This window comes from Mobula hypostoma, chromosome 13 (genome assembly GCF_963921235.1).
Source record: "Mobula hypostoma chromosome 13, sMobHyp1.1, whole genome shotgun sequence".
Taxonomy (NCBI): Eukaryota; Metazoa; Chordata; class Chondrichthyes; order Myliobatiformes; family Myliobatidae; genus Mobula; species Mobula hypostoma.
This window is the reverse complement of record NC_086109.1, coordinates 727,991-1,016,348: the sequence shown is the minus strand read 5'-3', so window position 1 is coordinate 1,016,348 and position 288,358 is coordinate 727,991. Positions and strand designations below refer to the sequence as shown.

General features: G+C 46.1%; 3 protein-coding genes across 12 annotated transcripts; 2 read left to right on the top strand and 1 right to left on the bottom strand.

Moving 5' to 3' along the window:
- The first annotated feature begins 18,690 nt into the window (after positions 1–18,690).
- On the top strand, positions 18,691–26,927 carry LOC134355866 (myelin protein P0-like). The gene is made up of 6 exons (XM_063066370.1): positions 18,691–18,881; positions 21,727–21,893; positions 22,816–23,029; positions 23,594–23,741; positions 24,559–24,607; positions 25,470–26,927. Exons 1-6 carry the CDS (start codon positions 18,821–18,823, stop codon positions 25,566–25,568), a joined length of 738 nt encoding a protein of 245 aa, XP_062922440.1. The 5' UTR covers positions 18,691–18,820; the 3' UTR covers positions 25,569–26,927.
- A 24,592-nt stretch (positions 26,928–51,519) lies between these two features.
- On the bottom strand, positions 51,520–107,649 carry LOC134355355 (mitochondrial import receptor subunit TOM40B-like). 8 transcript variants are annotated; one of them, XM_063065121.1, is made up of 9 exons: positions 107,407–107,644; positions 79,402–79,469; positions 79,093–79,182; positions 75,521–75,622; positions 73,892–73,997; positions 72,195–72,317; positions 66,702–66,778; positions 60,524–60,626; positions 51,520–59,814 (listed from the first exon to the last, which is right to left on the bottom strand). In XM_063065121.1, the coding sequence occupies exons 1-9, from the start codon at positions 107,480–107,482 to the stop codon at positions 59,675–59,677; spliced, it is 885 nt and encodes a 294-aa protein (XP_062921191.1). In that variant the 5' UTR covers positions 107,483–107,644; the 3' UTR covers positions 51,520–59,674. The 8 variants fall into 8 exon arrangements, with proteins under 8 accessions (XP_062921191.1, XP_062921192.1, XP_062921194.1 ...); XM_063065122.1 differs by having other exon boundaries at positions 51,520–51,648; positions 107,407–107,643; XM_063065124.1 differs by having other exon boundaries at positions 51,520–58,042; positions 107,407–107,642.
- LOC134355354 (kin of IRRE-like protein 1) lies at positions 107,502–260,047 on the top strand. 3 transcript variants are annotated; one of them, XM_063065120.1, is made up of 17 exons: positions 107,502–107,707; positions 111,630–111,644; positions 139,191–139,207; positions 147,722–147,867; positions 170,676–170,825; positions 171,351–171,508; positions 175,448–175,598; positions 191,886–191,991; positions 195,249–195,397; positions 196,243–196,370; positions 199,196–199,322; positions 206,510–206,610; positions 219,193–219,391; positions 220,108–220,215; positions 248,496–248,635; positions 257,607–257,684; positions 259,319–260,047. In XM_063065120.1, exons 1-17 carry the CDS (start codon positions 107,531–107,533, stop codon positions 259,718–259,720), a joined length of 2,352 nt encoding a protein of 783 aa, XP_062921190.1. In that variant the 5' UTR covers positions 107,502–107,530; the 3' UTR covers positions 259,721–260,047. The 3 variants fall into 3 exon arrangements, with proteins under 3 accessions (XP_062921190.1, XP_062921188.1, XP_062921189.1); XM_063065118.1 differs by lacking the exons at positions 107,502–107,707; positions 111,630–111,644; positions 139,191–139,207 and adding exons at positions 124,205–124,554; positions 248,977–249,117 and having other exon boundaries at positions 147,718–147,867; XM_063065119.1 differs by lacking the exons at positions 107,502–107,707; positions 111,630–111,644; positions 139,191–139,207 and adding an exon at positions 124,212–124,554 and having other exon boundaries at positions 147,718–147,867.
- The last annotated feature ends 28,311 nt before the right edge of the window (positions 260,048–288,358 follow it).

Here is a 288,358-nt window from a genome sequence, read left to right as displayed (position 1 = left end):
AGGAACATTTGGCAGCTTTGGGCCTGTACTCACTGGAATTTAGAAGAATGCAGAGGGATCTCATTGAAAGCTACCAAAGTGAAAGGACTAGATAAGGTGGATGTGGAGAGGGGGTATCCAGAACTAGAGGGCATAGCCTCAAAATTGAGGGGCAACCCTTTAGAATAGAGGTAAGGAGGAATTTTTTTAGCCAGAGAGTAGTGAATCTGTTGAATGCTCTGCCACAGACTAAAGTAGAGGCCAAGTCCATGGGTATATTTAAAGAGAAATTGATAGTTTCCTGTAAGGTCAGGGCATCAAAGGTTATGGTGAGAAGGGCTTGAGTGGGATCCGGGATCAGCCATGATGGAATGATGGAGCAAACTCAATGGGCCGAATGGCCTAATTCTGCTCTTACATCTTATGGTCTTCAATATAATGTGTTACGGATTTCATTATACATAAAATGCCTCACTTTGTTTTATTTGCAGAAACCTACATTATCATCGGTAATGGCAACCTGGAGATGGACCTTACTACAACACAGGTAGTCAGGGATTGGTCACAACAACCCAATGTGAAACAAGTTCATCGATTCCCGGGTTTTTCCAACTTTTACCTAAAGTTCATCAGGAACTTCGGCTCAGTGGTGGCCCCCTTGACGATACCAACTAAGAGATCTACGGGCCCTTTTGTTTGGACTACTGAAGCATAAGCTTCTTTTGCAGAGCTCAAACAATGGTTGATGACAGCAGCCATTTTGGTTGCACCTAATCTGGACCTTTCCTTCATTGTGGTGGTGGACGCCTCAGACATGGGAGTGGGTGCAGTGTTGTCTCAAAGTACACCTCGGACAATAAATAAATACAAAGCACTGGAGATGCCTCACTTGGAGTATTGTGGGCAGTTTTGTGTCCCTTGTCTTAGAAAAGATATGCTGAAACTGGAGAGGGTTCAAAGAAGGTTCACAGAAATTATTCCAGGATTGAATGACTTGTCATATGAAGAGTATTTGATGGCTCTGGGCCTGTGTTCACTGGAATTCAGAAGAATGAGAGATGACTCCATTGAAACTTATCAAATGGTGAAAGGCCTTGATAGAAAGAATGTTTCCTATGGTGGGACAGTTTAATACCAGAGGACACGGCCTCAGAATAGAGGGATGTCCTTTTGGATGAAGAGGATTTTCTTTAGCTAGAGGGTGGTGAATCTGTGGAATTCTTTTCCACAGGGAACTGTGGAGGCCATGTCTTTATGTACATTTGAGAAAGAGATTGATAGATTCTAAATTGGTCAGAGCATGAAGGGTTACAAGGAGAAGGCAGGAGATTGAGGCTGAGAGGAAAATTGGATCAGCCATGATGAAATGGCAGAGCAGACTTGATGGGCCAAATGGCCTAATTCTGCTCCTATATCTTATGGTCTTATGAGTTCTCAGAATACAATACCTGACACTTACCTGATTGAAAGCCATTTGCCAAACTTTGGGACTACTTACAATGACCAATTAACCCACCAGGTATGTCTTTGGACTGTGGGAGGAGACCAGAGGACCTGGAGAAAATCCAGACATTCCACAGGGAGGATGGACAAACTCCTGACAGAACAGCATCAGAATGGAACTCTGAACTCTGAATGCCCCGAGCTGTAACAGCACCATGCTAACTGTTGTGGTCATGTGTCATCAGCAGGAATGATGGGAGCACATATGCAGGGACCGTGCCGATAGCTGTAAGAATAATAGGGTTATATCAGTGGGATATTTCAGCTTCACTAATATTGACAGGGTTAAACACAATGCAGAGGGCTTGAATGGCATGGAATTTGTTAAATGCTTCCAAAAATAGTTTTTTTTTAATTAACATATCAGAGGGCATAACACTGGACAAGAAATGGCAGGATCAGTCAGAATGTATTTTGGGTCCACTGACCATAATTCTTAGATTTAAATTAGTCATGTAGAAAGATGACTAATTTGGGATTCTTAAATGGGGCAGAGGAAGTAGGTAGGATCTTGCAGAATTTGACTGGGTGAGACTGTTTGCTGGTAAAGGGAGAACTGGCAAGGTGGAGGTGTTTAAAAGTGTTGAGTTCAGGAGTCCAGGGGTAGCATGTGAAGGGCAAGGCTGACAGGTTCAGGGAACTGTGGCTGATGAGAGGCTCTGGTCAGGAAAAAGGAGGCAGACATCGAGTTCGGACAGTCAAGAACAAGCAAACAGCTCGATTTGTATACAAGGTACAGGAGTACACTTGAGAGAAAAATCACGATGGAAGGAAGAGGCCATGTGATAGAAAATCTGAAGCGATTTGACAGCTAAATTAAAAATATGGCTGGAGAGACAGTAGAAACAGAACTAGAATTATTATCACTGTAGATGACATGAAATTTGTTGTTTTGTAACAGCAGTACAAAGCTAGACACAAAAATCTACCAATTTCAAAAGTAAAGGAATAACAAGGTAGTATTCATGGGCCATTCAGAAATTTGGTGAAGGGGAAAAAACTGTTTCTGAATTATTGAGTGGGTGTTTTCAGGCTCTTGTAGAGAAATGCGAAGAGAGCTATGTCAGATGGTGGGTTAGGGTTAGCGTTAACCCTAACCCTATGTCAGATGGTGGGTGTCCTTGATGATCGATGCCAGCTCTTGGGGCACCGTGTCTTAAAAATGTCCTCGATAGTGACCAGGGTTGTGCCTGTGATGGTGCTGGCTGAGTCTACACCAGTCTGCAGCCTCTCACAGTCCTGTGCATTGGAGCTGCAGCCACAGTACCGCTCTCCACCTTACCCCTACAGAAATTTGCAATGGATCAGCATAGCTGTGCATGGAACCAAAGGGAATGAGGGAGAATTATTATTAAATATTTCTCATCAGGATTGACTGTGGAGAACATGTGGGACCCCACGGTAGTGTAGCGGTTAGTGCGACACTGTTAAAGCTCGGGGCATCAGAGTTTGGAGTTCAATTCCAGCATCCTCTGGAAGAAAGTTTGTATGTTTGTTCCTGTGTGCACGTGGGTTTCCTCCGGGTGCTCCAGTTTCCTCACAGTCAAAGATGTACTGGTTTGTAGTTTAATTGGTCATTGTAAATTGTTCCGTGATTAGGCTGGGGATAAATTGATGGGTTGCTGTGTGGTGCAGTTCAAAGGACCTGCTCCGCACCATGTCTCTAAATAAATAAAAAAGTTAATGGATGCTAAGCAAATGGTGAAAATGAATAATGATGTCTTGGACCATATACAAATTACCAAGGAGTAGGTAAATCCCCATGGCCTGACTGAGTACATCCTCAGACCGTGTGTGAAGCTAGGGAAGAAACTGAAGAGCTGTTTACTTCATCTCTTGCCTCAAGTGAAATTCCAGAAGACTGGAGAATATCTAATACATAATTAGTTAAGAAGACCACCAACAAGTCAGGATCTACAGGCTGGTCACCCTGATATCAGTAGTAGGGAAGTTACTGGAGGGGATTCTGAGGGACAACTTCTATCAGCAGTTGGATAGACAGCGTTTAATTAGGAATAGCCAATACAACACTGCATGGGAAGTTATGTCTGAAAAATCTCTTATAATTCTTCAAACAAGCACGAATTACTAATTTTGTGGACAATACTAAACAGATGATATCTTGATAATTAAGAAAGTTTTCAAAAATTGCAGATGGATTGTGATTGGCTTTGTAAGTGAGGATTGGCAAATCCAGTAACGTATAAGGTGTTCCAATTTGTGAAGTCAAGCCAAGGCAGGGCATACAGTGAATGGCAGTAATAGGGTCTCTATAGTTAGGGAAGCAGACAGGTGATTCAGTGGACACAACAAGGAAACACAGATAGTAGTTTGCCTCCCAGGTGCGGGGTCTGTGATGTTTCTGAAAGCATCAACAATATCCTGAAAAGGGAGGGTGAGCAGCCAGAAGTCGTGGTACATATTGGTACCAATAACAGCGGTAGAAAAAGGGAGGGGGTTCTGAAAACAGAATACAGGGAGTTAGGAAGGAAGCTGATAAGCAGGACCTCAAGGGTTGGGCATATGGCCAAGTGGTTAAGGCGTTCGTCTCATTATCTCAAGGTCGCTAGTTCGAGCCTCAGCTGTGGCAGCGTGTTTGTGCCCTTGAGCAAGGCACTTAATCACACATTACTCTAGTCTGTGCGAGGAGTGGCGCCCCACACAGACTTCCAATCTGCGCCTTGTAAGGCATGAAAATGCCCAATGCAGGCCTCTCATGGTCAGAGTCAACATTCCCCCAAAGGTAGTAATCTCAGGATTGCTGCCTGTGCCATGCTACAGTGAGGATAGGAATAGAATGAGATAGCGGATAAATGCATAGCTGAAGAATTGGAGCAGGGGGCAAGGATTCAGATTTCTGGATCATCGGGACCTCTCCTGGGGCAGGTGTGACCTGTACAAAAGGGATGGTTGCACTTGAATCCAAGGGGGACCAATATCCTTACAGGCAGGTTTGCTAGAGCTGCTGGGAGTGGTTTAAATTAATATGGCGGGGGGATGGGAACCAGTATGATTGAGCTGAGAATGAGGCAGCAGGTTTACAAATAGATGATGTAATATATAATATGAATGTAAGGAAGGCCAAGCCAATGATTGAGTACAACTGTAGACAGAGCAAAGAGTTAAGTTGTACCACAGAGGCAAAATTCATAAGGGTAAAGAATGTAAGACTGAAGGTTCTGTATTTAAATATTTAAGCATTTGGGATAAGGTGGACGAACTCATGGCACAATTGGAGATTGGTGAGTATGAAGTTGTGGCCATCACTGAGTTGTGGCTGAAAGAAGACCATTGTTGGGAGTTTGACAGCAAAGAATATACTTTGTATCAAAAGATCAGACGAAAAGGTATAGGTGGTGGTGTGGCTCTGTTGGTAAGAGATGGAATTATATCTTTAGAAAGAGGTGACATAGGGTCAGAGAATGTCGAAACTCTGTGGGTGGAGTTGAGAAAATGCAAGGGTAAAAAGAAACCATTATGGGAATCATATGTAGGCCTCCAAATAGTCACCAAGATGTGGGGATGAGATTGCAAAGGGAGCTGGAAAAGGCATGGAATAAGGGTAATGACATAATTGTAATGGGGGTCTTCAATATACAAGAGAATTGGAAAATCAGGTTGGTGTCAGACACAAGAGGAAATCTGTTGAATACCTACAAGATAGCTTTTTAGAGCAGCTTGTGCTTGAGCCTACTCAGGGAAAGGCTATATTAGATGGGTGTTGTGTAATAACTAAGATCTTATTAGGGAGCTTAATGTAAAGAAACCCCTAGGAGCCACTGATCACAGTATGGTTGAATTCATACTGAAATTTGAGAGAGTGAAACATAACTCACATGTATCAGTACCACAATGGAATAAAGGGAATTACAGAGGCATGAGAGAGGAACTTGTCCAGGTGGATTGGAGGGGGATACTGGCAGGGGTGATGGCAGAACAGGGGTTGCTGAAGTTTCTGGGAATAGTTCACAAGGTGCAGGATAGATATGTCCTACGGAAGAAGTTCTCAAATGGCAGGGATAGGCAACTATGGCTGACAAGGAAAGTTAAGGACTGCATAAAAGCCAAGGAAAGAGTATTTAAGGCAGTAAAAGTGAGTGGGAAGTTGGATGATTGGGAAGTTTTTACAAAGGCAACTAAAAAAGTCATAAGAAGGGATAAGATAGAATATGAGGGCAAACTAGCTGATAATACAAAGCAGGATACCAAAAATTTTTACAGTTACATAAAGAAAAAAGGGAGGTGAGAATTGATATTGGACAACTTGAAAATTATGTTGACGAGGTAGTAATGGGGGACAAAGATATAGCAGATGTACTTAGAAGTACTTTGCAGCAGTCTTTACTGTGGGAGACACTGGTTGTATGCCAGAGGTCCGTGAATGTCAGGGAACAGAAGTGAGTGCCATTGCTATTACAAAGGAAAAAGTGCGAGGCAAACTCAAAGGTCTTAAAGTGGATAAGTCACCTGGGCCAAATGGACCACATCCCAGAGTCTAGAGAGAGGTTGCTGAAGTGATAAGGGATGGATTGTTCATGATCTTTAATGATTCTGGCATGGTCCCGGAGGACTGGAAAATTGCAAATGTCGCTCCACTCTTTAAGAAGGGGGGAAGACAAAAGAGAGGAAATTATAGGCCAGTTAGCCTAACCTCAGTGTTTGGGAAAGTGTTGGAGTCCATTATCAAGGATGAGGTTTCGAAGTACTTGGAGACTAATGATAAAATAATCAAGATCATCATGGCTTCTGTCAAAGGAAATTTTGCCTGACAAATCTGTTCAAGTTCTTCAAGGAACTCTTGGACAAAGGACAGGGAGTGGATGTCATTTACTTGGATTTTCAGAAGGCATTTGATAAGGTGCCAAACAACAGGCTGCCTAACAAGATAGAATCCTATGATGTTACAGGAAAGATAACGGTATGGATAGAGGAATGGCTGACAGGCAGGAAGCAGCAAGTGGGAATAAAAGGGGCCTTTTCTGGTTGGCTGTCAGTGACTAGTGGTGTTCCACAGGGGTCAGTATTGAGACTGCTATTTTTCACATGATTTATTAATGATTTAGCTAGAGGAATTGATGGCTTTGTGAAAAAAATAGGTGGAGAGGTAGGTAGTGCTGAGGAAGCAATGCAATTGCAGCAGGACTTAGACAAATTAGAAGAATGGGCAAAAAAGTGGCAGATGGAATACAGTGTTGGGAAATGTATGATAATGCATTTTGGTAAAAGGAACAATAGTGTGGACTATTATCTAAATGGGGAGAAAATTCAAACATCAGAGGCACAAAGGGACTTAGGTGTCACTGGTTGAGTCTGTAGTAAAGGAGGCAAATGCAATGTCAGCATTTATTTCAAGGGGAACAGAATAGGTGAAAATGCTGAAGCTTTAAGACACTAGTCAGGCCGCACTTGGGGTATCGTCAACAGTTTTGGTCACCATATCTCAGAAAGGATGTATTGTTATCGGAGAAAGTTCAGAGGAGGTTCATGAGGATGATTCTGGGAATGAAGGGTTTAACATATGAGGAGCATTTGGCAGCTTTGGGCCTGTACTCATTGGAATTTAGAAGAACGCATGGGGATCTCATTGAAACCTATCGAATGTTGAAAGGACTAGATAGGGTGGATGTGGAGAGAATGTTTCCTCTGTTGAGGGTATCCAGAACCAGAGGGCACAGCTGGAAAACTGAGGGGAAACCTTTTAAAACAGAAGTAAGGAGGAATTATTTTAGTGGAAGAGTGGTGTTTCTGTGGAATACTCTGCTACAGACTCTGGTGAGGCCAAGTCTGTGGGTATATTTAAAGTGGAAGTTGATAGATTTCTGATTGGTCAGGGCATCAAGGGATATGGTGAGAAGGCAGGTGTATGGGTTTGAATGGGATCCGGGATCAGCCATGATAAATGGCAGAGTGGACTCGATGGGCTGAATGGCCTAATTCTGCTCCTCTGTTATATGGTCTTATGGTCTTATATGTTGCTGAAAGTGGTATCATAGGATGGTGAGATGGTGTTAGGCCTTCATCAGTGAATTCACTGAGTATAGGAGTTGTACAAGAAATTGTTGAGGCTGCTCCCGGAATGTCATTTACAGTATTGGGCACTTCGTTGTAGAAACAATACCATTAAGTTGGGAAGGATATAAAGAAACTTTGTGAGAATGTTGCCAGGAATGAAAAGTCTGAGTTATGGGGAGAGATTAGGCAGGCTAGGACCTTATGCAGAGGATGTTGCATATATAGAACAAACTTCCAGAGAAAGTAGTTGAGGGAGATACAATAGTATCTGGAGGCCTGTGACTAGTGGAGTACCGCAGGGATCAGTGCTGGGTCCATTGTTGTTTGCCATCTATATCAATGACCTGGATGATAATGTGGTTAACTGGATCAGCAAATTTGTGGATGACACCCCAAGATTGTAACTGTAGTGGACAGCAAGGAAGACTATCAGAGCTTGCAGCTAGATAGAAACATAGAATCATAGAAAAACTACAGTGCAATACAGATCCTTCAGCCCACAATGTTGTACTGAACATGTACTTACTTTAGAAATTACCTAGGGTTACACATAGCCCTCTATCTTTCTAAGCTCCAAGACCCTATCATATCCACCTCCACCACCATCGCCGGCAGCCCATTCCACGCACTCACCACTCTGCGTAAAAAACTTACCCTTGACATCTCCTCTGTACCTACTTCCAAGCACCTTAAAACTGTGCCCTTTCGTGATAGCCATTTCAGCCCTGGGAAAAAGCCTCTGACTATCCACACAGTCAATGACTCTCATCATCTTATACACCTCTATCAGATCACCTCTCATCCTCTGTCACTCTACAGAGAAAAGGTCAAGTTCACTCAACCTATTCTCATAAGGCAAGCTCCCCAATCCAGGAAACATCCTTGTGAATCTCCTCTGCACCCCTTCTATAGTTTTCACATCTTTCCTGTAGTGAGGTGACTAGAACTGAGCACAGTACTCAAAGTGGGGTCTGACCAGGGTCCTAAATAGCTGTAGCAGCTGTATAGATCTGGATTAGCTGGAAAAAATGGGCTGAAAATGTCAGATGAAACTTAATGCAGATAAGTGTCAGGTGAAGCCCTTTGGGAGAATCAGCAAGGGTAGGCGTTACACAGTGATATGGGAACTAAGGAGTGCAATAGAACAAAGGGATCTGGGAATACCAGTTCATAATTCATTGAAAGTGGCGTCACAGGTAGATATCATTGTAAGGAAAGCTTTTGGCACGTTGGCCCTCATAAATCAAAGTACGGAATGCAGGAGTTGGAATGTTATGTTGACGCAGTATGAGATGTTGGTGAGGCCTAATTTGGAGTATTGTGTGCAGTTTTGGTCACCAACCTACAGGAAAAATGTAAATAAGATTGAATACACAGAAAATTTACAAGGGTGTTGCTGGGACTGGAGGATCTGAGTTACAAGGGAAGATTGAATAGGTTAGAATTTATTCCCTAGAACATAGAAGATCGAGTGGAGATTTGATATAGAAAATTATGAGGGGTATAGATAGGGTAAATGCAAGCAGCCTTTTCCCACTGAGGTTGGGTGGGAAAACAACCCGAGGTCACAGGTTAAGGGTGGAAGATGAAAATTTTAAGGGGAAAGTGAGGGGAAACTTCTTCACTTAGATGGTGGTGTGAGTATGGAATGAGCTGCCAGCACAAGTGGTGCATGCGAGCTTGATTTCAACATTGAAGGGAAGTTTGGATAGGTACATCGGTGGTAGGGGTATGGAGGGCTATAATGCAGGTGCAGATCAAAGGCACCACATAGATTAAATGGTCTGCATGGACTAGTTGGGCCGAAGGGCCTGTTTCTATGCTGTAGTTTTATATAACTATTATTTGAAAGACATTTGTATGGGTATGTGGATAGAGAAGTTATATAGGGATATGGACGAAATGTAGGCAGGTGAGACTACCTTATGCAGGCTCTTTGTCAGCATGGACAATCTGGGTTAAACAACTTGCCTCTCTACCTCTTCACTCAATGACTCTAATACCACTTTGACTTGGGCTGATCACTTCAAACTTTTTAAGAACATCTGTAGTAACTTTTAACATTTACTCTGACAGGTTTAAGGTGACTGACCCGTTATATCCTCTGTTCTCTCTCCCTGTATTCTTGATTAAAAAATTACATTTGATATTTTCCAATTGAGTGAGACTTATTTCCCATTTTCTCCTCACCTGCCAATTCCAGATCCTCAACTTCTTCCAGGATGTTAGTCATCCTTTGTTGGACCTGTCATGTGTGACGCCAAGCAGAGCTACCAGACAGATGATGCTAATGAGAGAGATAACAGAAGACAATGGAGAAACATTCAAAATGCTAATGAGAGAGAAGAGAGAGATCAACAGGAAAGGAACACAATTCAGATATTGACAGACCGGTTGCTTTGAACCTGAACTGTTTGAAGTTTGATTGACAGGTGATACCCCAGCAGGGGGATAAAAGGAGCAGGTTTGCTAAGGCACGAGACACGCCACGAGACCCTGGAAAGAGCACTGTGCCCCCACAAGTGGTGGGATTTTGGAGGACCGGTTCACGGGAACCAAACAGAGACTCACAGGGTATAAAGGTACGATCGGTGGGAACCTGGGGTGTGTGTCCGTCCTTGCCTGGGTGCTGGGTTCACCGCGGAAGAATAATCGTATCCGGAACGGAGGGGTCACAGTCGGTGACCACAGTGGGATTAGAAGACATCAAAAGGTCTGCCCGAAACCAACTGTGAAGACATCAGAAGGTCTGCCTGAAACCAATTGCATCTCTCCCTCTCTCTCTCCAACGGTACAACAACAGCGACTACTTCAAACTGCACTAAACTGAACTGAACTCTGCTTCACTTAAGACTGATCATTTTACCCCTAGACTGTGATAGTGCTTGGTTGATTCCTATTACCCTAGTTCGGTGTATATGTGTGTATTATCATTGCTAACCTGTTACATTTATATCCTTACGATCAGAGTACTGTATTACTTATTTCTTTAATAAAGTTTTATTAGTTCCTAGTAATCACAGACTCCAACAAGCGTTCCATTTCTGCTGGTTTGGCAACCCAGTTACAGGGTACGTAACAGACCTGATACCAAATATCTGATCCATGCATCTTATTCTCCATTCCCCAGAGTGACATGCATCACAGCATGATATGGAGGCTCCAGTGCAAAAGATTGCAAAAAGCTGCAGAGAGTTGTAGACACAGTCAGCTCCATCGCTGGCACAACCCTCCCACCATCAAGAACACCTTCAAGAGGCAGTGCCTCAAGAAGGCAGCATCCGTCATTAAAGATCCTCATCATCCAAGACATGTCTTCTTCTCATTACTGCCATTGGAGAGGTGGTACAAGAGTCTGAAGACCCACACTCAATAATTCAGAAGCGTTCTTCTCCTCTGCCATCAGATTTCTGAATGATCCATGAACCCATGAACACCAATTTGCCTTTTTTGTATTACATATTTTTGTAATGTATAATCATTTTATGCCTTGCATTGTAATGCTGCCACAAAACAACAATTTTCACCACATACATTAATGATAATAAACATGATTCTGACCCTTGAAAGGAACAATGCTCACTTTGTTAACATGCTTCTACTACAGAAACTCCACCACATGACAGAGTGGTAGTACCACTGCCTCAGCACTCCAGTGACCCAGATTTGATCCGGACCTCTGGGGCTGTATGGAGTTTGCTTTCTTGCTGAAACTGCGTTCCCCTAAGTTGCAAAGAATAGAGGACTTGACACAATTTATCATGGGCACTTCTCTCCCCTCAGTAAAGCAACTGCAGTTATCAAAGATCACCACCTTCTGAAACACACCATCTTCTTGCAGCTGCATTCTGCAGAAAGTACAGAATGATAAACACAAGGAAGTCTAGAAATCTAAAGCAACACACACAAAATGCTGGAGGAACTTCACGGCCCACGGTGGACAGTGACCACCACTCCCTGGCCTTCAGCATTATCATGGAAAAGGATAGAATCAGAGAGGACAGGAAAATTTTTAATTGGGGAAGGGCAAATTATGAAGCTATAATGCTAGAAATTGCGGGTGTGAATTGGGATGATGTTTTTGCAGGGAAATGTACTATGGACATGTGGTTGACGTTTAGGGATTTCTTGCAGGATGTTAGGGATAAATTTGTCCCGGTGAGGAAGATAAAGAATGGTAGGGTGAAGGAACCATGGGTGACAAGTGAGGTGAAAATCTAGTCAGGTGGAAGAAGGCAGCATACATGAGGTTTAGGAAGCAAGGATCAGATGGGTCTATTTAGGAATATGAAAGGAGCTTAAGAAGGGGCTGAGAAGAGCAAGAGGGGGCATGAGAAGGCCTTGGCGATTTGGGTAAAGGAAAACCCCAAGGCATTCTTCAATTATGTGAAGAACAAAAGGATGACAGGAGTGAAGGTAGGACTGATTAGAGATAAAGGTGGGAAGATGTGCCTGGAGGCTGTGGAAGTGAGCAAGGTCCTCAATGAATACTTCTCTTCGGTATTCACCAATGAGAGGGAACTTGATGACGGTGAGGACAAAATGAGTGAGGTTGATGTTCTGGAGCATGCTGATATTAAGGGAGAGGAGGTGTTGGAGTTATTAAAATACATTAGGAAAGATAAGTCCCTGGGGCCTGACAGAATATTCCCCAGGCTCCTCTATGAGGCAAGGGAAGAGACTGCTGAGCCTCTGGCTAGGATCTTTATGTTCTCGTTGTCCACGGGAATGGTACCGGAGGATTGGAGGGAGGCGAATGTTGTTCCCTTGTTCAAAAAAGGTAGTAGGGATAGTCCGGGTAATTATAGACCAATGAGTCTTACGTCTGTGGTGGGAAAGCTATTGGAAAAGATTCTTAGAGATAGGATCTATGGGTATTTAGAGAATCGTGGTCTGATCAGGGACAGTCAGCATGGCTTTGTGAAGGGCAGATCGTGTCTAACAAGCCTGATAGTATCCAACTTTCAAATCCCTTACTCACTCTTCCTTCAGTTAGTCCTGACGAAGGGTCTCGGCCTGAAACGTCGACTGCACCTCTTCCTACAGATGCTGCCTGGCCTGCTGCGTTCACCAGCAACTTTGATGTGTGAAGCCTGATAGTGTTCTTTGAGGAGGTGAGCAGGCATATAAATGAGGGTAGTGCAGTGGATGTGATCTATATGGATCTTAGTAAGGCATTTGACAAGGTTCCACATGGTAGGCTTATTCAGAAAGTCAGAAGGCACGGGATCCAGGGAGGTTTGGCCAGGTGGATTCAGAATTGGCTTGCCTGAAGAAGGCAGAGGGTCGTGGTGGAGGGAGTACTTTCGGATTGGAGGGTTGTGACTAGTGGTGTCCCACAAGGATCGGTTCTGGGACCTCTACTTTTCATGATTTTTATTAACGACCTGGATGTGGGGGTAGAAGGGTGGGTTGGCAAGTTTACAGACAACACAAAGGTTGGTGGTGTTGCAGATAGTGTAGAGGATTGTCGAAGATTACAGAGAGACATTGATAGAATGCAGAAGTGGGCTGAGAAGTGGCAGACGGAGTTCAACCCGGAGAAGTGTGAGGTGGTACACTTTGGAAGGACAAACTCCAAGGCAGAGTACAAAGTAAATGGCAGGATACTTGGTAGTGTGGAGGAGCAGAGGGATCTGGGGGTACATGTCCACAGATCCCTGAAAGTTGCCTCACGGGTAGATAGGGTAGTTAAGAAAGCTTATGGGGTGTTAGCTTTCATAAGTCGAGGGATAGAGTTTAAGAGTCGCGAGGTAATGATGCAGCTCTATAAGACTCTGGTTAGGCCACACTTGGAGTACTGTGTCCAGTTCTGGTCACCTCACTATAGGAAGGATGTGGAAGCATTGGAAAGGGTACAGAGGAGATTTACCAGGATGCTGCCTGGTTGAGAGAGTATGGATTATGATCAGTGATTAAGGTAGCTAGGGCTTTACTCTTTGGAGAGAAGGAGGATGAGAGGAAACATGAGAGAGGTATACAAGATTTTAAGAGGAATAGATAGAGTGGATAGCCAGCACCTCTTCCCCAGGGCACCACTGCTGAATACAAGAGGACATGGCTTTAAGATAAGCGGTGGGAAGTTCAAGGGGGATATTAGAGGAAGGTTTTTCACTCAGAGAGTGGTTGGTGCGTGGAATGCACTGCCTGAGTCAGTGGTGGAGGCAGAGAGACTACTACTACTAGACAGGTATATGGAGGAATTCAAGGTGGGGGGTTTATATGGGAGGCAGGGTTTGAGGGTTGGCATAACACTGTGGGCCGAGGGGCCTGTACTGTGCTGTACTATTCTATGTTCTAAAACGTCAACTATCTATTCATTTCCATAGATGATGCCGGACCTGCTGAGTTCTTCTACATTTTGTGTGTGGTGTATGTGTTACTTAGGAGGTACAGCAGCCTGAAGTCCCACACCACCAGATTCAGAAACAGTTACACGCCTTCAACCATTTGGTTCTTGAACCAACCAGGAAAATTCCAGTCACTACAGTTGACAACACTATGCCACTTTGTTCACTTTGCATTATATGGACCATATGCTTTTATTGTGAATGGAACTTTGCTGACGCCATGTGCCAATGATGGTGTTGCAAGAATGTTTCTCACAGCACCTGTACATGTACGTACAGCATTGGTTGGATAATTGGCTGATACCCTGTGCGAATCTCGGCTGGAGGGTGGAGGGGATAGGGTAGAAAGTCGATGGAACATGGAAGAATAAATGGGGATATTGTCAGATTTGAGTAAGTAGGCAGATTTTCACTGACAGTCCACAGCTCTTTGACTGATTCTACATTTCCAGTTCATTTGAACAAACACAAGTTTTGCCTTCCTTATTCACATTTAAACTTAAAGCTAATCTCTTATTGTAAAACAAAACGCTATACAGACACAAGCTTCAAACCTAGTACTAACTACTGTATGCATGATTTGATCCCAGTCAAATAATTTGTATGTAAATTCCCGAACTTCTGGATTATATCCCAGCCTGTAACTCACTCCTGGAAATCTGTTATCCTACATAAGACCATAAGACATAGGAGAAGAATTAGGCCATTTGGCCCATTGAGTCTGCTCCACCATTTAATCATGGATGATCCTTTTATCCGATCCTCTGTCCCACACCCCAACATTCTCCCCGTAACCTTTGATGTCGTGTCCAATCAAAAACCTATCAAGCTGTGCCTTTATTACACCCAACAATCTGGCCTCCACAGCTGCCTGTGGTAACAAATTTCACAAATTCACCACTCTCTGGCTAAAGAAATTTCTCTGCATCTCTGTTTTAAATGGATGCCCCTCTATCCTGAGGCTGTGCCCTCTTGTCCTAGACTCTCCCACCATGGGAAATATCCTTTCCATATCTACTCTTGTCTAGGCCTTTCAAAAGGGTTACTGTATGAGGAACATCTGGCAGCTCTTGGACTGTATTCCCTGGAGTTCAGGAGAATGAGGGGGGATCTTATAGAAACATTCCGAATGTTAAAAGGCCTGAACAGATTGGATATGGCAAAGTTATTTCCCATGGTAGGGGATTCTAGGACAAGAGAGCACGACTTCAGAATTAAAGGATGTCCTTTTAGAACGGAGATGTGGAGAAATTACTTTAGTCAGAGGGTGGTAAATCTGTGGAATTTGTTGCCACAAGTGGCTGTGGAGGACAAGTCATTGGGTGTATTTAAGGCAGAGATAGATAGGTTCTTGATTAGCCAGGGCATCAAAGGGTGGGGGGTGAAAGCAGGGGAGTGGGGATGACTGGAAGAATTGGATCAGCCCATGATTGAATGGTGGAGCAGACTTGATGGGCCCAATGGCCGACTTCTGTTCCTATATTTTATGGTCTTATAGTCTAATATTCGAAAGATTTCAATGAAATCCCCCCTCATCCTTCTAAATTCCAGTGAGTACAGATCCAGAACCATCAAACGTTCCTCGTATGAAAATCCCTTCATTCCTGGAATCATCCTGGTGAATCTCCTCTGAACCTTCTCCAATGCCAGGACATCTTTTCTAAGATGAGGAGCCCAAATTTCTTCACAATACTACCAGTGCCTTATAAAGCCTCAGCATCGCATCCCTGCTCTTCCATTCTGGACCTCTTGAAATGAATGCTAACATTGCATTTCCTTTCCTCACTACCGACTCAACCTGCAGAGTAATCTTTACTGGGTTCTGCACAAGGGCTCCCAAGTCCCCTTGCATCTCAGATTTTTGGAATTTCTCCCCATTTAGAAAATAGTCTGCACATTTATTTCTACTACCAAAGTGCATGACCATGCATTTTCCAATATTGTATTTCATTTGCCACTTTCTTGCCCATTCTCCTGATCTGTCTAAGTCCTTCTGCAGCCTACCTGTCTCCTCAACACTATCTGCCCCTCCACAAATCTTCCTATCATCTGCAAACTTGGCAACAAAGCCATCTCTATCATCATCTAAATCATTTATATACAGCATAAAAAGAAGTGGTTCCAACACCAACCCCTATGGAACACTACTAGTCACTGGCAGCCAACCAGACAAGGATCCTCTTATTCCCACTCACTGCCTCCTACCGAACGGCCAATGCTCTAACCGTGTCAAGAACTTTCCTGTAATACCATGGGTTCTTAACTTGCTAAGCAATGTGTTGCACCTTGTCAAAGGTCTTCTGAAAGTCCAAATATACAACATCCACTGCAATCCTCCTCAAAGAATTCCAACAGGTTTGTCAGGCAAGATTTCCCCTTAAGGAAACTATGCTAACTTTGTCCTATCTTGTCCTGTGTCACCAAATACTCCACAAACACATCCTTAACAATTGACTCCAACATCTTCCCAACCACTGAGGTTAGGCTAACTGGTCTATAATTTCCTTTCTGCTGCCTTCCTCCTTTCTTAAAGAGTGGAGCGACATTTCCAATTTTCCAGTCCTCTGGTACCATGTCAGAGTCCAATAGTTTCTGAAAGATCATTACTAATGTCACCACAATCTCTACCACTACCTCTTTCAGAATCCTAGCATGCAGTTCATCTGGTCTGGGTGAGCTATGTAGTCTTTCAGCTTTTTGAGCACCCTATGTCACATATTTCTACTGATTTGATGCCATTCTTCGCCAGCAGAGCCATGCCACTTCCACTGCCTACCTTCCTATCCCTCCAATATAACGTGATTCCACCCCACCCCCGTCAAATTAGTTTAAACATTCCAAACCCATATGTAAACCTTCCAACCCCACAGATGAGATCCCAGTCTGTAACTCACTCCTAGGAATCTTTTATCTTATATATAAACTCCTGGATTAATTCCCAGCCTGTAACCCACAACCCAGATCAGAAACCCAGCATTAGATCAAACCCACTCCCAAGAATATATTATTTCATATATATCTATATACACCCCTGGATTAGGTCCCAGCCTTGAGTCACTCTAGGGATCTATTACCTTGTTAAAGGATGATCCAGGAGATTAAAATGCATGGGATCAACAGTGACTTTGCCATTTGGATTCGGAATTGACTTGCCCATGGAAGGCTGACGGTAATCATCAATGAAACATATTCTGGAGGTGGGGTCCATCAGTAGTAACATTCCATTAAAAACTTGGATGAAAACATGGATGGATATGTTAGTAAGTTCCCAGGTGATACAAAAGATTGTTTGTGCAGTGGATAGAGTGGAAGATTGCCAAAGGATACAGTGGCATATAGATCGGTTCCAGACATAGATGGCAAAATAGATGGAGTAGGTGCAGTTTAACTCACCCAAATGTGAAGTGTTGCACTTTGGGAGATCATTGCAAAGAGGCAGTACACTGTTGGTGGTAAGACCCTTAATCGTGTTGATATACAGAGGGATCGTGGAGTCCAAGTCTCTAGCTTCCTGAAAACAGTGGCTGAACAGGTTAATAGGGTAGTAAAGAAGGCACAGGGCATGCTTTATTAATCAAGGCACTGAGTTGTAGATTCAGGGGGTTATGTGGCAGCTTTATCAAGCTCTGGTTAGGCTACATCTGGAAAATTCCATTCATTTCTGGAAGAATGTGGAGGCTTTGGAGAGAATGCAAAAGAGGTTCACCACAATGCTGCCTGGATTAGAGGAGAAATTGGACAACCCTGTTTCTTCTCCCCCTGGAGCGTTAGAGGCTAAGGGCAAACTTGATAGAAGTTTATAAAATTATAAAATAGAGCAGGCTTCCAGTAACTTTTTCATAGGGTTGAAATGCCTAATACTATGGGCATGCGTTTAACGTTAAAGGGTGCAAGTTCTTTACAGAGAATGGTGGGTGCCGGGAATGCACTGTGAGGGGTGGTAATAGAGGCAAATATGACAAAGGCATTTAAGAGGCTCTTGGACAGGTACATGAATATTCATAGAATGGAAGGATATGGATATTGTGTAGGCAGAAGGAATTGGTTCAGTCAGTTAATTAGTTTGGTACAACATCATGGGTGGTAAGGCCTGTTTCTGATCTATATTTTAACACTAAGAACTTCTGGATTAAATCCCAGTCTATAACTCACTTCTAGGAATCCATTACTCTATAAAAAGTTAACCCTGATCCCCTAGGTATATATAAAACTCAGATCCCCATCTGCAAGTCACTCCTGAGCATCTGTTATTCTGTACGTACACCCCAAAACCACTGGATTAGATAGCAACCTGTAACTCACTCCCAGCATTCTGTAATTATATATACTTAATCAATCTCCCAAAACCCCTGGATTGGATCCCAGCCTGTAACCCATTCCTGTGGATCTGTTAATCTACATATAAACACCACAAATTCCAGAATTAGATCCCATCCTGTAAAACCTTCCTGGGGATTTGTTATGCATATATAAACCCCCAAACCTGAAGATTAGCATGCTATAAAACTTCTGCCTGGCCATGCCCTGTGAGACAGAGTGAAGTTTTCAGAGAGCAGGCAGTTAACTGGTAATGCCAGCGGCAGTCTCTCAGTGACATCTCCCCCATGTGCCGATGGACGAGTAGACTCCCTCCTTTGTTCCAGAACAATCCCTGGAATTCTCTGTGCTTGTGTGCGTGTGAGTGTGTGAGTGTTCGAGTGTGCGCGCTCTGCCACCAAACACTTGTTCCTTTGTACCTGAGCTGAATGCCCGCCCAGTGCAGCCCTGCTCCCTGTCACTGCCAACCAGTCCAGCACACCCTGCCCCCCTGACAGCCAGGGGTGGGTTCACTGTGCCTTAAAAGTGGCCGCTGGCACTCTGTTATCGAGATAGAGCGCAGGGCAAGGGCTGACTGAGCAACAGCAGGGCATCACTAAACATCAGGGAGATCCTCTCTACCTTCACCGTTCCCTTGAACACAAGCTCCTGGCGCAGGGATGTGCCATAACGGGAAAGCTGCATCTGTCTGCTGTGTCGCCGTGCTCTACGCACTCTCTGGTAAGATGCACGGCAATGGTCCCTCCACCCCAACCCCAACTCAACTCCAGTCGGTACTGCATGCGATGGGGCGTGAGGGGGTTCGTGCCGTGTATATGGGACAGGCTGCTTGGTGTGAGCAAGTGGGTGGGGAGAGAGGGTTAATCTCACACATATGGGACAGGCTGCCTGGTGTGTGTGGGTGGGTGGGTAGGGTGAGAGGGTGAGGGGGTTAATCTCACAGATATGGGACAGGCTGCCTGGTGTGTGTGGGTTGCTGGGTGGCGAGAGAGGGTTAATCTCATAGATATGGGACAGGCTGCCTGGTGTGTGTGTGTGTGTGTGTGTGTGTGTGTGTGTGTGTGTGTGTGGAGAGAGGGTTAATCTCACAGATATGGGACAGGCTGCCTAGTGTGTGTGTGGGTAGGCAGAGAGGGTTAATCTCAAGATATGGGAAAGGCTACCTAGTGTGTATGGGTGAGTGGGTGGGGAGAGAAGGTTAATTTCACAGATGTGGGACAGGCTGCCTGGTGTGTGTGTGTGTGTGTGTGGGTGAGGAGAGAGGGTTAATCTCACAGATATGGGGGAGGCTGCCTGGTGAGTGTGTGTGCGTGGGTGAGGAGGAGAGAGGGTTAATCTCACAGATATGGGATAGGCTGCCTGGTGTGTGTGTGTGTGTGTGTGTGTGTATGTATGTGGGTTGGTGGGGGCGAGAGGGTTAATCTCACAGATGTGGGACAGGCAGCCTGGTGAGTGTGTGTGGGTGGGTGGGGAGAGAGGGTTAATCTCAAGATATGAGACAGGCTGCCTGGTGTGTGTGAGTGAGTGGGTGGGGAGAGAGGGTTAATCTCGCAGGTATGGGACAGGCTGCCTGGTGTGGGGGCCTTTGTGGGTGAGTGAGGAGAGAGAGTGAGAGGGTTAATCTCACAGATATCGGGGAGGCTGCCTGGTGTGTGTGGGTGGGAGGGGGTGAGCAGGTTTATCTCATTGATATGGGACAGGCTGCCTTGTGTGTGCCTCTGGGGGTGAGGAAAGAGAATTAATATCCCAATAGGAAACAGTCTGGACCACCCAGTGTGGAGGTGAGAAGGAAGTGAGAGGGTTAATTCCCTTTCCCCCTCCACTCCTCCAATAGTGGACAGGCTACTCAGTGTATGTCAGAATGGGGGTGGTGAGAGGTTAATTCCCACCGATAGAGACTGGGCTGCCCAGTTAGTAAGAAAAGATGTGGGTATGTTTAATGCTTCCGAAGACAAACACCTATCCAGGCCCTTTCAGTTGTTTGCTATTCTGTTCCCACAGAATGCCAGAGCCCATGCAACTTTCCCTGGAATGTCATCCTGTGGGATGGCTATGGCTGGAGGCGGAGTATGGAATCTAACATCCAGTCACTGAAATAAATTTATAATCCTTCTCTTTCACAGAGAGCGAGGACAGGAAATCTGTGGGGCAATCTTCACTCTGTATCTGACCTGTACCCTGGGAGTGTGTGATGGGACAGTGTAGAGGGAACTTCACTTTGTGTCTGAACCGTGTCCTGGGAGTGTGTAATGGGATGGTGCAGAGGGAGCTTCACTCTGTGTCTGACCCTGGGAGTGTGTGATGGGATGCTCAGAGGGAGCTTTATGGAATCATGAAATCAGCTATCTACACCCTCCTGCTTTAAGCAACCCCACCAAAGCAAACACATTCCTAATGTATACCCTGTCTGTTCTCTGATTCTTATGTATAACTCAATTAGGTTATCCCAAAGTAATCCCAAGGCCTCTTCTGATCCAGGGAAAACAAAGCCTGTCCATCCAGTCTCTCCTTCAAACTAATGCAGACAACATCCTGGTGAATCTCCTCTGCACCCTCCCCGATGCAGTCCCATCCTTCCTATTGCATGGGGCACCAGAACCTCATCTGATTCTCTAAGTCTGGTCTAATCGATGCTTTATAAACTTGTAACCTGACATCCAAGCTGCTATACTTGATGTCCAGGCTGGCAAAGGCCAGCAGAGAGTCAAAGTGCAATGCAGCAGTGATACATGTCCATCACCCAAGATGGTGCCTACCTAATTTCCTGCATTTGGCCCATTTCTCTCAAAGCACAAATCCCTTCTCACAAAGACACATCCAAATGCTTGTTATCTGCCTCAGATACTTCCTCTGGAAGTTTGATCCACATACTCGCCAGCCTTTGAGTGAAAAAGTTGCTCCTCAAGTCCCTTTTAAATCTTTCCCCTCACCCTAAAACCTATTTCCCCTAGTTGTGGAATTCCCCACCCTGGGGACAAGACTGGTACCATTTACCTTCTCCCCCACTCTGGGGAAGAGACTGTCCCATCCATTCTTCTCCCCCACCCTGGGGAAGAGACTGCCCATCCATTCTTCTCTCCCACCCTGGGGATGAGACTGGTACCATTTACCTTCTCCCCCACCCTGGGGAAGAGACTGTCCCATCCATTCTTCTCCCCCACCCTGGGGAACAGACTGTTCCCATCCACCCTATCTGCACCTCTCATGATTTTAAACGTTTCTCTAAGATCTCCCCTCAGTCTCATATGTTCCGAGTAATAAAGACCTTTCCTGGCCAATCTCTTCCTGTGACTCAGACCCTCTATCCTATCAACGTTCTTGTAAATCCTCTCTGCACTCTTTCCTATTAGAGGGTGACCAAAGCTACAACTGTCGCATCACCAGTGTGTGATGGGACAGTGTAGAAGGAGCTTCATCCCGTGTCTGACCCCTGCAATGGCATGCTTAACAGATTGCAGGGTGAGGGAACCGGATTAACAACAATTGGGATACAGCCAGTAATATGGGGTTCTGGGGTAGAAGGGTGAGGGAGCTGGATTAACCTGATTCTCTTTTCATTGGTCAGTGCTGAGCTCCACACATGCCATCTCGGTGTCCACACACCATAATCTCCACAAAACTGTTGGCTCGGATGTGACACTGTACTGCGGATTCTGGTCTAGTGAGTACGTCTCTGATCTCACCACACTGAGCTGGAGATTCCGCCCTGACAACTCCAGAGAAATTATCTCGGTGAGTGCTGCTCTGGTTGGAGAGTGTATGGTCAGCACTAGAAGGTGCTAGGTACTACCTATGTGTTAGTTGGAGCTCAGGCTGAAGGGGTAATGAGCCCCTAATGTAGCACAGCCAAGATCAGCAAGCTGGAATGGTGGAAGAAGCAGCTGATCTGACAACTGTGGGTCGCTCAATGGGAGGCCTTCCTAAATCTGATACTGGGGAATGCAGGGAGTGTGTGATCATCCTGTGCACATACAATGCATTTGTGGACTCTTCAAAGGAAATTGTATTTTACCCTGGAGCTGTATGACAGGACAGTGTAGAGGGGGCTTCTCTCTGTGTCTGACCCGGGCCCTGGGAGTGTGTGATGGGACAGTGTAGAGGGAGCTTCTCTCTGTGTCTGACCTGTGTACTGGAGCTGTATGACAGGACAGTGTAGAGGGGGCTTCACTCTGTGTCTGGCCCGTGTCCTGGGAGTGTGTGACAGGACAGTGTAGAGGGAGCTTCACTCTGTGTCTGACCCGGGCCCTGGGAGTGTGTGATGGGACAGTGTAGAGGGAGCTTCACTCTGTGTCTGACCCGTGTACTGGGGGTGTGTGATGGGACAGTGTAGAGAGAGATTCACTCTGTGTCTGACCCGGGCCCTGGGAGTGTGTGTGATGGGACAGTGTAGAGGGGGCTTCTCTCTGTATCTGACCCGGGCCCTGGGAGTGTGTGATGGGACAGTGTAGACGGAGCTTCACTCTGTGTCTGACCCGTGTCCTGGGGGTGTGTGATGGGACAGTGTAGAGGGAGCTTCACTCTGTGTCTGACCCATGTACTGGGGGTGTGTGATGGGACAGTGTAGAGGGAGTTTCACTGTGCATCTAACCCATGTCCTGGGAATATGTGATGGGACAGTGTAAGATCATATTTTCCCCTCTCATTCACTTTACAGATCTTTCACTATGGCAATGGAGTTCCTTACATTGAGAAGTGGGGCCAATTCAAAGGGAGAGTGGAATGGGTTGGAGATATATCCAAGCACGATGGTTCAATTGTTATCCGAAATCTGGACTACATCGACAATGGTACCTACACCTGTGATGTCAAGAACCCTCCAGATGTGATTGGAACCTCATCAGATGTTCATCTGACAGTCTACGACAGAAGTAAGCCAACCACGTACATCGTGTATAGAGATTTAACACACTATGTCAGCTCAATCCTCATGACTATGTCATTCGCGTCAACTGCTTCAAAATATCTGAAGTGTTGTAAAGTGTGCTTTACACAAGTCAAGCTCAGCCTTGGGAGAGGAGGGAGAGAGGGGAGATGCACAAACACTTCTGGGAATTCCAGAGAGTAGGACACCAGGAGCTGGAGGCACGAGTGCCATCGGCTGGATGACTGACCTCTACAGACTGGAGTCGGTCATGGAGAGAGCGAGGGGTGTTGGGACCTGAGTGGGTTATGAGATAGGTAGGGGTGTATGTGTCAAGGAGGGTTAGGGCGATGAGGACAGTATAGGTGCTGGAGGGTGTTACAGAGACTGGGATTGGTGCAAGGGCTAAAGGGATTCAAGGTACCAAGTCTGGGGTGACAGAGGCAGGTTGAGGGGTCGCACAGTGGAAATACAGTTGCTGGGGATTTGTACAGAGGCATCATGGTGATCTTGGTGATGCGACATTACTGCAAGCACTTGGTGTAAGGTTGCCTCTGTGTGCTCTTCACAGTTCCCCCTATCGGTGCAGGAGTTGTGTCGGGTGCTATCATCGGCACCTTCCTTGGGATCATTCTACTAATTGTTGGAGGACTATACCTGTTCCGCTACATTGTCCGGAGACGGGCAAGGAGTGAGACCATCTTCTTCAAAGGAGCCAGGTAAATGAGGGAGAGACAAAAGGAATGAGAGAATGAGAGGGAGAGGTGGAGAGACTGAGAGTATGAGAGAGACCGACAATGAAGGAGAGAGATAGAATGAGAAAAATGAGACAGAAACTGGGATGGAGACATGGAGGCGTCTGGGAGAGAGACAAAGAGTGGAAGAGAGAATGAGAGACAAGAGTGTATGACAATGAGAGAGATAAAGAGAATGTAAGATAGAAATGAAGTGAATCAGGGAGAGAGAATGAGGAAATGAGAAAGGAATGAGAGAAATGAAGAAAATGAGGAAAAGAGTGCAGAAACGGAAGAATGTGAGAGAACATGAAAAAATGAGAGTGAGTGAGAGAAAGAAAGCGCAAGATAAGAGTTCATCAGATCCCAATTTGTAACCCACTCCCAGGGATCTACTATATAAACTCACCAAACCCGTGGATGGGATCTCAACCTGTAATCCTCTCTTGGGGAACTGTTATTCCATATATAACAACACCCCCCACCCCCAGACTCCAGGATTAGATTCCAATTTGTAACTCACTCCCACTGTATTTCCATATATAAATACCTGAAGCCCTAGATTAATTGCCAGCAGTAACCCACTCCTGGGGCTCTATTGTATACGTAGACCTCCTGAACTCTTGGATTAGACTCCAGCCTGTAACCCACTTCCAGAAATCTGTTATTGGATATATAACGTCTCCACTAGACCCCTGGATTAGATCCCTGCCTGGAGATCTGTGATTCTGTGTATAAAGCACCACGTCAAGGCCATGATATCCCAAATAACCATGATATGCTTACTTTGATCCCCCTGCAGTGCTGCAGAACGTGGAAAGGCCAGTGGGAAGTCTGGGACTGGGACTAAGGTGAGTATGAAACCTGGCGGGTGGAAGGGAGGGTTCTAAGTCTGGAGCTCTCTGCCGGTGGATCGGAGAGGACTTTCCAATTCCCAGGATGACCAGTCCCCCTGATCTTACTGAAGTCTGGGAAAGAGGGGTACATGGGAGAGATCATGGGCAAGGTGGGGGGGGGAGGGGAGGGGAGGGAAGTGGAGGGAGCTGGATAGAGGTTTTGGAGGAGTGTTTGGAAGGGAGGGGTCAGGGGACTGGAGAAGGTGTGTAGGGACGGCTCCGGGGAAGGCAAGTTTATAGGTAGAGGGGAAGTGGGTAAGGGATGAGGTGATTTTGTAAGGTACTGGCAGGGGAATAGAGTCTTGGGGTAGGATGGATTAAAGGTAAGGGGAGGGAGGATCAAAAGGGGATGTAATAGAGAATGGTGAAGAGAGTAGATGAGTGAGGAAAATTGGAGGTGACCAAAATGGATTGGGGGGCGAAAGGAGGAGCAACAATTGCAGGATGTAAGGGGAGGGGGAATAGGAAGGTCAGGAAGTTAAAGGAGCAGAGGGTTCCTGAAGGGATGGGAGGGGGTGATTCCAGTACTCTGGATGGTCTGTGAAGGGATGAATGGTGGGAGGGAAGTAAATTGTGGCAATGGGTGGGTGGGTGGGTGGGTGGGAGGGAGGGAGGTGGTGAATGGAGGGAAGGGGGCTACTGGATTGGTGACGGGATGCAGAGAGGGAGGGGGGTGGTGAAGGGAGGGAGGGGTTGGTAAATGGAGAGAAGAGGGTGGTGCTGGTTCGGTGGTGAGGATGGAGGGTGGGTTGTGAGTGGAGGGACAGTGAAGGTGATGGGGACGGGCTGATCTCCATGCGGCCTCTCTCCCGGTCAGGGCCCTGTCCTCTACGCCACCCTGGACCAGAGCAAGAGCGGCAAGGGGGCCAGTGAGAAGAAGGCGAAGACCTCGGAGTCCAAGAGGGAACGGAAATAGCGGTTAGCCCGCCGGGGGGGCGCTGGGAGGGGCAGTGCAGGGGCACCGGCCAGGGCTGGGGACGGCCAGCGTGTGCTTATGACTATCGAGCTGACGCTGACAGATTCGGACACCGGCAGTGACACCGAGGGCAGGGGTCCGGGGGCCGTCACCAGATAACAGGCCAGTGCCTACCCATCACCACAAGTTGCAGCTCCCCCTTCCCGTCTTCCGGCTCTCCCTCACCTCGGGCTCCTCTACCACCTCCATGCAGTCTCAGGGCTGGGCAAGGGGGTTGGTGGTCCAGCTGGGTTGAGAATAGGTTGGTGGGGGAGGGGGGGTGATATTGGAATAGGGCAAAGGGGAAGGGGCAATCCTTGTAGATTCCAATGATTGCCAACAGCCCATGGAGTTGGTATGTGTGGTTCCTGCATCAGGTCAGGGAGGGTTGTGGGGGCAGGCAGGCAACCTAACCTCTCTCCCATTTCCTGCCCTGTTGGTGGCAGAGGGTAGGGGTGACCCTGCATTGGAAACGTTACCCATGACCCCGGGGAACCCCATCCCCTTTCCTTCCCGATGGCCAAAACTGACCCGCTCCTCCCTTGGCTCACTCCATACGGTACTATCTTATGTCTCTGGGTGCATCCCAAACCCTCACTGTACGCTCGAGGGGGTGAAAGAAGTACCACCCAACAAGTGCCTCACCCCCAGCACATTTCCGAGAACAGGAATGGGGCTGGTTGTTACTCTGAACTGCCAAAAATCTGGCTTCTGAAACCAAAAGAACAAAATCAGGAAGGGACTGAGATTCTGGACACCATTGGTCAGTTTGGCTGACCAATGACCAGAAAGACTTTGGTTTCATTCGTCAGCTTGGCTGCTCTTTGGCTGCCATTTGTCAGCCTGGCTGGCCAATGACCAGAGAGACAATGGCTGCCATTGGTCAACTGAGTTCATTAATGACCTGAGACCCAATGGCCACCACTGGTCAGCTCAAGAGTGCACTGTACTCAAACTCAAGTTGGCCCACTCAAGCACTGCTCTGACCCCAAGCTGTAATTGGCTGTTTGGGGACCTGCCCTGAATAGTGCCTGAGTTGGGCTGTCTGTCACGTCTCAACAATGACCCCCTCCAACCCCCTGTACTCCCCCACCCAGACAGGTCAAGGGGGGGGTGACACTTCCCCCTCTCTCCCAAGACAGGCCGTAAGACTAACACTGCAATGCGGGTTATCCTGTTTGTTGTATTAATGGAATTAACGGCAAGAATCTGTGTCTAATCCCATGGGGTCTGCAACCTCTGCCGAGTGTGTGAGAATGGAAAAGCAGAGGCCCCCTAATGATGTAACAGACATTTCAGTAATAAAGAATATAAGACAGAAACCTGCCTGCCTCGTGTGAGTGGATGATTACTGAGGACTGTAGCTCTCTCAGCTCTCTACTTGTTCAGCCATATGGTATAGGCACCAGGCAAGCTTTTTACCTGTCGTAGGGGGTAGGGTGGGGAAGGGAGGGTTTCAGCACTCTTTTGGTCGAAGAGCAGTGGGAACAGAGTGCTGGAACATCTTCAGGGCATAGGGAGACAGAGCACTGCAAGATTATGATGGTGCAGAGGAGGCTGCAGAGGAGATTCTTGAGGATGTTTTCTTGGATGTTTCAGTGATGAAGAAAGACTGGGAAGGGTTGGATCTGTTTTCCTTGGAGTGGACAAGGTTGATGGGAGAGTGATGTGAGTGTACAAAAGAAGCATAGATGGAATCGACAATAAAAATGAAAATGGTATCTAAACAATGGGAGGGAATGACATTAAGAGGGGATTTGCTTTCCTCCAAAGGAGGCTTGGAGTCTGCAGCACACTATTTATTAGGGGTGGCGGAAGTAAATAATGTTTAAGAAACATCTGAAGAGAACCTGAATTGTCAAAGCAGAGAAAGTATAGATCAGGCATGGGTAAGCATTGTAGAAACACAGAAAACCCACAGCATAATACAGGCCCTTCGGCCCACAATGCTGTACCAAACATGTACTTACTTTAGAAATTACCTACGGTTACCCATAGCCCTCCAGTTTTCTAAGCTCCATTTACCTACCCAAGAGTTTCTTAAAAGACCTTATTGTATCCGCCTCCACCATTGTAGGCAGCCCATTCCATGCACTCACCACTCTCTGCTTAAAAAACTTAACCCTGACATCTCCTCTGTACCTACTTTCAAGCACCTTAAAACTGCGCCCTCTTGTGTTAGCCATTTCAGCCCTCTGAATATCCACACAATCAATGCCTCTCATCATCTTGTGCACCCCTATCAGGTCACCTCTCATCCTGTGTCACCCCAAGGAGAAAAGGCCGAGTTCACTCAACCTATTCTCATAAGGCATGCTCCCCAATCTAGGCAATATCCTTGTAAATCTCCTCTGCACTCTTACAGCTTCCACATCTTTCCTGTAGTGGGGTGACCAGAACTGAGCACAGTACTTCAAGTAGGGTCTGACCAGGGTCCTATATACGTAGCTGCAACATTACCTCTCAGCTCTATGCAGCCTGTCAGCGATCCGCAGTGTGAGAAGACGTAGCTCACTCAGGTTCACCAATGAATACATAAGGTATTGATTCATGGCAGTATGGCGTTTTGAGAAGCAGCCAATCAGTGATTGGGATTGATTGGCAAGAACAATATAAAATAGGGTAGAGTGGCTATTGTTGGGAGTGGCTGGTTGGACGGTGCTAGAGTGGGGTTTTGTGGCTTTAGCTCATCAAGGCAGGAAGTAGAGGCTTGAGTGCAAGGAGGTGTAAAAGCTGTAGGCAGATCATTTTCCCCCAGTTTATTTTGTGTTTTCCTTCTTTATATTTGCACAGTTAGAACTGTGGGGATGCTAGGCAGGATACTGGAAAGAACCTCTGGATAGCTGACCATGACAGAGTGGGTCGGACTAAAGGAGGAAGGGTAGTGTTACTCGTCAGGGAAAATGTCACAGCAGTGCTCAGTCAAGACAGACTGGAGAACTCGACTAGCGAAGTGTTATGGGTGGAACTGAGAAATGAGAAAGGTATGACCACGTTAATGGTGTGATTTTACAGACAATCCAACAGTCCTAGGGATTTAGAGGAACAAATCTGTAAAGAGATCAAAGACTGTTGCAAGAAATATAAAATAGTTATATAATTTTAACTATCTACATATTGACTAGGAATTCCATACTGTTAAAGGATGAGATGGGACAGAGCTTGTCAAATGTGTTCAGGAAAGTGTCCTCAATCAATACGTAGAAGTCCCAATGAGAGAGTGTGTGATGCAGGATCTGCAATTAGGGAATGAGATAGGGCAGGTGACAGAAGTTTGTGTAGGGGAATACTTTGCATGCAATGACCACGATGACATTAGTTTCAAAGTAAATGTGCAAAGAGGTAGGTCTGGTTTGCGGGTTGAGATTCTAAACTGGAGAAAGGTCAATCCTGATGGTATCAGAAGTTATCTGGCAAAAGTGGATTTGGACAGGCTGTTTTCTGGCAAAGGTCTACTTGGAAAATGGGAGGCCTTCAAAAATGAAATTTTGAGAGTGCAAAGCTTGTATATGCCTGTCAGAATAAAAGGTAAAGACAGCAAGTGTAGGGAACCTTGGCTACCAAGAGTTAGTGAGGCCCTGGTTAAGAGAAAAAAGGAGGTGCATAGCACGTATAGGCAAGTACGAATAAATGACGTGCTTATGGAGCACAACAAATGCAAGAGAACACTTAAGAAAAATAAGGAACCCAAAAAAGGGCATGAAGTTGCTCCAGCAGACAAAGGGAAGGAGAATCCTAGGGGATAATACAAATATGTTAAGACCAAAAGGATTGCTAGGGATAAAATTGGTCCTCTGGAAGACCAGAATGATAATCCATGTGTGGAGCCAAAACAGATGGGGAGATCTTAAATGCCATCTTTCCATCTGTATTTCCCTGGGAGACAGATACAAAGTCGATAAAAGTGAGGCAAGGCAGCAGTGAGATCATGGACCTTATGCAGATTACAGAATATGAAGCGTTTGCTATCCTGTGAGGAATCAGGGTGGTAAATCCGCAAGGTGTTCCTTCGGACCCTACTGGAGGCCAGTGAAGAAATTGCCGGGGCATAAGCAGAGACATTTTAAATCATCCTTCCTGACAGGTGAGGTGCCAGAGGATAGCCAATGTTGTCTGCTATTTAAAAAAGGCTCTAAAAAGAAAAAAAACGCAAACAACAGGAATTCTGCAGATGCTGGAAATTCAAGCAACACACATAAAGGTTGCTGGTGAACACAGCAGACCTTTTATATATTGGCGAGACCAGACGCAGACTGGGAGACCGCTTTGCTGAACACCTACGCTCTGTCTGCCAGAGAAAGCAGGATCTCCCAATGGCCACACATTTTAATTCCACATCCCATTCCCATTCTGACATGTCTATCCACGGCCTCCTCTACTGTAAAGATGAAGCCACACTCAGGTTGGAGGAACAACACCTTATATTCCATCTGGGTAGCCTCCAACCTGATGGCATGAACATCGACTTCTCTAACTTCCATTAATGCCCCACCTCCCCCTCGTACCCCATCTGGTACTTATTTTTATACACACATTCTTTCTCTCACTTTCCTTTTCCTCCCTCTGTCCCTCTGAATATACCCCTTGCCCATCCTCTGGGTCCCCCCCCCCACCTTGTCTTTCTTCCCGGACCTCCTGTCCCATGATCCTCTCGTATCCCTTTTGCCTATCACCTGTCCAGCTCTTGGCTCCATCCCTCCCCCTCCTGTCTTCTCCTATCATTTTGGATCTCCCCCTCCCCCTTTCAAATCCCTTACTCGCTCTTCCTTCAGTTAGTCCTGACGAAGGGTCTCGGCCCGAAACGTTGACTGTACCTCTTCCTAGAGATGCTGCCTGGCCTGCTGTGTTCACCAGCAACTTTTATGTGTGTTGTCTAAAAAGAAATTCTAGGCTGCCGAGTCGGACATCAGCTGTGAGAAAATTATTGGAAGACCAGAAGACATATGAGCAGAATTAGGCCATTCAACCATCAAGTCTGCTCGGCCATTCTATCATGGCTGATCCTGGATCCCACTCAATCCCATCCACCTGTCTTCTCGCCATATCCTTTGATGCCATAAGACATAGGAGCAGAATTCGGTCATCTGGCCAATCGAGTTTGCTCCGCCATTCAATCATGGCTGATACATTTTTTTCCTCCTCAACCCCGTTCCCAGACTTCTCCCCATGACCTTTGATGCCATGTCCAATCAAGAACCTATCAATCTCTGCCTTAAATACACCAAGCAACATGGCCTCCACAGCTGCATGTGGCAACAAATTCCACAAATTCACCAGCCTTTGGCTAAAGAAATTTCTCTGCATTTCTGTGTTGAAAGGGCACCCTCTTGTCCATGGAAAACAACCTTTCCACATCTACTCTGTCTAGGCCTTTCAACATTCGAAAGGTTCAGTAAGCAACTCCTCATCCTTCTGAATTCCAGCAAGTACAGACCCAGAACCATCAAACGTTCCTCGTATGATAACCCTGGAATCATTCTTGTGAACCTCCTCTGGACCCTCTCCAATGCCAACACATCTTTTCTAAGATGAGGGGCCCAAAACTGTTCACAATACTCAAGGTGAGGCCTCACCAGTACCTTATAAAGCCTCAGCATCGCACCCCTGCTCTTGTATTCTAGACCTCTTGAAATGAATGCTCACATGGCATTTGCTTTCCTCACCACCGACACCACCTGCAAGTTAACCTTCAGGGTGTTCTCGACAAGGACTCCAAAGTCCCTTTGCATCTCAGATTTTTGTATTTTCTCCCAGTTTAGAAAATAGTCCACACATTTATTTCTTCTCCAAAGTGCATGACAATGCATTGTCCAACTTTGTATTTCATTTGCCACTTTCTTGCCCAGTCTCCTAATCTGTTCAAGTCCTTCTGCATCCTACCTGCTTCCTCAATACTATCTGCCCCTCCACCAATCTTCGTATCATCTGAAAACTTAGTAACAAAGCCATCTATTCCATCATCTAAATCATTGATATACAACATAAAAAGAAGTGGTCCCAACACCGACCCTAGCGGAACACACTAGTCACTGGCAGCCAATCAGAAAATGATCCTTTCATTCCCACTCACTGCCTCCTACCAGTCAGCCAATGCTCTAACCATGTTAGTAACTTTCCTGTAATACCATGGGCTCTTAACTTGCTAAGCAGCGTCATGTGTCAAAGGCCTTCTGAAAGTCCAAATATACAACATCCACTGCATCCCCTTTATCAATCCTACTTGTAATCAACTCAAAGAATTCCAAGATTTGTCAGGCAGGATTTTCTCTAAAGGAAACCATGCTGACTTTGTACCATCTTGTCCTGTGTCACCAAGTACTCCATCACCTCATTCTTAACAATTGACTCTAACATCTTCCCAACCACTGAGGTCAGGCTAACTGGTCTATAATTTTCTTTCTGCTGCCTTACTCCTTTTTTTAAAGAGCAGAGCGGCATTTGCAATTTTCCAGTCCTCTGGCACAATGCCAAATTCCAATGATTTTTGGAAGTTCATTTCTAATGCCACCACAATCTCTAACGCTAACTTTTTCAGAACCCGAGGATGCAGTTCATCTGGTCCAGGTGACTTATGTACCCTTAGGTCTTTCAGCTTTTTGAGCACCTTCTTTCTTATAAAAGTAACTGCACCCATTTCTCTTCCTTCACACACTACAACAGCAGGCATAATACTAGTGTCTTCCACAGTGAAGACTGATGCAAAATACTCAGTTAGTTCATCAGCCATTTCCTTGTCCCCGTTATTATGCCCTGACCACTCAGTAAACTATCACATTCTGCTTTTAATATACCCATGGACTTGGCCTCCACCGCAGTCTGTGGTGGAGTATTTCACAGATTTACTACTCTCTGGCTAGAAAAATCTCTCCTTACCTCTTTTCTAAAAGGTCACCCCTCAGTTTTGAGGCAGTGCCTCTATTTCTGGATACCCTCACCATAGCAAACATCCTCCCCACATCCATCCAATGTACTCCTTTCAACATTCAGTAGGTTTCAATGAGATCCCTTCGCATTCTTCTAAATTGCAGTGACTACAGGCCCAAAGCTGCAAGATTCTCCTCATATGTTAACCCCATTAAAGGTAGATAAATCTCCCGGACCAGATGGAATGCACCCGCGTGTTCTGAAGGAAGTAGCTGTGGAGATTGCGGAGGCATTAGCGATGATCTGTCAAAAGTCAATATATTCCGGCATGGTTCCGGAGGACTGAAAGATTGCAAATGTCACTCCGATATTTAAGAAGGGGGCAAGGAAGCAAAAAGGTAATTATAGACCTGTTAGCTTGACACTGGTGGTTGGGAAGTTGTTGGAGTCGATTGTCAAGGATGAGGTTACAGAGTACCTGGAGGCATATGACAAGATAGGCAGAACTCAGCATGGATTCCTTCAAGGAAAATCCTGCCCGACAAACCTATTACAATTTTTTGAGGAAATTACAAGTAGGCTAGACAAGGGAGATGCAGTGGATGTTGTATATTTGTATTTTCAGAAGGCCTTTGACAAGGTACCACACATGAGGCTACTTAACAAGATAACAGCCCATGGAATTACGGGAAAGTTACATACGTGGGTAGAGCGTTGGCTGATTGGCAGCAAACAGAGAGTGGGAATGAAAGGATCCTATTCTGGTTGGCTGCCGGTTACCAGTGGTGTTCCACAGGGGTCGTGTTGGGGCCGCTTCTTTTTACATTGTACATCAACGATTTGGATTATGGAATAGATGGCTTTGCGGGTAAGTTTGCTGACGATACGAAGATAGGTGGAAGGGCTGGTAGTGCTGAGGAAATGGAGAGTCTGCAGAGAAACTTGGATAGATTGGAAGAATGGGCAGAGAAGTGGCAAATGAAGTACAATGTTGGAAAGTGTATGGTTATGCACTTTGGCAGAAATAATAAATGGGCAGACTATTATTTAAATGGGGAAAGAATTCAAAGTTCGGAGATGCAACGGGACTTGGGAGTCCTCGTACAGGATACCCTTAAGGTTAATCTCCAGGTTGAGTCGGTGGTGAAGAAGGCGAATGCAATGTTGGCATTCATTTCTAGAGGAATAGAGTATAGGAGCAGGGATATGATGTTGAGGTTGGCGCTGGTGAGACCTCACTTGGGGTACTGTGGGCAGTTTTGGTCTCCTTACTTAAGAAAGGATGTGCTGACGTTGGAGAGGGTACAGAGAAAATTCTATATGACTATACTATAATGATTCCGGCAATGAGAGGGTTAACATATGAGGAACGTTTGTCCGCTCTTGGACTGTATTCCTTGGAGTTTAGAAGAATGAGGGGAGACCTCATAGAAACATTTTGAATGTTGAAAGGCATGGACAGAGTGGATGTGGCAAAGTTGTTTCCCATGATGGGGGAGAGGGCATGACTTAAGGATTGAAGGGCGTCCATTCAGAACAGAAATGCGAAGAAATTTTTTTAGCCAGAGGGTGGTGAATCTATGGAATTTGTTGCCACGGGCAGCAGTGGAGGCCAAGTCATTGGGTGTATTTAAGGCAGAGATTGATAGGTATCTGAGTAGCCAGGGCATCAAAAGTTATGGTGAGAAGGCGGGGCAGTGAGACCAAATGGGAGAATGGATCAGCTCATGATAAAATGGCGGAGCAGACTCGATGGGTCAAATGGCTGACTTCTACTCCTTTGTCTTATGGACTTATGGTCATTCATTCCCAGAATAATCCTTGTGACCCTCCTCTGGACTCTCTCCAATGACAACACATCTTTTCTGAGATATGGAGCTCAAAACTGTTGACAATATTCCAAGCATGGCCTGATTAGTGTCTGATAAAGCCTCAGCATAATCTCCTTGCTTTTATATTATATTCCCCTGAAATAAATGCCAACATTGCATTTGCCTTCTTTACCACGAGTCAACCTATGACTCTTAAGTCCCTTTGCACCTACGTTTAAATGTTCTCCCCATTTAGATAGTCCACACTATTGTTCCTTTAACCAAAATGCATTATCATACATTTCCCAACACTGTATTCCATCTGCCACTTTTTTGCCCATTCTTCCAATTTGTCCAATTCCAGCTGCAATCACATTGCTTCCTCAGCACTACCTACCTCTCTACCTATGTTTGTATCAACCACAAACTTTGCTGCAAAGCCATTACTTCAATTATCTAAATCACTGACAAACAAGTGAAAAGTAGCGGTCCCAATACTGACCTCTGAGGAACACCACTAGTCACTGGCAGCCAACAAGGCCCCTTTTATTCCCACTTACTGCCTCCTGCCTGGAGACATTCCTCTATCTATGCCAATATCTTTCATGTAACGCTGTAGAATTAATTTTATCTTGTTAAGCAGTCTCATGTGTGGCACCTTATCAAATGCCTTTTGAAAATCCAAGTAAATGACATCCACTACCTCTCCTTTGTCCACCCTGCTGATTGCTTCCTCAAAGAACTCCAACAGATTTGTCAGGCAAGATTTCCCTTTACAGAAACCATGCTGACTTTGACTTATTTTATCATTAGTCTCCAAGTACTTCAAAACCTTGTCCTTAATAATAGACTCCAACACTTTCCCAACCACTGAGGTTAGGCTAACTGGCCAATAATTTCTTTTCTTTTGCCTTCCTCCTTTCTTAAACAGTGCAGTGACAGTTGCAATTTTCCAATCCTCCAGGACCATGCCAGAATCCAGTATTCTTGAAAGATCATGACCAATGTTCTCTCTTCAGCAACTCTGGGATGTAGTCCATTTGGTCCAGGTGACTTATCCACCTTAAAACCTTTGAGTTTGCTTCACTCTTCTCCCTTTGTAATAGCAATGGCACTCACTCCCGCTTCCTGACACTCACTGACCTCTGGCATATTGTTAGTAAGAGTGGGCTCCCTCACCTCTGCTCCTCTGACTCTCAACACAGGTGCCCCTCAGGGCTGTGTACCAAGCCCCCCCCCCTTTACTCTCTGTATACCCACGACTGTGTCACCACCCAGAACTCGAATCTGCTGATTAAATTTGCTGACGACACTACACTGATTGGCCTAATCTCAAATAATAATGAGGCAGCCTACAGAGAAGAAGTCATCACCCCGACACAGTGGTGTCAAGAAAACCACCTCTCCCTCAATGTCACAAAAACAAAGGAGCCGGTAATGGACTACAGGAGAAATGGAGACAGGCTAGCCCCTATTGACATCAATGGATCTGGGGTTGAGAGGGTGAACAGCTTTAAGTTCCTTGGTATACACATCATCAAGGATCTCACGTGGTCTGTACTTACCGCCGAATAGTAACAGGGATACCGAGGAGCAGACAGGGAAATAGATCCTGGAGCGGTGTGATAATAACAGAGTTGTCGTGATGGGAGATTTTAATTTCCCACATATTGATTGGCATCTCCCTAGAGCAAGGGGTTTAGATGGGGTGGAGTTTGATAGGTGTGTTCAGGAAAGTTTCCTGACACAATATGTAAATAAGCCTACAAGAGGAGAGGCTGTACTTGATTTGGTATCGGGAAATGAACCTGGTCATGTGTCAGATCTCTCAGTGGGAGAGCATTTTGGAGATAGTGATCATAGTTCTATCTCCTTTACCATAGCATTGAAAGAGATAGGAACAGACAAGTTAGAAAAGTGTTTAATTTGAGTAAGGGGAATTATGAGGCTATCAGGCAGGAAATTGGCAGCTTAAACTGGAAACAGATGTTCTCAGGCAAAAGTACGGAAGAAATGTGGCAAATGTTCAGGGGATATTTGAGTGAAGTTCTGCATAGGTACATTCCAATGAGACAGGGAAATTATGGGAGGGTACAGGAACCGTGGTGTACAAAGGCTGTAATAAATCTAGTCAAGAAGAAAAGAAAAGCTTACAAAAGGTTCAGAGAGCTAGGTAATGTTAGAGATCTAGAAAATTATAAGGCTAATAGGAAGGAGCTTAAGAAGGAAATTAGGAGAGCCAGAAGGGGCCATGAGAAGGCCTTAGCGGGCAGGATTAAGGAAAACCCCAAGGCATTCTACAAGTATGTGAAGAGCAAGAGGATGAGACGTGAAAGAATAGGACCTATCCAGTGTGACAGTGGGAAAGTATGTATGGAACCGGAGGAAATAGCAGAGGTACTTAATGAATACTTAAATTCAGTATTCACTATGGTAAAGGATCTTGGTGATTGTAGTGATGACTTGCAGCAGACTGAAAAGCTTGAGCATGTAGATATTAAGAAAGAGGATGTGCTGGAGCTTTTGGAAAGCATCAAGTTGGATAAGTCGCCGGGACCAGATGAGATGTACCCCAGGCTACTGTGGGAGGCAAAGGAGGAAATTGCTGAGCCTCTGGCGATGATCTTTGCATCATCAATGGGGATGGGAGAGGTTTCTGGAGGATTGGAGGGTTGGGAATGTTGTTCCTTTATTCAAGAAAGGGAGTAGAGATAGCCCAGGAAATTATAGACCAGTGAGTCTTAACTCAGTGGTTGGGAAGTTGATGGAGAAGATCCAGAGATGCAGGATTTATGAACATTTGGAGAGGTATAATATGATTAGGAATAGTCAGCATGACTTTGTCAAGGGCAGGTCGTGCCTTACAAGCATAATTTAATTTTCTGAGGATGTGACTAAACACATTGATGAAGGTAGAGTAGTAGATGTAGTGCATATGGATTTCAGCAAGGCATTTGATAACGTACCCCTTGCAAGGCTTATTGAGAAAGTAAGGAGGCATGGGATCCAAGGGGACATTGCTTTGTGGATTCAGAACTGGCTTGCCCACAGAAGGAAAAGAGTGGTTGTAGGCGGGTCATATTCTGCATGGAGGTTGGTCACCAGTGGAGTGCCTCAGGGATCTGTTCTGGGACCCTTACGCTTTGTGATTTTTATAAATGACCTGGATGAGGAAGTGGAGGGATGGGTTAGTAAGTTTGCTGATGACAGAAAAGTTGGAGGTGTTGTGGATATTGTGGAGGGCTGTCAAAAGTTACAGCGGGACATTGGTAGGATGCAAAACTGGGCTGGAAGTGGCAGGTGGAGTTCAACCCAGATAAGTGTGAAGTGGTTCATTTTGGTTGGTCAAATATGATGACAGAATATAGTATTAATGGTAAGGCTCTTGGCAGTGTGGAGGATCAGAGGGATCTTGGGGTCTGAGTCCATAGGACACTCAAGGCAGCTGCACAGGTTGACTCTGTGGTTAAGAAGGCACACGGTGTATTGGCCTTCATCAATCGTGGAATTGAATTTTGGAGTCGAGAGGTAATGTTTCAGCTATAAAGTACCCCGGTCAGACCCCACTTGGAGTACTGTGCTCAGTTCTGGTCACCTCACTACAGGAAGGTTGTAGAAGCCATAGAAAAGGTGAAGAGGAGATTTACAAGATATTGCCTGGATTGGGGAGCATGCCTTATGAGAATAGGTTGAGTGAACTCGGCCTTTTCTCCTTAGAGCGACGGAGATGAGAGGTGACCTGAGGCATTGATAAGATGATGAGAGGCATTGATCGTGTGGATAGTCAGAGGCTTTTTCCCAGGGCTGAAATGGTTGCCACAAGAGGACACAAGTCTGGTGCTGGGAAGTAGGTACAGAGGAGATGTCAGGGGTGAGTTTTTTTACTCAGAGAGTGGTGAGTGCATGGATTGGGCTGCCAGTAACGGTGGTGGAGGCGGATACGATAGGGTCTTTTAAGAGACTTTTGGATAGGTACATGGAGCTTAGAAAAATAGAGGGCTATGGGTATGCCTAGTAATTTCTAAGGTTGGTACATGTTCGGCACAACTTCGTGGGCTGAAGGGTCTGTATTGTGTTGTAGGTTTTCTATGTCCTCTATGTTTTTTCTATGTGTGGTGAAAAAGGCACAGTGCCTTTTTCACCTTAGACAGTTGAAGAAGTTTGGTACAGACCCCGAAGTTCTCAGAACTTTCCATACGGGCACAGTTCAGAGCATTTTGACTGGCTGCATCACTGCTTGGTATGAGCACTGTACTCCCCTCAATCACAGGACTCTGCAGAGAGTGGTGCGGATAGCCCAGCACCTCTGTAGATGTGAACTTCCCACTTTTCAGGACATGTACAAAGACAGGTGTGTAAAAAGGGCCCGTAGGATCATTGGAGACCCAACTCACCCCAACCACAAACTGTTCCAGTTGCTACCATCCAGGAAACAGTACCACAGCATAAAAGACAGGACTAACAGGCTCTGGGATAGCTATCCTGCTCCTCAGAATACTCCATCTCAGAAATTCAGCCATCTCTGCTCTACCATCATCCCTGCCTGTGTCCTCTTCCAATCCACCTGGGCAAACTTCTTTCTCATGCCTCTGTAATTCCCTTTATTCCATTGTGATACTGATATATGTGACATGTGCTTCTCTCCTCAAGTTGCAGTATGAATTCAATCATATTATGATCACTGCCTCTTAATGGTTCCTTTATGTTAAGCTCTCTAATAAGATCTGGGTTATTACACAACACCCAATCTATGATAGCCTTTCCCCTGGGAGACTCATGCACAAGCTGCTCTAAAAAGCCATCTTGTAGGCACTCAACAAATTCCCTCTCTTGTGATCTGACACCAACACCCTTGCATATTGAAGTCCCCCATTGCGATTGTGACATTAGCCTTACTACATGTCTTTTCCGGCTCCCTTTGCAATCTCAACCCCACATCTGGGTTGCTATTTTGAAACCTATATATAATTCCCACAATGTTCTTTCTACCCTTGCAGTTTCTTAACTCCACTCACAAACATTCAACTTTCACTGACCCTCTGTCACTGCTGTCTAAAGATGTAATTCCATCTCTTACCAGCAGAGCCAAACCATTGCCTATGCCAGGGGTGGCCAACCTTTTACAATCCATGCATCAATTTTTGCACGCACGAGTTCAGATGTGCCATACAACTCTTGTACCCCCATTCAATTCTTGTAAAAATATGTTTAGACATATTTGGCATTTTTACATGATATTGATTTCATATAAAAACAAGATAAACATTACTTACCTTAACGAGACTTTTAACAAATATATTTTGTCTTCTTTTGATTTCTTCCTTTTTCTTAATCACATATTCTTTCCGTAACTCAGACCCAAGCACTAGCTTCAGTTTTCCTTCTATTTCAGTCTGATGTTGTGTTTTATAGTGTCTATTAAGATAATGTCTTCTATTATGTGAGAAGGTGTTTTCACAAACAATGCACAACAGTTTTCCTGACGGACCCGCTATAAATAAGGACACATTTTCCCACTGTTCATTGAATTCACGCTTACTATCACTTTCTGCTTTTCTTTTGAGCTGTGATGGGTAACTGAATGTAAAAACAAGGCTTAATTTTCGAAAAAGTACAAACCTGCAAGTGTTCACAAAGGACGAACAAAGCACAACTCCGTAGCGTACAAGTGCCAATTGTAAACTGACTGACAAAAACCTGCGACGCACCGCTGGTGCAGACGCCTGGTGCCTCAGGATCAAACAAGTATCAAACGTGTATTGAACAGTTATGGAACGACTGCAGAATAAAAGTTCTTCTTTCCTAGTTTGACTCATTGAACATTTTTTAAAATTGAAAACAGATTAATGTGAAAGAAGATAACATTCGCCAAAAGATGTGCACGAGATAATAAAGTCGCTAAAAATAATTGCTAAATTTTAGATTTATTCTCAGTAAAACCCATTTCTAGCTCTAAGCTACTTGAATTCCTGTTATAGATTTTTTTTCTACAAATCGGTTTTTGGTTAATACTTTTTGCATGAGTAAGCTTACTTTTTTATTATTATCACTGGGGTGCAATGAGCCACTTCTAATCATCCAATGCACCACTTTTGCCGCATGCGCCATAGGTTGGCCATCCCAGGCTGATGCCTTCCTGCCTGTCCTTTCAAGACAAAGTAAATGCTTTGATGTTAAGCTCCCAACTATGGCCTTCTTTCAGCCACAACTCATACTGACCAATCTGTAATTACGCCATGAGTTCGCCCACCTTATTCTGAATACTATGTGTATTTAAATACAGAACCTTCAGTTCTGCGTTCTTCAACCTTTTGAACTTTACCTCTGTGGTACAATTTAACTCTTTACTGTCTGCATTTGTACCCAATCATTGGCTTGTCCTTCCTTACATTCATGCTGGTTCATCCTCAACTCTGTCATACTGGTTCCCATCCCCCTGGTCCGGGTGCAGGTCAATGGGAATAGGCAGTTTAAATGGGGCAGCAGGAATTGGATGGGCTGAAGTGCCTTTTTCTGTGCTGTACTTTTCTATAATGAGCTGAAGGTTCTGCTTCTGGACTCTCAGTCTTTATGACTCAAATTGTTAATTCAAAGGAAAGTAACACTCCAAAACGAATCCAGTGTTACTTCCCTTCTGGCCAAAAATATCGCTCTTACTGAGGTCTGCAACATTACCTCACATCTTGTTTGCCTCTCTTTGCAACAAATTTGTGAGGCACCAGAAATCCCACCTGGACTGCCTTGAGCCTCCCTCTTCCTTTAACAGCTTTCTCTTCGGTCAGTTCGAAATGATTTTCCGGCACCGAGACTACAGTGAATTTCCTCAGAAGAACGTATATAGAAGCAACTGGGACGTTAGCGGGTTCAAGATTCGATTCACCTTCAGCCATTGTCGGCCATTACAGCTGGAGATGGAGAGATGGGAGGTACAGAAGGCTGGATGTGGAGGATGTACATACACGGAACACAGGAGGACTGCACATGGGAATCATCCCCAGGGCAAGTGATTGGCTGTTATAGTGGGCAAGGGTCAGTACTCGCTGACAGGGTGTTAGTGGTACCTCACCTGGACTGCGGTCACAGTGCTGCTCTCCTTGTTTAAGGAGGTGCCTCCACCTCCTGGTGTTGGGGGCAGGGCAGAGAGGGGTGACTGGGTCCATTCCCAGGTGGTCCAAACTGCAGCGTTTTAAGAGGGCGAAGATTCAGGAGGGGGGAGGCGGAGCAGAGTCCTTCCAGTCTTATGTTCTGGGGAGTTCTGAAAAACTGAGTGAAGACGCTAAGCAAAATGGGGCATTTCTTGACAATAATCCTGGGGTTAATGAGGATAGGCAGTCTTTTATGTGAAGTTTTCATTATCTAAGCTCAAACAGATACTTTCTAGGATTAAACATAGATCTTTGTTATTGTATATTTTCCCACATGTCTGATAGCAAACTTCTACTGGTTTTAGATTCGTTCAATCGAAGTTGGAATACTGGACACTTTCCATCATTGTGGAAGTTAGCAGTGGTAATTCCAGTCCTGAAACCAGACAAAGAACAGACAGATTCTGCTAGTTACAAGCCAATGTCTCTGATTTCAAATATGTGTAAACTTATAGAGGGGATGGTGACTTTTCTAAAGGTAGGATTCTTCCAGGCTCTGTGTTGTGTCTGGAATCTGATTTTAGAAAGGCACAGGTTAATAAGGAGGTTGTAGCGGCAGTCTTCTTGAATACTGAGAAGGATTATTATATGCTTTGGAAGAGGAACTGCTAATATAACTGGAATGTGCTGAGATTAGTGTAGAAATGTATAACTGGGTTAAAAATATTTTGATTCAGAGGACCATACAGGTCGGGTGGGTAGAGAGCATTCTAAGCTGTATCCTATAGATGATGGTATTCTACAAGGAGTGTTTGTAGTCCTGTCCTGTTCAATATTATGATAAATTATATTTTTTCTAAACTTGATCCTGAAATTTCTAAGTCTTTGTATGCTGATAATAGGGCTCACTGGAAAAGGGGCAGGAGACTATTTTTTTCAAGAATCGATAGATTCTGGCATTGTACCGGATGACTGGAAAATTGCAAATGTTACTCTACTATTTAAGAAGGGTGGGAGGCAGCAGAAAATGAACTATAGACCTGTTAGCCCTGACCTCAGTGGTTGGGAAGTTGTTGGAATCGATTGTTTGGGATGAGATTACGGAGTACCTGGAGGCACATGACAAAGCCAGTATGGTTCCCTGACTAACCCACTACAATTTTTTGAGGAAATACAAGCAGGGTAGACAAAGGAGATGCAGTAGATGTGGTGTACTTGGATTTTCAGAAGGTCTTTGATAAGGTGCCACACATGAGGCTGCTTAGCAAGATAAGAGCCCAACTGGCTGATCGCCAGAAAACAGAGTGTGGGAATACTCGAGGCAGAGGAATGAAAGGTGGGGGAGTAGCATTGCTTGTTAGGGAAAATATTACAGCAGTGCTCAGGCAGGACAGATTAGAGGGCTTGTCTACTGAGTCCTTATGAGTGGAGCTGAGAAACAGGAAAGGTATGGCCACATTAGTGGGATTGTATTACAGACCACCCAATAGTCAATGAGACTTGGAAGAGCAAATCTGCAGAGAGATAGCAGGCAACTGCAGGAAACATAAAGTTGTGGTGGTAGGGGATTTTAATTTTCCATATATTGATTAGGACTCCCATACTGTTAGGGGTCTAGATGGTTTAGAGTTTGTAAAATGTGTTCAGGAAAGTTTTCTAAATCAATATATAAAGGGACCAACTAGAGGGGATGCAATATTGGATCTCCTGTTAGGAAACGAGTTAGGACAAGTGATGGAAGTCTGTGTAGGGGAGCACTTTGGTTCCAGTGATCATAACACCATTAGTTTCAACTTGATCATGGACAAGGATAAATCTGGTCCTAGGGCTGAGGTTCTGAACTGGAAGAAGGCCAAATTTGAAGAAATGAGAAAGGATCTAAAAAGCGTGGATTGGGACAGGTTGTTCTCTGGCAAAGATGTGATTGGTAGGAGGGAAGCCTTCAAAGGAGAAATTTTGAGAGTGCAGAGTTTGTATGTTCCTGTCAGGATTAAAGGCAAAGTGAATAGGAATAAGGAACCTTGGTTCTCAAGGGATATTGCAACTCTGATAAAGAAGAAGAGGGAGTTGTATGAAATGTATAGGAAACAGGGAGTAAATCAGTTGCTTGAGGAGTATAAGAAGTGCAAGAAAATACTTAAGAAAGAAATCAGGAGGACTAAAAGAAGACATGATGTTGCCTTGGCAGTCAAAGTAAAGGATAATCCAAAGAGCTTTTACAGGTATATTAAGAGCAAAAGGATTGTAAGGGATAAAACTGGTCCTCTTGAAGATCAGAGTGGTCAGCTATGTGCGGAACCAAAGGAAATGGGGGAGATCTTAAATAGGTTTTTTGCGTCTGTGTTTACTAAGGAAACTGGCATGAAGTCTATGGAATTAAGGGAATCAAGTAGTGAGACCATGGAAACTGTACAGATTGAAAAGGAGGAGGTGCTTGCTGTCTTGAGGAAAATTAAAGTGGATAAATCCCCGGGACCTGACAGAGTGTTCCCTCGGACCTTGAAGGAGACTAGTGTTGAAATTGCAGGGGCCCTGGCAGAAATATTTAAAATGTCGTTGTCTACGGGTGAGGTGCCGGAGGATTGGAGAGTGGCTCATGTTGTTCCGTTGTTTAAAAAAGGATCGAAAAGTAATCCGGGAAATTATAGGCCGGTAAGTTTAACGTCGGTAGTAGGTAAATTATTGGAGGGAGTACTAAGAGACAGAATCTACAAGCATTTGGATAGACAGGGACTCATTAGGGAGAGTCAACATGGCTTTGTGTGTGGTAGGTCATGTTTGACCAATCTATTGGAGTTTTTCGAGGAGGTTACCAGGAAAGTGGATGAAGGGAAGGCAGTGGATATTGTCTACATGGATTTCAGTAAGGCCTTTGACAAGGTCCCGCATGGGAGGTTAGTTAGGAAAATTCAGTCGCTAGGTATACATGGAGAGGTGGTAAATTGGATTAGACATTGGCTCAATGGAAGAAGCCAAAAGAGTGGTAGTAGAGAATTGCTTCTCCGAGTGGAGGCCTGTGACTAGTGGTGTGCCACAGGGATCAGTGCTGGGTCCATTGTTATTTGTCATCTATATCAATGATCTGGATGATAATGTGGTAAATTGGATCAGCAAATTTGCTGATGATACAAAGATTGGAGGTGTAGTAGACAGTGAGGAAGGTTTTCAGAGCCTGCAGAGGGACTTGGACCAGCTGGAAAAATGGGATGAAAAATGGCAGATGGAGTTTAATACAGACAAGTGTGAGGTATTGCACGTTGGAAGGACAAACCAAGGTAGAACATACAGGGTTAATGGTAAGGCACTGAGGAGTGCAGTAGAACAGAGGGATCTGGGAATACAGATACAAAATTCCCTAAAAGTGGCGTCACAGGTAGATAGGGTCGTAAAGAGAGCTTTTGGTACATTGGCCTTTATTAATCAAAGTATTGAGTATAAGAGCTGGAATGTTATGATGAGGTTGTATAAGGCATTGGTGAGGCCGAATCTGGAGTATTGTGTTCAGTTTTGGTCACCAAATTACAGGAAGGATATAAATAAGGTTGAAAGAGTGCAGAGAAGGTTTACAAGGATGTTGCCAGGACTTGAGAAACTCAGTTACAGAGAAAGGTTGAATAGGTTAGGACTTTATTCCCTGGAGCGTAGAAGAATACGTACTTGGAGGCACTTGATAAAATAGGCAGTAGTCAGCATGGGTTCCTCAAGGGAAAATCTTGCCTGACAAATCTGTTGGAATTCTTCGAAGAAATATTCAAGCAGGATAGACAAAAGGGAATCAGTTGATGTGGTATACTTGGATTTTCAGAAGGCCTTTGACATCGTGCCACACGAGGCTGCTTTACAAACTACAAGCCCATGGTATTACAGGAAAAATTCTAGTATGGGCAAAGCAGTGGCTGATTTGCAAGAAACAAAAAGTGGGAATAAAGGAACCCTTTTCTGGCTGGCTGCTGGTGATAGTGGTATTCAACAGGGGTCTGTGTTGGGACCAATTCATTTTACGTTATATGTCAATGATTTGGGTGATGGTATTGATGACACTGTTACAAAGTTTGCAGACAATATGGAAATAGGAGGAGGGGCATATAGTTTTGAGAAAGTAAAGAGGTTACTGAAGGATTTAGATTAGGAGAATGTGCAAATAAATGGAGATGAAATACAGTGTTGGGAAGTGTATGGTCATGCATTTTGGTAGAAGAAATGAAAGGATTTACTATTTTCTAAATGTAGAGAAAGTACAAAAAACTGAGTCGCAAGGGGACTCCAGAGTCCTCATGGATACCTTGAAGGCTAATTTGCAGGTTGAGATTGTGGTGAGGAAGGCAAACGCAATGTTAGCATTTATTTCAAGAAGTCTAGAATATAGAAGCAATGATGCAATGTTGAGACTTTATAAAGCACTGGTGAAGCCTCAGTTGGAGTACATGAGAAGGTTTAGGCCCCTCATCTTAGAAAGAGTGCGCTGAAACTGCTGAGGGTTCAAAGAGAGTTCACGAAAATGATTCCAGGATTAAATGGCTTTTCATATAAAGAGCATATGATGGTTCTGGGTCTGTATTCAGTAGAATTCTGAATGGTGAAAAGTCTTGATAAGGGTGGATGTGGAGAAGATGTTTCCTATGTTGGGAGAGTCTAAGACCAGAGGACACAGCGTCAGAATAGAGGGGTGTCCTTTTAGAACAGAGATGAGAAGGAATTTCTTTAGCCAGAGAGTGGTGAATTTGTGAATTATTTGCCACAGGCAGCTCTGTGTGTGTGTGTGTGTGTGTGTGTGTGTGTGTGTGTGTGTGTGTTTGTGTGTGTGTCATCTTTAAGGCAGAGATTGATAAATTCTGATTGGTCAGGACATGGGAAGAAGGCAGGAGATTGGGACTGAGAAGAAAATTGGATCAGCCATGATGAAATGGCAGAGCAGGCTTGATGGGTCAAATTACCTAATTCTGCTCCTAGATCTTACGGTCAGATATCAATATATTTACATCAATGAAGATAGAGGGTGATGTGGGCAGATTTACAGAGCCATTGAGATAGTTGAGCTGTGGTTTCCCCTTCTGGCACTCCCTTGATTTCATACTGGGAGCTGTATTGTGCCAGTGAGAACCGAACTGGAGTGAAAGGACTCAAGATGGTAAAGAAGCAAAGACAACATGCAGTTGAACTGTCTGGAAGAACAGGCAGATGATAGGATACGATTACAGCCAGCAGGGTGAGTAACAGTGCATTAGTGATGCAGAATCAAAAAGGGTAGCAAATACAATGTTCAAAATGTTACATCTCAATGCACAAAGTATAAGAAATAAGATGGATGAGCTAGTTGCACTCTTACAGATAATCAGGTATGATGTTGTGGCCATTGCTGAATCGTAGCTGAAGGATGGTTCTAATTGTGAGATGAATGTCCAAGGTTACGCATTGTATCAGAGGGATAGGAAGGTAGGCAGATAGGGTGGTGTGGTTCTGCTGGCAAAGCATGTCATCAAATCAATAGAAAGATGTGACATAGGACTAGAAGATGTTGGATCCTTGTGGGTTGATTTGAGAAACTGCAAGGATAAAAGGACCCTCATGACAGTAGCTGGGAGGTGGACAACAGATTGCAACAGGAAATAGAAAGGGCAATGTCATGATAGTCATGGGAGATTTCAACATGCAGGTCAATTGGGAATATTTGGTTGGAAAAGGATCTCAAGACAGCAAGTTTTTTTGAATGCCTACATGATGACTTTTTAAAGCAGTTTGTTGTTGAGCCTGCTAGGGAATCAGCTATACTGGATCGGATGTTATGTAATGAACCAGAAGTGATTAGAGAGCTTAAGGTAAAAGAACCCTTAGGAAGCAGAGATCACAATATGACTGAGTTCAACTTGAAATTTGTTAGGGAGAAAAGTAAAGTCTAACATAGCAATATTTCAGCAAAGGAAATTACAGTGATATGAGAGAAAAGATGGCCAAAGTAAATTGGAAGGAGATGCTAGCAGGGATGACAGCAGAGCAGCAATGGTGTGAGTTTCTGGGAAGAATGAGGAAGGTGCAGGATAGATGTATTCCAAAAACAAAGAAATACTCAAATGGCAACATAGTACAACTGTGGCTGACAAGGAAAGTCAAAGCTAATGTAAAAGCAAAAGAGAGGGCACACAACAAATTAAAAATTAGTGAAAGGCAGAGGATTGGAAAGATTTTAAAACCCTACAGAGAGCAACTAAAAGAATCATTAGGAGGGAAAAGATGAAATATGAAAGCGAGCTAGCAAATAATATCTAAGTGGATAGTACAAACTTTTTCCAAGTATATAAAAATAAAAGAGAGGTGAGAGTGGATATAAGACCACTAGAAAATGAGGCTGGAAAAATAATAACTGGAGCCGAGGAGATTGCCGATGAACTAAATGAGCATTTTCTATCAGTTTCTATTAACTTTCACCCTGCCCTCAAGTTTACCTGGTCCATTTCTGACACCTCCCTCCCCTTTCTAGATCTTTCTGTCTCTGTCTCTGGAGACAGCTTATCCACTGATGTCTACTATAAGCCTACTGACTACTCACAGCTATCTGGACTATTCCTCTTCTCACCCTGTCTCTTGCAAAAACGCCATCCCCTTCTCGCAATTCCTTTGTCTCCGCCGCATCTGCTCTCAGGATGAGGCTTTTCATTCTAGGACAAGGGAGATGTCTTCCTTTTTTAAAGAAAGGGGCTTCCCTTCCTCCACTATCAACTCTGCTCTTAAACGCATCTCCCCCATTTCACGTGTATCTGCTCTCATTCCATCCTCCCACCACCCGACTAGGAATAGGGTTCCCCTGGTCCTCACCTACCACTCCACCAGCCTCCGGGTCCAACATATTATTCTCCGTAACTTCCGCCACCTGCAACTGGATCCCACCACTAAGCACATCTTTCCCTCCCCCCCCCCCTGCATTCTGCAGGGATCGCCCCCTACGCAACTCCCTTGTCCATTCGTCCCCCCCATCCCTCCCCACTGATCTCCCTCCTGGCACTTATCCTTGTAAGCGGAACAAGTGCTACACATGCCCTTACACTTCCTCCCTTACCACCATTCAGGGCCCCAAACAGTCCTTCCAGGTGAGGCAAAACTTCACCTGTGAGTCGGCTGGGGTGATATACTGCGTCCGGTGCTCCCGATGTGACTTTTTATATATTGGCGAGACCCGACGCAGACTGGGAGACCGCTTTGCTGAACATCTATGCTCTGTCCGCCAGAGAAAGCAGGATCTCCCAGTGGCCACACATTTTGATTCCACATCCCATTCCCATTCTGACATGTCTATCCATGGCCTCCTCTACTGTAAAGATGAAGCCACACTCAGGTTGGAGGAACAACACCTTATATTCCGTCTGGGTAGCCTCCAACCTGATGGCATGAACATCGACTTCTCTAACTTCCGCTAATGCCCCACCTCCCCTTCGTACCCCATCTGTTACTTATTTTTATACACACATTCTTTCTCTCACTCTCTTTTTTCTCCCTCTGTACCTCTGAATATATCCCTTGCCCATCCTCTGGGTCCCCCCCACCCCCTGCCTTTCTTCCCGGACCTCCTGTCCCATGATCCTCTCGTATCCCTGCCCAGCTCTCGGCTCCATCCCTCCCCCTCCTGTCTTCTTCTATCATTTTGGATCTCCCCCTCCCCCTACAACTTTCAAATCCCTTACTCACTCTTCCTTCAGTTAGTCCTGACGAAGGGTCTCGGCCTGAAACGTCGACTGCACCTCTTCCTGGAGATGCTGCCTGGCCTGCTGCGTTCACCAGCAACTTTTATGTGTGTTGCTTGAATTTCCAGCATCTGCAGAATTCCTGTTATTTTCTATCAGTCTTCACTGTAGAAGACACTAGCAGTGTGCCAGATGTTGGAGGGTGTGAGGGAAGAGAAATGAGTGGAGTTACTATTACAAGGAAAAAGGTGCTTAAAAAACTGAAAGTCCTATGGGTACCCAAGTAATCCAGACCAGATGAACTGCATTTTAAGATTCTGAAAGAGGTAGTGGTACAGAATGTGGAGGCATTGGTAATAATCTTTCAAAAATCATTGGACTCTGGCATGGAACCAGAGGACTGGAAAATTACAAATCTCATGCCACTATTTAAGAAAGGAGGAAGGCAGCAGAAAAAGAAATTATAGACCAGTTAGCCTGACCTCAGTGGTTGGAAAGACACTGGAGTCAATTGTTAAGGATGAGGTACTTGGTGACACAGGACAAGATAGTACAAAGTCAGTATAGTTTCCTTCAGGGAAAGTCCTGCCTGACAAACCTGTTGGAACACTTTGAGGAGATTACAAGTAGGATAGATAAAGGGGATGCAGTGGATGTTGTATATTTGGACTTTCCGAAGGCCTTTGACAAAGTGCCGCACGTGAGGCTGCTTACATGACAGCCCATGGTATTACAGGAAAACCTGGCATTTTTTGGGAATTGGCTGATTGGTAGGAAGCAGCAGGTGGGAATTAAAGGATCCTTTCCTCGTGGTGCTCTGCACGGGTTGGTGTTGGGACCGCTTCTTTTTATATTGTATATCGATGATTTAGATGATGGAATAGATGGCTTTTGTTGCCAAGTTTGCAGATGATACAAAGATTGGTGGAGGGACAGGCAGCGTTGAGGAAACAGGTGGGATGCAGAAGGACTAATACAGATTAGGAGAATGGGCAAGAAAGTGGCAAATGAAATATGATGTTGGAAAATGCATGGTCATGCACATTGGTAGTAGAAATGAATGTGCTGACTATTTTCTAAACGGGGAGAAAATCCAAAAATCTAAAATGCAAAGGGACTTGGGAGTCCTTGTGCGCAATAACCTAAAGGCTAACTTGCAGGTAGAGTCAGTGGTAAGGAAGGCAAATGTAATGCTAGCATTTATTTCAAGAGGTCTAGAATACAAGAAGAAGGATGTGATGCTAAGGTTTTATAAGGCACTGGTGAAGCCTCACCTTGAGCATTGTGAACAGTTTTGGGCTCCTCATCTAAGAAAAGATGTGCTACCTTTGGATAGGGTTCAAAGGATGCTCTCAGGATGATTCCGGGAATGAAAGCATTATTATACAAGGAACGTTTGATAGCTCTGGGTCTGTGCTCACTGGAATTTAGAAGGCTGAGTGGAGATCTCATTGAAACCGTTCAAATGTTGAAAGGCCTAGACAGAGTAGATGGTGGAAAGGATGCTTCCCGTAGTGAGGAAATCTAGAAAAAGAGAGTACAGCCTCAGGATAGAGGATGTCCATTTAAAACAGAGGTGCGGAGAAATTTATTTAGCCAGAGGGTGGTGTATTTGTGGAATTTATTACCACAGGCAGCTGTGGAGGCCAGTTGGTCTGTTTTTTTCAAATGGCAAAGCTTGATAGGTTCCTGATTGGACAATGCCTCGAAGGCTATGGGGAGAAAGGTGGGGAGTGGGACAGAGGTGGGGGGAAGGATCAACCAAGATTGAATGGTGGAGCAGACCCGATGGGCCAAATGGCCTAATTTGTTCCTATGTCTTATGAGACACATGGGACCTAAAGGGCAGACAGGCTGGGTGTGGAGCACTCAGAGCCTGGACGAGTTCAGAAGGCCAGATCGTTAAGTGAACAGAGGGCAGTGGTGAGGAGTGGACAAACCAGACCAATGAGATCCCTTGCTCACAGCGGTTGTAGCTGGCGTGTGGAAGAAGTTGCATTATCCATCCCAGCACACCAATGTTCACAGCGCATTGACACCCCTCTGCTGGCTTTGAGATTACGTTGCAGGATTCTTGACAGAGTCCAGCTCCCTGTACACGGTCACATCAGAAAGTCATGGCATCAGAGATCGATTACTGAAGGACAGTGTGAGGGAGCTGGATTAACTTCAGTGTGGATACAATCAATGATACGGGACAATGGGGGAGAGGGGACACAGGGATAGTGTGAGGGAGCTGGATTAACATCTATAGGGATACAGTCTGTGATACAGGGTGCTGGGGGAGAAGGTTACTGAGTGTGAAAGAGCTGGGTTAACAACAGCAGGTAAACAGTCCGTGACAGAGCTCAGGAGAGAGGGGTTACTGAGGGACCTTGTGAGGGAGTTAGGTTAACATCAGTGGGATGTTAACCTAACTCCCTCATAACAGATTGTTTACACATACACAAACACACAAAGATAATAGTAAAACATCCTGAATATTTCAATAATTTATTAGTTATATACATATATTAAATTAAATAACACAAAAGTTTCTTTAGAATTTTGGACCCAGTTGCAGGACTGTTTTCATCAATGTGTACAATTCCAATGAGGACGTGTTTCTCTGTAAAGAACAATTTACAAGTTGATTAACCCATTGCTTGCCCATCACTGGGAATTGAGAGGAAACTGGAGCAACAGGGGAAAACCCATGCAAACACAGGGAGAACGTGTCAACTCTACACAGACAGCACCGGAGGTCAGGATTGAATCTGGAGGTCTGGCGCTGCAAGGCAGCAGCCACACTTGCTGCTCCTTTGTGCCGCCTCTCAGCCAAGGATGCCTTCTCTTTCTTTCTCAGGGTCATAAGCCCATTGACAAACGACTCCAGCAAAAGGCTCATGAGGACCCTGTTTGAAAGTTCAACATAGAACATAAAACAGAGCACATGAACAAGCCTTTCGGCCCACAGTGTCTGTGCTGGCCCCAATGCTGATTTAAACTAATTCCCATCAGCCTGCATTAGCACATATCCCTTATTTACTTGCTTGTTCACATGTCTATGTAAATGACTCTTGAAAATTACTATCGTATCTGCCTCCACCAGCTTCCCTGGCAATACATTTCAGGCACCCACCACTGTGTTAAATAAAACCTTACCTGGTAATCTCCTTTAAACATTTCCCCTCTCATCTGAAACCTCTCCCCTCTAGTATCTAACATTTGCACCCTGGGGAAAAATCACATATTATAAAATGATGAGAGGATGGATAAGGTGAATAGCCAGTCTTTTTCCCAGGGTATGTGAGTCTATTTCTAAAGGGCACCTCTAAAGTGAAGGGGAAAAGATTGAAAAGGGATCAGAGAAGCAACATTTCAGACAGAGGGTGGTGGGTATATGGGACAAATTGCCAGAGGAAGTGGCAGAGGTGGGTATAATTAGAATAATTAAAAGATATTTGGACTGGTCCAAATGGATACACTCCAAACACAGGTGAAAGGGACAAGTTCAGGTTGACACCTTGGTCAACCAGGACAAGCTGGGGTCAAGGGCCTATTTCTTTGAGGTATGACTCTATGTCCCTCTTAACTATATTTATTACAGTCAGGTTTCCAGTGCACCAGACAAAACTAAGGCATGCATTTAAAGGTGAGAGGAGTAAGTTTAAATGAGATGTTAGGGGCAAGTTTTCATACAGAGTGGTGGGTGTCTGGATTGTGCTACCAGGGATGGTGGTAGAGGCAAATCCAACAGAGGCATTTAAGAAGTTCTTAGATATGCACATAGACTGTCAGAGAATGGAGGGAAATGGAGATTGGGTCGGCAGAGTGCATTAGTTTAGTTGTGGATTTAATTACCAGCTTCATTAGTTTGCCACATCATCACGGGCTGAAGGGCCTGTTCCTGTACTGTACTACTATTCTATGTTCTATAAGCATGTAAGTTTGTCAAACCTTTCCTTTTAGCTAGTACTCATGTAACATGCCGTAAGGTTTCTCTGCTAATGTAATGGACTCTCTGTAATGTTTCACTGCTAAGGCTAAGGTAATGGTTTCTCTGTAGCAGCAATGTTTGGGTTATGACTAGAGATAATGGGGACTTTGGAATGTATGTTAGCCAATGAGAGGGGTGTTGTTCTTTCTTGTGGATCTGGAAGAGGGGTTTCCGCGGTTCTTTCTTTGGGGAGAGATGAAGAGAGAGGACGCGAATGGAGAGAGTTGGTAGACCGCCAGAAAGAGTGGACTGAGGAGCAAGGGTCCGAGGGTCGGCTACGCTCGGAGGAGAACGACAGGAACAAATGGATGAAACTGTGAGCTTCAACGTTTGCGCATTAGACTGTTTCATGAGAATGGGCCCTTTTCTTTTTTGTTTGTTTCTTTACTAACCATATAGTCAAATTAAGAATTATAAAGCTCAATCGTTTAATCCCATATTGTGTACTGTTTGTTATTTCGTGGTATTGATTTGTAACAGGGGACACATCGCACAGCATCTACCCAAGCAAGATTTTTTAAATTTGGCTGGGCCGGGGGCTATCATCCCCTAGACTAAGCCACTAGCCGAACCAAGGGTTACACTCACAACAATCCTGGGAAAATTCTGGTGAACAACTTCTGCACCCTCTTCAAAGCCTCCATATCCTTCCTGTAATGGGATGAGTGGAACTGCACACAACACCCCAAATATGGTCAACCAAAGTTTTACACAGCTGCAACGCAACTTCCACTCTTTTATCTTTAACACTTCGACCAATGAAGGCAAGTATGCCATATGTGCCATATGCCTTCATGACCAATCCATTTACTTGTGTTGCCACATGTAGAGAGCTATGAACTTTCATCCCAAGATCCCTCTGAACATCATTACTCCCTAAAGTCCTGCTATCTACTGACATTGGTCCTCCTTAAATGAAACTTCTCACCTGGATTAAAATCTGTGACTGCCTTTTCTCTGCCTAAATTTCCAACTGATTCACATCACTATTCAGAACTCCACCAATTTTTATGTTGTCTACAAACAGCCTACCTATGCTTTCATCCAAGTCATATACAGTACACAGATTACAGGACCACAGCACTGACCCTGGGAGACACCACTGGTCAAAGACCTCCAGCCAAAATAACATTCCTCCACTATTACCCTCAGTCTTCTGTGACTAAGCCAACTTTGCATCCAACTGACCAACCCTTCAACCCTTGATGTCATGTGTCTTAATTTTCTGGACAAGCTCTCTCTCCATCTTTCAGAGACATCCGGAGTTCCTGTGGAGGCAAGATGCAGAGAAATTCACCTTCTCCATCTGTCTAAAGGGATTCTACTCTCCATGATGGATCACATTTTTAACATGACAATGTGTACTTGGTCACAAGAAGAATCCCCCCTCTCTCTCTGACAGAGACTGAAAGTGTGAGAAGCCATTGACAATTCTGTCTCTCAGCAGGGGGTTCTGACAACAGGTTCACAGCAATCACTAGGGAGGTGCAGAGTATGCTATAACTTAAAGTCAATGTAGCAGAACTGACTTCCCAAAAATAATTCAGACATTCCACCAAGGATCTTGCCAAATAGAGTTGGTAATTGGATGTTTCTGAGCTGATGGCTCAACTTTAGTGCATTTTTGGAGAGAAGATTGGATCAGGATGGCTTTACTGGTCTCCCTATCCTTGGGTCAGACCACTCGGTTCTGATCATTGTCATAGATCTTTACAGGATTGAAATAATCACCTTTTCACAATTTGGGATGCCTATTTACATTCCTCTCATTTGTCTGCATTTGCCCACATTATCTTGCTTTTCCCATCCACGTATCTGTCCAAGTAATTGTACCTAGCTCTACTATGTCCTCTGGCAGCATATTCCACATATCCATCTCCCTCTGTACCCTCACAGGGAACTTTTAAATCTGTTCCCTTCCACCTTAAAACTGTGGTCTCTAGTTCTAGACCCTCCCCCCCCCCCCCCCACTATGCTGCAGAGAAAGATTCTATCAAAGCCATCTATGTCTTTCATAATGTTATAAATATCTATCTGGTCATGCCACAGTCTCCTACATCCCAAAAGGAACAAACCCAGTCTACCCGTAACTATAGCCCTCCATTACAGTCAACATACTAGTAAATCTCCTCTGCACTCTCTATGCTAGACATACACTTCCTGTGTGACAACCATAAATGTACACAGCATTATAACATGTACCAATGTTTTGTACAGCTGCAATACAACATTCTGTCACACACGGTGCCTCAGCCTGTCATAGCAAGAATTTCGTGTTACTTTCACTAGCCTATCCACCTGTGTCATCGCTTTCAGAGAGCTAAGGACTTGCACAGAAAGTCTCTCTGTACATCAACACTCTTAAAGCCTCTGCCTTTTACTGTACATATTCTGTCAGTGTTTGACTTTCCAAAGTGCGTGACTTACACTTGTCCAGATTAGATTACATCTGCCACCACTCCACCCAACTTTCCAGCTAATCCATGTCTCTCTGCATCTTCAGGCAACCTTTGTTGCTATCTACGCCTCCACCACCAATCTTCACATCATCTACAAATTTATGAATCAGACCCCTACATTCTCATCCAAGTCATTTGTGTATACTAAGGTCCTAGCACCAATACCTGTGGCATACCACTGATTACAGACTTCCAGTAAGATAAACCCACCCACCCTTACCCTCTGCATCTTATCACCAAGACTGCTTTGGAAACGTTTGCCACCAGTTGTGGCACAGTGACCACAACTCCTTAACTTTCAGGATAGGTAAGAATAGTTATGGTCCTTGCAGGAGAACTTTAAATTGGAGTAGGGCAAATTATGAGGGCATTAGGCAGGAACTAAGAGGCATTAATTGGGATCACCTTTTCTTTGGCAAGTCCACATCAGGCATGTGCAGAGGTTTTAAGATCAATTGCACAGAGTACAGGAAAGAGGATAATGAGGGAGAGGATGGGACTACTTAAGGATAAAGGAAGGAACATTTGCTTGGATACAGAGAATGTGAGTGAGGTACTTAATGAGTTCTTTGCTTCAGTATTTACCAAGGAAAAGGATATGGAGGACCAGGAGATCAGTGCTGAGTACATAAATACACTGGGTCATTTAGAGGTCAGGGAGAAGGAAGTGTTGGGCCTCCTAATAAGTATTAAGGTGGATAAGTCCCAGGGTCTGATCGGATTTACCCCAGGTTATTGAAGGAGGCAAAAGACAAGATTGCTGGGCCCTTGACTGGTATCTTCATGCCCTCTCTAGCCACAGGTGAGGTCCTGGAGGACTGGTGAGTAGCTAATGTTGTATTTCTATTTAAGAAGGGAACAAACGAAAATCCTGGGAACTATAGACTGGAGAGTCTCATGTCTGGTGTAGAGAAATTGCTGGAGAAAATTCTTAGGGATAAGATATATGAGCATTTGGAAACCCATGGAATTAGGGAGAACCAGCATGGCTTTGTGTGTGGCAGGTTGTGCCTTACCAACTTGATTTGAGTTTTTTTAAACAAGGTGGTGAGAGACTGATGAGGGCAGAGCAATGGATGTTGTCTACATGGATTTAATAAGGTGTTTGACAATGTCCCTCATGGGAGGCTAGTCCAGAAGATTAAGATGCTTGGGGTCTGTAGTGAATTAGCTGTTTGGGTTTAGAACTGGCTTGTGCACAGAGTGGTAGAAGGGACTGGTTCGAGCTGGAGGTCTATAACTAGTGGTGTTCCACAGGGTTCTCAGTTGGGACTCTGCTGTTTGTGATGCATATAGATGACCTGGATGAACATGTAGATGGGTGGATTAATAAATTTGCAGATAACATCAAGATTGATGAAGTTGCGGCTGGTGTAAAAGACTGGCAAAGAATACAACACAATATGGACCAGTTGCAGATATGGGCTGAGATGGCAAATGCAAGGAGACAGTAAATTGAAGGGCAAGATTCTTAACAGTATTGCTGAGCAGAGAGATCTTGGGATCCAAGTTCATAGCTCCTTGAAAGTGGCTGCATAGGTCGATAAGGTGGTTAAGGCGGCTTATGGAATGCTTGCTTTTATTAGTCGAGGTACTGAGTTCAAAAGTCAAGAGATTATGTTGTAAATTTATAAAGCTCTGGTTAGGCCATATATGAAGTAATGCATACAGTTCTGGTCGCTCCACTATAGGAAGGATGTTGAGGCTTTGGACAGAATGCAGAAGAGGTTTACCAGAACGCTGCCTGGTTGAGAGAGCATGTGCTATCATGAGATGCTGGATAAACTTGGGTTGTTTTTTTTCTGGAGCACTGGAGGCTGAGGGGAGATCTGACAAAGGTTTACAAGATTATGAGAAACGTAGATAGAGTGGACAGAGAGTACCTGTTTCCCAGGGTTGAAATGTCTAATACCAGAGGGCGTACATTGGAGGTGAAAGGAGGTAGGTTCAAGGGGGATGTGAGGGGTAAGCTTTTACTCAGACTTGTGAATGCCTGGTATGTGCTGCCTGGTTTGTGGTAGAGGCAAACACATTTGAGGTTTTTAAAGAGATGTTTGGTTAGGCACATGTAAGGAAGATAAAGGGCTATAGGCATGGTGTAGGTAGGAGTAAAAAGTAAATTTTGATTTACTTTTTAGTTGGTTTGGCAGAACATTGTGGGCCAGATGGCCTGTTCCTGTGCTGTACTGTTCTATGTTCTACACCTTTGGTTCAAGGTGCTTTGCCCTCTCGGACCACCCTACCACGTGGGAGTTCATCAAAAGCCCCACTAAAGGTTCATATAAACCACATCTACTGCCCTGCCCTTCCTAATTTTCCTTATTAGATCCTCAAGAAACTATCAGCTTTGTGAGACATAATCTCTCCTGCTCAAACTGTACTGACCCCTCCTAATCAGTCCCTTTCTTTCCAAGTGAACACAAATCCTGTTTCTTAGCATTATTTTTAATAAAGTTCCAACCGCTGATGTAAAATTTACAGGCCTGTAGATGCCTCTCTTTTCCCTTCTGCTCTGCTCAGCAAGCAGATGATGTTAGTTATCCTCTAGCCCTCTGGTACTTCACCTGAAGCAAACAAAAATGCAAAAACATCTCCATTAGAGCCCCAGACAATCACTTCTTTGCATCTTTTAATATTCTGGAATAGATCACACTTGCCTTGAGGATTTATCCACCTTAATGTATATCTATATCTTTAACATTTCCTCCTTCCTGACACAGAGGTGACGATTCAATTACCAGAAGCTCTTTACCCTGCACCAGCTCTTCATCTATCCTCTCTTCCTACTGCCACCTTCACCAGCACATGGCACAGAGAGCAACACAGAAATTATAACCCTGGAGATTTTGCTTGTTCAACTTCCAAACTTTGCTTTACAGGATCGCATCTCCCTTTCTGCTGATTTCATTAGTACCAATATGGACCACAGCCTCTGACTGCTTAATCTTCCCCCTCAGAGTATCCTGTGCTCAGGCAGAGGCATCAACCTGTTCAAGACAAAGGTGATGCCACACCTGGAGTATTGTGTTCAGTTTTGGTCACCCTGTTGTTGGAGATGTGACAAAGATAGAAAGAATGCAAAGAATACTTACAAGAATGTTGCCAGGACTCGAGCTAGGAATTTAATCTTTGGAGTATAGGGACTAAAAGTGTATAAAATCATGAGGGACATAGATAAGGTGAATGCACACAGTCTTCTTTCCCAGAGAAATAAACCAAAAAACTAGAGGTCATAAGATTAAGATGAGGGGAAAAGATTTAAAAGAAACCTGAGGGGCAACTTCATGCAGAGGGTGGTGGGTATTTGGAATGAGCTGCCAGAGGAAGTGGTTGAGGTTGGTTCATGAACAACATTTATTTGACATTTGAATAAGTATTTGGATTGGAAAGGTTTGGAAGAATAAGGGCTAATCTCACAGAAGGGGGATTAGCTTAGGTGGGCAACCTGGGAGGGGTTGTGTCAACAGGCCTGTTTCCATGCTGTTTGACCCTGTCCTCGACTCTGGGACCAGTGAGCCTTGTGGTCACAGAAACACTGTCTGTGTCCCTAACTATGGAGTATTCTACCACTATTGTTTTGTGTAGATTTTGTCCTTACCTGCTACACAAAAAAGCCAGTTGTGGTATCACTGATCTGATAGATGCTGTTACTTTCCCCCGAGAGGCTCCTAAGTGGTGTACCTATTATACAGGGGAAGAACCACAAGAGATCCTGTGCTACCTGCCTCCATAACCCTGGGTTCAAACATACTGGCTTCACTGAGCACAGCTCTGGGCCCATATTGCTGGGTTCAATTGCACTATGAACACTACAAGCAGCTTCTGTCTGCGTATCCCTGGGTTAGACTACACTAGGAGCACCATACACAGTTCCCATCTGCATATCCCCAGGTCCCTACACTGGGAGCACTGCTATTCTCCACTGTGCCTCTGCTATGGGTCTCATTCTCTTCAGCAAGCCCTCTCCCCACAAGCATTGATACTGTTAAATAAGGCAGACTGAATAGTGTGAAGCTGGGGACAGGCCACAGGAAGATAACCGATGAGTCAGCCGCCCAGAGTCCTGCTCTGACACGTTTCTCCAGTGGATTCCAAGGCAAGGTCAGCTGCTACTCTCCAGGCTGTCCACGTCCCCTCGGAGTTGCTCCAGTTTCTGTCCGCTGTACGAGACTTGGTGTCCCACAACCCCCCATCCATCAACAGACCGTCACTGTGAAGCCGTACTGCAACTTATTTCTCAAGTGGTCAATGAAGGCGCCGAGGGTAAGGGTCAGAGGCAAGGGAGCTAGCCTCTTCTCCAGGAGCCCTCCCACCACCCAGTTGCTGTCCAAGGAACCTGGTTTGGGGGAAGAGGAAGTTGGGTAAGAGAGGAGATGGGAGCAAGAGGAGGATGGGGAGCAGGGAGGCAGGTGAAGGAGAGCATGTGAGGGATGGAGAGGGTAGCATGGTGGAGAGAGGTGCAGAGGGGGAAGTGGGGTGAGAGACTGTTAGACAGATCTGCACAGAGACTTACTATCTATGGTGCTCAGTGAAGCTCCATTCACCATTCTCTCCACATGTCTCTATGACCCTTATCCTTATTTACCCTCTCCCTCAGCCCCTCACCCTGTCTATCACTCCCCCTCCCCACCCCCACCCTGTCTCACCCCTAATCTCCCCCCTCACTGTGTCTCCTTTTCACCCTGCCCAGTTCCCCCTCTCCATCTCCCCTACACCTTATCGTGTCTGACTCTCCTCCCTCAGGCATCTCTCTGTATCTCACCTTCCCCTCCATCTCACCGCCTCCCCCTCCCTCACTGGCACCTTCACTGTCTCTCTGTGGATCTATATTGTTTCCATAGCTACTCTCCCCCACATTTTGTTTTGTCTTCTACCCACCATACTCCCCAAGAGCCCCATAGTCCTTACCACTGCACTCCCCAACCCCATACACCCCACTCTCCATATTACCCACATCACTGTACTCGCACCCAGTCTTCCCACCTGCATCCACCCCCCCCCCACCGTACTACTCCCATTGATTCCCTCCAACAGTTATCACCTACCTCTGAACACCATGTTTGCCTTGGGGATGTCCAGCTGGTACCCGAAGGAGAAAGTGGTGTCCTGGGTCTGGGTGCTGGCCTCGAAGCCAACCCCCACCTGAACCTGTGCAGGGAGAGCCGCCACCATCAATGCCCACCTCTGCCCACAAATACGGATGCACTGCTTTCTCAAACTGCCCATATATGGGAACCGTGAACCCGCACACAAGAAATATAAATGACCTGGATGAACGTACTGACGAGCTAATTTGTAAATCGAACAATGATGGCATGGTGAATTGTGTAGAAGACTGCCACTGGAAACATCAGGATGGTAGATCCACTGTAGAAATAGGCAGAGAAATAGCAGATGGAGGATAACCCAGACAAATATAAAGTGAAGTACTTTGGGTACAGCACACTGTTAATGGCAATACTCTGAACAGTGCTGAAGTACAGAAAAGTCTTAGTGACCAAATTCATAGCTCCCTGAAAGTCGTTACACAGGCTGATAGGGTGGTAAAGCAGACACATGGCATGATTGCCTTCATCAGCCAGGGCATGGAGTATATGAGTCATTAAATAATGGAGCATAGAGTGCAAGTCCGGTCACCCCATTACAAGAAGGATATGGAGACTTTTGAGAGGGTGCAGAAGAGGTTTACCATGATACTGCCTGGATTCAACAGTATTAGTGAGAAGGAGAGCTTGGATAAGCTTGGGTTCCAATTCTCTGGAGAGTTGGAAGCAGCTGGGAGACCTGGCAGAGATCTATAAAATACTGAGAGGGATAAATAGTAAGGCACAGTCAGAATCTTTCTCCCAAAATAGAAATGTCAAATACAGGTTTGCCGATTGAGTAGAAAAGGCAGCGACTCTCGGCAGTTTGGAGCTTTCAACAGTGCCGAATTCGTGTTTGGGATTGATTGACAAGAATATATTAAAATAAGGCAGGGGCAAGTGGAACGGCTATTGTTGGATTGGACAGAGTTAGAGTGGGAATTTTGAAGCTTTAGCTCTTCGAAGTTTCAGCAAGAGAGGCATGAGAGAAGGCAAAAAAGTTGAAGGTAGTGATTTTTTTTCCTCTGCCAGTTTATTGCTTTCGTTTCTTTACATTTGCTCAGTTAGGATAGTAGAGATGCCAGATAGGAGAGTTGAATGCTCCTCTTGTGGGATGTGGGAAGGCAGGGAGACATCTAGTGCATCCAGCTTCAGCTTCTAACACACCACGTTAAAGAGTTGGAACAGGAATTGGATGAACTCTGGATTATTCAGGAAGCTTAGCAGTGATAGTTAGGACATATACAGAAATAGTTACATCCAAGGTGCAAGACACAGGAAACTGGGTGAAAGTCAGGAAGGAGAAAGGGATTAAACAGCAAGTAAAGAGTAGCCCTATGGCCATCCCCTTCAACAACAGGTATACCACTTTGGAGGCTGTTGGGACAGTGCCCTGGAAGAGGAAAGTCACATCAGTCAGGTCTCTTACACTGAGTCTGACTCAGAAAAGAAAGGGGGAGAAGAGGTAAGCTGTGGTGATAGGGGATTCATTGGTTAGAAGAACAGAAAGGAGGTTCTGTGGACAAGAATGAGATTCCCAGATGGTATAATGCCTCTTGGGTGCCAGGGTTTGGGACATCTTGGATCGAGTCCTCAGCATTCTTAAGTGGGAGGGTGAACAGGCAAAAATCGTGGTCCATGCAGGTACCAATGACAAGGTTCTGCAAAGGGAGTTCAAGGAGTTAGATGCTATGTTAAAGGACAGGACGTCCACATTTGTGATCTCGGGATTGCTAACCGTGCCACATGCTAGTGAAGCCAGAAATTGGGAAGATTATACAATTTAACACATGGCTAAGGAGTTGGTGTATGAGGGAGAACGTAAGATTTTTGGATCATTGGGCTCTCCTCCAGGGAAAGTGAGACCTGCACAGAAGAGACAGTTTGACAGTTTGCACCTGAACTGGAAGGGGATTAATATCTTAGCAGGAAGGTTTGCTAGTGCTGTACAGCAAGGTTGAAACTAGAGTTGAGGGGGATGGGAACCAGAGTGCCAGAATAGTTAGTGGAGAGGTTGTGGAATCTGATGCTGTAAAGACCTCTGACAAAGTCAAGAACCAAAAGATTAAGCATGGTGCGACTAATGTCCTGAGATGTGCATTTTTCAATGCAAGGAATATGGTAGGAAAGGCAGATGAGCACAGGTCATGGATCAACACCTGGAATCATGATATTGTAACCATTAGTGAGAGTTGGTTGCAGGTGGGCAAGACTAACAGCTCAATATTTCAGGGTTCTGTAGATTTAGATTTGACAGAGGGAGGGATTAAAGAAGGAGGGGTGGTGTTACTAGTCAGGGAAAATGTCATGACAGTGCTTAGTCAGGACAGACTGGAGAACTCGTTCAGTGAGGCGCTGTTGGTGGAACTGAGAATTAAGAAATGTACAACCACATTAATGGGGCTATAATACAGACCATCCAACAGTTCGAGGGATTTTGAGGAAAAAAAAAATTGCAGAGAGATTGCAAGAAACACAAGGCTGTTATAATAAGTGATTTTAACTTTCCAAATATTGATTGGAACTCCCATACTGTAAAAGAACAGATAGGATAGAGTTCATCAAATGTGTTCAGGAACATTTCCTGAATCAATATATTGAAGTCTAAAGAGAGTGTGTGTGATACTTGATCTGTTACTAGGGAGTGAGACAGGGCAGAAGACAGAATTCTGTGTAGAAGAACACTTTGCCGAGAGTGATCGCCATTCCATTCATTTTAAAGTAAATATGCAAAGTGATAGGACAGGTCCGCAGGTTGAGATTCTAAATTGGAGAAAGACAAATTTTTATGGTATCACAAAGGATCTGGCAAGTGTGGTTGGGAGAGGTAGCTTACTGGCAGAAATGCACGTGGTAAGTGGGAGGCTTTTAAAGGTCAAATTTTGAGAGTAAAAAGTTTGTATGTGCCTATCAGAATAAAAGGTAAAGATAACAGGTGAATCCAGGCTTTCAAGAAATATTGATGCCCTGGTTAAGAAAATAAAGGAGGTGCATAGTAAGACAGGGAGGAATAAATAGAGTGCTTATGGAGGATAAGAAATGCAAGAGGATACTTAAGAAAGAAATCAGGAGGGTTAAAGTAGACATGAGGCTGCTCTAGCAGACAAGGTGAAGGAGAGTTTACAGACATAAGAGCAAAAGGACAAATTGGTTCTCTGGAAGATCAGCACGTTATTCCATTTGAGAAGCCAAAAGAGTTCGGGAAGACCTTAAATAATTTTTTGCATCTATATTTCCTGAGGAGATAGACAGAGTCTATGGAAGTGAGACAAAGCAGCATCAACTTCGTGGACCCTATACAGATTAGAGGAGGACATGCTTTCTGTCTTGAGGCAAATTAGGGTGGATAAATCCCCAGGGCCTGACAAGGTGGACAACTTGACTCTGTGGGAGGCAAGTGAAGAAATTGCTGGAGAGCTAGCAGAGATATTTAAGTCATCCTTCGCGATAGATGAGGTACAAGAGGATTAGAGGATAGCCAATGTTGTTCTGTTGTTCTAGAAAGGCAAAAATAAACCAGGATATTATAGGCCGATGAGCCTGACACCAGTACTGGGAAATTTACTGGAAGGTATTCTGAGGGATCAGATATATAAGTATTATAATAGAGATGGACTGGTTAAGGGTAGTCAGTATGGCTTTAGCTTTGTGGGAGAAGCCAGAGAGTGGTAGTAGATGGCTGCCTCGCTGACTGGACGCCTGTGACTAGTGAGGTGCTGCAGAGCTCGGTGCTGGGTCTATTGTTGCGTGTTATCAATTGTATATCTACGATCTGGATGATAATGTGGTTAATTGGATCAGACAATTTGTGGATGACACCAAGACTGGAGCTGTAGTGGACAATGATGAAGGCTACCATAGCTTCAAGCGGGATCTGAACCAGCTAGAGAAATGGTTGAAAAATGGCAGACGAAATTTAATGCAGACAAGTGTGAGGTGTTGCACTTCTGTAGGATCAACCAGGGTAGGTCATACACAGTGAACGGTAGGGCACTGAGGAGTGTGGTAGAACAAAGGGATCTGGGCAAACAGGCCCATAATTCATTGAACTCGACAGCTCAGGTAGATAGGGTCATAAAGAAAGCTTTTGGCCTTCATAAATCAAAGTACTGAATATAGGAGATAGGATACGATGTCGAAGTTGTATATGATATTGGTGAAGCTTAATTTGGAGTATTGTATGCAGTTTTGGTCACCCACCTATAGAAAAGGTGCAAAAGAGGTTGAAAGAATACAGAGAAAATTTACAAGGATATTCTCGGGTCTGGAGGACCTGAGTTATAAAGAAAGATTGAATAGGTTAGGACTGTGTTCTTTGGAACATAGAAGATTGAGAGGAGATTTAATCAGTTATACAAGATTATGAGGGGTATAGACAGGGTGAATACAAGCATGCTTTTCCATTGAGGTTGGGTGGGACAGCAACCAGAGGTCATAGATTAAATGTGAAAAGTTTAAGGGCAACATGAAGAGAAACTTCTTCATTCAGAAGGTCATAGGAGTGTACAATGAGCTGCCAGAACAAGCAGTGCATGGGAACTTGATTTCAATATTTAAGAGAAGTTTGGATAGGTACATCAATGGTAGTGCTATGGAGGTTTATGGTCCTGGTGCAGGTTGATGAAGTAGTCAATTTAAATGGTTCAGCATGGACTAGATGGGCCAAAGGGCCAGTTTCTGCGCTATACTTTCTATCACTCTATGACATAAGGACATCCATTAAAGGCGAGACTGGGAGTTTGGTGGCGATGTCTCGGGCAAGAGTATTGAAACAAAGTGTGGTGGGTGCCTGGAATGGGGAGGATATGGACCAAGAACAGGCAGACAGATTTTGTTAGATTGACATTGTGGGCAGTATGAAGATGGTGAGCTGAATGTACTATTCCTATGCAGCACTGACCATTTATGTTCTGTGTTGTTTAGTTCTCCGTACCAACCATAGGTTTCCATCTCTCTCTTGAAATCCTGCGACTTGTGAGCTTTGCTATACTTGTTACCCTTACAGAGGCTGTCAGCATGGCTCTGTTTGTGGGGAAAAACTGCCTTACTTAGATACAGACTGTCGTCCCGTTTACAAAGACTACTGCTCCACGTACACAGACTGCCATGTCATGTACACAGACACCACCGCTGCACAGATGTACACATAGCGCCACCCAGTGCATGCACACACCCCAATGCCTGTGTACACATACACAAACCGGCACCCTGATTATTCACACACAACCCAACACCCCGTTTGCACAGACAAAGCCCACAGCCCACAAACACATGCACCCCGTGGATGCGCACATGCACAGTCAATCCGCATATATACACACAGCTGCAACATGGATATATACACAGAAAAACAGTCACCCCAGAGGTGCGTACACAGCCACCACATATACAGTTATGTACACATGCAGACTCCCACACACTGTGCAGGAAGCCACACTGCGCTGCATACACACGTACACAGTTTCCATGCATGTACACATACACACACTCTGCCCAGCATATACATATACAGCCTGCCACCTCGCGCGCACGCACACACACACACGTTGCTCCTGTCTACGCATACACACTGTTATCAGCATATGGGAACATATCCATCTGGTGTACACACACACACACAGTGCCCTGTGTATACACACAGCTGCCCTGTGTATACACAAGGCTGCCACATATGCGCAAACACACACCATTCGTGTAAACACACACGCCACCTATTTAAATGCACACGCTAGCACCACTGCCAGTGTAAAGGTGCACTGTTGTCAAACATAAAGATACACACCATCCAGTGTACACACACTCGGCCATATGGCACACAAATACATACAGAACACACACACACACACTCTGCAAACACACAAATTGCTGCCCCGTGTAACACTCACACACCACGTTGTAAACACACGCACCATACCTGTGAAAACACACACGGACCATTACCCATATAAGCACACACACTTACCACCTGTGTAAGTACACACCACCGCTCAGGTAAACACACACTGTTGCCCCTCATAAACAAACACACCATCCTGTGTATCTACACACACACAAGTACAATGCTCGCACAGGAAACCCCACCCCACACAATCAGGGCCCAGGCCGACGATGACGGCTCATTGTCCTTCTCCTTGCTCACCTGATCATTGGCTTGATGGTAGTAACTAGCATGGGCACCCCCTCGACCAATGTTTAATGTCCCAACCCAGTGAGAGGCTGCAAGATACAGAGAAAAGGTTCAGGTACCAGAAAATACAACAGATACCGTCAGTGAAACACTCCAATACACACTGCACATCATTGTAACACAGACACCCCACCCCTCACTGTAACACTGACACATCCCATACACGTCACCATAAGAATCTGACACATCATGCACTCCTCACTCTAAAACATCAAAAACTCCTCTCTCCAATGCTGACACATCCCACACCCCATGCAACCCTTGCTCTAATACCAACACACTGCACGCCCCTCACTCTGACATCCATACAATCTGCACTTCACATTCTCACACCAGTACAACACACGTCCTTGAATTTAACACTGACACACCTGCAAACCTCTCTGTAACACCGACTCACTGGCGCCCCTCAATTTAGCACAAACATAACCCACACAGCTGACTGTAAACTCTGACGCACCACAAACCCTTCACTCTCAGACTCTGACACAGCCGGCACTCCTCACTATCAGTGACATACCCTGCGCCCATCACCATAACACCAAGACATCTTGCACCAATCATTGTAAGGCTCTGACACATCCTGCACTCTTCACTGTATCACTGACACACTTTGCACCACTCACTAACAGCGACACAAAATGCACTCTTCACTCAGCACAAACACACCCTGCACCACTCACAGTAACACTCTGACATACACCGTACACCTTATTGTAACAACACATCCTGCACCCCTCACTGTATCAGATGCTGCATTGCTCACTCTAACACTGACACACCTTGCACCACTTACCCCAACACCGACATGCTCTGTGCCCCTCACTCTAACACCCGGACACACTTTGCACCACTCACCCTAACACCGACACGTTTGTGCCCCTCACTCTAACACTGACACACCTTGCACCACTCACCCCAACACCGACATGCTTGCTGTAACATTGACACAGCCCGCAATGCTCAATGTAACTGACAAACCCCGCACACCTCACTGTAATACCAACACATCATGCACCCCTCACTGTAACTGATACACTCTGCAATCTTCCCTCTAACACACTGACAGACCCTGCACTCCTCGTGCTAACACTGACATACCCTACACCACTCACTGCAACATCGACACACATGTCGCATTCCTCACTATAACACTGTATCGCACCCCACACTAATCACTCTGACAGATCCCGGATTCATTTGAACACTCTGACATACCTTGCACCTCTCACAGTAACACTGACACACCAAGCGCTCCTCACTCTGACACACCCCATGACCCTCACTGTAACAACGTGATGCACCCTGGACCCCTCACGGCAAAACCGACACATCCCGCACCCCTCACTATACCACCGATATGTCCTACACTCCTCAATACAACTCTTACAAACCCTGCACCCCTCACCATAACACTAGTGCAGCCCACATTCCTCACTCAAACACCGACACACCTCACAGCCCTTACAGTAAAAGTGACACATGCCAACTCCTCACTATAACACTGCCAAACACCCTACACCCCTCACTGTACTACTGATACCACACCCAGTCACTGAATGACACAAACTGCACTTGTAAATAACACCAACACATCCTGCACCTCCCACTATAACACTGATACATCCTGCAATCCTCATTTTAACACCCTGACACACCCCACACTAACTGTAGCTCCAACACACTCCACCCCCTTCACAGTAACAAGGTGACGCACCCTGCACCCCTCAGTGTAGCACTGATATCACACACCTATAGACCATAAGACATAGGAGTATTATTAGGCCATCTGGCCCATTGAGTCTGCTCCGCCAGTCAATCATGGCTGATACTGTTTTTCTCCTCTTCAACTCCATTTCCTGGCCTTCTCCTTGTAACCTTTGATGCCTTACCCAATCAAGAACCTATCAATCTCTGCCTTAAATATACCCAACCACAGGGCCTCCACAGTTGCACATGGCAACAAATTCCACAAATTCACCACCCTTTGGCGAAAGAAATTTCTCCACATCTCTGTATTGAAAGGGTACCCCTCTATCCTGAGGCTGTGCCATCTTGTCCTAGATTCTCCCACCATGGGAAACATCCTTTTCACATCTACTCTGTCTAGGCCTTTCAACAATTAAAAGGTTTCAGTGTGGTCCCCCCTCATCCTCCAGCGAGTACAGACCCAGAGCCATCAAACGTTCCTCGTATGATAACCCTTTCATTCCTGGAATCATCCTTGCGAACCACCTCTGGGACCTCTCCAATGCCAGCACATCTTTTCTAAGATGAGGGACCTAAAACTGTTCACAATACTCAAGGTGAGGCCTCACCAGTGCCTTTAAACCCTCAGCATCACATCCTTGCCTTTGTTTTCTAGACCTCTTGAAATGAATGCTAACATGGCATTTGCCTTCCTCATCACTGACTCAATCTGCAAATTAATCTTCAGGGTGATCTGCACAAGAACTCCCAAGTTCCTTTGCATCCTATTTGTAATCTCCTCAAAGTATTCCAACAGGTTCATCAGGCAGGATTTTCCCTGAAGGAAACCATGCTGACTTTGTACTATCATGTCCTGTGTCACCAAGTACTCCATCACCTCATCCTTAACAATTGACTCTAACATCTTCCCAACCACTGAGGTCAGGGTAACTGGTCTATCATTTCCTGTCTGGTACCTTCCTCCTTTCTTAAAAAGTGGAGTGACATTTACAATTTTCCAGTCCTCTGGCACCATGCTAGAGTCCAATGATTTTTGAAAGATCATATCTAATGCCAGCACAATCTCTAATGCTACCTCATTCAGAACCCTAGGATGCAGTTCATCTGGTCCTACTTATGTACCTTTAGGTCTTTCAGTTTTTTGGGCACCTTCTCTCTTGTAATAGTAACTGCACCCACTTCTCTTCCTTCACACACTATAGCATCAGGCATACTTCTAGTGTCTTCACTGCGACACCGCCACGCCTCTCACCGTGACACCAACACACCCCACACCTCTCACTGTGACCGACACATCCCACACACCTCACTGTAACACTAAAACACACCGCACCACTTACTTGAACACTGACACACACCACATCCCACATTGCAACACCAAACACCCCAAATATCTCACTCTAACTCCGACACACCCTGCACCCCTCAATGTAACACCCCTGCACAGCTCACTGTAACATCAACACATTCCGCACCACTTATTCTAACACTGACACACCCTGTACCTCTCACTGTAACACACCCCACAGCACACACTCTAATATCGGCATACCCTGCAACCCTCACTCTAACATTGACACACCGTGCAACGCTCACCCCAGTGAAACACTGACACTCCCAACACTCTCACTGTAACACTGACACACTCCATGCCCCTACTGATGCACCCCACAGCCCTTACTGAAAATACCAATACACCTTGAATTCACTGTATCACTGACACAACCCGCACTCTTCACTGTAACCAAAGTGGATAGCAAAAGCTTTATCAAGTTTGTAAAAAGTAAAAGAGAGATGAGAGTGAATGTAGGACTGCTAGAAAATGAGGCAGGAGAGGTAATAATGGGGGACAAGGAGACGGCTGATGAACTAAATGAGTATTTTGCATCAGTCTTCACTGTGGAAGACACCATCAGCGTGCCAGATGTTGTAGCGTGTGAAGGAAGAAAAGCTGGTGCAGTTACTATTACAAGGGAGAATGTGCTCAAAAAAGCTGAAAGACCTAAAGGTACATAAGTCACCTGGACCAGATGAACTGCACCCTAGAGTTCTGAAGGAGGTAGTGCTAGAGATTGTGGCGGCATTAGAAATGATCTTTCAAAAATCATTGGAATCTGGCATGGTGCTAGAGGCCTGGAATATTGCAAATTTCACTCCACTCTTTAAGAAAGGAGGAAGGCAGCAGAAAGGAAATTATAGACCAGTTAGTATGGCCTCAGTGGTTGGGAAGATGTTAGAGTCAATTGTTAAGGATGAGGTGATGCAGTACTTGGTGACACAAGACAAGAAAGGACAAAATCTGCATGGCTTCCTTAAGGGAAAATCCTGTCTGGCAAACCTGTACGAATAGTTTGAGGAGATTACAAGTAGGATAGATAAAGGAGATGCTGTGGATGTTGTACATTTAGACTTTCAGGAGGCCTTTGAAAAAGTGCCACACATGAGGCTGCTTAGCAAGTTAAGAGCCTGTGGTATTACAGGAAAGTTCCTAACATGGTTAGAGCATTAGTTGATTGAAAGGAGGCAGCAAGTGGGAATAAAAGGATCCTTTATCTGGTTGGCTGTCAGTGACTATGGTGTTTCGCTGGGGTCGGTGTTGGGACTGCTTCATTTTATGCTGTATATAAATGATTTAGATGATGAAACTGATTGCTTTGTTGCCAAGTTTGCAGATGATACAAAGATTGGTGGAGGTGCAGGCAGTGTTGAGGAAACGGTTAGGATGCAGAGGGACTTAGACAGATTAGGAGAATGGGCAAGAAAGTGGCAAATGAAACACAATGTTGGAAAATGCATGGTCATGCTCATTGGTAGTAGAAATAAATGTGCCGACTATTTTCTAAACAGGAAGAAAATTCAAAATTCTGAGATGCCAAGGGACTTGGAAGTCGTTGTGCAGAACACCCTAAAGGTTGAGTCAGCGGTGAAGAAGGCAAATGCAATGTTAGCTTTCATTTCAAGCGGTCTAGAATACAAGAGCAGGGATGTGATGCTGAGGGCTTATAAGGCACTGGTGAGGCCTCATCTTGAGTATTGTGAACAGTTTTGGGCTCCTCATCTTAGGAAAGATGTGCTGGCATTGGAGAGGGTCCAGAGGAGGTCCACAAGGATGATTCTGGGAATGAAAGGGTAATCATACAAGGAATGTTTGATGACTCTGGGTCTGCACTCACTGGAATTTAGAAGGATGAGGGGGATCTCATTGAAACCTTTCAAATGTTGAAAGGACTAGACAGAGTAGATGTGGAAAGGATGTTTCCCATGGTGGGAGAGTCTAGGACAAGAAAGTACAGCCTCAGGATAGAGGGGCATCAATTCAAAACAGAGATACGGAGAAATCTCAGTAGCCAGAGGGTGGTAAATTTGTGGAATTTGTTGTTCCACAGCTGTGGAGGCCAGGTCGTTGGATGTATTTAAGGCAGAGATTGATAGGTTCTTGATTGGAAATGCATCAAAGGTTATGGGGAGAAGGCTGGGAAATGGTGTTGAGGAGGGAAAAAAAAAGAATCAGCCATGATTGAATGGCGGAGCAGACTCAACGGGCCAAATGGCCTAATTTCTGCTCCTATGTCTTATGGTAACACCAACACACACTCAAGTCCTTACTGCATATACCATATCCCTCACGCTAAAACAGACACACCTCCCCTCCCCACCCCACCCCAACACAGACACACACCCCCATCCGTCATCGTACCCCACACCCCTCACTGTCCATCTCTGCTTCTCACTCACTGGTGTACTTTGCAGCCAAGGTGAAGATGGCTCCTTCCTCTGCTGGCCTGCGATGATAGACCATCTCACCACCCAGCACCAGGTTATGGGTGATGCTCTGTAGGAAGTGTGCAACCAGGATGACTGGGTGATGAGAAGACAAAGAGTAAGGTAACCACTGGTGTCCTGACTGTTCTCCCTTCACTCACCAACCACCTCTCCCATTCTCAGTAACATAACGGGGTCCCCAACAACAGATGCTGGGTGCCCTGTCCCAGGAGCTCTGTGCTGTGAGGGGGGTGGTGAGGGAGATCCATGCTGTGGGAGGGGCGGTGAAAGTTGGACACTGTGAAAGGGGCACTGTGAAAGGGGGAATAAAGGGGGCCTTTTCTGGTTGGCTGCCAGTGAATAGTGGTGTTCCTTAGGGGTCATTATTGGGACCACTACTTTTCACATTGTTTGTCAATGATTTGGATAATGGGATTGATGGTTTTGTGGTAAAGTTTGTGGATGACACGAAGATAGGTGGAGGGATAGGTAGTGTTGATGAAGCAATATGTTTGCAGCAGGACTTAGACAAATTGGAAGAATGGGCAAAAAGTACAGATGGAATACAATGTAGGGAAATGTATGATAATGTATTTTGGTGAAAGGAACAATAGTGCAGACTATTATTTAAATGGGGAGAATGTTCAAACATCAGAGGGGCAGAGGGATTTAGGAATCCATGTGCAAGACTCCCAGAAGGTTAATTTACAGGTCGAGTTTGTGGTAAAGAAGGCAAATGCAATATTGGCATTTATTTCAAGGGGAATAGAATATAAAAGCAAGGAGATAATGCTGAGTCTTTATAAGACATTGTCAGGCCGCACTTGGAGTACTGACAACAGTTTTGGACCCTGTATCTCAGAAAGGATATACTGTCATTGGACAAAGTCCAGAGCAGGTTCATGAGGATGATTCCAGGAATGAAGGGGTTAACATTTGAGGAGCGCTTGGCAGCTTTGGGCCTATACTCACTGGAATTTAGAAGAATGTATGGGGATCTCATTGAAGCCTACCAAATTTTGAAAGTACTAAATAGGGTGGATGTTGAGAGGGTGTTTCTTATGGTGGGGGTATCCTGAACTAGGAGGCACAGCCTCAAAATTGAGGGATAACCTTTTAGAATGGAGGCGAACAGGAATTTTTTTTTGCTAGAGAATGGTGAATCTGTGGAATGCTCTGCAACAGACTGCAGTGGAGGCAAAGTCCACGGGTATATTTAAAGCAGAAGTTGATAGTTTACCGATCGGTCAGAAGATCAAAAGATATGGAGGGAAGGCAGGAGTATGGGGTTGAGTGGGATCCAGAATCAGCCATGATGGAATAGCAGAGCAGACTCAATGGGCAGAATGGCTTAATTATGCTCCTATGTCTTATGGTCTTATGCAGCACCACACTTTGGAAGGTGCATCAAGGGAGGGGCAACGAGGGAACTCCACTCTGTGGGGGGGGTGCGTTGTGTTGAGGCAGTGAGGGATGGTGGTGAGTAAGCTCTCCATTGTGATGGGTCAGTGAGGGAGCTTGTACTGCAGTGGACCTGTGAGCTCCCCAGTTGAACGTGAGTTAATCTATGTGGTGTGTAGGACCTCCTGTGCTGAGTAGCTTCTGCCCAGCACTGCTGGTACCATTTCCCCATCTCCAAATTGCTGGAGAAGCAGTCAGCACCTACTCACCAGATTCACTGATGATATCAGGGTTGCCGAGGGTGATGGTGGCAGTGAAGGAGTCGCCCCGATACTCCGTGTCAAACTGCCACGTCTGGAAGCGCTCCTGCTGGGTCTGGTTTTGGGAAGAAAATGCATCACTGGATGCTGTCCCATCCTTCCTTCTCCCTCCCTCCAACATATTAGTGCACATACATCCTTCAGCTCACCTGTCCATACTAGCCCTCCACTCCCTCCACTTTCCTCATGTAAGAGTCTCCAGGTGGCCCTCCCTTCACTTCATCCCCCACACTATTTCTCTCCAGCCCTGCCTGATGCACACAGGGTGCTACCTTCAGCCCCTCCCTGTGCGGGTGGATCCTACACCATTCTCAGGGAGGGGTTTATCCCCCAAATCCCCACAGGGACCCTCTCATCCTGCTGCTCTCCTCCACCAGCAGAAACCTCCCCATTGCACACAGACTATTCCACCCCTCCCTTCATTGTTTCATGATAGACCAGCCCCCTCTAAATATCTGCCTCCCTCCGGTGTTCCAGGGTACAACGCCAGAACTACACCCAGACATTGTCTGTACATTATGGTCTAACCAGGGTGGGACCTGGTTCAGTGTAACTCCCACCGGTTCAGCCCTGTCCTTCTGCAAGTGAGCCTAGTCTGGACTTACCTTTTCTACAGCCCCACTAACCTACGGAGTGACCTCCAGCAATGGTCGTGTTCGTAGATCATGGAGTTCACCTTCCCAACCAATGAGAGACCTGTTCCCAAAGGCAGCTCCTCCCAATTCTGTGTCCAACCTCACTGGGATGTCAGGCACCCAAGTTTACTGGTCACTTGTGGGTCAGCATCACACTAAGCTTTCAGAAAGCGCTGTGCCTGGTTCTGGATCCTGCTAATTCCTTCTCTTCGATACACTCCTCTTGATTCCCACATCCTACTCATGATGTAGATGGTGAATAGCCGTGGAGTAAATGGGTCATTCAGCACAGAAAGGCCCTTCAGCCCCATTATTCCATGTCAACCATGAGGCTCAGCTAAACTTGATCCATTGCATGTTTTTGGCCCATATCCCTAACATGCATAGCCAGATGTGTCTTTTAAATGTTAATATACCTGTTGTTGCAAATGTAGTTATTGATGTCAACCACTTTCCCAAGCGGCTGTTTCCACATACTGACCATCCTTTGCCACCAATCCCTTTTAAATCTCTGCCCTCTCACCCTAAACCTGTGCCCTCCAGTCCGATTCCCCAACTCTGGAAAAAAGAACGTGCCTATTTACCCTATCTATGCCTCTTTTGATTTTATATAGCTCCAGAAGATCACCCCTCAGTCTCCAGCACTCCTGTGAATAAAGCCCCAACATGCTAAACCTCTCCATACCTCAGTCCCTCGAGATCCAGCAATATCCTCATAAGTCTTTTCTGAGCACTTTTCAGTTTATTCCTACAGTAAGGCGACCAAAACTGACCACAATATTCCAAATTCCTCGTCACCAACATATGGGGAGACAAAGATTAGGAGCGTTAGGGTGGGCACTACTGAGGGAATGACTGCCTTCAAGCTCCTCCCTCTGTTAACACGACTGAGGGTATTGCCCCTGCGAGCTCAGCCCCAGCCATTTCCTGCTCAGTAACACACCTGGAAGGCAGCCTTGGCTCGGATCCGATTAGCCAACAAGGCGACACACTGAGCGTTCAAACTGCCTGTGCTGTCCACTTCTCCCAGGGCCTGTGGGAAGCTCTACAGTGGGGAACGAAGCAACAGGAAAAGTCAAGGTCAAAATGCTACCCTTCAAAATGTTCCCAGTCCCCACAGACCCCACTAATTCCTTTTCACTCCCAATATCCACAGTCCTAACGGACTTGACCCCTTCCCATTCACTCCTACCAGCCGCACTCAATGGACTCCACACCTTCTCATTCACTCCCACCATTTGCACTACAAACAGAACAAACCCCTTTCCATTCACTCACACCATCCACACCCCTTTGCAACCCACAACTTCCCATCATCCACACTCCCAATAGATTCCACCCCTTTCCATTCACTCCCACCATCCACACTGTTAATGGGACCTCACCTTTCCCATTCACTCCCACCCAACTCCACCGCTTATGATTCACTTCCTCCATCCAAATTGAATGGACCTCATTCAATTCACTCCCACTGTTACACCCCCAAAGTGACCCACTCCTTCCTATACCATTGTCTACATCACTAATAGATGACACCCCATGCCATTCACTCACAACGTCCAGACTCCCAACGGATCCCAACCTTTCCATTTACTCCCACTGCCCACGGGACCCCAACCCTTCCCATTCACTCTACCATCCACACTCCCAATGGGACTGCAACCTTCCCCATTCACTCACTGTCCACACTCCCAAAAGGACCTGCACCCTTCCCATTCACTCCCACCGTCCACACTCCCAAAGGGACCCCAACCTTTCCCATTCAATCCCACTCTCTACATTCCCAATGGGATCCCAACCCTTCCCTTTTGCTCCCACCGCCTACACTTGCAACGAGCTCCACCTTTCTCATTTACTCCCACCATCTGCACTTTAAGCAGGCCGCATTCCTTCCCACTCACTCCGTGTGCACAACCTTTCCAATGTGACCCACTCACTCTCACTGTCTGCACTACCAACAAAATCTACCTCTTTCCATTCATTCACACCGTTTGCCCTCTGAACAGACCTCACTTCTTCACACACGCTCCATCTACCCACACTGACCACTCACTCTCACTATCTGCTCTTTCAACAGAAACCATCCCTTTCCATTCACTCCCACCATCCACACTCCCTTGCAACTCACCTCTTCTCATTCACTTCCACCACCCACACTCCAAATGGGCCCTACACCTTCTCATTCAGTCCCACCAACAACACACATCAGAGCCCACCCATTCCCATTCACTCCCACCATCTGCACTTAACGGACCCCATCCATTCCCATTTGCTCTCTCCATCTGCACTCCCAATGGGAGCCACCCCTCTCTATTTACTCCCACAGTCAAATCCTCAATAATTCCCAACCCTTCCAATTCACTCCCACCATCCAGACTCCCAACAGACCCCTCTTCCTATTCATTCCTATCTTCTGCACTCAACTGACCCCATTCCTTCACATTCACTCCCACTGGACCCCACCTCTTCCTATTCGCTCCCACAGTCCACACTCAACAGACCACACTCCTTCCCATTAATTCCCACCACCCACATTTCCAGTGGAACCCACCCCTTCGCATTCACTTCCACCGTCCACATCACCGATAGATGACTCCTTCCCATTCACTCCCACCGTCTACATACCCAATAGACCCTACTGCTTCCTAATCACCCCCACCATCCAGTCTCCCAATTAGACCCCAACACTTCCCATTCACTCCCACTATCCACATTCCCAACAAGACTCCAACCCTTTCCATTTACTAGCATTGTCTACATCCCCAATGGACCCGACTCCTTCCCATTCAATCCCACCAGTGAGCACAAGAACTGAAGGGAATGGGGAAAACAGGCAGAGATTACTCTGACCAACCCACACATCACACACACCGCGGGCCCCACACATCCCAGATGGATTGTTACAACCAACTCTTTGCACTGTGGTCACCATCAATGAGAGCTGGGAATAGTTGTAGTACCTGTATATTACTAGAAGCGTAAAGTAGCTGTGGCGTGTTGTGCAGGCTGAGCCCTATACCATCTGGCTTTCCACGGGCGGGCTGACTGAGGTGCAAACAGTGGTGTGGTGTACAGGCTCTCTGCTGTACCAAACTGCTTTCCACAGATGTCACCAGATGTGTGAATAGTGCATAGGCTGTACCACACAGCTCTCTGTGACCACAGAGCTAAAGAACATGGGCACCTGCTGCAGGACACTGCTGAGAAGGCTCCTTCACCCTCTCACCCGTGGGTACGCCATCCTAGTGCCTCCCTGCAGGGACAGCTGCACTACCTACTGCTGTCACTGGGCACTGAGGGGTTGCAGCCCAAGAAATCCCCACAGTACGGTGGATGTGTGATGCAATTCCTGTGCTGTTAAACAGCCTGCTGAGAGATTGGTTTCAAGTGGCATCAAATCAAACGACATCACAAACACCCATATGTCTTGTAAGTAAAATAACCAGTGACTAAAAATGGAAGATTGAAGGACAGGTGAGTGGTTAGGCTCCCATTGGAAATGAGGGGATTCCTCGAAACTTGGGATCCCAAGGGGCCTCAACTGGGGAGAGGTCCGAGCATAGGTGAGGGAGGTCAGGGAGATTAGGAGAATGTGTGAGAGAGAGATTACGAGAGAGAGAGAGAGAAAAAACAAGAGACAGTAAGCATGACAAAGAGAGGGAGAAAGGGTTAACAAGAGGAAGAACAAAGAGTGAGTAGAGATGGAATAACGCAGGGAAAGGAAGAGAGGGAAAAATTGGTGTTTCAAAGAAATGGTGTGAGAGGGAGCAGAGTAAGAGTGGGAAAAACTAAGAGGGAGAAAGTGAGAAAAAGTGAGAGGGAGATAGTATAGGCAGTCAGAATCTTTTTCTCCAGGATAGAAACATTCAATGCTAGAGGGCATAACTTCAGGGTAAGAGGGAGATAGTTTGGGAGAGATGTGTGGTGGTTTTTCTACATAGAGCAGAGGTTCCCAACTAGGGATCCATGGACCCTCTCGGTTAATAGTAGCGGCCCATGGCATACAAAAGGTTGAGAACCCCTGACATAGAGTCAAGGGGATGCTTGGAGTGTGTCGCCAGGTGTGGAGGTAGAAGCAGATACAGTAGAGGCCCTAAAGAAGTTTGTAGGCAGAGATTGAACATGGAGGGATATGGATCACCTAGAGACAAATGGAGTTAATTTAATACAGCATTATCGGAGCAACTTATTTAGCCAGAGGGTGGTGAATCTGTGGAATTTTGCCACAGGTAGCTATGGAGGCCATGTCATTGGAGCTTGATAGGATCTTGATTATTCAGGGTGAGAAATGTTTTGGGGAGGAGAATAGCATTCAGAGGGAAATGGATCAACCATGATGAAATAGCAGTGCAGACTTGATGAGCAGAATGGCCTAATTCTGCTCTTATGTCTTATAGTCTTAAATGACATAAGCAGGGAGATGGTTCACTCTGTGATCCATGGTGCTGACCAGTGCAATGAGAGAATGAGCTGGAAGGCGCATACACACATTCACGTGCCACAGACAGTACCCACCTCATCAGAGTCTGCCTGTTGATCTCCTGAGTACATTGCCTTGAAATGGTAATGGGGTGACATTGAGCTCAGGTGGATTGTATGTGCAGCCTGTGGAAAGGGAGATCGAGAATGAGCAGTGCAAAATAGACAAGTGTTACTAGATCGAACATCCCCCGGGAGTATGAGATGGGACAGTGTAGAGGAAGCTTCACTCTGTGTCTGGCCCCTGCCCTGGGAGTGTGTGATGGGACAGTGTAGAGGGAGCTTCACTCCGTGTCTGTGTCTGGGCTGGGGTTAGAGTTTGAGTGGATTTTTCATTATACTGACCTGAAAGTGGTTGCTGAGATGTTTGTTGATGATGAGTTTCACACCTTCGAGTTGCTGAGGGAAAACATCTGCAGAGACAGAAGTTAATTTGAAAACTGCTCATCCTAAGTCACATCCCCTCTTCCATCAACAGGGTGACCACCCCCAGTCCTTTGCCACTAGGACTGTCCCTCCCACTGGTATGGGTAACTAACTGTCTCCTTGGCACACATCTGAGGGATTCTGACACTGAGACAAGTGATCAAGTAGAGCAGGAAATGTTTTTGTATAGTAGGATTGAGGAAAAGGCAACTTATAAGAACAAGAAGACAGCTTAGGAAAGGCAAGTCCACTTGGAGGACAAATGAGAGAATTTCTACCTGAAGCCACGGGAAGTGGGTGAGAGACTAAACAAGCACATTATAACAGCATTAAGAAAGCAGAGGGATACAAGTGATGGTGAGAGCATGTTTTTATTAGGAAGCAGGAGGTGTTGGGTATCGAAGAACATTAAGTCTCCTGGGCCTGACAGGATCTATTCCCTGGATTCTGCCGGATGCAATGGAGGAGACTGCGGTACTTTGGCAGAGATTTGGTGGATATGGTGGCAACCTTCGTTGTAATGAGTGTAATTCTGATCACGCTACAGGAAGGATATGGAAGCATTTAATCAAGCACCAGCAGAGGTTCACCAAGATGTTGCCTGGATTAGATACTATGAGTAGTAAATAGAATTGTGAGAGGCACAGATAGTGTAGATAGTTGGAGTCCAGGGTGGAAATGCTAAATGCTAGAAAACACAGATTTAAGGTGAGGCAGGAAAGTTTGAACATTCCAGACCGTTCCAGCTGACCGGAAGTGCACTGAGAGCAGGAAGCGTAAAGGAGTTGGATGCTTACTGTTCTGGTTAACAACGGATGGTGCAATCCTGGTCATATTACAATTGAGGAACGTGTTTGTAGACCGGATATTGAACTTTTTACTGTTGGACTTCGGCCACATTCTACCGAGATACAACACTGGGCGGCACGGGAGGTCGTTCCTGCCTGTAGCCATCGAACCCTGAGCCAATAGACTGGTCCTGGACTTTCGTCCATCTAGCATAGTTTGCATTTTGTTGTTTGATGGTTTGTAGTTTTTGTATTGCTATTGTTACGTACCCCGTAACTGGGTTGCCAAACCAGCAGAAATGGATCACTCAGTTGGAGTCTGGAGTACTAGAACTAAGAAAGTTTTATTAAAGAAACAAGCAACACAGTAATCGAAAGGATAATAAATGCAACAGTTCAGCGATGATAAACACACATGTGCACAGAATTAAGATAACAGCATCAATCAAGCTCTATCGTTGTCTAGGGGTAAATGACCAAATTTCAAAGTGACTCAAAGTTCAGTCCAGTTAGTAGTTCAGTTCGCAGTAATCGTTGCCATGGCAATGGACAACGTGGGGGAAGAGAGAGATAGAACAGGAACAACTGATCATTCAGAACGGCTTCACTCACAGACCGGCGAGATTGCTCACAAGCAACTTTTGGGCGGGTCCTTGGTGATGTCACCTGAGGTCACCGACTGTGACCCCTCCTCCAGATGCAGTCGATCCTCTGCAGTGAACCCGGCACCCAGGCAAGGGCGGACACACACCGGGTTCCCGCTGATCGTACCTTTCCACCCTGGCCGTTGTCTGGTACTTCTCACCCACTCGTGAGAGGCGCACCGCTTCCAGGGTCTCGTTACCTCGGGTGGCGTGTATGTCCTGCCTTAGCGAACCTGTCCCTTTTTATCCCCCTGCTGGGGCATCGCCTGTCCACCACTTCAAACAGTTCAGGGTTCAAAGGGAAGCCGCTCCCGACAGCTCTCTCTCTCCCACGTCCCTTCATTACACATCTCCAGACGCTGCTCCCTTGTTCCTTATCTCTCCTTCCCCTGAGGGCAGGTGGCAGACCAACTGCTGATGCCACTGATGCTAGCCCAGGCCAGCAAACATCTTAATTTTATGTGTATTCTTGTCACACTTCCCCCCTTTTAAGGATTTTTACCGGGAGGTAAAAATTACAAACATGAATACATTATTTGATACATACACAAATATACATCTTTATCAGCTATTTGGCTAACACAGCGAGTTTGAAGCTGTCAACACCTTGACAGACAGTCATCACATTTTCTGTTCCTTTTACACGTGTTATTAATAATCCCTTAGACCAGGCTCCTCGTCACACTATATTTATGCTCTATTCTTGGTTGGTGCGGCTGTAACGAAACCCAATTTCCCTTAGGATCAATAAGGTATACAGGTGTCCCCTGCTTTTCGAACGTTCGCTTTACGAAACCTCACTGTTACGAAAGACCTACATTAGTACCCTGTTTTCACTTTCAGAGGCGTTTTCACTGTTACGAAAAAAAATTCAGCGCGCGATAAAAGGCATAGCGTGCCCCGAGCAGCCGCTCTCCCCCGGATTGGGAACTGCTTTGCTTTAACACGTGCCCGTGAGCAGTTGTTTGCAAGATGAGTTCTATGGTATCGGAAAAGCCTGAAAGAGCTCGTAAGGGTGTTACACTTACGGCAAAACTAGACATAATTAAGCGTTTTGATTGTGGTGAACGAAGTAAGGACAACATGAGTTTGGCTTGTGGAAGCTGACGAACATGATGTTGAAGAGGTTTTGGCATCCCATCACCAAGAACTGACAGATGAAGAGCTGATGCAATTGGAAGAAAAAAGGATAATAATCCAAACCGGATGAGTAATGATAAAGTACTACTTTATTTTTGAAAGGGTACGTCGGTTTAGGAGATATTTGCAGGATGGTTTGAATCCTTATTAAAGAACTGTGTGATAGAAAAATGCGCGAGGCTCAGCAGTCAAGCAAGCCTTCCACATCAGCCACAGCAGACGACGAGCCTCGATCTTCGACATCGAGACGGGCAGTCATAGGAGAAGATGAGCTGCCTGCCCTGATCGACGATGAGATGACACCCCAGTGTCCCACCACCCCAACCCCCCAGGCCACGGACAGATACTGATTCGCGGAAAATGCAACGATAGCTGGGACACACACAGCACATCTTTAAGAAAAAAGCCAAAATAAACATGTTATTTAATTAGGTGCCGCCTAGCACATAATTGTCGGCCCAGATCAGTGCCGATGCAATCGGCAATCGCCTCTGATCTGCGCCGACATTTATGTGCTGGGCAGCACCTAATTAATTAGCATGTTTATTTCGGCTTTTTCCTTAAAGATGTGCTGTGTGCCTCCCGACTACCCCTGCGTGCTTCGAGGCAATGTATCAGTCGGCGGCCCAGAGGGTGGGGGCCACTGCACCACCCAGCCTGCGACGACTCAGTCTAATACACCATCATCAGTGTGCTCGATGTCTTCCCAATTCCGGTAAGTGATACTACACTGTACATACATTATTTCTACTTTATATAGGCTGTGTATTTTTACGTGTTATTTGGTAGATTTGGCAGCTTCATAGTTTAAAGGTTATTGGAGAGCGCGTTTATGCCAACAGCGCTTGCATGAGATTTTCACTACGGAGATCTGTGCAGGCAATCGTAGAGAAGTATTTCTACTTTATATAGGCTGTGTATCATTCCTGCTTTTACTATATGTTACTGTTATTTTAGGTTTTGTGTGTTATTTGTAGGTTATTTTTGGGTCTGCAAGCGCTCACAAAATTTTCCCATATAAATAAATGGTAATTGCTTCTTCGCTTTACGACATTTCGGCTTACGAACCGTTTCATAGGAACACTCTACCTTAGGATGGCGGGGGAAAACTGTATCTATCTATCTATCTATCTTTACCAGGCAAGATTTTTGTACAAAGAGGTAATGAAGGGTGTGTGGAACACAATGCCAAGGAAGGTGATGGAGACAGTTGATTGTGATGTTTAACTAGTAAGACAGGCATATGATCACGCAGGGAATGGAAGCGTACAGTGGATGGGACCAGTTAGATTGGCATCGTGGTCAGCGCACACACCATGGGTGAGAGGGCCTGTTCCTGCGCTGTACGGTTGAATCTGTCAATCAAATGGTGGCAGATATGATGGAAAAGATATGAAACTTCCTCAAATACATAAAGTGTAAAAGAAGCGGAAGTGAATATCAGACCATCGGAAAATGCTGCTGGATAGGTAGTAATGGGGGAGCAACAAAATGGCAGACAAACTGAACAAGTATTTTGCATTAGTCTTCACTGTGGAAAATACCAGCAGTATGGCGGAAGTTCCAGGTGTCAGGGGGCATGAAGTGTGTGAAGTTACCACGACTAGACAGAAGGTATAGGCGCTAAGGGAGTTAGGTTTTAAGTTAAAGGACAGGATCTCCAGGGTTGTGATCTCAGGATTGCTACCTGTGCCATGTGCTATTGAGGCCAGAAATAGGAAGAGTTCAGACAGTTTAACGAAGGAGTTGGTGTAAAAAGGATGGCATCGGATTTTTGGATCATTCGGCTCTCTTCCAGAGAAGGTGAACCTGTACAGAACAGACAGCCTGCAACTGAATTGGAGGGGTACTAATAGCTTAGCAGGAAGGTTTGCTCCTGCTGCATGGATGGGGGAGGGCTAAACTGGAGTTGCAGGGGGATGGGAGCCAGAGTGCCAGAACAGAGAGTGGAGTAGTTGTGGAGACAGATGGTGTTAAGACCTCAGACAAAGTCAGGAATCAAAAGGTTGAGCATGGTGGGACCAATGTTCTGAGCTGCGTATCTTTCAATACAAGAAGCATTGTAGGAAAGGCAGATGAGCTCAGCGCATGGATTTACACATGGAATTATGATACTGTAGCCATTAGTGTGACTTGGTTGCAAGAGGGGTAGGAATAGCTGTTCAATATTCCAGGGTTCCATTGTTTTAGATGTGACAGAGTGGGAGGGATTAAAGGGAGAAAGGTAGCAATACTAGTCAGGGTAAATATCACAACAGTGCTCAGTCAGGACAGACAGAAGAACTCGTCCAGTCAGGCTTTATGGATGGAAATGAGGAATAAGAAAGGTATGACCACATTAATTGAGTTATATTATAGACAACCCAACAGTCCCCGTGATTTGGAGGAACTAATTTGTAGACAGATTGCGGACTGTTGCTAAAAACACAAGGTTGCTATAGTAGGTGATTTTAACCTTCCATATATGGACTGGGAATCCATACTGTAAAGCAGTGGTCACCAACCTTTTTTAGCCCAAGATCCCCTACCTCGACCTTAGTGAAAGGCAAGATCTACCTCCTAAGTCATTTAGAGAAAAAACAGCTCAGGTTGTACTTCCAATTTGAGGCCTTTTATTTGGGCTAATTGTATTTGAATTACACAAAATACTTTTGTCAAACTTTCAAATTAATTCAAATAAGAAAACACTGTAACTAGCATATCAAACAGGCCATAGCTGTCTTTAAGAATATTACAATACTTCACACCCTTAATTTTAAGTTTCATTATTTAATTTTATTTCCACACGAAAAATAAACAAATAGAAATTGATTGTTGCACTCAGTGTGACGACTGGGGCTGCATACTTTCTGCTAGTTCCCTGAAATTTGGCTCATAACTACAGACAGCCAGTCTGTGAGGTATCTGTCAGTAAAACAGCTCCTGTACTTAGATTTAATAATTTTCATCTGTGAAAATGCAATTTCACATAGATAAGTTGACTCGAAGTGGGCACTGACTTTCAGTGCTATAAAACCAACGCGCACATCGCGCATTGCTGGGGCCCCATCAGTGGTAATTGCCACCAGTTTATGAATGGGGATGTCATTTTCACAGACATTTTTTTTTAACTCATTGTAAATACCCTCACCGCTCGTTCTCTCCTTTAATTGCAAAAGAGTGAGTAAGTCCTCCTTTGTTGTAAAATCCTAGAAAGCCATTCTGACAAATACAAGCTAAGCTAAGCTGTTTGCATTACATCCAGGGATTCATCGAACTGTAGTGAAAAATATTCACAGAGTGACAAGTCCTCTAACATTTGTTGATCCACGTCCTCTGACAGTGACTCTACCTTCCTTGTCACTGTTGCAGGGCCAAGTGGTATATTATGTATTGCGGTTGTGATGTCGTTTTTTGTTTTTAAAGTAATTAAAAATAGTCTCTGTGGTAATGGCCATTGCTTCCTTGAATAAATCGCCATCTGTAAAAGGCTTCTTGTGTTTTGCCAAAAGGTGACTTACACAAAATGATGCTTCAATAGCAGCCTTATTTTGAGCAACATGTTTTGTGAAAAACGATTGCTGGGCCTTCAACCTCGATTTCAACTCCTCAACTTTCATGGCACGCATTGCGCTCTTTGCGAGGTAGGGGTCTTTAAATTTCTGGTGATTGGTGATTGGTGTTGTGGTGCTGCTCCAGATTCCCTCTTTTAGTCAGTGCTTGTGTTTGGTGGCACAACATACATACACACTTGTCTTTCACCAAGGTAAATAGAAACTCCTCTTCCCATTCTGGATGGAATTTGTACGTTTTCGCCTTCTTTCATGGAGCCTCCGCCATGCTACAGTATCAAGATATCACGAGCGAGTGCAGTATATTGATGCTTGCGACAGTCTGTACTCTTAGCTAATCTAACTGGTCACTTTGATGCAGCACAAGCTATACTGAAAACGCGGTGCATGGTGGGGGAGCTACACACATGTGCACTGGATAGAAAGAATGGAACTAAAACCCCGCAACCCGGAAACAATCTCTCTTTACAAACAGCTTTCTGTAGCGAAAGTTTTGCAAAATTACCATTACCCTAATTAGTATTACTTATTTTTACAATGCTCACATTACAACAGTATTCGTGTATTTATTTTTGATTTTTTCAGGATCTACTGGGAATGTCTCAAAGATTGCGATCGACGGGTTGGCGACCACTACTGTAAAGGAATAGATGGGATAGAGTTTCTCAAATATGTTCAGGAAAGTTTCCTTAATCAGTATATAAAAAGGCCCAAGGAAAGGGTGCATGATACTTGAACTACTATTAGGAAGTGAGACAGGGAGGGGACAAAAAAAATGCTTTGGGGAATATTCTGCATTTAGTGATCATTATTCCATCAGTTTTGAAGTAAATATGGAAAAGGATAAGTTTGGTCTGCAAGTTTAGATTTCAAACTGGAGAAAAGTCAATTTTGATTTTATCAGAAAGGATCTGGCAAGTGTGGATTGTGACAGGTTGCTTTCTGGCAAAGGTATACTTGGTAAGTGGTAGGCTTTCAAAAAATGAAATTTTGAGAGTACAAAACTTTTATGTGCCTTTCAGAATAAAAGGCAAAAATAACGGGTTTAGGGAACCTTGGATTTCATGAGAATTTGAGGACTCGGTTAAAAAAGGTGTGTAGCATATACAGGCAAGTAGGAACAAATGGGGTACTCATGGAGTAAAGGAAATGCAAGAGAACACTTAAGAAAATAGTCATGAGGGCTAAAAGAAGGCAAGAGGTTGCCCGAGCAGATAAGCTGAAGGAGAAAACTCAAGGGATTTAAATGATTGCGAAGGATAAAACTGGTCCTCTGAAAGATCAGAATGGTAATCTATGCGTGGTGCCAGAAAAGATGGGGGAGATTTTAAATGAATTTTTTGCATCTGTATTTACTCAGATGGACACAGAGTCTATGCCAGCAGGCAAAATGGCATCAACTTTATGGTCCCTCTACAGACTATAGAGGAGGTGTTTGCTGTCTTCAGACAAATTAGGGTGGACACATCCCCAAAGGCCTAACAAGCTGTTCCCTTGGACCCTGTGTGAGGCAAGTGCAGAGGTTGCAAGGGTCCCAGCAGAGATATTTAAATCCTTCTTGACAACATGTCCGGCACAACTTTGTAGGTCAAAGGACCTGTATTATGCTGTAGGTTTTCTCTATTTCTATGACAGGTGACGTATCAGAGGATAGTTAATGTTTCTCCGCTGTTTAAGAAAGGCTCTGAGAATAAACCAGGCAATTATAGGCCAGTGAGCCTGACACCAGTAGTGAGAAAGTTATTGGAAGGTATTCTGTGGGACTAGATATATGGGTACTTGGATATACAGGGAATGATTAGGGATAGTCAACATGGCTTTGTGCATGGTAGGTCGTGTCTAAAAACTCTACAAGATTGTTTCAAGGAAGTTACCAGGAAAGCTGATGAAGGCAAGGCAGTGGATGTTGTCAACATGGACTTCAGCAAGGCATTTGTCAAAGTCTCACATGGGACGTTGGTCAGAAAGGTTCACTCCCTTGGCATTCAAGATGAGGTAGTACATTGGATTGGATATTAGCTTTGTGGGAGAAGGCAGAGAGCGGTAGCATTTGGTTGCCTCTCTGCCGGGATGCCTGTAACTAATGGAGTGCTGCAGGGACTGATGCTGGGTCTGTTGTTGTTTGTCATCTATATTAATGATCTGGATGATAATGTGGTTAACTTGATCATCAAATTTGTGGATGACACCAAGATTGGGGCTGTCATGGACAGCAAGGAAGACTATCAGAGCTTGCAGTGGGATCTGGACCAGCCGAAAATATGAGCTGAAAAATGGCAGATGGAATTTAATGCAGACATGTGTTAAGTATTGTACTTCAGTAAGACCAACCACAGCAGGTCTTACAGAGTGAACAGCAGGGTACTGAGGAGTGCAGAAGAACAAAGGGATCTAGGAATACAGGTCCATAATACATTGGAAGTGATGGTACGGGTAGTTGTGGCCGTAAAGAAAGCTTTTGGCAACATTGACCTTCATAAATCAAAGTAAATGGGTACAGGAGATGGGATGTTATGTTGATGTTGTATTAGACATTAGCAAAGCCTAATTTGGAGTATAGTACGCAGATCTGGTCATCTAGCTACATGAAAGATGTAAATAAGTTGAACGAGTACACAGAAAATTTACAAGGATATTCCCAGGATTGGATGACCTGAGTTATCAGGAATAATTGAATAGGTTAGGACTATTCCTTGGAATGTAAAAGATTGTGTGGAGATTTGACAGAGATATACAAAATTGAGGGATATAAGCAGGCTTTTCCACTGAGGTTGGGTGGGACTACAACTAGAGGTCATGGATTAAGGGTAAAGGTTAAGAGTTTAAGGGGAACATGAGGGGAAACTTCTTCACTCAGAGGGTCACGAGAGCGTGGACGAGCTCGATTTCAATTTCAATGTTTAAGGTAACTTTGGATAGGTACATGAATAGTAGGACTATCGAGGACTACGGTCCGAGTGCAGGTCGATAGAACTAGGCAATTTAAATGGTACGGCACAGGCTAGATGGGCCAGTTTCTGTGCTGTACTTTTCTATGATTCAAAACTCTATTTATTATGGGGAACAAGGAAATGGCAGACAAGTTGAACAGGTACTTTAGATGTGTCTTCACTAGGGAAGACACAAATAATCCCCCAGATGTAATAGTGGCCGGAGGACCTAGGGTAACGGAGGAACTGAAGGAGATTCACATTAGGCAGAAAATGGTGTTGGATAGACTGATGGGATTGAAGGCTGATAAATCCCCAGGGCCTGATGGTCTGTACCTCAGGGTACTTAAGGATGTGGCTCTAGAAATCGTGGACACATTGGTAATTATTTTCCAATGTTCTATAGATTCAGGATCAGTTCCTGAGGACTGGAGGGTAGCTAACGTTACCCCACTTTTTAAGAAAGGAGGGAGAGAGAAAACAGGGAATTATAGACCAGTTAGCCTGACATCAGTGGTGGGGAAGATGCTGGAGTCAATTATAAAGGATGAAATAGCGACACATTTGGATAGCAGTAGCAGGATCGGTCCGAGTCAGCATGGATTTACGAAGGGGAAATCGTGCTTGACTATCTTCTGGAATATTTTGAGGATGTAACTATGAAAATGAACAAGGGAGAGCCAGTGGATGTAGTGTACCTGGACTTTCAGAAAGCCTTTCATAAGGTCCCACATAGGAGGTTAATGGGCAAAATTAGAGCAGATGGTATTGGGGGTAGGGTACTGACATGGATAGAATATTGGTTGGCAGACAGGAAACAAAGAGTAGGGATTAACAGGTCCCTTTCAGAATGGCAGGCAGTGGCTAGTGGGGTGCCGCAAGGCTCGGTGCTGGGACCGCAGCTATTTACAATATACATTAATGATTTAGATGAAGGGATTAAAAGTAACATTAGCAAATTTGCAGATGACACAAAGCTGGGTGGCAGTGTGAAATGTGTGGAGGATGTTGAGATAATGCAGGGTGACTTGGACAGGTTGGGTGAGTGGGCAGATGCATAGCAGATGCAGTTTAATGTGGATAAATGTGAGGTTATCCACTTTGGTAGCAAGAACAGGAAGGCAGATTACTACTTGAATGGTGTCAAGTTAGGAAAAGGGGAAATACAACGAGATCTAGGTGTCCTTGTTCATCAGTCACTGAAAGTAAGCATGCAGGTATAGCAGGCAGTGAAGAAAGCTAATGGCATGTTGGCCTTCATAACAAGGGAAGTTGAGTATAGGAGCAAAGAGGTCCTTCTGCAGTTGTACAGGACCCTGGTGAGACCACATCTGGAGTATTGTGTCCAGCTTTGGTCTCCAAATTTGAGGAAGGACATTCTTGCTATTGAGGAAGTGCAGTGGAGGTTCACGAGGTTAATTCCCGGGATGGCGGGACTGTCATATGTTGAAAGATTGGAGCGACTGGGCTTGTATACATTGTAATTTAGAAGGATGAGAGGGGATCTGATTGAAACGTATAAGATTATTAAAGGATTGGACACGTTAGAGGCAGAAAACATGTTCCCGATGTTGGGGGAGTCCAGAACCAGAGGCCACAATTTGAGAATAAGGGGTAGACCATTTAGAATGGAGTTGAGGAAAAACTTTTTCACCCAGAGAGTTGTGGATCTGTGGAATGCTCTGCCTCAGAAGGCAGTGGAGGCCAATTCTCTGGATGCTTTCAAGAAAGAGTTAGATAAAGCTCTTAAAGATAGTGGAGTCAAGGGATATGGGGAGAAAGCAGGAACGGGGTACTGATTGTGGATGATCAGCCATGATCACAGTGAATGGCGGTGCTGGCTCGAAGGGCCGAATGGCCTACTCCTGCATCTATTGTCTATTGTCTAAAACTCGTAAGAGACTACCTCTCATGCATGAAGCGATGACCACTGATCAACCCCTGCCTTTATAAATTTGAGAATATCTTACCTCTTGGAATGCTTTGCATTGACTTACCAACCACGGATGTTAGGCTAGAGGGTCTATAGTTATCAGACAAAGGCACATGTACTATCCTTCAGTCTTCAGCACCTTTTCAGAGAATTACAATGTTGCAAGTATCTCAGCAAGGGCTACTATAAACTTTTCCTATTGTGTTGTTGGATATATGTTGTTCTGACCTGGAGATTTGTCTGCCTTCATATATAATGTATGCAATCTCTTTTACTGTAACACTGACTGCTCCCAAAGCATCTCCATTAACTTTAAACACAAGAGTTTGGAAATCTATTGCAACACTCACAAAATGCTGGAGGAACTCAGCAGGTTGGGCAGCATCTATGGAAATGAATAAACAGTCGACGTTTCAGGCCGAGACCCTTCATGAGGACTGGGAAGGAAGGGGAAAGATGCTAGAATGGAGGACAAATTAGAAGGTGATAGTTGAGGGCAGGAGGGGATGAAGCAAGAAGCTGGGAAGAGATAGGTGGAAAAATTAAAGGGCTGGAAAAGGAGATCTCTGATAGGAGTGAGAGAGGACCATGAGAGAAAGGGAAGGAGGAGGGACAGCTGAGGTGGTGATAGGCAGGTGAGAAGAGGTATAAGGTCAGAGTGGGGAATTGAAGAGGGAAGGAGAAGAAGAAAAAATTACCAGAAGTTGGAGAAATCAATGTTTATGCCACCAGGTTGGAAGCTACCTAGACAGACTATGACATGCTGTTCCTCCAATCTTGCAGCAGAAGAGATCTTAGACCAACTTGTCGGAATGGGAATGGGGATTGGAATAAAAATGGTTGACCATCAGGAAATCCTATTTTTTGCAGATGGAGCAGAGCTGCTTGACAAAGCAGTCCCCCAATCTATATTGGGTCTCACCAATGTAGAGCAGGTGCATCAAGAGCACTGGATAGAGTAGACAGCCCGAAAGATTCATAGGTGAAATGTTGTCCCATCTGCAAGAACTGTTTGGGGCTATGATAGTGGTGAGGGAGGAGGTGAATGGACAGGGTGCAGCACTTCTGCAGCTTGCAGAAATATGTATCAAGAGGGAAATTACACACTATTACACCCTACATTAAAAATGTGCCCCTTCTAACCTTAAAAGCGTGTCTCCTGGTGTTTCACATCTCTCCCCTGACTGTCCATGCTTCATAATTTTAAAAACCTCTAGCAGGCTCCCTTCTGGATCTGACAACCCAAGTTAGTCCGATCTTTCCTTATAGCTAATACCCTATAATCCCGGGAACATCCAATCTTTCCTTATAGCTAATACCCTATAATCCTGGGAACCGGTGAACTTCTGCTGTAGCCTCTCCACATAATGGGGTGACCAGAATAGTAGACAGTACTCTCTCTACACTGACAAATGTATGGCCAGGCAGAGTCAAACATTAGAGACAGTGGATGTCACTTACTTGGATTTTCAGAAGGCATTTTTAACCTCTCTCTCTCCCAGTGTAGAGTGCCTTCCTGCTTCTAAACATTCACCATTGTCCCTGTATCTAAAAAGACCAAGGTAACATGTCTGAACGACTGGTGTCCTGTCGCACTCACCTCAATAATAAGCAGATGCTTTGAGAGGCTGGTTAAGGACTACATCTGCAGCATGCTACCACCCACACTGGACCCCTACAATTTGCCTACCGACACAACTGATTGACAGATGACACAACAGTCACAGCTCTACACACCATCCTTACACAACTCGAGAAGGATGCTTATGTGAGAATGCTGTTCTTGGACTACAGTTCAACATTCAACACCATAATTCCCTCCAGGCTCAACAAGAAACTCAAAGACCTCAGCCTTCACCCTACCTTGTGCAGCTGGATCTCAGACTTCCTCAGCTCTGCCCCTCTGACCCTCAACACAGGTGCCCCTCCTTTACTCTCTGTATACCTATGACTGTGTCACCACCCACAGCTCCAATCTGCTAATTAAATTTGCTGACGATACTACATTGATAGGCCTAATCTCAAATAATAACAAGGCAGCCTACAAGAAGAAGTAATCACCCTGACACAGTGGTGTCAAGAAAACAACCTCTCCCACAATGTCGCAAAAACAAAGAAGCTGATTGTGGACTACAGGAGGAATGGAGGAACACTCACAACACGCTGGAGGAACTCAGCAGGTCGGGCAGCATCCGTGGAAATGATGAGTCGACGTTTCGGGCCGGAACCCTTTGTCAGGACTGATATGTCCTGATGAAGGGTCCCGGCCCGAAATGTCGACTCATCGTTTCCACGGATGCTGCCCGACCTGCTGAGTTCCTCCAGCGTGTTGTGAGTGTTGCTTTGATCCCAGCACCTGCAGATTATTTTATGTTTAGGAGGAATGGAGACAGGCTAACACCTACTGACATCAATGGATTTGGGGTTGATAGGGTGAACAACTTTTAAGTTCCTCGACATACACTTCACTGAGGATCTCATGTGGCCTGTACATACCAGCTGTGTGGTGAAAAAAGCACTTTCACTTCAGACAGTTGATGAAGTTTGGTATGGGTCTCCAAATCCTAAGAACCTTCTGCAGGGCCACAACTGACAGCATCCTGACTGGCTGCATCACTGCCTGGTATGGGAACTGTACTTCCCTCAATCGCAGGACTCTGCAGAGAGTGGTGCGGACAACCCAGTCTGTAGATGCGAACTTCCCACTATTCAGGACATTTACAAAGACAGGTGTGTAAAAAGGACCTGAAGGATCACTGGGGACCCAAGTTACCCCAACCATAAACTGTTCCAGCTGCTACCATTCGGGAAACAGTACTGTAACATAAAAGCCAGAACTAACAGGCTGTGGAACAGCGTCTTCCACCAGGCCACCAGATACAATTGTAATTCTATGTTATATTGATTGTCCTGTTGTACTATTAAATTGCACATTTAGACGGAGTCATATCGTACAGATTTTTACTCCTCATGTATATGAAGGATACAAGTAATAAAGTCAATTCAATTTAATTCAAGTCATTTGATAATGAGCCACACATGAGGCTGATTAACAAGATAAAATCCTATGGCATTACAGGAAAGATACTGGCATGGATAGAGGAATAGCTGACAGGCAGGAGGCAGCGAGTTGGTACAGTCGACATTTTAGAAACATAGAAAACCTACAGCACAATACAGGCCCTTTGGTCCACGAAGTTGTGCCAAACATGTCCCTACCTTAGAAATTACTAGGCTTATCCATAGCCCCCTATTTTTCTAAGTTCCATGTACCTATCCAAAAGTCTCTTAAAAGACCCTATCATATCCGCCTCCACCACCATTGCCAGCAGCCCATTCCACGCACTCACCGCTCTGAGAAAAAACTTACCCCTGACATCTCTCTGTACCTACTCCCCAGCACCTTAAACCTGTGTCCTCTTGTGGTAACCATTTCGGCCCTGGGAAAAAGATTCTGACTATCCACACGATCAATGCCTCTCATCATCTTATACACCTCTATCAGGTCATCTCTCATCCTCTGTCGCTCCAAGGAGAAAAGGCCATTTTGGGCTGACTATACTTTTTCCCCATAGATGCTGCCTGGCCTGCTGAGTTCCTCTAGCATTTTGTGTGTGTTGCTAATTATACTTATGTAACCAGATTAGGCTGACAGCCTACTAATGTCCCAAAATCAGACCCAGTGGAGATTAGCATTGGAGAGCAGGATTTATATCATACCTTTTTGCTTTCTGCAGATATCTGTAAACTTATGTGGAAGAGATGTATAGAATAAAACGTAAACTACTAATACCTTCATTCCTGAGGAATTTAAATGTGTGTATACTAGAGCAGGGGTCCCCAACCTTTTTGGCACCGCGGACCGGTTTAATATTGACAATATTCTTGTGGACCGGCCGACCCGGGGGAGGGGGTGGGGTGTTCAAGTAGGGTTAAACTCACCTCAACATGTCTTTTACAGTTAGGGTTGCCAACTTTCTCCCTCCCAAATAAGGGATAAAAGTAGCAGTCAAACCCCGGGACACTTTACCCCAGGAAAGACTACCATGACCATGAAGCCTTGCGCGGGCACCTGTGTGCGCACGCGTGACGTGCGCATGCGCGTACGTGCCGATTTTTCTTTCCCCCACAAATCCATTTTGCCTTCATCTTCCCGACTATACAGTACATACATTATTTCTACTTTATATAGGCTGTGTATTTATCATATCATTCTTGCTTTTACTATATGTTAGTGCTAATTATTTTCCATTTTATGTGTTATTTGGTATGATTTGTTAGGTTATTTTTTGGGTCTGGGAAAGCTCAAAAATTTTTCTCATATAAATTAATGGTACAGCAATTGCTTCTCCACTTCACGCCATTTCGGCACGGAAGGTTTCATAGGAATGTTCTACCTTCGTGGGGGAAATACGGGACAAACCAATTTAGCCCAATATACAGGATGTCCTGGCAAATACGGGACAGTTGGCAACCGTATGTTCAAGTTCAACGGTGCGTGACAGGGAATGAGGAAAGGTGCAGCTGACTCAAATCGTTTCCTCACAGCCCGGTGGTTGGGGACCGCTGTCATAAGGCATGCTCCCCAATCCAGGCAACACCCTTGTAAATCTCCTCTACACCCTATGGTTTCCACATCCTTCCTATAGTGAGGTGACCAGAACTGAGAACAGTTCTCCAAGTGAGGTCTGACCAGGGTCCTATATAGCTACAACATTACCTCTCGGCTCCAAAACTCAATCCCACCATTGATGAAGGCCAATGCACCGTATGCTTTCTTAACCACAGAGTCAACCTGCGCAGGAACCTTGAGTGTCCTATGGACTTGGACCCCATACTCCCTCTGATCCTCCACACCGCCAAGAGTCTTATCATTAATACTATTTTCCGCCATCATATTTGACCTACCAAAATGAACCACCTCACACTTATCTGGGTTGAACTCCATCTGCCACTTCTCAGCCCAGTTTTGCATCCTATCAATGTCCCGCTGTAACCTCTGACAGCCCTCCACACTATCCACAACACCCCCAAACTTTGTGTCATCAGCAAATTTACCAACCCATCCCTCCACTTCCTCATCCAGGTCATTTATAAAAATCACATAAGGGTCCAGAAAAGAACCCTGAGACACACCACTGGCGACTGACCTCCATGCAGAATATGATCCATCTACAACCACACTTTGCCTTCTGGGGGCAAGCCAGTTCTGGATCCACAAAGCAATGTCCCCTTGGATCCCATGCCTCCTTACTTTCTCAATAAGTCTTGCATGATGTACTTTGTCAAATGCCTTGCTGAAATCCATTAGTAAGACTCACTGGTCTATAATTTCCCGGGCTATCTCTACTCCCTTTCTTGAATAATGGAACAACATCCAGTAACCCTCCAATCCTCCGGAACCTCTCCTGTCTAAATTGATGATGCAAAGATCATCGCCAGCTCAGCAATCTCCTTCCTCACCTCCTACAATAGCCTGGGGTACATCTCATCCGGTTCTGATGACTTATCCAACTTGATGCTTTCCAAAAGCTCCAGCACATCCTCTTCCTTAATATCTACATGCTTAAGCTTTTCGATCCGCTGCAAGTCATCCCTACAATCACCAAGGTCCTTTTCCATAGTGAATATTGAAGCAAAGTACTCATTAAGTTCCTCTGCTGTCTCCTCCAGTTACATACACACTTTGCCACTGTTACACCTGATTGATCCTATTCTCTCAAGTTTTATCCTCTTGCCTTTCACATACTTGTAGAGTGCCTTTGGGTTTTCCTTATCCTGCTCGCCAAGGCCTTCTCATGGCTCCTTCTGGCTCTCCTAATTTCAATCTTAAACTCTTTCTTGCAAGCCTTATAATTTTCTAGATCTCTATCATTACCTAGTTTTTTGAACCTTTCATAAGCTCTTCTTTTCTTCTTGACTAGATTTACACCAGCCTTTGTACACCACAGTTCCTGTTCCTTACCATCCTCTCTGTCTCTTCAGAACGTACCTTGCAGAATGCCACGCAAATATCCCCTGAACAATTTCCATATTGCTTCCATACATTTCCCTAAGAACATCTGTTCCCAATTTATGCTTCCAAGTTCCTGCCTGATAACTTCATATTTCCCCTTACTCCGATAAAACGCTTTCCTGATTTGTCTGTTCCAATGCGATGGTAAAGGAGATAGCATTGTGATCACTATCTCCAAAATGCTCTCCCACTGAGAGATCTGATATCTGACCAGGTTCATTTCCCACTACCAGATCAAGTATAGCCTCTTCTCTTGTAGGCTTATCTACACATTGTGTCAAGAAACGTTCCTGAACACACCTAGCAAACTCCACCCCATCTAAACCTCGCTCTTGGGACATGCCAATCCATACTTGGGAAATTAAAATCTCCCACCACGACAACCCTGTTATTATTACACCTTTCCGGAATCTATCTCCCTATCTGCTCCTCGATGTCCCTGTTACTATTGGGTGGTCTATAAAAAACACCCAGTAGAATTATTGACTCTTTCCTGTTCCTAACATCCACCCACAGAAACTCAGTTGACAATCCCTCCATGTCTTCCTCCTTTTCTGCAGCCATAACACTATCTCTGATCAACAGTGCCACACCCCCACCTTTCTGAAACATCTAAAGCCTGGCACTCGAAGTAACCATTCCTGCCCCTGAGCCATCCAAGTCTCCATAATAGCCACATCATAGCTCCAAGTACTGATCCACGGTCTAAGTTCATCCACTTTGTTCATGATACTCCTTGCATTAAAATAGACACATCTCAAACCATCAGTCTGAGCGCGTCCCTTCTCTATTACCTGCCTATCCACCCTCTCGCACTGTCTACAAGCTTTCTCTATTTGTGAGCCAACCACCTCTTCCTCTGTCTCTTCAGTTCGGTTCCCACCCCCCAGCAATTCTAGTTTAAACTCTCCCCAGTAGCCTTAGCAAACCTCTCCGCCAGGATATTGGTCCCACTGGGATTCAAGTACACCCCGTCCTTTTTGTACAGGTCACTCCTGCCTCAAAAGAGGTCCCAATGATCCAGAAATCTGAATTCTTGCCCCCTGCTCCAATCCTTCAGCCACGCATTTATGCTCCACCTCACTCTATTCCTATACTCACTGTCACGTGGCACAGGCAGTAATCCCGAGATCACTACCTTTGTAGTCCTGCTTCTCAACTTCCTTCCTAACTCCCTGCACTTTGCTTTCAGGACATCCTTCCTTTTCCTGCCTATGTCGTTGATACCAATATGTACCACGACCTCTGGCTGTTCTCCTTCCCACTTCAGGATATTGTGGACGCGATTAGAAACATACTGGACATTGGCACCTGGGAGGCAAATTACCACCTGTGTTTCTTTCCTGCGTCCACAGAATCACCTGTCTGACCCCCTAACTATAGAGTCCCCTATCACTGCTGCCATCCTCTTCCTTTCCCTACCCTTCTGAGCCACAGGGCCAGACTCTGTGCCAGAGGCACAGCCACTGTTCCTTCCCCCAGGTAGGTCGTTTCCCCCCCCCCCAACAGTACTCAAGCAGGAGTACTTAATGTCAAGGGGTACAGCCACAAGGGTACTCTCTAGCCTCTGACCCCTGTCCTTCCCTCTCCTGACTGTTACCCACTTATCTGTCTCCCAAGGCCCCAGTGTGCCTACCTGCCTCTAGCTCCTCTCTATCACCTCCTCACTTTCCCTGACCTGATGAAGGTCATCGAGTTGCATCTGCAGTTCCCTAACAAGCTGCAGCTCGACGCACCTGATGCAGAGGTGGCCATCCGGGAAAGCCTGGAGTCTCCCGGACTTCCCACATCTGACACCAAGCACAGAACACCGGCCTCACACACAATCTGCCTGTCTGTATTCTACACAGGAAACCTACCTCACCTCAACCCGTTATCGCCAAAGCCCCATATTGAGCCAAAGCCTTCCTACTCTGTCTCCTGCTTTATAAGGTGTCTCCTTTTAAACTCTTGGGTATGTAATCAGGAATAACTTGGAGATGAGTGGAGCTGAAATGAAAACCCTGAACAGTTACAGAACAGCACTGACTGCACTTAAAAGTGCTTTAATGGATGGCATATTTCCCCGCCCCCTTAAGCAAGAGAAATATGGGGACCAGATTTCTCACAAGAAATGGTCTGGTGCAGTGGCAAAGAGCATTAATCAGTTAATGTTACTGCAACTGGAAGGGTAAGGGCCGCTATCTGGGGAGTAATAAAGGTACATGTATGGAACTGACAAATCTCATTCCTTCCCATCCGCTGAATTGGGTATATAGCTGGCAGGCATGTCTCCCGAGTATGAGGGGGAGTGGAAAGAGCCATGGCCCCGGAAGGGCTGCTATTACTGTGCCCACGGAGTCCCGAAAATGCAACTCTTTGTGTCACTACTTCACCATCCTCTGATTTTACGGCACCGGAGGTCCATAACAGGGAGGCGAGAGATTCTTGATAAATGCCTTTCTGGGTTATGGGACTGCTAGACTGTTCTGGGAACAGATTAATATGGCATTGGCTTTGGAGAAAATAGCGAATGAGACAGCCTATGCCCTTGAACAAATCTAATAAGTATTAACCAAGTCATTGGCAGAACTGATGGCTACCTCCATCAAATCTCCTCTCAATCTGAGACTACTGACCATAAGACATAGGAGCAGAATTGAGACATTTGGCTAATTGAGTCTGCTTCGCCATTCAATCATGGCTGATCCTTATTCCCTCTCCTCAACCCCACTCCCCGGCCTTCTCCCTGTAACCTTTGATGCCACAGCCAATCAAGAACCTATGAATCTCTGCCTTAAATATACCCAACGACCTGGCCTCTGCAGCTGCAACAAGTTCATAAATTCACCACCCTCTGGCTAACGAAATTTCTCCATATCTCTGTTTTAAACGGACACCCCTCAATCCTGAGGCTGTGCCCTCTTGTCCTAGACTTCCCTACACCATGGGAAACATTCTTTCCACCCCTTTTCTGTCTAGCTGTCTAGGCCTTTCAACATTCGAAAGGTTCCAATGAGATCCCCCCTCATCCTTCTAGATTTCAGCAAGTACAGGCCTACAGCCATCAAACGTTCCTCATATAATAACCTTTTCATTCCGGGATCATCCTTGTGAACCTCCTCTGAACCCTCTCCAATGCCCGCACATCTTTTAGATGAGGAGCCCAGAACTGTTCACAATAAAGTGCCTTATGAAGCCCCAGTATCACATCCCTGCTCTTGCACTCTAGACCTCCTGAAGTGAACCAATCACAAACAAGAGAAAATCTGCAGAAGCTGGAAATCCAAGCAATACCAGGCAGCATCTATGGAAAAGAGTGTTGTTGGTGTTTCGGACCGAAACCCTTCGGCAGGATTGGACAAAAAAAGCTGAAGAGTAGATTTAAAAGGTGGGGGGAGGGAGAGATAAACATAAGGTGATAGGTGAAACCTGAAGGGGGAGGGATGAAGTGCTTGGACGTTGATAGGTGAAAGAGACGGAAGGCCGTGGAAGAAAGAAAAGGGGGAGGAGCACCATTCAAGAAGAGCCACGTCTGCTCTTACCCCATCCTCCTGCCACCCTACCAGAGATAGGATACCTCTTGTCCTCACCCCACCAGTCTCTGCGTCCAGCACATAATTCTCCAAATTATCCGCCAGCTCCAACGGTATCCCAGCATCAAGCACATCTCTCCCCCCCCCCCAACTACTTTCTGCTTTCTGCAGGGATGACTCCCTACGAGAACTCCCTTGTCCATTCATCCCTCCCCACTGTTTCCCCTCCTGGCACTTATCCTTGCAAATGGAACAAGCGTTGCACCTGCCCCTACACCTCCTCCCTCAGTACCACTCAGGGCCCTAAATAGTCCTTCCAGTTGAGGTGACACTTCACCTGTGAGTCTGTTGGGGTCATATACTGTGTCTGGTCCTCTTGGTGTGGCGTCCTGTATATCGGTGAGACCCAATGTAGACTGGGAGACCGTTTCGCTGAGCACCTATGCTCCATCCGCTAAAAGTGCTTAAGGAAGTAGCCCAAGAAATAGTGGATGCATTAGTGATAATTTTTCAAAACTCGTTAGATTCTGGACTAGTTCCTGAGGATTGGAGGGTGGCTAATGTAACCCCACTTTTTAAAAAAGGAGGGAGAGAGAAACCGGGGAATTATAGACCGGTTAGCCTAACGTCGGTGGTGGGGAAACTGCTGGAGTCAGTTATCAAGGATGTGATAACAGCACATTTGGAAAGCGGTGAAATGATCGGACAAAGTCAGCATGGATTTGTGAAAGGAAAATCATGTCTGACGAATCTCATAGAATTTTTTGAGGATGTAACTAGTAGAGTGGATAGGGGAGAACCAGTGGATGTGGTATATTTGGATTTTCAAAAGGCTTTTGACAAGGTCCCACACAGGAGATTAGTGTGCAAACTTAAAGCACACGGTATTGGGGGTAAGGTATTGGTGTGAGTGGAGAATTGGTTAGCAGACAGGAAGCAAAGAGTGGGAATAAACGGGACCTTTTCAGAATGGCAGGCGATGACTAGTGGGGTACCCGCAAGGCTCAGTGCTGGGACCCCAGTTGTTTACAATATATATTAATGACTTGGATGAGGGAATTAAATGCAGCATCTCCAAGTTTGCGGATGACACGAAGCTGGGTGGCAGTGTTAGCAGTGAGGAGGATGCAGGGTGACTTGGATAGGTTGGGTGAGTGGGCAAACTCATGGCAGATGCAATTTAATGTGGATAAATGTGAAGTTATCCACTTTGGTGGCAAAAATAGGAAAACAGATTATTATCTGAATGGTGGCCGATTAGGAAAAGGGGAGGTGCAACGAGATCTGGGTGTCATTATACACCAGTCATTGAAAGTGGGCATGCAGGTACAGCAGGCGGTGAAAAAGGCGAATGGTATGCTGGCATTTATAGCGAGAGGATTCGAGTACAGGAGCAGGGAGGTACTACTGCAGTTGTACAAGGCCTTGGTGAGACCACACCTGGAGTATTGCGTGCAGTTTTGGTCTCCTAACCTGAGGAAAGACATCTTTGCCATAGAGGGAGTACAAAGAAGGTTCACCAGATTGATTCCTGGGATGGCAGGACTTTCATATGAAGAAAGACTGGATGAACTGGGCTTGTACTCGTTGGAATTTAGAAGATTGAGGGGGGATCTGATTGAAAAGTATAAGATCCTAAAGGGATTGGACAGGCTAGATGCAGGAAGATTATTCCCGATGTTGGGGAGGTCCAGAACGAGGGGTCACAGTTTGAGGATAGAGGGGAAGCCTTTTAGGACCGAGATTAGGAAAAACTTCTTCACACAGAGAGTGGTGAATCTGTGGAATTCTCTGCCACAGGAAACTGTTGAGGCCAGTTCATTGGCTATGTTTAAGAGGGAGTTAGATATGGCCCTTGTGGCTACAGGGGTCAGGGGGTATGGAGGGAAGGCTGGGGCGGGGTTCTGAGTTGGATGATCAGCCATTATCATAATAAATGGCGGTGCAGGCTCGAAGGGCCGAATGGCCTACTCCTGCACCTATTTTCTATATTTCTATGTTAAAACAAGCAGGATCTCCCAGTGGTCACCCATTTTAATTCCATATTCCATTCCCATTCCGATATGTCTATCCATGGCCTCCTCCACTATCATGATGAGACCACACTTAGGTTGCAGGACAACACCTTATGTTTCGTTTGGGTAGCCTCCAACCTGATGGCATGAACCGCGATTTCTCAAACATCTGGTAATGTCCCCCACCCCCACTTCACCATTTCCCATCCCCTTTTCCCTCTCTCACCTTATCTCCTTGCCTGCCCATCGACTCCCTCTGATGCTCTTCTCCCTTTTCTTTCTTCCACGGCCTTCTGTCACTTTTGCTTATCAACGTCCAAGCACTTTACTTCATCCCTCCCCCTTCAGGTTTCACCTATCACCTTGTGTTTCTCTCTCCCCGCCTTTTAAATCCATTCAGTTTTTTTTTTCTCCAGTCCTGCCAAAGGGATTCAGCCCAAAACATCGACAACACTCTTTTCCATTGATGCTGCCTATACCGCCGAGTTCCTCCTGTATTTTGTGTGTGTTCTTGAAATGAATGCTAACATTGCACTTGCCTTCCTCACCACCAACTCAACCTGCAAATTAACCTTTAGAGTGTCCTGCACAAGACTCCCAAGACACTTTGCATTTCAGATTTTTGGATTTTCTCCCCATTTAGAAAATAGTCTGCACACTTATTTCTACCACGAAAGTGCATGACCATGCATTTTCCAAGACTATATTTTATTTGCCACTCTCTTGCCCATTCTCCTAATCTGTCTAAGTCCTTCTGTAGCCTACCTATTTCCTCAACACTATCCGCCCCTCCACCAATACTTGTATCATCTGCAACTGCAACAAGGCCATCTATTCCACCATTTAAATCACTGATATACAGCATAAAAAGAGGTTCCAACACTGACCCCAGCGGAACACTACTAGTCACTGGCAGCCAACCAAAAAAAGGATCCTTTCATTCCCACTCGCTGTCTCCTTCAAACCAGCCAATGCTCCACCCATGCTCATGCTAGTAACTTCCCTGTAATTCGATGGGCTCTTATTTTGCTATGCAATCTCATGTGCAGCACTTCGTCAAAGGCCTTCTGAAAATCCAAGTACACCACATCTACTGCGTCTCCTTTGTCTACCCTGCTTGTAATTTCCTGAAAAAATTGCAGTAGTTTAGTCAGGCAGGATTTTACTTTCGGGAAACCATGCTGCCTTTGGCCTATCTTGTCATGTGCCTCTAGGTACTCCATAATGTCACCACTAACAATCAATTCCAACAACTTCCCAATGACTAATGTCAGGCTAACAGGTCTATAGTTTCCTTTCTGCTGCCTTCCACCCTTCTTAAATAGTAGGGTAATTTGCAAAGAAATGAGTACTCGGTGAGGTAGATGGATGAAAAGGGAATTTTTGCAGTCCTGACGAAGAGTCTCGGCCTGAAATGTTGACTGTTTCCCCTTTTTGATAGATGCTGCCTGGCCTGTTGCATTCCTCCAGCATTTTGTGTGTTGTTTTGGATAGGGGATTGAAACTGCATCATTGCTTTAAATACACAGAACAGTACAGCACAGGAACAGGCCCTCCAGACCAGTATATTGTGCCAAATTAGCTGAAAATTTAAAAAAAAACAAAAACTAATCCCTACCTACATAATGTCCATATCCCTCCATCTTCCTTATATTCATGTGCCTATCTAAACATCTCTTAAAAACCTCCAATGTATTTGCCTCTACCACCATACACCAGGCAGTGCATTTCAGGCATTCACTACTCGAGTAAAAAAACTTATCCCTCATATTCCCCTTGAATTTATCCCATCTCACTTTCAATGTATGCCCTCTGGTATTAGACATTTCTTCCCTGGGTAAAAGATACTCCCTATCTACTGTATCTACGCCTCTCATAATCTTGTAAAACTCGATCAGATTCCCTCTCAGTCTCTACTGTTCCAAGTTTGACTAGCCTCTCATGACAGCACCCTCTAAACCAGGCAGCATCCTGGTAAACCTCTTCTGCACCCTCCCCAAAGCCTCAACTTCCTTCCTACAGTGCGGCAACCAGAAATGTATACAATATTCCAGATGTGGCCTAACTGGAGTTTTATAAAGTTGCAACATGAACTCAGTGAGTCAACTTATAAAAGCAAACATTCCTTAAGCCTTCTTAACCACCCAATTGACCTGTATAGCTTTCAAGGAGCTATGAAATTGGACCCCAAGATCTCTCTGCTCAGCCTGTGTCTCCTTGCATCTGTGCTACTGAGGTGCAGCACCTCACATTTATCTGCATTAAATCCATCTGCCATTCCTCTGCCCATATCTGCAACTGATCTATATCGTGCTGCATACTTTGCCAGTCTTCTACACTATCCACAACTCCACCAATCTTGGTATTATCTGCAAACTTATCTACCTACATTTTTATCTGGGCCATTTATGTACATCACAAATAGCAGAGGTCCCAGCACACATCCCTGCAGAACACCACTGGTTACAGACCTCTAGCTCAAATAATTCCCTTCAACCACTAGCCTGTTTTCTATACACAAGCCAATTCTGAATCCAAATAGCCAATTCGCCACAGGGCCCACACATCTTAATCTTCTGGATTAGCCTCCCATGAAGGACTTTGTCAAAGCCTTACTAAAATCCATGCAGACAACTTCCACTGCTCTACCTTTATCAATCTCTCTTGTCGCTGTCAAAAAACTCAAGTGAAGTTGGTAAGACACAACTTGCAGCGCACAAAGCTACGCTGGCTCTCCCTAATTCTGTCATGGGCTTCCAAATGCTCATCAATTCTACCCATAAGAATTTTCTCCAGTAATTTCCCTGAATTGAGCTCAGCGGTCTCATGTTTCCAGGAGTTTCTCTGGTTCCCATTTTAAATAGAGGTACAACATTAAGCAACTCGCCAGTCCTCTAGGACCTTGCCTGTGCCAAGAAAAGGCACAAAGATACTGCAAGGCCCCAGCAATCTCGTCTCTTGCCTCCCTCAATAACCTGGGGTAAATCTCATCAGGGCCTGGTGACATCAACATTATTACTCATTAGAAGACCCAACACTTGGAATGGGCTGCCAGCAACAGTGGTGGAGGCGGATATGATAGGGTCTCTTAAGAGACTCCTGGATAGGTACATGAAGCTTAGAAAAATAGAGGGCTACGGGTAACCCCAGGTAATTTAAGTTCATGTTCGGCACAGCATTGTGGGCCGAAGGGCCTGTATTGTGCTGTAGGTTTTCTACTTCCTCCTCCTTGACCTCTAAACGCCCTAACATATTTATACAGTCCGGTCCTCCACAGCCAAGCAAATGTTCCCTTCTTTATCCTTAAGTAGTCCTATCCTCTTCCTAGTAATCCTCTAGGTTTTGATGTTTAGATGGAAAGTCTTGGTATTCATCTTAATCATACTTGCCAAAGACTTTTCATGGCCCATCCTCGCTTTCCTCATTCCCTTGAGTTGTTTTCCGGCTTCTTTATATAATCTTCTTGTGCTTTGTTTGGTCATAACTTCTGAAGATTTATATACTTTCCCTTTTTCTTCTTGGCACGCACATATATACATACACACACACACATTTCAATTGTTGTATTTGGTGATTATGTAATGTTCTCATGAAATGACAAAAAGGAGGGAATGTGGAAATGTAGTTTACCCACTTGTGCATTTTTGACTGTAACAACACGGAACCTGTATTGTAGCAGAGTGCTTTGCTAATAGTGTTGTGCAACATTATGCTGATAGAACTTGAATCCCTGAAACTGCAGACCAGCAGATGTGTTACTGGAAGAATGCCAAGTATACTAAGTAAGCAAGACAGTATGTACCCTTTCCTTAAATTGAGGTGTGGGTGGCTGCAATTATGTATAAAGTAGTGACTATACTGTCTGTTTTTATGGTTGCTATCACCTGCGGTTGTGCGGTGATGGTCTCCCTTAGCTGTGAGTAAAATAAATGCACTTATGCTTGATCCACTCTGAGTTGTCTGTTGTTTGTATGGAACACAAGCAAAAAAGCATCTATCATTAAAGGACCTCACTATCCAGGACATGTCTTCATTACTACCATCAGGAAGTACAAGTGCCTGAATACACACAATAGCATTTTAGGTTTGATCTACCCATGGACATTATCTCATTATTTTTCTCTCTTTCTGCATTGTACTGCTGCTGCAAAACAGCAAATTTCATTAAATGTATCAGTGATAATAAACCTGATTTAGATTCAATACTGCAAGTGTGGTCTGACTTAAGTTTTATATAGCTACAGCACGATTGTTGTTCTGAGCTTCCCAACCAATGAAGGCACGCATTCCATTCACCTTCTTTACCACCCTGAATACACTGCATTCTCTTTAGCTCCAGTGATTCAGTTTGAATGTACATATCTGACCCAAACCTCTTCCCTTTCCTGACAGAAGTTACAATATCCTTGACGTCCAGAGTCTCCAGTCTCCCAGCAGTTTTGCCCTCAACTCTAACAGGAACATGCAGTTCTTGAGCTCTTGTTATCTTACTTTTAAAAATTCTCACTTATCACAGATCCATTTGTCTGCAAACATCCTAGCCCAATGGGCAGTTAGCATTATGACAGCATGGGTGTGAGAGTTTGTAGTTCAATCCTGGTGTCATCTGTAAGGAGTTTGTACATCCTCCCAGTGGAATGCATGGGTTTTCTACAGGTTCTCCGATTTCCTCCCACTTTCCAAAAGCGTACTGGTTAGTAGGTTAATTGGTCATTGTAAATTGTACGGGGTTAAAATTGGGGTTGCTGGGCAACATGGCTCGAAGTACCAGAACAGCCTATGCCACATTGCATCACAATAATTTTTGAATTTAAAAAAAATAATTTTTGCAGGCTTCTGTCTAACTCAATTCTGCAGACCTACTCTGTGCCTTCCTGGAACTACACTACAACTAACAGATTGAGTCATCCCAAAATGCTCCAGATGCCAATAACAAGAACTATGTAACCCGTCAGAATGGGCCTGGTTAAGGGAGATGGAATGAATGGAAGCAAGCATTAAATACCCACTATCAAGGGGCTTGGCATCACCCCCCCCTCCCCCGCACATCAACCGCTGAGAAACTGATCCCATGACGCATTCCGGGACCACCGACAGACTTGACTCCACCGTGGAACAAGGTCCCTACCACAGGACACAGACGCTGTAACATGGACTTGGGCCCCCACATTAAGACAAGACCTTAGGACACGAACAACAAGTTACACAGACCCCAGGACACGGACACGTGAATGACCACAACCCATGACCGATTGAGAGGTCGGTCACTGTTCCTCAAGCCCCATCCCAACACAGACAAAAGCCACGCCACCAGGTTCCCTGCGCCCAGTCCCTTTCAGTTGCCATGGTTACCACTACCCGCCCACATGACGTCACGCGCTCGGTCCCTCACCCTTGCAACGCCTGTGAAGCCGTTCGAAGCTGCCGGGGTTGCGAAGCCGCCGCTCGGTGCTCGTGCCATTGCCCATCGGCTCGCACCGTAACGGAGCGGACAGCGCCGATTTCCGGTCTGTCCGATGATTCCTCCAACCTATACCCCGGGGAGCCCCGCTGTTCTCCCACCGTCAGCTACCAATAGCACCGCAGTGGAAACCGCCATCCTGCACTGCGCGCACCCCGCGTCGGCGTCAACTCGTTCCCATGACGTCAGACGTTCTCTGCGGCTAACGTCACTCTGCGTCAACCTGTTATACGTCACAGGCACGAATACATTATTTTAGAACCAAAGTCAAGTTTATCACTGGCATATGTCATGAAATTTGTTATGCGGCAGTAGTACATTACAATGCATAATAATGAATTGTAAATTACAATAAAAATATGTAACACATAAATAGTGCAAAAAGAGAAAAAAAAACAGTGAGATATTGTTCATAGTAATCAGATGGCAGAGGGGAAGAAGCTGTTCCTGAATTTGTGAGTGTGATCATTCAGGCTTCTGTACTCTTCCCTGATGACAACAATGAGAAGAGGATATGTCCTGGGTGATGTGGGTCTTTAACAATGGATGCCATCTTTTTAAGGCTTTGCTCCTTAAAAATGTCCTGGATGCTGAGGATGCTGGTGCTCATGATGGAGTTGAGTGAGTTTACAATTCTTGCAGCTTATTTCGATCCTGTGCAGTGCCCCTTTCCCATTCCAGACAGGGATTCACCCAGTTAGAATGCTCTTTATGGTACATCTGTAGAAATTTGCGAGTGCCTTGTGTCATACCAAATCTTCTCAAATGCCTAACAAAATATAGCCATTGTTGTGCCTTCTTTGAGATGCATCAATACGTTAGGTCCTCAGGGATGTTGACACTCAGGAACTTGAAATTGCTCACCTTTCCACTTCAGATCCCTCGATGAGGACAGCTATGTGTTCCCACGTCTTATCTTTCTGAAGTCCACAATCAATTCTTCAGTCTTACTGATACTGAGTGCAAGGTTGTTGCTGTGACACCACTCAACCAGCTGATCTATCTTGTTCCTGTATGCCTTCTTGTCACCATCTGAAATTGTGTGAACAATAGTTGTATCATTTGCAAATTTATGGATGGCACCTGAGCTGTGCCTCGCTACACAGTCATGGGTATAGACAGATAGAGTACTAGACTAAGAACATATCTTTGAGGTGCGGCAGTGTTGATTATCAGCAAGGTGGAGATGTTATTTCCAATCAGCGCAGACTGTGGTCTTCCGGTGAGGAAGTTGAGGATCAAGTTGCAGAGGGAAGTACAGGGGCCCGGATTTTGGAGCTTTCTTGATCAGAACTGTAGGAATGATTGTATTAAGCACTGATTTGTAGTCAATAAACAGCAGGAGTTGATTGCAGCCATAACCAACCTCTTAAAGCACTGCATCACCACAAATGTGAATGCCACTGAACGATAGTTATTATGGCAACTCACTCTACTCTTCATGGGCACTGTATGATTGTTGCCCTAATGAAGTAGGTGGGAGCTTCCAACTGTAGTAATGACTATAACACACTGGCCTCAATGAGCAAAAACTGTGACCTCTCTGGAGAAGAAATTTCTCCCCATTCCACCCTGAATGGGGAAACACTAATTCTGAGTCTGTGACCTGTGGTTCTAAGCACCCCTGCCAGGTAAAATACCCTCCCCGCATCCATCTGGTTACCCATAAGAGCATAAGTTACAGAGCAGAATTAGGCCATTTGGCCCATCGAGTCTGCTCTGCCATTTCACCATGTCAGATCCAATTTTTCTCTCAGCCCCAATCTCCTGTTTTCTCCCTGTATCCCTTCATGCCCCGAACAATCAAGAATCTATCAACCTCTGCCTTAAATATACATAAAGACTTTGCCTCCACAGCTGCTTGTGGCAAAGAATTGCACAGACTCACCATTCTCCGGTGAAAGAGATTCCTCCCAATCTCCATTCTAAAAGGATGCCCTTCTATTCTGAGGATGTGTCCTCTGGTCTTAGTCTCTCCCACCATTGGAAACATCCTCTCCACATCCTCTCTATTAAGGATTTTCGCGATTTGATTGGTTTTAATAGAGTCATCCCTCATTTGTCTGAATTCTAGTGAATACAAGCCCAGAGCCTTTAAACGCCCTTCATATGACAAGCCATTCAATCCTGGAATCATTTTTGTGAACCTCCTTTGACCCTCTCCACTTTCAACACATCCTTTCTAAAATAGGGGGCCCAAAACTGCTCACAACATTCCAAGTGAGGCCTCACCAGTGCTTTGTAAAGTCTCAACATTACATCCTCGCTTTTATATTCTAGTCCTCTTGAAATGAATGCTAACATTGCATTTGCCTTCTTCATCACAGACTCAGCCCGCAAATTAACCTTTAAGGAATTATCTCAAGTCCATCTTTTTGTATTTTCTCTCCATTTAGAAAATAGTCACCCCTGTAATTTATTCTACCAAAGTGCATGGCCATACACTTCCTAACACTCTATTCCATCTGACATTTCTTTGCCCATTCTCCTAATCTGTCTAAGTCCTTCTGTAGCCTCTCTACTTCCTCAAAACTACCTACCCCTCCACTTATCCATATTCTCTGTGAACTTTGCACCAAACCATCAATTCCATCATCCAAATCATTGACGTATAACATTAAAAAAATCGGTTCCAACACAGGCCCCTGTGGAACAGGAAACTTGCACAAACTGGAAATCCAAGCAACACATACAAAATGCCGGAGAAACTCAGCAGGCCGGTCAGCATCCATGGAAAAAAGTACAGTCGACATTTCGGGCCTAGATAAAAGGTCTCAGCCCGAAATGTTGACTGTACTGTTTTCCATAGATGCTGCCTGGCTGCTGATTTCCTCCAGCATTTTGTGTGTGTTTCCTGTGGGATACCGCTAGTCACCGGCAGCCAACCAGAAAAAGCTCCCTTTATTCCCACTCTTTGCCTCCTATCAATCAAACAACTTTATCCATGCTAGAATCTTTTCTGTAATACCATGGGCTCGTAGCTTGTTAAGTAGCCTTGTGTGTGGCACCTTGTCAAAGGCCTTCTGAAAATCCAAGTACACAACATCCAACGATTCTCCTTTGTCTATGTGACTTGTTAATTCCTCAAAGAATTCCAACAGATTTGGCAGGCAAGTTTTTCCCTTGAGAAAACCATGCTGACTAGGGCCTATTTTATCATGTGCCTCCAAGTACCTGAGACTTCATCCTCAACAATTGATTCACCTATCTTCCCACTGAGGTCAGACTAACTTTCTTCTGTCTCTCTCCTTTCTTTAAGAGTGGAGTGGGATTTGCTATTTTACAGTCTTCCGGAAACATTCCAGAATCTGTTGATTCTTAAAAGATCATTACTAAAACCTCCACAATCTCTTCAGCCACCTCTTTCAGAACCCTGGGGTGTCCACCATCTGGTCCAGGTGACTTATCTACCTTCAGACCATTCATTTTCCCAAGAACCTTCAGTTAGTGATGGTAACTTCACACACTTCATGACCCCTGACATCTTAAACTTCCACCATACTGCTAGTGTCTTCCACTGTGAAGACTGATACAAAGTACTTATTCAGTTCATCCATCATTTCTTTGACCCAACAGTCCTAAGGATTTAGAGGAACAATTTTGGAAAGTGAATGCAGACTGGGGCAAGAAACATAATATTGTTAGAGTAGCTGATTTTAACTGTCCACGTATTGACTGGAAATCCCATACTGTAAAAGAACTAAAAATGCAAACACGAGGTAATCTGCAGATGCTGGAATTTCAAGCAACACACATAAAAGTTGCTGATGAATGCAGCAGGCCAGGCAGCATCTACTGGAAGAGGTACAGTCGACGTTTCGGGCCGAGACCCTTCTTCAGGACTAACTGAAAGAAGAGATAGTAAGAGATTTGAGGGTGGGATGGGGAGGGGGAGATCTGAAATGTTCATGCCATCAGGTTGGAGGCTACCCAGACAGAATATAAGGTGTTGTTCCTGCAACCTGAGTGTGGCTTCATCTTGACAGCAGAGGAGGCAGTGGATAGACATGTCAGAATGGGAATGGGACGTGGAATTAAAATGTGTGGCCACTGGGAGATCCTGCTTTCTCTGGCGGATAGAGCATAGGTGTTCAGCAAAACGGTCTCCCAGCCTGTGTCGGGTCTCGCCAATATATAGGAGGCCGCATCGGGAGCACCGGACGCAGTATGTCACCCCAGCCGACTCACAGGTGAAGTGTCGCCTCACCTGGAAGGACTGTCTGGGGCCCTGAATGGTGGTGAGGGAGGAAGTGTAAGGGTATGTGTAGCACTTGTCCACTTATAAAGATAAGTGGCGGGAGAGAGATCGGTGGGAAGGGGTGGGGGGTACGAATGGACAAGGGAGTTGCGTAGGGAGCGATCCCTGCGGAAAGCGGGGGGTGGAGGCAAAGATGTGCTTCGTGGTGGGATCCCGTTGGAGGTAGCGGAAGTTACGGAGAATTATATGTTGGACCTTATATTCCGTCTGGGTAGGCTCCAACCTGATGGCATGATCATTGACTTCTCTAACTTCCGTTAATGCCCCACCTCCCCTTCCTACCCCATCCGTTATTTATTTATTATTATAATATATATATTTTTTCTCCCTCTGTCCCTCACACTATACTCCTTGCCCATCCTCTGGGATTCCCCCCTCCCCCTTTCTTTCTCTCTCAGCCTCCTGTCCCATGATCCTCTTGTATCTCTTCTGCCAATCACCTGTCCAGCTCTTGGCTCCATCCCTCCCCCTCCCGTCTTCTCCTATCATTTCGGATCTCCCCCTCTCCCTCCCACTTTCAAATCTCTTACTATCTCTTTTTTCAGTTAGTCTTGGCCCGAAACGTCGACTGTACCTCTTCCTATAGACGCTGCCTGGCCTGCTGCGTTCACCAGCAATTTTTATGTGTTGCTGTAAAAGAACTAGATGGGATAGTGTTTGTCAAATCTGTTCAGGGAAGTTTCCTTCATCAGTACATAGAAGTTCCAATGAGAGAGCGTGCGGTACTGGATCTGTTATTATGGAATGAGACAGGGCAGATGACAGAAGTTTGTGTCGGGGAACATTTTGCATCCCATGACCACGATGCTATTAGTTTTGAAGAAATTATGCAAAATGATAGTCCAGGTCTGTGGGTTGAGAATCTAAATTGGAGAAAGGCTAATTTTGATGGTATCAGAAATGATCTGGCAAGAGTGGATTGGGACAGGTTGTTTTCTAGCAAAGGTGTACTTGATAAGAGGGAAGCTTTCAAATTTTGTGAGTACAAAGCTTATATGTGCCTGTCAGAATAAAAGGTAAAGAATGTCAGGAATCTTGGTTTTCAAGAGATAGTGAGGCACTGGTTAAGAGAAAAAAAGGAGGTGCATAGCAGCTATAGGCAAGGAGGAACAAATGTGTGCTTATGGAGTACAAGCAATGCAAGAGAACTCCTAAGAAAGAAATCAGGAAGGCTAAAAGGAGGTACAAAGTTGCTTTAGTAGACAAGGTGAAGGATTCTACAGATACCTTAAGAGCGGAAGGACTGCTAGGGACAAAATCGGTCCACTGGAAGAACAGAATGGTAATCCATGTATGGAGCCAAAATAGATGGGCAATCTTAAATGCATTCTTTGCATCTGTATTTACTCAGGAGAGGGATACAGACAACTTGCTCTGGCAGTGTGTGCTTCAAGACGACTTCAATCATACTAGTACCCAGGAAGATGGTAGGAACCTGTATAAATGACTATTGCCCAGTGGTACTTAGAGTACATCCACAGTAGTGACATGTTTTGAGAGGCTGGTGTTGAAGCATATCAACTTCTGTTTGAGTGGCGACTTAGATCCACTTCAATTCGCCTATTGAAACAACAGGTCTACAGTTGATGCCTCCTTGCTGGCACTTCAAACAACCCTAGAACACCTGGACATATAGGTTAATATATCAGGATGGTCTTTATTGATTACAGCTCAGCATTTAACACCATCATCCCCTCAAAACTATCCGTAAACTCCAAGGCCTGGGCTCAATACTCCCTTGTGCAATTGAATCCTGGATTTCCTCACTTGCAGATCCCAGTCAGTCTGGAATGGCAAAGCATCTCCTCCACAATCTCCAGCAGCACCACAGGGATGTGTACTTAGCCCCCTGCTCTAATTGCTTTACACCTCTGACTGTGTGGTTAAGTACAGCTCAACGCCACGTACAAGTTTGCTGATGACATCACTGTTGTGGGCTGCATCAAAGGGAGTGATGAATCAGTATACAGGAGGGAGATTAAAACTTGGGTGAGTGGTGTAATAACAACATCCTCTCATTCAATCCCAATATGACCAAGAAACTAATTGTAGACTTCAGGAGAGGGAAACCAGAGGTCCATGAGCCAGTAATCATTAGAGAAACAGAGATGGAGAGGGTCAGTAACTTTAAAATCTTGGGTGTCACTATCTCAGAAGACCTGTCCTGGACCCAGCATATAAATATAATTGTGAAGAAAGCACAGCAGTGCCTCTACTTCCTCAGGAATCTGCGGAGATTCGACGTGTCATCAAGACCTTGGCAAACTTCTATAGATGTGTGGTGAAAGTGTTCTGACTGGTTGCAATATGGCCTAGTATGGGCGTTTGAGTGGAAAATTCTACAAAAGATAGTGGATTGATTTGGCAATACATCACAGGTAAAACCTTCCCAACCATTGAGCATATCTACATGAAACATTGTCAGAGGAAAGCAGCATCCATTATCAGAGATCCTCATCACGCAGGCCATGCTCGTTTCTCACTGTTACCATTAGATAGAAGATACATCAGGACTTGCAACGCCAGGTTCAATAACAATTACTACCCCTCAATCATCATGCTCTTGAACAAAAGGGAATAACTACACCCATATAAGGACTCTCTTATCGTGTTATTTCGTGCTTGTTGTTTATTTTTATTTCTTTGTGGGCTGAAGGGCACAGCTTTGTGGGCCAAAGGGCCTGTGTTGTGCGATAAATTTTCTATTGATATCTTCACAGTTTGTTGTCCATTGATCCTGTTTACATTTACTGTTCTGTAGATTGCTAAGGATGCCTGTAGTAAAGGAATCTCAGGATTGTATGTGGTGACATGTATATTAAGTACTCAGATAATAAGTTTTACTTTGTACTTTGAGCCTCTGAACTTTGAACATCAACTTCATGGACCCTGTACAGATTACAGAGGAGGAGATGTTCGCTACCCTGAGACAAATCAGAGTGGATTAATCCCCAGGGCCTAACAAGGTGTTCCCTCGAACCCTACGAGATGCAAGTGCAGAAATTGCCGGGGCCCTAGCAGAGATATTTAAAACATCCTTAGCATCAGGAGAGTTACCAGAGGATTGGAGAATAGCTTATGTTGTTCTGCTGTTTAAAAAAGGCTCTAAACATAAATCAGGAAATTATAGGCCTGACATCAGTTGTGGGAAAGTTATTGGAAGTAATTCTAAAGGATTAGATATATTAATATTTGGATAGACATGGACTGATTAAGGATAGTCAGCGTGACTTTGTGCGTGGTAGATCATGTTTTACAGATCTTATAGAGTTTTTCAAGGATGTTACCAGGAAAGCCAATGAAAACAAGGCAGTAGATGTTGTTTACATGTTGTAAGGCAAGAGCCCACATTGGAGATTGGTCAATAAGTTTCAGTCGTTTGGCATTCAGGATGAGGTAGTAAACTGGATTAGAAATGCAAACATGAGGAAATCTGCAGATGCTGGAATTTCAAGCAACAAACATAAAAATCGCCGCAGCATCTATAGGAAGAGGTACAGTCGACGTTTCGGGCCGAGACCTTTCGTCAGGACTAACTGAAAGAAGAGATCGTAAGAGATTTGAAAGTGGGAGGGGAAGGGGGAGATCCGAAATGATCTATCATCATCACCTGATGAGCCAAAGCCACTCTAAAACTGGCACACTCAAAAGAATGGCTGCTCCTCTTGCACTTGTGTTACTTTTATTGGCCCTTTCCAATGAATCTTTGGTCCCAGCTGAACACCAGTGGGGAATGGTGTAGGAACAAGATGATGCTACAGAATCAGGGAGGGTGTAGGGACTGGAAGGAATAATAGAGACAGTGAGGGGTGTAGGGGCTGGAGAGGGTGAAGAAATGGGGAGGGGTGTAGGGACTGGAGGGGATTATGGAGACAGGGAATGGTTTAGAGGCTGGAGAGGGTGACAGTGATGGAGCGGGGCGCAAGGACCAGGGGGGATTATGGAGACAGGGAGGGGTGTAGGGGGGCATAGGTGAGATTAGTGTGGGAAGAAGGAAACTGAATTAACATGTGTATGGTGTAAGTACTTAGATAAAGAAGTTAAAAGCTTATGTCAAAAAGCCAAAGAAGAAAGGTTAAACCAGGAATGTGAACAACTAAAAGATCCCTATTATTGCTCCAAAAAGCGTACATCAACAAATCAAGAACATCACTGGTAAAAAGCCCCTCTGTTCTTCAGGTGAATGTTTGAAAGCAAAGGACGGTACCATTATCATGGAAAAAGATGAGATTATGAACAGATGGACTGAGTATATTCAAGAATTGTTTGAAGACGATCAAGGCAAAAAATCAGAAATTAAGAAGAACATTGAAGGGCCAAGTATTTTAAAATCTGAAGTTCGTAATGCAATAAGTAAGATGAAGAAAGGAAAGGCAGCATGGCAGGGCACCTGATGATGATGATGATGGTTTAAGTGGTTGCTGTGGATGATGGGTTCCATGCTGGGGTTTTTGTGACCCTCTCAGGGCTGGAGAGGAGTTGGTTGGTCAGCTGTACTGGATTGGAGGGACAGGACTCAGACTGGGGTTGTCTGATTATCTCTCTGCCCCCTCTCCCTTTCTTCCATTGTCCTTATTTTTCTGTTTTTTTGTCTGTTCTTGTTTTTCTCTCTGTCCTTTCACTCTATTTCAATTTTCTGCCTCCCTCACCATCTCCCTGTGCACTACTGTCTATCTAATTCTTTGTATATCTGAAACCCTGGATCACAATCTTTAGGTCAACCTGTAATTGTTCTGTACGGACACTAATTCTTTCCATTCCCTCTCCCAACCCCACCCCTCCCTGCTCATTGACTCTCTGATTTCCATCTGCTTCCCTTTCCCATTCCCCACTCCCTTCTTCCTCATCTCTTTCCCCTCCCCCTCCCCTACCACCTCCTTCTTTCTTCCCTTCCTTCCATCCCCCTCCCTGACTTCCCCCTCCTACTACCACTTCCTTCCTTCACCTGCCTCACCTCCCTTATCCTTATCTGTCCCTCTCCCTGCCCCTCCCACTTCCACCTTCCCTCCACTTCCATAAGATATTGGAGCTGAAGCAGGCCATTTGCCCCATCGAATCTGCTCAGCCATTTCATCATGGCTGATCCAATATTTCTCTCAGGCCTAATTTCCTGTTTTCTCCCCGTAACCTTTCATGCACTGGCTAATCAAGAACCTATCAACCTCTGCTTTCAATAAACCCAGTGATTTGGCCTCCACAGGCACCTGTGGCAACAAATTCCACAGATTCACCACCCTCTGGCGAAGGAAATTCCTCCTCATCTCTGTTCTGAATGGACATCCCACTGTTCTGAGGCTGTGTCCTCAGGTCCAAGACTGCCCTACCAGAGGAAGCATCCTCTCCATATCCACATTATTAAGGCCTTGCAACATTCGAAAGGTTTCGATGAGAAGCCCCCTCATTCTTCTGAATTCTAGTGAGTAGAAGCCCAAGGCCAACAAGTGCTTCTCATATGATAAGCCCTTCAATCCTGGAATCATTTTTGTGAACCTCCTTTGAATCTTCTCCAATGTCAGCACATCCTTTCTTAGATAAGGGGCCCAAAATTGCTCATAATACTCCAAGTGAGGCCTCGCCAGTGCCTTACCAAGCCTCAATATTACATCCTTACTCTTATGTTCTTGTACTCTCAAAATGAATGCTAATGTTGCATTCAAGTTCCTCACCACCAACTCAGCCTGTAAATTAACCTTCAGGGAATCACGCACGAGGACTCCCAAGTCCCTATGCACCTCAGAATTTCAAATTTTCTCTCTATTTAGAAAATAGTCTAAGCTTTTATTTCTTCTACCTAATTGGATGACCATACACTTCCTGACACTGTATTCCGACTGCCTCTTCTTTGCCCATCTGTCCTAATCTGTCTAAGTCCTCCTGTAGCCTCTCTGTTCCCTCAAGGCAACCTGCCCTTCTGCCTATCAGTCAACTCCAACATCTTCCCAACCACTGAGGTCAGACTAACTGGCCTAACACAAAATAACCTGCAGATGCTGGGATCAAAGCAACACTCACAGCACGCTGGAGGAACTCAGCAGGTCGGGCAGCATCCGTGGAAAAGATCGGTCCTTCTCTATAGGGCCTCTGTCCCTTCCCTCTACAGTCCTGATGAAGGGTTCCAGCCCGAAACATCGACCGATCTTTTCCATGGATGCTGCCCGACCTGCTGAGTTCCTCCAGCATGTTGTGAGACTAACTGGCCTATAATTTACTTTTATCTGCCTCTCTCCCTTCTTGAGGAGTGAAGTGACAGTTGCAGTTTTTCAGTCCACCGGAACCATGCTAGCATCGATTGGTAACTGACAGTTCATCACTAATAATCATAAGACCAAAAGATAAAGAAGTCGAATTAGGCCATTTGGCCCATCGAGTCTGCTCTCCCATTCAATCATGGCTGATCCATTTTCCCCCCTCAACCCTATTCCCCAGCTTTCTCGCTGTAACCTTCGATGCTGTGTCCAATCAAGAACCTATCAATCTCTGCCTTAAAAACACTCAATGACCAGGCCTCCACAGCTGCCTGTGGTAACAAATTCCACAAATTCACCTCCACCTGGCTAAAGAAATTTCTCCACATCTCTGTTTTAAATGGACACCCCTCTAATCTGAGGCTGTACCCTCTTGTCCTAGACTCCCCTACCATAGGAAAAGTCCTTTCCACATCTACCCTGCCTAGACCTTTCAACATTCAAAAGCTTTCAATGGGATCCCCTGTCATGCTTCTTGTAGGGGGCAGGGTTTCAGATTTCAGGATCATTGGGACCTCTTCTGGGGCAGGTGGGACCTGTACAAGAGAGACGGGTTACAGTTGAACCACAGGGGGACCAATATCCTTTCAGGGAGGTTTGTTAGTGCTATTGGGGAGGCTTTAAACTAAATTTGCAGGGGGATGGGAACCAGAGTGCCAGAGCTGACAGTGTGGCTGGGGTGAAAATAAATGATGTTGAAAGTTTAAGCAAATCCGCTGATAGAAAGGTTGTGAGTGGTGGTAAAAATCTTCTGAGGTGTATATATTTCAATGCTAGGAGTATTGCGGGGAAGGCGGATGAGTTGAGGGCGTGGATTGACACGTGGAATTATGATGTTGTAGCAATTAGTGAAACTTGGCTACAGGAGGGGCAGGACTGGCAGCTTAATATTCCAGAGTTCCGATGTTTCAGATGTGATCGAGGCAGAGGAATGAAAGGTGGGGGAGTAGCATTGCTTGTTAGGGAAAATATTACAGCAGTGCTCAGGCAGGACAGATTACAGGGCTTGTCTACTGAATCCTTATGGGTGGAGCTGAGAAACAGGAAAAGTATGGCCACATTAGTGGGATTGTATTACAGACCACCCAATAGTCAATGAGACTTGGAAGAGCAAATCTGCAGAGAGATAGCAGGCAACTGCAGGAAACATAAAGATGTGGTGGTAGGGGATTTTAATTTTCCATACATTGATTAGGACTCCCATACTGTTAGGGGTCTAGATGGTTTAGAGTTTGTAAAATGTGTTCAGGAAAGTTTTCTAAATCAATATATAGTGGGACCAACTAGAGGGGATGCAATATTGGATCTCCTGTTAGGAAACGAATTAGGGCAAGTGACAGAAGTCTGTGTAGGGGAGCACTTTGGTTCCAGTGATCATTAATTTCAATTTGATCATGGACAAGGATAGATCTGGTCCTGGGGTTGAGGTTCTGAACTGGGAGAAGGCCAAATTTGAAGAAATGAGAAAGTATCCAAAAAGCGTGGATTGGGACAGGTTGTTCTCTGGCAAAGATGTGATTGGTAGGTGGGAAGCCTTCAAAGGGGAAATTTTGAGAGTGCAGAGTTTGTATGTTCCTGTCAGGATTAAAGGCAAATTGAATAGGAATAAGGAACCTTGGTTCTCAAGGGATATTGCAACTCTGATAAAGAAGAAGAGGGAGTTGTATGAAATGTATAGGAAACAGGGGGTAAATCAGGTGCTTGAGGAGTATAAGAAGTGCAAGAAAATACTTAAGAAAGAAATCAGGAGGGCTAAAAGAAGACATGAGGTTGCCTTGGCAGTCAAAGTGAAGGATAATCCAAAGAGCTTTTACAAGTATATTAAGAGCAAAAGGATTGTAAGGGATAAAATTGGTCCTCTTGAAGATCAGAGTGGTCGGCTTTGTGCGGAACCAAAGGAAATGGGGGAGATCTTAAATAGGTTTTTTGCGTCTGTATTTACTAAGGAAGCTGGCATGAAATCTATGGAATTGAGGGAATCAAGTAGTGAGACCATGGAAACTGTACAGATTGAAAAGGAGGAGGTACTTGCTGTCTTGAGGAAAATTAAAGTGGATAAATCCCCGGGACCTGACAGAGTGTTCCCTCGGACCTTGAAGGAGACTAGTGTTGAAATTGTGGGGGCCCTGGCAGAAATATTTAAAATGTCGCTGTCTACTGGTGAAGTGCCGGAGGATTGGAGAGTGGCTCATGTTGTTCCGTTGTTTAAAAAAGGATCGAAGAGTAATCCGGGAAATTATAGGCCGGTGAGTTTAACGTCAGTAGTAGGTAAGTTATTGGAGGGACTACTAAGAGACAGAATCTACAAGCATTTGGATAGACAGGGGCTTATTAGGGAGAGTCAACATGGCTTTGTGCGTGGTAGGTCATGTTTGACCAATCTGTTGGAGTTTTTCGAGGAGGTTACCAGGAAAGTGGATGAAGGGAAGGCAGTGGATATTGTCTACATGGACTTCAGTAAGGCCTTTGACAAGGTCCCGCATGGGAGGTTAGTTAGGAAAATTCACTCGCTAGGTATACATGGAGAGGTGGTAAATTGGATTAGACATTGGCTCGATGGAAGAAGCCAAAGAGTGGTGGTAGAGAATTGCTTCTCTGAGTGGAGGCCTGTGACTAGTGGTGTGCCACAGGGATCAGTGCTGGGTCCATTGTTATTTGTCATTTATATCAATGATCTGGATGATAATGTGGTAAATTGGATCAGCAAGTTTGCTGATGATACAAAGATTGGAGGTGTAGTAGACAGTGAGGAAGGTTTTCAGAGCCTGCAGAGGGACTTGGACCAGCTGGAAAAATGGGCTGAAAAATGGCAGATGGAGTATAATACTGACAAGTGTGAGGTATTGCACGTTGGAAGGACAAACCAACGTAGAATATACAGGGTTAATGGTAAGGCACTGAGGAGTGCAGTGGAACAGAGGGATCTGGGAATACAGATACAAAATTCCCTAAAAGTGTCGTCACAGGTAGATAGGGTCGTAAAGAGAGCTTTTGGTACATTGGCCTTTATTAATCGAAGTATTGAGTATAAGAGCTGGAATGTTATGATGAGGTTGTATAAGGCATTGGTGAGGCCGAATCTGGAGTATTGTGTTCAGTTTTGGTCACCAAATTACAGGAAGGATATAAATAAAGTTGAAAGAGTGCAGAGAAGGTTTACAAGGATGTTGCCGGGACTTGAGAAACTCAGTTACAGAGAAAGGTTGAATAGGTTAGGACTTTATTCCCTGGAGCGTAGAAGAATGAGGGGAGATTTGATAGAGGTATATAAAATTATGATGGGTATAGATAGAGTGAATGCAAGCAGGCTTTTTCCACTGAGGCAAGGGGAGAAAAAACCAGAGGACATGGGTTAAGGGTGAGGGGGGAAAAGTTTAAAGGGAACATTAGGGGGTGACTTCTTCACACAGAGAGTGGTGGGAGTATGGAATGAGCTGCCAGACGGGGTGGTAAATGCGGGTTCTTTTTTTAACATTTAAGAATAAATCGGACAGATACATGGATGGGAGGTGTATGGAGGGATATGGTCCGTGTGCAGGTCAGTGGGACTAGGCAGAAAATGGTTCAGCACAGCCAAGAAGGGCCAAAGGGCCTGTTTCTGTGCTGTAGTTTCTATGGTATGGTCCTTCTCCTGCCTCTTCCCTCTTCCCTTCCTTCCTCCCACTAATACTCCCATCTCTCCCCTCCTCCCTCCCACACTATTCCCTCAATCCCTTCCTTCTGCCTCACCCTCCTCCCACCCTCCCTACTGCCTCTCCTCCTCCCCTCATCCCTTTTCTTCCCAACCCTCCTCCCTTCCACCCTTCCTCCCTCACATCCCTCCTCCTGCCTCCTCACTCCTGCCTTCCACCCCTCCTCCCTCCCATCCTTCATCCGTCCCCCTCTTTCCTGCTCCATCCCATCATTTAACTCCAGTCCCCACCTCCCCCTCTCTCCCATACCTCCCACCCATCCTCCTGCCTCTCCCTCCTTCCTCCCTCACCTCCATCTCCCTTCCACTGCTTCCCTTGCCTCTCTCCTTTTCCCTCCCACTCCCCTTTGCCTCTTTTTCCTTCCTCTTACAGCTCCCCTTCTTCCTCCCACCCCTCCTTCCATCTTTCCCTCTCCCCTCCTCCCTTCCACAACTCCTCCCACCCACCCCTCCTTTCACCTTTCCCCTATTCCTCTCCTCTTGCCTCTTCCCCACTCCCTCCCCTCCTCCCTCCCACACTCTCTCAATCCCCTCATGCCTCTCCCCTCTTCCCACCCCTCCCACCACCTCTCTCCCCTCCCTCCCACCCTTCCTCTCCCCTAACTCCCACCCCTCCTCCCTGCCAACCCTTCTTCTGCCTCTCCTTTCCCTCCACTCCTCCTTCCACCCCTCTCCCCTTCCCTCCCTCTCCTCCCCTCTTTTCCCCTCAGAACCTTCCTCTCCCTCCCCTCCGCAATCCCTTGTTTTGCTTTCCCGTCACACCCCTCTTCCCATCCCCTCCACCTTCAACCCCTCTCTCGTCCTTCCCTCCTCTCACACTGTCTCCATTTCTCTCCACCTTCAACACCCCATCTCCTTTCCCTTCCCTCCCTCTTCTTCAGTTCTTCCTCTCTCTTTTTTATGAGATGATAAGACCATAATCTATAGGAGCAGAATTAGGCCATTTGGCCCATTGTGTCTGCTCTGTCAATTCATCATGACTAATCTAATTTTCCTCTCAGCCCCAATCTCCTGTCTTCTCCCTGTATCCCTTCATGCCCTGACCGATCAAGAATCTATCAACCTCTGTCTTAAATACACATAAAGACTTAGCCTCCACAGCCACCTGTGGCAAAGAATTCCACAGACTCACCATTCTCTGGCGAAAGAGATTCTTCCTAATCTCCATTCTAAAAGGATGCCCCTCTATTCGGAGGATGTGTCCTCTGGCCTTAGTCTTTCCCACCAAAGGAAACATCCTCTCCACATCCACTCTATCAAGGACTTTCACCATTTGATAGATTTCAATGGAGTCTCCCCTCATTCTTCTGAATTCCAGTGAATACAGGCCCAGAGCCATCAAACACTTTTCATGTGACAAGCCATTCAATCCTGGAATCATTTTTGTGAACCTCCTTTGATCCCTCTCCAGTTTCACCACTGCCCTTCCCTCTACACCCTGTCCTTCTCCTCCACTCCATTCACTCCAATCCCCATCACTTCCCTCAGTTTCCCCCTCCTTCACCTCCCTTCCCTTCCCCCAATCCCCATTCTCCCCTCCACCTCCTTCTTCTCCTCCTTCCCCTCCCCTCCTCCTTCTTCCCATCTGCCATTCCACATCCCTCTCCACTCCTACTACTTCCCGTCCCCTTCCCTCTCCCAATCCCTCCCCCATGCTTCCCTCAACTACTATTCCCTTCCCCCACCTCCGTCCTCTCTGCCTCATACCTTCCTCCTGCCTTCATCCCTCTCCTCCCAAACTCCCTCCCTCCTCACCCTGCTTCCCCTCCTCTCTCTTCTTGCCCCTCACCCTCCCTCCTAGCCTCTCTTTGCCCCTCACCCTCCCTCCCAGCTTTTCACCGCTTCCTCCATCCTCTGTCATCCACCCACTTTGTCGCCTTCTCCCTCCCTACCGTCATTCCCTCGTTCCCGGTCTCCCTTCCCCCCCACCGGCTTTCCTCTCTGTACACCTTCTGGTCCCTTTCCCCACCTCCGACCCCCTCCATCTCTGTTTCTTTCTCAGAAACGGAAAGTCAATTAATCGTGCGTGTGTGTGTCTGTTGTTTTCTCTATCTCCTGCTCTCTCCCTCTCCCCGAACACCCCCACAACACACCTCTCACTCTCACTTTTGTCATGTCCCTCCTCCCACTTCCCTCCTTATCTCACCCTATCGCCCCTCTGTCCCTCTGTGGCTCCCCTCCTCTCTCTGTTTCTGTGGTCAGATTCAGCCTGCGTGTGTCTTTCTCTCTCGCTCTCTGTGACGGGCTGGGACTGGATCTCTGCTGAATCCACTCACATTCCACATCAGCACGATTAGAGCGGGAAGAGTGGGGGTGGGGGGTTGGGGAAAGGGGTTGTAAATCAAAGCCAAGTAAACAATCTCCTTCTGCCCTCATGCCCCACAAAGACTGTGAATTAAACTACCCCGCAGTTGCAGACATAAACCTCACCCCTCCCTCTCGCAGGGGCTGGGGAGCGAGGTCTGTGGGGGTGGGGGAGAGGAGTGTGAGGAACTGAGAAGGGGGTGGTGACTGAGTGAGAGAGAAAAGAAGCTTTTGTGCGGGACCAGATAACTTCACTGCATCACACCCCTTCTCTCTGTCCACAGTGGCACAGTCCTCCCATCCCCTGCTAATCCCCCCCAAAAAAATTACTTTTTTTTCCCTTCTCTCAGTCTCATTTTCCTGGAGACTGCCTGAAATTCCAGCACTTCCTGCCAGGAACATTCCGTCTTGCTTTCTTTCTTGCTCTCTGTCTACCTCCCCCTCTTCTACCCTCCCTACCCTCATACCCAACCCCAACCCCCATCCCCACCACTCCCTTCCCCACCCACCCAACTGAGGATTGTAACAAGAAATGTTTCGCTCTGTGATTTGGATCCTCTGCTTCGGAACCACCACTGCAGGTAGGAAGAAGGAAACCAACTTTCTAACTCCTTCTCCCCACCCCAGTCTTCATCTACTTTCAGTCCCCATGCTTCTGGCTGTCATTGGGTTCCACTCTCTCCATCCCACCATCACATTCCCTGTCCCTCCCTCTTTCCAGTCCTTACTGAACTCTCTCTGGCACTTTCTCCAGTTACTGCTTCATTTCTCTCTCTCTCTCTCTCTCTCTCTCTCTCTCTCTCTCTCTCGTTCTCTCTTTCACTCTCTCTCTCCCTTTCCTTTTCATTCTGTCACTTTGTTTCTCTCCCCTTTTCTCATGCTCTCTCTCTCCCTCTCTCTCCCCTCTATCTCTCTCTCCCTCCTCTCTTTCTCACTTACTGCCACCCCCATCCCCATCTCTGCACATTTTCTGATCAGTCTCTGACTTCTGTTCTCCCAGCATTTACTGCCCTTGGAGTGGATAGGGAATTAACCCTTCACCCGGGAAAAGGACTTATGAAATTGATGTAGCCCCTTGAATTGCCCCACAACATCCCAAAAATACTTCAATACTGACAAGAGCCTTCATGGAATGTAGGCTCTGTTTGAATGTATAAATGCAACTGCGTGCATAACAAGATTCCTCCGCAGAGATGAGAACAAGGCCGCGGTCATGTGTTTCAGTCAACATGGTGAACAATTTTACAATGGATTGGGGAGACCACCCCTTTGCCATGAGAGTTTTGGGGATCTTTGAGGAGATCAGTAAACCACCAGTCTAAAAAGAGAACAGTGGCAATCTGGAGCTCCCTCTTCCTGCCAGGCTCTCCCTCAAATTTTCAGCTGGGCTTAGGAGCTTCCTCAGCATTTTACCCACCCTCTGGTGCTCCCTCATTACTACCTCTCCCAGTTTACAGTGTTCCTGTGATCACTATATCTAACTCATGTTCTGGGAGTGTGTAATGGGACAGCATAGAGGGAGCTTTACTCTGAACTGTGTCCTAGGAGAGTTTGGAGGGAGCTTCGCTCTATGTCTAACCCATGCCCTGGGAGTGCGTGATGGGACATTTTAGAGGGAACTTCACTTTGGGTCCGACTTGTGCCCTGGGAGTGTATGGGACAGTGTAGAGGGAGCTTCACTCTGGGTCTGACCCGTGTCCTGGGAGTGTGTGATGGGACAGTGCAGAGGGAGCTGCACTCTGGGTCTGACCCGTGTCCTGGGAGTGTGTGATGGGACAGTGTAGAGGGAGCTGCACTCTGGGTCTGACCCGTGTCCTGGGAGTGTGTGATGGGACAGTGCAGAGGGAGCTGCACTCTGGGTCTGACCCGTGTGATGAGAAGCTTGAATTGATGTTTGATGTCATAATTTGTAGACTGGTGGTGTTTGCCTCTCCCTGTCTTTCAGCTGTGATAGGAGATATCTCTATGGACTTTAGTAAAATATTTGACAAGTGCTGCATGGCATGGAAGGCTGCTTCAGAAGATCACGGCACATAGCATCTAAGGGTTGCCTGATGAAGAGTGGCAGAGGGTCGTTGCATGCAGGGACTGATGGTATACTGTAGAGATTGGTACTGGAACCTTCACTGTTGGTTGCTCTATGTCACATCAACAACTTGAATATGAATGTGGGATAACACAGTGAAATGCTGGAGGAACTCAGCAGGTCCGGCAGGATTTATGGAAAGGAATAAAGAGTTGATGTTTTGGGTTGAGGTCTGATGAAGGATCTCTGCCCAAACCATTGACTCTTTATCCATTTCTATAGATGCTGCCTGACCTGCTGAGTTCCTGAAGGATTTTGAGTGTATTACTCTGGATTTCTGCATCTGCAGAACCTCTTGTGTTTGTGAATGTAGAGGAATTATTTGTAATTTTGTGCATGACATGAAAGTTGGCAGTATTGAGAATAGGAAGGAAGGTTGCTAAGACTACAGTGGGATATAAATTCAATAGAAAGTTGTCAGACAGGTGTGAGGTGATACATTTTGGGAAGTGAGATAGGAGTAAGACATGTAGAGTAAATAGTAGGGCTCCAAGGAAGGTTGATAAACTGAGAGTGGCAACATGGGTCCATAGTAGGGGTTTCTGATTTCACAAGTTGGGCATGGAATACAAATGTGGGGATGTTATGTTTCAGTGGTACAGAACACTGATTAGGCTGCCCTTGGAAGACTTGTGAGAGGACGAATGTGGTTGCACTGGGGACTATGCAGAGGAGATTCACCAGTATGGTGAATTATGTAAGAGGTGCAGGTATAGCCAATATAATCTCTTCCCCATCATAGAGATATCAAAAACGGGAGGGCAGAGATTTATGATGACAGGAAGGAGATTGAAAGGGGAAGTTATTTTACACAGAGGAGTTGATATGTGGGACACACTGCCAGGGGAGGTGTCAGAGAGATTTAGACAGACACAGAGAGGCAATGTGGAGAATGGCCTGTCACTTTTGAAGGAAGTACAAAATAAGCCAAATGCATATTTAATTTTGCTTTGATTTTCCAGTTCTTTGGAAGATAAGTCTGCGACCCAGAGAAGTAGTGTGTAGAGCCTCTATGTCACGGCTCCAGAGACTCAAGTTTAAACCTGATCTCTTGCACAATGTGTTTCTGCACCCCTCCCTATCTTTTGCAGAAACCCCAGTCAGGGACAGTAACAGACCCTGCTCTCAGCTTCATTTCCTGGTCTTGTCTTCGATGCTTCAGCTAAGCACGAGTGGCTACTGTGTACTAAGTTCACCATGTTACCTGCCTTCTGCGTGTGCCTTCCCCTTCCAGTCAGCCATGTTCCTAGCCCAGTCCTTCAGCCCTCATGGCTTTGGGGATCAGGAACCGTCTTCCATTTGTGTTGCCTGGATATCCTGACTAATTGAACAATGAGGGCCTTCAAAGAGTAGTGAGATGAAAGTGGCATGGCTTGTCAATAGTGGAGAGCAATGGTGTGGCATAAACGGGGAGAGAGAGAGAGTGGGAGAGGGAGAGATGAGAGAGAGAGGGAGAAGATAGAACAGAAAGAGCAACTGTGTAAGCAGAGGGAGAAGAGAGGGAAGGGGCAGAGAGGGAGGGGTCATGGGGAAAGAGGGTGCAGAGAGGAAGGGGGAAGCAGGAGAGAGAAAAGGAGGAATCAGGGTAAGAACAAGGGGAAGGAGAAAGAGATAGAAACAGAGGTGAGGAGAAAGATATGGCAAGAGGGTGGTAAACTGGGCAAGGCAGTAACAGTACTGTCAAAAATGGAGAGAATGAATCAGAGACCCAGCAAATAGAGATGAGGTACGAGGATGTATAATGAAAGGGTGCGGGCTCCTGTGGATTGTGACCACCCCAGCCTCCAACTCCCATCTGAACCTCTGCCCCACCAATACTTCACCCTGCTGTCCTCGGCCTGCTCTGAGAGAGGCCAGGGTTGCCCTGGGTTACCGGCAGGCAGAGGAGGAGCCTGGCAGGAAATTCTGCACATTCCATTCTCTGGGAATCATGAGAGGCAGGAGAAGGGAGGGAGATCTGGACGAGAGGCAGGAGAGAAGAGGGAGAGCTGGGCATGGGCGGATAGTTTACTGCCTCAGAAAGCAGGGAGCTTGTGGAGGTAGAGGCACATTCACTGACTTTAACTCCTTGCCCATTCTCCTTAAATTGGATCTGCCCTGTGAAACAGATTGTGTGGGTTGACCAGTAGATCCAGCCCCCAGGCAAAGCTCACCGCACTTTACGCACTGAGCCTCGGTGTGGGGCAGAGGCCTGGGGTGGAGTAATGTCAGGAGTCAGTGTTTCCTGAGATAGAGAGAAAGAGAGAGAGAGAGAGAGAGGGAGAGCAGGGGAGGTAGAGGGGGGAGAGAGAGAGAGACTGGGAGAGTTAAAATTACAGACTTCCCTTAGTTCTATCTCCCCAGACAGATAGTGATTGCCCCTCCCTCACCAGCCTTGTTCATCAACCCTCTCTCTTCACCCCTCCCAACAAGATGGTGCTCCCACAACACGGTTAGTTTGGATTTCAGGGTCCCTCTGTGGAGTGAATCTGGGGCAGGGTCTTGCGGGGAGAATGATAGGGGGCCATGTGGAGAGAGAAAGAGGGAAGAATGACAGAGAGCTCTAATCTTGGTTGGTGCGGCTGTAACGAAACCCAATTTCCCTTGGGATCAATAAAGTATATCTATCTATCTAGAGGGGTGGGTAAGAGAAGGGGAGAAAGGGAGGGAGAGATTTTTAGCTGAAATGCTGACTATTCATTTTCCTCCTTAGATGTTGCCTGAACCACTCAGTTCCTGCAGCACTTTGTCAGAGCTGGAAAGAAAGGGAGAGACAGAGGATGAGAGAAAGGGAGAGGGAGAAAGACAGAGGGGAGACAGAGCAAGGAAAGGGGAGAGAGGGGAGAGAATGAGGATGTGGAAAAGGGGAAGGGGAGGGAGAGGGAGAGAACATAGAGAGGAAAAAGGGGTGAGGGAAAGGGGAGGAGGGGAGAGGAAGGGAGAATGGAGGAGAGGGAGATTGAGATGGAGAAGGAGCGAGGGAGAGTGGAGGAGGAGGGAGAGGGAGGGGGGAGAAGGGGAAGGGGGAGAAGGGGAGACAGGGGGTAGAGAGGGCAAGGGAGTCACAGAGAAGTGCAGCAACAGGAAATGGCTGTACCACCTAATCCATGCCAAAATCCATGAAAACCAAATCCATATACCTATCTAAATTTCTCTTGAGTGTTCAAGTCAAGCTCACATGCACCATTTGTGCTGGCAGCTCATTCCACACTTTCACAATCCTCTGAGTAAAGATGTTTCCCCTCATGTTTCCCTTGAAGTTTTCACCTTTCTCTCTTAAGCCATGACTCCAGTTGTAGTCCCAACCAGCCTCTGTGGAAATAGCCTACATGCATTTACCCTATCTAAATCCCTCTTAATATTGTATGCCTGTATCAAATCTCGTCTCAATCTTCCATGTTCTAAAGAATACAGTCCTAACCTATTCAATCTTTCCTTATAACTCAGGTCCTCCAGTCCTGGCAACATCCTTGTAAATTTTCTCTGCACTCTTTCAACCTTGTTTCCTGTAGGTAGGTGACCAAAACTGTGCACAATACTCGAAATTAGGCCTCACCAACGTCTGTCACAACTTCAACATAACATCCCATCTTCTGTGCTCATCAATACATTAATTTATGAAGGCCAATGTGCCAAGAGCTTTATTTCTGACCCCACCTACCTGTGATGCCACATTCAAAGAACTTTGGACCTGTATTCCCAGATCCCTTTGATCCCTTTGTGTTGGGCACATGGCCAAGTGGTTAAGGCGATCGTCTAGTGATCTGAAGGTCGCTAGTTCAAGCCTCAGCTGTGGCAGCGTGTTTTCTGTCCTTGAGCAAGGCACATTGCTCTAGTGTCTGTGTGAGGAGTGGCGCCCCACACAGACTTCCAATCTGCACCATGTAAGGCATGAAAATGCCCAACGCAGGACTCTCACAGTCTGAGTCGATGTTCCCTCCCTCCCCTTTGTTCTACCATACTGCTCAGTCCCTATCGTTCACTGTGTAGGACCTACCTTGCAATTGTTTGCATTAAATTCCATCTGCCATATTTAAGCCCTTTTTCTAGCTTCCTCACTGTCCACTACACCCCCGATCTTGGTGTCATCCGCAAATTTGCTGATCCAGTTAACCACATTATCATCCAGGTCATAAACAACAAAGGATCCAGCACTGATCCCTGTTGTACATCACTAGTCACAGGCCTCCAGTCTGCTAGGCAACCCTCTACTACACTCTCTGGCTTCTCCCACAAAGCCGATGTCTAATCCAATTTACTGCCTCATCCTGAATGCTGAACGACTGATCCTTCCTGACCAGACTCGCACACATGGCATTGTCAAATGCCTTGTGAAAGTCCATGGAGGCAACATCTATTGCCTTTGCTTCAACCACTTTCCTGGTAACTTCCTCAAAAAACTCTTTAAGGTTGGTTAGATATGACTTATCATGCACAAAACTATGCTGATAATCGTTAATCACTCCATGTCTATCCAAATACTTATATATCTGGTTTCTTAGAATACCTTACAATATCTTTCCCACAACTGATATCAGACTCACAGGCCAATAATTTCCTTTTTAATGTTTAGAGCCTTCTTTCAAACAGCAGAACAACACTGACTATCCTACAATCCTCTGGTACCTCTCCTGTTGCTAAGGATGATTTATATATCTCTTCTAGGGCCCTGGCAATTTCTGACTTGCCTCCTGTAGGGTCCAAGGGAGCAAGTTGTCGGGCCCTGGGGATTTATCCACCCTGATTTCCCTCAGTGTAGCAAACACCTCCTCCTCTGTAATCTGTACAGGGTCTATGAAGTTGATGCCGCTTTGCTTCGCTTCTATAGACTCCGTATCTGTCTCCCAAGTAAATACAGATGTAATGTATGCATTTAAGATCTCCCCCATTTGTTTTGGTTCCACACATCTGTTCTTCTAGAGGACCAACTGTGTCTCTAAATCCTTTTGCTCTTAACATACTTGTAGAATCCCCTGGGATTCTGCACCTTGTCTGCTACAGCAACTTTGTGCCTTCCTTTAGCCCTCCTGATTTCTGTGTGTTCTCTTGCATTTCTTACACTCCATAAACACCTCATTTGTTCCTACTTGCCTATCCCTCTTATTCACCTCCCTTTTTCTCTTAACCAGGACCTCAGTATCTCTTGAAAATGAAGCTTCCCTACACTTATTAGCCTTGCCTTTTATTTTGACAGGCACATACAAGCTTTGTACTCTCAAAATTTAGTTTTTGAGCTCCTTCCACTTTCCAAACTCACCTTTGCCTGAAAACAGCCTGTCCCAATCCACACTTGCCAGATCATTTCTAATATCATCAAAGTTTGCCTTTCTCCAATTTAGAATCTCAACCTTTGCATATTTACTTTGAAACTAATGGCATTGTGGTCATTGGATGCAAATGTCCCCCTACACAAACTTCTGTCACCTGCCCTTGTCTCATTCCCTAATAACAGGTTCAGTATTGCACACTCTCTCGTTGGGACATCTACGTACTGATGAAGGAAAATTTCCTGAACAGAATTGACAACTCCTGTCCCATCTAGTTCTTTTACAGTATTGAATCCCAGTCAATATGTGGAAAGTTAAAATTAGCTACTCTAACAACATTATATTTCTTGCAACAGCCTGCGATCTCTACAGAGTTATTCCTCTCAATTCCTAGGACTGTTGGGTGGTGTAATATAGCATCATTAATATGGTCATACCTTTCTTATTTCTCAGTTCCACCTATAACGTCTCATTAGTCGAGGTTTCCAGTCTGTTCTGATGGAGCTTTGCTGTGACATTTTCCCTGACTAGTAATGTCACCTCTCCTCCTTTAATCCTTCCCGCTCTGTCATGTCTGAAACAATGGAACCCTGGAATTCTGAGCTGCCAGTCCTGACCCTCCTGACCAAGTCTCACTAATGGCTACAACATCATAATTCCAAGTGTTGATCTATGCACTGAGCTCATCCGCCTTTCCTACGATATTCCTTACATTGAAAAATAATGCTCAGGTCACTAGTCCCATGCTCAACGTTATGACTCCTAAATATGTCTGAGGTCTTACCAGCATCTGCCTCCACAACTTGTTCATTACCTGTTCTGGCACTCTGGTTCCCATCCCCCTGCAACTCTAGTTTAAACCCCACCATGTAGCATTAACAAATCTTCCCACTAGGATATTAGTCCCCCTCAGGTGCAAATTGTCCCTTCTGAGCAGGTCCTATCTTCCCTGTAAGAGAGTCCACTGACCCAAAAATCTTGTGTTCTCTCTCCTACACCAACACCTTAGCCACGTATTAAACTGTATAATTTTCCTAGGTCTAGCCTCTCTAGTACATGGCACAGGTAGCAATATGAGACCAGAGGGAAGGCCAGGAGGCCCTGCCCTTTAACTTAGCACCTAACTCCCAGAACTCTCAATGCAGAACCTTGTCACTCATCCTACCTTTGTCATTGGTACCTACATGGACCACGACCTCTGGCTGTTCATCCTCCCACTAAAGACTCGATTCGAGATGTCCCGGGACCTGGCACCCAGGAGGCAACAAACCGTCCGGGAATCTTGTTCTTGCCCATAGAACCTCCTGTCCATTCCCCTGACAAACAAATCAGAGCGTGCCTCTCTCTGGCCTTCCCTCTGACTCACAGAGGGAGACACAGTACCAGAGACCTGACCACTGTGACTGTTAGGTCAACCCCCCCCCCCCCACCCTCCAAAATTATTCAAAGCAATTTACCTGTTGTTGAGGGAGATGGCCACGGGGGTATTGTGCAATTCACTCCCCAATCCCTTCCCCCTTCCTGACTGTCATTCAGTTTCCTGTGTCCTGTACCTTGGGTGTAACTACCTCCCTATAGGTCCAATCTATCACCCTTTCAGCCTCCTAAATGATCATGCAGTTCAATAGTTCATCCAGTTCCAGGTTCAACTCTTTAATGAGGATTGCTAGAAGCTGCAGCTGGATGCAATTCTTGTAGCTGTAGTGGTCAGGGACACTGGAGGTCTCCCTGCCTTCCTACATCCCACAAGAGGAGCATTCAACTATCCTGCCTGGCCTCTCTACTGTCTTAGCTGAGTATATGTAAAAAAGTGAAAGGAAAAAAAACTTAAGCTGGAGCTTTTCCTTTTCATTACTTCCTCTGACTGAAGCCTTGAAGAGCTAAAGCCTCAAGATCACCAGTCTGACTCTGTCCACTCAGACGACGGCCGCTGTGCTTACCCCGTCTTCCTTTAATTTGCCCTTGCTAATCAATCTCAAACATGGATTGGTTGCTGGTCAAAACTGTATTATGCTGCCGTGACTCTCTGCTCCCTTTTCTACTCAGGCAGTGGACCTGAGTGAAATCACCTCCTCTCTGGTTATTTCAAAAGGACTTGGACAGATTAAGAGAATGGCCAAGAGAATGGCAAATGAAATATAATGTTGGAAAATGCATGGCCATGCACTTTGGGAGTAGAAACAAATGTGCAGACTATTTTCTAAAAGGGAAGAAAATCCAAGAACCTGAGATGCAAAAGGACTTGGGAGTCCTCGTGCAGAATACACCAAAGGTTAACTTGCAGGTTGAGTCAGTGGTGAGGAAGGCAAATGCAATGTTAGCACTCATTTCAAGAGGTCTAGAATACAAGAGCATGGATGTGATGCTGAGGCTTTATAAGGCACTGCTGAGGCCTCACCTTTAGTATCTTGAACAGTTTGGGTTACTTATTGAAGAAAAGATGTGTTGCCATTGGAGAGAATTCAGATGAGGTTCCCAAGGATGATTCCAGGAATAAAAGGGTTATCATACAAGGAACTTTGATCACTCTGGGTCTGTATTCGCTGGAATTTAGAAGAATGAGGGGTGATCTCACTGAAAGCTTTCAAACTTTTAAAGGACCAGACAGAGTAGATGTGGAAAGGATGTTTCCAATAAAGGGGGAGTCTAGGACAAGAGGACACAGCCTTAGGATAGAGGGTTGTCTATTTAAAATAGAGATGCAGAAAAATTTCTTCAGTCAGAGGCTGGTGAATTTGTTACCACGGGCAGCTGTGGAGGCCTGGTACATGGGTGTATTTAAGGCAGAGCTTGATAAGTTCTTGATTGGACACGGCATCTATGGTTATGGGGAGAAGGCTGGGGAATAGGAATGAGGAGGGGAGAAAGAATCAGCCATGATTGAATGGCGGAGCAGCCTTGATAGGCCTAATGGCCTAATTTTGCTCCTATGTCTTATGATCTCTCATGGGTTGAGAGGGAGTTGGAGAGAGAGGGAGGGAGGGAGGAAGGTAGAGGGGTAGGGGTGGGGGAGTGGGGGAGAGGGGTTGAGGGGGACAAGGAGAGGGGAGGGTGAGGGGAGGGAGAGGGGGAGGGAGGGGAGGTGGTGAGGGAGGAGAAATGGGAGAGGGAGGAGAAATGGGGGAAGGGGAAATGGGGAGATGAGAGGTAGGAGTGGGGAGAGTGGGAGTAGGAAAGAGGAGGGGAGGGTGAGTGAGGGGGAGACGGGAGGAGAAAGAGAGGATGAGAGAGAGATAGAGGGTGGAGGAGAGAGAGGCAGAGGGTCAGGGAGGGAGGGAGGAAAGAGTTGGAGGGAGAAAGAGTTGGAGAAGGAGAGGGAGGGAGAGGGAGAGGACGGGGGAGAGGAGGGGAGGGAGAAGACAGAGGGAGAGGACGAGGGGGAGACAGTGGGAGGGGGTAGGGGAAAGGAAGGGAAGGGGGAGAGTGGGAGAGAGATTGGGGAGAGGCAGGATGAGGGAGAGGAGGGGAGAGGGAAAGGGAGGGGAGGGAGAAGAGAGTTGGAGAGGGAGAGGATGAGGAAGGGAGAGGACGAGGGAGGGGGAGGACGAGGGGAGATGGAGGGTGAGACAGTGGGAGAGAGGGTAGGGGAAAGGAAGGGAAGGGAGAGATTGGGGAGAGGGAGGATGAGGGAGTGAGAGCCAGAAAGAGCCTCATCTGGTGCTTAATTGGTCTATCTTAATCAAAGGAGATGATAAAATTCAGCAGAGTATTGAGATTTAGGTGCCATTTAACATTAAGTTAATTATGAATACTTGTGATGACAACACCTCTTCACTGTCAGTCACCAGCCTCTCCAATGTCTGATGTAGGCCATTTGGCCCATCTGGTCTGTTCTGGCTGTCATGCCATCAGTTCACTGTCCCCTTTGAGAGCCCCCCACCCCAGCAGCTTTCCTAGACCATCACCATCCACCCCTTACCCCCATGTACACTGTGTTCCCCTCACACCCCTCCCCAGAGTGCATTCTCATCCACAACCCTGGTCTTATTACACCACACCCCCCTCCACCTTCTCCACATTCTGTGCTCCCACAGGACCAGCCCAGCACTTTTAGTTCCACCGCTTCTCACTCCCTATCTTGGAATCACTTTCCACACCCTCCCCAGGTTCTGCATCTGTCCCCTCATTACCCCTCAGTACTACCCTGCAAGAGGGGGCTGGGTTGTTGGCTGTCACGGAAACTGAGGACACAACACTGAGGTGGAAGAGAAGCCGTGGTCTGAGTGCATGGGGCAGCGGGAATGAGGGGCTGATGCTTCATGCTTCTCATTCTCTGCTCAAGGCTTGTGTAGTGAGGAAGGGTTGGAGAGAGATGTGAACGCCTCCAGCAGTCTGATTCAGCCCAGAGGAATGAGGGCAATGTGTGTCAAGAGCTGATTCTCCCGAGGCAGCAGAACTAGGAAATATAAGCACATGGAGTCAATCTGTCTGTGAATATCAAACATTTCACACACTCCCTATACTCTGTCATCCCTCCTACCCACTCCCTCATCCCTCCTACCCACTCCCTCATCCCTCCGTCCCACTCCCTCATCCCTCCGTCCCACTCTCTTATCCCTCTGTCCCACTCCCTCAACTCTCCTACCCACTCCCTCATCCCTCCTACCCACCCCTCATCCCTCCTACCCACTCCCTCAACTCTCCTACCCACCCCCTCATCCCTCCGTCCCACTCCCTCATCCCTCTTTCCCACTCTCTTATCCCTCTGTCCCACTCCCTCAACTCTCCTACCCATCTCCTCATCCCTCCGTCCCACTCTCTTATCCCTCTGTCCCACTCCCTCAACTCTCCTACCCACTCCCTCATCCCTCTGTCCCAATCTCTTATCTCTCCTACCTACCCCCATCCCTCCTTCCCACCCTCTCTTCCCTCCTATTCACACCCTTAATCCTCCCTGCTCCCTCATAATTCTGTCCCAAACTTCATCACTCCTACTGACTCTCTCAGCCCTCCTATGCACTCCCACCCTACACCCACATCCCCTTATGTATTCCCACCAACTCCCTCATGCATCATTCCAAACCTCATTCCTCAGATCCCTCTCATCCCTCCAACGCACTCCCACCCACTCCCTCATGCATCCATCTGAACCTCATCCCACAGACCCCCCTCTTATCCCTCCTACCCATTCCCATCCACTCCCTCATGCATCATTCCAAACCTCATCCCTCAGACCCCTCTCTTATCCCTCCTACCCACTCCTACCCATTTGCTCATGCATCATTCCAAACCTTATCCCTCAGACCCCCTCCCTTACCCCTCCATCACACTCCCTCATACCTCGGGTTGGCTCCCCTCTCACTCTCCACTCCCTCCTTACACCCCCCCTTCTTCTCTCCCTACTCTCTCCTTCCACCCTCCTTTCCCTCTTCCTCCCCTCCCCTCTTGCTCTCACTCCCTTCCACTCCCTCCCCACGTTCTCCCCTTTCCTCCTTTTCCTCATTCCCTCCCCTCTCCCTCCCAATTCCCTCCCTCTCCCTCCCTACTCCCTTCCCTCTCCCTCCCCATTCCCTCACTGCTCCCTCCCCATTCCCACCCCACACCCGCACTACTCCCTCCCCACACCCTCAACTCTCCCTCCCCACTCCCCTCTCCCTGCCACCTCCCTCCACTTCCACCTTTCAGCCATTCCACTCCCTCCCCTCACCCTCCCCACTCCCTCCCCTCTTGCTCCCCTCCCCCTCCTCTCCCTCCCCTCTCCCTCCCCTCTCCCACCCCTCTCCCAATTTCCTCCCGTCTTGCTCCCTTCTCCCCAGACCCCGCTGTCCTCATTTCCTCTCCTCTCCGTCCCTTCTTCAACTCCACTAGCTCCCCTCTCCCTCCACTCTCGCCCCTCTCCCTCCACTCTCCCCATTCCCTCTCCTCTCTCCCTTTCCTCCATTCCACACCATCCACTTTCACTCTCCTCTCGCCTCTATCTCACCTCTCTCTTCCTCTCCACCCCCTTCCCTCCCCTCTCCCTCACCAATCCCTGCACCCTCCTCTCCACCTACCCTCTCCCTCCCCTCTCCCCACTCTCCAGACTGACCCCCTCTCTCCACTCCCTCTCCTCGCTATTCCCTCCACTCTATCCACTCCCTCCCCTCTCCTTTCTCTCTCCTTTCTCTCTCCTTTCTCTCTCCTTTCTCTCTCCTTTCCCTCTCCCTTCCCTCTCCCTTCCCTCTCCCTTCCCTCTCCCTTCCCTCTCCCTCCCCTCTCCCTCCCCTCTCCCTCCCCTCTCCTTTCTCTCCACCTATCCTCCCCCTCCCCCTTGCTCCCCTCACCCCCCGGCACTCTCCCTTGCAACTCCCTCTCTTTATCCTTCCCCACTCCCTCTGACTTCCTTTCATCTCCCTCCACCCTCCCTCCCCTCAACCTCCCCTCCCCTTTCCCTCACTTACATTCCCCTTCCCCTCCCCTCCCCACTCCCTTCCTCTCAACTCCCTCCCCCTTCCTACCACTTCACCTTCCCCTTTTGCCTCTCCATCCCCCTCCCTCCCCTCACCATTCCCACTCCCTCCCCTACCTCCCCTCTTCCTCCCCTCTCTCTCCTGCTTCCCTCCTTCCTCCCTGCCTCTCCTCCTTCCTCCCTGCCTCTCCTCCTTCCCTCCTCCCTCTCCTCCTTCCCCTCTCCACTCTCCCTCCACATTCCTTCCCTCTCCCTCCATACTCCATCCCCTCTTCTCCACTCTCACCTCTCTCCCTCTCAATTCCCACCCTTTATCCCTCCCCCTCCTCACTTCTTCCCCTCTCCCTCCACTCTCCCTCCCCTCTCCCCCTCCCTCCCCACTTCCTCCCCGCTCCCTCCCCTCCCCTTTCCCTTCCCTCCCCCTTCCTTCTCCTCTCCCTCTCCTCAACTCTCCCTCCCCTCACCCACCCTTCCTCTCCCCACACCCTCCCCTCTCCATCTCCTCTCCCCTTCCCTCACCTTCCCCTCTCCCTCCCCTTTCCCTCCCTACTTCCCTCTCCCACCTCACTCCCTACCCCTTCTCTTTGCACATCCTTCTCCTCTCCAAACCCACTCCCTCCCATTATCAAACCCTCCCTCCCTACCTGACGCTCCCCTACCCCGGGGAAAAGACTTTCCATCCACCTTCCCCCTACCCTGGAGAAGACTGTTCCCATCTACCTTCGCCCCTACCCTGAGGAAGATTGTTCACATCCACCTTCCCCCTACCCTGGGGAAGAGTGTTCCCAACCACCTTCTCCCCTACCCTGGGGAAGAGACTGTTTTCATCCACCTCCCCCCCTACCCTGGGGATGAGTTTTCCCATCCACCTTCCTCCCTACCCTGGGGAAGAGACCATTTTCATCCACCTCCCCCACTACCCTGGGGAACAGTGTTTCCATTCACCATCTCCCCTACCCTTGTGAAGACTGTTCCCATCCACCTTCCTCCCTACCCTGGGGAATAGTGTTCTCATCCACCTTCCCCCTACCCAGGGGAACAGTGTTCCCATCCACCTTCCTCCCTACCCTGGGGAACAGTGTTCCCATCCACCTTCTCCCCTACTCTGGGAATGAGTGTTCCCATCCACCTTCCCCCTACCCTGGGGAAGACTGTTCCTATCCACCTTCTCCCCTACCCTTGGGATGAGTGTTTTCATCCACCTTCTCCCCTACCCTGGGGAAGAGACTGTTCCCAACCACATTATCTGTGCCTCTCCATAATTTTAAATGCTTCTATAAGGTCACCTTTCAGTCTCCTACATACCAAGGAATCAAAACCTAGCCCATCAAATTTTTCCACTGTAGCTCAGGCCTTCTAGACCTGGCAGATCCTAATAAATATTTCTGTATTCTTTCCAGTCTTCCCATGTCTTTGCTATAACAGGGTGACCAAAACAGTACACTGTAATCAAAGTGTGGCCTCAGCAATGACTTATTCAATCACAACAAAATAGAGTATAGAACACAACTTCTGTATGCAATGTTTTTTGCAGTTTGGGAGATAGCAGGCAATGTAGGTCTCTGCACAGTTGAGGTACAAAGGGATTTTGAAATCGAAGTCTGTGGCTGCGCATTGTTAGGGTACGTGGTGCCGTGCTTGCCATGATTCTTAGAGGAATTGAGTTGAAGACTCAGGAACCTGTGTTGCAGCTTTATACCATCTATCTCTGGTTAGGCCACATCTGGAGCATTGTATTCAATTCTGGTCACCCCATTATAGGAAGAATGTGTAGGCTTTGGAGAGGGTGCAGAAGAGGTTTACCAGATGCTGCCTGGATTAGAGGTCATGTGTCTCTGAAGGTTGGGTTGTCTTCTCTTGAACAGCAGAAGCTGAGGGGAGATCTGGTAGAAGTTTAGATTATGAGAGGCACAGATGGAGTACGCAACATCTTTTTTCCACTAGATGGAATGCATTTAAGATGAGAGGGGCAGAAGTGTTGTTACACTGGGGGTGGTGGGTACCTGGAATGTGCTCTCTGGATGGTAGTGGAACAAATACTGGTCTTTGAGTGTTAGTGTTAAAGGCTCAAAGAATGGCACATGAATGGGTAGGGTCTGGAGGAATGTAAACAGAAGGGATTAGTTTAGTTGGGCATTGAATTACTTGTTGAATTAGTTCTGTGCCACATTGTGTGTCAAAGAGCCTGTTCCTCTGTTGTACTGTTCTGAGTTCTAATTCAAGAGTGATGCACTGGTGAGGTGAACAAGGAGGGGGGTAGCCAAAGGGAGACCTAACAGAAGGGTATAAAATTATAGGAATCATGGTGTGGATCTACCACCAGAATCTTTCTCCCGTCATCAGGTTGTTAAAAATGAGCATGTAGGTTGAAAAGATTGGCTTAAAGTGGATCTCAGGTTGATAAGAATGTGGGAGAAGTTAGAAGTATGAACACTGGATGAGTGTAAATGGGCATTTGAGTGTTGTTAGGCCGAATGATCACTTCTGTACTGTATCCTGCTATGACACAGAGAGTGGTTGATTTCTAGAACTGGCTGCCAGGGGAGTTGCTAGAGTCAGGTAGACACTGACATGGGTTATAGGCTTGCACAGTACTAATGTGGGTAAGTGGAATTGGTGTAGATTGGAGAAAGGAACAGCATGGACATTGTGGTTTGCAGGGCCTCTTTCTGTGTTTTATGATTCAAAAAGGACACACAGTCACCCGAGTCATAACTTCCAATGGGTATCTATTTACTGAGATTCAGCACAGAACGGGCCCTTCCAGACCCTTGAGCCACAGCACCCAGCAATCCCCCAATTTAATGCTAGCCTAATCACCGGATGATTTTACTGTGACTAATTAGTCTGCACACCGGTACATCTTTTCTCTGTGAGAGGAAACCCTCATGCTCACAGGGAGAATTTACAGACTCCTTTAATGCAGCGGTGGGAATTGAACCAGCATTGCCCGTACTGTAAAGCATTGTGCTAATCACAATACTACCATACTGACCTGTGAGGTCCCTTTTGGTGTTGCAATGAGGGGGGGTTTGTTGGCATTCGGTGGAGAGGGGAGAAGTGCTGGGGTCCCAAAACTCCTTGCCCATACCATCCTCCTTCCTCAGGGAAGGGGGAGGGGGAAGAGAAGGAGGGTAACTGTAGAGTGAGGAGTGCAGGGGCTCATCAATTATAGATTTGTGGCTTTCCAACAAGTGCAGGGGCCATTCAGTTTCTGTGGGTCAAGACTGAGCCCCTATCCCCATTACCTCAAAGTTTCCCTTCCAAAAATGGAGTGGCTATGTGAGACGGAAGGTTTAGATTGATCTTGGATTTGGTTGAAGGGTTGGTACAACATCAGTGATGCCCACAACATCATACTGATGAATGAGTTCATCAACCTTATTTCAAATGCTAATAATAATAATAATAGGCATCCGTTAGTCTCGTGAGACCATAGATTTGCGCCTTGGAAGGTTTCCAGGGTGCAGGCCTGGGTAGTATGGAAGAACGGCAGTTGCCCATGTTGCAAGTCTCCCCTCTCCATGCCACCGATGTTGTCCAAGGGAAGGGCACTAGGGCTGATACGGCTTGGCACTGGTGTCGTCACAGAGCAATGTGTGGTTAAGTGCCTTGCTCAAGGACACAACATGCTGCCTCAGCTGAGGCTCAAACTAGCACCTTCAGATCACTAGACCGTCGCCTTAACCACTTGTCCACCTTCAGTCCTCATTCCTCGCTGTTTTGAATTTTGTCTCTGTGGTACAATTTAACTCTTTGCTCTGTCTGCATTTGTACCTAATCACTGGCTTGTCCTTTCTTACATTCGTGTTACACCCATCATCTAGTTGTAAACCTGCTGGCTCATCCTCAGCTCTATCATACTGGTTCCCACTCTCCTGCCATATTAGCCACGTGCCAACTGTTGTTAAAAGGAAGCCAGAATCCCACAGGTGAGGCTGTTGGTCACTCTATGGAGCCGGTCCATCTTCAGAGCCCAGAGAGGTTCGGCAGTGAACTGGGTTCTTGCTGCAGCTTCCTCACTCACTGTTCATTGATGTTTGAAATCTGGCCATCCCGCTTCCCTATGGAGAACGGAAAGGTGGACTTTTGTGATCTCTCTCCCGACCGGGAGAGCTCCAGTCTGGCCCATCGTGCATTGGGAGCAGAGCTCAGAGATTTGCTCAGTCGGAGGAAGTTATGGCCACCACGGAGAGGGTGTTGCATCATCCTGCTGGAGCAAACAGAGCTCGGATTGTCTGTGAAGGTGTGTCAGGGCAATCCGTCAGCTGCTGACTATACCATTCAGTTTTGGGCTTTGGCTGAAGAGATTGGCTGGAACAGGGAGACCTTGGCCACTCTGTAATGCCATAAGACCATAAGACAAAGGAGCAGAAGTCGGCTATTCGGCCCATCGAGACTCCAAGGTGAACTAAAGGATGCCCTTGCCTTGAGAGAGCTGGTAGAGGGCTTAGAGGCTATGATTGATCAGTCCATCCACCTCAATAATTGCCTGGTGGATCAAGAGTGGGACTATCTCAAGATGTCAAAGAGGTCTAGCCCGAGCATGACCTCAATACATCGCAGTTCCAGTTCCTGACCACAGACAATGACCAGTCCATCTCCTCCTCAGGATCCTGTCGAGCCCATGCAAATTGGTTGCACAAGACTATCCACTGATGAGAAACCCTAGCATCAGAGTCAAAGTTGCTGCTATTACTGTGGGGAAGCAGGTCGGCTGCGGGCCAAATGGATGGCTGTCCACTTGGTTCCAGGGAGATTCTACAGCAGACATTGGCTTTGCAGATGAGGATAGAGGAACATGCAGAGAATATTTGTTTCTATATCATCAATTCTCCTCACAAAACCTGATCCTTGGGCACCCTTGGTTGCCCCAGCATAACCCTTCCATGAACTGGAAAGAAGGGAGGACCATTGCATAGTCCAGTCATTGCAAGAGGGTTTGTTTTCAGCTTAGAGTTCTGCCTATCAGGCTATCTCGAGAACAGCAGATGACGATGAGGCAGACTTTTGTTCAGGGTAATCTGGAGCCTTTGGGAGACCCAGTCCTGCCTCCAACAGTAGACAAGCCAGCTCCAGCCAACAGGACTGTGTAAGTCATGACCCTGTCTAGATAGGGATGTGCTAGAACTAGAGAGAGAGGGCCTCGAGTTCAGGAGCAAGCCAAGGAGGTGCCCTAGCAGTCTGAAACTCTAGCAGCTAAGCCTAAGGGATCCAGTTGCCAATTCCCATGTAAGGGAAAGGCTCCTAAATGTAGATCCTTCAAACCTGGTTCCAGGAGCACAAAGACCATTTGTCGCACATTGTTGCCGCTGTCTGAAGATACGCATGAGGAGTTGGACTCTGATTTTGTCTCTGTTTCAACTAAAGACTCCAGTGAAACTATGGATGAGATTCTGAGGTCTGCTGAATCACCCCTGCTACCTATGGAGCTTCAAGAGTCATCCTCAGAGTGAAGTTCAGGGGTGGAAGCAAGACCCAAGCTGGTCAAAATCCCTTCCGTCTACGAGGATTTGGAAGAGATCTTCAGCAAGGGAAAGGCCTTGACACTTCCACCTACCCAACCCTATGACTGTATATAGATCTACTGCCTGGTACTTGTCCTCCACAGGGTTGGTTGGACTCAGGCCCGGAGAGAAGTGGAGTACATAAAGGAGGCTCTTGCCATGGGATTCATTTGCCCCTCCACATTACCAGCCAATGCAGGTTTCCTCTTCATACAGGAAAAGGACGGGAGCCTGCGGCCATGCATTGATCATAGAGTGCTGAATTGCATAACGGCCAAAGAGCATTATCCCCTTCCACTCATGAATATTGCCTTTGTGATTCTCCAAGGGGTAAGAGTGTGTATATACTGGTCCGCATAAAGGACTGTGATGAGTGGAAGACCGCATTCAACACACTGAAAGGCCACTATGAGTACCTGGTCATGCCCTTTGAGTTTGCAAATGCATCAGTAATTTTGCAGGCCTTTATAAATTACATGAACTCCAGAAGTATGTCTTCATCTAAGATGATATCCTAATTTTCTGGAAGTCCATGAAGGATCATGTTATCTAATTCAGAGATATCTTAAAGAGGCTTCTAGATCATGAAGTTTATGACAAGCTGGCAAAATCTGAATTTCATGAAAACACTGTTTCATCTTTGGGTTTTATCACCTCAATTGGCAACCTCAAGATGGACCCTACTAAGACACAGGCACTAAGAGATTGGCCATAACCATCCAATATGCAACAAGTCCAATGATTCCTGGGATTTGCCAACTTTTACAGAAAATTCATCAAGAACTTTAGTGCAGTGATAGCTCAGCTGACAGCACTAAGAGATTCACAGGTCTTTTTGTTTGAACTACTGAAGTGAAGGTTTCTTTTGCAGAGCTCAAATAGCAGTTCATGACAGCTCCCATTTGGGTTTCACCTAACCCAGACATTCCCTTCATCATGGAGGTGGACGCTTTGGATGTCAGAGTGGGCGCAGTATTGTCTCAATGGACACTTTCGGACTATAAACTGCACATGTGTGCATTCTTCTCCAGGCGATTATCCCTGGCAGAGGTGAACTACGATATCAGAAGTAAAGACCTGCTTGCGGTCAAGTTGGCTTTGGAGGAATGGCATCACTGGCTTGAGAGGCCCAAGAATCCTTTTACTGTATGGAACCTATTTCACCTTAGAAACCTGGCTTACTTTCAGCAGGCCAAAAGCCTGAATTTCAGGCAGGCCAGGTGGTCTCCTTTCTTTAACTGCTTCAATGTCATCCTGACCTATTGACTAGGGTCAAAGAGACAGAAACTGGATGCCTTGTCTTAGCAGTTCGATGAACTCGAAAGAGAAGAGCAGCCTTCTCTTTTGCCCCAAGCTAAAAAGATCATGCCAATTTATCAGGGAATTGACACACTCATTCACAAGGCCCAGGCACAAGAAGAGATTCCCAAGAATAATCCTCCAGGTCATCTGTTTGTTCCAAATTCCATCAGGTCTCAGGTACTTCAATGAGGACGCATATCAAGAATGACCACTCTCCCAGGGATTGACAGGATCGCCAAGATCATCAGGAGAAGATACTGGTGTCCTGGATTGACAAGAGAGATCTGACAATACGTGCTGGCATGCGAGGTGTGTGTCTGGGACAAGGAACTCTACACCCAGTCTAAAGGAGTCCTTCGCCCTCTACACTCAGTCTAAAGGAGTCCTTCGCCCTCTACCTCTCCTGGACAGATCATGGGCATATATTTCCATGGACTTTGTTACGGGTCTTCCACCTTGCAAGGGGAAGACCGTCATCAAGGTAACTATATTTCATTTTTTGAAGGCCTGCAAATTAATTGCCTTGGACAAACTACCATCTGCAGTGGAGACAGCCGAGATTGTCCTGCATCAGGTCTTCAGGATCCATGGATTTCCAGTGGACATTGCGTTGGATCACTGTCCTCAATTCATGTCTCATTTTTGGCGGACATTCTGTACACTGATTGGGGCAACAGCGAGTCTTTCCTCTGGGTTTCACCTGCAGTATTTGGATAGACATGGATCGATTAAGGATAGTCAGCATGGCTTCATATGTGATAAGTCATGTCTAACCAATCTTACAGAGTTTTTTTCAAAGAGTTTACCAGGAAAGTGGATGAAGGCAAGGCAGTGGATGTTGTCTACATGGACTTTGGCATGGCACTTCACAAGGTCCTGCATGGGAGGTTGGTCAAGAAGATTCAGTCACTCGGCATTCAAGATGAGGTAATGAACTGGATTTGACATTGGCTTTATGGGAGAAGCCAGAGTGGTATTAGATGGTTATAGAGGCTGGTGTGCTGCAGCGATGGGTGCTGGGTCCTTTGTTGTTTGTTATCTGTATCAATGACCTGGATGATAATGTGGCTAACTGGGTCATCAGATTTTTGGATGACACCAAGATTGAGAGTGTAGTAGACAGTGAGGAAGGCTATCATGACTTGCAGAGGGATCTGCATCAGCTGAAAAAATGGGCTGAAAATGGCAGATGGAATTTAATGCAGACAAGTGCGCGGTGTCGCACTTTGGTAGGACCAACCAGGGTAGGTCTTACACAGTGAACGGTTGGGCACGGAGGGGTGTGGTAGAACAAAGGGATCTGGGAATACAGATCCATAATTCATTGAAAGTGGCGTCACATCATGATAAAGTTGTAAAGAAATCTTTTAGCATGTTGGCCTTCATAATTCAAAGTATCAAGTACAGAAGATGGGATGTGCTGTTGAAGTTGCATGAAACATTGATGAGGCCTAATTTGGATTATTTTGTTCAGTTTTAGTCACCTACCTATAGGAAAGATTAATTAAGGTTGAAAGAGTACAGAGAAAATTTACAAGGAGTTATAAGGAATAATTGAATAGGTTAGGACTTTATTCTATTCCTTGGAATGAAGAAGATTAAAGTGATGAGGTGATAAGGTGGATGGCAATTGTCATCACTAAAACTAGGGGTCATAGATTTAGGGTTAGAGGGGAAATATATAAAGGACCTGAGGGGCAACATTTTTTTACTCAGAGGATGGTAATTATGTAGAATGATCTGAGGGGCTGAGGGCAGAGGGAAAGGGAGCGGGGGGGAAGAGGGGGGGAGGGAGAGGAAGGGGCAGGAGTGAGAGAGAGAGGAGGAGAGAGAGGGCAGGGAGAGGAAGAGGGTGAGAGAGAGAGAGAGGTCTGAGGTGGAGGGAGTGAAGAGAGATGAGAGTGGAAGGCTGTGAGAAAATTAAAGAGAGGAGGGGGAAAGCAGAAAGCAAGAGGAGGATCAGAGAGAGGGGGAATGAAAGGGGGAGGTGACAGCGAGAAGGGATGGAATCAGAGAGAGAGAGAGGAAGAGAGCTGATCAGAAAAAGAGAAGAATCAGAAAAAAGAGCAAGAGGGGATGAGAGAAAGGGGAGTAGAGAATGGGAGATCAGAGTACAGGTTTGGGGAGGAGAGAGTGGTGAGACTGCAGGTTTCAGATACTGTTGCTCTTTGTGAAATCTCCATGATGGTACTGTGTTCAGTTTTTTCGCCTTCCTTGCTGCATCCTCTTGGACTGGTGGTGTTTAAAAATAGGAAGACTGCTCGAGGGCAGTGAGGAATGGCTTACAATGCAGAAGAAAGGCATTCCAAACTGCAAAGCAGCAAGTGCAGCAAGCAAAGACTGCACAAGCCTGCAGGGAGACTGAAAAGCCTTCTGAGAGTGGACGGGTGGAATAAAAGGCTCTCTGTTCAAATCCTTGCACTTACTGGGTCACTGAGAGAGGAGGAGTAGAGAAACAGAGACAAGGAAACAGGTGAGCAGAGAGAGAGAGAGAGAGAGAGAGAGAGAGAGAGAGAGAGAGGGAGAGAAGGATTGAGGGAGATGGAGATGAACAGTGAGAGGAAGAGAGACAAATAAAGGCACACTGACAGGGAAGAGCCGAGAAATTTGACACCGAGCAACAAGAGACAGAGACACAAAGAGAAAGAGAACGTGAGGATGGGGCAATACAGGGTGAGAAAAGAGAAAGAACAGATATAGAGAGGTTGACAGGTTCAGAATAACAAAAGGAGTTGGAGACACAGAAGAAGAAAAAGAGACAGACAGGAGGTGAGTGAATAAGAAGCAGGGATAGAAAACAAGGAGAGCCTTATGGAAAGGAAGAAAGTGTGAGATAGAAAGAGAGGGAGAGAGAGAAAAAGGGAGCAGAGGAAAAGCTAGGCATAGGGATGGCAGCAGGTAGCTATAAACAAGATTGAGTTTGACGGCAAACAAGGACCACAGAAAATAAATTAATTCAGCCAATTGATTTAAACATAGAAACATAGAAAACATAGAAGTGACTTAACTATTGGTCCCTCACTACTCACAGAAACCCACCACTTCTTCTCCTTAACTTTACCACTGCTCCCACAGGGTGGAGCTCTCACAGCCCCCTCAATACTAACCCTCACATCATTCCTCACTCACTGTTCCTCTATCACTCTCCTTCCCCATCACTGACCCTCTCTCACTGACACTGTGAAAGGTTTGTCCAGCTTGTGTTCTTTCCACAGTGAGCGGGTCACGAATCACCGAGCAGCCCCGAGATCAGGTTGTGGTGGCCGGAGACAGTGCCCTCCTCTCCTGTGCTGTTTTCAACTACTCTGGCATTGTCCAATGGACCAAGGATGGACTGGCACTCGGAATGGGAAATGGCCTACCAGGTAAAGAGTGCTAAAGTCAGGAGCTGACAGCACAGTTTAGAGGGAGCTTCACTCTGCGTCTGTCCTTTGTGAGTATGTGATGGGACAGTGTAGAGGGAGCTTCTCTCTATGTCTAACCCATGCTTTGGGAGCTTCACTCTGTGGCTAACCCATGCCCTGGGAATGTGTGACAGGACAGTGTAGAGGGAGCTTCTCTCTATGTCTAACCCATGCCCTGGGAGTGTGTGACAGGACAGTGTAGAGGGAGCTTCTCTCTATATCTGACCCGTGTCCTGGGAGTGTGTCACAGGACAGTGGAGCTTCACTCTGTGTCTAACCCGTGCCCTGTGAGCTTCTGATGGGACAGTGCAGAAGAAGCTTCAGTCTCATTCAAAGCCATGCACACTCAGGCAGAACACCCTCCCTGTCGAACCCTGTCAGGAGTTTGGATATTTCAATGAGAGCACTTTTCATTCTTCTAAGCTACAGAGGGGACAGTCCCAATCTGCTTCATCTCTCCTCATGTGACAAATGATCTTCCCCAAACCTGGAAATTGATCTGAGGAGCCTTCACTGCAGTCCCTCTGTCACATGTTGATTCTCCTTAGGAGGGGAGGTCAGACTATCCACAATAGAACACAGAACAGTAATGCAGAGGAACGGGTCCTCCTGCCCACCATGTTGTGCCTAACTAGTGAAGCTAGTAACTAAACCAATTCCTTCTACCTACAGAATGTTCATATCCCTCCATTTCTTGCACGTTCCTGTTTATTATCTTAGAAACTCTTAAACACCGTCTACTATCACTCCTGGCAAGTACATTCCAGGCACCCAGCACACTCTGTGCACAATAAACCTGCCCAGCACACCAATTTACCCCCCCACCCCCGCAACTCAACTACAGGGAAAAAGATACTGGCTCTATCTGTGCCTCTCATAATCTTATAAACCTTTAACAGGTCTCCCTTAGCCTCCACCGCACCAAAGAAAAGAACCTTCATTTGTCCAAACACTCCTTATAACACCAGCCCTCTTTTCCAGGCAGCATCCTAGTAAACCCCTTCTGCATCTTGTTGAAAGCCTCAGCATCCTTCCTGAAGTGGGGACCCGGAACTGAATGCAATACTACAGATGTGTTTTAACCGGAGTTTGATACAGTTATAACTTAAGTTTCTGAGCCTTGATGTCAAAGCCTCGACAAATAATGGCAAACATGTCATATGCCTTGTTTACCATCTTGTAAGCCTCTGCAGCCACTTTAAAAACCACGAGATTATAAGATGTACTGTACATAAAAGCAGAATAGGTCATTTTGCCCATTTAATCTCTTCCGCCATTTCATCATGGCTGATCCATTTCTCTCTCAACCCCATTCTCTTGCCTTCTCCCTGTAAACTTCCACGCCCTGATTAATCAAGAACCTATGAACCTCCACCTTCAGTACATGCAATGACCTGGCTCCACAGTCACCTGTGGCAACAGATTCCACAGATTCATCGCCTTCCGGCTGAAAACATTCCTCCTCGATTCTGTTCTAAATGGACTCTATACTGAGGTTGTGCCCTCTGGTCCTACACTCCCCATTATTAGAAACATCCTCTCCACATCCACTCCACCTAGGCCTTACGAAATCCCCCCTCATTCTTCTAAATTCCAGCGAGTCCAGTTCCGGAACCATCAAGTACTCCTCATCTGAGAAGTCTTTCATTTCTCGAATCGTTTTCATGAGCCCGCATTGAACCTGTTCCAATGTCAGCACATCCTCTCTCAGATAAGGGGCCCAAAACTGCTCGCAGTACTCCAAGTGAGGCCTCAGTAGTGCTTTATAATGTCTTGGCATTTCATCCCTGGTTTTATATTCAATTCTTCTTGAAATGAATGCTAATATTGCATTTGCCTTCCTCACCACTGACAACCTGCAAGTTGAAACCTTTAGGGAATTCTGCACAAGGGTTCCCAAGTCCCTTGTACCTCAGATTTTTGGTTGGAGAACAGTCTACACTTTTATTTCTTCTACAAAATTGCATGACCTTACACTTCCTGACACACTATTCCATCTGCTACTTCTCTGCCCATTCTCCTAAAATGTGTTATGTCCTTCTGCAGCCTCCCAGCTTCCTCAGCACTAGCTGCCTCTCCACCTAACTTTATATCATCTGCAAATATGGGCACAAAGTCATCACTTCCAGCATCCAAATCATTGGCATACACTGACACCCGCAGAATACCTCTAGTCAAAGGCACCCAAACAGAAAAGGGTCCTTCCAACTCCTTGTCTCTTGCCAATCAGTCAATACTTTATGCTTTTTAAATTCCCATTTGAATTGAGGCTTCCAGGGTCGACCATGGAAGATTATCCCAGCTGTCTATACATACAAGCCAAGGCAGTACAATATAGAGAGCAAGCTGTTGCCCATGTAGTAAGCTGTCTCTCTCTCCATGCATTTGAAGGGAAAGGTGGTTTGGCACCAGCACATCAAGGACATGTGGACATGTCTGTCGGAGTAGGGCTGCCTTAGGGACTCCAGCTCTGGATTTTTCACTCAGGGTTTACTCCCAAAGCCTTCCTCATGAATGTGTATAGCATCATGGCAGCAGAGGTTTGAGGTCAGCATTTTCCCTCTCCTAGGGGAGCCACCAACAACAGCTGACTAGGCCCATCTGCCTGAAGCGACGTGTATTAAGGAGCCAGGAATCTGACTTTGCCCTTTCTACTGTCAGCAGAAACATAGAAACACAGCAAACCTACAACACAATACAGGCCCTTCAGCCCACAAAGCTGTGCCGAACATGTCCTTACCTTAGAAATTACCTAGTGTTACCCAAAGCCCTCTATTTTTCGAAGCTCCATGTACCTATCCAGGAGTCTCTTAAAAAACCCCATCGTATCCGCCTCCACCAGTCGCCAGCAGCCTATTCCACGCATTCACCACTCTCTGCATAAAAAACCTACCCCGACATCTCCTCTGTACCTACTTCCAAGCAACTTACAACTGTGCCCTCTCATGCTAGCCATTTCAGCCCTGGGAAAAAGACTCTGACTATCCACACGATCAATGCCTCTCATCATCTTATACACCTCTATCAGGTCACCTCTCATCCTCCGTCGCTCCAAGGACAAAAGGCCGAGTTCACTCAACCTATTCTCATAAGGCATGTCCCTCAATCCAGGAAACATCCTTGTAAATCTCCTCTGCACCCTTTCTATAGTTTCCACATCATTCCTGTAGCGAGGCGCTAGAACTGAGCACAATACTCCAAGTGGGGTCTGACCAGGCTCCTATATAGCTGTAACATTACCTCTTGGTTCTTAAACTCCATCACACAGCCAATGATGAAGGCTATGCCTTCTTAACCACAGAGTCAACCTGCACAGAAGCTTTGAGTGTCCTATGGACTTGGACCACAAGATCCCTCTGATCCTCCACACTGCCAAGAGTCTTACCATTAATACTAAATTCTGCAATCATATTTGACCAACCAAAATGAACCACCTCACACTAATCTGGGTTGAACTCCATCTGCCACTTCTCAGCCCAGTTTTGCATCCTATCAATGTCCCGCTGTAACTTCTGACAGCCCTCCACACTATCCAGAACATCCCCAACCTTTGTGTCATCAGCAAATTTACTAACCCATCTCTCCACTTTCTCATCGAGGTCATTTATAAAAACCATGAAGAGTAGGGGTCCCAGAACAGATCCCTGAGGCACACCACTGGTCACTGACCTCCATGCAGAAGATGACCCATCTACAACCACTCTTTGCCTTCTGTGAGTAAGCTAATTCTGGATCCACAAAGCAATGTCCCCTTGGATCCCATTCCTCCTTACTTTCTCAATAAGCCTTGCATCGGGTACCTTATCTTGCTGAAAACTGTATACACTACATCTACTACTCTGCCCCCATCAATGTGTTTAGTCACATCCTCAAAAAATTCAATCAGGCTCATAAGGCACGACCTGCCTTTGACAAAGCCATGCTGAGTATTCCCAGTCATATTATGCCTCTCCAAATGTTCATAAATCCTGCCTTTCAGGATCTTTTCCATCAACTTACCAACCACTGAAGTAAGACTCACTGGTCTATAGATTCCTGGGCTATCTCTACTCCCTTTCTTGAATAAGGGAACGACATCTGCAACCTTCCAATCCTCTGGAACCTCTCCCGTCCCCATTGATGATGCAAAGATCATCACCAGAGGCTCAGCAGTTTCCTCCCTCACCTCCCACAGTAGCCTGGGGTACATCTTGTCCGGTCTCAGTGACTTATCCAACTCGATGCTTTCCAAAAACTCCAGCACATCCTCTTTCTTAATGTCTATATGCTCAAGCTTTTCAGTCTGCTGTATGTCATCCTTACAATCGCCAAGATGCTTTCCATAGTGAATACTGAAGCAAAGTACTCATTAAGTACCTATGCTATCTCCTCTTGTCCATACACGCTTTCCCACTGTCACATTTGATTGGTCCTATTCTCTCACGTCTTATCCTCTTGCTCTTCACATACTTGTAGAATGCCTTGGGTTTTCCTTAATCCTGTCTGCCAAGGCCTGCTCATGGCCCCTTCTGGCTCTCCTAATTTCATTCTTAAACTCCTTCCTGCTAGCTTATAATCTTCTAGATCTCTATCCTTACCTACCTTTTTGAACCTTTTGTGAGCTTTTCTTTTCTTCTTGACTAGGTTTACAACAGTCTTTGTACACCACGGTTCCTGTACCCTACCTTCCTTTCCCTGTCTCATTGGAACATACCTATGCAGAACACCATGCAAATATCCTCTGGACATTTGCCACATTTCTTCTGTATATTTCCCTGAGAACATCTGTTCACAATTTATGCTCCCAAGTTCCTGCTTGAAGGCCTCGTAATTCTCCTTACTCCAATTAAAAGCTTTCCTAACTTGTCTGTTCCTATCCCTCTCCAATGCTATGGTAAAGGAGATAGAATTGTGATCAGTAGTATCAGCTCTGCCAGGGTTAGTAGCTAAGCTACACATAAAAGCCAGAAGCTGGACTTGGTTGTTGGAGGCTAGTTGAGGCAAAAGCCATTGGGAGCATTTATTCCCATCACTACACCCATATATAACAGGCTTAAGGAACCCCTTTTAACCACTGTAATAGTGATACAGGTTTCCCCCGCTATCCAAAGTTAGAGCGTTCCTATGAAACGGTTTGTAAGCCGGAATGTAGTAAGGTGAATAAGCAATTACCGTTTATTAATATGGGAAAAATTTTTGAGTGTTCCCAGACCCAAAAAATAACCTACAAAATCATGCCAAATAACACATAAAACCTAAAATAACAGTAACATATAGTAAAAACAGGAATGATATGATAAATACATAGCCTATATAAAGTAGAAATACTTTTCTGCAGCACTGTCTAGTGCAGCGAAAATCTCACGGCAGCGCTCTCGGCAGAAACACGGCGCAAACTTTCTTGGCAGAAACACTCTCTCCAGTAACCTTTAAGCTATGGAGCTGCGAAATCATACCAAGTAACACATAAAAATACACAGCCTATATAAAGTAGAAATAATGTATGTACAGTGTAGTTTCACTTACCGGAATCGGGAAGACTCTAATAAACTGCAGTTTCGTCACAGTTAAACACTTGCTTATATGAATAACCACCCTCTGGAATTATTTTCTTCATTTCTGCTGGGAACTTTTCGGCAGCTTCAGTATCAGCCGAAGCACTCTCTCCAGTAAATGTTAAACCACGAAGCTGCTCTCGCCTCAGAAACCGATCAAACCACCCATGACTACCTTTAAATTCCACTTTCGCAACACTTTCATCGGCATCGTTCAGTGCTTTCTGTTTCAGCTTATTAAAAAGACTGACTGATTTCTCCTTAAGTATAAGAAAACTTAACGGAACACCATGCTTTGTACACTCATCAATCCACTCAAGCAATAGACTTTCCATTTTATCCATTACTGGATGCCGACTAAGAGAGACCACTTTGCTATGAGCAGAACCAACAGTAACATCGGCAGCTTTCAAAATTCTTTCTCTCTGCGTATAAATAGTGCGAATGGTGGACACAGGCAAGTTCAACGCACGGACAATGTCCTTACTTCGTTCACCACGATCGAAATGCTTAATTATGTCCAGTTTTACGCTAAGTATAACACCCTTATGAGCTCTTTTAGGCTTTTCCGATACCTTAGAACTCACTTGCTAACGAATGAACAAAATAAATCGAGGTAAAGCACATGTTTAAGCAATGGCGGCTAGAATGCAGTTCCGGGGGAGGAGCTTGGCTGTTCAGGCGTGCGCTGCCTTTTTTCATAACAGTGAAAGTACCTTCTGTTAGCGAAAACAAGTAACTAATGTAGGTCTTTTGTAACAGCGAGGTGTCGTAAAGCGGACGTTCGGAAAATGGGGACCACCTGTACATTTGACTTTAGCTTCTCTCTCTTAAAATGCATGATGAATTCTATTATATTATGATCACTGCCTCCTCAGGATTCATAGCGTCATAGAAACAGCACAGAAACAGGCCCTTCAGTCCATCTGACCTGGGCTGAATTATTTTAAGTGCCTACTCCCATCGACCTGCACCTGGACCAAAGCCCTCCATACACCTACTTCCATTTACCTATCCAAACTTCTCTTAACTATTCAAATCAAGCTTACATGCATGACCTGCACTGGCAGCTCATTCCACTCACTCATGACCCTCCGAATGAAGAAGTTTCTCTTCATGTTCCCTCTAAACTTTTCACCTTTTACACTTAACCTATGACCACTGATTGTAGTCCCACCCAACCTCAGTGGAAAAAGCCTGCTTGCATTTACCCTCTCTATATCCCTCATAATTTTGTATACCTCTTATCAAATCTCCTCTCAGTCTTCTGTGTTCCAAGGAAGACCTTGGTCAGACCCCACTTGGAGTACTGTGTTCAGTTCTGGTCACCTCACTAGAGGAAGGATGTGGATACTATAGAGAGACCAAAGAGGAGATTTACAAGGATGTTGCTTGGATTAGAGGGTGTACCTTATGAGAATAGGTTGAGTGTACTTGGCCTTTTCTCTTTGGAGTGATGGAGGATGAGAAGTGACCTGATCGAGGCGTATAAGATGATGAGGGGTATTGATCGTGTGGATAGCCGGAGGTTTTTTCCAAGGGCTGAAATGGCTAACCTAGTCAATCTTTCCTTATAACTCAGGTCCTCCAGACCTGGCCAGATCCTTCTAAATTTTCTCTGTACTTTTTAAATCTTATTTACATCTTTCCTGTAGGAAGGTGACCAAAATTGCACAGAATTCTCCAAATTAGGCCACACCGATGTCTTATAGAGCTCCAACATAGCATCCAATCTCCTGGACTCAATATTTGATTTATGAAGGCAATGTGCCAAAAGCTTTCTTTATGACCTTATCAAGCTGTGACACCACTTTCAATGAACCTATATTTCCAGATCCTTTTTGTTCTACTGCGCTACCCAATACCCTACTGTTCACTGTGTAAGATCTACCCTGGTTGTTCTTATCAAAATGCAACACCTCACACTTCTCTGCATTAAATTCCATCTGCCATTTTTCAGCCCATTTTGACAGCTGGTCCAGATCCTTCTGCAAGCCATGATAGCCTTCCACACAGTCCACTAAATTCCTGATCTTGGTGTCATTTGAGAATTTTCTGATCCAGACTGTTGGTACAGATGACAAACAACAATGGACCCAGCACCGATCCCTGCGGCACTCCACTAGTCACAGGCCTCCAGTAAGAGAGACAACCATCTATTATCATTCTCTGGCTTTTTCCACAAAGTCAATATCTAATCCAAATGGACCTGAAGACCATAAGACTTAGGAGCAGAACTGAGGCCATTTGATCCATTGAGTCTTCTCCACCATTCAATCATGGCTGATCCATTTTCCCTCTCCTCAACCCCACACCCCGGCTTTCTTCCTGTAACTTTTGATACCATGTCCAGTCAAGAACCTATGAGGCTCTGCCTTGAATAAACCCAATGACCCGGCCTCCACAGTTGCCTGTAAATCAGAATCAGGTTTATTATCACCGGCATGTGACGTGAAATTTGTTAACTTAGCAGCAGCAGTTCAATGCAATACATAATCTAGCCGAGAGAGAGAAAAAAATAAAATAAAACATAATAAATAAACGTAAATCAATTACATATAAAAATGAAAAAAAAAACAGAAATTATATTAAAAAAGTGAGGTAGTGTCCAAAGCTTCAAAGTCCATTCAGGAATCGGATGGCAGAGGGGAAGAAGCTGTTCCTGAATTGCTGAGTGTGCGCCTTCAGGCTTCTGTACCTCCTACCTAATGGTAACAGTGAGGAAAGGGCATGCCCTGGGTGCTGGAGGTCCTTAGTAATGGACGCTGCCTTCCTGAGACACCGCTCCCCAAAGGTGTCCTGGGTACTTTGTAGGCTAGTGCCCAAGTTCCATAAATTCACCACCATCTGGCTGAAGAAATTTCTCCGCACCTCTGTTTTAAATGGATACCTCTTTATCTTGAGGCTGGCCCTCTTGCCCTAGACTCTCCCATAATGGGAAATATCCTTTCCACATCTTCTCTGTCTAGGCCTTTCAACATTCAAAAGGTCTCAATGCGATCCCTCCTTGTCCTTCTAAATTCCAGTGAGTACAGACCCTGAGCTATCAAACGTTCCTCATATGATAACCCTTTCATTCCTGAAATTATCCTTGTGAACCTCCTCTGAACCCTCTCCAATGCCGTCACATCTTTTCTTATATGAGGAACTCAAAACTGTTCACAATACTCAAGGTGAGGCCTCACCTGTACCTCACCTGTACCTCACCAGTATCAACCAATGCTCTAACCATGCCAGTAACTTTCCTGTAATACCCTGGTCTGTTAACTTGGTAGGCAGCCACATGTGTGGCACCTCGTCAAAGACCTCTGAAAGTCCAAATATACAACATCCACAGCATCTCCTTAACCTGTCCTACTTGTAATTTCCTCGAAGAATTCTAACAGGTTTGTCAGGCAAGATTTTCCCTGAAGAAACAACGCTGACTTTGTCCTATCTTGTTTTGTGTCCATTCCATCGCCTCATCCTTAATAATTGACTCCAACATCTTCCATCCACTGAGGTCAGGCTAACTGGTCTAAAAGTTTCTTGCTGCTCCCTTCCTGCTTTCTTAAAGAGTGAAGTGAAATTTGCAATTTTCCAGTCCTCTAGCACCATGCCAGAGTCAAATGGTTTTTGAAAGATCATTACTAATGCCACTACAATCTGTACCGATATCTCTTTTAGAGCCTGAGGGTGGAGTTCCTCTGGTCTGGGTGACTATGGTACACTTAGGTCTTTCAGCTTTTTGAGCACCTTCTACCCCCTCACCACACTCACTTCTCTTCCCTCACACCCGCCAACACTTGGCACACTGCTTGTGTCTTCCACAGTGAAGACTGATGCAAAATACTCATTTAGTTCACCTGCCATCTCCTTGGCCCCATTATTATTTCTCCAGTCTCATTTTCTAGCAGTCCTATATCCATTCATCTCTTTTTTATTTTTTTACATACTCAAAAAGGTATTACTATCCACTTTGATATTGTTTGCTAGCTCGCTTTCATATTTCATCTTTTCCCTCCTAATGATTCTTTTAGTTGCTCTCTGTAGGTTTTTAAAAGCTTTCCAAACCTCTATCTTGCTGCTGATTTTTGCTTTGTTGTGTGCCCTCTCTTTTGCTTTAACATTAGCTTTGACTTCCTTTGTCAGCCACAGTTGTACTATTTTGCCAATTGAGTATTTCTTTGATTTTGGAATACATTTATCCTGCATCTTCTTCATTTTTCCCAAAAACTCACACCATTGCTGCTCTACTGTCATCTCTGCAAGTATCTCCTTCCAATTTACCGCTGGTAGATTGGTCAATTCTGCTTGGCCAACTCCTCTCTCATACCACCAAAATTTCCTTTTCTCCACTGAAATACCACGACATCAGACTCCCTATCAAATTTGAAGATGAATTCAATCATACTGTGATCACAGTCTCTAAAGTGTTCTTTTACCATAAGCTCTCTAATCACCTCCAGTTCATTACATAACATCAATCCAGTATAGCTGATCTCCTAGGAGGGTCAATGACAACTTGCGCTAAAAAGCCATCTCATAGGCATTCAAAAAACTAACCTTCTTGAGGTCCATTACCAAATTGATTTTCCCATTTGATTTGCACGTTGAAATCTCCCATGACTATCATAAAATTGTCCTCTTCACACGCCTTTACTATCACCTGTTGTAATCTGCGGTCCACATCCCAGGTACTGTTGGGAGACCTGTAAATAACTGCCATCAGGGTCCTTTTACCTTTGCAGTTTCTTAACTCAACCCATAAGGGTTCAACACCTTCTGATCCTATGTTATATCTTTTTACTGATTTGATGCCATTCTTTACCAGCAGAGTCACACGGCCCCTTCTGCCTACTTTCCTATCTCTCTGATACAACGTGTAACCTTGGACATACAGCTCCCAACTACAACCATCCTTCAGCCATAATACTGTGATGGCCACATCATACCTGACAATCTGTAATAGTGCAACAAGCTGATCTACATTACTTCTTGTACTCTGTGCATTGAGATATAACACTTCGAGTACTGTATTTGCTGTGATTTTGATTCTGCATCCCTAATGCACTGATACTCACCCTGTTGGCTACAATTATGTCCTATCATCTGCCTGCCCTTCTCGACTGTTTGACTGCTTGCAATCTTTGTTTTTTCACTATCCGTCCAACACTAAGTTCCTTCACTTTGGTTCCCACCACCCCGCCACCAAATTCATTTGAACTCTCCCCAGCTGCTCTGACAAACCTGCCTGTGAGAATATTGGTCCCCCTTGGGTTCAGCTGCAACCCATCACTTTTGTGCAGGTCATACATCCCCCAGAAGAGATCCCAATGATCAAGATCCCAATTCACAACCTCATCTTGAATACTGAGCAACTGAACCTTCTTGAACAACCTCCCATGCAGGACCTTGACAAATGCCTTGTAGACCAGGGGTCCACAACCCTTTTTGCACCGCAGACCGGTTTAATATTGACAATATTCTTGCGGACCGGCTGGGGCGGGGGGGTGGTGTTTAATCACAACTGGAATATAGGTGATAAGTCAACTATAAGTCACTTATCAGTGGCTAATACACTCAATTTCATTTCTAAAAGGGTTTATCTAACGATTTTAATATTAAACACACAGCGCATATTCTCCTCGCATGAATATAGTGATAAGTCAATTATAAGGGGGTTCCTTATGTCCGCAATTTAGTTTTCGTTGCATTCATTGCAGAAAACTCCGCTTCGCAGAGAAATGATGTTGGAAATGGAAGCAACGTTTTCAGTGCTTTCGTGGCTATCTCAGGATATTCAGCCCTGACTTTGATCCAGAATGCCGGCAGAGATGTTATGTCAAACATACTTTTCAGCCCACCGTCATTTGCAAGCTCGAGGAGTTGATCTTCTTCCCACGCTGACATGGATAATTCACCAAGGACATTCACAAATGGGTCGCGGACCCATTCCTTCGCACATCTTGGGTCATTTCTGGTTGGGAAGTAATGCTCGAATTCTGTCGACAGCGAAGATAGGTGATCACACACCAGCTGTGAGAAGGACGGTGCAGCCTCAGTCTCTCCCAAACTCCCGATAATGTTGGGAACATGTCAAATATGCCCCTGTGCACTCGCCGTCCCCACAGTTCCAGTTTGGCTGTGAAAGCAGACACTTTATCTGCCAACTTGAAGACAGTTGTCATTCTCCCCTGAAGTGACAAATTGAGTTCATTGAGCAGGTTGAAGATGTCACACAGATAAGCGAGTTTTGCTATCCACTCCTCATCACTGAAGTGTGCTGCCAGTGGTGACTTTTTTCCTGAAAGAAATCTCTGTAGCTGCTCTCTTATCTCAAAAACCCTGGCCAGTGCTCTCCCCCTTGATAGCCACCTGACTTCAGTGTGTAAGAGAAGGCGTTTGTGCTCTGCATCCATTTCCTTGCAAAGCTGCTCAAACAGATGTGAGTTCAGGGCTTTTGCTTTGACATGATTGATAACTTCAATACACTTAAGATCAGGTGACATTTTTCGGCTAGCCAGCATTTCACTGTGTGTCACATAGTGTGTAGACTGGCATTCAAGAGCAACCTCTTTGACTCGGGTAGTGAAACCAGACTCATTAAGCCGTTCCAACAGTTGTGCTTCAATGTCCTCCGCTATGTCATCAATTCCCCTTGAAACTGTGGTAGCTGAAAGGGAAATCTGTGCCATCTTGTTAGCTGTAGCTTCTCCCACCAGTTCACGGCACATGTCCTTGACAGCAGGCAGAATCAATTCTTCACCAACAGTGAAAGGCTTCTTAGCTTTAGCAATACGGCTAGCCACTAAGTACGACGCTCTCAGAGCAGCAGCATTTGTGGAGATGGTGGCTCTCAGCACTTGCTTCTGTTCTGCTTGCTCACGTTTTTTTCTGCTCAAAAAACTCAGCGGGTTTGTCTTTAAGTGCAGGGTGCTTGGACTCAAGGTGCCGGAGCAGTTTTGACGGCTTCATTGCTTCATTAGACAGTTTGTCTCCACATATCACACACAGGGGGCTTGGAGCATGCGAGTCACCGGTCACAATAAAGCCTTATTTTATGTATGACTCGTCGTATTTTCTGTTGCAGGAATCTTTCTTTTTTTTTGCAGTCTCGGCCTCAGCTGCCTCTGCGTGATCATCATCGTTAGGCCTTTTATGTCCCCTACCATCTCTTCCAAAGAAACTCTAAAGCGACATTTGTTTTTTACTCATCGAGTGGCTGCTGGTTAATGACCGACTGATGGACTTGTGTGCGTTCAAGTTCAAAAGTGGGCGTGACAGGGAATGAGGAAAGGTGCAGCTGACTCATATCGTTTCATATTGCCAAATCATGTTGTTTCATATCACCAAATCATATCGTTTCCTTGCGGGCCGGTAGCACATGCTTTGTGGCCCGGTGGTTGGGGACCACAGATGTAGACAACAGCCACTGCCTTGCCTTCATCAACTTTCCTGGTAACCTCCTTGAAAAAATCCATAGAATTGGTTAGACATGACCGACCACAGTGGTCCCCAACCACCGGGCCACGGACTGGTACCGGGCTGAAAAGCATGTGCTACCGGGCCGCGAGAAAACAATATGAGTCAACTGCACCTTTCCTCATTCCCTGTCACGCCCACTGTTGAACTTGAACGCACACCAGGACATCAGTCGGTCATTAACCTGCAACCACTCGATGAGTGATAAATAAACATCGCTTGAGAGTTTCTTTGGAAGAGGTGGTAGGGGACATAAAAGGCCTAATGATGATGATCACACAGAGACAGCTGAGGCCGAGACTGCAAAAAAAAAGAAAGCTTCCTTCAACAGAAAATACGACGGGTCGTACATAAAATAAGGCTTTATTGTGACCGGTGACTCGCACGCTCCAAGCCCCCTGTGTGTGATATGTGGAGACAAGCTGTCTAATGAAGCAATGAAGCCCTCAAACCTGCTCCGGCACCTTGAGTCCAAGCACCCTGCACTTAAAGACAAACTCATTGAGTTTTTTGAGCGGAAAAAACGTGAGCAAGCGGAACAGAAGCAAGTGCTGAGAGCCATCACCTCCACAAATGCTGCTGCTCTGAGAGCGTCGTACTTAGTGGCTAGCTGTATTGCTAAAGCTAAGAAGCCTTTCACTGTTGGTGAAGAATTGATTCTGCCTGCTGTCAAGGACATGTGCCGTGAACTGTTGGGAGAAGCTGCAGCTAACAAGATGGCACAGGTTTCTCTTTCAGCTACCACAGTTTCAAGGGGAATCGATGACATAGCGGAGGACATCGAAGCACAACTGTTGGAACGGCTTAACGAGTCTGGTTTCACTACCCGAGTCAAAGAGGTTGCTCTTGAATGCCAGTCTACACACTGTGTGACACACAGTGAAATGCTGGCTAGCCGAAAAATGTCACCTGATCTTAACAGCGTATTGAGTGACGTTGTAAAGTTATCAATCATATCAAAGCAAAAGCCCTGAACTCACGTCTGTTTGAGCAGCTTTGCGAGGAAATGGATGCAGAGCACAAACGCCTTCTCTTACACACTGAGGTCAGGTGGCTATCAAGGGGGAGAGCCCTGGCTAGGGTTTTTGAGATAAGAGAGCAGCTACAGAGATTTCTTTCAGGAAAAAAGTCACCACTGGCAGCACACTTCAGTGACGAGGAGTGGATAGCAAAACTTGCTGATCTGTATGACATCTTCAACCTGCTCAATGAACTCAATTTGTCACTTCAGGGAAGAATGACAGCTGTCTTCAAGTTGGCAGATAAAGTGTCTGCTTTCACAGCCAAACTGGAACTGTGGGGACGGCGAGTGCACAGGGGCATATTTGACATGTTCCCAACATTATCTGGGAGTTTGGGAGAGACTGAGGCTGCACCGTCCTTCTCACAGCTGGTGTGTGATCACCTACCTTCGCTGTCGACAGAATTCGAGCATTACTTCCCAACTGCAAATGACCCAAGACGTGCGAAGGAATGGGTCCGTGATCCATTTGTGAATGTCCTTGGTGAATTATGCATGTCAGTGCGAGAAGATCAACTCCTTGAGCTTGTAAATGACGGTGGGCTGAAAAATATGTTTGACATAACATCTCTGCCGGCATTCTGGATCAAAGTCAAGGCTGAATATCGTGAGATAGCCACGAAAGCACTGAAAACGTTGCTTCCATTTCCAACATCATTTCCCTGTGAAACGGAGTTTTCTGCAATGAATGCAAAGAAAACTAAATATGGAATAGACTGGACATAAGGAACCCCCTTATAATTGACTTATCACTATATTCATGCAAGGAAAATATGCACAGTATGTTTAATATTAAATTCGTTAGATAAACCCTTTCAGAAACGAAATTGAGTGTATTAGCCACTGATAAGTGGCTTATAGTTGACTTATCATAAGACCATAAGACTATAAGACCATAAGACAAAGGAGCAGAAGTCGGACATTTGGCCCATCAAGTCTGCTCCACCATTTTATCATGAGCTGATCCATTCTCCCATTTAGTCCCTCTCCCCTGCCTTCTCACCATAACCTTTGATGCCCTGGCTACTCAGATACCTATCAATCTCTGCCTTAAATACACTCAATGAGTTGGCCTCCACTGCTGCCCGTGGCAACAAATTCCACAGATTCACCACCCTCTGACTAAAAAAATTTCTTCGCATTTCTGTTCTGAATGGGCGCCCTTCAATCCTTAAGTCATGCCCTCTCGTACTAGACTCCCCCATCATGGGAAACAACTTTGCCACATCAACTCTGTCCATGCCTTTCAACATTCGAAATGTTTCTATGAGGTCTCCCCTCATTTTTCTAAACTCCAAGGAATACAGTCCAAGAGCGGACAAACGTTCCTCATATGTTAACCCTCTCATTCCCCGAATCATTCTAGTGAATCTTCTCTATACCCTCTCCAACGTCAGCACATCCTTTCTTAAGTAAGGAGACCAAAACTGCCCACGGTACTCCAAGTGAGGTCTCACCAGCACCTTATAGAGCCTCAACATCACATCCCTGCTCCCATACTCTGTTCCTCTAGAAATGAATGCCAACATTGCATTCGCCTTCTTCACCACTGACTCAACCTGGAGGTTAACCTTGAGGGTATCCTGTACGAGGACTCCCAAATCCCATTGCATCTCAGAACTTTGAATTCTCTCCTCATTTAAATAATAGTCTGCCCTTTTATTTCTTCTGCCAAAGTGCAAAACCATACACTTTCCAACATTGTATTTCATTTGTCACTTCTTTGCCCATTCTTCCAATCTATCCAAGCCTCTCTGCAGACTCCTTGTTTCCTCAGCACTACTGGCCTCTCCACCTATCTTCGTATCGTCAGCAAACTTAGCCACAAAGCCATCTATTCCGTAATCCAAATCGTTGATGTACAATGTAAAAAGAAACGGCCCCAGCACGGACTCCTGTGGAACACCACTGGTAACCAGCAACCAACCAGAATAGGGTCCCTTTATTCCCACTCTCTGTTTCCTGCCAATCAGCCAACGCTCTAGCCACGTATGTAACTTTCCCGTAATTCCATGGGCTCTTATCTTGTTAAGTAGCCTCATGTGTGGTACCTTGTCAAAGGCCTTCTGAAAATACAAATATACAACATCCACTGCATCTCCCTTGTCTAGCCTACTTGTAATTTCCTCAAAAAATTGTAATAGGTTTGTCAGGCAGGATTTTCCTTTAAGGAAACCACGCTGAGTTCTGCCTATCTTGTCATATGCCTCCAGGTACACTGTAACCTCATCCTTGACAATTGACTCCAACAACTTCCCAACCACGATGTCAAGCTAGCAGGTCTATAATTTCCTTTTTGCTTCCTTGCCCCCTTCTTAAATAGCGGAGTGGCATTTGCAATCTTCCAGTCTTCTGGAACCATGCCAGAATCTATCGACTTTTGAAAGATCATCGCCAATGCCTCGGCAATCTCCACAGCTATTTCCTTCAGAACACGAGGGTGCATTCCATCTGGTCCGGGAGATTTATCTACCTTTAGCCTATTCAGCTTCCTGAGTACTTTCTCTGTCGTAATTGTGACTGCTCATACTTTTCTTCCCTGCCACCCTTGAGTGTCCAGTATACTGCTGATGTCTTCCTCAGTGAAGACTGATGCAAAATACTCGTTCAGTTCCTCCGTCATCTCCTTATCTCCCATTACAATTTCTCCAGCATCATTTTCTATCGGTCCTATATCTACTCTCACCTGTCTTTTACTCTTTATATACTTGAAAAAGCTTTTAGTATCCTCTTTGATATTATCTGCTAGCTTCCTTTCATAGTTAATCTTTTCCCTCTTAATGACCTTAGTTTCCTTTTGTAAGCTTTTGAAAACTTCTCAATCCTCTGTCTTCCCACTAATTTTTGCTTCCTTGTATGCCCTCTCCTTTGCTTTAACATTGGCTTTGACTTCTCTAGTCAACCACGGTTGCATCCTTTTTCTATTTGAAAATTTCTTCTTTTTTGGTATATACCTGTCTTGCACTTTCCTCACTTCTCGCATGAACTCCAGCCTGCTGTGCTGTCTTTCCTGCCAGTGTCCCTTTCCAGTCAACATTGGCCAGTTCCTCTCTCATGCCACTGTAATTTCTTTTACTCCACTGAAATACTGACACATCGGATTTCGGCTTCTCTTTTTCAAATTTCACAGTGAGCTCAATCATGTTATGGTCACTGCCTCCTAAGGGTTACTTCACCTCAATCTCTCTAATCACCTCCGGTTCATTACACAATACCCAATCCAGTACAGCCGATCCCCTAGTGGGCTCAATAACAAGCTGTTCTAACAAGCCATCTCGCAGACATTCTACAAATTCTCTCTCTTGAGATCCAGTGCCGACCTGATTTTCCCAATCCACTCGCATGTTAAAATCCCCCACAATTATCATAACACTGCCCTTCTGACAAGCCTTTTCTATCTCCTGTTGTAATTTGTAGTCCACATCACTGCAGCTGTTTGGAGGCCTATAAATAACTGCCATCAGGGTCCTTTTACCCCTGCGATTTCTTAGCTCAACCCATAAAGATTCTGCGCCTTCCGATCCTATATCACCTCTTTCTAATGATTTAATATCATTTCTTACCAATAAAGCCACGCCTCCTCCTCTACCTACCTTCCTATCCTTCCGATACACCGTGTATCCATGGACCTTCAACTCCCAGAGACATGCATCCTTTAGCCACATCTCAGTGATGGCCACAATATCATACTTGCCAATCTGTAGCTGTACGACAAGACCATCCACCTTATTCCTTATGCTGCGTGCATTTAAGTATAACACCTTAAGACCAGTATTTGGTACTTTTCGCTTTGATTTCACTGTAACTTCATTGCACTGCAACCCATCCCAATGGCTACAAATTTTCCCCATCGCCTGCCTGTCTTTCCTGACGTCTCTACTGCTCACTATCTTAGATTTATTTCAGTTTTCCCCTTCTTCCGCTCGATCGTTCCGGTTCCCATCCCCCCGCCAAATTAGTTTCAACCCTTCCTAACAGCTCTATCAAACTTACCCGCCAGGATATTGGTCCCCTTCGTGTTCAGGTGTAACCTGTCCCTTTTGAACAGGTCATACTTTCCCCAGAAGAGATCCCAATGATCCAAGAATCTGAAACACTGCCCCCTGCACCAGTCTCTCAGCCATGCATTCATCTGCCTGATCCTACTATTCTTGCCCTTGCTAGCACGTGGCACAGGTAGCAATCCCGAGATTACTACCCTGGAGGTCCTGCTTCTCAGCTTCCTTCCTAACTCCCAGAAATCTCTTCTGGACCTCCTCCCTTGTCCTATCTATGTCATTGGTACCAACATGTACCAAGACAACTGGCTGCTCGCTCTCCCCCTTCAGAATATTCTGGACCCGATCCGAGACATCCCGTACCCTGGCATCTGGGAGGCAACACACCATGCGGGTATCTCTATCAGGCTCACAGAATCTCCTGTCCATTCCCCTAACTATGGAATCCCCTACGACTACCGCATTCCTCTCTCCCTCCTTCCCTCCTGCACAACAGCACCAGGCTCAGTGCCAGAGACCCGGTCACCGTGGGCATCCCCTGTCAGGTCATCCCCCTCAACAGCATCTAGAACAAGATATTTATTGCTCAGGGGGACAGCCACATGTGTGCTCTCCACTATCCGGGCATTTCCCTTCCCTCTCTTGACAGTGACCCAGTTTTCTGACCCCTGTAGCTCCTGTCTATCACCTCTTCACTTTCCCTGATAAGCAGTAGGTCATCAAGCTGCAGCTCCAGATCCCTAACACGGTCTCTGAGGAGCTGCATCTCGGTGCACCTGGTGCAGATGTGGCCATCAGGGAGGCTGGAGGTCTCCCAGGATTCCCACATCTGACACTGTGAACAAAGCACTAACCCTGCAGGCATGCTATCTAATTCTACAGGAATGAAACAGGAAAAATAAGTCTACTCACCCACTTACCTCACCAAACAGAGGAACTTTTTAAACCATTAGCTTGTACCGTTATCTGTGAGAGCCCTGCTGTTCCTGTCTGTCAGGGCCGATTCACGAAAGGAGGGGGGAGAAAAAAAGAGTTTGTACTTCGCTCTCGCCTCTACCCGTTTACCGCCGAAGCCCGTTGAAGCCAAAGCTCTACGCTCTGCTACCGCTCACTCCGCTGCCCGCTCCGACAGCTGCCTGCTGCATAGGGTGGTCTCCTTTTTAAACTCTCCGCGCTGTCCTGTTACGTCACATGCCTGCGCAGTCTCGTCCTTCATGCACTCGAAGAAGTTTTTAAAAAAACTGCCTTCCTTCAGAATTCAGCTCCCACGCCGCTCTGTAGTCCCGATCCAAAAGCCTATCACATATATTCCGGTTGTAATTAATACCCCGCACCCCCCCCACCCCCCGTCAGCCGATCCGCAAGAATGTTGTCAATATTAAACCGGTCTGCCGTGCAAAAAAGGTTGGGGATCCCTGACCTACCATGTATGAAGCCATCCTTAATCAGTCCATGTCTATCCAAATACTCATATATCTGGTCTTAGAATATCTTCCAATATCTTTCCCACTACTGACGTCAGAATCTCCTACCTATAATTTCCTGGTTTATTTTTCGAGCTTTCCTTAACAGCAAAACGACATAGGCTATCTTCCAATCCTCTGGTACCTCTCCTGTTGCTAAGTATGATTTAATGCTGGGGCCCCAGCAATTTCTGCACATGTCTCACGTAGGGTCTTGGAACACCTTGTTAGGACCCGGGGATTTATCCATCTTAATTTGCCTCGGGACAGCAAACACCCCCTCCTGTAACCTGTGTAGGATCCATGAAGTTGATGCCGTTTTGTTGTACATCTATAGACTGTGTCCATCTGAGTAAATGCAGATAAAAAAAGTGCATTTAAGATCACTCCCATTTCTTTCAGCTCCACACATGGATTACGATAGTGATCATCCAGATAACCAATTTTGTCCCTTGCAATTCTTTTGCTCTTAACATATCTGTAGAATCTCCCAGGATTCTCCTTCACCTTGTCTGCTATTTCAGTTTTGCCTTTGAGTACTTTACTGGGTTTGATCCTTCCCTTACTGGGGGCTCCCAGCCCCCTGCAAAGCTAGTTTAAACTCCCCCAAGTAGCAACAGCAAACCTTGTGCCAAGATATTGGATCCCACCCCCCCACCCTGCCAGTTCAGTTGCAACCTGTCCCTTTTGAACAGTTCACCCTTTCCCCATGAAAGGTTCCAATGATCCAAGAATTCAAAACCTTGTTGCCTGCACCATCTCTGCAGCCACTCATTTTTCTGTGCCATCACCTCATCCCTACCTGCTGTAGCCCGTGGCACAAGGAGTAATCCGGAGGTTACAACCTTGGAGGGCCTTCTCTTCAGCCTCTTTCCAAACTCTATATACTCACTGCACAGGACCTCTTTCACTTTTCTGCCTATGTCACTGGTGCCTATATACACCACATCCTCTGGCTGTTCTCCCTCCCCCTTGAGAACATCCTGCAGCCACTCCGACACATCATGGACCCTAGCACCTGTGAGGCAACACACCATCCTGGTAACATACACAAAATGCTGGTGGAATGCAGCAGGCTAGGTAGCATCCATAGGAAGAAATGCAGTCGACGTTTCGGGCCAAGACCCTTTGTCAGGATGGAGTGACCATCCTGGTGTCTTCTTTGCAGCCACAAAATCTTTTTTCTGTTTCTCTAACTATCGAGTCCCCTATAACTACTGCTCTGCCCAACTTCACCCTTCCCTTTCGAGCCTCAGGCTGGCCATAGTGCACTAGCCTGGCAGCTGCTGCTGTGTTCTGATGGGTCATCCCTCTCCCCCAGCAGTATCCAAAAAGCTATACTTGTTGCTGAGAGCAATGGCTGTAGGGGAACCATGCAGAGTCTTCTTAATTCCCTTACCTCTTCTGGTGGTCACTCACTTGCTTTCTGAAGCTTGTACTCAGGGTGTGACCACCTCTTCAAAAGTCTCATCTGTAATATCTTCATCTTCCCAAATGATCCTTAGTAGATCCATGTCCTTGATCTGGTTAGTCAGGAGCTGAAGTTGCGCACACTTCACATAGATGTAGTCAGTAGGGAAACCATCAGGTATTCTAAATTCCCACATCTGACAGGAGGAGCATTCCATCCTGACTACTCCATACTAACAAAGAAAAAGGCTTGCCTCTTCTTAACTGTTCATGCACAAATCTGTTAAGGCAAAGCCTGTCACAGACACACTCAGACAATGTCTGCTTTGCTTGAGCCTACCCTCCTTATATTTGCAGCCGAGGTGAGGCCTCTGATGCCAACGCTTTCCATGTCTGCGCAGCCCAAGATTGGCCTTGCCTAGATCTGCTCCTTTATTTTTCAGTTAGTCCTGATGAAGGGTCTCGGCCCGAAACATCGACTGTACCTCTTCTTAGAGATGCTGCCTGGCCTGCTGTGTTCACCAGTAACTTTTATGTGTGTTGCTTGAAATTCCAGCTTCTGCAGATTTCCTCATGTCTGCTCCTTTATTCTCTCTTTCTTGACTTCCATAGGGCTCTGACACCGACACACTCTCCTCACACCTGAGCTGCTGAAAAAAGACCAACTTTATTGACGTCTGCTCTTTTTATACTTGCACTCCAAACTTCAGTAGGCCTCTAACACCAACACTTTCCATGCCTGCGCAGCCCAAAATGACTGGCCTTACCCAAATCTGCTTCTTTTATTCTCTTTCTCCTGACTTTTGCAGTGCTCTGATACCAACACATGCTCCTCTCCCCCGAGCTGCCGAAAAAGGGCTTGCTTTTATTAGTTGAGGCACTGAGTTCAAAAGTCAGGAGGTTATGTTGCAAAGTTATAACACTCTGGTTAGGCCACATCTGGAGTATCGCATACACTCTAGAAGGGATGTTGATGCTTTGGAGAAGGTGCAGAAGAGGTTTACTAGGATGTGGCCTGGTTTACAGGGCATGTGCTGTCACAAGGTGCTGGATAAACCTGGGTTGTTTTCTCTGCAGCATCAGAGACTGAGAGGAAATCTGAAGAGGTTTACACGATTATGAGAGGCATAGGTAGAGTGTACAGAGAATATCTATTTCCCAAGGTTGAAATGTCTAATACCAGAGGGCATGTATTGAAGGTGAAAGGAGGTAGGTTCAAGGGGGATGTGAGACGTAAAGTTTTTATTCAGAGAGTGGTGGACGCCTGGAATGCATTGCTCGCTGTGGTGGTAGAGGAAAATATATTAAAGGCTTTTAAGAGACGATTGGTTAGGCACATAGGTGTAAGGAAGATGGAGGGATATGGACATGGTGTAGGTAGGAGGGATTAGTGTTAGAGTGTTTTTGATCTGGTTCTTAGGTGGTTCAGCACAACATTGCGGGCTAGGTGCCCTATTCCTGTATGTACTGTTCTATGTATCACAAACTGCAAAGGTCCCAGTACGTATTCCTGTGGAACACCGTTGGTCACAGACCTCCAGGTTCCATTGACCACCATCCTCTGAAGCCAAACAGCTTCATCATCGTAGATCCCATGCATCTTAATCTTCTGGATGAATCTCCGATGAAGGACCTTGTGAAAAGCCTTAATAAAATCTAAATAAATAACTTCCACAGTTTCATAAATCACCTTCGTCATCTCCTTGAAAACCTCAGTCAAGTTAGTAACTTTTCAACCACAGACTTAATACTCACCAGTCTATGGATTCCTGGATTATCCCCATTACCCTTGTGAAACTATTCTCTTGGAGTGAGCTGTGGGAGGAATGGGCGATGGCATCTCTCTATCTGCTCTGACGGGCATCTTTTTTTTTTACAGCATGGCCTCGGTACCGTATTGTGGGCGAGTTGGAGAAGGGGGAGCACAACCTGCAGATCCAGAATGCTGATCTGTCTGACGATGCTGTCTATGAGTGCCAGGCGACTGAGGTGGCTCTCAGGTCTGACAGGGCAACATTGACTGTGCTGGGTGAGAAGCTGTCTAGAGCCCCAGTTCCCTTCCCCAGCGACAACAACAAACCTCCCCATCTCAATGGCCGGACCCCCACTACACCTCAATGGATCCACCTCCGCTCCTGGCCTCTGTAATTCCCTCTGGGCCCTACAAACCTCCCTGTCTCTGAAACCCTTTCCAACCCCAATAATCCCCTATCTCTTTAACCGCCTCTGGCTACCAAACCCTCCTAATCCCGAACTCCTGTACCCTTTGACCCTTCAATGTAACTGCCTTCTGTGTTTGTAATCACAGATCTGCTTCTGCCTCTATAAACACCTGTGGTCCTAACACCCTCCCTGTCTCTGTAAGACCCTCTGGCCTCCACACCTCTCCTTTTCTTTGAATCCCTCTGTCCCCCGAACACCCACCTTGTCTCTGATTGCCCTGTAACCTTTCCTCCCCATCTCTGAGTCTTGAAAAATTGTGAGGGGACAGTGAGTAGGTGGAGATGGTTGAAGGACAATTCCCTGAGCTTGGTCTTCTCTGCTCAACCTCTAGTCCCTCCTGATGACCCTGTAATTGACGATGGTCCTGAGATATTGCTGAAAGCAGGTTCCATGTACAACCTAACATGCCGAGCTCGTGGAGCCAAACCAGCAGCAGACATCACTTGGTACCAGGACGGTGCGGTGCAGGAAGGGGCTGCCAGCTCCAAGGTGAGCCTTGTGTTCGTTACCTACCTGTACATTTCCTCTCTTGGGCTCTTTCCCACAGGTGTCACCCCCCCTTCACACGTTTACCTTTCACTCCCTCTCACACTATTGCCCCTCCCTCTTCTCACTCCCAACTAGCTCAATCCATCTCTATTGCCCCTTTCTCTATCCCTTCCCATCCTTCATGTCTGTCTCACACTACCTGGTTCTCCAATCTCTCATTATCATTCCCATTCTGTTCCCTCTTCCATTCACCTCTCACCCCTCTCTTTCCCCTCTCTCCATTCTCACTCTTACCGATCTGTCTCCCCCAACTCTCACCCCCTCTTCCCATCGCTTCCATATCTGCCCACCATCCCCCTCCCCTATAGGTTTGCCCCATGCCATCTACCCTCTCTCTCCCCCATAACCCCAAATCTCACCCCATCGCTCTTCCTCATCTGCCCCCATTATCCTCCCCTATATGTTTTCCCTAAGCATCTATCACCAACTTCCTCCTTCCTTCCTTCTCTCCCATTCCTCTCCTTTACCTCCCTTCCACAGTGTACTTCCCTCTCACTGCCGCTCCACCCTCTACCCTTTTTGAACACTTGCAATTTCTACTCCTTCACTCTACCCACCACCTTCCGCCACCTCTTTCTCCCACATCTGTCTCATCCCCCATCTCCTCACAACCTCTTTCCCCACATCTCTCTCCCATCTCTTCACAACCTCTTTCCCCACATCTCTCTCCCATTACGCTCTCCCATCTCTTCCATCTTTTGAACAGGTTCTAACTTCCCCAGAAGAGATCCCAATGATTCATAAATCTTAATACCTGCCCCTGGCACCCATTTCTCAGCCATGCATTCACCTACCAAATCATCCTATTCTTACCCTCACTGGCATGTGGCACAGGCAGCAATCCAGAGGAAGATCTGTTTCTCAACTTTCTACCTAACCCCCTAAAATCTCTCTTCAAGACCTCCTCACATTGACATATTGTTGCCAATATGTACCAAAATATCCACCTACCACCAAATTCCCTTCCTTCTTCCCCCATTTCTCTCTCTCACGTCTCACTCCCACCTACTCTTTCTCTGTCCTTCCCCTCTCTTTATCCCCTTTTTCTATCATACCACCCCCTCTCTGACCACTCTTTCTAACCACTCTCTCTAATCCCTCTCACTAAACTCTCTCTTCCCACACCCACACCCGCACCCCTCTCCTGCAGCTCACCCCTATCTCTTGCCCTCCCCTCTCCCTCTCTCCCACCTTCTCTCTCCAACCGGCTTTCTCCCACCCTTTCACTTTAACACCCCCAGCTGTCATCCCACTTTGTATCCCCTTTCTGTTTCCTCCTCTCTCCTTTCTCTCTCAGCTCAACTGTCTCACCCCATCTATCTACCATCTGTCTTCCCCATCTGTCTCCCACACTATCTCTTCCACCCTTTCCTCTTCCTTCTCCCTCTCTTATCTTTCCCTCCTCTCCCTTTCTTCCCATCTCACCCTCTTTCTCACTCACCCCCACTCTATCCCAATCTCTCTGCTTCATCTTTCTCCCACCACCTCCCCTCCATCTCCTCCATCTCTCTATATCTCTCCCCATATCTCCCAATCTCTCCACCTCTCCCCATCTCTCTCCCAATTTCACTTCCTCACCTCTCCTCCATCTCTCTGCCCCATTTCTCTCCCCATCTCTCTCCTTCCATCTCTCTCCCCCATGTCTCCACTCATCTCGTTCCTCCAATCTCTCCCCCTCTCTCCATCTCTCTCCCGCACTCCTCTCCCGCAGCTCACCCCTACTTCTTGCCCTTCCTTCTCTCAGCATCTCTCTTCTGCCATCTCCCTCTTGCATTTCTCCCTTCCCATCTATTTCCATCCATCTCTCTCCCCCACATCTCTTCCCCATCTCACTTCACATCTCTCTGCCACAGCTCTTTTCTCCATGTCTCCTCACCATCCCTCTACCCCATATCTCTCCTCATCTTTCTCCCTTACCACTCTACCCCATCTCTCCCAACATCTCTCTTTACCTTCTTTCACCTCTCCATCTATCTTCCCCATCTCTCTCCCTCAACTCTCTCTCCACCTCTCTCCCCATCCCTCCGAATATCTCTCCAATTCTATGTTCGCCATTTCTCTTCCCTACCTCTCTTCCCCATTCTCTTACCTATCTCTCTCCCCACTTCACTTCCCCATCTCTCCCCCACCTATCTACCACATCTCTCTTCCCATCTCTGTCCAACACCTCTCTTCCTCATCTCCTAGCCCAACTTCCTCCCTGTCTCTTTTGCCCATCTCTCTTCCCTCTCTCCCTCCCTCACCTTCCTCCCCAATTCTCTCTCCCACCTCTCTTCCCCATCACATCTCCCACCCCATCTTTCTCCCCATCTCTCTCATCATCTCTCCCCAACTCTCTCTCCATCACTCTTCCCCACATCACTCCCCCACTTCTCTTCCACATCTTTACTCATCGTCTCCCTTGCCACTTCTGTCCTCAAATCTCCCATCTCTCTTCACTTTGCTTTTCACCAATTCTGTTTCCCAACTCTCTCCCATTCTTTCTCCACATCTCTCTTCCACATCTCCCTCTCTCACTTTCACATCCCTCTTCCCCATCTCTCTCCCACATTTCTCTCCCCATCTTTCTTCCTCATCTCAACCCTCAACTCTCTCCCCCATCTCTCTTCCCCATCACCCTCCCTCGACTCTCTCGCTCAACTTTCTACCCCACATCTCTCCCCACCTCACTTTCCTATCTTTCTCCTCATCTCTCTACCAATCCCCTTCCCATTTCACCCATCTCTCCCCCAAACTCTCTCCGCATCTCACTTCCCCACTGCTCTTCCACATCTCTCACACACTATTTCCCTTCCCACTTCTCTCTCCACCTCTCCCAACCACTCTACACTTGTCTCTGCCGTCTCTCTTCTCTCCCCATGTCTCTCCTCATCTACCTCTCCAATCTCTTCCCACCTCCCTTTCCCACCTCTCTTCCCCAGCTCCTTTCCCCTCTGTTCTTCCCCAACTCTCTTCCCATTTCTCACCCCAACTCTGTCCCCCTCCTTTCTCCTCCACCTCTCTTCCCCACTTCCCTCCCCTACCTTTCCCCTATCTTTCTTCTGTATCACTCACCCACCATCTCTCTCACTGACATCTCTCTTCTCCATCTCTCCTGCACCTTTCTCCCCCCTCACCCATCATGTCTCTCCAACTCACTTCTCCATCTCTCTCCCCATCTTTCACTCACCATATCTTTTCCCATCACTCACCCCATCTCTCACTCATAATCTCTCTCTTCCCCATCTGTCTTCCCCATCTTTCTCCCCACTACCCTACCCATCTCTCTCCCTCAACTCTTTTCCCCTTTCTTTTCCACATCTCTCTTCCCGTTTCTCTTCCCCATTTCACTTCCCTATCTCTCTTCCCCATCCCTCTCTCCCATCACTTTTCCCCATCTCATTTTCCCCATCTCTCCCCAACTCTCTCACCATCTTTCTCCCCAACTCTATTTCCATCGCTCTCGCCATCTTTCTTCCTCATGTTTCTCCCTCCCTCATCTCACTCCTCTTGTCTCTCCCCCTTTCTTCAGCTCTCAATTCATTCTCTCACTGCCTTCTCTCTCCACCCTCTCATTGCCTCTATCCCTGCCACTCTCTATTCCATCCCCCTTTCTCCTCGTAAACCTTCCCTCATTCCCTTCCTCCTCTCTATTCTACCTTTCTCCCCTTCCCATCTCCTTGATTCCCTTGTGCTCCCTCCTTCCCCTCACCATCTCCTTTGCTCTCATCCCCTTTTCTTCATCTCTCCTTGCATCTCTCTCCCTCCTTTCTCCCAGTCTTACTTTCCTCCCCCTTGCTTCCCCTCCTCCCCTTCACAACTTCCTTCTCCTTCCCACTCACACCCCTTCCGCCTCTTTCCACCTCTGCTCTCCATCCTTGATTTTCTCCCTGTTCCCAGGCTGTGATGGATGACGGGAAGAGGTCCACGACCATCAGCACCCTCCCCATCACTCCCACCGATGTGGACACTGGCCGCCTGTTCACCTGCCATACAAGTAACATGGCGTTGCCTGCTGGAAAGGAGACCATCGTCCGACTCAATGTTCACCGTAAGTGAAGGGAGCTAGCAAGGGTGAGGGAGGGAGTGAGATAAGGAGTTGGACACTGCGGGTAACAGGCCTTTCACCCATCACTTTCATTTTGATGTTTTCTCTCATCTACGCAATCGCACTTGGCCACATTAGCACTGTGTCCTTCCATACATTCTCTGTACAACTGTCTGTCTAATGGTCTGACAAACACAGTGACTGTTTCTGATACCCTCACCTCTTCCAGCACTGCCTTCTAGATATTAACCACTCTCAGTTACCCTTCAGATCCCTCTTAAACCTCCTTCCTCCTACCTTAAATCCTGCGCCCTCTCTGTACATCATTTTGTACTCATTTCTGTACGGTTCCTACGCCTATCTGACCTCAAAATGTATCCGTCACATTTACTCCAGCCGTGGCCTGACCGATGATTTATTTCTTGTACAGTTACTCAGCTTTCTGTTTATTCCATAGCCCTTGATCACGAAGGAAAGCTTCTCTTCTCTGCCACCATGGCTTCCTGTGCTGCCACCTTCAGGGGTCTTTGCAGTTGTGTAGCTCTGTTTGAACAGAGAACACAGAACAGTGCAGTAGAGAAGCAAGTCCTTTGACCCATGATGCTGTGCAGACCTAATTAAACTGGTTTTTATATGCCTTCTGTCTGCACAATGTCCATTTCCCTCTATTCTCTGCACATTCATGTGACTATCTAAGAACCTCTTGCATATTTTATTACAGACACCCACCATTGTCAGTGTAATAAAACAAAAGCCCACATATCCCCTTGAGCTTAGGCCCTCTCACCTTAAATGCATGCCCTCAAGTGTCAGACATTTTGACCCTGTGAAAAAGACACTAGTCGGTTGTTCTTTCTATGCCTCTTCAAGTTCAAAATACATTTATAATCAAAGTATGTATAAATTATACAACCTTGAGATCTGCCTCCGTACTGGCAGCCACAAAACAAGAAACCTGAAAGAATCCATTAAAAAAACTGTCAAACACCCAATGTGCAGAGAGAAGAAAAAACAAATTGTGCAAACAATAAAAGGAAGCAAATAGCATTTAGGATGAAAGTGAGCCCTCAGACATGAAGCCTGAAGCAGGCCCACAGCCTCAGTGCACTGAAGAGCAGAGTAAGCGTCATGAAGCTTGAAGCAGCTGCACAAGGCCCACATCCTCAGTGCAGTGAAGAACAGAGTAAATGTTGCAGAGTTTTGAGCAGAACTGACCTGACTCTGGTCCTGACATCTGGCCTGGTGTTTAAATCATCCAAACATCAGGCCATTCCTAGATCTAAGACCTGGGCCCTGTCACTTCGATGTGCTCTGGGCCTGGACCCTCATACCACATTTCATCCTGACTTTTCTGCACTTTGCATGCCCTGACTCAGTGTCAAGCATGCCACCACTTTGCTCTGAATCTGTCTGAAATATGCCTCAACCTCCCTCCAACTCCATCTCTCCCTCACACGTTTCGACCCTAGACTCAGCCTCCCCTTTGCACGGGTCTTCATTGTTCGTGGTAATCATTAACCACTATTCTTTTTAAAGAAAAAGTGTTATTACTAAGTTAAAAGTGTTATTATTTAGTTGTGTTTCTTCTTGCTTTGGGAACTGCCAGTAAGTTGTCGCCTGCCTTCAACAATGCCGTCTTAAATCTTATAAACATTTATCAGGTCTCCCCCCAGCCTTTGCCACAATTTGTCCGCCTTCTCCTGATTGCACATGCTATCTAAAACAGGCTATGCTCCTGATGAAGGATTTCAGCTTGAGATGTCAATTCTTAATTCCTCTCCAGAGATGCAGTCTGACCTGCTGATTTCCTTCAGTATTTTGTGTATATTGCTCTGGTATTCCAGCATCTGCAGAATCTCTTGTGTTCACAACAGCCTGGTGAACCTCATTAGGCCCGAGAGGTATATCCACTTACTGCATTATATGACATCTAACGCTTCCTCAATCTGTTCCAGAACACCCTGTTCCCTCCCTGAAATCTATACTGCAATGTCTCTCTCCTTTGCAAATGCTGATTACGACTTCTCCCATGTCCTCCGATGCCTCACACTATTTCCCCTTTGGTCCCTAATTACACCACAAGGCATTTGTCTTCACCTTTTTCACCAATGGCCTATTGTAGCCTCTCTGTGTTCTCCTGGCCGAACCCTTTTTAACTCCTTACCCCAACCTATACTCCTCCTGACCCTCCCCTGTGTCTCAAAGTAAGTACAGACAGGGTCAGCTAAAGAGAATGTGGAGAGTGAGAAGGGAGAGAGAGAAAAGATAGAAAGCAGAGTGGGCTAGGGATGGAGAATGTGAAAGAGAGGGACAAAGGCACAGATAGTTAGAGTGTGAGATGGAGAATGTAGATGACAGCTGGATGGACAGAAACAGAACAGGAGGCTGGTGAACGTGAATCTGCGGACAGGATAATTGATCATGGGCAATGGAGTGGGAGAGGCTATGTAAGTAGAAATGAGAGGGAAATGGGGGAAGGCAGAGTGGTAAATGAAGAGCTAGAGAGTGGCATTCAGAGTGACAGTGGAGAGTGCAGAATGGGGGAAAGGAAAAGGTGATGCAAATGGAAAATAGATAGAATGGGACAGGAAATATGATGTGGGAATAAAACATGGGAGTGACTGGGACAATTGGAGTGAGATGGACAACAAGGGTGGGAGGAGAAACAAAGTGGTTGCGTGTGGAATGGGAATAGGGAACAGAGAGAAACAGAGAGATAGGGAAAGAGGGGTGGGAGGATAATATAGAGAGGCAATGGAAATAGAACATAGAATAGTACAGCATAGTACAGGCCCTTCGGCCCACATTGTTGTGCCGACCCTCAAACCCTGCCTCCCATATAACCCCCCACCTTAAATTCCTCCATATACTTGTCCAGTAGTCTCTTAAATTTCACTAGTGTATCTGCCTCCACCACTGACTCAGGCAGTGTATTCCACACACCAACCAGTCTCTGAGTGAAAAACCTTCCTCCAATATCCCCCTTGAACTTCCCACCCCTTACCTTAAAGCCATGTCCTCTTGTATTGAGCAGTGGTGCCCTGGGGAAGAGGCACTGGCTATCCACTCTATCTATTCCTCTTAATCATGTCTCCTCTCATCCTCCTTCTCTCCAAAGAGTAAAGCCCTAGCTCCCTTAATCTCTGATCATAATGCATACTCTCTAAACCAGGCAGCATCCTGGTAAATCTCCTCTGTACCCTTTCCAATGCTTCCACATCCTTCCTATAGAGAGGCGACCAGAACTGGACACAGTACTCCAAGTGTGGCCTAACCAGAGTTTTATAGATCTGCATCATTACCTCACAACTCTTAAACTCTATCCCTTGACTTATGAAAGCTAACACCCCATAAGCTTTCTTAACTACCCTATCTACCTGTGAGGCAACTTTCAGGGATCTGTGGACATGTACCCCCAGATCCCTCTGCTCCTCCACACTGCCAAGTATCCTGCCATTTACTTTGTACTCTGCCTTAGAGTTTGTCCTTCCAAAGTGTACCACCTCACACTTCTCCGGGTTGAACTCCATCTGCCACATCTCAGCCCACTTCTGCAACCTATCAATGTCTCTCTGCAATCTTCGACAATCCTCTACACTATTTACAACACCACCACTCTACAACTTTCCAACCCACCCTTCTACCCCGACATTCAGGTCATTAAAAAAATCACGAGAAGAAGAGGTCTCAGAACCGATCGTTGTGTGACACCACCAGTCAAAACCCTCCAATCCGAATGTACTCCCTCCACCACGACCCTCACCTTCTTCAGGCAAGCCAATTCAGAATCCACCTGGCCAAACTTCCCTGGATCCCATGCCTTCTGACTTTCTGAATAAGCCTATCATGTGGAACCTTGTCAAATGCCTTACTAAAATCCATGTAGATCACATCCACTGCACTACCCACATCTATATGCCTGGTCACCTCCTCAGAGAACTCCGTGTAGCTTGTTAGACATGATCTTCCCTTCACAAAGCCATGCTGACTGTCCCTGAGCAGACCATGTTTCTCTAAATACCCATAGATCCTATCTCTAAGAATCTTTTCCAACAGCTTTCCCACCACAGACATAAGGCTCACTGGTCTATAATTACCCAGACTATCCCTACTACCTTTTTTGAACAAGGAGACAACATTTGCTTCCATTCAATCCTCCGGTACCATTCCTGTCGACAACGAGGAGGTAAAGCTCCTAGCCAGAGGCTCAGAAATCTCTTCCCTCGCCTCGTGAAGCAGCCTGGGGAATATTCCGTCCGGCCCTGGGGACTTATCCATCCTAATGTATTTTAATAACTCCAACACCACCTCTCCCTTAATATCAACATGCTCCAGAACATCAACCTCACTCATATTATCCTCACCGTCATCAGGTTCCCTCTCATTGGTGAATACAAAAGAGAAGTATTCATTGAGGACCTCGCTCACTTCCACAGCCTCCAGGCACATCTTCCCACCTTTATCTCTAATCGATTCTACCTTCACTCCTGTCATCCTTTTGTTCTTCACATAATTGAAGAATGCCTTGGGGTTTTCCTTTACCTCACTCGCCAAGGCCTTCTCAAGCCCCCTTCTTGCTCTTCTCAGCCGCTTCTTAAGCTCCTTTCTTGCTACCCTATATTTCTCAATAGATCCATCTGATCCTTGCTTCCTAAACCTCATGTATGCTGCCTTCTTCCACCTGACTAGATTTTCCACCTCACTTGTCACCCATGGTTCCTTCACGCTACCATTCTTTATCTTTCTCACTGGGACAAATTTACCACTAACATCCTGCAAGAGATCTCTAAACATTGACCACATGTCCATAGTACATTTCCCTGCACAAACATCATCCCAATTCACACCCGCAATTTCTAGCCTTATAGCCTCATAATTTGCCCTTCCCCAATTAAAAATGTTCCTGTCCTCTCTGATTCTACCCTTTTCCATGATAATGCTGAAGGCCAGGGAGCAGTGGTCACTGTCCCCCAGGTGCTCATCTGTGACCTGACCCGGTTCGTTACCTACTACTAGATCTAGTACGGCATTCCCCCTAGTCGGCCTGTCAACATATGTCCTGGACACATTTAACAAACTCTGCCCTGTCTAAACCCTTGGAACTAATCAGGTGCCAATCAATATTAGGGAAGTTAAAGTCACCCATGATAACAGCCCTGTTAATTTTGCACCTTTCCAAAATCTGCCTCCCAATCTGCTCCTCTGTATCTCTGCTGTTACCAGGGGGCCTATAGAATACTCCCAACAGAGTAACTGCTCCCTTTCTGTTCCTGACTTCCACCCATACTGACTCAAAAGAAGATCCTGTTATGTTACCCACCCTTTCTGTAGCTGTAATAGTATCCCTGACCAGTAATGCCATACCTCCTCCCCTTTCCCCCCCTCTCTATCCCTTTTAAAGCACTGAAATTCAGGAATATTGAGAATCCATTCCTGCCCTGGTGCCAGCCAAGTCTCTATAAAGGCCACCACATCATAATCCCATGTATGCATTCAAACTCTCAGTTCATCACCTTTGTTCCTGATGCTTCTTGCATTGAAGTACACACACTTTAGCCCTTCTACCTTACTACCTTTACACCGTTTATTCTGCTTCTCTTCCCTCAAGGCCTCTCTATATGTTAGATCTGGCTTTACTCCATGTACTTCTTTCACTGCTTTATCGCGAACCCTCCCGAACCATGCTAGCAAACCTACCTGCAAGGATATTGCTCCCCCTCGAGTTCAGGTGCGACCCATCCAATCTGTACAGGTCCCACCTTCCCCAGAAGAGATCCCAATCTAAAACCCTGCTCCCTGCACCAACTCCTCAGCCACGCATTCAACTGCCATCTCCTCCAATTCTTACCATCACTATCACGTAGCACTGGCAGCAACCCTGAGAACGCCACCCTTGAGGTCCTGTTTTTCAGCCTTCTGCCTAGTTCCCGAAACTCACACTTCAGGACCTCATCCCTCTTCCTGCCTATGTCGTTGGTGCCAACATTTATCACGACTTCTGATTGCTTTCCCTCTCGTACCAGGATGTCGTGCACCCGGTCAGAGACATCCCGGACCCTGGCACCCGGGAGGCAACAAACCATGTGGGTGTCCTTCTCACGTCCACAAAATCTGCTGTCTGCTCCCCTGACTATGGAATCTCCAATGACGACAGCTCTCCTCTTCTCCGTGCCACCCTTCTGCACCACAGGGTCAGATGAGCCAGAGAGATTAAGAAAGGAGCAGCAATAGTTAGAGGAGTAGAGAGAGAGTGGTGGGAGAAATGGAGAGAATCAGTTAGAGGGAAAGAGGAGAAGTTTGAGAGAAGAGGTTATGAGGAAAGGCGGGAGAGTTTGATGGGGAGGAGAACAGGGCGAAGGAGTGAAGCAGAGACAGTTGAAGATGCAGGCCTGACAGAGGGCCCAGGGAGATTGTGAGAGTGACAGCTATATTGTGGAGAGGGAGGGGAAGTTGGAGAAAAAATGGGGGAAGGGAGAATGCTGGAACTGGAGAGAGGAAGTTGGGGAGAGGGAGATGGAAAGAAAATCTAGCAAGAGAGGTTTAGGGAAATAGGAAGGGATGGAAAATGAGAGGGGGATGGGGGAGGGACAGGGAGAGATGGACAGAGAGAGGAAGGGAGGTGGGGAGTGGGACAGGAAGATAGAAAGAAGATGGGGAGATGTAATGACAGGGGGATGGAGATGGCCAGAGAAGGAGATAGAGAGGATGAGGGATGCAAAAATGGAGAGAGTGGCAATGAAAGTAGGATGGAGAGAGGGTTGGAGATTGGGGGCTGGAGGGTGGAAAGGGGGATGGAGCATGCATGTAGGGAAGTGGGATAGAGGGAGATGAGAGGGATAGAGAGTGGGGTTAGGAGGTGGAGAGACTGGCATAGAGAAAAGGTGCATTTCAGAGACAGTTACCCAAACTCCCTGACCTTTACCATAGCCTTGGACAGGGATAGGAGAAGACTGTATGGCAAAGTACTGTATTTAATTGGAAGAAATGGAATTTTGTTGCTATTAGTCAGGAATTTGGGAGCATAAATTGTGAATGGATGTACTCAGAGAAATGCGCAACAGAAATGTGACGGTTGTTTATGGAGCACCAGCATGGGGTTCTGGATGTGTTTGTCCCATTGAGGAAGAGGAAGAATGGTAGAGTGTAGGAATCATGGTTGACAAGAGATATGGAATATCTAGTCAAGATGAAGAACCTACGCCTCTATGCTCCGTCCACCAGAATAAGTGGGATCTCCCCGTGGCCATCCATTTTAATTCCACTTCCCATTCCCATTCTGATATGTCTATCCATGGCCTCCTCCACTGACTGTCATGATGAAGCCACACTTAGGTTGGAGGAACAATACCTTATATTCCGTCTGGGTAGCCTCATGATGGCATGAACATCAATTTCTCAAACTTCCGGTATTCCTCCCCCTCACCCCTTCATCATTCCCCATCTCCTTTTCCCTCTCACACCTTATCTCCTTGACTACCCATTGCCTCCCTTTGGTGCTCCTCCCCCCTTTTCTTTCTTCCAAGGCTTCTGTCCTCTTCTATCAGACTCCCCCTTCTCCAGTCCTGTATCTCCTTCACTAATCAACTTTTCAGATCTTTACTTCATCCTTCCCCCTTCAGGTTTCACCTATCATCTTCTGTTTCTCTCTCTCCTCCCCCCAGCTTTTAAATCTACTCCTCAGCCTTTTCTCCAGTCTTGCCAAAAGGTCTTGGCTCAAAACATCGACTGTACTCATTTCCATAGATGCTGCCTGGCCTGCTGAGTTCCTCTAGCACTTTCTGTGTGTTGCTTGGATTTCCAGCATCTGCAGATTTTTTTGTAAGAGGAAGAAAGAATCTTCTTAAGGTTTAGGAATCAAGGATCAGATAGAACTCTGAAGAGTTACAAGGTAGCTAGAACGGAGCTTAAGAGTAGACTAGTAAGAGGTAGAAAGGTGCAAGAGAAGGTCTTGCCAAGTAGAATTAAGGAATATCCCAAGGCATTCTACACATAAGTGAAGAACAGGAGGATGACTAGAGTAAAGGTAGGACTGATCAGGATAAAACGAAAACAGAGTCAGGGAAGTTAGGGGAGGTCCTTAATGAGTACTTTGCTTCAGTATTCACCAGTGAGAGGAAACTTGACATTTGTAAGGACAGCTTAAAACAGGCTGATATATTAGAACATGTCAACATTAAGAAAGAGCATGTGCTGGAACCTTTGAAAAACACTAAGATACACAAGTTCCTAGGTTTGGACAGGTTATATCACAGGTTGTTACAGGAAATGAGGGAAGAGATCACTGTGCCTTTGGCAGTGATTTTTGTATCCACACTGGTCACAGGATTAGTAGCAGATGATCGGATGGTGGCAAATATTATTCCTATTCAGGAAAGGGAGTAGGGATAACTCTGGGAATTATAGACCAATGAAACTTACTTCATTGGTGGGAAAATACAAGAGAAAATTCTTAGAGATGGGATTTACAAGTATTTGGAGAAGCATAGCCTGATTAGGGACAATCAGCAAGGCTTTGTGAATGGCAGGTCATGCCTCACAAATCTGACTGAATTTTTTGATGATGTGGCAAATCACATTGATGAAATTAGAGCAGTGGATATGGTTTTCGTAAGGTACTTGATTAGGTTCCCCCTTGTATGCTGATTCAGAAATTCAGGAGGAAAATTTGTCCACGTGAATTCAGAATTGGCTTGCCTGTAGAAGGTAGAGGGTGGTTGTAGATGGAGCATATTATAGCTGGAGGTCAGTAACTGGTGGTGTTCCATAGGGAGCTGTTTTGGGATCCCTGCTGTTACTGAATTTTGTAAATGACTTGGATGAGGAAGGCAGCAATATATGGAAAGAATAAACAGTTGATGTTTCGGGCCAACTCTTCGTCAGAACTGGAGAAAAAGATGAGAAGTCAGAGTGGGGTGGGAGGCAAGGAAAAAGTAGAAGGTGGTAGGTGGTAGTGAAACTGGAGGGGAGAGGGGTGAAAGAGATAAAGAGTTGGAGAATGGGGAATCTGATAGGAGAGGGTAGAAGACCATGGAAGAAACAGAAGGTGGGGGATAACCAGAGGGAGGTAGGAAAGATAAGGAGATGAGGTGAGAGAGGGAAAAAGGAAAGAGAAATGATGAAAGAGAAAGGGGAGGCAATCATTGGAAATTTGAGAAATCAATGTTCATGCTATCAGGTTGAAGGCTACCCAGATGGAATATAAGATGTTGCTCCTCCAACTTGAATGTGGCCTCATCAATGCAGTGGAGGAGGCCATGTCGGAGTAGGAATGGGAAGTAGAATTTAAATAGGTGGCTACTGGGAGATCATGCTTTTTCTGGTGGACGGAGTATAGCATAGGTGCGCAGTGAAACATAGAAACATAGAAAACCTGCAGCACAATAAAGGCCCTTCAGCCCACAATGCTGTGCTGAACATGTACTTAATTTAGAAATTACCTAGGATTACCCATAGCCCTCCCTTTTTCTAAACTCCATGTACCTATCCAGGAACCTCTTAAAAGACCCTGTTGTATCCAACTCCACCACTGTCACTGGCAGCCCATTCCATGCACTCACCACTCTCTGCATAAAAAAAACTTACCACTGACATCTCCTCTGTACCTGCCATTTTCCAGACCATTTTCCAGCTGGTCTAGATCCCACTGCAAGCCATGATCGCCTTCTTTGGTCCACTACATCCCCAATCTTGGTGTCATCCACAAATTTGCTGATTCAGTTAACCACATTATCATCCGGATCCTTTATATAGATGACAGACTGTAATTTATTTATTTTTTTTATTTATTACTTTTTTTCCTCCTATGTTATGCATTGCATTGAACTGCTGCTGCTAAGTTAACAAATTTCATGCCGGTGATAATAAACTTTGATTCTGATTCTGACGAAGGACCCAGCACCAATCCTTCTGGCACTCCACTTGTCACAGGCCTCCAGTCAGAAAGGCAACCACTTACTATCACTCTCTAGCTTCTCCCACAAAACCAATGTCCAATCCAATTTACTACCTCATTTTGAAGGCAGAGTGACTAAATCTTCTTGACCAACCTCCTGTGCTGGACCTTGTCAGTTGTCTTACTAATATCCATGTATACAACATCCACTGCCTTGCCTTCATTAACATTCCAGGTGGCTTCCTCAAAAACTCTAAGTTTGGTTGGACGTGACCTACCATGCACAAAGCCATGCTGACTATCCTTAATTAGCCCATGTTTATCCAAATACTTATATATCAAGACCCTCAGAATATACTGTACTTCCAATAACTACCTCATTACTACCCCATACTACCTCTCCAGCATTGTTTTCAGTGGTCTGTTATCCACTCTCATCTCTTTTTTTCACTTTATGTATCTGAAGAATCTTTTAGCATTCTCTTAATATTATTGGCCAGCTTACTTTCGTATTTCATTTTTACCTTCTTGATGTCCAACCTAATGATGCCCAAACTAATCAAGAATCTATCAAAATCCACCTGAAATATACTCAATGACTTGGCCTCCAGAGCCACCTTTGGCAACGAATTCCAGATTCACCGCTCTCTGGATAAAGGAATTCCTCCTCATCTCCATCCTAAGAAGACGTTCCTCTATTCTGAGGCAATGTCCTCTGGTCTTAGACTCCCACACCAGAGGAAACATTCACTCTATCGAGGCCTTTGAAACTTCAAGAGGTATTAATGAGGTCACTCCTCATTCTTCTGAATTCCAATGATAGAGAGCCAGAACCATCAAACGCTCCACATATGACAAACGTTTCAATCCCTGATCATCATTTTGAATCTCCTTTGAACACTCTCCAATGTCAGTACATGCTTTCTTCGATAAGGGGCTCAATTCTGCTCACAATACTTCAAATGAGGCCTCACCATTGTTTTATAAAGCCTCAACATTATATCCTTCCTTTTATATTCTAGTTCTCTTGAAATAGATACTAACTTCATAAGACATAGGAGCAGAATTAGGCCACTCAGCCCATCAAGTCTGCTCTGCCATTCCATCACGGCTGATCCTGGATCCCACTCAGCTTGCATTCTCACCATATCCTTTGATGCCCTGACCAATCAGGAAACAATCAACTTGCACCTTAAATATACACACAGACTTGGCCTCCACCACAGTCTGTGGCAGAGCATTCTACAGATTCAATATTCGCTGGCAAAAAAAAATCTTCCTTATCTCTGTCCTAAAGGGTCGCCCCTCAATTTTGAGGCTTTACCCTCTAGTTCTGGATACCCCGCACCATTGGAAATATTCTCTCCACATCCACTCTATCTAGTCCTTTCAACATTTGCTTGGTTTCAATGAGATCCCCTGCATTCTTCTAAAGTCCAGTGAGTACAGGCCCAAAGCTGCTAGTATGTTAACCCCTTCATTCCTGGAATCATCCTCGTGAAGCTCCTCTGGAATCTCAACAATGACAACACATCCTTTCTGAGATATGGGGCCCAAAACTGTTGACATACTCCAAGTGTGGCCTGACTAATGTCTTATAAAGGCCCAGCATTATCTCTTTGCTTTCATATTCTATTCTCCTTGAAATAAATGCCAACATTGCATTTGCTTAACCTGTAAAATTAACCTTCTGGGAGCCTTGCACGAGAACTCCTAAGTCCCTCTGCATTCTGATGTCTGAACCTTCTCCCCATTTAGACAATAGTCTGCACTATTGTTCCTTTTACCAAAATGCATTCTCATATATTTCCCAACACTGTATTCCATCTGCCACATTTTTTGCCCAATCTTCCAATTTGTCTAAGTCCTGCTGTAATTGCATTGCTTTCTCAGCACTACCTACCACTCCACCTATCTTCATATCGTCCGCCAATTTTGCCACAAAGCCATCAATTCCATCAAACAATGTGAAAAGTAGCGGTCCCAATACTTACCCCTGAAGAACACCACTAGTCACTGGCAGCCAACAAGAAAAGGCCCCTTTTATTCCCACTCGCTGCCTCCTGCCTGTTGGCCATTCCGCTATCCATGCCAGTACCTTTCATGTAAAACCATTGAATTTTATCTTGTTAAGCAGTCTCTTGTTTGACACCTTATCAAATGCTTTCTGAAAATCCAAATAAATGACATCCAGCCTCTCCTTTGTCCACACTGCTTGTTACTTCCTCGAAGAACTCGAACAGATTTGTCAGGCAAGATTTCCCTTTACAGAAACCATGCTGACTTTGATTTTGTTATCGTTAGTCTCCAAATATCCCAAAACCTCATCCTTAATAATAGAGTCCAACACTTTCCCAACCTCTGAGGTTAGGTTAACTGGCCTGTGATTTCCTTTCTTTTGCCTTCATCCATTCTCAAAGAGTGGAGTGACACTTGGAATTCTCCAGTCCTCAGGGACCATGTCAGAATCAAGTGATTCTTGAAAGACCATGACCAATGCATCTGTTATCTCTTCAGCAACCTGAGACCATGACCAATGCATCTGTTATCTCTTCAGCAACCTTTCTCAGGCCTCTGGGATGTAGTCCATCTGGTCCGGTGACTTATCCACCTTACAACCTTTGAGCTTACATAGCACTTTTTCCTTTGTAAAAGCAACGGCACTCACTCCTGCTCCCTGACACTCACAGACCTCTGGTACACTGCAGTATCTTCCACAGTGAAGACAGATGCAAAGTACCCATTAAATTCATCTTTGTCCCCCATTACTACCTCACTAGCATCATTTTCCAGTCAACTATCTTCCCACTCACTTTTGCTACCTTAAATGTCCTTTCATTGGCTTTTATGCAGTCCTTAACTTCCTTCGTCAGACATGGTTGCCTACACCCACCATTTGAGAACTTCTTCCTCTGTGGGACATATCTTTCCTGGGCCTTATGAACTATTCCCAGAAACTTCAGCCATCTCTGATCTGCTGTCATACCTGCCAGTTAACTCCTTCAATCCACCTGGGCAGGCTGACTTTGTGGTTCCCTTTATTCCATTGCAATACTGATACATGTGAGTTATGATCATATTATGATCACTGATCCCTAGGGGTTTCTTTAGTAAGGTCTGGGTTATTACACAACACTCAATCTAATATAGCCTTTCCCCAAGTAGGCTCAAGCACAATCTGCTCTAAAAAGCCATCTTGTAGGCATTCAACACATTCCTTGTTTTGCGATCCAATGCCAAACTGATTTCCCCAATCCCCTTGCATATTGAAGTCCATTATTACAATTGTGTCCTTATTACATGCCTTTTCCAGCTTCCTTTGCAATCTCAGCCCCACATCTTGGTGAATACTTGAAGGGTTATATATGATTCACATAATTTTTTTTTACCCTTGCAATTTCTTCACTCCACCCACAAAGATTCAACATTCTTTGACTCTTTGTCAGCTCTTTCTAAAGATGTAATTCCATCTCTTACTAACAGAGCCACACCACCACCTATACTTTCCTGCCTGTCCTATATCCTTTGACATTCAGCTCCCAACTATGGCCTCAGTGATGCCACAGTGTCATAATAACCAATCTCTAATTGCGCCACAAGTTCATCCACCTTATTCCAAATGTTACGTGCATTTAAAGACAGCATCTTTAGTCCTGCATTCTTCGCCCTTTTGAATTTTGCCTCTGTGAGACAATTTAACTCCTTGCTCTGTCTGCATTTGCACCCAATAACTGGCTTGTCCTTCCTTACATTCATATTATACCCATCGTCTACTTGTAAACCTGCTGTCTCATCCTCAGCTGATAATCCTGGCTCTCATCCCCTTGCCAAATTAGTTTAAACCATTCGCAACAGCTCCAGTAAATCTGCCCACAAGAATATTGGATCCCTTGGATCCTAGCGCAAACCGTCCATTTTGTACAGGTCCCACCTGCCCCAGAAGAGTCACTGGCAGCGAACCAGAAAAAGTTCCGTTTATTCCCACTCATTGCCTCCTGACAATAGGCCAATGCTCCATCTGTGCTAGTATTTCCTGTAATATGATGGGCTCTTAACAGGTTAGCAGCCTTATGTGCAGCATCTTGTCAAAGGCCTTCTGAAAATCCAAGTACACAACATTGGCTGATTCTCCTTTATCCACCCTCCTTAATATTTCTTCAAAGTATTCCAGCAGAATTTCCCTTAAGGAAACCATGCGGACTCTGCCTATTTTATCATGTGCTTCCAAGTACCCCAAAACCACATCTTTAACAATCGACTCCAACATCTTCCCAACCACTGAGGTCATACTAACTGACCTATAATTTGTTTTCTTCTGCCTCTCTCACATTTTGAAGCATGAAATTACATTTTCAATTTTCCAGTCCTCTGGAACTATTCCAGAATCTATTGATTCTTGAAAGATCATTACTAATTTGGCAGGGGGATGAGAACCAGAGTATTAGGGCTGACGAAGGGGAAAACAGAAATAAATCAAAGATAGCGTGCAACAAGAGATGATAGAAAGAACAGGTAGGAGATGAGGCATAATCACAGCCAGTGAAGTAATTTACAGGGCAATGGAGGCATGGTGCAGTTAAAACGGAAAGCAACAAATACTGGACTGAGAGTGTTGTATTTGAATGCACGCAACACAAGAAATAAAATGGACAATCTTGAAAATTAGCTACAGATTGGCAAGGTTGACTTTGTGGCCATCTCTGAAACTTGGCTAAAGGATGGCTGCCATTGGGAGTTGAATGTCCAAGGATATACAGTGTATCAGAAAAATAGGTTAGTAGGCAGAGGGGGTGGTGTGGCCCTGTGCATAAGAAATAATTTTAAATCATTAGAAAGGAAGACATAGGATCGGCAGGTGTAGAGTCTCTATGGGTTGAGTTAAGAAATGGCAAGGGTAAAAGGATCCTAATGACAGTTGTACACAGGCCTCCAAACAGCAGCTGGGATGTGGATTACAAATTACAGCAGGAGATAGAAAAGGCATGTCAGAAGGGCAACGTCATGGTAATTGTTAGGAATTTTAACATGAAAGTGGATTGGGGAAAACTAGGCCAATACTGGACCTCAAGAGGAAGAATTTGTAGAATGTCTTTTTTTTTTATTAAGTGCAATCGTGAACAATAGCCAGATCAGAAACGCTGATCAAGTCAACTAGTTCCCAAAGAGAACTCTGATAGGCCAATCAGATGGTTCACCGCTGCTCAGCGATAACAAGCTCAAGGGTCGCTAGCCCCAGTATATTAAGCCTGAACAATGGAAGCTACAATGGGATGAGGGGGGATTTGTCTCCTGTAGACTGGGAACACAGGCTACATGTGGGACAGTTGAGGAACAGTGGAAAATTTACAGAGATTTTTTGGCTTTGGAGGCGATGCAGAGGAGGTTCACCAGGTTGATTCCAGAGATGAGGGGGTTAGACTATGAGGAGAGATTGAGTCACCTGGGACTGTATTTGCTGGAATTCAGAAGAATGTGAGGGGATCTTATAGAAACATATAGAATTATGAAAGGAATAGATAAGATAGAGGCAAGAAAGTTGTTTCCACTGGTAGGTGAGACTAGAACTAAGGGACATAGCCTCAAGATTCAAGGGAGTAGATTCAGGATGGAGATGAGGAGGAACTGCTTTTCCAGAAAGTGGTGAATCTGTGGATTTTATGGAATGGCGGAGCAGGCTCGACAGGTCAGATGGCCTACTCCTGCTCCTATTTCTTATGTTCTTATGTAGAGAGGAACAGGGAGATATAAGAAGGGTTGGAAGGATGGAGAAGGAAAGGGAGAAAGTGACATAGGTAGAGAGAGACAGGGAGAATACAAATGAGAGAGGAAGGAGAGATGGATAAAAAGTGAAATGCAAAGAAAGAAGGAGAGATGGATAAAGACGAGGGGAGATGGCTGTTGGTGGAGGTGGGAGATGGAAAGAGGTGTAGAGAGGGAGGCAAGTAGGGGGAGAGGGGGCAGAGAGATAGAGGGGCAACAAAGGGAAGGGGACCTGGAGGGTTGGAGAGGGGCATTGGAGAAAGGAAGACAGGATGAAGTTGGAATGGAGAAAAGAATGGCAATGGAGGGAGAAGTGAGAGAAGGTAGTGGGGAAGAAGAGGGGAAAGTGTTTCTTACACTATGAAGTTACCTCTCTCTCTCTCTCTCACTCACTCACTCACTCTCTCACTCTTTCAATGTTGCTGTTTCTCCCATCCCTCCAGGGACATCTCCATTTCTCTCTCAGTCACAATTTCAAGTGTGCTTTCTCCCTCACTCTACTCCTTCTCCCTGCCATCTCTCTCCAAAAGTCCATCCCTCTTCCCTACACCATAACACTTCCTGACTCTTCGCTGATGCTCTGCATCTCTCTTTCCCCACCAAATGCATTCTAACCTCTCTATCTTCCTCGTCCACAGATCCACCATCTGTCACGTTATCCATACATCCTCAGAAGGTACGAGAGGGAGACCGTGTTGTCTTCACCTGCACAGCCAATGCCAATCCTGACATCAATGGATACAGGTGAGGAGTAAGATATAGAATCCCCTCCAGAGATTGGTGCAGGTCCAGTTTCAGCTATCCCATGCTGACAATCCATAGCCTAATCCCACTGCCAAGCACTGTCCACACAACGATTTGTCAGTCCCCAGACAAATCCCACTGTGAAGCACTATCTCCACTGTCAGTGACAGCCCTTACACTAAATCCACTGCCTTCCCTCTCCCCACCGTCCTGTGATGGACCTCACACTAATCCCACTGCCTCCCCTCTCCCCACAGTCAGTGACACCCCTCACACAATTTCCACTGTGAAACACTAATTCCACTGTCAGTGACACCCCTCACACTAATCCCACTGCCTTCCCTCTCCCCACCGTCCTGTGACAGACCTCACACTAATCCTACGGTCTCCCCTCTCCCCACAGTCAGTGACATACCTTACACAATTCCCACTGTGAAACACTAATCCCACTGTCAGTGACACCCCTCACACTAATCCCACTGTCAGTGACAGCCCTCACACTAATCCCACTGTCAGTGACACCCCTCACACTAATCCGACTGTCAGTGACACCCCTCACACTAATCCCACTGTCAGTGACAGCTCTCACACTAATCCCACTGTTAGTGATACCCCTCACACTAATCACACTGTCAGTGACAGCCCTCACACTAATCCCACTGTCAGTGACACCCCTCACACTAATCCGACTGTTAGTGACATCCCTCACACTAATCCCATTGTCAGTGACACCCCTCACACTAATCCGACTGTCAGTGACAGCTCTCACACTAATCCCACTGCCTCCCCTCTCCCCACCATACTGTGACAGCCCTCACACTAATCTCACTGTCAGTGACACCCCTCACACTAATCCGACTGTCAGTGACAGCTCTCACACTAATCCCACTGCCTCCCCTCTCCCCACCATACTGTGACAGCCCTCACACTAATCCCACTGTCAGTGACACCCCTCACACTAATCCCACTGTCAGTGACAGCTCTCACACTAATCCCACTGCCTCCCCTCTCCCCACCATACTGTGACAGCCCTCACACTAATCCCACTGTCAGTGACAGCTCTCACACTAATCCCACTGCCTCCCCTCTCCCCGCCATACTGTGACAGCCCTCACACTAATCCCACTGTCAGTCAGCCCTCACACTAATCTCACTGTCAGTGACAGCTCTCACACTAATCCCACTGCCTCCCCTCTCCCCACCATATTGTGACAGCCCTCACACTAATCCCACTGTCAGTGACACCCCTCACACTAATCCCACTGTCAGTGACAGCTCTCACACTAATCCCACTGTCAGTGACACCCCTCACACTAATCCCACTGTCAGTGACAGCTCTCACACTAATCCCACTGTCAGTGACACCCCTCACACTAATCCCACTGTCAGTGACAGCTCTCACACTAATCCCACTGCCTCCCCTCTCCCCACCATACTGTGACAGCCCTCACACTAATCACACTGTCAGTGACAGCTCTCACACTAATCCCACTGTCAGTGACACCCCTCACACTAATCCGACTGTTAGTGACATCCCTCACACTAATCCCATTGTCAGTGACACCCCTCACACTAATCCGACTGTCAGTGACAGCTCTCACACTAATCCCACTGCCTCCCCTCTCCCCACCATACTGTGACAGCCCTCACACTAATCCCACTGTCAGTGACACCCCTCACACTAATCCGACTGTCAGTGACAGCTCTCACACTAATCCCACTGCCTCCCCTCTCCCCACCATACTGTGACAGCCCTCATACTAATCCCACTGTCAGTGACACCCCTCACACTAATCCCACTGTCAGTGACAGCTCTCACACTAATCCCACTGCCTCCCCTCTCCCCACCATACTGTGACAGCCCTCACACTAATCCCACTGTCAGTGACAGCTCTCACACTAATCCCACTGCCTCCCCTCTCCCCGCCATACTGTGACAGCCCTCACACTAATCCCACTGTCAGTCAGCCCTCACACTAATCTCACTGTCAGTGACAGCTCTCACACTAATCCCACTGCCTCCCCTCTCCCCACCATATTGTGACAGCCCTCACACTAATCCCACTGTCAGTGACACCCCTCACACTAATCCCACTGTCAGTGACAGCTCTCACACTAATCCCACTGTCAGTGACACCCCTCACACTAATCCCACTGTCAGTGACAGCTCTCACACTAATCCCACTGCCTCCCCTCTCCCCACCATACTGTGACAGCCCTCACACTAATCCCACTGTCAGTGACAGCTCTCACACTAATCCCACTGCCTCCCCTCTCCCCACCATACTGTGACAGCCCTCACACTAATCCCACTGTCAGTGACACCCCTCACACTAATCCCACTGCCTCCCCTCTCCCCACCATACTGTGACAGCCCTCACACTAATCCCACTGTCAGTGACAGCTCTCACACTAATCCCACTGCCTCCCCTCTCCCCACCATACTGTGACAGCCCTCACACTAATCCCACTGTCAGTGACACCCCTCACACTAATCACACAGCCTCTCCTTTTCCCGGTCTCACCAGTCTATTACCAGTAGACCCCTTCTGTCCTCCCCCTCCCCCTGCTCCTCTTCAGCTTCCCCATCCCAACCCGTCCTTGCCATTCTCTGATACACTCCCACTGCCAAGTTGTCCCACACCACATTCCCCTTCACCCTTTCCATTCTACTCACACTGGCCGCTCTTTCATCTCCTGCTCCTTCCCACTTTTCCTTTGTCTCTCTTCATGCTTTCTCCCTCTCACCAGTACTGTAACCTCTGACCCTCCCTATTGCCGCTCCCTCTTTCCATCTCATCTCACCCCACCCTCCCCACTCCAGACTCGCCCTCACCGCTCCTTACTCTGGGCATCACATGGCTTTGGGGGGCAAGGACTGACACCAGAACTGGTCAAATTCATGTTATTCTCTCTGTTACCTCTCATCCTCCCCTTCCCCTTTGCCTTCCTTTTCCATTCCCCCTTCTCCCTATCCCTCCCCTCTTTCCCCCTTCTCCCTATCCCTCCCCTCCTTCCCCCACTTCCCTGCAATCACTATCCTTCTCTTCTCCTCCTCTCTGCACCATCTCTCCCTCTTTCCCCACCTACCCTCTTCTCTACTCCCTTGCTTAAGCCCCTGATCTACTCCACCTTTTTACACCCATTTCACTCCCCTTTGTTTTTCCCTCCCCCGTCTTCCTCTCCATTTCTTATCCCTGCTCTCTCTTCCACCCTTCCCCCTTCTCGACCTCCACCTCCCATTCTCTTTCCCTCAGATGGGCGAAGGGCGGGCTGCCCATTGAGGGAGCCCGGGGCAGTGTGTACGAGACAGCTGTGGATCACACATACTTCACAGAGCCCGTCTCCTGTGAGGTACAGAACTCAGAGGGCAGCACGAACGTCAGTTCCCTCGTCGATGTGGAGTGTAAGTCAAGCCTCTGCTTTCCCTCACTACACTACTTCATCACCACTGCCCCTCCCTCACTGTCCTGCCCTCACGTGGATTCCCTCACTGTTTTCCCTCCGTCTTCATCATGGCATCTCTACATCGCCCCTCACTCAACATGGTTGCTCCCCAACCCCCCTCATTTAATATAAAATTCGTCCCACAAGCACCCCTCCCACATCGCACCTCTCTCAATCCTGTCTCTCACTGCCACCCCTGCAGTGCAATACTCCCTTGTCCTCTCTCACTTCCTCTTTCCATCACTTTTCCTCACTCCTACTCCCACTGTTTCAATCTCACCATCTTTCCTATACTTATGCTTTTCTCTCCATCCATCTCTCTCTGACTTCCTCCCCCTGTCTTCCTCTGCCCTCTCTGCCACCCCTCGTTCTTCCTCCCCCTCCCTCCCATCCCTCACTCCCTCCAACTCCATCTCTCTCCCACTGTCTCTCTCACCCAACACCCTTCCCACTTTCTCTCCCATATCCCTCTCTCTTCACCCCATCCCTCTTTCTTCCCCCTCACCCCTCTCATTCTGCCCTGTCACCTTCCCCCATCTCTCCTCACATTCACTCTCCTGCCCTCCCTCCCCCTCTCACTTCAGTCTCTCTCCTTCTACTGCTTTGCCCACTCTCTCTCTTGCTTCTTTCTTCTCCACTCCCTATCTCTCGTATCTCCCACCATTCCATCTCTAACCTCTCCTCTCTCTTTGTCCCTCCCCCTTCCCTCCCCATCCCTTCTGTCTTTTTCCGTCTCTCACTCCTCTCTCTCTCTCTCCCCTTTCCCTCTCTACCTTCTCCCCCTCCTCCCACCCCTTCCCACAGTTGGACCACGGATGGTAGAGGAACCAGAGATGAAGACAGCCAACATGGGTGAGAGTGTGGTGCTGAGCTGTGTGTGGGTGGGCAACCCGCCCTTGACCCTGACCTGGACAAAGAAAGGCTCAAATGTGGTACGGGGACTGGGGGGGTGGGTGGGGGGGTGGGTGGGGGCTGGTGCTGGTGGATGGGTGCAATGCTGGATGGTCCTCCAATCCTGACTTCCACTCCTCCCTTCAACTTTTCTCCACCATCCCCGACTCAACAGCTCTCCCCACTCCCCATCCCTCACTCCTTCCTCTGCCTCCCTTCCCACCCTATCATTGCCCCCTCACTCACTCCCCTCTCTCTCTTTATCATCCACTCTCTTCCGCTCTCCTCCTCTCTTGACCCTCACCCCATCTCCTTCTCCATTAGACCCCCACACCCCACCATCATCTTTTCCCTTACTGTCCCTTCCATCCCCCTCCCACTCTCACTCCTGACTCCCTCTCTATACTCTGCCTGCTCTGCACCCCTACCTCTCTCAACCTCTTCACAACCCTCCCCTTTTCTCCCCTCTCTCTCTGCCCCCCCTCCTCCTGTCCCCACCCTCTCTTGCCCCAAACTGCACCCCCTGATATCATCCCCTCACAGCCCACTGAATACCCACACTGCTCTCTTAATCTGTCTTCCCTGTTGGTCACTCCTTCCTCACACCCTCCATACGCTCACTCACACCACCCCCTTCCCTCACTCACTTCACTCATACCCTCTCCCACTGTCCCTAACCAACATCTCAACCCCGCTCTCCCTTCTTCCCCATCTCCTCTCCTTATCTCTACCTATCCTCTCTCTCTCTCTCTCTCTCTCTCACTGTCCATTTCTGTAGCTCTCTCCCCGTCTCTTTCAACCTCTATCTCCCCTCTCTCTCCCCTTCATCCTCCCTTTCACTCCCCTATCTCCACCTCTCCCTCTCTCGTCTGTCCCCGTCTCTCTGCCCTTCCCTCTCCCTTCACTCTTCCCTTCTCTCACCCCCTCTCCCCCCTCAAACCCTCTCCCAATCTCACCTCTTTGCCCTCTCTCCCTACTGTCTGCCCTATCTCCTCTGCCCTATCTCCTCATCACCCCTCTCCTCCTCCTGCACCTCTCCCCCTCACCACTCTTTCACTCCTCTCACCCCTTTTCACCTCCATCTCTGCCCTATCTCTCTGTCACACCTTTGTCCCCGGTCCTCTTTCCTCACACTGATAACCCCCTCTCTCTCTGCTCCACCTCACCACTCTCTCATAGAAACACAGAAAATCTACAGCACAATACAGTCCCTTTGGCCCACAAACCTGTGCCGAACATGTACTTACTTTAGAAACTACCTAGGGTTACCCAGAGCCCTCTATTTTTCAAAGCTCCATGTAACTATCCAGGAGTCTCTTAAAAGACCCTATTGTTTCCACCTCCACCACCGTTGCGGGCAGCCCATTCCACGCACTTACCACTCTCTGCGTAAAAAACCTACCCCTGACACCTCCTCCGTATCCGCTTCCAAGCACCTTAAAACTGTGCCCTCTCCTCCCACTATCCCTCATTCTTCCAACGTTCTCCCCTCTCTTGTCTCTCAACTGTCTCTCACATCCACACTTCCACCCTCTCGCCAGCCCTCACTTATTCACCTGTCTCAACACCCATGCTATAATCACCTGCCCCTTCTGTCCCTCTCTGCCTCCTGTATCACCCTTCAGCTCCCTATCTCTTCCCCCTCTCCCCTTCTCAACTCTCACCTCCATCTGCCCCTCACTGTCCCCTCTCTCTCAACTCTCCGTCTCCCTCTCCCTTCTTTCTCTCCATCTCTCTACCCTCTCTCTTTTCTCTATCCCTCTCTCTCCCACTTCCAGTCTCTACTTTCTCTCCCAATCTCTACTCTCCCTCTCTCACTATCCCCTTTCTCTCTCTCCCTATCCCTCCATCTCCTCTTTCTTCCTTTCTTCTCTCTCTCACCTGTCTCACACGCTCCCTTCCCTCATCTTGCACTTCTCTCTTGAGCCCTCACTTATTTGTCTCTCACAACACCCTCACAATACCCCTTACTTTCTTTACCCCTTTCTGTCTCCCCTCTCCCAGTATCTACTCCCTCTCGCTACCCATCCCCTTTCCCCCTCTTCCCTCTCTCCCTCTCACTCTCTCATCTCTTTCTCTCCCTGTCCCATATCTCTCACCCTCCCTTTTCCCTTCCCTCTCTCTCCCCTTTCCCCCTCTCCCACCCCATCTCTCCTTCCTGTTTCTCCCCATCTCTCTCCCCCACCCATTTCCCTCTTCTCCTCTCTTCCTCTTCCTCCCCCCTTCAACCTCCACTTCTCTTTCCCTTCCCTCTCCCTTTCCCTCTGCCCTTCCCATTCTCCCCCTGCTCCCCTTTATCCCTTTCTGTCTCCTCACTCTCTTATTCTCTCCTCCTTCTCTCAGCCCCTCTCTGTCACCTCTTTCACCTTTTTTCCCCCACTTCCTTCTCACCCTTCACTCCTACTCCCTGCCTTCTATCCTGTTCCCCTTCTCCTCGCCTCTCTCCTCTCTTCTGCATCTCCTATCTGCTCTCTCCCCTTGGTTGGTTGGCCATTTTCTAGTGGGTGTGGTTCGGGTGCAAAGACAGACAGATGAGAGTGTGAGGAGTGGACATGGATCAGGGAGGAGGGAGCCTTGTAGGGAGCTGTGAATTGAGGTTTAATGCCTGTGGGTCAGTGTAGAGAACTGGAATCCAGACTGCATTTTAGAGGGTGGGTGAGCAATCTGGTGTAGCTATGTGGTGAGGGTGGTTGGGGGCCGTCTGGGAGGGTGGGAAGGGGTGGAAACAGAGAGGAGTATCTGGGAGAGGTGAGCGGGGTCTGTCTGGGAGGGAGTGCAGGGTGCGATGTGATTTGGAGGTGTGGGTGGGTGGGAAATGTGTGGGAGGGTAGAACCCAGACTGACTGGTTCCCCTTGGTGTGCACAGGTGCTCAGTAACAGTAACCGGCTGTACCTGAAGGCGGTCACCCAGGCTGATGCAGGACAGTATGTATGCAAGGCAATCGTCCCGCGGATTGGGGTTGGTGAGAGGGAGGTCACCCTCAAGGTCAATGGTAAGTTAAACGTCCTCCCCTCTCCCATTGTTTGTTCTTGCTCCCCACCCCCCTCCAATTCTCCCTCACCATCCTCCATTGGTCTTCCACCTCCACCATCTATCTTTTCTCTCCTCCCTCCTAATCTCCTCATTTCCTTCTCCCACATCCATACCCCCTTCTGACTTTTCCCATCCTTTCTTCTCTCCCTCCTCTTTTGTCCTCCCCATTTCCCCTATCCCTTTCCCCTCACCTTTCCCTTCCCTCCCTCTTTCCCCTTCCCCTTACCTCCTCTTCATCTTCTCCCCTTCTTACCTCTCCCTTTCCTCTTTCCACCTCACACCTTCCTCTTTACGTATGAAACACTCTTGATTTCCTTGGCTGCATAGGTGTAGGGAAGGCAATCTCCAGCTCTGCCAGATGTGTGATTGAGACACGAGCCTCCCGGAAACCTCCTGTTTGTGTGGGTGCTGTAGAATTTCTTACCCTGTTACAAACGAATGCCATAAGATAACAGACAGTTCACTGCTTGCAATTTAAAGATTTAGCTTTATGATTCTTAATTTGACTAAAGGGTTAGAAAAGAAAAGACCAAGACAAAAGAAGAGAGCCTAGTTTAATGAAACAGTCCAATGTGCACAATTTGGAGCTGACTGTTTCCCCAAGTCACCGATCCTCAATTGATCTCACTGTGGGCTTTGTCGAACCATGGTTCCACTCTGGGTTGAATCCTACGACCTTTTCTGTCTGGCGTCTTCTCCCTTCATCTCTGTCAAACCACAAAAAGAAACCCAAGCCCAACCTTGGTGTCCCTCACCTTTGGTCCATCTATTTTTGCCTAGCAGTTTTTTCCAAACTATTTTTCTGCCTAGTTCCATTGACCTGCACCTGGAGTGAAGTGAAACCTCCCCTTCACTTTGACTATCCTAGTTGGATGGCAGATATGTCTCCTCATCTCTTATCTTCAACAATAACCCAAACATAAGCTGAAGCTCATTTCACACTCTAATGACCATCCGAGTGAAAAAGTTCTCATTTTCCCCTTAAATATTTCACCTTGACCAGCTTCACGCGCAGCTGTTCATCAAAGGCCTTGGTAAAGTTGCTAAATGATAGATCTCCATCTGTCACTTCTCTGCCTTCTTCTATATCATGGCCATATCCCTTTGCAACCTACATCAACCTGCTGCACTATTGATGAGACCTCTGACCAAGTCATCTACAAATTACTGTTCCACCCTTCCACTTCTTCATCCAAGTAATTCATAAATATTATAAAGAGCAGAGGTTCCAGAACGGATCCCTGCAGAACACCACTGGTCATTTACCTCCAGGCAGAATACGCTGCATCTACTATTACCCTCTCCCTTCTGTGGGTAAATCATTTCTGAATCCATGCTGTCAAATTTCTATGGATCACATGCTTCTTGACTTTCTGAATAATGTTTCCATATGGAAACTTGCCAAACACCTTACAAAAGTCCATATACACCACATCCACCAATCTGCCTATATCAAAAAACGTCAGTCAGGCTTGTGAGGTATGACCTTCTTCTCACAAAGCTATGCTAAACATCACTTATAAGATTATGCTTCCCCAAATGCTTGTTTCATTTTGCTAATAATTATTTCAATTAGTTTGTCCACTGCAGACATAAGACTCACTGTATTTCTATACTTCTATACTTCCCAGGATTATCCCTATTCACTTTCTTGAGTGATGGAATGACATTTGCCATTCTATAATCCTCTCTACCATTCCTGTGGCCAGGAAGGATGCAAGGATCATTGTCAATGCCTGTGCAAGTTCTTCTTGTGCTTCCTAGAGTAACCTGGTGTATATCCCATCTGCTCCCGGGGACTTAGCTATTTTAATATTTTTCAAAAGTTACCACACCACTTCTTTCTAAATATCAATATGCTCCAGTACATCAGCCTATTCTATACTGAATTTACATTAATCACTGGTGAACAGTAAAGCAAATCATTTATTAAGGTCCTCCCCTACCTCCTTTGACTCCAGGTATGATTCTGCTGTTATCCATGAGTGGTAATCCTCCTGTTCTTCATGGATGTGTTCAACACCTTGGAGATTTCCTTACTCTGACTCATCAAAGTCTTCTCATGTACTCTTTTCCAAGTCCCTTCTTAAGCTCCTTCCTGGTTACCTCATAATTCTCAAGAGCATCTGACTTTTGCTTCCTAAAAATATGTACCAAGCCATCTGGCTGCTCTCCTTCCTCCTCTCAAATGCTGTGGACGAAATCCTTGACCCTGGCACCTGGGAGGCAATGTACAATTCAAGTGTCCCATTCATGTCTACAGAATCTCCTGTCAGTTCCTCAGACTATTGAGTCCCCTGTCACTACCACTCCCCTCTTCTGCCTCTTTCCCTTCTGCACCACAGATCCATACTCAGTGCTGATAACCCTGTCTCCATGGCATTCTCCTGGCAGGTCATCCCCTACAGCAGTATCCAAAACTGTATACTTACTATTGAGGAGAATGGTCACAGGGGTGCTCTGCGCTAATGGCCTATTCACATTTCCATTTCTCCTGTCACCCTGTTACTTACCTCCTATAACTTCAGGGTAACTATTTCCCTGTAATTCTGATCAAGTGTTTAGTGTGCTGGCATTCATTAGTTGAGGGATTGAGTTCAAGAGTCACAAGGTAATGTTGCAGCTCTATAAAGCTCTGGTTAGACAGGAGATAATTGTGTTCAGTTCTGGACACTTCATTATAGGACCCTTAGAGCGGTTTCAGATAAGATTTACCAGGATGCTAGTTGGATTAGAGAACATGTCTTATGAGGAAAGGTTGAGCAAGCCTCAGCTTTTCTCTTTGGAGCAATGAAGGATGACAGACTACTTGATAGAGAAGTGTAAGATGATGAAAAGCATAAACATGGACAGCCAGCATCTTTTATCCAGAGTGGCAATTGCCAATACCAGAGAACATCTGTTTAAGATAAGCGGAGGTCAGAAATAGGTTTTTTAAACAGAAAGTTGTAGGTGCCTGGAACACACTGGTGGGTGTGGTGGTAAAGTCTGATCAAATAAGGACCTTTAAGAGATTCTTTGATTGGAACAGGAATGTACGACATGTAGGATAAATGTAGGTTATGGGGTGTGTTGGAGAGCAAGTTTAGATTGATCCTGGAGTAGATTTATATAGCTTGGCACAATATCATAGACCAAAGAGCTTGAACTCTGCTCTGCTATTCTATATACTATAAAGTTCCTTCATGAGACTATTGTGTGCAGTTCTGGCTGGCTATAGGAAGGATCTGATTAAGTTGGAGACAGTGCAGGAAGATTCACAAAAGTGTCATCGGAATTGGAGGGCCTGAGATATATACAGATGCTGAACAGTCTGGAACTGTTTTTCTTAGACACAGAAGGCTTGGGGTGACCTTACAGAGGTGTAAAAAATCATGAGGGTCTTCTTTTCTCAGGCTAGGGAAATCTAAAGTAAGTGGACAGAGGTCTGTTCCCATGAGAAGTGAAAAATGTAAAATGTAAAATGATACTGAGGGGCAACCAGGGGCCAGTGAAAAGACTTTTGGGCAGATGTCCTGATGCAAAGGGTTTGGATGGAAATGGCAGGCATAAGGGACCAACATGGGACAACAATCTTGGTTGGGATGAATAAATTGGGCCTGATTCTATGCTGTTTACAATGACTTAATATTGTAGAACACAGAACAATACAGGAATGGGCCCTTCAGCCCACTATGTCTATGCTCACCATGCTGCCAATCTATTCCATCAAATCTGCCTGCACATGGTCTGTACCCTTCCATTCCCTACCCTTTCATGTGTATCTCAAATGCTGCTATTGTATCTGCCTCTGTCATCTCTCCTGGCAGCATATTCCAGGCTCATGCTGCTCATGGCATTAAAAAAAAAACTTAGTTCATAACCATTCCACCTCTCACAAACCTCTCCCTTTAGTATTTGACATTTCCATCCTGGGAAAAATATTGACTAACCACTTCTAAACTTCTATCAGGTCACCCCTTGGCCTCCAACACTCCAGAGAAAACAATCTGTTTGTCCAGGTTTTTCCTATTGTTAATACTCCCCAAACAAGACAGCATCTGGTAAACATCTTCTGCACTCTCTCCAGAGCCTCCATATTGTTCCTATAATGGGGCAACCAGAAATGAATGCAACACTCCAGATTTGGTCTAACCAGAGTTTTATCCAGCTGAAGCTTGACTCTTTGACTTCTATCCTCACATCCTGAAGGTATACAACATTCAAAGTTCGAAGTTCGAGGGTTTATTTTATTATCAAAGTATGTATGCAGAATACCTCTGATAACCATAGAATACAGAAGACCACATAAGTAGATGAAAGAAGCTATCAATCCCCCCCGCATGAAAAGAGAAAAGAAAAAAAAGCAGAAACTCACAAACCCCCAAAACTCCCAACCACTCTTTTGCACACAATCTAACAGATCACCCAAGGCCCCTGCCCGCTAATCGGGAAAAAAATGGGTTAGAACATGAAAAAAACAGGACTGAAAGAGGCGAATTTGAACTACAGTCCAATCCACAAATCTCAGAATTTTGATAACATCTGCGAAGCATTGGGACCCAGTGGCCCCTCCAAAGGCAACAACTCGAACCAGCAGCCTCACCATGGAAAGTGACATGAACCAGTGATCTCTCTGACAGTGGTGACCAAACCAGTGGCCTCTCCAGTGATTGTGTCTCAAACCAGCAGCCTCTCTGAGGAAAGTGACTCTGGGAACTTTTCGCTCTCCTCCGTGTTTGCTTGGATATTTCAATCTACCTTAATGCTTTAATTGGCGTGAAATGTAGTCGATCATGGTGCCTTGTCTCCTCTCTGAGCTTCTCCTCATGGTAGCTCATGCTTGCTTTTCTGTCCTGAAGTTTTCTCAAGGACAGCAGAGCATTAGCTTACCTATAAGTCCCAGGCCCCAACAGTTTCAAAAACAAAATTAAGATAAAAAGAATAAGTAGAATACATAGAAAAGCTGAAGTGATTGACTATCTGGAAGATGTCACCTGAAGAATTGTTCATTGGTTCCATCTTGACCATTTTGACATACATCTTCTTTACCAGCTACTGTGTTGTTACTTTCAGGAAGCTATCGACTTGCACCTCAAAATCTCTCTATATATCAATGCTCCTCAGAGTCCTACTATTTACTATGTAATGACTACCCAAAGTGCAACATGTCAGACTGGGACACATCTCATCAGGCTCAGAAGATTTATTCATCTTTACCACTGAGACATTGAATATATCTTCCTTTTAAATCTTGACATACAATGGAATTTCACTGTCCCAGATGAAATCGCTGACTACAATGCCCTTCTCATTGGTGAGTACCCATCAGAAGTCTTCTTTCACATTTCCTGACTCCACCATTACCATCTTGCTGCTTACTTATATCATGCCTTGGGATTTTCCTTTCTCTAATCTGTCTATGATATTTCAAGGCCCCTCTTTGCCCTCCTAATTAGTTTGTTTCAGTATTCCGACCTGACACATGCAGTTTTTAACTGTTGGGAATAATCCAAGAGTATTGGGGCAGTGAAGGTGCAAGGATCTGTGGAATGTGCAAGCTCAACCATTTTAATATATTCCAGGCAGTGTGAAACAAAATGGTGTTGGTGTTAAGAGACAGGTAAGTATCCTGGGCCATGAGACACTGGATGTTACTCTGAAGGAACATCAGCATTAGGGGGGAAACTGTCTGATGACTTTTATTGTGAGAGGGTTTGGCTCCAAGAGTAGAGGAGCCTTGCCCAATTATCCTGGGCCCCTCCTAATGGAAGATCTATGAGTAACAGACAGAGTGCAGTAATTCCTAGATCGATTCCCAGGATGGAAAAGGGACGGCAGGATTGCCTATGAGATGAAGCTGACTGCAAGTGGCCTCTCCAGAGTTTAGAAGAATGAGACGTGATCTTACTGAAATGTTCAGACAGGGTTTACAGGGTAGGTGTGGGGAGAGTGTTTCTCCTGGGTGATGTGGCTAGAACCAGGAAACAAAGTCTCAAAGTGAAGTGTTGGCCTTTCCAGAGGAGGTACTCTTTCGAATTTGCTCTCCCTGAAGTCCTGAGGGTTCCATTAGATTAGATTAGATTATGAGGACACTCAGTCCTCATTTATCGTCATTTAGAAATGCATGCATTAAAAAAATGATACAATGTTCCTCCAGTATGATATCACAGAAACACAAGACAGACCAAAACTAAAACTGACAAAAACCACATAATTATAAGGAGTTAGATATGGCCCTTGTGGCTAGGGGGGGTCAGGGGGTATGGAGGGAAGGCTGGGGTGGGGTTCTGAGTTGGAGGATCAGCCATGATCATAATAAATGGCGGTGCAGGCTCGAAGGGCCGAATGGCCTACTCCTGCACCTATTTTCTATGTTTCTATATAGTTACAACAGTGCAAAGCAATACCGTAATTTGATAAGAGCAGACCATGGGCACGGTAAAAAAAGTCTCAAAGTCCCGATAGCCCCAACATCTCACGCAGACGGTAGAAGGGAGAAACTCTCCCTGCCATGAGCTCCCAGCACCGCAAACTTGCCAGTGCAGCATCCTGGAAGCACCTGACCACAGTCCGACTCTGAGTCCATCCGAAAACTTCGAGCCTCTGACCAGCCCTCCGACACTGAGCACCGAGCACCATCTCTGCCGAGCGCTTCGACCCCGCCCCGGCTGCCAAGAAACAAGCAAAGCCAAGGATCAGGGCGTTCCCCTCCGGAGATTTTGGATTACACAGTAGCGGCGGCAGCGAAACAGACATTTCAGAAATTTCAGCAGATGTTCCTCTGTGCTCTCACGTCTATCTCCATCAAATCAGAATTGTGCATGGCATCCTACTTGACAGATAACAGATATCGTTACTGAGAAGAAACAGGAAAGACACTGCTGGATTGTTGGATATAGAAGGAATTGAGGGATGGGGGCATGGGGGGGGGGGATTAATGAAGAAAGTGGGGCTGATGTAGCAGATCAGTTGTGGCCAGTGACTGGTGCAGCAAGAAGGAGGCGAAATGGCCTGTCATCTTCTCTTTCTTGGTTTTGTGTGAGGAGTGTGTGGATGTTGTGCAGCAAATGCTGGTGGTTTATTAGCCAAGAGGAAGGGGTGAACGAGCTTGAATTTTGTCTTTTGTCTCTATCCAACCTCTCTCCCTCTCTCTTTCTCTCAAAGGCCCTCCAATTATCTCAAGTGACCCTGTCCAGTACGCAGTGGAAGGTTCTTATGGCCAAGTGGAGTGCTATATCGCAAGCACACCTCTCCCAGACCGCATCGTAAGTCACACTGCTAAGTCACATGAGTCATGCTGGTGCAAATCAGGAGGGTTTGAACTAGTTTGGCACTAGGGGATGGCACTAAACCAGAAAACTAGGTCTGAAAGTGGAGGGAATGAGAGGAAAGTTGATATCATTACCAGTAGGTCTATAAGGAAGAATGGACAGGAGCAAAACAATAGACATGGGATGGATGTGTTGAAATATGTTTATTTCTGTTCTTAGAGTATTATCAGTAAAGGTGATACACTTAGAGCATGGACCAGTACATGGAACTAAGATGCTGTGGCCACTACAGAGATTTAGTTGAGGGAGAGGCAGGACAGATTCATTTCAGGACTTTCAATACTTTGGATACTGTCAGGGGGTGGATGACCTTACAGAGGAAAGTCACAGTGGTCTACCTCTGTGACTCAGAAGGGAAGGGGGAAAAATCAAGGGTTGTGATCTCAGGATCGCTACCCATGCCACATGCTAGTGAGGCCAGAACTAGGAAGATTATACGGTTTAATATGTGGCTAAGGAGTAGTTGTAGGAGGGAGGGCTTAAGGTTTCTGGATCATTAGAATCTCTTCCAGGGAAGGTGGGACCTGTACAGAAGGGACGGTTTGCAGTTGAATGAGAAGGGGACAAATATCCTAGCGGAAAGGCACAGTGGGGTTTAAAATAGACTTGCAAGGGTATGGAATCCAGAGTGCCAGTATAGTTAGTGGAGAGGTTGTGGAGGCAGATATTAGTAAGACCCTAGACAAAATTAAGAATGAAAAAGTTGAGCATGGTTTGAAAAAATTGAAAAGGGTGAATCCAGGACTAAAGGTGGGTATCTGAATGTGCACAGTATACAGAATAAGGTTGGTGAACTTGCAGCACGGTTGCAGATTGACGGCTGTGATGCTGTAGGCATCACAGAATCACGGCCAAAAGATTATAGCCGGGAGCTTACTGTCCAAGGATACACATTGTATCAAAATGATAAGCAGGAAGGCAGAGGGGGAGGCATTGCTCTGTTGGTAAAAAAGTGAAATCAAATCATTAGAAAGAGGAGAGATAGGGTCGGAAGATGTTGAATCATTGTGGATCGAGCTAAGGAACTGCAAGGGTAAAAAGACCCTGGTGGGTGTTGTATACAGACCCACTCCCCCCACCCCCAAACAGTAGCAAGGATGTGGCCTACAAATTACAATGGGAGATAGAAAATGCATTGCAAAAGGGTAATGTTACAATAGACATGGGGGAACTTCAATATGCAGGTAGATTGGGAAAATCAGGTTGATGCCAGATTACAGAAGGGATACTTTCTGGAGAGCCTACGAGGTGGCTTTTTAGAGCAGCTCGTGGTTGAACCCACTAGAGGATCAGCTATTCTAGATTGGGTGTTGTGCAACGAACCAGAATTGAATTGAGAGGTTAAGACAAAAAAAAACACTTAGGGGAAGTGATCATGACATTGAATTTACCCTGAAATTTGGAAAGTCAGATGTATCAGTATTGCAGTGGAATAAAGGGAATCACAGAGGGATGAGAGAGGAGTTAGCCAGAACTGATTGGAAAAGAACACATGGCGCCGGAGGACTGGAAAATTGCAAAAATCACCCCACTCTTTAAGGAGGGAGAAAAGCAAAAGAAAGGAAATTACAGGTCAGTTAGCCTAACCTCAGTGGTTGGGAAAGTGTTAGCATATATTATTAAGGTTGAGGTTTCAGGGTACTTAGAGACTAATGATAAAATAAGTCAAAGTCAGCATGGTTTCTGCAAAGGGAAATCTTGCCTGACAAATCTGTTAGAGTTCTTCAAGGCAGTAACAAGCAGGGTGGACAAAGGAGAAGCAGTGAATGTCAGAAGGCATTTGAAAAGGTGTCACACAACAAGATAAAACCCTGTGGCATTACAGGAAAGATACAAGCATGGATAGAGGAATGGCTGACAGGCAGGAGGCAGTGAGTGGGAATAAGGGGGGCCTTTTTTGGTTGGCTGCCTGTGACTAGTGGTGTTCTTCAGGGGTCAGTATTTGGACCACTGCTTTTCACATTGTTTGTTAAAGATTTAGATAATGGAATCGATGGCTTTGAAGCAAAGTTTGCAGATGATAAAGTTTGGATCTGAATGTGTGGCTGAGGAACTGGTGCAGGAATCAAGGATTTACATTCTTGGACCACTGGGGTATGTTTCGGGGTAAGGATGAATTGTACAGAAGGGACGGGTTGCACCTTAGTAAGTGGGGCACCAGCATTCTGGCAGGCAGGTTTGCCTCTGCAACACGGGTGTGTTTAAACTAAGTAGTGGGGGGGGAGGGGACGAACTGGAAACATAAGGATGGAGATAAAGGGAAAGTGAGAATAAGAAAAGTTAAGACTGACAGCCGAATCAACAGAGCGGAAAGCTCAAGAAGGGATCGTACAGTATGGCCAAGTGAAATAGGAACTGATACGGGAGGTGAGGGGAGTAATGAATTAAAAGTATTGTACATGAATGCACGGAGTATAAGAAATAAAGTGGATGGGTGTGAGGCACAGTTGGAAATTGGTAAGTGTGATGTTGTGGGAATAACAGAGACATGGCTTCAAGTGGACAGGGCCTGGGAAAAGAATATTCAAAGGTATATGTCCTATCGAAAGGACAGACTGATGGGCAGAGGGGGTGGGGTGGCTCTGTTGGTGAGGAATGATATTCAGTCCCTTGCGAGGGCGGACATAGAATCAGGAGACGTGAAGTCAGTATGGATAGAACTGAGAAATTCTAAGGGTAGAAAGACCCTAATGGGAGTTATCTACTGGCCCCCAGACAGTAGTCTGGATGTAGGGTGTAAGTTGAATCAAGAGTTAAAATTGGCATGTCGCAAAGGTAATGCTACAGTTGTTATAGGGACTTCAACATGCAGCTAGACTGGAGGAATCAGGTTGGTGCTGGACCCCAAGAAAGGGAGTTTGGCCGGCAAATCCAGGGTAAAAATCAAAAAGGGCCACTTTTCAACATAACTGTATAAGGGCTAAGAGTGTTGTAAAAGTGAGCCTGAAGGCTTTGTGTGTCAATGCAAGGAGCATTCGTAACAAGGTGGATGAATTAAAAGTGCAGATTATTATTAATGAATATGATATAGTTGGGATCACAGAGACACGGCTCCAGGGTGACCAGGGATGGGAGCTCAACATTCAGGGATATTCAATATTCAGGAGGGATAGACATGAAAGAAAAGGAGGTGGGGTAGCATTGCTGGTTAGCGAGGAGATTAACGCAATAGAAAGGAAGGACATTAGCCGGGAGGATGTGGAATCGATATGGGTAGAGCTGCATAACACTAAGGGGCAGAAAACACTGGTGGGAATTGTGTACAGGCCACCTAACAGTAGTAGTGAGGTTGGGGATGGTATTAAACAGGAAATTAGAAATGTGTGCAATAAAGGAACAGCAGTTATAATGGATGACTTCAATCTACATATAGATTGGGTGAACCAAATTGCTAAGGGTGCTGAGGAAGAGGATTTCTTGGAATGTATGCGGGATGGTTTTTTGAACCAACGTGTCGAGGAACCAACCAGAGAGCAGGCTATTCTAGACTGGGTATTGAGCAATGAGGAAGGGCTAATTAGCAATCTTGTCATGAGAGGCCCCTTGGGTAAGAGTGACCATAATATGGTGGAATTCTTTATTAAGATGGAGAGTGACATAGTTAATTCAGAAATAAAGGTTCTGAACTTAAAGAAGGGTAACTTTGAAGGTATGAGACGTGAATTAGCTAAGATAGACTGGCAAATGACACTTAAAGGGTTGACGGTGGATATGCAATGGCAAGCATTTAAAGATCGCATGGATGAACTACAATTGTTCATCCCAGTTTGGCAAAAGAATAAATCAAGGAAGGTAGTGCACCCGTGGCTGACAAGGGAAATTAGGGATAGTATCAATTCCAAAGAAGAAGCATACAAATTAGCCAGAAAAAGTGGCTCACCTGAGGACTGGGAGAAATTCAGAGTCCAGCAGAGGAGGACAAAGGGCTTAATTAGGAAGGGGAAAAAAGATTATGAGAGAAAACTGGCAGGGCACATAAAAACTGACTGAAAAGAAAAAGATTGGTTAAGACAAATGTAGGTCCCCTACAGACAGAAACAGGTGAATTGATTATGGGGAACAAGGACATGGCAGACCAATTGAATAACTACTTTGATTCTGTCTTCACTAAGGAGGACATAAATAATCTTCTGGAAATAGTAGGGGACAGAGGTTCCAGTGAAATGGAGGGACTGAGGGAAATACATGTTAGTAGGGAAGTGGTGTTAGGTAAATTGAAGGGATTAAAGGTAGATAAATCCCCAGGGCCAGATGGTCTGCATCCCAGAGTGCTTAAGGAAGTAGCCCAAGAAATAGTGGATGCACTAGTGATAATTTTTCAAAACACTTTAGATTCTGGACTAGTTCCTGAGGATTGGAGGGTGGCTAATGTAACTCCACTTTTTAAAAAAGGAGGGAGAGAGAAACCGGGGAATTATAGACCGGTTAGCCTGACATCGGTGGTGGGGAAAATGATAGAGTCGGTTATCAAAGATATGATAATAGCACATTTGGAAAGCGGCGAAATCACTGGACAAAGTCAGCATGGATTTGTGAAAGGAAAATCATGTCTGACGAATCTCATAGAATTTTTTGAGGATGTAACTAGTAGAGTGGATAGGGGAGAACCAGTGGATGTGGTATATTTGGATTTTCAAAAGGCTTTTGACAAGGTCCCACACAGGAGATTAGTGTGCAAACTTAAAGCACACGGTATTGGGGGTCAGGTATTGATGTGGATAGAGAATTGGTTGGCAGACAGGAAGCAAAGAGTGGGAATAAATGGGACCTTTTCAGAATGGCAGGCAGTGACCAGTGGGGTACCGCAAGGCTCAGTGCTGGGACTCCAGTTGTTTACAATATATATTAATGACTTAGATGAGGGAATTAAATGCAGCATCTCCAAGTTTGCGAATGACGCGAAACTGGGCGGCAGTGTTAGCTGTGAGGAGATGCTAAGAGGATGCAGGGTGACTTGGATAGGTTAGGTGAGTGGGCAAATTCATGGCAGATGCAATTTAATGTGGATAAATGTGACGTTATCCACTTTGGTGGCAAAAACAGGAAAACAGATTATTATCTGAATGGTGGCCGATTAGGAAAAGGGGAGATGCAACGAGACCTGGGTGTCATTATCCACCAGTCATTGAAAGTGGGCATGCAGGTACAGCAGGCGGTGAAAAAGGCGAATGGTATGCTGGCATTCATAGCAAGAGGATTCGAGTACAGGAGCAAGGAGGTACTACTGCAGTTGTGCAAGGCCTTGGTGAGACCACACCTGGAGTATTGTGTGCAGTTTTGGTCCCCTAATCTGAGGAAAGACATCCTTGCCATAGAGGGAGTACAAAGAAGGTTCAGCAGATTGATTCCTGGGATAGCAGGACTTTCGTATGATGAAAGACTGGATCGACTAGGCTTATACTCGTTGGAATTTAGAAGATTGAGGGGGGATCTTATTGAAACATATAAAATCCTAAAGGGATTGGACAGGCTAGATGCAGGAAGGTTGTTCCTGATGTTGGGGAAGTCCAGAACGAGGGGTCACAGTTTGAGGATAAAGGGGAAGCCTTTTAGGACCGAGATTTGGAAAAACTTCTTCACACAGAGAGTGGTGAATCTGTGGAATTCTCTGCCACAGGAAACAGTTGAGGCCAGTTCATTGGCTATATTTAAGAGGGAGTTAGATATGGCCCTTGTGGGTAAAGGGATCAGGGGGTATGGGGGGTAGACTGGTACAGGGTTCTGAGTTGGATGATCAGCCATGATCATACTGAATGACGGTGCAGGCTCGAAGGGCCGAATGGCCTACCCCTGCACCTATTTTCTATGTTTCTATGTTTTGTGGAGTCCCTCCGAGATGGATTCTTACAACAATTTGTACTGGAGTCTACCAGAGAGAACGCAATTCTGGATTTAGTGTTGTGCAATGAACCGGATTTGATCATGGACCTCGAGGTAAAGGAGCCATTAGGAGGTAGTGACCATAATATGATAAGTTTTAATCTGCAATTTGAGAGGGAGAAGGGACACTCGGAAGTGTCAGTATTACAGTTGAACAAAGGGAACTATGGTGCTATGAGGGAGAAGCTGGCCAAAGTTCAATGGAACAATACCCTAGCAGGGATGACAATGGAACAGCAATGGCAAGTGTTTCTGGGAATAATGCGGAAGGTGCAGGATCAGTTCATTCCGAAGAGGAAGAAAGATCCTAAGGGGAGTAAGGGGAGGCCATGGCTGACAAGGGAAGTAATGGACAGCATACAAATAAAAAAGAAGTATAACATAGCAAAGACGAATGGGAAGCCGGAGGATTGGGAAACTTTTAAAGAGCAATGGAAGATAACTAAAAAGGCAATACGCGGAGAAAAAATGAGGTACGAAGGTAAACTGGCCAAGAATATAAAGGAGGATAGTAAAAGCTTCTTTAGGTATGTGAAAAGGAAAAAAATAGTTAAGACCAAAATTGGGCCCTTGAAGACAGAAGCGGGTGAATTTATTATGGGGAACAAGGAAATGGCAGACGAGTTGAACAGGTAATGATAGAAATGTAGAAGATTATAATGCTAGCAGGAGGGAGCTTAAGAAAGAAATTAGGAGAGCCAGAAGGGGCCATGAGAAGGCCTTGGCGGACAAGATTTAGGAAAACCCCCAGGTATTCTACAATTATGTGAAGAGCAAGAGGATAAGGTGTGAGAGAATAAGACCCATCAAATGTGACAGTGGAAAGGTGTGTATGGAACCAGAGGAGACAGCAGGCGTACTTAATGAGTACTTTGCTTCAGTATTCACTGCGGAAAAGGATCTTAGTGATTGTAGTGATGACTTACAGCAGACTGAAAAGCTTGAGCATGAAGATATTAAGAAAGAGGATATGCTGGAGTTTTTGGAAAGCATCAAGTTGGATTAGTCAGCGGGACTGGATGAGATGTACCCCAGACTACTGTGGGAGGTGAGAGAGGAGATTACTGAGCCTCTGGCGATGATCTTTGCATCATCAATGGGGACAGGAGAGGTTCTGGAGGATTGGAGAGTTGCAGATGTTGTTCCATTATTCAAGAAAGGGAATAGAAATAGCCCAGGAAATTATAGACCAGTGAGTCTTACTTCAGTGGTTGGTAAATTGATGGAGAAGATCCTGAGAGGCAGGATTTATGATCATTTGGAGAGGCATAATATGATTAGGAATAGTCAGCATGGCTTTGTCAAAGGCAGGTCGTGCCTTAGGAGCCTGATTTAATTATTTGAGGATGTAACTAACACATTGATGAAGGTGGAGCAGTAGATGTAGAGTATATGGATTTCAGCAAGGCATTTGACAAGGTACCCCATGCAAGACTTATTGAGAAAGTAAGGAGGCATGGGATGCAAGGGGAAATTGCTTTGTGGATCCAGAACTGGCTTGCCCACAGAAGGCAAAGAGTGGTTGTAGACAGGTCATATTCTGCATGGAGGTCAGTCACCAGTGGTGTGCCTCAGGGATCTGTTCAGGGACCCCTGCTCTTTGTGATTTTTATAAATGAGCTGGATGAGGAAGTGGAGGGATAGGTTAGTAAATTTGCTGATGACACAAAGGTTGGGGGTGTTGTGGATAGTGTGGAGGGCTGTCAGAGATTACAGCAGGACATTGATAGGATGCAAAACTGGGCTGAGAAGTGGCAGATGGAGTTCAAGCCAGATAAGTGTGAGGTTGTTCATTTTGGTAGGTCAAATATGATGGCAGGATATAGTATTAATGGTAAGACTCTTGGCAGTGTGGAGGATCAGAGGGATCTAGGGATCCGAGTCCATAGGACACTGAAAGCTGCTGTGCAGGTTGACTCTGTGGTTAAGGAAACATACGGTGCATTGGCATTCTTCAATCGTGGGATTGAGTTTAGGAGCCAAGAGGTAATGTTGCAGCTATATAGGACCCTGGTCAGACCCCACTTGGAGTACTGTGCTCAGTTCTGGTCGCCTCACTACAGGAAAGATGTGGAAACCATAGAAAGGGTGCAGAGGATATTTACAAGAATGTTGCCTGGATTGGGGAGTATGCCTTATGAGAATAGGTTGAGTGAGCTTGGCCTTTTTTCCTTGGAGCCACGGAGGTTAAGAGGTGACCTGATAGAGGTGTATAAGGTGATGTGAGGAATTGATTATGTGGATAGTCAGAGGCTTTTTCCCAGGGCTGGAATAGCTAGCATGAGAGGGCACAGTTTTAAGGTGCTTAGAAGTAGGTACAGACGAATAAGTTTTTTACACAGAGAGTGGTGAGTGCGTGGATTGGGCTGCCAGCGATGGTGGTGGAGGTGGATATGATAGGGTCTTTTAGGAGGCTCCTGGACAGGTACATGGAGCTCAGAAAAATAGAGGGCTGTGGGTAACCCTAGTTAATTTCTAAGGTAAGGCCATGTTCGGCACGGCTTTATGGGCTGACGAGCTTGTATTGTGGTGTAGGTTTTCTCTGTTTCTATAATATTACAGCTGCACTCAAAGAAGACATAATAGAGGGTTAATATACTGATTCTGTATTGTAGAACTCAAAAATAAGAAAAGGGCCATCACTCTGGCTTTATATTACAGATCCTCCAAAGGCAATGGGACATTGGAAGAGATAGATTAGAGATTGGTGTAAAAACTTCAGGCTTGTTGTGTTGAGTGACTTCAATCATCCCAATATTGACTAGGATTTATTTAGTGCAAGAAGTTTATACAGGACAGAATTTGTCAGGTGGACCCAGGAAAGTTTCTTAGTCCAATGTGAGCAAGGGTCATCTTGAACCTGATGTTTACTAATGAACCTGGCCAGGTGACTAACTTTTCAGTGGGACAACTGTTAAGGGACAACTTCTTAAATTTTAAGATGGTAATAGATAAAGGATAAGATGGGTCTTGATGGGGAGCATTAAATTGGAGCAGGACAATCTACAACAGTGCTTGTCAGCACCCTCTTGGGCGAGTTAATTAGGAACAGCTGTTTTTGGGCAAGTCCACAGTTGATATGTGGAGGGTGTCAAAGACCAAATGCACGATGGGTATAGTGGAGATTTCTGGGAATGGTGGACTCCCCAGAGAATTGACTGTTTTGTCCACAGTAGGAATCATATTTTAATTTGAATTTGTTCACTGTCTTGTAAATAAACTTTTGTAGTTTTGTGAAAAAAAAGACCACTGCTCAATGTATAGGACAAATATGTTACAGTTAGAAGGAAGAATAAGGATGGCAAGGTAAGGCAACTTTGGATGTCAAGAGAGGTGGTGAATTTAGTCAAGAAGATAAAGGAGGTATATGTAAGGATTAAGAAGCTAAAAGCAAACAGAGTGCTTGAGGATTTTAACGAAGCTAAAAAAGAACTCAAGGGAGAATTAAGAAAGCCAGGAGGGGCCATAAAAAGTCCTTGGCAAGTAGAACTAAAGAAAATTCTCCAAGGCATTTTATTTTTATATCTAGAGCAAGAGGATAATTAGGAAGTGGGTTGGAGCATTCAAGGATAAAAATGGGAGCATGTGCATTGAGACTGAGGATGTGGATAAGGTTATAAATGAATACTTTGTGGTAGTACTTCCCAAAGAGATGAAAAGCGGAGATCAGTGTGGACCATACTAATATGTTAGGGCATTTAGAAATAAAGAAGGATATTATGTTGTGTCTCTTAAAGAACATTAAGGTGGAAAAGCTGAAAAGGATGTACTACAGGCTATTGGGAGAGGGAAGAGATGAAATTGTTGGGCCTATGACCAAGTTTTTTGTGTCCTTTCTAGCCACCTGAAGCCTCAGAGGATTTGTGAGTAGCTAATGTTGTTACGTTGTTTAAGAAGGGAAGTAGGGATAATTCTGGAAACTGTAGATTAATGAGTCTTATATTTATGATAGGGAAGCTATTAGGGGGAAATTTTAAAGATAGGATTTTTGAGCATTTGGAAACTCATGACCAATTAGGGACAGTTAGCAAGGCTTTGTGGGGGGCAGATCATGTCTTACTTTCAAGGAGGTGAGGAAAGTGATTGATGAAGGTAGCACTGTGGATGTTGTTTACATGGATTTTAGTAACATGTTTGACATGTTCCTCATGGGAAGATCATGCAAATGATTAAAATGGATAGAATCTTTGGTGACCTGGCCATTTGGATTCAGAATTGATTTGGGAACAGTGAGAGGCATTGGGTCTCTACTGTGGTCCAGAGTATTCTGATTGCGGAGGGTGATCAGCCATTGGTGTGCATACATGCCCACCTGGCAGCTCTCTGCCTCAGGACTATGCAGAGATACCTGTATACTGACCACTCTTCGAGATGGCGTGCGCTGCCCACGGACTTTCTTCTCCAGGGACATTACCTGCCGGACATGAGGCTTTCTGCACCTAGCATCAGCCGCACCACCTTGCAGGAACTGCCCTGGTTTTATTGAGAGGTGCTGCGGGAATGGGGTTTAATCTTACCCAGTCATGGGTATTCCTGCGCCTGTGGAGGATGGTGCTGTGGCAGTGAAGGGACTGGTGGGTGTTGAGGAGGCTGGAGATTGTGGAAGGGTCCCAACTGTACCAACACCTGGTCAGCCGGAGATACCTTGCGGGAGATGGTCCCACATAATGTGAACCATCTTGCGGGGATGCCCACTGGGCCTTTCTGTAATAGGTTGAGGCTGATCTTGTACAGACTGCTCCAGCACACCTGCTCTGTGGCCTCTACTGTCTGTGATATATGTGTCTAAATGACCTGGATGAAAATGTAGAAGGGTGGGTCAGTAAGTTCACAGATGATTCAAAAATTTGTGGTGTTGTGAACAGCATTAAAGACTGCCAAAGGATATAGTGGGATTTAGATGCAGATATTGATACAAGCTACAAGCCGATGGTATTACAGGAAAGACTCTAGCATGGATAAAATAGTGGCTGATTAGCAGGAGGCAAAGAGTGGGAATAAAGGGAGCTTTTTGTGGTTAGCTGGCAGTGAGTAGAGGTGTTTCACGGGGGTCTGTGATTCTTTTTGTGTTGGCAATGATTTGGATGATGGAATTGATGGCTTTTTTGCAAAGTTTATGAAGATAGGTGGAGGGAAAGGTAGTTTTGAAGAAGTAAAGAGGCTACAGAAGACCTAGACATTTTAGGAGAATAGGCAAAGAAATGGCAGATGGAATACAGTATCAGGAAGTGTATGGTCATGCACTTTGGTGGAAGAAATGAAAGGGTTGATTATTTTCTAAATGGAGAAAAAATGCAAAAAACTGAGGTGCAAAGGACTTTGGAGTCCTTGTTCAGGATTCCCTAATTTGCAGGATGAGTCGGTGGTGAGGAAGACAAATGCAATGTTAGCATTCATTTTGAGAGGACTAGAATATAAAAGCATGGATGTAATGTTGAAACTTTATAAAGCAATGGTCAGGCCTCACTTGGAGTATTGTGAGCAGGTTTGGGTCTGTTATCTTAGAAAGGAGGGTTCAAAGGAGGTTCACGAAAATGATACCAGGATTGAATGGTTTGGCATTTGAAGAGTGTCTGATGCTTTGGGCCTGCATTCACAGGAATTGAAAAGAATGAGGGGTGACCTCATTGAAATCTGTCGAATGGTGAAAGGCCTGATAGAGTGGATGTGGAGGGGATGTTTCCTATGGTGCAAGCATCCAAGACTAGAGGACATTGCTTCAGAATAGGTTGGTGTTCTTTTAGAATGGAAATAAGGAGGAATTTCCTTAGCCAGAATCTGTGGAATTCTTTGCCACAGGAGCTGCAGAGGCCAGGTCTTTATGTATATTTAAGGCAGAGGTTGATAGATTCTTGAAGGGATATGGGTACAAGGCAGGAGATTAGGGCTGAGAGGAAAATGGGATCAGCCATGATGAAATGGTTGGACAGACATGATGGGACAAATGGCCCAGTCCTGCTCCTATACCTGATGGTCTTATCATCTGTTATGGGTGGAAAAATGGCAGATGGAGTTTAATCCAGGCATGTGTGAGGTGTACTTTGGGATATCAAACGTAAAGTGACATGATATGTTAATGGCAGGGCCCTAAATGTGTTTATGTACAGAGGGATCTTGGAGTCCAGTCCACAGCTTCCTAAATTATCTGCATAAGTTTAAGGGTGGTAAGCAGGCGTGTGGTATGCTTGCCTTTATTTGATAATGAATTGACTTCAAGACACAGAAACTTATGTTACAGCTTTATAAAGCTCTAGCTAAGTTGCATCTGGAATATTGCATTCAATTCTGGTCTCCCCATTAAAGGAAGGATATGAAGGCTTTGCAGGGGGTGCAGAAGAGCTGTACCAGTGTGCTGGCTGCATTAGAGGACATGTACTATCAGGATTGATTGGGCAAATTTGGATTGTTTTCTCTGGAGTGATTTTTTTTTGCGTATCGCACCAGACAGTCAGCCATTCTTGTCTGGCACATGGTGTCAGGATTGGTCTCCTTTCGGATTAACCGGGTCATGATATGAACGTTCCTGACTCGACACTTTTTTTTTACGAGGCCGAGTGGCTAGCATGGTCTGGGTGGGTTAACCCGTGGTGTCTCAGTGCCTTGGGAAATGTGTGTTAATGTGCTGTTGGTCCACAGGCATGGACATGGAAGGAAATGGTACTGGAATCAGGGACATATGAGCGGTATTCAGTGGAGACGGTGGGCACAGGCTCAGGAGTACGGTCCACATTACTCATCAGTAATGTTGCCCAGTCCGACTTTGAGACAGACTACAACTGCACAGCCTGGAATAGCTTCGGACCAAGCACAGCCCTCATCCAACTGCACAAGCAAGGTGAGAGATACAGCCTCTGTGCCAAACCCTACCTCCTACGCCTTCTTCTTCCCTCTCTTTCTCCTCCCAACCTCCCTCTCCACCCTCCCCCTCCCACCCCACCTCTACCCTCCCTCTTTCTATCCCCTTGTCATCCCTCCCCTCCACTCTTTCCCCTCTCCCCCTTGCCTTGTCCCTCACTATCACCCACCCTCATGCACTGCATGTGAGATGTGGGACTGATCCTCTGATTGCTCTCCGTACTCCTGCCCCACTTCCCTATGCCATCCACTGATCAAGCCCGCACACATATTGTGCTGCATCCATTCCCACTAGCTGTTCTCATTGTCTATGGGACTTGGGTTTGAGGAAGGGAGCAGGAAAAAGAGGAGGGAAAAATTACTTCAGTGGGGGTTTAGTGGGTCTGATACAGATTGAGTGAGCCAGTGGGTTTGTGTTGATGGCGGTCTATTCCCAACTGGCATTAGTCCATCGCCATCCACTCCCCATCCTGCCCCAGCCCACCTCCCGACCCCATGCCTTATCTGCGCTCTGCACCCTGCCGTATGCCCAGCAGGTGGAAGGGCTGACCCACTGCCTTCCTGTGCCGCGATCAGCCTGCTCTCTGGTCCCTGATGGGTAGGCCCCCCACTCTGACTGGGACACCTGAGGTTCATGGGGACTTTGGTGTCCAGTATGTGGTCGCTGACTTTCCAACTCCTCTCTCTGCCTTTCAGATGTACTTCCCATTGGAATCATCATCGGCATCACGGCCGGGCTTGGGATTCTGCTCACCCTCCTCCTCAGCAGCCTCGCCATCATCTTCTACAGGAGACGCAAGCGGAGTGAGTGTTACTGGTCCCCTCCTCTCTCCATCCCGCACTCTATGTATGAAAGGATTGTAGGGGGAGCTTCATTCTCTCTCCCATCCCTTTTTCCCCTTTTCCAAGGGCAATTATCTCAGTGATTGTAGTCATACCATTACAATATTATAGTATTCCATAATTCACACTATTCACAGTCAACAGCTTCAAACTACAACCAAATCAACCCTATCTTGGGCTCCCATAGGCCTAGACATCCCCGGTTGTAACCTGGATGCTGCAGGTTCCTTCTCCGAGGCACATGGGCATGGACATAACCCTGGAATTAGGGAGGTTGGGACAGGCACCTCAACAACCACTGCCTCAAGACTGAGACCAGCTGCTCTCACATACAGTGCCAGTCTCAAATGGCAGATGCACACTGTGACTGGAGTGGACAGATTAGGTGGGCCTCTCCCGTGGAGCAGCATGGCTGATGCTCACCACAGGAAACCTCACGTCTTCCTGAAACCAATGCCCATGGCAGAAAAAAATCTTTTGCCAGCATGCCACCTTGGAGGGAACTCAGTATGTAGGGATCTTTGCAGGATCCTGGGGTGGAGAGCCACCAGCTGGGTACAGATGCACATAAGCCACTGACTGCCCTCATCGATCAGGAGACTCAGGACTGGAGCAGAGATCCAACATCCTCTGGATCCTGGTGACAAAGACAGCAGACAGGACCAAAGTGACCAACCACATGAGGCAACCAGTTAGGAACACAGAAAACCTACAGCACAATATGGGCCCTGTTGCTCACAAAGCTGTGCCAAACATGTCCTTATCTGAGAAATTATCTAGGGTTACCCATAGCCTATTATTTTTCTGAGCTCCATGTACCTATCCAAGAGTCTCTTAAAAGACCCTATCGTATCCACTTCCACCACCGTTGCCGGCAGCCCATTCCATGCACTCACCAGTCTCTGTGTAAAAAACTTATCCCTGACATCTCTGTATCTACTCCCAAGCTGTGCCCTCTCACTCTAGCCATTTCAGCCCTGGGAAAAAGCCTCTGACTATCCACACGATGAATGCCTCTCATCATCTTATACACCTCTATCATCCTCCGTCGCTTCAAGGAAAAAAGGCCGAGTTCATTCAACCTATTCTCATAAGGCATGCTCCCCAATCCAGGTAACATCTTTATAAATCTCCCCTGCACCCTTTCTATGGTTTCCACATCCTTCCTGTAGTGAGCCAACCAGAACTGAGCACAGTACTCCAAGTGGGGTCTGACCAGGGTCCTTTATAGCTGCAACATTGCGTCTTGGCTCCTAAACTCAATCCCACGCTTGATGAAGGCCAATGCACCACATGCTCTCTTAGCCACAGAGTCAAACTGCACAGCAGCCTTGAGTGCCCTATGGACCTGGACCCCAAGATCCCTCTGATCCTCCACACTGCCAAGAGTCTTACCATTAATACTATATTCTGTCATCATATTTGACCGACCAAATTGAATCACCTCACACTTACAGGTTTCCCCCACCATCCGAAGGTAGAGCGTTCCTATGAAACGGTTCGTAAGCCGGAATGTCGTAAAGCGAAGAAGCAATTACCGTTTATTTACATGGGAAAATTTTGTGAGCGTTCGCAGACCCAAAAATAACCTACCAAATCATGCCAAATAACACATAAAACCTAAAATAACAGTAACATATAGTAAAAGCAGGAATGATATGATAAATACACAGCCTATATAAAGTAGAAATACTTTTCCACAATCATTACTGCGCTGTTCTCCGTAGCGAAAATCTCACACAAGCGCTGTCGGCAAAAACACGGCGCAAGCGCTCTCCAGTAACCTTTAAGCTATGAAGCTGCCAAATCATATCAAATAATACATAAAAATACACAGCCTATATAAAGTAGAAATAATGTAGGTACAGTGTAGTATCACTTACTGGAATCGGGACAATGCCAAGCACACTAATGATGGTGTGTTAGGCTGAGTCGTCAGAGGTCTGGGTGGTGCAGTGGCCCCCCACCCTCTGGGCCACCAACCGATACTGATCTGCGAAGCATGCAGGGGTGCAGTGGTAGCCGGGAGGCACACAGCACATCTTTAAGAAAAAAGCCGAAACAAACATGCTAATTATTAGGTGCCGCCCAACACGTAATTGTCGGCCCAGATCAGTGCCGATTTCTGATTGCGTCGTCTCTGATCTGGGCCGACAATTACGTGTCGGGCGGCATCTTATTAATTAGCATGTTTATTTCGGCTTTTTTCTTAAAGATGTTCTGTGTGCCTCCTGGCTACCGCTGTATTCTCTGCGAATCGATATCTGTCCATGGCCTGGGTGTTGGGGTGGTGGGACACTGGGTTGTCATCTCGTCATCGTCTGTTTCCATTAGGGCAGGCAGCTCATCTTTTCCTATGACTGCCCACCTCGATGTCGAAGGTCGCGGTTCGTCATCTGCTGTGGCTGATGTGGAAGGCTTGCTCGACTGCTGAGCCTCGTGCATTTTTCTATCACACAGTTCTTTGCAAGGACTCAAACCATCTTGCAAATATCCCCTAAACCTACGTACCCTTTCAAAATTAAAGTCGTACTTTATCATCGCAGCAAAAATCTCACGCAGTTGCTTCACGTTCAGTTCGCTACCGCATTCGGTTTCGATTGTTATCCTTTCCTCTTCCAATTGCATCAGCTCTTCATCTATCAGATCTTGGTCATGGGATGCCAAAACCTTTTCAACATCATGTTCGTCAACTTCCACAAGCCAAACTCACTTTGTCCTTACTTCGTTCACCACGATCGAAACGCTTAATTATGTCTAGTTTTACGCTAAGTGTAACACCCTTACGAGCTCTTTTAGGCTTTTCCGATACCATAGAACTCATATTGCAAATGACTGCTCACAGGCATGTGTTTAAGCAATGCTGGCGAGAATGCAGTTCCGAATCCGGGGAGAGCGGCTGTTCAGGGCGCGCGCTGCCTTTTATCGTGCGCTGATTTTTTTTCTTAACAGTGAAAACACCTTCTGAAAGTGAAAACAGAGTACTAATGTAGGTCTTTCGTAACAGTGAGGTTTCGTAAAGCGAACGTTCGAAAAGCGAGGGACACCTGTATCTGGGTTGAATTCCATCTGCCACTTCTCAGCCAATTTTTGCATCTTATCAATGGCCCTCCACACTATCCACAAGCCAGCCAACCTTTGTGTCATCAGCAAATTTACTAACCATCTCTCCATGTCTTCATTCAGGTCATTTATAAAAATCACGAGGAGTAGGGGTCCCAGAACAGATCCCTCAGGCACACCACTGGTCACCAACCTCCATGCAGAATATGACCCATCTACAACCACACTTTGCCTTCTGTGGGCAAGCCAGTTCTGGATCCACAAAGTATTTCCCCTTGAATCCCATGCCTCCTTACTTAATCATTAAGCCTTGCATGGGGTACTTTATCAAATCCATAAACACTACATCTGCTGCCCTACCTTCATCAATGTCTTTCGTCAGATCCTCAATAAATTCAATCAGGCTCATAAGTGTGACCCACGACTGTGCTGCAACACACAGCTTGAACCACATCATCAAATTCGCCGATGACACGACCTTAGTCAGTCTCATCAGCAAGAACGATGAGTCAGCATACAGAAAGGAGGTGCTGCGGCTAACGGACTGGTGCAGAACCAACAACCTGTCTCTAAATGTGAACAAAACAAAAGAGATTGTTGTTGACTTCAGGAGGACATGGGTTGACCACTCTCCGCTGAACATCGACGACTCCTCCGTAGGGATCGTTAACAGCACCAAATTTCTTGGTGTTCACCTGGCGGAGAATCTCACCTGGTCCCTCAACACCAGCTCCATAGCAAAGAAAGCCCAGCAGTGTCTCTACTTTCTGCGAAGGCTGTGAAAATTCCAGCTCCCACCCCACATCATCACCACATTCTACAGAGGTTGTATTGAGAGCATCCTGAGCAGTTGTACCACTGCCTGGTTCGGAAATTGCACCATCTCGGATCGCAAGACACTGCAGCGGTTAGTGAGGACAGCTGAGAAGTTCATCAGGGTCTCTCTTCCCGCCTTACAGACATTTACACCGTACGCTGCATCCGCAAAGCAAACAGCATTATGAAGGACCCTACATACCCCTCATACAAACTCTTCTCCCTCTTGCCATCTGGAAAAAGGCATTGAAGCATTTGGGCTCTCACGACCAGACTATGTAACAGTTTCTTCCCCCAAGCCATCAGATTCCTCAATACCCAGAGTGTGGACTGACACCAACCTACTGCCCTCTACTGGGCCTATTGTCTTGTTTATTATTTATTGTAATGCTTGCACTGTTTTGTGCATTTTATGCGGTCCTGGGTAGGTTTGTAGTCTAGTATAGTTTTTGTGTTCTTTTACGTAGTTCAGTGTAGTTTTTGTATTGTTTCATGTAGCACCATGGTCCTGAAAAACGTTTTGTTTTTACTGTGTACTGTACCAGCAGTTATGGTCGAAATAACAATAAAAAGTGAGTTGACTTGACTTGACTTGATAAGGCATGACGTGCCTTTCACAAAACCATGCTGACTATTCCTAATCATATTATGCCTCTCCAAATGTTCATAAATCCTGCCTCTCAGGATCTTCTCTATCAACTTACCAACCACTGAAGTAAGATTCACTAGTCTATAATTTCCTGGCCAATCTCTACTCCCTTTCTTGAATAACGGAACTACATCCGGAACCCTCCAATCCTCCGGAACCTCTCCTGTCCCCATTGATGTTGCAAAGATCTTCGCCAGAGGCTCAGCTATCTCCTCCCTCACCTCCCCCACCTCCCTTACCTGGGGTACATCTCGTCTGGTCCCACTGTCTTATCCAACTAGATGCTTTCCAAAAGCTCCAGCACATCCTCTTTCTTAATATCTACATGCTCAAGCTTTTCAGTCCACTGTAAATCATCCCTACAATCGCCAAGATCCTTTTCCATAGTGAATACTGAAGCAAAGTACTCATTAAGTACTTCTGCTGTTTCCTCTGGTTCCATACACTTTTCCACTGTCACATTTGATTGGTCCTATTCTCGCATGTCTTATCCTCTTGCTCTTAACATACTTGTAGAATGCCTTGGGGTTTTCCTTAATCCTGTCCGCCAAGGCCTTCTCATGGCCCTTTCTGACTCTCCTAATTTATTTCTTGAGCTCCTTCCTGCTAGCCTTATAATCTTTTCGATCTCTATCATTACCTAGCTTTTTGAACCTTTCGTAAGCTCTTCTTTTCTTCTTGACTAGATTTACAACAGTCTTTGTACACCACGGTTCCTGTACCCTACCATCCTTTCCCAGTCTCATTGGGATGTACCTGTGCAGAACTCCACGCAAATATCCCGTGGACATTTACCACATTTCTTCCGTAAATTTCCCTGAGAATATCTGTTCCCAATTTATGCTTCCAAGTTCCTGCCTGATAGCCTCATATTTCCCCTTACTCCAATTAAACGCTTTCCTAACTTGTTTGTTCCTATCCCTCTCCAATGCTATGGTAAAAGAGATAGAATTGTGATCACTATCTCCAAATTGCCCTCCCACTGAGAGATCTGACACTTGACAAGGTTCATTTTCCAGTACCAGATCAAACACAGCCTCTCCTCTTGTACGCTTGTCTACATATTGTGTCAAGAAACCTTCCTGAACACACCTAACTCCACCCCATCTAACACCTCACTCCAGAGACATGCCAATTGATATTTGGGAAACTAAAATGTCCCACCACAACAACCCTGTTATTATTACACCTTTCCAGAATCTGTCTCCCTATCTGCTCCTCGATATCCCTGTTACTATTAGGTGGTCTATAAAAATTGGTTAGCCTCTGCCCCAGTGGAATGAATGAATCATTTTGATTGCTCGGTCCTCTTTCCCAAGTTGGGCACGGGGCGGGGGCAGTGATGCAATCGCAGGACATCTGGAGAGGTGGAGATAACAGTGCTGCAGTGAGGGCAGCTCCTTCCAGTATCATCATCCCCATGCACAGCCCAAGCTCATTGGATATGGTATTGGTTTAATGTTGTCACATGTGCTGAGATAGAGTGAAAAGGTTGTTATGCCTCATGTTCATACTGATCAGATCATTACACAGAGCATTGAGCCTGAAAAGTGTAAAATAATTTCAGTACCGAGCTGCCAAAAATGTCCAGTGCAGGTATATGATAAAGGGCAAGACATGATGAGGTAGACTGTGAGGTCAGGAGTACATCTTATGGTACAAGACATCCATTCAAGAGTTTGATAACAATGGGATCGCAATGTTCTAGTGCTTTATGGTATATGTTTTCAGGCTTTGGTATCTTCTGCCTAATGGCAGAGGGGAGAAGACTGGTGTGGGTGGTGTGGTTGATTATGCTGACTATTTTATTGAAGCAGCAAGGGGTATGCACAGAGTCCCTAGAGTCCTGGTTCCTTTGATGTGCTGAGCTGTGTCCATAACTCTCTGCCGTTTCTTGCAGTCACATGCAGAGTAGCTGCAATACCCACCTGTTGTATATTCAGACAGAATGCTTTTTATGGTGCATCAATCAAAACTGCTAAGGCTTGATGGAACACACCAAATTTGTTTAACCTCCTGAGGTAGGAAGAAGGATGCAATGTACATGTTTCTTGCTGTAACTTGCCGCTTGCTGTATATCACAGTATGAGCTATGTTCACTAGTCTGGGCAGCTGGGACAATGCTAGCCACACCAGAAATTGCCAATGGGTGGAGAGGGATGGCAGCACTAGTGCCAAACTCTGTACCACTTTTGTGTCCTGGAGACTGGGTGTAGTTCTTGCCCCTTTCACTGGCCATTTTGTTGACTGCAGGATATCACAGCCAGAGAGGTCAGTGTGGGAGTCGGTGTAGAGCGAGCTTAACTTTGTGTCTAACCGATGCTCTAGGAGTGTGCGACTGGAAAGTGTGAGTGAGCTTTACACTGCATCTGAACTGGCAGTGAGTGACAGGATAGTGTAGAGGGAGCTTCACTCTATCCAACCCATGCCTTGAGAGTGTGTGATGGGACAGTGCAGAGGGACTTCATTGTGTGTCTAACCCGTGCCCTTGGAGTGTGTGGTGGGACAGGGTAGAGGGAGCTTCATTCTTTGTCTGACCGGTGCTCTGGGAGTGTGTGATAGGATAGTGTAGAAGGTGATCGAGGAACGACTGCGCAGGCGCGTGGACGTCAGTGAGTTAGACTGGCGGGAAGAGTTTAAAACGAAGACAGCTTTATAGAGCAGGCACTAGAGTAGAGGGAGACAGAGTAGGGGGGCTTTGGCTCAATGGCGCTTTGGTGGCAACGGGTCGAGGCGGGGTAAGTTACTTGTGAAAGATAAGAATGGGAAGTATGTCTATGAGTCTGGTGTTCTGTACTATGTGTCAGTTGTGGGATGTCCGGGAGACTCCCAGCCTCCTGGACGGCCACATCTGTGCCAGATGCGTTCACGCTGCAGCTCCTTAGGGACCGGGTTAGGGAACTGGAGATGCAGCTCAATGACCTTCGTCTGCTCAGGGAGGGTGAGGAGGTGATAGAGATGAGCTATAGGGAGATAGTCACACTGGGGCCTTGGGAGACAGATAAGTGGATAACAGTCAGGAGAGGGAAGGTCAGGAGTCAGGGGCTAGAGAGAACCCTCGTGGCTGTACCCCTTGACATTAAGTACTCCTGCTTGAGTACTGTTGTGGGGGACGGGCTACCTGGGGGAAGCAACAGTGGCCATGCCTTTGGCAGAGTCTGGCCCTGTGGCTCAGTAGGGTAGGGAAGGGAAGAGGATGGCAGCAGTGATAGGGGACTCTCTAGTTAGGGGGTCAGACAGGCGATTCTGCGGACGCAGGAAAGCAACACGGATGGTAGTTTGCCTCCCAGCTGTCAGGGTCCGGGATGCTTCTGATCGCGTCCACGACATCCTGAAGTGAGAAGGTGAACAGCCAGAGGTCGTGGTACATATTGGTACCAACAACATAGGTAGGAAAAGGGAGGAGGTCCTGAAAACAGACTACATGGAGTTAGGAAGGAAATTGAGAAGCAAGACCCCAAAGGTATTAATCTTGGGATTATTGCCTATGCCACGTGACAGTGAGTATAGGAATAGAGTGAGATGGAGGATAAATGCGTGGCCGAGGGATTGGAGCAGGCGGCAGTGATTCAGATTTCTGGATCATTGGGACTTCTTTTGGGGCATGAGTGACCTGTAGAAAAAGGACGGGTTGCACTTGAATCTGAGGGGTCCAATATACAGGCAGGAAGGTTTGCTAAGGCTATTGGGGGGAGTTTAAACGAGAATTGCTGGGGGGTGGGAAACAAACTGAAGAGATGGAGGAAGAGGCGTTTGGCTCACAAATCGAAAAAGCTTGTAGACAGTGTGAGAGGAAGGATAGGCAAGTGATAGAGAAGAGATACGCTCAGACTGATGGTTTGAGATGTGTCTATTTTAATGCAAGGAGTATCATGAACAAAGCGAATGAATTTAGAGTGTGGATCAGTACTTGGAGCTGTGATGTTGTGGCCATTACAGAGACTTGGATAGCTCAGGGGCAAGAATGGCTACTTAGAGTGCCAGGCTTTAGATGTTTCAGAAAGGACAGGGATGGAGGCGAAAGAGGTGGGGGTATGGCACTGTTGATCAGAGATAGTGTCACAGCTGTAGAAAAGGAGGAAGTCATGGAGGGATTGTCTACTGAATCTCTGTGGGTGGAAGTTAGGAACAGCAAGGGGTCAATAACTCTACTGGGTGTTTTTTTATAGACCACCCAATAGTAACAGGGACATCGAGGAGCAGATAGGGAGACGGATTCTGGAAAGATGCAATAATAACAGGGTTGGGAGATTTTAATTTCCCTAATATTGATTGGCATCTCCCTAGAGCGAGGTGTTTAGATAGGGTGGAGTTTGTAGATGTGTTCAGGAAGGTTTCCTGACACAATATGTAGATAAGCATAAAGAGAGGCTGTACTTGATTTGGTATTGGAAAATGAACCTGGTCATTTTGGAAGTAGTGATCACAATTCTGTCTGCTTTACCATAGCATTGGAGAGGGATAGGAACAGACAAGTTAGGAAAATGTTTAATTGGAGTAAGGGAAAATATGAAGCAATCAGGCAGGAACTTGGAAGCATAAATGGGAACAGATGTTCTCAGGGAAATATACTGCAGAAATGTGGCAAATATTCAGGGGATATTTGCATAGTATTCTGCATAGGTACGTTCCAATGAAACAGGGAAATGATGGTAGGGTACAGGAATTATGGTGTACAAAGGCTGTTGAAAATCTTGTCAAGAAGAGAAAAGCTTACGAAAGTTTCAAAAAACTAGGTAAAGATAGAGAACTAGAAAATTATAAGGCTAGCAGGAAGGAGCTTAAGAATGAAATTAGGAGAGCCAGAAGGGGTCATGAGAAGGCCTTGGTGAGCAGGATTAAGGAACACCTGAAGGCATTCTACAAGTATGTGAAGAGCAAGAGGATAAGAGGAAAAGGACTGATCAGGCATGACTGTGGAAAAGTGTTTATGGAACTGGAAGGGATAACGGAGGTACTTAATGAATACTTTGCTTCAGTATTCACTATGGAAAAGGGCCTAGACGATTGTAGAGATAACTTGCAGTGGACTGAAAAGCTCGTGCATATAGACATTAAGAAAGAGCATGTGTTGGAGCTTTTGGAAAGCATCTAGTTGGATAAGTCACCGGGACTGGACAAGACATACCCCAGGCTACTGTGGGAAGTAAGGGAGGAGATTGCTGAGGCTCTGGCAATGATCTTTGCATCATCAATGGGGACAGGAGAGGTTCCGGAGGATTGGAGGGTTCCATATGTTGTTCCCTTATTTAAGAAAGGGAGTAGAGATAGCCCAGGAAATTATAAACCAGTGAGTCTTACTTCACTTACTTCAGTGGTTGGTAAATTTATGGAGATGATCCTGAGATGCAGGTTTTATGAACATTTGGAGAGGTATAATATGATTAGGAATAGTCGGCATGACTTTGTGAAAGGCGGGTTGTGCCTTATTAGCCTGATTGAATTTTTTGAGGATGTGACTAAACACATTGATGAAGGTAAAGCAGTAGATGTAGTGTATATGGATGTCAGCAAGGCATTTGACAAGGTACCCCATGCAAGGCTTATTGATAAAGTAAGGAGGCATGGGATCCAAGGGGACCTTGCTTGCGGAACCAGAATTGGCTTGCCCACAGAGGGCAAAGAGTGATTGTAGACAGGTCATATTCTGCAGGGAGGTTGGTGACCAGTGATGTGCCTCAGGGATCTGTTCTGGGACCTCTTCTCTTCATGATTTTTATAAATGACCTGGATGAGAAAGTGGAGGGATGGGTTAGTAAATTTGCTGATGACACAAAGGTTAGGGTGTTGTGGATAGTGTGGAGGATTGTCAGAGGTTACAGCCGGACATTGATAGGATGCAAAACTGGTCTGAGAAGTGGCAGATGGAGTTCAACCCAGGTAATTGTGAGGTGGTTCATTTTGATGGGTCAAATATAATGGCAGAATATAGTATTAATGGTAAGACTCTTGGTAGTGTGGAGGATCAGAGGGATCTGGGGATCCGAGTCCATAGGACACTGAAAGCTGCTGTGCAGGTTGACACTGTGGTTAAGAAAGCATACGGTGCATTGGCCTTCATCAACCGTGGGATTGAGTTTAGGAGCCGAGAGGTAACGTTGCAGCTATATCGGACTCTGGTCAGACCCCACTTGGAGTACTGTGCTCAATTCTGGTCGCCTTACTACAGGAAGGATGTGGAAACTATAGAAAGGGTGCAGAGGAGATTTACAAGGATGTTGCCTGCATTGGGGATCACGCCTTATGAGAATAAGTTGAGTGAATTTGGCCTTTTCTCCTTGGAGCGACAGAGGATGACAGATGACCTGATAGAGCTGTATAGGATAATGAGAAGCATTGATCGTGTGGACAGTCAGAGGCTTTTTCCCAGGGCTGAAATGGCTAACACTAGAGGGCACAGTTTTAAGTAGGTACAGATGGATGTCAGTGGTAAGTTTTTTACGCATACAGTGGTGAGTGCATGGAACGGGTGCCGGCGACTGTGGTGGAGGCAGATACAATAAGGTCTTTTAAGAGACTCCTGGACAGGTACATGGAGCTTAGAAAAATAGAGGGCTATGGGTAACCTTAGGTAATTTTTAAACTAAGTACATGTTCTGCACAGCTTTGTGGGCTGAAGGGCTTGTATTGTGCTCTAGGTTTTTTATGTTTCTATGTTTCTCTGTGTTTGATTCTGGTACTGTGTGTTAGGACAATACAGAGGGAGCTTCATCTGTGACTAACCCAAACCCTGGGGGGTGTGTGATAGGTACTATAGAGGGAGCTTCAATCACTCTGACCTATACCCTGGGAGTGTGTGACGGATGGTGTAGAGGGAGCTTCACTCTGTGTCTGACCCCGGGAGTGTGTGATGGGACAGTGCCATTGGAGATTCACTCTGTCTAAACAATGCCCTGGACTGTGTGAAGATTGGTGTAGAAGGAGCTTCACTCAGTTTCTCACCCATCCCCTGTGTGTATGTGATGGGACTGTGTAGTGGCAGCTTTACTGTGTCTGACCTATGCTCTGGAAGAGTGTGATGGAAGGTGTAGAGAGACCTTCACAATGTATCTGATTTGGGAGTGTGTGACAGGACTATGTAGATGGACCTTCTCTCTGTACTGCATCCATGCACTGGGAGTGTGTGATGGGACAGTGTAGAGGGAGTTTCACTCTGTGTCTGACCCATTCCCTGGGAGTGTGTGATGGGATAGTGTAGAGGGAGTTTCACTCTGTGTCTGACCTGTGCCCTGGGAGTGTGTGATGGGACAGTATAGAGGGAGATTCACTCCGTGTCTGATTTGTGCCCTGGGGATGTGAGATGGAAAAGTATTTTCAGCTTTACTCTGTCTGACCCATGTCCTGGTAGTGTGAGGAGGGATCTTCAGACTGAATCTGACCATGGGGTTCTGTGATGGGCCAGGTCAGATGGGACTTCATTCTGTCCAACCAATGCTCTGTGAGTGTGTGAAGAGTAGTGTAGAGGAAACTACACTCTGTTTCTAAACTGTGCCCAGAGAGTATGTGATGAGACAGTTTAGGGGGAAATTCTCTCTGAGTCTGACCTGTGTTCTGGAAGAGTGTAATGGATGGTGTAGAGGGAGCTTCACCCTGTATCTAACACATGCCCTGGGAGTGTGTGATGGGACAGTGAAGGGAGAGTTTCAGTCTGTGTCTGACACATGCCTTGGAGTGTATAATGGATAAGGCAGAGAGACCTTCACTCTATGTCTCACCCTGGGCGTGGGTGATGGTACGACACAGCTGGAGCTTCAATCTGTGTCTAACTGGTGCCCTGGGAATGTGTGATGGTACAGCATAGAGAAAGCTTCACTCTGTGCCTAACCTTTGCCCTGGGAGTATGTGAAGGGACAGTGTAGAGGGAGCTCACTCTATATCTAATCCTGGGAGAGTGTGATTGGACAGTACAGAGGGAGCTTCATCTGTGACTAACCCATGCCCTAGGGGTACGTGATTGGACAGCATTGAAGGAGCTCATTCTGTATCTAATCCCAGGAGTGTGAGATTGGACAGTACAGAGGGAGCTTCATTTTATTTAACCATGCCCTAGGGGTGTGTGATGGTCAGTGTAGAAGGAGCTTCAATCTGTGTCTGACCTGTGCCCTGGAAGTGTGTGATGTACAATGTAGACTGAGCTTCACTCTATACCTCACCCATGAACTGGGAGTGTGTCTGATCTGTGACCTTGCAGTGTGTGATGGGCAGTGTAGAAGATGCTTCATTCTGTGTTTAACCCATGCCCTTGACCTTGGAGTGTGTGATGGGGCAGTGTAGAGGGCATTTCACTCTGTCTGAACCATGCCCTGGGAGTGTGTGATTGATCAGCACAGAGGGAGCTTCACTCTGCGTCTGACTCATGCCCTGGGACTGTGTGATGAATGGTGTAGAGGAAGCATCAGGGAGCTTGAATCTGTGTTTGACCCTGAGAGTGTACAATGGGAGAATACAGAGGGAGCTTCACTCTGGCCAACCAATGCCTTGGGTGTGTGTGATGGGAGAGTGTTGAGGGACCTTCACTCAGTTTCTAACCCGTGCTCTGGGAGTATGTGGTAGGATAGTGAAGGGGGAGCTTCAATCTGTGTCTGACCCTCTGGTCTTAGGCTCCCCCACCATGGGAAACATTTTCACCACATCCACCATATCGAGGCTTATCAACATTCAATAGGTTTCAATGAGGTCACCCCTCATTCTCCTGAATTCTAGTGAGTACAGGCCCAGAGCCATCAAACACTCTTCATATGACAAGCCTTTCTATCACCAAATCATTTTCGTGACCTTCCTTTGAACCCGCTTAAATGTTAGCATATCTTTTCTTTAAAAAAGAGCCTAAAATTGCTTACAATACTCTAAGTGAGGCCTCACCAGTGCTTCATAAAGCCTCAACATTACATCCTCGCTTTTATATTTTCGTCCTCTTGAAATGAATAGTAACATCACTTTTGCCTTCCTCACCACCGACACTACTTGAAACTAACCTTTCAGGAATTATACATGACGACTCCCAATTCCCTTTGCAGCTCTGATTTGTGAATTTCCTGTCCATTTAGAAAATAGTATACACTTTTATTTCTTATTTGACCGTTTTACTAATCGAAGTCCTTCTATAGCCTCTTTCCTTCCTCAAAACTACCTGCCCCTCCACTTACCTTCGTATGATCCACCAACTTGGCAACAAAGCCATAAATTACTGGGTGAACGAGTAGTCTTTGGGGTACTGCAAGTCTGTGTCTTTACTGATGCTTTGTTGCACGCTTGAGTGCTCGGTGGGGGGCGCTAATGCCATTTTGCTGGTGGGGGAAGAAGGATCGTTGCTTTGCTGCTCCTTATGTGTAGGAGGGGGAGATGGGGGTATTTTGGGGTTTTAACATTTAACTGTCATTCATTCCTCGGGGCACCCCTCTGTTTTCATGGATGGTTGCGAAGAAAAAGAATTTCAGGATGTATATTGTATACATTTCTCTGATATTAAATGTACCTTTGAACCTTTGAATTCATCCAAATCATTGACATATTACGTAAAATGAAATGCTGCCAACACGGACCCCCGTGGAACACCACTAGTCATTAGCAATCAACTAGAAAAGGCTCCTTTTATTCCTGCTCTTTGCCTCCTGCCAGTCAGCCAATGCTCTATCAATGCTAGTATCTTTCCTGTAATACCATGGGCTCTTAACTTATGAGGCTCCTACCGTTGCGGCACCTTGTCAAAGGCTTTTTGAAAATCCAAGTACACAACATTCACCAATTCTCTTTTGTCTATCATGCTTGTTATTTCTTCCAAGAATTTCAACAGATTTGTCAGGCAAGATTTTCCCTTAAAGAAACAACTTTGACTACAGCCTGTTTTATCATGTGCCTCCAAGTACCCTAAAAACACATCCTTAATAATTGACTCCAATGCCTTCCCAACCACTCAGGTCAGACTACCTGGCCTATAATTTCTTTCCTTCTGCCTCTCTCCCTTCTTGAAGATGGAGTGACATTTGCAGTTTTCCATTCCTCCGGAACCATGCCAGAATTAATCGATTCTTGAAAGATCATTACTAATGCCTCCGCAATCTCTTCAGCCAACTCTTTCAGAACCCTGGGGTGTACACTATTTGGTCCAGGTGACCTACTGACCTTCAGACCTTTCAGTTTTCCAAGAACATTCTCCCTGATAATGGCACCTTCACACACTTCTGCCCCCATTGATTTCGAGAGGATTAGAATATAAAAGCAAGAATATAATGTTAAGGCACTGGTGAGGCCTTATTTTGAATATTGTGACCAGTTTTGGGCCCCTTTTTTAAGAAAGGATGTTCTGACACTGGAGGTTGTTCAAAGGAGATTCAAAAAAATGATTCCAGGATAGAAAGGCTTATCACATAAAGCGGGATATAAAGTGTTTGATGGCTCTAGGTCTTTACTCACTGGAATTCAGAAGAATGAGGGGGGAATCTCATTGACACCCATCAAATGTTGACAGGCCTCGATAGAGTAGATTTGGAGAGGATGTTTCCAATGATGGGGAAGTCTAACTCCAGAGCACACAGCCTCAGAATGGAGGGATGTCCACTTAGAATGTAGATGAAGAGGAATTTCTTTAGCCAGAGAGTGGTGAATCTGTGGAATTTGTTGCCGCAGGTGGCTGTGGAGACCAAGTCATTCAGGATATTTAAGGAAGAAGTTGATAGATTCTTGATCAGTCAAGACATGAAGGGATACGCGGAGAATACGTAGGAGATTGGGGCTGAGAAGGAAATGGTTCAGCCATGATGAAATGGTGGAGCAGACACAATGGGCCAAATGGCCTAATTCTGCTCCTATATCTTGTTCTTATGGTCTGACCTATGCCCTGGGAGTGTGTGGTGGGATAAGTTAGAGAGGGCTTCACTCCATGTATTATCTATGCCCTGGAAGTGTATGCCAGATGGTGTAGAGGGAGCTTCACTCTGAGCCTGACCCTGGCAGTGTGTGATGGGGCAGTGCAGATGGAGTTTCATTCTGTCAAACCAAGTCGCTGGGAGAGTGTGATGGGCAGTGTAGAGGGAGCTTCATTCTGTTCCTAACCTGTGCCCAGGAGGTTTGTGATGAGGCAATGCAAGGGGTCTTCCACTTTGTGTCTCAGCCATGCCCTGGGAGTGTGTGATGGGACAGTGTAGAGGTAGCTTTACTCTGTATCTAACCCATGCCCTGGGAGTGTGTGATGGGACAATGTAAAGGGTGTTTCAGTCTGTGTCTAACCCATGTCTTGGGAGTTTATGATGGCACAGTCCAGGTAGAGCTTCACTCTGTCCAACACATGCCCTGGGAATGCATGATGGACGGTGTATGTAGGAGATCCATTCTGTATGTTATCCTCAGAGTGTACGATAGAGAGTGTAGAGGGAGATTCAGTCTCTATCTAACCCTTCTTTTAATTTACAAAATACCTTTATTATAAATACAATGCATTCAACAATACTGCAAACACAGCTACTTGATGAACTAAATTAAACTGAAATGTTCCCATCTGTAAAAAGAATGGCACTAATCACCCGTGGAGCCCAATGGTCCCAGAACACCTCCTTGGTACCCATGTTGGAATGTGTTCTCTTTCAGTGGTTACCTGGGCATGGACTTTACCAGGCAGTCTGCCCAGTATAACCCTCTGTCACCTGATTCAAGGATCCGCAGACAGCTGTTTTAGCAAGCCCTAGGAGCAAGTTCACGAGGACATCCTCATCTCTCCTTGCTCCCCTTCTTACTGGATGACCATGTATAAATAGGGTGGGGCTAAGATATAACCAGAACCTGAGGAGCAGCCCTTGAAGATATATGAAAAGGAGTTGCAGTCTCATACACTCCCTGTACATGAGGTACACGGTCTCCTCCAGCCTGCAGAAGCAATATGTGGCTGGGAGATCCATGTACAAAGTAAGAAACTTATTACAGAGCACTGCTCAATGCAGCAGCCTCCATCTCAGGTCCCAAAGGTGCATGGGAAGAACTTCCTCATAAAGAGACTTCCACTGGGGACTCCCCTCATTCCCAGGTGGGAAGACAGACCGCCATGCCGTGTCCGGATGAACGACAAGGGCTAGGATATGGAGGTGTGGAGCAGCAGCCCAAAAAGGACCCGCCTACCTGTATCCCTGAAAGGGACTGTGGGTGTTGATAAGAGATGACTCAAGTTGTATGGCCCCAACAAGCAGCTCCAGGGGAGTGGAGGTGAGCCCAGTCGCTCCACACACCTGAGCTGCACCAACATCCATTGGGTCGGGTTGGGCCATTCCTTCAGCCAGCAAGGAGGGTTCCTGGCCTGAGGTAACCATGTTCCAGACTCGTACTATTTCTGACTGGAAGCTAGGGGCCAACAGCATCAGCACCCCATTGGAGGTGGAGCTGAGGTGACTCACATAGACCCCTCCCTGTCATTCCAGGAGCCAGGTGGATTAGTCTTCCAGGATGGTATGGGTTTCATGAAGGAGACTCACGCATAACTTCCATGCCTGAGGACTGAGAGGTTGTTGAACAAAATCCCCTTCCACCCCCTCACTTTGTATGGAGTCCCGGTCATTTTCCCTGTGTACCAGCCAACCCATGCTCCACTGTGCTGTTGGTACCTCATCTCCACCTCAGTCCTCAAGGAACAGCTGCAGAGGAGCTGTCCCCCAAAATATCTGAGGAACAAAGGTTCAATACAGGTGGCTCGATGGGGATATCCTTTGCCCAGGAACTTGGCTGAGGAGCAGCCCGAAGGCTCAAGTTTCAGGGGTCCATCCAGAGCCAGGTCCTGTGAGAGGGAGAACTGGTCTCTGTCTCACCACCCTCCTCTGTTACTCCCATCCCTAAGAAGGCACTAGCCACAAAGCCCTGGGTCGAGGGTTCCTGGACTGTCTCAGTTGCCATACTAGGGCAAAGTCACCTTAAGCAGTGGAGACGTCTTCCCACTCAACAGGACTGGGGCTGCCCCCGTCCTCACCACCACAGGGGGATTATCAGGGCATGAGGCCACAACTGGGCGTTCAGGCTGGGGGTTAACCTCCACAGTGGGTCCCACTCCCTCTGATGGCTTCTGCACCTTTGCACTTTCTTTCCCATCAGGAGAAGGACACCTCCTTGTCTTCAGGCCAGAGGAGGATGCCGATGTAAGGGCTACCAAAACACTGGCAGCCTCAGTTTCCATCACCTTGTCCACCCGGCACTCCCCTCAGACCCTGTCGACCTTCAGGGCAAGTGGATTCCCCGATACAAGGCACAGGGGTGGATGAGCTGCGTATCCCCAAGAGTCCGTTATCCCCGATGCTTCCTCTTGTTTGCCTTTCTGCTAAATCGGCTCTTCCCCATCCCTCCCAGCTCCCTCGCTTCACAGCCTCAGGTTCCCCCCCCCCGCCACCCTGAACCTTGGGGGGAGGAGTAGGCAGTGGGGGAGAGGGGGCAGTGGTGCCAGAGGTGGAGACCTTGAGCTGAGATTTAGGGCAGTCCCTCTGAAAATGCCCCACTTCCCTGCTCGTATGGCACTACAGACACTCAGAACCCCAGTATACCTTGTAGTTTTCCCCTCAGTGCCACAAGGTAAATCGATCCTCAACATCCTTCTCCTGGGCCAATTGCAGGAACGCCTGGCACCAGGAAGAGATAATGTCACGGAGGGTGCGGTACTTGAACTTATGCCTCGTGGGGTAGAGATCTCAGATCTTACTTGACCCAAGTGGGCAAGATGGGGAAGGAGATCTTCAAGTCAAGTCAAGTCAAGTCACTTTTTACTGTCATTTCGACCATAACTGCTGGTACAGTACATAGACGCTTTTCAGGACCATGGTGCTACATGAAACAATACAAAAACTACACTGAACTACATAAAAGAACACAAATACTATACTAGACTACAGACCTACCCAGGACCGCATAGAGTGCACAAAACAGTGCAGGCATTACAATAAATAATAAACAAGACAATAGGCCCAGTAGAGGGCAGTAGGTTGGTATCAGTCCAGACTCTGGGTATTGAGGAATCTGATGGCTTGGGGGAAAAAACTGTTACATAGTCTGGTCGTGAGAGCCCGAATGTTTCATTGCCTTTTTCCAGATGGCAAGAGGGAGAAGAGTTTGTATGAGGGGTGTGTGGGGTCCTTCATAATGCTGTTTGCTTTGCGGATGCAGCGTGCGGTGTAAATGTCTGTAAGAGACCCTGGTGATCTCAGCTGACCTCACTAACCGCTGCAGGGTCCTGTGATCTGAGATGCAGTGACGAGTGGGGTACCGCAAGGCGCAGTGCTGGGACCCCAGTTGTTTACAATATATATTAATGACTTAGACGAGGGAATTAAATGCAGCATCTCCAAGTTTGCGGATGACACGAAGCTGGGTGGCAGTGTTACCTGTGAGGAGGATGCTAAGAGGATGCAGGGTGACTTGGATAGGTTGGGTGAGTGGGCAAATTCATGGCAGATGCAATTTAACGTGGATAAATGTAAGGTTATCCACTTTGGTGGCAAAAACAGGAAAACAGATTATTACCTGAATGGTGGCCGATTAGGAAAAGGGGAGGTGCAACGAGACCTGGATGTCATTGTACACCAGTCATTGAAAGTGGGCATGCAGGTACAGCAGGCAGTGAAAAAGGCGAATGGTACGCTGGCATTCATAGCAAGAGGATTCGAGTACAGGAGCAGGGAGGTACTACTGCAGTTGTACAAGGCCTTGGTGAGACCACACCTGGAGTATTGTGTGCAGTTTTGGTCCCCTAATCTGAGGAACGACATTCTTGCCATAGAGGGAGTACAAAGAAGGTTCACCAGATTTAGAAGATTGAGGGGGGATCTTATTGAAACGTATAAAATTCTAAAGGGATTGGACAGGCTAGATGCAGGAAGATTGTTCCTGATGTCGGGGAAGTCCAGAACGAGGGGTCACAGTTTGAGGATAAAGGGGAAGCCTTTTAGGACCGAGATGAGACAAAACTTCTTCTCACAGAGAGTGGTGAATCTGTGGAATTCTCTGCCACAGGAGACATTTGAGGCCAGTTCATTGGCTATATTTAAGAGGGAGTTAGATATGGCTCTTGTGGCTAAAGGGATCAGAGGGTATGGAGAGAAGGCAGGTGCAGGGTTCTGAGTTGGATGATCAGCCATGATCATACTGAATGGCGGTGCGGGCTCGAAGGGCTGAATCGCCTACTCCTACACCTATTTTCTATGTTTCTATGAGATGGTGCAATTCCCAAACCAGGCAGTGATGCAGCTGGTCAGGATGCTCTCAATACAACCTCTGTAGAATGTGGTGAGGATGGGGGGTGGGAGATGGACTTTTTTCAGCCTTCGCAGAAAGTAGAGACGCTGCTGGGCTTTCTTTGCTATGGAGCTGGTGTTGAGGGACCAGATGAGATTCTCCGCCAGGTGAACACCAAGAAATTTGGTGCTCTTAACGATCTCTACGGAGGAGTCGTCGATGTTCAGCAGAGAGTGGTCGCTCCGTGTCCTCCTGAAGTCAACAACCATCTCCTTTGTTTTGTTCACATTCAGAGACAGGTTGTTGGCTCTGCACCAGTCTGTTAGCCGCTGCACCTCCTCTCTGTATGCTGACTCATCGTTCTTGCTGATGAGACCCACCACGGTCGTGTCAACGGTGAACATGATGATGTGGTCCGAGCTGTGTGTTGCAGCACAGTCATGGGTCAGCAGAGTGAACAGCAGTGGACTGAGCACACAGCCGTGGGGGGCCCCCATGCTCAGTCTGATGGTGTTGGAGATGCTGCTTCTAATCAGGACTGACTGAGGTCTCCCAATCAGGAAGTCTAGGATCCAGCTGCAGAGGGAGATGTTCAGGCCCAGCAGGCTCAGCTATCCAATCAGTTTCTGAGGAATGATTGTGTTGAATGCTGAACTGAAGTCTATGAACAGCGTTCGAACGTATGTGTCTTTTTTGTCCAGGTGGGTTAGGGCCGGGTGGAGGGTGATGGCAATGGCATCATCTGTTGAATGGTTGGGACGGTACGCGAACTGCAGGGGTCCAGTGAGGCGGGCAGCAGGGTCTTGATGTGCCTCATGATGAGCCTCTCGAAACACTTCATGGTGATGGATGTGAATGCAACGGGATGGTAGTCATTGAGGCAGGACTTTGAAGACTTCTTCGGCACGGGGACGATGGTGGCAGCCTTGAAGCACGTAGGAACGATGGCACTGCTCAGGGAGATGTTGAAGATGTTAGTGAGAATCTCTGCTAGCTGGTCTGCACATCCTCTGAGCATTCTGCCAGGAATATTGTCTGGTCCAGCAGCCTTCCGTGGGTTGACCCTGCACAGGGTTCTCCTCACATCGGCCACGGTAAGACATAGCACCTGGTCATTTGGAGGAGAGGTGGTCTTCCTCGCCGCCACGTTATTTTCTGCCTCAAAACGAGCATAGAAGGTGTTCAATGCGTCTGGGAGGGAGGCATCAACAGCACAGGCAGGTGGTGTTGTCTTGTAGTTGGTGATGACCTGAATGCCCTTCCACGTACGCCACGTGTCGCCGCTGTCCTGGAAGTGGCTGTGGATTCGCTGGGCGTGTGCACGCTTTGCCTCTCTGATGGCCCGGGACAGTCTGGCCCTCGCTGTTGTTAGGGCTGCCTTGTCACCTGCTCTGAAGGCGGAGTCTCGGGTCCTCAGCAGCGCACACACCTCCGCGGTCATCCATGGCTTCTGGTTAGCGCATGTAGTGATGGTCTTGGCCACAATGACGTCATCGATGCACTTGCTGATGTAGCTAGTCACTGATGCCGTGTACCCCTCTAAATTGGTAGAGTCGCCATTGGTTGCAGCCTCCCTGAACATGTGCCAGTCAGTGTGCTCAAAGCAGTCTTGAAGAGCAGAGAAGGCTCCTGCTGGCCAGGTTTTCACCTGCTTCTGAACTGGTCTGGAGCGCCTGATGAGCGATCTGTATGCTGGGATTATCATAACAGAGATGTGGTCTGAGTATCCATATGCCCTAATCAAAAATTGTGCCTTAAAATTTAATTAAGTAACACCAGATCCGAAAGGCCGTTGCTGCTATGCTACGCCGCCTACTGGAGTTCATTGGGGATGAAGAGCTTGAGCCTGAGGATGATCCACTGTGTGGGAGTAGTCACCAACTCCAACTGAGGAAAATTTCCTCTACCATAAACCCTCCGCCAAGATCCTGATGCGCCAACTCATCGGTCCTCATGTAGAACACAACCTTTCCATACTCCTTCTCAGAGGCCAGCATGCCGCTGACACCAACCAAGTCCTCCATGGCCTCTGAGCACTTTTCTAGAGTCAGAAGGCAAAATGCATTGTACCCTGCGTTAAGCGATACTGACTGAACAGGACACTGTCTGAAGTTTTAGAGGCAGGAGCCTTTACATAGTACCTCAGGGTCCACTACTCCTTGGTGATCAATCTAACATGGTGGCAATACAGTCCAAAACCAAACAAAACTATAGTATATATGCAGCTATGTCAACTGATAACATCACATAAAAAGCAAGAAGTGTTCCTAACTAGAAAGTTTGAAAGTTTTCACAGCTCACCCAAATGCTGCTGCGTTAGCAGATCCCATTGATACGGCCACCTCAGGGTTGTGGGGTCACATAAAAAAAAATTGGAAAATATCGCTGATCACACTAAAACTAGCCTTTGCTGTTTAGGCATTGAGGGGAAGATGTAATGGAATCTTCTAAGTTGGGATGATAGGAAAACACCCCACACTCAGCGGTCCTCTAGGTAAAACGCCAGCGAGTTCCAATGCCAGGAAAGGCTCCGATGGTCCTGAGAAAACTTCAGGCCTCAAAGAATTGAGACGTCTAGGAAACACTCCTCCACTCATACTAACTGAGGTACATGATGAGACAGAGGGAGGGGATTCATTCTGATGAACGATGAGTTTCTCACTCCCTTAATTGTAAAAACAGCTTCTGACAAATTGCCAGCTGCTGTGGTGAGAAACTGCGCAGTTAACGGCCGCCAACAAATACAGCCCAAACAGGTGGAAAAACTACAGAAGAAGCTCCCGCAATGGAACAGCTACTCATGAAGATGTTCAGGAGTCATGCTGTGCCCTCTCTGATGCCTCAGGATAACTTTATCCAATGGTTTCTCCCAGCTCAATCAGAACATCTCCACACTGTGTCTAACCCTGGGCATGTGTGATGGGTCAGTGTTGCTGGAGCTTCACCTTGTCTAACCCATGTCCTGAGAGTGTGAGATAGGACAGTGTAGAGGGTGATTCTCTCTGTTAAATGAATGACTTGGTAGAGTTTGATGGGACAGTGCAGAGGAAGTTTCCCTCTGTGTCTGGTCTGTGCCTTGGGAATGTGTGATGGGACAGTGTAGAGAGCAACACTCTGTGTCTGATCCTGGGAGTGTGTGATGGCACAGTACAGTGGGCACTTCACTCTGTCTAACCCATGATCTGGGAGTGTGTGATGGGAAAGGGCAGAGGGAATTTCACTCTGTGTCTGATCTGTGCCCTGGGGTGTGTGATGGAATAGTGTAGAGGGATTTTTACTCTGTGTTTTGCCAGTTCTCTGAGAGTGTGTGACAGGCTATGTAGAGGGAGCGTCTTTCTGTATTTAATCCATACCCTGGGAGTGTGTGATGGGATAATGTACTGGGAGATTTGTTCTGTGTCTGACTTGTGTTTTTGGAGTGTGTGATGGACTGTGTAGAGGAAGCTTCACTCTATGTCTAACCTGTGCTCTGGGAATGTGTGATAGGCAGTGTAGGGCGAATCTTCATTCTGCATCTGACCTGTGCCTTGGAGGTGAGCGATAGACACTGTAGAAGGAGTTTCACTCTATGTCTGATCCAGGAGTGTGTGACGCGACCATATAAGAGAACTTCACTTTGTATCTAACCCATTCCTTGGGAATGTGTGATGAGGCAATGTAGAGGGCATTTCAGTCTTTATCTGACCCATGCCTTGGGTGCATGAGACTGGATAGTATAGAGGGAGCTTCACTCTGTGTCTAACCTGTACCCTGGGAGTGTGTGATGGGACAGTATATCAGGAGTTTCATTCTGTGTCTGATTCATGCCCTGGAATTGTGTGATGGATGGTGTAGAGGGAGCTTCAATCTTTGTCTGACCCTTCTTTTTAACAAAACTACTGTTATTACTAATTTAAACCCCTACACTAATGTTCAATCATATTACTAAACAAAAGTCAAAACAAAGTATAACGATACACATTATACTAACACATTCCTGTTCCCATCATGGACGGCATCTAACCCCCACTGTGCCTAACGGCCCCGAAACATTTCCATGTTACCTGTATGCTGCGTGTTCTTTTTTGACTGCTAACTGGGTACATACATACCCCCTGAACATTGCCAGACAGTCAGCCCAGTCAGAACACTCCACTGCCTGTCTCCAGGACCCATGGATACCTATCTTAGCTCGCCCCAGAAGCCGGTTAACTCAGACATCCTCCTTTCACCTTGACCCCTCTTTACTGGATGATGAAAGATGCCAATAGTGGGGCTAAAATGCAGCCAGGTGAGGAATAGCCTCCTCAGATCTGCGAATAGAGGCTGCAGCCTTGCACACTCCATGTATATGTGGTACCCTTCTCTTCCAGCCCACAGAAATGACAGGCGGCTGGGAGATCTGTGCAGAAACTGAGAAACTGCAGGACACTGCTTTATGCAGCATCCTCCACCCAAGATCCCCAATGTGCAAGGCAAGGACATCCTCATAAAAAAACTTCCACTGGGGACTGTATGGTGTGTTAGGATGGTGAACAAGAGCTAGGAAATGGATGCTGTGGAGCGGCAGCCCACACAGATGCCTCCTTCCTTCATTTCTGAAAGGGACTGCAGTTGCCGATGTTCAGGAAGTATGTACCGTATATGCTCAGTGAGCAATTGAAAAAGTTGGACAGGCTTCCAGATAAGATTCCGGGTTTGATGAGTGACTCCAGCTGAGCAAACATGGGCCACTCCCCCATCTCGGACTTGTTAGCTAAGTTTGGTGTCAGCCTGATGTTACCATGTTCCAGACTCTTAGTAGGTCCTGATAGAAGCCAGGCAGCATCTACAGAGTATAGAAACATAGAAAACATAGAAAATAGGTGCAGGAGTAGGCCATTCGGCCCTTCGACCCTGCACCGCCATTCAGTATGATCATGGCTGATCATCCAACTCAGAACCCTGCACCAGCCTTCCCCGATCCCTTTAGCCACAAGGGCCATATCTAACTCCCTCTTAAATATAGGCAATGAACTGGCCTCAACTGTTTCCTGTGGCAGAGAATTCCACAGATTCACCACTCTCTGTGTGAAGTTTTTCCTAATCTCGGTCCTAAAAGGCTTCCCCTGTATCCTCAAACTGTGACCCCTCGTTCTGGACTTCCCCAACATCGGGAACAATCTTCCTGCATCTAGCCTGTCCAATCCCTTTAGGATTTTATACGTTTCAATCAGATCTCCCCTCAATCTTCTGAATTTCCAACGAGTATAAGCCTAGTTCATCCAGTCTTTCATCATATGAAAGTCCTGCCGTCCCAGGAATCAATCTGGTGAACCTTCTTTGTACTCTCTCTATGGCAAGGATGTCTTTCCTCAGATTAGGGGACCAAAACTGCACACAATACTCCAGGTGTGGTCTCACCAAGGCCTTGTACAACTGCAGTAGTACCTCCCTGCTCCTGTACTCGAATCCTCTTGCTATAAATGCCAGCATACCATTCGCCTTTTTCACCGCCTGCTGTACCTGCATGCCCACTTTCAATGACTGGTGTATAATGACACCCAGGTCTTGTTGCACCTCCCCTTTTCCTAATCGGCCACCAAAGTGGATAACTTCACATTTATCCACATTAAACTGCATCTGCCATGAATTTGCCCACTCACCGAACCTATCCAAGTCACCCTGCATCCTCTTAACATCCTCCTCACAGCTAACACTGCCGCCCAGCTTTGTGTCATCCGCAAACTTGGAGATGCTGCATTTAATTCCCTTGTCTAAGTCATTAATATATATTGTAAACAACTGGGGTCCCAGCACTGAGCCTTGCGGTACCCCACTAGTCACTGCCTGCCATTCTGAAAAGGTCCCGTTTATTCCCACTCTTTGCTTCCTGTCTGCCAACCAATTCTCTATCCACATCAATACCTTACCCCCAATACCGTGTGCTTTAAGTTTGCACACTAATCTCCTGTGTGGGACCTTGTCAAAAGCCTTTTGAAAATCCAAATATACCACATCCACTGGTTCTCCCCTATCCACTCTACTAGTTATATCCTCAAAAAATTCTATGAGATTCGTCAGACATGATTTTCCTTTCACAAATCCATGCTGACTTCGTCCGATGATTTCACCGCTTTCCAAATGTGCTGTTATCATATCTTTGATAACTGACTCTAGTAGTTTCCCCATCACTGATGTTAGGCTAACCGGTCTATAATTCCCCGGTTTCTCTCTCCCTCCTTTTTTTAAAAAGTGGGGTTACATTAGCCACCCTCCAATCCTCAGGAACTAGTCCAGAATCTAAAGAGTTTTGAAAAATTATCACTAATGCATCCACTATTTCTTGGGCTACTTCCTTAAGCACTCTGGGATGCAGACCATCTGGCCCTGGGGATTTATCTGCCTTTAATCCCTTCAATTTACCTAACACCACTTCCCTACTAACATGTATTTCCTTCAGTTCCTCCATCTCACTGGACCCTCTGTCCCCTACTATTTCCGGAAGATTATTTATGTCCTCCTTAGTGAAGACAGAACCAAAGTAATTATTCAATTGGTCTGCCATGTCCTTGCTCCCCATAATCAATTCACCTGTTTCTGTCTGTAGGGGACCTACATTTGTCTTAACCAATCTTTTTCTTTTCACATATCTTTAAAAGCTTTTACAGTCAGTTTTTATGTTCCCTGCCAGTTTTCTCTCATAACCTTTTTTCCCCTTCCTAATTAAGCCCTTTGTCCTCCTCTGCTGAACTCTGAATTTCTCCCAGTCCTCAGGTGAGCCACTTTTTCTGGCTAATTTGTATGCTTCCTCTTTGGAATTGATACTATCCCTAATTTCCCTTGTCAGCCACGGGTGTACTACCTTCCTTGATTTATTCTTTTGCCAAACTAGGATGAACAATTGTTGTAGTTCATCCATGCGATCTTTAAATACTTGCCATTGCATATCCACCGTCAACCCTTTAAGTGTCATTTGCCAGTCTATCTTAGCTAATTCATGTCTCATACCTTCAAAGTTACCCTTCTTTAAGTTCAGAACCTTTGTTTCTGAATTAACTATGTCACTCTCCATCTTAATGAAGAATTCCACCATATTATGGTCATTCTTACCCAAGGGGCCTCTCACGACAAGATTACTAATTAGCCCTTCCTCATTGCTCAATACCCAGTCTAGAATAACCTGCTCTCCAGTTGGTTCCTTGACATGTTGGTTCAAAAAACCATCCCGCATACATTCCAAGAAATCCTCTTCCTCAGCACCCTTACCAATTTAGTTCACCCAATCTACATGTAGATTGAAGTCACCCGTTATAACTTTCCTTTATTGCATTCATTATGTGTTCCTTTATTGCACACATTTCTAATTTCCTGTTTAATGCCATCCCCAACCTCACTACTACTGTTAGGTGGCCTGTACACAACTCCCACCAGTGTTTTCTGCCCCTTAGTGTTATGCAGCTCTACCCATATCGATTCCACATCCTCCCGGCTTAGTTCCTTCCTTTCTATTGCATTAATCTCCTCTCTAACCAGCAACGCCATCCCACCTCCTTTTCTTTCATGTCTATCCCTCCTGAATATTGAATATCCCTGAATGTTGAGCTCCCATCCTTGGTCACCCTGGAGCCATGTCTCTGTGATCCCAACTATATCATAATCATTGATAACAATCTGCACTTTCAATTCATCCACCTTGTTACGAATGCTCCTTGCATTGACACACAAAGCCTTCAGGCTCGCTTTTACAACTCCCTTAGCCCTTATACAATTAAGTTGAAAAGTGGCCCTTTTTGATGCTTGCCCTGGATTTGTCGGCCTGCCACTTTTACTTTTCACCTTACTACTTTTTGCTTCTACCCTCATTTTACACCCCTCTGTCTCTCTGCACTGGTTCCCATCCCCCTGTTGTGAACTAACCTCCTCTCGCCTAGCCTCTTTAATTTGATTCCCACCCCCCAACCATTCTAGTTTAAAGTCACTTCAGTAGCCCTCGCTAATCTCCCTGCCAGGATATTGGTCCCCCTGATGTAGCACTTTTTGAGTGGCACAGCTGACACTCACCGGAGATAGCCATGTCTCTTTATGAAGACAGTAGCCCCTCCAGAGAAAGTACTTGGCAACATGTGCCATCTGGGAAGGTGCTTGGTGCAGTCTCTGTAGATCCCGAGGTAGAGAGCCGCCAACTGTGTTTGGATTCTGGGTTTGACCCTGGGAGTGCGTGAAAGGACAGAGAGAGATACAATTTGTTGAATCCATGCCTGGGAGTGTGTGATGGGACCGTGTAGAGGGAAATTCACTCTGTCGAATCCATGCCTGGGAGTGTGCGATGGGACAGTGTAGAGGGAAATTCACTCTGTCGAATCCATGCCTGTGAGTGTGTGATGAAAAGGTGACTCAGTGTCTGACCTGCGTCCTGGGTGTGCGTATTGAGACAGTGTGGGGGGAGCTTCACTCTGTGTCTACCCTGTGCTCTGGGAGTGGGTGATAGGATGGTGTAGAGAGAGCTGCCATACTATGCTGTCTTTGTCCCCTGAATATTTGGTATATTCTTGCCTAGGTCGGAAGGATGTGACTCTTGGGAAACCTGACATTAAAGTGGAGTCGGTGAACAAAGAGGCACCACTGGGCAGCAAGGAACTGGAGGAGGATGATTCCAGCATCTCCACAGCAACTCGGGTGATGAAAGCCATGTACTCGGTATGGTGGTAGTGTGTTGTAGGTGTTGATATCCTCTTGTATGTGTTTGTGTGTGTGAGAGAGAGAGTGTGTCTGTGTTCGTGGACGTGTGTGGTCTCCGTATCTTAAATGTTATTCTGTCTCAGGTAGTTTCTGAGTGAATAAAGTGTTGTAGGTTCAGTGTGAGGTAGGTGAGAACATTAGAGAAGAGAGGGACATTCGGGTTCAGTAATATGTGGGTCTAGAGAGAGGCTGAGGCAGAGGAAGTGTCCAGGTGCATCAGGAATTCTGGAGATGGTCATCTATGTGTGAAATCAAAAGGTCTATGAGATCTGAAATGAGTACTTTTTTTCTGCATTTAGTGTGGAGATGATCTTAGGGAATTCAGGAAAGAGAACAATGATGTCTTAGAACATATCCACATTGCAAAAGAGGAGCTGCTGAAGGTCTCAAGATGCAGTAAAATGGAGAATGCCCAGGACCTGACCAGTTATCATTCAGAGGTGAGGTCGCATCTGCAATGCTGCGTGCATTTCTGGGCTCCTTACTTGAGGAAGGATATACTGGCTTTGGAGGCAATGCAGAGAAAGTTCACCAGGTTGATTCCAGAGATGAGGGAGTTAGACTATGAGGACAGATTGAGTCTCCTGGAATTGTACTCGCTGGAATTCAGAAGGATGAGAGGCGATCTAATAGAAACATATAAAATTATGAAAGAGGTAGATAAGATAGAGGCAGGAAAGTTGTTTCCACTGGTAGATGAGACTAGAACTAGGGGACATAGCCTCAAGATTCGGGGGAGTAGATTTAGGTTGGAGATGAGGAGGAACTGCTTTTCCCAAAGAGTGGTGAATCTGTGGAATTCTCTGCCCAATGAAGCAGTGGAGGCTCCCTCAGTAAATATATTTAAGACAAGGTTAGATAGATGTTTGCAGGGGAATTAAGGGTTATAGGGAAAAGGCAGGTAGATAGAGATGAGTCCATGGTCAGATCAGTCATGATCTTATTGAATAGTGGAGCAGGCTCGACAAGACAGATGGCCTACTCCTGCTCCTATTTCGTATGTCTTATGTTCTTATGATACTGTGGGAAGCTTGGGAAGAAATTGTAGGGGCCATCCAGATATATTTTTTATCTACACGAGATGTCTGGAAGTTTTGAGGATGGCTAGTGCTCAACCTTTGTTGAAGAAGGAATGCAAGGACAAGCCAGCAACTACAAGCCAGTGAGTCTAATGTCAGTGATCAGAAAGCTAGTGGAGGGGATTCTGATAGAAAGGATCTGGGGCAGGCCCTGAGTTGGATAGTCAGCATGACTCTTGCATGGAGAACCGTCTCTCAAAAGCTTGACTATTGTTTTTAGAATAGCATAGTAGAACTATACAGCACAGATTCAGCTCAACTCATCTATGCCAACCAAGGTGTCTTCTTGTGCCTGTACCATTTACCTGTGTTTGGTCCATGAAACCTTTCTGATCTATATACCTGTACATATGTCTTTTAAACGTAGTCATTGTACACTCCTTTATTAATTGGTTTGGTATCTTGTTCCACACCAACCACACCCTGTGTGAAAAACAACTGACATCACTAATGTTTTTTACAAGCCCATTGGCCCAACCAGTCCATGCCAAACATGGCACCCGCCCGTTCATGTAGCTATGCAAGTGTTTCTTAAATGATGCTATTGTAGCTGCCTCAACCACTTCCTCTGGCAGCTTGTTCCATAGACTCACAACCCTCTGTGAGAAAAAAATTGCACCTCAGTTCACTTTTAAATCTTTCCCCTCTTATTTAAATCTATGCCCCCTAGTTTTTGAATCCTTTACACTGAGGAAGACACTGTTATCATCAATTATTTATGCTTTTCATAACTTTAATCATTTCTGTAAGGGCAGCCCTAATTCTCCCATATTCCAAGGAATAATTAATTAACTGTCTAGCCAACTTCTCCCTATAACTCAGCTCCTCTAGTCCTGGCAACATCCTCATGAATATTTTCTGCACTCTTTCCAAGCTAACAATGTGTTTCCATTAAAGGGTGACCAATATTGTACATTGTGCTCCCAAGTCTGGCCTTGCCTTATGTAACTGCAATATAATGTCCCAACTTCTATAGTCAATGCCCTGTTTTATTCATTACTTTGTTACTTTGTTAACTTGTACTCCTAGGTCCCTCTGTTCCATTATACTCCCTAGTGCCCTACAATTCAAAGCATAAATGCTACACACTGGTTTGATCTCAGTAGTTGAGAAGATGTTGGAGTCAATTGTTAAGGATGTGATTTTGGGGAACTTGGAGGCACATTAGGCTGTAGTCTTCATGGTTTCGTTAAGGGAAAATCTTGCCTGACAAAGTTGCCTGTTGAAATTCTTGGAAGAAATAAAAAGCAGGATAGATAAAGGAGAATTGTGTATGGATTTTCAGAGGCCTTTGACTAGGTGCAACACATGATTCTGCTTAACAAGCTATGAGCCCATGGTATTACAGGAAAGATACTAGTATGGATAAAGCAATGGCTGATTGGCAGGAGCCAAAGAGTGGGAATAGAGGAGGCCTTTTCTGGTTGGTTGCTGGTGACTATTGGGGTTCCACAAGGGTCTATGTTGGGACCACTTCTTTTTATGTTATATGTCAATGACTAAGATAATGAAATTGATGGCTTTGTGACGAAGTTTGTGGATGAAATGAAGATAGGTGGACAGGCAGTCAGTGCTGAGGAAGTAAAGAAGCTGCAGAAGAATTTAAACAGATTAAGATACTGGGCAAAGAAATGGCAGATGGAATACAGTGCTGAAAAGCGTATGGTCATGCAACTTGGTGGAAGAAATAAAAGGGTAGACTATTTTTTAAATGGAGAGAAAATTCAAAAACCTGAGGTGCATAGGGACTTGGGTATCTTCATGTAGGATTCCCTAAAGGTTAATTTGCAGGTTGAGTTGGTGATGAGGAAGGCAAATGCAGTGAATTAGAATTAGAATTTATTTAAATCTTATATCCATCCCACAACATGAGAGAGTAAAAATCTTTGTGTTATGACTCCGTTGCAACGTACATGTGAATTTAAAAGTCTAATGACTTGTAGAAAGAAGCTGTCCCGTAGCCTGTTGGTCCTGGCTTTAATGCTGTGGTATTATTTGCAGCTGAAACAGTTTATATTTGGGGTGACTGGTGTCCCCGATGATCTTCCAGCTGCTGTTTCTTTATACACCTGCTGCTGTAAATGTTCTCAATGGAGGGCAGTTCACATCCACAGATGCGCTGGGCTGTCTGTACCACTCTCTGCAGTGCCCAGCCATCAAGGCTGGTGCGGTTCCCATACCAGACAGTGATACAGCCAGTCAGGATGATCCCAATGGTGCCCTGTAGAAGGTCTTGAGGAATTAAGGGACCATTCCAAACTTCTTTAGTCACCTGAGGTGGAAGAGCCTCTGTTGTCCTTTTTTTTTTGCCACAAAGCCAGTGTGTACAGTCCAGGTGAGATCATTGGTATTGTGTATATCAAGGAACCTGTAACTACTCACCCTCTCAACTGTAGACCATTGACATTGATCGGGGCAAGCCTGTCTCCATACTTCCCGTAATCCACAATCAGCTCTTTTGTTTTTTAGAGATTGAGGGAGAGGTTGTTACCTTGGCCCACTGTGTCAGGGTGTCAATCTCTCCTCTGTCAGGTGTCTCATCACTGCTAGAAATAAGGCCAATCAAAGTCATGTCATCTGTGAATTTGATCAGCAGATTAGAGCTGTGTGTGACAGTACAGTCATGGGTGTAAGGGGTGGAGAGAAGGGGACACATAACACAACACTGGAGGAGACCTGTGTGAGGATCAGAGAGGCAAAGGTGTGGGAGCCTATCCATACCATCTGTCGGTGATCTGAAAGGAAGTCCAGGATCCAGCTGCACAAGGTGAGGTGCAGGCTGAGGTCTCTGAGCTTCCTGTCAAATCTGGAGGTAATTATGGTGTTGAATGATGAATTGTCGTCCAGGAACAGCTTTCTAACATATGCATCTCTCTTCTCCAGGTGAGTGAGGATGGTGTGTAGGGCTGTGGCTATGGTGTCATCAGTAGACAGTTCTATCGATAGGTGAATTGTAGGGGATCTAGTGTGGGTGGTAGCACGCTGCAGATGTCGTCTTTAACCATATTTTCAAAGCATTTACTTATAATTGAGGTGAGTGTGATAGACCGCAAATCATTCAGGTATGCTACCTTGGTTTCCTTAGGTACAGGGACAATGATAGACGATTTGAAACAGGAGGCCACTACAGAGTGGGAGTGGGAGGGATTAAAAATGTCTGTAAACACACCAGCCAGCTGTTCAGCACACTCTTTGAGTAGGTGCCCTGGGATGCCATCCAGCCCCACTGCCTGGCGGCTGTTGGAATGTTCTACGTACCTCGATGACCAGGGTGCAGGTCTTGTCGATAGCTCTCCTCAGGTGTTCAGTCCTCGCAACTTTAAGTCGATGTAAAAAACATTTCACTTGTCTGGAAGTGAGGTGGAAACATTGGCTGGACTGCTGCATTTCCTCTTGAAGTCTGCGATGGTGTGCAGACCTTGCCAGATGCCGTTTGTACCATTGTTGCAGAGTTGTGACTGGACTTTGTCCCCGTGTTGCCATTTTGCTACTTTGATGGCTCTTCGTAAATCATAGTGGCATCTCTTGAGCTCCTGTTGATCTCCAGAGGTGAAGCAACACGCACTGAACTATTTACCCAAGGCAACACACACAAAATGCTGGAGAAACTCAGCAGGCCAGGCAGCATCTGTGGAAAAACCTGCTGAAGGGTTTCAGGCCAAAATGTTGACTGTACTTTTTTACACAGATGCTGTCAGGCTTGCTGAGTTCCTCCAGCATTTTGTGTGTGCTGCTCAGATCTCCAGCATCTGCAGATTTTCGTCTGTTTGTTATTTATCAAAGGCTTCTGGTTTGGGTAGACCCAAATTAATTTTTAGGGAGCAATGTCTTTAGTGCACTTCTGGATAAAGCTTGTGAATACCTCTGTGTATTTGGAGATGTTATCAACTCAAAATACGTCCCAGGTGATGCTATCAAAGCAGTCTTGTAACAGTGAGTTTAATTGGTTGGATCAGCAGTGGATAGTTTTCACTATGGCTGCTTCCTGCTTCAATTTCTGCCTGTAGGTCGGTAGGACCAAGATGGAGGAATGGTCAGATTTTGCAGATGAAGCACGGAGAAGTGCTTTATAGGCATTGTGGAAGAAAGAGTAGCAGTGCTTGAGTATGCTTCCTCCCAGAGTGCTCACCCGACGTTTTGGTAGAACTTCGGGTAAGCTCCAGTCAGCGATGCTTGGTTAAAGTGTCCAACGAGAATGAAAGGAGCCTTTGGGTGTGTGGTTTCATGAATATTGATGGTTTGGCAAAGTTTATTGTGAGGCAGGTTGGTATCGGCCTGTGGTGGGATATGTACAGCTATAATAATAACAGACCTGTTGTTATTACAATGTTAACATTTACTTTGAGAGATCCAGAATATAAAAGCAAGGATATAATGTTAAGGCTTTATAAAGTACTGGTGAGGCCTCACTTGGATTATTGTGAACAATTTTGGACAATGTGCTGACATTGGAGAGGGTTCAAAGGAGTTTCATGAAAATGATTTTGGGATTGAGTAGCATCATACGGACAGCATCTGATGGCTCTGAGCCTCCACTCAACGGAATTCACAAGAATGAGGGGGGATCTCATTGAAACCTATCAAATGTTGATAGACCTTGATAGAGTGAATGTGGGGAGATGTGGAGGGGAGTCTGAGACCAGAGGACACAGTTTCAGAACAGAGGAATGGAGTTGCGGAGGAATTTATTTAGCCAGAGAGTGGTGAACCTCTGGAATTCATTGCCACTGTCTACTTTTAAGGTCGAGGTTGATCGATTCTTGATTAGTCAGGACATGAAGGAGTATGGGGAGAAGGCAAGAGATTGCAGCTGAGAAGGAAATTAAATAGCTTTGATGAAATAGCAGAGCAGACTCATAGAAACATGGACACACAGAAAACCTACAGCCCAGTACAGGCCCTTCAGCCTACAATGCTGTGCCGAACATGTACCTACTTTAGAAATTACCTAGGGTTACCCAGAGCCCTCTATTTTTCTTTAGCTCCATGTAACTATCCAGGAGTCTCTTAAAAGACCCTATCGTATCTGCCTCCACCACTGTCGCCAGCAGCCTATTCCACACACTCACCACGCTCTGTGTAAAAAACCTACCCCTGACATCTCCCCTGACCTACTTCCAAGCAACTTAAAACTGTGTCCTCTCATGCTAGCCATTTCAGCCCTGGGAAAAAGCCTCTGACTATCTACACAATCAATGCCTCTCATCATCTTATACATCTCTATCAGGTCACCTCTCAACCTCCGCCGCTCCAAGGAGAAAAAACTGAGCTCACTCAACCTATTCTCATAAGGCATATTCCCCAATCCAGGCAACATCCTTGTAAATCTCCTCTGCACCCTTTCTATAGTTTCCACATCCTTCCTGTAGTGAGGTGACAAGAACTGAGCACAGTACTCCAAGTGGGGTCTGACCAGGGTCCTATATAGCTGTAACATTACCTCTCGGCTCTTAAACTCACTTAATATGACACTCTTAAAAGCTTTCCAATTGCCATTTGTTCTTTTTTCTTCAAACAGGCTCTCCCAAACTACCTCTGCTGGATCCGGCCTCATTCCCAAAAATTAGCTCTGCTCCAGTTTAGGACACTAAACTGTGGACCTGTCCTATTCTTTTACATCACTGTCTTAAATCTAATAGATTTATGATAATTGTGGCAGAAGTTTTCCCTCATTGTCACTACAGTTATTTTCCCTGCCTTGTCCCCTAAGAGGAGGTCCAGTATTGCACCCTCCTGAGTCATGTCCTCTATATACTGACTCAGGAAACCTTCCTGACCACATTTCAGAAATTCCATCCAATCCAGTCGCTTAACCCTCTGGATGTCCCAGTCAATAACTGGGAAAACCTCCTACCAATAAAACCCAAACAACAGGAATTCTGCAGATGCTGGAAATTCAAGCAACACACATAAAAGTTGCTGGTGAACGCAGCAGGCCAGGCAGCATCTCTAGGAAGAGGTGCAGTCGACGTTTCAGTTAGTCCTGACGAAGGGTCTCGGCCTGAAACGTCGACTGCACCTCTTACTAGAGATGCTGCCTGGCCTGCTGCGTTCACCAGCAACTTTTATGTGTGTTACCAATAAAACCCTATTATTCTTACAACTATGAGCAATTTTTCAACCTGCTTCTCAAATACTTACTAGCATATTTCCCTACACAGACATTTGTTCGTTTCTGGTCCGTGCAACCCTTCCCTCTTGGATAGATTGCCTCTACCCTTGAAGAGATCCCCGTGGTCCAAGAACTTGAATTCCTGTCCCTTACACGAGCTCCTCATCCACACATTCACCTGGCCTATCTTTCTATTTCTGACCACTTGTGCATGGTATTGAGTGTAATCTGGATATCACTTCTTTCGGAGTCCTGCTTTTTAATTTTTTATCTCCCTGTACTCATTCTTCCTATATTGTTCTACCTATGTTGTTTTTTTCACCAACATAAACAACAATCTCTAGCTGTTTACCATGCCCCTTGAGGATGTTCTACACCCACTCAGAGGCCCATGACCAACTGGAAGACACACACCATCTGGTGTCTTCTTCCACACTATTGAGTCTGCAATCTCTATTACTCACTATTGAGTCTGAAATCACTATTGCTCACTATTGAGTCTGAAATCACTATTGCTCACTATTGAGACTGAAATAACCATTCCTCACTATTGAGTCTGCAATCACCATTCCTCACTATTGAGTCTGAAATCACTATTCCTCACTATTGAGTCTGAAATCACTATTGCTCACTATTGAGTCTGAAATCACTATTGCTCACTATTGAGTCTGCAGTGACTATTGCTCTGTCTGACTGTATGCTTTCCCTCTAAGCCTCAGAATCAGTGATAGAGCCATAGACATGGCTACTGCCTCTTGCCCCTGAACGTGGCCTCTCAGTACTTGTACTCAATTGATGGCAAGTGTGCTACGTTTATTCTTTTCAATAGAAGCTACCTGACCTGCTGATTTCCTCCAGAATTTTGTGAAGTGTGTCACATACCTTCTTCATGATCTCGTCTATTTTCAGGGATATATATACTTACACATACCTCTCAGTCTTTCTGTTCTACAGCACTCCCCAAGGCCTTTTAGTCTGGCCCTAGTTTTACTTCCCAAAATGCAACACCTCACACCTGTCTGAGTAGAATTCTATCTGCCATTACTTGTCCTGCTTTCTCTGTTCATCTAACCTTAGATGAACCTTCTTCACCATTCACTACACCACCACTTCTGGTATCATCCACAATCCTACTAAGCATACTGCCTACATTCTCATACAAACCATTAACAGTAATGACAAATAACAGAGAGCCTATCACCAATGTCTGCAGAACAGTACTTGTTGCAGGTCTTCAGTCCTCATGCCCACCCTCTGACTCCTTCCACCAAGCCAACTTCATAACCAATCTGCTCGCTCACCTCCAAAACTGTATGATCACACCATGTGGGACCTTATCAATGTCAATGTAGATTTGTAGACAATATCAATCCCCTGCCCTTCTCAGTCCCCTTGGTCACATCTTCAGAAGTTCAGTGAATAGGAAGACATAATTTTCCCCACAAAAAGCCATGCTAATTATTGAAGAGGTGGAAGGTGGCCACTCAGAAGAGGAACTAGTGAGTGTTCCTCCAGCTGGAACAGAAAACAACTATCTCTGTCTCTCTCTCTCTCTCTGTCTCTCTCTCTCTCTGTCTCTCTCTCTCTCTCTCACTCACTTTCTCTCTCTCACTTTCTCTCTCTCACTCTCACTCTCTCTCACTCACTCTCTCTCTCTCTCTCACACACACACACACACACACACACACACACACACACACACACTCAATTACTTATCTTCATTTCTTTCCTTGCTCAGGCATTCAAGGAGGATATCGAACTGAAGTCCGACCTGCGTCCAGACATCATCGATACACGGGAGGAGAGTGAGCTGAAGGTAAAGGAAACTCCAATCCCACTCCCAGCAACCCCAGCAGGCACCACATCCCACTCAGTGTGCTCCCAGCTGTGGAGCTGTGTAAATGAGGAAGGAGATGGACAGAGCAGTTGGAAAGAGAGTGGGAGGAAGGGAGGAAGTGGACAGATGGAGGAGATGGAAGGAAAATGACAGGGGGGATTGGGTTGGATGAGGGTGAGAGGAAGGAAGGAGGTGGATGGAGCGATCAATGCAGGCTGAGATGCAGGGAGGAATAGATAGAGATTGAGAGGGATGAGGTGGATGGTGAGTGAGATAGTGGGAGAGAGGAGGCGAATGGAAGGTCAGAGGGAGGGAGGAGTGTTTGGAGGATGAGAGGGAGGGAGGGAGGGGCATTTGGAAGGTGAGAGAGGGAGGAGTGGAAAGAAGATGGATGGACGCTGATAGGAAGGTGTGTATGGAGCTTGACAGAGAGGGAGGGGATGGAAGGGGAGACGGTGGGGTGGATAGAGGGTGAGAGGGAGGAGATGATGGAGGGTGAGGAGGGATCAAGAGTGAGGGAGGGGCTTGTGGGTAAGGGGAGGGAGGGATGAGTGGATGGAGGGTGAAGGGAAGGAAGGGGGTGAATAGAGGGTGAGAGGGAGGAAGCATGTGATGGAGGCTGGATGGAGAGTGGGGTGGTTGGACGGTGGGAGGGAGGGGTGGATGAATGGTGAGAGGGAGGGATGAGGTGGTGTGTGAGAGTAAGTGAGCTGGAGAAATGGAGGAGTGGATGGCGGGTGAGAGGGAGGGGTGAATGGAGGGTGGGAGAGGGAGGGTGTAGATGGAGAGTGAGAAGGAGGAAGGGTGGAGGTGGATGGAAGATTGGAAGTAGGGTGGGTGGATGGAGGGTGGTAGAGAGGGAGGGTTGGTTGGTGGGAGGGAGACAGTGGGGGTTTGAGGGTGGGAGGGAGGGGTAGATGGAGGTAGAGAGGAGGTGGTTGGAAGGTAAGAAGGATGGAGGGGTGGATGGATGCTGTGAGGGAGGGAGGGGAGGATGGAGGGTGCGAGGGAGGGGAGGATGGAGGGTGAGAGGGAGGGAGGATGGAGGGTGAGTGGGAGGGGAGGTTGGAGGGTGAGAGGGAAGGGAGGATGGAGGGTGAGTGGGAGAGGAGGATGGTGGAGGGAGGGGAGGATGGAGGGTGAGTGGGGGAGGAGGATGGAGGGTGAGAGGGAGGCGAGGATGGAGGGTGAGAGGGAGGGGAGGATGGAGAGTGGAGGGAGGGGTGGATGGAGGGTGTGTGGGAGGGGAGGTTGGAGGGTGAGAGGGAGGGGAGGATGGAGGGTGAGTGGGAGGGGAGGTTGGAGGGTGAGAGGGAGGGGAGGATGGAGGGTGAGAGGGAGGGGAGGATGGATGGTGAGAGGGAGGGGAGGATGGAGGGTGAGTGGAAGGGATGGAAGGCATGAATGGGTGGTGAGAGAGAGAAGGTTTATGTATGGGTGATGGGGGGATGTACTCAGGGTGGGAGAATTTGAGGGGTGGATGGTTGGGAATTGAGTGGAGGAGTGGAAGGAGGGAAGAGCAGTGGAATTTGTTTCTGGGAGAGTTGGAGGTATGGATGGAGGGGGTTACTGTAGTGACCAAGCACTCACATCTAATCTCCCCTTGGCTTCAGGACCCGACCAATGGTTACTACAATGTGCGGGGTCAAGAAGAGCGACCAGCTTCGCGGACACTACTGTATGCGGACTACCGACCTGCGGGGCCACGCTTTGAGACACGCCCTCCTTCCCGCCTCTCCCACACCAGTGGTTATGCCCAGGGTGCTGGTGTGCCCCCACTGACAGGCTCACCCTATGGGCGACTGCCCGACTTCCCTGGGGATGGAGCTGGGGACGCAGTCAGCCAGCTATCATATGAGCCCTATGCCTATACGTATGGCATGCCCCTGTACACGCGGACATTCGAATCCTTCGAAACTCCGCCCAAGTACACTGGTGCCTCCCGCTTCTCTTACTCCTCCTCCCAGTCCGAGCATGGACGTCCCTACCAACAGCGCATGCAGACCCATGTCTGACCGTATATGACCCTCAAATCCCTTTGTCACCCCATTTCCCTATCTGTCCCTTCGATCATTCCCACCCCTCAGGTGCCTTTCAAATTGTGACCAATCAGTATTGAGGTGGAGATGGTGAAGGAGTTGTTGGACAGTCAGACACCAAGGTCAGAGAGTCATGCCAGCCCTCAATCAGGGAAGCCCCTCACTCTCTCTTCCCTCTACCCTCCCTCATTTGCTTACCTGTCTCCCTCACCCTTCTCCTCCTTTTAACCTCCTTCCTCTCCTCCCCCCTTCCTCCTCCACTCCTTCCATGCTTACCTTACATTCTCCCCTCTTATTTTCCTCCCCATTCAACCCCTTCTATCACCTTACCTTCTCCCACCCTTCCCGTTCTCTTCCTCCTCCCTCACCTCCTTCCTCTCATCTGTCCATCCTGCTCCCCTCCCAGTCATCCCGTTCCCATGTCACCTCTCCTCTGCCTTTCACTTCCCCTTTCCCTGCCTCCTTCCTCTACTCCTCCCACATCCCTCCCCTCCGTTCCCCTTCCCTCTCCCCAACTCTCTCCTTCTGTTCTTTTCTCCTCTGACCGCTCCTCCCTCTGTCCCTACCAGGTCTTCTCATTCTGCTCCCCTGGCAACGATTTGACTGCTTGTCACCTGCTGACTGCCTCCACTGGCTGCCTCCCAATTGCCGACTCAGAGAGTGTGTATATATTTATACTTCCTTTGGTCAAGTCTATTTTATATAAACTGCGTGTGTGTGTGTGTGTGTGTGTGTGTGTGTGTGTGTGTGTGTGTGTGTGTATGGACACTGTGGATATATACTGTATATTCTATAAGCTGGGGAACAGGCCCCTCTATATCACAACAAAGAGCTTTGAAATGTATCACAATAAGCTTCAATCGCACATGCGTGATTTTGCAACATTCCAGATCCTGGTGATAGCCCAAGAACGTGACTAATCCCTAAGTCTTCCACAATTTCCTTCAACTACCTCTGCCCCTCAAGAGGCAGCTCACAGTTTCTGTCTCCATACCACCATCTTGGAGTGTGTGATGGGACAGTGTAGAGGGAGGTTCACTCTGTGTCTGACCCGTGTCCTGGGAGTGTGTGATGGGACAGTGTAGAGAGAGCTCCACTCTGTGTCTAACCAATGCCCTGGGAGTGTGTGATGGGACAGTGTAGAGGGAGATTCAGTCTATGCCTGACCCATGCCCTGGGAGTGTGTGATGGGACAGTTGTAGAGGGAGATTCAGTCTATGCCTGACCCATGTCCTGGGAGTGTGTGATGGGACAATGTAGAGGAGCTTCACTCTGTGTCTGACCCGTGTCCTGGGAGTGTGTGATGGGAGAGTGTAGAGGGAGCTGCACTGTGTCTAACCATTGCCCTGGGAGTGTGTGATGGGAGAGTGTAAAGGGAGTGTCACCCTGTGTGTAAGCTGTCCTGTTCCTGCCGTTTAAGGACTATTATCACTGGTACGATTCCACTCCTCATCCTGAACAGTACAAGGGCCCATATGTCCCAATAGGTACTGCCTGTCAGTCTGCACATGTGGGAGAACATTACTCTCTCCTTCACGTGGCAGGAGAGACAGGTGCTGCAAAGGTATGGGCCATTGCCGTGAATGGAGGAACTACCACAGAGCACTTAAAACTATTAAAGAGAAATGTTATACCTTTTTCTAGGTTTGGAATTTTATCAGTGAACAACTTCTGGTTAATCTGACAGAGCCCTGAGGGAGAGGCCATTGTCAGGGAAAAGAGGATGGATGATTAGGGTACGCTGTACTGTGGAAGGAGGGGTGAGATAAAGGCTTCGGTGAGGGGCAATGAGGGATGGATGATTAGGGAGTGCTGTTCTGTGGGAGGAGGGATGAGGGAGGTCCATAAGGGCAATGAGGGATGGATGAATAGGGAGCTCTGTTCTGTGGGAGGAGGGATGAGGGAGGCCCATAAGGGCAATGAGGGATGGATGAATAGGGAGCTCTGTTCTGTGAGTGGAGGGATGAGGGAAGGGTTCTGGTGAAGTGGAGTGATAGAAGGGCAGTGAGGGAACGCTGTTCTGTGGAAGGAAGAGGTCGGGAGGGACCGCTGCATTATGCGATGAAGAGATGTAGGGAAAGGAAGTGAAGGGAGGTTTCAGCTGTAAAGGATTGCATAACTATTTTTGGGTGAGGGATTGTTTTTATTCTCCTGATTTGAAAGTGGGATGCAGGGAGAACAAATGCAGAAGGACGGAAAGATATGCAGGGGCTGCGGGAAGAGAGAGTGCAGGAGGGTGGGGAAGCATACAGGAGAGGTGGGCAAAGAGAGTGCAGGAGGGGGTGAGTGCATGCAGGAGGAAGGGAAGAGAGAGTGTAGGAGGGACAGAGAGAGTCAGCAGGATGGAGCGGAATCAGACCACAGGGACAGGAGAGTAGGAGGGAAGGGAGATTGTGTAGGAGGGATGAGGTAGAGTTCAGGAGGGATGAGAAAGAGTATAGGAAGGATGGCAGAGGGAGTGCAGGAGGGATTGAGAGAGAGTGCAGGAGGGATGGTAGAGTTAGAAAATAGTCTACGCTTTTGTTTCCTCTACCAAAGCACATGACCATACACTTCCTAACACTGTCTTTCATCTGCCACTTCTTTGCCCATTCAACAAATCTGTCTTCAAGTCCTTCTGTAGTGTCTCTACTTCCTCAAAGCTCCCTGCTCCTCCACCTATCTTCATATCATCTGCAAACTTGGCCACAAAACCAACAATTGCTTCATCCAAATCACTGATATATAACGTAACAAGAATGGTTCCCAATACAGACTGCCATGGAACACAACTAGTCACCGACAGCCACCCAGAAAAGGCTCTCTTTATTCCCACTCTTTACCTCCTGCCAAGCAGCCAATGTTCTATCCTTGCTAATATCTTTCCTGTAATACTATGAGCTCTTAATTTGTTAAGTAGCCTCATATGTGTCACCTGTCAAAGGCCTACACAACATCTGCTGTTTCTCCTTTGTCTCTCATGCTTGTTATTTATTCAAAGGATTCCAACAGATTTGTTAGGCAGATTTTCCTCTGAAGAAATGATGCTAACTATGGCCTATTTTATCATGTGCCTCCAAGTACCCAAAACCACATCTTTAACAAACAATTCCAACATCTTCCCAACAGTGAGTTCAGACTAATTGGCCTATAATTTCGCAAACACGAGGAAATCTGCAGATGCTGGAAATTCAAGCAACACAGACAAAATGCTGGTGGAGCGCAGCAGGCCAGACAGCATCCATAGGAAGAAGCGCAGTCGACGTTTTGGACCAAGGGTCTCGGCCCGAAACTTTGACTGTGCTTCTTCCTATGGATCCTGTCTGGCCTGCTGCGTTCCACCAGCATCTTGTGTGTGTGTTGCTGGCCTATAATTTCCTTTCTTCTTCCTCCTCTCACCCTTTTTCAAGAGTGATGTGACATTTGCAATTTTCCAGTCCTCCAGAAACATGGCAGAATCAATTGATTCTTGAAAAATCATTACTAATACCTCCACAATCTCTTCAGCCACCCTTTTGAGAACCCTGGGGTGTATACCATCCAGTCCAGGTGACTTATCTACATTCAGACTTTCAGTTTCCCAAGAACCTTCTCCCTAGTAATGGCGACATCACATACTTCTACCCTCTGATACTCTCAAACTTCCGGAATACTGCTCGTGTCTTCCACCATGAAGAGTGATGCAAAACACTCATTCAGTTCATCAGCCATTTCCCATTACTACCTCTCCAGAATCATTTTCCAGCATTCTAATATCTGCTGTCGCCTCTCTTTTGCACTTTATATATCTGAAGAAACTTTTGGAATTGTCTTTAATATTATTGGTTAGCTTACTTTTGTATTTCATCTTTTCTTTCTTTATGACTTTTTCAGTTGCCTTCTGTTGGGTTTTCACAGCTTCCCAATCCTATAACGTCTCACTATTTTTCCTCTATTATATGCCCTCTCTTTGGCTTTTATGTTGTCTTATATTTCTGCTGTCAGTCATGGTTGTATCATCCTGGCTTTAAAACACTTCTTTCTCGTTGGGATGTATATATCCTGCGCCTTACGAGTTGCTCCGAGAAATTCCAGCCATTGCTTCTCTGCTGTCATTTCTGCCAGTGTCCTTTTCCAATCATTTCTGGCCACTCCTCTCTCATGCCTCTGTAAGTCGCTTTACTCTACCGTAATTCCCTTTACTCCACTGTAATAATGATACATCTAACTTTAGCTTCTCCTTCTTTAATTGTAGGGTGAATTCGAACATATTATGATCAGTAAACCCTGAGGGTTTCTTTACCTTAAGCTCTCCAATCAATTCTGGTTCATTGCACAACACCCAATCCAAAAGAGATGATCCCCTAGTGGGCTCAACCATGAGCTGCTCTAAAAAGCCAGCACATAGGCATTCTAGAAATTCTTCCTCTTGTGATACAGCACCAGCTTGATTTTCCCAATTTATCTGCATATTGAAATCTCCCATGACTATTGTAACATTGCCCTGCTGGCATGCTTTTTCAATCTCCTATTATAATTTGTAGACCACATCTTTGCTACTGTTTGGGGGTCTGTATACAACTCCCATGAGTATATTTACCCTTGCAGTTCCTTAGCTCTATCCACAAAGATTCAACATCTTCCAACCCTATGTCACCTCTTTCTAATGATTTGATTTGATTTTTTACCAAAGATTCACGCACCCCATCTGCCTTCCTGCCTGTTCTTCTGATACAATGTGTATCCTTGGATGTTAGGCACCCAGCTATAATCTTCTTTCAGGTGTGACTTAGTGATGCCCACACGTCATACATGCCAATCTGTAACTATGCTACAAGTTCATCTACTTTATTCTATACATGTGCACATTCAAATTTAAGACCTACAGTCCTGTATTCACTTTTTCTGATTTCATCTTCCTTTCACATTGCAACACCTGCTGTTGACTGCAATTTTGCTCTATCACCAGCCTCTCCTCCCTAACATACTGCCTCTGTTTGTAAACCAACTACCTCATCCTCAGCACTATCACTCCAGTTTTGTCTCCAGAGGGTGAAAGAGTGAATGCAGGAGGGAGGGAATATGCATGACCAAGGGAGGAGAGAGAGTGCAGAAAGGTCAGAAGAGAGAGTGCTGGAAGGAGGGGAAGAGAGTGCAGGAGGGATGGGAGAGAGTGCAGGAGGGATGGGGAGAGAGTGCAGGAGGGATGGGGAGAGAGTGCAGGAGGGATAGGAGAGAGTGCAGGAGGGGTGGGGAGAGAGTGCAGGAGGGGTGGGAGAGAGTGCAGGAGGGGTGGGGAGAGAGTGCAGGAGGGATGGAGAGAGTGCAGGAGGGATGGGGAGAGTGCAGGAGGGATAGGAGAGATGCAGGAGGGATGGAGAGAGAGTGCAGGAGGGGTGGGGAGAGAGTGCAGGAGGGGTGGGAGAGAGTACAGGAGGGATGGGGAGAGAGTACAGGAGGGGTGCGGAGAGAGTGCAGGAGGGATAGGAAAGAGTGCAGGAGGTTATGAGAGAATGCAGGAGGGGTGGGGAGAGAGTGCAGGAGGGGTAGGAGAGAGTGCAGGAGGGGTGGGGAGAGAGTGCAGGAGGGATGGAGAGAGAGTACAGGAGGGGTGGGGAGAGAGTGCAGGAGGGGTGGGGAGAGAGTGCAGGAGGGATAGGAGAGATGCAGGAGGGATGGAGAGAGAGTGCAGGAGGGGTGGGGAGAGAGTGCAGGAGGGATAGGAGAGAGTGCAGGAGGGATGGGGAGAGAGTACAGGAGGGGTGGGGAGAGAGTGCAGGAGGGATAGGAGAGAGTGCAGGAGGTTATGAGAGAGTGCAGGAGGGGTAGGAGAGAGTGCAGGAGGGGTGGGGAGAGAGTGCAGGAGGTTATGAGAGAGTGCAGGAGGGGTGGGGAGAGAGTGCAGGAGGGATGGAGAGAGAGTACAGGAGGGGTGGGGAGAGAGTGCAGGAGGGATAGGAGAGAGTGCAGGAGGGATGGGGAGAGAGTGCAGGAGGGGTGGGGAGAGAGTGCAGGAGGGATGGGAGAGAGTGCAGGAGGGGTGGGGAGAGGGAGGGATGGGAGAGAGAGTGCAGGAGGGGTGGGGAGAGGAAGGGATGGGAGAGAGAGTACAGGAGGGGCGGGGAGAGAGTGCAGGAGGGGTGGGAGAGAGTGCAGGAGGGATAGGAGAGAGTGCAGGAGGGGTGGGGAGAGAGTACAGGAGGGGTGGGGAGAGAGTGCAGGAGGGATGGAGAGAGTGCAGGAGGGATGGAGAGAGAGTGCAGGAGGGGTGGGAGAGAACGCAGGAGGGATAGGAGAGAACGCAGGAGGGACAGGAGAGAGTGCAGGAGGGGTGGGGAGAGAGTGCAGGAGGGATAGGAGAGATGCAGGAGGGATGGAGAGAGAGTGCAGGAGGGGTGGGGAGAGAGTGCAGGAGGGATAGGAGAGAGTGCAGGAGGGATGGGGAGAGAGTGCAGGATGGGTGGGGAGAGAGTGCAGGAGGGATGGAGAGAGTGCAGGAGGGATGGGGAGAGAGTGCAGGAGGGGTGGGGAGAGAGTGCAGGAGGGGTGGGAGAGAACACAGGAGGGATGGGGAGAGGGTGCAGGAGGGATGGAGAGAGTGCAGGAGGGATGGAGAGAGTGCAGGAGGGATGGGGAGAGAGTGCAGGATGGGTGGGGAGAGAGTGCAGGAGGGATGGGGAGAGAGTGCAGGAGGGATGGAGAGAGTGCAGGAGGGATGGGGAGAGAGAGTGCAGGAGGGGTGCGGAGAGAGTGCAGGAGGGATAGGAGAGAGAGTGCAGGAGGGGTGGGGAGAGAGAGTGCAGGAGGGATGGGAGAGAGTGCAGGAGGGATGGAGAGAGTGCAGGATGATGGGGAGTGTAGGAGTGAGGAGAGAGTTCAGGTGAGATAGTGAGAGTCAATGCAGGAGGCAGGGGGAGAGAGAGTGCAGGTAGGTCAGTGAGAGTGTTGGGGAGTTGGGAAGAAAGTATAGGAGGGTTTGGGGACTGTTGTATTGGAAAAAAATGAGTGTGGGAGGGAGGGGAGTGGATGGGTTCCTAAATCTGGGGGAGGAAGTGAATGTGGACGGGTGGGATTAAGTGACTGAGGGGGTGGGAGAGAGAGGGTGAAGGAGTGTGTTAAGGAGGGTGGGGTGAATGTGGGAAGGAAATTGTGGGAGGAGATTGTGTCTCAGTACTCTACATGTGAAGAGCTCACTCTATGTCATCTATATTTAGCCATTTCCCAGCTGTTGAGTGTCAGTCTGCACTCAGCTTTCCAGTGGCTGCAGTTAATTTTAACTCAGCTAGGCGTGCAGACATTCCCCTGTCTCAGTCAAGCCCACACCTCTTTCTTGCCTCAACCATTGCCTCAGTTATTTCTCTACACAAGGATCCCACATCAATAGCCGTTTCAATGTAATCTGGACCAGGAGATCACAGCTAGCATTTCAGTGGGTCTGGCAGTCTGTCACTGTTATAGAGCAATATAGTAAGGCTACATACCCTTTAGCCCATCAAGTCCATGCCAATCATGGTGCCCACCCAGCTAGTCTCAATTTCCTGTGTTCAGCTTCTATCTCTCAAAACTCTACCGATCCATGTACCTCTCCAAGTGCTGCTTAAATTATCCCATTGTACCTGCCTGAGCCATTTCCTGTAGCAGCTCATCCCATACACTCACCACATCTGCATGAAGATGTTGCTTCTCAGGCCCCCTTTAAACTTTCCCTTCTTACTTTACATCTATAACACCAAAATTGGACTCCTGTACCATACCATCCACATTATCTGTGACTCTCATAATTTTTAAACACTTCTATAAGGTCAGCCCTCATTATCCAAGGATTAATAACTGGCCTGACAAACCTTTCCTTATATCTTAGGACCTTTAGTCGTAAGAACATTCTCATAAATTTTCTCCACAGTCCTTCCAGTTTAATTCCAGTGCAACACCCTTTACATAGAGCTTTGAAAAATAGAGGGCTATGCGCTAGGGAAATTCTAGGCAGTCTCTAGAGTAGGTTACATGGTCGGTACAATATTGTGGGCCGAAGGGCCTGTAATGTGCTGTAAATTTCTATGTTCTATGTAACACACACAAAATGGAGGAGGAACACACAGTATCTATAAAGAGCAGTAAAGAGTCGACATTTCTAGCTGAGGCCATTCATCAGGACTGGGGGGGAAGAGAGAAGAAGCGAGAATAAGAAGGTTGGGAGGGCGGGGGAGGAGAGAAGGAGTACAATCTACAAGGGAAGCTGATAGATAAAACCAGATGATGGGGAAGGTGGGTGGGTGGGAGAGGAGAGATGAAATGAGAACCTGGGAGATGGTGGGTGGAAAAGATAAAGGGCTGAAAAAGAAGGAATCTGACAGGAGAGAAGAGTGGACAATGGGAGAAAGGAAAGAAGGAGCAGCACCAAGGTAGGTGGTAGACTGGTGAGGAGAAGAGAAAGGTTAAGGGTGGAGCCAGAATGAGGAATGGAAAAGGAGAGGGGGGTGGGTGGAGGGGAAGAAATTACTGGAAGTCAGAGAAATTGATGTTTATGCCTTCAAGTTGAAGGCTGCCCAAATGGAATAGGAAGTGTTGCTCCTCCAAACTGAGAGTGAGCTCATCATGGCAATAGAGGAAGCCATGGACCAACATGTTGAAATGAAAATGGGGAGTGGAATTAACGTGGTTGACCACTGAAATCCTCCCGGTTTCAGATGCAGCAAAGTTGCTCAACAAAGCAGTTTCCCCAATCTATCACTAATGTGCAAGAGGCCGCACCAGGAAACAGTTTTTAAATGTTTTTTCCATTAACAGGGTGACCAAAAATTGATGCATTACTTGAAGTGCAGCCTCACCAATAACCTATGCAGGAAAGAAACATGGATGGTAGATTCCCTCCCAGGTGCCAGGGTCCGGGATGTTGCTGATCGCGCACACGATATCCTGAAGTGGGAAGGTGAACAGCCAGAGGTCGTGGTACATATTGGTACCAACAACATAAGAAGGAAAAGGGAGAGGGTCCTGAGAACAGACTACAGGGAGTTAGGAAGGAAGTTGAGAAACAGGACCTCTAAGATAGTAACTTTGGGATTACTACCAGTGCCATATGACAATGAATATAGGAATAGACTGAGGTGGAGGATAAATGTGTGGCTGAGGGATTGGAGCATTGAGCAGCAATTCAGATTTCTGGATCATTGGGACCTCTTTAGGGACAGGCATGACCTGTACAAAAATGACAGGTTGCACTTGAATCCAAGGGGTCCAATATCCTGGCAGGGAGATTTGCTAAAGCTATTGGGGAGAGTTTAAACTAGAATTGACGAAGGGTTCCGGCACAAAATGTTGACTGATCTTTTCCACGGATGCTGCCCGACCTGCTGAGTTCCTCCAGCATGTTGTGAGTTTTGCTTAAACTAGAATTGCTGGGGGATGGGAACTGAACTGAAGAGACGGAGGAAGGGGCAGTTGGCTCACAAATAGAAAAAGCTTGGAGACTGTGCCAGAGCGAGGATAGGTAGGTGACAGAGAAGGGATACGCTCAGACCAATGGTTTGAGATGTGTATTTTAATGCAAGAAGCATCATGAACAAAGTGGCATGAGGAAAATCTGCAGATGCTGGAGTTCCAAGCAACAACACAAGCGGTTTCGCAGCCTGTGTCGGGTCTCGCCAATATACCGTTTCACTGAACACCTACGCTCTGTCCGCCAGAGAAAGCAGGATCTCCCAGTGGCCACACATTTTAATTCCACATCCCATTCCCATTCTGACATGTCTATCCACGGCCTCCTCTGCTTTAAAGATGAAGCCACACTCAGGTTGGAGGAACAACACCTTATATTCTGTCTGGGTAGCCTCCAACTTGATGGCATGAACATTGACTTCTCTAACTTCCGTTAATGTCCCTCCTCCCCTTCGTACCCCACCCGTTATTTATTTATTTATTTATTTATTTATTTTTATTTTAAAAAATTTTTGCTCCCTCTGTCCCTCTCACTATACTCCTTGCCCATCCTCTGGGCTTCCCCCTCCCCCTTTCTTTCTCCTTAGGCCTCCCGTCCTCTCCCTTCTCCAGCCTCATATCCCTTTTGCCAATCAACTTTCCAGCTCTTGGCTCCATCCCTCCACCTCCTGTCTTCTCCTATCATTTTGGATCTCCCCCTCCCACTCCCACTTTCATATCTCTTACTATCTCTTCTTTCCGTTAGTCCTGATGAAAGGTCTCGGCCTGAAACGTCGACTGTACCTCTTCCTAGAGATGCTGCCTGGCCTGCTGCGTTCACCAGCAACTTTTATGAACAAAGTGGATGAGTTTAGAGCGTGGATCAGTACTTGGAGCTACGATGTTGTGGACATGACAGAGACTTGGATGGCTCTGGGACAGGAATGGTTACTTACAGTGCCAGATTTTAGATGTTTCAGAAAGGACAGGGAGGGAGGCAAAAGAGGTGGGGGAGTGGCACTGTTGATCAGAGATAGTGTCACGGCTGCAGAAAAGGAAGAAGTCATGGAATGATTGTCTGCTGAGTCTCTGTGGGTGGAAGTTAGAAACAGCAAGTTGTCAATAACTCTACTGTATGTTTTTTTATAGACCACCCAATAGTAACAGGAACATTGAGGAGCAGATAGGGAGACAGATTCTGGAAAGGTGTAATAATAACAGGGCTGTAGTGGTGGGAGATTTTAATTTCCCCAATGTTATTGGCAACTCCCCAGAGCAAGGGGTTTAGATGGGGTAGAGTTTGTTAAGTGTGTTCGGGAAGGCTTCCTGACACAATATGCAGATAAGCCTACAAGAGGAAAGGCTGTACTTGATCTGGTATTGGGAAATGAATCTGGTCAGGTGTCAGGTCTCTCAGTGGGAGAACATTTTTGAGATAGTGATCACAATTCTATCTCCTTTACCATAGCACTGGAGAGAGATAGGAACAGACAAGCTAGGAAAGCTTCTAATTGGAGTAAGGGGGAAATATGAAGCTATCAGGCAGGAATTTGGAAGAATAAATTAGAAACAGATGTTCTCAGTGAAATGTATGGCAGAAATGTGGCAAATGCTCAGGGAATATTTGTGTGGCATTCTGCATATTCTAATAAGACAGGGAAAGGATGGTAGGGTACGGGAACCATGGTGTACAAAGACTGTTGAAAATCTAGTCAAGAAGAAAAGAAAAGCTTACATTGAAAACATAGAAAATAGGTGCAGGAGTAGGCCATTCGGCCCTTCGAGCCTGCACGGCTATTTATTATGATCATGGCTGATCATCCAACTCAGAACCCTGCACCAGCCTTCCCTCCATACCCTCTGATCCCCCTAGCCACAAGGGCCATATCTAACTCCCTCTTAAATATAGCCAATGAACTGGCCTCAACTGTTTCCTGTGGCAGAGAATTCCACAGATTCACCACTCTCTGTGTGAAGAAGTTTTTCCTAATCTCAGTCCTAAAGGGCTTCGCCTTTATCCTCAAACTGTGACCCCTCGTTCTGGACTTCCCCAATATGAAAGTATTAAAAAACTAGGTAATGACAGAGATCTAGAAGATTATAAAGCTAGCAGGAAAGAGTTTAAGAATGAAATTAGGAGAGCCAGAAGGGGCCTTGAGAAGCCGTACAAGCAGGATTAAAGAAAACCCCAAGGCATTCTACACGTATGTGAAGAGCAAGAGGATAGTGGGTGGCAGTGTTAGCTGTGAGGAGGATGCTAAGAGGATGCAGGGTAACTTGGATAGGTTGGGTGAGTGGGCAAATTCATGGCAGATGCAATTTAATGTGGATAAATGTGAAGTTATCCACTTTGGTGGCAAAAATAGGAAAACAGATTATTATCTGAATGGTGGCCGATTAGGAAAAGGGGAGGTGCAACGAGACCTGGGTGTCATTATACACCAGTCATTGAAAGTGGGCATGCAGGTACAGCAGGCGGTGAAAAAGGCGAATGGTATGCTGGCATTTATAGCAAGAGGATTCGAGTACAGGAGCAGGGAGGTACTACTGCAGTTGTACAAGGCATTGGTGAGACCACACCTGGAGTATTGTGTGCAGTTTTGGTCCCCTAATCTGAGGAAAGACATCCTTGCCATAGAGGGAGTACAAAGAAGGTTCACCAGATTGATTCCTGGGATGGCAGGACTTTCATATGAAGAAAGACTGGATGAACTGGGCTTGTACTCGTCGGAATTTAGAAGATTGAGGGGGGATCTGATTGAAGCGTATAAGATCCTAAAGGGATTGGACAGGCTAGATGCAGGAAGATTGTTCCCGATGTTGGGGAAGTCCAGAACGAGGGGCCACAGTTTGAGGATAGAGGGGAAGCCTTTTAGGACCGAGATTAGGAAAAACTTCTTCACACAGAGAGTGGTGAATCTGTGGAATTCTCTGCCACAGGTAACAGTTGAGGTCAGTTTATTGCCTATATTTAAGAGGGAGTTAGATATGGCCCTTGTGGCTACGGGGGTCAGGGGGTATTGAGGGAAGGCTGGGGCGGGGTTCTGAGTTGGATGATCAGCCATGATCATAATAAATGGCAGTGCAGGCTCGAAGGGCCGAATGGCCTACTCCTGCACCTATTTTCTATGTTTCTATGATAAGACGTTAGAGAGTAGGACCAATCAAGTGTGACAGTGGAAAAGTGTGTATGGAACCGGAGGAGAAAGCAGAGATACTTAATGAATACTTGGCTTCAGTATTCACTATGGAAAAGGATCTTGGAGATTGTAGGGATGAGTTACAGTGGATTGAACAGCTTGAGCATATAGAAATTAAGAAAGAGGATCTGCTGGAGCTTTTGGAAAGCATCAAGTTGGATAAGTCTCCAGGACCGGATGAGATGTAGCCCAGGCTACCGTGGGAGGCAAGGGAGAAGATTGCTGAGCCTCTGGCAATGATCTTTGCATCATCAATGGGGATGGGAGAGGTTCCAGAGGCTTGGAGGTTTGCAGATGCTGTTCCCTTATTCAAGAAAGAGAGTAGATTTAGCCCAGGAAATGATAGACCAGTGAGTCTTACTACATTGGCTGGTAAGTTGATGGAGAAGATCCTGAGAGGCAGGATTTATAAACATTTGGAGAGGTACAATATAATTAGGAATAGACAGCATGGCTTTGTCAAAGGCAGGTTATGCCTCATGAGCCTGATCGAATTTTTTGAGGATGTGACTAAACACATTGATGAAGATAGAGCAGTAGATGTAGTGTATATGGATTTCAGCAAAGCATTTGACAAGGTACCCCATGTAAGGCTTATTGAGAAAGTAAGGAGGCATGGGATCCAAGGGGACCTTGCTTTGTGGATCCAGAACTGGCTTGCCCACAGAAGGCAAAGAGTGGTTGTAGACAGGACATATTCTACATGGAGGTCAGTGACCAGTAGTGTGCCTCAGGGATCTGTTCTGGGACCCCTTCTCTTCGTGATTTTTATAAATTACCTGGATAGGGAAGTGGAAGGATGGGTTAGTAAATTTGCTGATGACACAAAGGTTGGGGGTTTTGTGGATAGTGTGGAGGGCTGTTAGAGGTTACTGCGGGACATTGATAGGATGCAAAACTGGGCTGAGAAGTGGCAGAGGGACTTCAACCCAGATAAGTATGAGGTGGTTCATTTTGGTAGGTCAAGTATGATTGTAGGTTATAGTATTAATTGTAATACTCTGGGCAGTGTGGAAGATCAGAGGGATCTTAGGGTCCAAAGGACACTCAAAGCTGCTGCGCAGGTTGAATCTGTGGTTATAGAAGGCATACGGTGCATTGGCCTTCATCAACTGTGGGATGGAGTTTTAGATCCGAGAGGTAATGTTACAGCTATATAGGACACTGGTCAGACCCCACTTGGAGTACTGTGCTCTTTTCTGGTCACCTCACTACAGGAAGGATGTGGAAACTATAGAAAGTGTGCAGAGGAGATCTACAAGAATGTTGCCTGGATTGGGGAGCATGCCTTATGAAAACAGGTTGAGTGAACTCAGCCTTTTCTCCTTGGAGCAGCGGAGGATGAGAGGTGACCTAATAGAGGTGTATAAGATGATGAGAGGCAGTGATGAAGTGCATAGTCAGAGGTTTTTTCCCAGGGCTGAAATGGCTAACACGAGAGGGCACAGTTTTAAGTTGCTTGGAAGTAGGTACAGAGGAGATGACTAGGGTAAGTTTTTTACGCAGAGAGTGGTGAGCGGGTGGAATGGGCTGCCAGCGACAGTGGTGGAGGCGGAAATGATAGGGTCTTTTCAGAGACTCCTGGACAGGTACATGGAGCTTAGAAAAATAGAGGGCTATGGGTAACCCTAGGTAATTTCTAAAGTAAGTATATGTTCAGCCCAGCATTGTGGACCGAAGCGCCTGTATTGTGCTGTAGGTTTTCTATGTTATGCAACTGTAACATAATGTCCCAACTACTTGAGTTTGCTAAATGCCCTTTTCACTACCCGGTTTACCTACAGTATAATGCCAGTTTCAATCATCTTTGCATTTGTCCCATTATACTCTCTCATGCCCGAACACTCTTATATACTGAATGTCTCTGCTACCATCCGGGAAGCGGTACAGCAGCGTAAAAGCCAGGATCAACAGGCTCTGGGACAGCTTCTTCCACCAGGCCACCAGGCTGATGAACTCACATTGATTTGCATGTACTGTATATTACATTGACTCTTCTTTTTATTATAAATTAGATGGAGCGGTAATGTAAAGATTTTTACTCCTCATGTTTGTGAAGGATGTAAGAAATAAAGTCAATTTAATTTTGACTTTCTGGAATGTGTTACCTCACACTTATCTGTACAGAAATGATTTTGCCACTCCTCTGCTCACTTTCCCAATGATCAAAGAACCTCTTTGCAACGTATGGCTTCTCTACTATCAACAACACCTCCTAATTTTGTGTCATCACTGAACTTACTGATCAAGCCTTGTGCATTTGCATCCAAATCATTTCTATAAATAATGACAACAACAGGAATTCTGCAGATGCTGGAAATTCAAGCAACACACATCAAAGTTGATGCAGCAGGCCAGGCAGCATCTCTAGGAAGAGGGACAGTCGACGTTTCAGGCCGAGACCCTTCGTCAGGACTAACGGAAAGAAGAGATAGTAAGAGATATGAAAGTGGGAGTGGGAGGGGGAGATCCAAAATGATAGGAGAAGACAGGACGGGGAGGGATGGAGCCAAGAGCTGGACAGGTGATTGGCAAAGGGGATATGAGAGGATCATGGAACAGGAGGCTCAGGGAGAAAGACAAGGCGATCCCTGCGGAAAGCGGGCGGGGGGGGGCGGAGGGAAAGATGTGCTTAGTGGGCCAGGAGGGAGATCAGTGGGGAGGGATGGGGGGGCACAAAGCACATCTTTCCCTCCCCCCACTGCTTTCCACAGGGATCGCTCCCTATGCAACTCCCTTGTCCATTCGTCCCCCCTATCCCTCCCCACTGATCTCCCTCCTGGCACTTATCCTTGTAAGCGGACCAAGTGATACACATGCCCTTACACTTCCTCCCTTGCTACCATTCAGGGCCCCAGACAGTCCTTCCAGGTGAGGCGACACTTCACCTGTGAGTCGGCTGGGGTGATATACTGCGTCCGGTGCTCCCGATGTGGCCTTCTATATATTGGCGAGACCCAACGCAGACTGGGAGATCATTTTGCTGAACACCTACGCTCTGTCCGCCAGAGAAAGCAGGATCTCCCAGTGGTCACACATTTTAATTCCACATCCCATTTCCATTCTGACATGTCTATCCACGGCCTCCTCTACTGTAAAGATGAAGCCATGCTCAAGTTGGAGGAACAACACCTTATATTCCATCTGGGTAGCCTCCAACCTGATGGCATGAACACTGACTTCTCTAACTTCCGCTAGTGCCCCACCTCCCCCTCGTACCCCATCCGTTATTTATTTTTACACACACATTCTTTCTCTCACTCTCCTTTTTCTCCCTCTGTCCCTCTGATTATACCCCTTGCCCATCCTCTGGTTCCCCCCCCCCGCTTGCCTTTCTCCCTGGGCCTCCTGTCCCATGATCCTCTCATATCCCTTTTGCCAATCACCTGTCCAGCTCTTGGCTCCATCCCTCCCCCTCCTGTTGTCTCCTATCATTTTGGATCTCCCCCTCCCCCTCCCACTTTCAAATCTCTTACTCACTCTTCCTTCAGTTAGTCCTGACGAAGGGTCTCGGCCTGAAACGTCGACTGTACCTCTTCCTAGAGATGCTGCCTGGCCTGCTGCGTTCACCAGCAACTTTGATGTGTGTTGTTTCTATAAATAATAAATTACATATATCCCAACATTGATCCCTGCGGCACACCACTAGTCTCCTGCCTCCACTCTGAGAGACTACTTCCACTCTCTGTTTCCTATCTCCAAGCCAAGTTTTAATCCACCTAACTAGCTCTTCCGAATTCCATGAGACCTAATCTTCCCACTGGCTTGGGACATTGTTTAAGACCTTGCTGAGTTACAATCAGAAAGCATCCACTGTCTTAACCTCATCTACTTACTTAGTTACCTCTTCAAAAACTCTAAAAGATTAATCAAACACAAAATTACGCTTACTCCTCCTAATCAGACTCTATCCAAATGCAGGTAAATCCTGTCCCTCAGAATTCCTTGCAGTGATTTGCTTGCTACTGATGTTAGACTGACAAGCCTGTAGATCTCTATCTTTGTTATCCTCTATCCTCCTTATACGTTGGAGCTATGTTAGCCAACTTTCAGACTTTGGGAGCCTCACCTGTGGCTAACGAAGCAAATTTCACTTCAAGGACCTTTGCAATTTCTTCTCTAACCTCTAAGCACTCTTCAGACTTGGACATTTATCCACCTTAATGCTCTGTAAGGCTGTATATACCTCATCGCTGATAATATGAATATTCTTCAAAATATCTCCCTTGATTCCCTTATCTTTTCAGAACCACGTTTTTCTCCCCAGTGTATACTGCGGAGAAATATTAAAAATCCTGTCCATTTCTTGTGACTCAAGACATAGGCAGCCCTGTTGATCTCTAAGTGGGCCGACTCTCTCCCTAGCCACTCTTCACTCTTAATATACAGTATCTTATCCTTTTCTATCACTATATTAAAACTAATAAAGTGATGTTCACAAGAGTTAAAGTGTTCCCTTGACTGCCAGTTCATGTACCCGCCCTGCTTCTTCCCCTAAGTGCATTGTACCCTCTCGAGTAGAGCCTTTTGCATATCAACTCAGGAACTTTTGTTGACACATTTTACTAATTCCAGGCCCTTAACACTCTGAGTGATCCAGTCAATACCAGGGAAATGAAAATCTCCCAATAATACATTAGAAAGACCTGAATAATGTGTACTTGGAGTGGATGTTTCAAGTAACGGGCCAGTCTAGGATACAAGAGAACAGAATCAAATTAAAAAGGACATCCCTTAAGGACAGAAATAGAACAGCACAGGACAGGTTCTCAATGTTGTGCCAACAATGAGGAGGAATTTCTATAGCCAGAAGGTGGTGAATCTGCGAAATTCATTACTACGGATGGCTGTAGAGGCCAAGTCATTGGGTATGTTCAAAAGGAAGGTTGATGGGTTCTTGATTAGTAAGGGTGTTAAAGGTTATAGTGAGAAGGCAGGAGAATGTGGTGGAGAAGGAAAAGATTCAACACTCTCTGGCTAAAGGAATTCTTCCTCATCTCTATTCTGAAAGGACACTCTTCAATTCTGAGGCTGTGTATGCTGGTTTTAGACTCTCCCGCCATAGGAAACATTCTCTCCACATCCACTCTATCAAGGCCTTTTACCATTCAACAGGTTTTATTGAGGTCGCCCCTCATTCTTCTGAATTCCAGTGACTACAGGCCTAGAGCAATCAAACTCTCTTCATATGACAAGCCATTCAATCCTGGAATCATTTTCGTGAACCTCCCTTGAACCCTCTCCAGTTTCAGCACATCCTTTCTAAGATAAGGGGTGCAAAACTGTTCACAGTAGTCCAAGTTTATTGTCTCAAAATGCAGCAGCTTGCACTTATGCAAATTAACCATCATTTTCCAAGATGCAGTGAAAGCACCTTTGGCACTGAGCTTGTCTCTGTGGCTCAGAAGAGAAATGGGGTAAAGTGGAATGGAGTAGTGGCAGGGGATTGCATTGTTAGAGGAGCAAATGGGTGAGCTTGTGGACATTGAATAGACACCCAGATGGTATGTTGCTTCCCAGGGTGAGGACTAGGAAAGCCTTGGCCAGTACTCTAAAGGGGAAGAATGAACAGCTGGAAATCATGATACATATTGGTACCAACAACATAGGTAGGTAAAGGGATGAGGTCCAGAAGAAAGAATATGGAGAGTTGGGTAGTTAACTGAAGAGCAGGACTTTAAGGGTAGTAATCCCTGGATTACTGCCTATGCTACATGCCAGTGATGGTAACAATAGGATGATTTGGCAGATGAATGCATGGTGGAAGAATTTATGCAGATGGCAGGGTTTCTGATTTCTGGGTCATTGGGATTTCTAGGGAAGGTATGTCCTGTAAAAAAAGGATAGGTTACACCAGATAAAGGGGGACCAATATCATAGAAACATAGAAACATAGAAAATAGGTGCAGGAGTAGGCCATTCGGCCCTTCGAGCCTGCACCGCCATTTATTATGATCATGGCTGATCATCCAACTCAGAACCCAGCCTTCCCTCCATACCCCCTGACCCCTGTAGCCACAAGGGCCATATCTAACTTCCTTTTAAACATAGCTAATGAACTGTCCTCAACAGTTTGCTGTGGCAGAGAATTCCACAGATTCACCACTCTCTGTGTGAAGAAGTTTTTCCTAACCTCGGTCCTAAAAGGCTTCCCCTCTATCCTCAAACTGTGACCCCTCGTTCTAGACCTCCCCAACATCGGGAACAATCTTCCCGCATCTAGCCTGTCCAATCCCTTTAGGATCTTATACGTTTCAATCAGATCCCCCCTCAATCTTCTAAATTCCAACGAGTACAAGCCCAGTTCATCCAGTCTTTCTTCATATGAAAGACCTGCCATCCCAGGAATCAATCTGGTGAACCTTCTTTGTACTCCCTCTATGGCAAAGATGTCTTTCCTCAGATTAGGGGACCAAAACTGCACACAATACTCCAGGTGTGGTCTCACCAAGGCCTTGTACAACTGCAGTAGTACCTCCCTGCTCCTGTACTCGAATCCTCTCGCTATAAATGCCAGCATACCGTTCGCCTTTTTCACCGCCTGCTGTACCTGCATGCCCACTTTCAATGACTGGTGTATAATGACACCCAGGTCTCGTTGCACCTCCCCTTTTCCTAATCGGCCACCATTCAGATAATAATCTGTTTTCCTATTTTTGCCACCAAAGTGGATAGCTTCACATTTATCCACATTAAATTGCATCTGCCATGAGTTTGCCCACTCACCCAACCTATCCAAGTCACCCTGCATCCTCTTAGCATCCTCCTCACTGCTAACACTGCCACCCAGCTTCGTGTCATCCGCAAACTTGGAGATGCTGCATTTAATTCCTTGCAGGCAGATTTGCTAGAGCAGTTGGGGAGGGGTTAAACAAATTTGGCAGGGTGTAGGAACAAGAGTGATAAGGCAATTAATATACAAGGAAAGATAGGCAGATGATTGGGTGAAATTGCAGTCACTGGGATGAATTGAAGTGTAATATGGGGGTTAAAATATAAAAGGGTGATAAATACAAGACTGCTGGTGTTATATTTGAAAGCATGCAGTCTAACGAATTAGGTAGATGATCTTATAGCTCAGAGATCGCCCAGTAATTTTTCCTGACTGTCTGCACTGCCTACTATACCATCTCATTTGGTGTCATTCACAGACTTAACTATGCCTTATACATTCCCCTCAAAGTTGTTTATAAAAATAGCAAACAACAAATGTTTCAATTTGCAGCCCTGTGGCCACAATTAGTCAGACAACTCCAGTCTGAGAAATACTTTCCACCATCACATTCTGCTTTCTACCATTGAGATAATTAATAATCCTCTTAGCTAGCTCTCCCTAGATCCCATGTGATCCAAACACCCAGACTATTCATCCATGTGGGCAATGATAAAGACTATATAGACAATATCCGCAGCCTTGTCCTCATCAATCCCCTTGGTTCCATAGAATACAGAATAAAGAATGGTACAGCACAGGAAACAGGCCCTTTGGTTCACCATGTTATGCCAGACTCATTAAACTAGTAATTACATGCCTAACTAAACTAATCTCTTCTGCCTACACCATGCCTATATCCCTCCATTCTGATGAACTTCTAAAAGCCTCTTGAATGCCACTATCGTAAATGCCCCCATCACCAAAGTACATTCTGAGTACCCTGTTCCAGGTGCAATTCCATTTTCAAATTAACTTCTCTCAACTTAAGTGCATGCCCTCTGGTGTTAAACATTTGAAAGCTGAGAAAAAGATACTAACTGTCTATCCTATCTATGCCACTCATAACCTTATAAACTTCTATCAGGTCTTAGATCAGCCTCCAACACTGGAGAAAATAACTCAAGTTCACCCAACCTCACCTATACCACATGCCCTCTAATCCAGGAAGCATCTTGGCAAACCTCCTCTGTGCACTTTCCAAAGACCTCACATCCTTCCAGATAGCGCAATCACTATTGAAAACAAGATTCTGGATGTGGTCTAACGATAGTTTTAGAAAGCCTCAGCATAACTTCCTGACACTTAAAATCAGTCTCTTGCCTAATAAAAGAAAGTATGCCACACCCTTCTTTATTACCTGATCATCCTGTACAGCTATTTTCATGAGCCTATGGACGGACCCCAAGATCACTCTGTACAAGAATCCTGTCATTAACTGTGTACTGTCCCTTTGCATTTGATCTCCCAAAGTGCAGCATCTCACATACGGCCAGGTTACACTCTATCTGCCATTTCTCTGCCCATATCTGTAACTGATCTATATCCCACTCTATCCTTTTGCAATCTACACTATCCAAAACACTACGTCTTTGTAATGCCTTTAAACATACTAACCCAGCCAGCCAATTTTTTATCCAGGTCATTTATATTTGTCACAAACAACAGAAATTGCAGTATGGATACCTGCAAAACACCTGATAAAGGTGTATAAGATGATGAGAGGCATTGATTGTGTGGATAGTCATAGGCTTTTTCCCAGAACTGAAATGGCTAACACGAGAGGACACAGTTTTAAGGTGCTTGGAAGCAGGTACAGAGGAGATGACAGGGGTAAGTTTTTTACGCAGAGTGGTGAGTGCGTGGAATGGGCTGCCAGCGACGGTGGTGGAGGCGGATCCAATAGGGTTTAAGAAACTCCTGGATAGGTACATAGAGCTTAGGAAAATAGAGAGCTATAGGTAACCCGAGGTAATTTCTAAAGTAAGTACATGTTTGGCACAGCCAAAGGGCCTATATTGTGCTGTAGGTTTTCTAAATTCTAAGTTCTAAAACCATTAGTCACAGACCTCCAGGCAGAATAAGTCTCATCAATGACTAGAATACAAGAGGTTTAGAATACAAGGATGTGATGCTGAGGCTTATAAGGTACTGGTGAGGCCTCACCTGGAGTATTGTGAACAGCTTTGGGCTCCTCATCTTAGAAAAGATGTGCTGGCAGAGGAGGTTCACAAGGATGATTCCAGGAATGGAAGGTTATCATAAGAGGAACATTTGATGGCTCTGGGTCTATACTCGCTGGAATTCAGAAAGATGAGGGGGGATCTCATTGAAAACTTTCGAATGTTGAAAGGCATAGACAGAGTAGATGTGGAAAGGATCTCCAAGGTGGGAGAGTCCAGGACAAGAGGGCACAGTCTCAGGATAGAGGGGTGCCCTTTCAAAACAGAGATGTGGAGAAATTTCTTTAGCCAAAAGGTGGTGAATTTTTAGAGTATGTTGCTACATACAGCTGTGGAGGCCACGTCATTGGGTATATTTAAGGCAGAGATTGATAGGTTCTTGATTGGACATGGCATCAAAGGTTACGGGGAGAAGGCCGGGAACTGGGGTTAAGCAGGAAGAAAAAAACGGATCAGCCATGATTGAATGGCAGAGCAGACTCGATGGGGCAGATTGTCTAATTCTGCTCCTCTGTTTTATGGTCATGGTCTTATGGACTACCGTTTGCCTTCTGTGGGCAAGTTAATTCTGAATCCAAATGAGCATGTCCCTGTGGACCCATTGCATCTTAATCTTCTGGTTGAGCCGTCCATGTCTATAAGGATTTATCAGGATGTTACCTGGACTTTCAGGCCTGAGTTACAAGGAGACAAGGGCAGCGTAGTTTGCGGGCTGCGGAGTGAGCCGGGAGCAGAGTGAAGGCTTAAGGGCTTTGGCTCAATGGGCTTAGGCGGAAACGGGTGAGGCGAGGAAGGTTTGGTATTCATTTTTTGTTGTTATTTCAGGAGAGGGGCAGTATGAATGTGAGGGCAGTTTGTTGTTCTCAGTGCCAGATGTGGGAGGTCCTGGCATCTCCAAGCCTCCCGGACGTCCACATCTGCGCCAGGTGCGCCGAGATGCAGCTCCTAAGGGACCGCGTTAGGGAACTGGAGCTGCAGCTCGATGACCTTTGTCTGGTCAGGGAGAGTGAGGAGTTGATAGAGAGGAGTTACAGGCAGGTGGTCACACCGGGGCCACGGGAGGCAGACAAGTGGGTCACGGTTAGGAGGGGGAAGGGGAAGGGTCAGGTAATAGAGAGTACCCCGGTGGCTGTGCCCCTTGACAATAGGTACTCCTGTTTGAGTACTGTTGGGGGGGACAGCTTACCTGGGGGGAGCGACAGTGGCTGTGCCTCCGGCACAGAGTCCAGCCCTGTAGTTCAGAAGGGTAAGGAAAGGAAGAGGAGGGCAGTAGTAATAGGGGACTCGATAGTAAGGGGGTCAGATAGGTGATTTTGTGGACGCAGTCCAGAGACCCGGATAGTAGTTTGCCTACCTGGTGCCAGGGTCCGGGATATTTCTGATCGCGTCCAAGATATCCTGAAGTGGGAGGGTGAGGAGCCAGAGGTCGTGGTACATATAGGTACCAATGATATAGGTAGGAAAAGGGAAGGAGTCCTGAAAGGAGAATATAGGGAGTTAGGAAGGGAGTTGAGAAAAAGAACTGCAAAGGTAGTAATCTTGGAATTATTGCCTGTGCTACGCGACAGTGAGAGTAGGAATGCAATCAGGTGGAGGATAAATGCGTGGCTGAGGGATTGGAGCAGGGGGCGGGGATTCAAGTTTTTGGATCATTGGGAACTCTTTTGGCGCAGGTGTGACCTGTACAAAAAGGACGGGTTACACTTGAATCCTAGGGGAACCAATATCCTGGCAGGGAGATTTGCGAGGGCTACTGAGGTGACTTTAAACTAGAATGGTTGGGGGGTGGGAATCAAATTAAAGAGACCAGAAGAGAGGAGGTTAGTTCACAACAGGGGGATGGGAACAAGTGCAGAGAGACAGACGGGTGTAAAGTGAGGGCAGAAGCAAAAAGTAGTAAGGTGAAAAGTAAAAGTGGCAGGCCGGCAAATCCAGGGCAAAAATCAAAAAGGGCCACTTTTCAACATAATTGTATAAGGGCTAAGGGTGCTGTAAAAGTGAGCCTAAAGGCTTTGTGTGTCAATGCAAGGAGCATTCGTAACAAGGTGGATGAATTAAAAGTGCAGATTGTTATTAATGAATATGATATAGTTGGGATCACAGAGACATGGCCCCAGGGTGACCAGGGATGGGAGATCAACATTCAGGGATATTCAATATTCAGGAGGGATAGACATGAAAGAAAAGGAGGTGGGGTAGCATTGCTGGTTAGCGAGGAGATTAACGCAATAGAAAGGAAGGACATTAGCCGGGAGGATGTGGAATCGATATGGGTAGAGCTGCATAATACTAAGGGGTAGATAACGCTGGTGGGAGTTGTGTACAGGCCACCTAACAGTAGTAGTGAGGTTGGGGATGGTATTAAACAGGAAATTAGAAATGTGTGCAATAAAGGAACAGCAGTTATAATGGGTGACTTCAATCTACATGTAGATTGGGTGAACCAAATTGGTAAGGGTGCTGAGGAAGAGGATTCTTGGAATGTATGTGGGATGATTTTTTGAACCAACATGTCGAGGAACCAACTGGAGAGCAGGCCATTCTAGACTGGGTATTGAACAATGAGGAAGGGTTAATTAGTAAGCTTGTCGTGAGAGGCCCCTTGGGTAAGAGTGACCATAATATGGTGGAATTCTTCATTAAGATAGCAATTGACATAGTTAATTCAGAAACAAAGGTTCTGAACTTAAAGAAGGTAACTTTGAAGGTATGAGACGTGAATTAGCTAAGATAGACTGGCAATTGATACTTAAAGGGTTGACAGTGGATATGCAATGGCAAGCATTTAAAGATCACATGGATGAACTACAACAATTGTTCATCCCAGTCTGGCAAAAGAATAAAGCAGGGAAGGTAGTGCATCCGTGGCTGACAAGAGAAATTAGGGATAGTATCAATTCCAAAGAAGAAACATACAAATTAGCCGGAAAAAGTGGCTCACCTGAGGACTGGGAGAAATTCAGAGTCCAGCAGAGGAGGATAAAGGGCTTAATTAGGAAAGGGAAAAGAGATTATGAGAGAAAACTGGCAGGGAACATAAAAACTGACTGTAAAAGCTTTTATAGATATGTGAAAAGAAAAAGATTGGTTAAGACAAATGTAGGTCCCTTACAGACAGAAACAGGTGAATTGATTATGGGGAACAAGGACATGGCAGACCAATTGAATAACTACTTTGGTTCTGTCTTCACTAAGGAGGGCATAAATAATCTTCCGGAAATAATAGGGGACAGAGGGTGTAGTAAAATGGAGGAACTGAGGGAAATACATATTAGTAGGGAAGTGGTGTTAGGTAAATTGAAGGGATTAAAGGCAGATAAATCCCCAGGGCTAGATGGTCTGCATCCCAGAGTGCTTAAGGAAGTAGCCCAAGATGTAATGGATGCATTAGTGATAATTTTTCAAAACTCTTTAGATTCTGGACTAGTTCCTGAGGATTGGAGGGTGGCTAATGTAATCCCACTTTTTAAAAAAGCAGGGAGAGAGAAACCAGGGAATTATAGACCAATTAGCCTAACATCGGTGGTGGGGAAAATGCTAGAGTCAGTTATCAAAGATGTGATAACAGCACATTTGGAAAGCGGTGAAATCATCGGACAAAGTCAGCATGGATTTGTGAAAGGAAAATCATATCTGACGAATCTCATAGAATTTTTTGAGGATGTAACTAGTAGAGTGGATAGGGGAGAACCAGTGGATGTGGTATATTTGGATTTTCAAAAGGTTTTTGACAAGGTCCCACACAGGAGATTAGTGTGCAAACTTAAAGCACACGGTATTAGGAGTATAGTATTGATGTGAATGGAGAATTGGAAAGCAAAGAGTGGGAATAAACGGGATCTTTTCAGAATGGCAGGCAGTGACTAGTGGGGTACCGCAAGGCTCAGTGCTGGGACCCCAGTTGTCTACAATATATATTAATGATTTAGACAAGGGAATTAAATGCAGCATCTCCAAGTTTGCGGATGACACGAAGCTGGGTGGCAGTGTTACCTGTGAGGAGGATGCTAAGAGGATGCAGGGTGACTTGGATAGGTTAGGTGAGTGGGCAAATTCATGACAGATGCAATTTAATGTGGATAACTGTGAGGTTATCCACTTTGGTGGCAAAAACAGGAAAACAGTTATTATCTGAATGGTGGCCGATTAGGAAAAGGGGAGGTGCAATGAGATCTGGGTGTCATTATACACCAGTCATTGAAAGCGGGCATGCAGGTACAGCAGGTGGTGAAAAAGGCGAATGGTATGCTGGCATTCATAGCAAGAGGATTCGAGTACAGGAGCAGGGAGGTACTACTGCAGTTGTACAAGGCCTTGGTGAGACCACACCTGGAGTATTGTGTGCAGTTTTGGTCCCCTAATCTGAGGAAAGACATTCTTGCCATAGAGGGAGTACAAAGAAGGTTCACCAGATTGATTCCTGGGATGGCAGGACTTTCATATGATGAAAGACTGGATCGACTAGGCTTATACTCGATGGAATTTAGAAGATTGAGGGAGTATCTTATTGAAACGTATAAAACCCTAAAGGGATTGGACAGGCTAAATGCAGGAAGATTGTTCCCGATGTTGGGGAAGTCCAGAATGGGGGGCCACAGTTTGAGGATAAAGGGGAAACCTTTTAGGACTGAGATTAGGAAAAACTTCTTCACACAGAGAGTGGTGAATCTGTGGAATTCTCTGCCACAGGAAACAGTTGAGGCCTGTTCATTGGCTATATTTAAGAGGGAGTTAGATATGGCTCTTGTGGCTAAAGGGATTGGGGGTATGGAGAGAAGGCAAGTACAGGGTTTAGAGTTGGATGATCAGCCATGATCATACTGAATGGCGGTGCAGGCTCGAAGGGCCGAATGGCCTACTCCTGCACCTATTTTCTATGTTTCTATGTTTCTATTCCCTGGAATGTAGGATATTGAAGAGAACTGATAGAGATATGTTATGAGGGATGGTCATAGACAGGATTAAAACACATTGTATTTCCCAGATAAGGGGTGCTAAAAGGAAGGGGGCTTACGTTTAAGATCATAGGCAAGTGTTTTAAAAAGGACATCATTGTAGCTTCTTCATGCAATGGGTGACATGTATTTGAAAGGAGTTGGCAAAAATAATGACTAAAAGCCATCTAGATAAGTGCATGGATAAGAAACATTCAGAGAGCTATGAACCAAATGTAGGTAGATGGGACTAGCTTGTTAGGCAACATAGTCAGCATGAACAAGTTTGACTGGAGAATCAACTTTCATACTGTATCACTCCATGTGGAATCCTGTCATATGCTGAGGCTTTCAAGAGGGTGCAGAGGAGTTCATCAAGATAGAGGGCATGTGTTATAAGGAGAAGTTGGTCAAACTTGGATTGTTTTCTCTGGAATTTTAGAGGCTGGGGGTCAATGTGTTAGAAATTTATAAGATTATTGGAAGCATTAATAAAGTAGAAAGCTTGTATTCTTTTCACAGCATTGAAATGCCTATTACCAGAGGGCATGCATTTATGGTGAGAGGGGTTAAGTTCAAAGGAGGTGTGTGGAGCAAGTTTTTTACATAGAGAGTGGTGGGTGTTAGAGCTGGAGGTGGAGAAAAATGTGATTAGCACATGAATGTGCAGAAAATGGAAGAATATGTACATTGTGTAGGCAGAAGGGATTCTTGTAGATCAGCATTTGATTACTAATTTAACCACAACATGGTGGGCCGAAAGTCCTGGTTACTGTGTGGTCCTGTTCTATGTTCTATATGTCTTACTACAATCAAGGTAGAGAACATCAGCAGCTCTATGCTCATGTATACAGTATACTGAATACAGTACTCCAGATGTGGCCTAATCAGTTTTATAAAGCAGCGACATAACTTCCTATCTCTCGAATTCAATACTTCTACTAATAAAAGGCAAGTATGCCATGCACCTTCTTTGCCAGCCTATCATCCTCAGCACCCACTTTCAAGATGCTGTGGGCTTGGACCCCAAGATGCCTTTTGTACATTAACACGGTCCATGATCTTCATAACTTCATTGAAAAACCCAATCGTTAGTAAGAGATGACATGCCCTGCACAAATCCATGTTGACTGTCTCCATTTAGGCAAAGATTTCCCAAATGCTCATAAATTATTTTCACTGCATGGACTGCATGGTAGTGTAGTAGTTAGTATGATGTTTTATAATATCAGTGACCTGGTTTCAATTCTCATCACTGCCTGTAAGAAGCTTCTACGTTCTCCCTGTGACCACATGGGTTTTCTCCAGGTGCTCCAGCTTCCTCCAAAGATGTAGCAATTGGTTGGTTAATTGGCCATTGTAAATTGTCCCATGATTAGATTAGAACTGAATTAGTGTGTTGCTGTGTGGTATGACTCAAAGGGCTGGAAGGGCCTACTTCACACCGTATCTCAATAAATAAATAAATTTAAAAGCCTTCCACTTACCCATCATCCTTTTACCTGTAAATGCTCTCACCCAATTGACCTCTGCAAGATCATGCTCAATACCTCCAGAATTGGCCTTGCCCCAATTTAGTACTTATCCCATTCTTCTCCATAACAGTTTAAAACTGATCATACGTAGTCATTGACATGCATTTCTTCCACTGCCCTACTCCATTCCTCAGGAGGAGGGTCAGTCTTACACCCTCCATATGTCGATTAAGAAACTTCCTTGGATACAGTTAACAAATTCCACCCTGTCCAAGCCCCTTGCACTTTGTACCCAGACAGTATTCGGCAAGTTAAAAGTATTGCACCAATACTGCCCCATTGCTCTTACAACTATCAGCAATCTCCCAACACAACTGCCCATTGACTGTGGTGGGGCCTACAACATAGTGCAGTCAAAGTGACCATCTCCTTCTGGTATCTATATTTAATTCATATGGTCCTACTTGACAAGGAATATCTACTCTGAGCACCACTTGTATGTCCTCCCTCATCAAAAAGACAAAGCTCCTTCCTCCTCTACCTCTGTATCCTGGATCTCTGAGCTACCAATCTTGCTCTTCTCTCTGTCGTGTTTCTGTTATTCCTGTGAGGTTCCAGTACAAGAGTTTTTCCATGCTTTTGAGTTCATTCGCCTTACCTTATTAGATAATGCTGTCTCTGTAATACCCTCCCACACCTACACCTCTCTCTAACTCTGAAACCCCTTTAGCTCTG

Bases quoted from the DNA above. Each gene is read 5' to 3' on its own strand.
- LOC134355866 (XM_063066370.1), top strand. From the start codon at position 18,821: ATGTGCCATAACGGGAAAGCTGCATCTGTCTGCTGTGTCGCCGTGCTC. The intron at 23,742-24,558 runs GTAAATGAGGGA...ATCCCCCTGCAG, and splicing joins ATCTTCTTCAAAGGAGCCAG to TGCTGCAGAACGTGGAAAGG. The intron at 24,608-25,469 runs GTGAGTATGAAA...TCTCCCGGTCAG, and splicing joins AGTCTGGGACTGGGACTAAG to GGCCCTGTCCTCTACGCCAC.
- LOC134355355 (XM_063065121.1), bottom strand. From the start codon at position 107,482: ATGGGCAATGGCACGAGCACCGAGCGGCGGCTTCGCAACCCCGGCAGC. The intron at 75,623-79,092 runs GTGGGTACTGTC...TCCCCACTGTAG, and splicing joins AACAGGCAGACTCTGATGAG to AGCTTCCCACAGGCCCTGGG. The intron at 66,779-72,194 runs GTGAGTGAGAAG...TGTATCTTGCAG, and splicing joins CTTGGCTGCAAAGTACACCA to CCTCTCACTGGGTTGGGACA.
- LOC134355354 (XM_063065120.1), top strand. From the start codon at position 107,531: ATGATTCCTCCAACCTATACCCCGGGGAGCCCCGCTGTTCTCCCACCG. The intron at 195,398-196,242 runs GTAAGTCAAGCC...CCCTTCCCACAG, and splicing joins TTCCCTCGTCGATGTGGAGT to TTGGACCACGGATGGTAGAG. The intron at 248,636-257,606 runs GTATGGTGGTAG...TTCCTTGCTCAG, and splicing joins TGATGAAAGCCATGTACTCG to GCATTCAAGGAGGATATCGA.